Here is a 242,699-nt window from a genome sequence, read left to right on the forward strand (position 1 = left end):
GACTTGATGTTTTCTTGGAGGAAACAAGTGGATAGGACTGGCGAGCTTTGTTGGGCTGAATGGCCTGTTCTCGTCTAGATTGTTCTAATGTTCTAACTTGGAAAAACCTGGCAGAAGAGGAATGGAACCAGAATGATGATGATGATGAAGAACGTCATTTCAATCCAGAATAGAAAAAACTAAAGAGATATTCCAGTGTAACAAATACTATTGCTTGCTAAATTGCATTTCAAATTCAGCAAAACCAGTTTTGTCATTTTTGAACTGACAACACAGGAGCCACTTAGGAACAACTCTGTGAATGTCCTTTGAGTGGTCCAGCCAGAGCTGAGACTTGAACCCAATCAGATATCTCTAGAAATACCTGTCGACTGACAGTCTCCATCCCACCTGACGAAACTTGAGGGGATCATCAGAGAAGCATGGCCAAAAATCCTCAGATCCATATGTGCAAAGATGGTTTCATCATACTCAAGAAGACTCTGGGCCATAATAACTACCAAAGGGGATTCAGCGAAGTACTGACTAAAGGGCTGGAATATTTGAGTCATGGTTTCAGTGAGTGAAAACAATGAATGTAATTGATTTTAGCACAATGCTGCAACATAACAATGTGTAAAAAGTGAAAGGGCCTGAACACTTCTGTACATACTTGATTCTAGGTGCTCTCTAATGTCTCCTTTAACTGATTTTCGATTTAATCCAATTTAGCTTAAGCAGGCCATTCTGGTAATTACAAACACATTATGAAGAGAAGACCTGCAGTGTGTCACACACGAGCACATGGGAGGCAGCTAAAGGGCAATTCCGAATCCGACCAGGATGGGGCAGAGTGCACTGACTCCTTTTCTCTCTTTCCTGCAGACCATTCACGGGAAGTTCCACCTGGCCCTGGTGACGTCACTTCCTGGTCCAGACCTATAGATGTCACGTCTGGGCTCGAGCCTATGGCTGAAGACCTTTCTGATCCCGGCCCCTTTGACGTCACTTCCTACCCTGACCTTTAAAAGCCTCCACCTTTTCCCTATTCCTTCAGTTCTGTTTCGGACTCCAGTTTGTGCACGTCAGTGCTGTTATTTGCAATTTGCAGCCAGGAAACCAAATATACGGGTGGCTGCCCCAAACCTTGCTATGGCTCTTTGTGGAGTTTGTGACAAGTGCAAACACAAAGCAAAGTGGTCAAACATTTGTGCTGCCTTGGACTGTTGGGGTGCCTCAGAGACAACATATCTCATGAGATGTTTGCCACCTAGGAGTTTAGCCATTTGTCAATTAATCTTGATCATTTTCATAGACATTTCATCACAAAAATGGCTATAATAACTGGCACAAATGTTTCAAATGTTAAAAACCACTTGTGGAGCATGCATGACTCTGTACAAATGACTAACAGACAGAACTGCAGTATGCACAGTTAGTCAGCAGCTCTAGTCAGGGTATGCTACACTAAAGTAGTGAGTCTTCAGCCTGGAGTTAAAAGCTGAGACTGAAGGGGCATCTCTTATAGTAGCAGACAGATTATTCTACACCTTTGGGGTCCGGTACCTAAAAGCTCAACCTCCCACAGTTATTTTATTACTCCTTGGAATCATAAGTAGGCTGGATTCTTGAGATCTTAATGTGCATTCTGGTTTGTAACTAATGTTAAGTTCAGATAAGTAAGCAGGGCCTTGGCCATTTAAGGCTTTATAAGTTAAAAGGAACATTTTGAAATCAGCACTAACCTTAACTGGGAACAGGTGTAAGGCCTTGAGAACTAGAGTTATGTGCTCCTACTTCCTGGTTCATGTAATAATTTTTGAATTAAATGAAAGCTGGATATACTGTAAAACAGTATGAACAGCCAGGAAATAACACATTACAGTAGTCAGTCTTTACTGGCCTTGGAAGAGTGGAGACATTTGTTTGGCAGATGTTAAATACCCCATAAAAGTATTTAGAAAACCATAAAAATCTAGCCTACTTTAAAACGTCCAAACAGTTACAGGCTAGATGGGCTCTCTTTTTTAGGAGGTTTAATTTTACTATAACGTATAACATAATTCTTCCCAAACACTTTTTAGGTGTAACTGTAATTAATGGGCACCATGGTGGTGCAGTGGTAGTGCTGCTGCCTCACAGTTAGCAGACCAGGGCTCACGGCCTGGGTCCTCCCTGCATGGAGTTTGCATGTTCTCCCCATGTCTGTATTGGGTTTTCCTCCGGGTGCTCTGGTTTCCTCCCACTGTACAAAGACATGCAGGTTAGGTGAATCTGCAATGCTAAATTGGCCCTAGTGTGGGTTTGCTATGTGGGTGCTCACCCTCCAATGAACTGTTGCCCTGCCCAGGGTTAACTCCTGCCTTGCACCCTATGCTAGCTGGGAAAGGCTTTTGCAACCCTGGTCTGGACTAAGTGGGTTATAATATTGCATGTTGTTTGTCCTTGTAATTTACTTAATAAAATTTGGGCAGTGCAGTCTAACATTCCTGAACTGAACAAAGTATCCATGGGGAAATACTTCTCAAAGATCTTAAGTGGGTTTGACAAACTTGTTACTTTGCCTGTGTGTTAATGCATGGTCAACAGCCATGGCACTGCCCATGTAAATGCGTATGAGTGACATGAGTTTGGCAAGCCCACGGTGAATGATTTTAGAATGACTAAAGAAGGACACAGTGGACATCTCCTGGGTTGTCCTCAGCAAGTTGACTCAACAGGGGATATCATCAAGTGAGCAAAGGAGCACTGTAAAGAGTTTCTAAACCTGGTCAATATGTACTCATTGGAGGAGACAGTGCCACAAGAATTCATTATTGTTAGGGTGTTTTTCAATGGCTGGAATCAATAAGGCAGTTAAAGAGGTCCATTGTGTCCATCATGTTAAGCAGTGAATGCAATCCAACTGGATATGCTGTAAGCCCAGGATGTTGTGCTGGTGTGCTGGTTAATATGCCTCTTCAGAGCTTCATGGAAAGGAGGTACAGTGCCACAGGTCATCAAAATGTTGTGTCACACCCCTCAGCCTCCTTGGAAAGGCCTTTGCCAGACTATTGGAATGGAGTCTCCATCTTAGTCTCAGTAGAATCCTAGAACGTTGAGGAATAATGTTGATTCTGTTTAGCAATAGCGGACCAATTAATAATAATAATAAGTTGCATTTATAGACAGCCTTTCACAAACTCAAGGTTGCTTTACATATAGATAGGGAAAAAAAAGATCACACAGAAGATAAAAGTTTGTCAAAGAAGAAAGTTTTAAAGGTGGAGAAAGGGGAAAAATCTTAGAGAGACTGAGGAAGAGAGTTCCAGAGTTGAGGGGCCATAATATTGAAGGACCTGCCTCCCAGGGTGGAGAGTCTGGTGCATGGGACAGTAAGGAGATTACTACGCGAGGACCTGAGAGAGCAACAAGGAGTGTATGGAGCTAGGAACTGAGTTAGTTAGCGAGGGCCAAGGTTATGTAGGCCTTTGAAGGTGAGCAGCAGAATCTTGAATTGAATCCTTGATAGAACTGGTAACTGGTAAGTTGGGAGAGAACAGGGGAGATGTTGTGTGGGTGAGGACTCTGCCTGCGGAGTTCCTTGTCCTTGCATGAATATTGGACTTGTCAAGGGAGTTTGCCAGGCCTGTGTATAAGTTCTTTCTAGATTTGTAGAAGAATATTGTTCAGAAGTACCTGCGATATTTTATGGCAGAGTATATGAAAGTATCTGGTCCGGGGGTCACTAGATATTTCTGGTATGTTCCAAGCCTTTTCATCTCTGCTATTTGTAAATGATGTTGTCGTCTTGGTCTCCTTTCACTCAGTGACTATGATCTCCAGTGCACACTGTAGCAGATCTCAGCCAAGAATGACTAGGTTGGGATGAAAATCAACCCCTTCATCTGAAATCACAATTCCCTTCCGGAAAAAGAGTGTCTTGCTTCATGCAGGTAAGGAGTGAGCTGCTATCCAAAATGGAAGAGTTCATACCTTGGGGGCCTGCTTATGAGTAACGATAGAGGTGATTGTGAGACTGACCAACAAATCTGTGCAAGGAGTAGATTTATGAATGTTGTGCTGTACTGTGGTAGTTATCACATTAAACTTTCAATTTACTGATCAGTCTACCTTATCCCTTCTTTACATTGGTCACAAACTCTGGGTAGTGATGTAAAGAATGGGACTGCAAGTACTTGTGGCTGAAATGAGATTTCTTCTATGGACTGAAAGGTCAGGAGCTTGTCAAGGTGGAAGGACCTCACAGCACAACTGATTATTGTCTATGTTAAAAGGAGCCAGCTGAGGTGGTTATGCATCTACTAATGATGTCTCTTGGTCATCTCCCATAAGAGATTTTCCAAGCATGGTCCAAACAAGAAGACCTGGAGCAGATTTGGGGCAGGGGATTATCTCTCTCTCATCCGGTCAGGGAATTCTTCAATAGAGGAAATTATATGAGTAAAATGATACATGACCAAATGGGTTTGTTACCATTACAACCCTCAAGCAGAAAAATAGATTGGAAGCTAGCAATTTTATGATAGCCTCCATCTCACAGTTTCAAGTGCTTTTGATTCAGCAGCTCACGAGAGGATATTGAAATTACAAGGAACCAAGATTCTGGACAAATTCCAAAGATGGGTACACAAACACAAATGAGTTAGAGTGAGTAGGTTTTATAAAACTAGGGTCTTCTGAGAGTTAGTACTGGGGCTGCTGTATACAAACATACACTGTGTATGGGATTTAGATCAAAATCTGTCCGTATTCTGATCCTCTATTTATAGTAGAAGATCACAGGTAGCCAGAACTGATTAAAGAAATCCATCAGGAATGAAGAAGTTCTATCTAAACATAAGGTAAGGGGTGGTGGTGTGTATGTGGGGGTCTTTGGGAGGGAGGTTGGCACAGTCATAACAGCATTAGCAACTGATGAGCATAACAGTCATGGCAGGACCATGTGGTATATAGCAGTCGTCTGAGTGACTCAAGTAGATTTTGAAGCCATCGACAGAGACAGAACACCTGTTGGTGACAGGGCAAACTAACACTCTCTAGACTAATGTAGAGTTGTCAGTCTGCCTCAGAGCTTCACTTTGGTCTAAATATTCACATTTTCTTCACATTTTATAATTGATAATCCAACGCATTTGATTAGTCAGTAACCTCTAATTGTTAAAAAAGATGTCCTTCTTAACAATACTGAAATAATGTAAGGATTCTATTCCCAGAAAAATGTTAGGTACCGTATGCATTAAGTGTGTAGCAATTTGTTTGAATATTAAGCAAAAACAACAAACCTCTCCTTTATATTACTAAAAAGTACATCTATTTGCTTGTCAGTCAGTCATGTGTACAGCCTATTAACGGTCATGCCAGCAGCTGAGAATGCTCTTGTGGCACAGAGTTTTACAGTTAGGGTGAGGCAGCCTCTCACAACAGGTAAGATACTATACTTATTGTCACACACATGTGCTTAGGAGGCAACCAACAAGTCCTGAGGTATTAACGCCTCTCTCCTTCTTACACGAGATTTGTTGAAGAAAAGCCATAAAATAATTCACTCACCATCAACAGTTCTGGATTCCCAAAATGGCTCCCATTCCATTTCCAATTCTGGTTGCCCTTCGATCACGTCACTTCCGACCCTACCTGGTGATGCCACTTCCGATGTGGTCACTTCTGGTCGCATCCTGATGAAGTCACTTCTGTATCCCAGTTATGATGTCATTTCCACTAATACTTCCTTCTAGTCACCATTTTCTATAAATACTCACCTTCAGCTTCTATTAGACATTAATTGTTATGATTTTGATCACCTTTTTTCGCTCATTTTTGTGCAAGATTGCCGGACATTATAAGGGGACAGTTCCCCAACTCTTTTTTGAGTCTCTTGTCCAATCAGTTTCCTGCACTATTAAAACTGCCATTGTATGAGTGAAACATTAGAATGAATTAGCAGGCAAAATGTTTCATCCATTCACATGAACACATGCTACCACTTTACCTGTGTCTACCTGGCAAAAGTTAGTTTCCAGGTAAGGCTGTCAGCTGTAGATCTGTGGGCAAAATTTTGTGCCTGTAGCACTGCCAATTTCATCTGTCAGATTTCAGCTAGGTTCTGGCGTGTTACTTGAATGGAATCCCTGGATATTAGAGAAGTCCAGAAGTCAGCTGTGAATGTAAGTGTTTTGATTGTGGCTGGCATAGTCCAAGTCTTAAAAGTCCTGGTGTTTCCTGTCTTGCTTTATGGTTGATAGACATGGCCACTATCTAGTGACCTGAGATAAAGACAGGACTCTTTTGGTACTGTGTCTCTTCAGAGAATCCTTGGGTACTGCTGGTTTGACTTTGTGTCGAATGAGGCACATTACCTCATTACTGTGAGGGAGCGTCAGTTACAGCACTATGGCCATGTGGTGCGATTCCCTGAGGGTGATCCGGCTCACAGGATACTCATCGTTCATGACCTGAGAGGATGGACCACATCAAAGGGACACCCATGTAACACCTAGTTGAGCCAAATAGATGGTCATTTCCTGGGGGTGGGACTGGACTGAAGGTCTGCCTGGAGGGTTACCATCTTGGTAATTCGTCGTGTGGTGGGTGTGGCAACACACTGTACCAGTATTTCCCAACCTGACCTGACCTGGCTTAGTTTTCTGTTCTTGTGTCTTCTCCATAAAAATATGGTTGGTGACAATGCCTCTAGCTGGAATGTGGTACCCTGGGTCATGATGTTCTCCCAAAGTGAAAGAATTGGCAAAAAGCAGAAAAAAGTGGTCTGAGAAATGAAGAGAGAAAAATTGTTGTAGAAAAAATGTTGCAAGGTCAGAACCAAGGTATCAGAAAAACAATATGCCAAGCACAAAACATTAATCAAATCCAAAATTAAAAACATTTGGCAAATTGCCCCTAAACCTAAGAATTGTTCATTACCTACTATCGCAAAGTTTGTTACTGAATCTAGCGCCACTCCAAAGACATCTCCTGTCACACTTCTGGTCACTGCAATCCAGCAACAGATTGTTATAATTGCACCAGCCAGACTAAAATGGCAGCACCCATGAAAAGCAAGACAGTGATGCTTTATAACAAAAATAAAATGATAAAAAGTGAAAAGAAGTCTAAAGATAACAAAATAGTGTATTGAAAGGAAAACTAAAGTCAGCAATGCAAAAAAAAAAAGATTCAGTACAGCACAGCATTCATAACTCTTCTCCTGGCACAGATTTGTTGGTCAGTCTCACAACCACCTCTATCCTTACTCATAAAAGACATGAATCCTCCCAAAAATCATAACAGATAACTGATTAGCCAGTGAAAGTTGTCAAACACATTATTTGGTAACGTGCTGTGTCCCATCATTGTATGGACCTTCAATGTGCTTTCCTCAAACCACTGTTCAGAAAACGTTTTCTTCACTTTTGCTGCCTATATGGGAGGGGGCTGCAGGCCCGCATCACAAGCAACATGCCTGATTTGTATGTGATAACACATTGTAGCTCTCTTGCTTTGTATTCCGGAATAATATTTCACAGTTAGCACTTTTGCTCAAAATGCTCATCTACATTTAGCACGCTTCATTTTCACTGAAGATAGCAGGTCTGTTTCTGGGGGTAAAATGAGCTGACATGTAGCTTGCATATTGTCCTCTAGTGTGTATTTGGCTGAACAACGAGTCTGAAAGTAAGTGTCTGTATCAGGTGGTACAGTGCAGTGAGGTAATTGTATAATATTTATGATTGTTTAGCTTAAAACTATTAATATCAGTTAAGTGAACAGTTGACCTTTAATGTCGACATTTTGCACAGCAGACAGAACACCTGGAGAACCTGGAGGAAAACAATAAAAAACAGAGACACAAAGAGTGAGAGAGAGAGAATACCCCGACTCCACACAGAAGCCCCTATAATTATTAGATTAGCAGGTGGAAAATGATCTTCCATAATAGGAATATTAAAGATGATTACACAATGGAAATTTTCAAACTTTTCAATAAACAGTATGACAAATCTTTATGACTTGGTGCATTCAGTGGTCCAAACACTGCACTCCAGGGCTGCCATACTAACCCAAATGCTTCTGGGATAAGGGAGGAAACCCACAGAAAACACAAAGGGAGAACCGGCACACTCTACACAAATAAGTGCAAAAGGGATGGTTAATAATGGAAACTGATGTCTTCTAACAGTGTACTCACACTGGCAATTTGTTCTGTGCCTGAGCACTTCTGTCTGCATGTAAGAAAGTGTAGTTTGTTTGATTTGTGTGATCGCTCTGTGCTGGACCAACCGTACCGTGCTGTGGCCCGCTTGGAAGAGGTGTGCCTGGACATGGTTCAGTAGGATTTGGGAACAGTGTGATCGCTAAACGTGCGCCAACACAGAAAACAGTCATGATGTCAATGATGCGACAAGTCAGATAGTGTAATTCTCATTTCATTCAATACAATTTGAGTTAGAAACAGGTTTTTATTCTCACCTTACACATGAAAGTGAATTGTAGCTGGCAAGAAAAGCTGCAGATTCCTCCCTTAACATCATTTGTCTCTGTAAAAATCTTCTCATATGTGCAGCACGATTAACAGCAAAACGCTGCGTTGCACACTCAATAAACCTGTAAGAGGGTAGAGCGTTATCCTGTCCTACACGACTCCAAAACAACCACAAAATAAGTCAAATCATTTTGACGTGCATGTTTTCTCTCTGTGTTTGGATCTTGTTTTGGCTTTAAACAAAGTCGCATGGTCTTGACAGAAGCTTGCCCGGGCTCAGAACTTTAAATACAGTGTGAGTGCAGGCCAGCGGGTGAGTTGGGAGGGGGCACAATCACACTTGGGCACGGTACAGGACAAACATGCCTGGTGTGAGTACACTCTAAGAGAGCAGGCCAGTTTTGTAGAGTATAATGCCTTGGTCAGGAGAATCCTTGTCTTATTACATGGTTCATAATTTCACTACTATTTGCTGTTACTAGATGGGTAACAGATACCATGCAAACATCTTCTTCTGGGATGATCTGGCTTTCAAACTTTGGTCAGTCTACAGCAGGGGTCTCCAACATGTTGCTCATGGGCTACCGGTAGCTTGCAACCCCTTTCCAAGTAGCTTGCCAAAGGGTTAATGAATCCCACATAGATTTGAAAACTTGATTAGTCAAATTAGGGGTGGGCAATCTTTCCAAAAAATCATATCACGATCCTTTTAACACAAAATCACAATCCACAATCTGAATTGCAATCTATCTTTAAAATGTGGCAGACACTTAAGAGAATATCCGGACTCAAACTCATTAAGACCTAAGTAACATTTTATTTTAAATATCAAACAAAGTTGAATTCAATTGTTCTCTTGTTTACTAGCTAAGCGGAGTTAAGTAAGCTGGCGAGTGAGTGAGGATGGCCTTTTTCTCGGATTTGCTCAAATAAATCAGTACCGCAAGTGAACGATGATGCATAGCGAAATAAGAGAAGTCGCAAAATCAACCGGAATATTCAAGCAAATTATAGAAATAAAAACCAATCTAAATCCGTTAAGTAGGTCTCTCGTGAAAAGTGGACAGACAGACAGACATTGGATTTTATATATTATATTTTAGTAAACCTTCAAAATTAGCAATTTAAAGTCTCAACAGCATTCTCAGCATTTCTGGAGCTTAGTAGAGCCAGATAACTGTAAGAATCTTCACTAAGCAGCTCTGAAAATGTCTGCTTAGTTTGGTCTCCATACCTCAGTGAGTCTGACATGAATGTCATGAAATCAAAGTTCAGAACAAGACTGAGAGACTAACATTTAAAAGACTCCATAAGAGTGAACCTAAGTGGCTCCACTCCAACACACACCTGCCTCTCTTGTTGACTCCATGCAGTGCCAGTCATCTGACTAACTAAAAAACACATCACACATATGAATAAAGAGAAACCGTGACATGTGACAAAATGACAAATGAAGAAGTCATATCTGTGGATTTGGAATTGCATTGTTTTGTTTTGACAGCATTCATGTTTTAATTCAATGATGTGAGATGCATTCAGACATACAAAATGCACTTGCAGGTGAACTAAATATTTTTTTGTGATGTTTAATTGCAAAATGTGAGTTGTGGACACCAACATTTTGTAAATGTTCAGGCAAAACAAGCTTATTTAGTCAGTTTGGGTTGAAATAAGCTATGAGAATAAACGTTAGAAAACATGAGCAGCTCTTGGCCATTTTCATTTTGTAAAAGTAGCTCTCAGGGGAAAAAAGGTTGGATATTCCTGGTCTACAGCATATTAGGGCACTAGACACGCAACAGCAAAACTGTGCTCAAAGACTAGAAGTTGCTTGAGGGTAATGCCATGCAAAGACCTGTCGGTAGATTTTGTAGACTCCTGGTACAATGGATCCAATTGATTGTTGCCTAAAGGGCATTCTTCATTTATTGAACCCAGTATAATTCTTATCATACAGAAATTGCAAGGTCTTGGTGTGCTTTTGTGTGATAATGAGAACAACAGAACTGTAGTCTGAGTGTGCTAAAGCCAACCTAGGACAGGGCCAGACGTAAAGGGTCTGTCATTCAAATATGTCCTTCTAGTTTCAGTGATACCAACCTGCCAATCTAAGGGCAGCATCTCCTCTCCTGCTCCCTTGGCTTTTCCCATTAGTCACTGATTGGCATTGTTGGACGAATGGACAATTTTCAACATTTATTTATTTATTTATTTATTTATTTTACTTATTAATAAAGCACTTTAAAAACAAAGTCAAGGCTGACCAAAGTGCTGTACAATAAAAACACAGCATATCAGACACACAAAACCAAAGGGTAAATGAAACAGAAACACATAAACACATAAGCACATAAGAACTGAAGAGATTCTTAATAAAAATATACAGTTAGCCAACATCCCATACTCAGTTAAAAGCCAGAGAGTAAAAATGTGTTTAACATGTGCTTGAAAATCGATGCAGGATCACTACATCTGACTTTCGTCACTATATTGTCTACTGGAGAACTTCATTTTACTTCATCGTCACTAAGGTTTTACTGTTTTATATCTGAGCACCTCTTTCTCACACCGGGGATTGTAATGCAGAAGGCATGCTTTCAAGCAAGTTTTCAATGGACACATTGTGGAACGAGCCCCAGACACAGACAGGCAGACATCATTTTAAGCACCACCACACGTTTAATTACAACTATTATTTACAGTTAAAGTGCACCACAAAGCTCAAACTCCCCCAAAGTCCAGGCCAACACCCCATTGCCTCTTTCTCTTCAGGCCGCCTCCACTCCTCTCCACCAAGACTTCGTCCTTCTCCTCACCTGACTCCAGCCATCGAATGGAGGGAGGCGGCCCCTTTTATAAGCACCCGGATGTGCTCCAGGTGTTTCCCAGCAATCTTCCACCAACATGCTCCAGTGTGGCGGAAGTGCCGGCTGCATCCCCGGAAGCACCCCGGGTGTCCCCGCTCTTCTTCCCCCCAGAACATCCAACTGTGGGGGAAGTGCTGAGATCCAGGGCTCCAAAGGCATCCCTTGGCGGTGACCACGGGCCCCTACAGGTTTGAGCTTCCAAGCTCTACACCCGTGGTTCCGAAAGCCCCCAGGGTGGTCACCCCTTGGTGGTCTGGAGGAGGCGCAAGCCCTCCTCCGGTCCTTCTGGGCGTCCCGGCTGGGTATTAGCCCCAGCCACTCACCACAACATCTAAAACAATGTTCATGGCTCATACTGCATTTTCTTGTGTGGAGAGCTATTCTAAAATGGCTAATTTACAAGGCAGGACTGCTGCATACAAATTTAGTCTCCTCATATTAAAAAGAAGGCATTCCAGACTCACCCTGCCCAGGGATTTGCTCCTGCCTTGCACCCTGTGCTGGCAGGGATTGGCCCCAGCAGACCCCCATGACCCTGTGTTAGGATATAGTGGGATGGATGATGACTGACTGAATGACATTCCAGACTCATTCTAATACTGAAGATATATTTGGTGTTAATATACCCTGTGGTGAACAGGCATCCCATTCAGGCTCAGGTCCCTGTAACCTTCCAATGATACAATGAGTGTGATAAAGGACCAATGAGTTTTGGCTGTCCTCCCCATGTCTACATATATACCCTGGGGCCCTCCTGTGGCCCACTTGCCAGGCTCAGTTGTTTAACCCTGGCTATTTATTATACCATGAATTCTGCAATTAGCTAGCCTGACAGATTGTATTGAAAAATATAAGCCAAAGAGGGAAAAGCTAAATAAATATTACTATTAAATAACCATCAGCTTCTTCAACATCAAACAGAATTTCTGGCTTTTCCTTTACAGAAGTACACTTGATGAAGGCTACATAGCAGAAATGTTGTGCCTTTTTACCTTCTTTTCTTCTCAGTGTGAAAATAATCTTTAACCTTGTTTATCTTATCAAATAGCTGCCTTAGATTTCATTTATTTATGTTGCAATGTAATTTAAAAATAAAAATACAACACTATGAGCTATATTAAGTCATATAATAGCTTCAAACTGCAATCTTACTATTGCAGCATCCCAGGTGGAATGCCTTTTGAGTGTGGTGGGAGATTGGGAATGTGAAATGGAGGAGTGTCTGTCAGGGAAAGAATGGACACTGGGAGGATAAAAAGGGGTGGTGCCCTGAATTGGTGAGATAAAAAGAAAGGCGGGGAATTCTGGAAGGTTCCACAATGGCAAAAGGAGGCGCCTGGGAGAAAGTTTTGAAAAGATACACTTCACTCACAGCCATAACAATGAGATGTTTATAGATAGTTCCTGTTTAATTTTCTTCATAGTTGCTTTACATTTGTTTATTTTGAACTGTTAAGAATAAACGGCTTCTTGTAACTACTTCTGCGTCCTGCTGTGCCCTCTTTTGAGAACTACTTGGGGGGTTGCTACACTGGTGTTTAGAAGCGGGATCTCCTGATCAAGTGGTCCGCAGTAGGTTTGAGGATGGATGAAGAATATTGGTCAGACCCACCACCCGATGTATAGGATGTTAAGATGGAAGAACTTTCGAACAGTGGCTTGATGGAGGCTGGGAGATGACATGTGCCAGCAACTGTGACTAGCAGACTGTATTTTAGTACATTGAGTATGCTAAAACAGTAGTACTACCCATGTTAAAACCTGGTCGTTTTGTTCAAAGTAGGCCACGGGAGACTTACTGGGCATGATTCAAAATTATAGTGGCTGCAAATGGTTGGTCTCCAAGGGAAAAGGTCATATAGTTGGCAGCAATCTTAAAAGGTGATAACATACAATTACTAGAAGATGAGCCACAAGAAGATCTGACAGACTTACCTTGGCTTCTCATAGCAACTAAGCGTCTCTTTGGATAAACTGAATTAACCTTGGGATGGTAACAATGGCTGCACTGACAAACCAGGCTGGTGAAAGAATGTCTTTTCGCGAACTGCACAGGCTGAATTGACATGGGATGTGCTTCTAAGAGGGGTTACTCCTGCCTGCTGAGGCATTATTTATGACTTACCCAGTTGAGCATGTTGGTAGAAGCATTAGAGGATGCTTGGAAGAATGAACTCACCAGCTGTGATACTCCTCTGCAAGAATGGGTTGATAACCACCCTTTAGACAGTCAGTCCTTTTCTGCCCACTTGACCCAGGTTTGCACAGTGGAGAAACGAGGGATGCAGCAACATGCTGGAGATTTGTCTGCCTGGGTTGAGTCTAGAGTAGACGGGGGGCACCTCTTGATCCTGCAGCAGTTCCTCAGTGGAGATACACAGAGATTGTTACACTTACGTAAACAGGGCGGCTGGCAATCCCAATTCACAGTGACGCTCTAGAGCCAGACTGTAAGGGTATTTGTAAACATCAAAGCCTTCGTGTCTACAGTACACTTTGATTCCCACCTCCAGACTGTCCTAACCAAGGGGCAACTGCTTGATTTGTCACAACTACAGGCATCTATGCCTTTATTAGAGGGTGTACAATAGCCATCCAACAAGTTGGGGGGCAGGAGTGGTGTCATCTGGTCTTGGTAGCTAACATTTAGAAAGCTTGCATCTTAAGAATTAACTGTTTATTCCAAGCTAAGGTTTGACAAAATTTTGCCTGGAGATTGCTGGGCTGCTCCCTTCTCCATCTACCAGTGAGTAAGATAAGGTGACCCCATGCTTGAATTGAGCCACCAAACTGAACTAATGGTGAAAGCTATGGATTAGAGCTCTCCTTTGGAGAATATGTGGAAGGCAATTTGACAAGAACTAAGCCTAGACCAGCAACAGCTACTGCGGGGTTTACTGTGGGAATGCCAGGACTAGTTCACTACCTCCCTAGCCTGAAGGCAGACATACTGTATGCACCTGGTCCAGCATAACACTGATTACAGTGACACACGGCCCCTCAAGTAACAACCATGGTGCCTTCCAATTGCACTCCAAGGGAAGGCAGTGGCTCTTATCAAAGACATGCCTACAGTGGACATCATTGAGCCATTAGTATCTCTCTGGTTCTCCCCAGTGGTGCTCATTAAGACTGAAGATTGGCACTTCTACACTTATTATCGGAAGCTGAATCAGGTGACCAAGAAGGACTGGTACCCACTTCCGCTGATGGATAAAGCCCTTGATCTGGTGGTAGGGTCTAACTGGATTTCGAGCTTTGACTTGTGGAGTGGCTACTGGCCAGTAGAATTAGCCCAAGTGACACATGACAAAGCAACTTTTTCAATTGGGCTTGCTTGACAATTAACAGCTCCCTTACAACAGTACCGGGTAGGCATGGCCATGGGTAGGAACTGATGTTCTGGTTCTCTTCCCTTGGATGCAACAAGGCAAAAAGTTTGTTCTGGTTGTAGTGGATTACTTTACAAAGTGGCCTGAAGTGTATCACTTCCCGGACCAAAAAGCTGTGACTGTCACAGTGACTTGCGGTCAGGGGAGAATCATGAAAAGTAAAAAAAATAATAATGATAACATAAAATACATCTGTCCACTGGTCTGTACTATAAATTGGTTTTCTGTATGATTCAAATAATTTTGATCATTTTTATAGTCAAAATCGCTGAATTTGTGCATTTTTTGTTGAAATGCAAGGGAGACATGCGAGATTCAACAGCGATGAGCCTCACCTCACAAATAATTGGCGTGTGCCTGTTGCTGTCTCTCTGTATGTCGCCAATATGATGACTGCACACACGTTTGTTATACACCCTGACTTTCCACAGTCCACAGTCTGGTTAATATCTTTAATGAACGTATGTGACATATTTAGTGTTGCTGATTGGACATATAACCGCAGTAAAAAGGCACAAGGTGAGGCAGACAGTACTGTGCTGCCCTGAAGGGGGCGCTAATCATTGTTGCTGTTCTTCTATGGAGAGGCTCTTGGCGCCAATAAGTTAGCGGTATCAGAAAGCCAGTTTATTTTTATTTTTTTTCCAACTGACTGCCAAAATGGAAGATTAAGACTATTAAAACTAAAGAAAAATAAGGAGGACTTTTTTTACAAGAAAATGACAGAGATTTTCGTGGAGAAGGATAGACGCATGGACTTCATTTACAAATAAAGGTAAGACCATAAACGTTTTTTTAATTTTATAAAAAATGAGATCAGACTAAGAAAAAAAAATCCAATATTTAAAAACTAAATTTTGACCTTAAATAAAATATTCTTTTGTTGTTCTTGTTATCCTTTTGTTGAACAGTCTGTATTAAAATTGACTAAAACATCAGAATGAAAAGCTTTTAAAAACAACTAAATATTTCAAAATTAAAATCCATTTTTTTTGTACACCACTCTATTTGCATTGAATGAGAATGAATTGTGGAATTGCAAAGGCAAATTTAGAACACATGGGGGGTGCAAAGCAAACGCACTCCGCTCTGTTCGCTCTCTCTCGCCACTATAAATGTAACGTTCTTTCCTAGACAGATATGTACCTTACCTGTGTGTGTAAAGAATGCTGATGAGATATGAAATATAACCAGTAGCCAATGTACATACTGCCAATTGAATAGCGAATAAGCTACTCTTTTGGGTTCATATATTTGTAAACCTGACTCTGAAGGAGTCAGTGCCTCACCAGCCATGAACCTTGGCACACGTCACTGCTGTCGCAAACGTTTTAACTGCGTGAATGTTCAGTCAGTTCGGCATGCCAGATGAGCTCCACTTTGATCGGGGTGAATATTCGAGAGCACGGTACTTCAGCAGATGTGAGAAACACTTGCATATTCAGAAGACCCATTCTACACCCTTGCATCCTGTACATCCCGATGTTAGGGTGCAAGCTACAGACACCCGCCTCACTTATGTGTAGGATGGCAACAGACTCTGGTGAGACCCCAGTTGTTCCCAAATATACTCATCAATTGCAAGCTCTCCTGGATGCTGCACAAAACTACGCTTGCTGGCATCTGCACAAAGCCAGTCTCACCTACTGTAGAAATGGTATTATCATTCAGAGACACTAAGTCAATCCTCAGTTTGAGAGTTTAGCCTATGATGTAAATAGGGTCGTTCTCCAAAACTCGACAATGCCTGGATCAGAGTGAGCCAAATACTGGGTTGTATACTCCCCACTAAAAATCGCCCAGTGTTTCTTCATCAAGGTGAACTAGCTACTTATTGTAGCAGAAGGGGGAGACCCACAGGAATATCATTGGACTTGGTCGAATCTGCCCAAGTGGAGAATACTTCACTTGGAGACCTTAATTACGGGGTCAGTGAACAGCCAGTGCCTGACAACCCTACAAGCCATCTAAAATTGACAGTCAGGCTACCAAGTCGCTAATGGGTATTTCAAGAACCCTAAAACTCGATGCTTATTTATTCATTTTTGAGCAGAAAGCATGATAACACCCGAGTGAGAATGTAGCCTGGGATAGGGTTGACACTGGGAGGTGCCTTGAACGGCTGAATTAAAAAGAAGGGTGATGGCTTCTGGGAGGTTCAAGGATGTCAAGAGGAGGTGGAAAGTGAAGGGAATAACGGTAGAGTGGGAATCGGGCGTCTGAGAGAAAGTTCCGAAAAGGAGTATTTAGGGCGTCTCTCATGGCAGTAACAATGAGAGATTTATAGTTATTTATAAATAGTTCCTCTTTAATTTTCTTCGCTTATTTTAAACTATTACGAATAAATTGTTTCCTGCAATCCCATTTTTTGTCATACTGCGCCTCCTTTCCAAACGGGGATTCTCTATAATATCATTGACAAGATCACGATAGGTAGAAAAATATCCATCCATCCATCCATTTTCTAACCCGCTGAATCCGAATACAGGGTCACGGGGGAAGAAAAATATAAAATATACAAATGCAGGTATTAATAATAAGTCAAAGTCACAAATGACACAATTTAATCGTTTAGCGACATGTTTCCATCAAGAAATTATCGAGCGAAGTAGTAGGAATCGAGTCTCCAGTCTCTGTGTCAAGTACGATTTTGCTAATAATGGTTTCCTTATAATGTGATTGCCGTTGGGTGTTTTACGCGAAGAGTTCAAATCTCGCACCAAGTAAAAGAAACTCCTCTCTTCCTGGTCCTCCTGTCTGCAGGACGTCACCAGAAACTACCGTATCGGTTCCTATTAAGAGGCGGGTTTTGCTTCTCGAATGGAAACCAAGCCTTTCTAATCGAAACACGAAAACATTATCACCGGCTTGTGAACGACGTCAGGCTAACCAATTGAATGCAGGCACAGGATCTGACCCTTTTGTAAATGACAGACACCAAAACCTATAAACCAATACCACTGTGTTCTTCTGACCAATTGGAATGTGGTGGGCGGGGCGCCAGGCGAACCGTGTTGCGGGGGTACCTGGCGGCCATCTTGGATTTGCTGGCTGTTGTTTGGACGAGAGAGAGAGAGAGAGAGAGAGAGAGGGGGAGAGAGAGAGAGAAAATAAATAAAAAAATAAAGAAGACTAATTAATAAAAGGAGGATACAAGAGGAGAAAACCCCTTAACCACGGGTAGGAGTTTATGTAATATGTCTTTTAAAATTATTGGCCTACTGAATGGTGTTGAGAGTTATGTGAAAATCCGCATTTTTAGCGAAATTGTGCCCCCAAAATAAAAGGCCCTGGTGGTAAAGCTGGATTGCAGTAAAATGAGAGCAGGTTGCTGTTTGGCTGGCTGTTAGTTAAATGCTTAAATATGATTTCAAGATGGAGATAGTGTGTTGTTGCCTGTACACAGTTATATCAGGCTATAAAGCAGGACTGATTGACGGGAGGGGGAGGAGAGAGAGGGTTCTGCTTAAATCATAAGGTGCCACAATCTGCTTCTGGACAGGACAGCGAGGGTGAGAAGTTCGGCGTTTTGTCTGTTTGTCAGCAACACCGTTCGTTTTCGAATGCTTGCGTTTATTAAACACGTTTGACAGTCCCTCTCCCTCTCTCTCTCTCTCTCTCTACTTACTAAACGTACATATAGCCAGCCTTCAGAATCTCTTTAACCATTTATTCACATGGATGAATAACTTCTGCCATCTTCATAGTTTAAAAATTAAGAAACCGATAAAGTAAGTTACTCGGCCGATACATTAAGGAAAAGGCAGTTTTAAAGCTGTAGTAATAAGAGATATTCCCATGACATACTGTATTGCTCACTAGACATCTTGGTTTACCTTTCCAGAGCGCTGCTTCGTGCACAGTAAACTTGATGTCAGTTATGGGTCTCATTCATCTTTTACTTGTAGAGAAGCCCGCGCATATTGGGAGAGTTACTTTAAGAGTGCTGGCATCCAAAGGCATTTTCTTTAGAGTTTTGTTTTGCAGGCAGTGAACAGACCATCAGGCATCAGTTGTAGACCACATGGATGCAGAGGTTAGCTCAGTGTGCTCTGTCGGTTGGCCGTGTACACTCATTTGTACAATGGCAAGCCTTTTCTTTTTTTGTATTTTCAATGTCAAGCCTGTCCAGTTTTTGAAGTTTTTAGGAACTCCTTGTGTTGAATATGTTTTACTATTTATGTAACTACATGCACATCTTTATGGGTACAGTGTGGGCATGTGTGTATGACAGTATAGGTAGAATTAGTTATTTATATACTAATACATGTGTTTTACATACTTAATATATTATAAGGTTGATTGTCAGGAATATCAAAGCCATATGGCAAGCAGTTCCTTCTTTTTGTTTAACCCTTTTAGATCTGATTCACCGTTTTTAGACATTACAGTATACTTTGTGTTGTATATCTCTTAGTAGGGATCCATCCTTCAAGGAGTGAGTTTGTTTTTATATCCTTGGGTATGAGTTATTATATATAGGCGTTTCATTACATGTGTACTCATGCTGGTTAACTTTACTAGTTTAAGAGGTGCCCATGTCACAGTTCTTCTGCAGAGAGCAAACCGAAGAGGCCATCGAATACCTTAAGCCAAATATGTGAATGAGTGGTAAATGTTTTATGTAGATCCACAGTACTGAATCTGTCATCTCCACCAAATTTTGTACAGATTCTCCATTTGTACAGGCAAAGATTATAGGCAGTGTTTTGTTCCAAACTTTGAGTGTACTTGCACTTTTTTTTTTACAGGTATACCAAGTTACACCCCTACAGTGGGTTTAGTTAGTGATACTTTGGCTTAAGGATTGAAATGTTCCCCCTGGAGAATGTGTTTATTTACCACACCTGCACTTTATTCCACCATAAGCTATGCCAAGTACCTCTGCTAGTCTACTACAAGATAATAATGCATATATTTTGATGATGTTGAGGGTTTTGAGCACTTGTAACTTCTTTTTTTTTTAGGCATAGTAAACAGACTGAGAATAAGTTGGCTGATGCATTATTATTGCATTAGTAGAATTGCATTAATGCATTAGTATTGCATTAGTAGAAGATATTTTTGTTGAAATATTGTAATTCCTAAAGATTAATCCAAAATTATCAACATAACCATGTAGAAGGTTTTTCAGTTGTTATTGAGAGATGAAAATATGAGTGGATATTTTTTCAAACTCCCTGTTCCCTTTGTTTAAAAAAAAAAAAAAAAGTGTTTCCTGTTTTCAGCCTTTAACTTCCTTTTAGTTTTCACCAGAGTTCTTGGATACAGGTTTCACTTTTGAGCTTAACAAACCAAAAAAGTTCACCCAGTTTACCAGTAAGATGATACCAGGATAAAATCCCAAGCATTGGTCTTTTTGATAGGCTTAAGAGCTGTAAATATTCAATACGTTTTTTTAAAATATAATGATATGTTTCATAGGTTTTTTGATTGTTTTAAATCGACCCAGTATGAGTGTGTATTGTGGTGGACTGCTGTTCTTTCTTGAGATGGTCCCTTGTGTGATACAAACAGACTAAAATCACACCATATTTTCATTTGTTTGCAACACACATTCATATCTCTCTCTCTATATATATATCTATCTATATGTGTCTGTGTATATGCAATGAAAAGCAAAAATATGAGGACAATAAGATAATATAAGCTGTTTTTGTTATAGATAGATTACACTTATGTTTCTCATTATATATTCATAAAATATGCATTCTAGGTTAAAAGATGAACAAGAAACTAAAGTACAGAATTTCAACTTTTATTTCTGAGCAATACATTGTCATTTAGGTTTAAATCAGGATACTGGCTTGGCCAGTCTACAATTTTCCACTGTTTTTTTTCTGATAAACTACTTGGCTAGGTGACCGTTATGTTTCGGGTCATTGTTTTGCTGTATTTTGAACCACTAGGGATGTCAAAAGAGCCAATACTTTTGGTACCAGTCAGTACCAATTTTCCAAAGACATAATGGTTTTATATTTTTTTTCAGTATTGAAAGTACTGAATGACAGTCAGTACTGGACTCGTGCATAACTGCAAGTAGACCGAAAACTCCAGAAAGTAATGCGTGAAGAATGCATGAATAAGGACTATATAAAAATGGGTCATGTTGATGAAGGTATAGCACCGCATCACCACATGTTGAAAAGGAAATTAGAATGTCTAGAAATCCTTTGTCTTCAAGACAAACACACATGCTTTTGTTGTTATCACTTTTATTCCATTAAGTTAATGTATAAATAGCTTCATGTGTGCCTTGTGAGTGCGCAATGATGTGACTAATTAGATATTGGTTTTAGTCGCTAAACTTGTGTCACAATGCTGTAAGATGAGAGAAAATAGTGGCGTGATGAATAATTTTTTTAATACCATGTTCTATACAGAGTCCACGGATGTGCTTTTAAGCGTCCATCCATTTTCTAACTGGTTTTGAACAGTATGCGGTCACGAGGGAACCGTTGCATGCATTATGTGCTGTGAAGCATATAGGACTCTGAACACTGGTGGTGCAAACAACTGTAGAAAGTAAAAGTCAATGCAAGTTTCTAAATGAATTAGCTATTTGGCTTGTCTATACTGGTGATGAAATGAGCTGCTCCAATTGTTTATATCAAAATAAAGTTGATTAAGTGCTTCAAAGCACTACGATTATGTCAGTTAGCAGGACAGGCAAAACCACATATTTCATTTCTAAATATGTATATACAAATGGTTAATATTTGTCAGAGGCTAATCAATAACAAAGTTAAATTACATACTTTGAAAACAGCACAATAAAAAGGGTGTTTTACGAGAGTTCTGAAATAATAGATTAATATAAAGTTGACAAGATCGATTTCACACAGGAAGTTAAACTTTGCACAAATGTAGTCTCACTGAAGCTAGACGTGTAATATATACGTCTAGAGACAACCAGAGAGAAGTTTGCTTAAAACTGGATAAGAATAATTAGACGGCTCACTGAGTGTCACATTTCTAAACTAACCCAATGCCTCATGAATGTGGTGAAAGATCAGAGCTTCTGTTACTATAAACTGTTTACAGTTATAAAATGTGTGATGTATGTATAGAGATGCAATGGAAAAAACTTTCTGTAGTATCAGATTATTCATTGGCATTTGATGGCATCAATGGACGAATGGTAAAAGTGAATGATACGTTGTTGCAGATGCTATGTATGCTCTGTTTTTCTGCATTATGAGTATAGTGTAGTTGTCGATGTAGGCTTGAAAGAACTGGCAGTTATATTAATAAAAATCAGAAATGCAAATTATACATTTAAAGTTAACATTATGTCACAGTCCATCAAAAGGGCTACCATTGGGAGAGCTGATAATGAAGATTTCAGTACTCAAAACTCCTGAATCAACACCAGCAGATGCAGAGATGATGCTGCACAACATCCACCTTTCAACTACACTACTAAACAAATATCTAAAGGTATTTAATGTTACTGTCTAATTGGAAATGCAAACATACCATGACAAAATAGCTGCAGCCATTTAACAAGTTGTATATCCATGGACCGCAATGCTTATCAATCGGTTTGCTGTTGCTATGTCATATGATGATGCAATGCTTAAAATGAAAGAAGGATATCCTAGCACACAGAGGCATTTCTCAGATGTGTGAAGCCAAGTAGCTGTGGTGGTCTACGTGTTTGTGCGTCTGTCTCCATTGTCTCTGTGCGCGTTACTACCATGTGTAAATTCATTTAAGTTTCAATTACTTTGTGCTACTGAGCTCATGAATGATAACAGTAATTTTAGATTTTTATTTTCTCTCAGCATCAAGTCATTTTTTTCAGTATCTTTTTTTTTCTCTCTATTTGAAACCCTGGTGGCAGTTTAAAGCGCATGGACTGGAGAAATTGGATATTTTAGGGAGAAGCCTTGTGGGTGTAGCCTTTGGAGCACAGGATTTCTGCCGCTGTTTACATTCGTATATGAAGTATAGGGAAAATATTGTAATTGTACATAGATTCGATGTTGAGATTTTGATGAATCTCAACCTTTTAGACCTCCCTGACTTTCTTGTATACAAAATATAGGGAAAGTATTGGAATCCTCCAAAACTTCCATTTCGAGATTTTGATGAATCTGGACATTTTAGACCTCTCTGAGTCAGAAAACCATTTACCATTTTTGTAAATATGTCTGTGTGTGTGTATGAGTACGCTTTCACTTAGGTCAACCAAATTTTGCATGCAACTATTAGGTGCAAAACGTAGATGTCTATCAACTTTTGAGCTATTTCTGTTAACCAGAAGTGGTACTTTACCTTTTATTTAAGCAGCTGCAGATTCCGATTTATTCAACTTTACTTTAATAATAATTGTTCAATATATTATTATTTTATTGGATTTGTTGTTGATGGTTCTTTAATGTACACAATATAAAAATATAATCATTGTCTTGCGGTTTACTCCTCAAATATCCATCCCTATATTTGAGTATACGAGCAAGTCTAGGGGAGATCACTCCTGATTTTTGGAACTCACTATTTAATGGGTTTTCCCCAGAAGTGTATTCTGGTTTGAGAGTCATTTCATGCCCCGAAAGACTAGGACAAATATGGGGGGTTTAAAAAAATGAAAGGAGGCATAGATTTGGAAAATTTAAAGTTTCAGGATTTTTTGACATTTGAAAATTGAATCAATTTTACTTATTTGTTACTCTTTGTTTTTAACCAGCTAATGATGCAAATATTCTTATATTCACAAATGTTATAAAGCTAACAGAGTGATTCGTTGACAAACCAGATTTTAAAGACATTTTGTTACACAAACCAATTTAAGGAATTTGTTTGAATTTAAATATCCTAAATTATCTTGGAATTAGATAATTCAACAGCACAGCAATAATAATGCATGAATTTCTATTTTAAGTAAGCAGTATTTTTCAGTTACTGGAGAGAACATGTCCAACAATAAATTTGTAATGTGCACATGCTAGGATAAATTTGGAAGTCCATATTAATATATCAATCTTTTTAAACCCTATGCTAAAATCTCATTTAAGATTATAATATTTCCCCCATTTGTTGTTACACCTGGGGGTCCCATATCCATTATTACATTGAAATTCACATCCTGCATTGTATTTTGATATTTATGAATGTTGATGCTAGTTTTTGCCGTGGTATAAAGTGTCATGAAATTTCACTTGTATTGGTATTGAATACTAAAATTCTGGTATTGTGACATCCCTGTGAACATCCATCCAGTGAGCTTGGGGGCATTTGTTTGTATTTTAGAAGACAAGATATTTCTGTACAGGTCATTGTGTGAGGTAGAGGCTGCCAAGTGGGTTGGGGTGGAGATCCTTTGATAGGCGATCCCATGTAGTTTGCAGTCAGCAACATGCCTTGGTCTAGTGCGCACTGTGCTTTCACTGTCGAAGCGTTCTTCAAAAACAATGAATCCATCATCACTGCACAATATGCCTTCCAAACGCATTTCAGCACTCCTCCTAATGGTGATGTCCCAAATCAGAAAACAATTCTTCAGTGGGTGGCTTAATTTTGACAGATGGGTACAACATTAAACAGAAAATCTCTAGGCCGTCCTCGGACAGTATGAACACCATGAAAATATCCAAGCTGTAAGGGCATGAATTTTGCAGTTTCCTAGATGTTCAGCGCACAAACATGTTTCTGCCTTAGGCATTTCCAATATGTCATGGAGAATTTTGCATGAGGATCTTAATTTCCATCCATACAAAATGATGGTACTGTAGGAACTCACTGAAAGAGACAGGGAGAGCTGTAGAGAGTTCTGCGTGAACATTTTGCAAACCATTCATCGAGATGCCATCGTCATGTGCAGCAACAAGGCGCATTTCCATGAATGATTGTGTAAATAAGCAAAACTTTTGCTATTGGACTGAAACCAACCCTTGTGAACTTTGGTGTGACATTGCAGTATTTTGCATTGTAGGCCCTTACTTTTTTTGAGGAGGGGCAGCAGCGGTCACTGTAACTTCAGAATGTTACATTGAAATGGTAGAGAACTTTTTACAGCCCCAACTGGAAGAAATGGATGTGGTGGATGCCTGGTTTCAACAGGATGGAGCAACCACTAATACTGAGCTGTGATCCATGCTAGTTTTGGGGGAGATGTTTCCAGGGAAGCTGATATCCCTGTGTGGCAATGTCTGGTGGCCTTCACATTCGCCTAATCTTACTCCATGCAATTTTCTCTTGTTTGGCAATTTCAAGTTGAAGATATCCACACACCAACTTCAAAACCTTGAAGCCCTCAAGGATGCTATTCAGCATGAAATCGTCCCTATTCCTCTTGAAATGGACAAACGAGTTATGCGAGCGTTCAGAAATCGTTTCGAAGAGTGTATTGCTAATGATGGCCACCACTTTGAAGACATAATTTTTAAAACACATGTAATTCTAATTTTATCTTGTTGCCTTTTTATAGAATAAATGTAGTACTTCTTTTTGGCTCACCCTGTATATTTGAAAATTGACTCTTGAGGTTGTTTTAAGTTACTAGTAATTGGTTTATCTGTGTATCTTTGAAAAGTCATCCTATTTAATCTCTGGGTTAAAAGAAGTTAGTTGTGCAGTAATTTGCTTAAGTAGTCTTGAGAGGACTGAATTTGGGAAACAGTAAAATGTATGACTGTCAGTCCATCTGAACTGTAAGACTAAATTTAGACTATGGAACAGTATGCCTCTACTTTTTAATGCATAGTGCAGATTGGATGAGCCATTGCTGATTCTAATGCCTTATGGAAACTGGACAAATTGCCCTTCCTACATTTAGAAGGATTATTGATCAAAATCATTATAAAGAAGACACTGTCAAATTAGCGCTGTAAATGAGCCCATTCCTAAATTCCCTTTCCTTTTCTTAGGTCTGTTAAAACTAGGACTAGCAGATTTTCCAAGCTGCGCTTAATTGTAACCAGGGAGGTGGTGTTAACTTAGCATCTTGACCTTAGAGTCTTCAGTATTCCAAACTAATTGTTTGTTTCTCTATTCAATTATTTATTTAAGTGTTTAAGTTGGTGAGCTATTGTGTAATGGTGATTATCATTGTCCTTGTATGTTTGCATTAATTTATTTGTATGAATTTCATCAAGCCCAGTTATGGACTGCTGCTCTGTCCAAAGTTAGTCTTGCGCTCAATGCTGTAGGAATAAGCTTTGGCCCTCCTTGGTCTTGAACTGGATTTAGTGATTTTCAGAATATTATGATGTGAGCATAATTTCGTTATTTTCATTTTAACCAGATATTTCATTCATTTATAGCAATAAAGTTAAATAAATTGTTTCTGTCTATTGTATGTATGGCTTTACTGTATTAGTAACAGGCTTTGTGTTTTCATTTTTTAAATAAATGTGTATCACACCACGTTTGAGCTACTGTGATACCCAACTAAGAGCTATGATTATCAGTAAACTCTTACGGATTTTAGTATGTTGCATGTCTCTTTTATTTTGATCAATACCAAGCAGGTGTTAAACCATTCTCATAACTTTGAATATAAGTTTATCCTGTACATTGCACCCTCTTACCTGTCACTTATCTTAGTTATGTGCTTTCGTTCCTACAATTACATTCTTATGGCTTGTAGGGGAGAAGAATTTTAATTGTGCATTGTGCTGAGCAAACTGCACAGTATTTTATTTTAAACATAATTTACTCTACACAGTGCTCTTCACGAGTACTGAATCCAAACCTGACATTTCTCAGACTTACTCAGTCTAATTCAAAATGCAAACGCTATGCTCCTTGGGCGAATATCCTTGGTGTAGGTTAAAGTCCATGATTTTGGTGGAATACATGGAATTTTAGTATTCTTTCATGTTTGCATGCAAGTTCCTCCGAACATTAATAGTTTTCCTCCCACATTTTTAAAGATATGCACATTACTTTAATTGAAAATTCAAACTCGACCCCTTTCTAGAGTGTGGGTGTGGGTATTTGAGCCCTTTGATGGCCTGTGCCCTGTCTAGGGTTGTTTCCTGCTTTATGCCCAGTGCTACCAGGTAGACAGTGCTGTATTAAGCTGGATGAAGTAATGATTCTGTATCTGACACTTCTGTCATACTATGAAGTCCTGTTTCAAGGTCAAGAGGATGACCTTCGCAGAGTGACATTGATTCAGTGTGCCAATATGGTTTATGTAGAAGTGAAAGACAATGCAAGGGTGAAAAGAAAAAATATGGATATAAAGCCATCACTATTATTGAAACAGTTTTTTTTAAAAAGCAATATGAACAGCATCACTAGAAGTTTTAACAGGTGTACATTGATAAAATAAATTAGGGTATCCCTACATCCTTTTTTTTTGTTTAAAAAAAGGTTGGTATATTGTCATGATATAGTATTAGAGTATAAGCATTAATAGCCTTTGTACAGTAGATTAGGATCAATGTCATAAATTGCTATTTATGTCAACATAGAGTAGAATCAAAAAGTCTCCGATAAAGCTAATACGACTCTAGTGTAGTGACCTAAGAACTGGAGTTTGATGTTGAGTTGTTTTGCCATGCTTTTATCTCAGCTCGGTTAGACTGTTGCAGTTCCCTTGTTAATTAATAGTCTCTCTGGACAAAAGCATCAACAAGTTACAACAGAGTCTGAAAGCCGATACTGGAGTGTTAACTGAAGGCAAATACTCTGAAGATTTATCCGATTAGTTATCTTGTTTTTACTGGTTTCCATTGTGATATTTGTTCGTTTTTAAAAACTCTTTTGTTTACTTAAAAACTCTTTGATATAAACTTTCAATCACATTTAATGACCTTTATCTATACTATAACCCTTTCCAGCTTTTGCTATACTCTGTCCATCCATTTTCTAAGTATCCTGTTTAGTTCAGAGTCTTGGAGAGCTGGTGTCTATAGTGGTAGTACTGGGGCCAAGGCAGGAGCCAGCCTTATTTTTTGCCATTACTGTATCACAGGGCACACGTGTGTTGGGCCAATTTATAGCTGCTGATTAAACTAACAAACTTATCTTTTTAATGGTAGAGGAGACACATGCTTTCTATAAATTGTGTACTGTGTTTGTGGTAATATGTAATGTTCCACTTCATGGGACTTGCTGATAAAATGTGTCATGTATGCTTTCTGTACCAAGGTTGTTATAGTTTTGCATTTTTATCTCTAAATTATTTGTGATCTTACTTCGAAATTCATTTTAGTTTTCCTTCATTATGTGTTTTTAGTTTTATTTTTTTATTCCACAAAGTTTTTATTTTATATACTGTATATATTTGTTTCAGTTTTAGTAATTATGGTATGGTTTAACAGTTATGTAGTTTAGTTTTGTACTGCAATCAGACAGAACTGTACAATAAATGGGTTTAGATATAATATTAGTTTAATGTTTGTAGAATCATAAATGTGTCCTGTTAAAAACAAGCAAAAACTAAGCCTGATAATGAATATGAAGAATTTTACTCAATTATAAAATTCTGAAATTTTTCTTTTTTTTTTTTTTATTTGTGCTGAACAAATATATGCTCTGAAAATTGTTGCCATTTTTCATCCTTTTTTTTTTCTTTGACTAGAAATATGATGTAGCCCAATTTGTGATGTCTCTGTAGGTGAATTTTAAGGTTTGTAGGATTTTTACTCTTAATGACTACAGCATAGAACATATCCAACTCCAAGATAATGTTCTTCCAATTGACATCTTTAATGTTGTATCTAAAATAAAAACTCCCATGCTGAGTTTTTCTCAATCACATTAAGTTTATTTATAGAATATGTAACCCCCAGGCCTGAAATGTTCCAGGGGTCAGAAAACAGATTCTTTTTGTCAGATAAATTTTTAAAGCACAAGTGATTACTCGTCAACAGAATCCTCCTCACTTATGTAGACTTTGTGACTCTCTTCATCTGTGCAGTTTTATTTTCAAACAGGATTCCTTCTGTGTGAAGTGGCATATGAATTGTTGTCAACAGAACATAGACACCTGCAAAATAAACAACCATTTTTCACTTATAATTATTCTGTCCATAAGGTAAAGGTTTTGTTAACCAGCACATTTCAACTTCAGATGTTTAAATTACACCTTAATATACAGGAAGTACAACGAAAACCAGCAGCTCATCTTAACATATATCAGACCTCATGTACGATCTGAAATTTTGGCTTAGTTTGCATTTTTTGCATTTGTTGCTGTGTACATACTGTATATTAGGCTCACTCATAGTTACAAGTAATATGCCATCACTTGCGAACAGACTGAAATTCTGTAATTGGTTATCTGTATCTGATACTTCTATCTTGAGCACTGAAAATCTAATATATGGCAACTATGAATGTAGTCTAGCACGGTGGAGATACTTGCACATTCAGAAGTTGCATCATAATTTACTAGTTGAGCAAAATAATAATTTTGGCGTGCTTCATTAAGACTAGAATATACTGTTTAATGTCGCTCAATTTTTGGTGAACTGTCACTGTTTAACATAGTCAATCACACATGTTTTGACAGTGTTTTGTTTGTTTTTGTTTACAAAAATGTTTTTTATTAATAGTTTACCTATTCGTTTTAGTTTCTGTTAATGATAAACTTGCTTTGTACTATTTTAGTTCTCCTGCTGTATTTATTTTAATTGTATAATTACTCAACATTTTAGTAGTTTATTGTAATTTTGTAATACAAATTGTCAATGTTGTTAATGGTAATAAGGATTGATTGATAGCATGATAGGTAATGGTGACACTTTTTATTTAGAAATCTGTAACTTTCCAGCTCCTCTAAAAAAAAAAAAAGCAGTAGTTTTTGATGAAAACCTACCAAACCTTTGAGGTAATATTTTAAATCACTATTAGTATCTGGGTGCTGCTGGTAGTTAATTGTGGTTTAAAAAGTATAAACAATGTTGTTTCCACAATGCAGTTGTAAATGCAAGCTGTATTATTGAACTGCATGTGTTCAAAGTGACAGACAGACAGACATGTGCTGCATAATTAACATCACTTTTTGAATACTTGGAGTGATTTGGTCAGCTTGGTAAGATTAAGTGCACAAAGTAAATTTCATAATCTTATCAGTAAATGAAGATGTAGAAATAGGTCATCCAAAATTAAAACTATAGTAGACCTCCTTTATTTACTGTTAATTCCTTCAGTAATCTGATGCTGCAGTTGCATGATCATAATTAATTTGAAAGGCTTTTCTTTCATGGTAGCGAAAGTGAACAAATAACCTTACAGCGAAATTAAATGTTCAGTCAGTGTGTCTCTATGAGAATGAACTAAATTGTATGTTTCCTTAATGTGAATATAAACTTGAGTAGATATACACAAAACAAACTGTGACAATCAGTTTCAAAGTTAATTGCTCGGTTCTATGAGGAAACTGTGATGCTTTGAGAACATACTTTAAGCTGTTTGTGCTGTTGTGTGGTTCTATTGAAATAAGAGTTAGCATTTACATTTTCACTATTTAGGTGAATAGATCCGTGATCACTTGCTCACCTACCAGCAAATAGAGCAGTCTGGTTTTATGCCTAAGAAGTCTACCATCTACCACATCTTTGCACTGAGGATTCCCACAGAGCACAAATGCAAATATCGGCAGAGTTTCTTTGCAGTCTTTGTTAATTTTCGTAAAACATTCAAATCAATCGATCAAGCTGCCCTGTGGGTCATTCTGACCGTTCATGGGATCCCCTCGAGGTTGTTTGATATTATGGCCGGCCTTTACACTGGGACTGTAAGTGCTGTGCAGAGTGGAGCAGAACCTCTGCGTTTTTCCCAATCAATTCCTGGGTTCGTCAGGGGTGTGTTGTTGTTCTTACGCTGTTCAATGCTCACATGGACTGGGTGTCGGGTAAGGTCATAGGGTTCTGCAGTTGTTGGGCATCTGTTGGTAAAGAAAGATTCACTGATCTTGACTTTGCTGATGATGTTGTGATCTTCGCAGAGGCTCTGATTGGGGATCTCGAGAGACTGAGCGAGGTGTCGGAGTGTCTGGGCTTGTGAGTGTCCTGGATAAAAACCAAGTTCCAGGCCTTTAATGACCTCTTGGGCACAGCCATCAGCAGTGTGTCTGTCTGTGGGGAGGGTGTCAACCTTGGGAGAGCATGAGGTCGCTGGAAAGGGCTGTGTGGTGCTTCCGATATCTATGCAAAAAGATGATTGTCCAAGTCTGTAGAGTCCTGGTGCTCCCTTTTTTGCTATGTGGTTGTGAGTAGGGAATCCATTCCCGGGCTCCCAATTACCGAGAGTTAAAAATACAGTATGCTGCCATTTTGTGCGTCTGATCTTGTATAACTGGAAATTTTTTTATTCTGCATGTTGAATGGGGAACTCCCTTTTACTATGTGGATATAATCAATCAAATGTTAGCAACAGCTGGCCTATACAGTTCCATTCCGCACAAGGTCAAGCTTTTGGTATGTTTTGAAGGTCATTCATTGTCCTTCATAACCCTTACCTTTCTACCCTGTTCTGATAAGTCATACACATTTCTCAGTTAAAAGCCTGTGTGCAGCATTGTCACATCTGTTTCTTAAAGTTACATTTAAACTCCTCCTTATCCAAAAAAGAGAAGAATAGATTTTAATGTTGAATGTAATTTGTCAAAATATATTTCTATTTTTTTGACAAAGCTCATGAAATATAAATGTGGGTGTTATGTTTTTGTGTTGGAGTTTTTATTTATTTATTATTCATTTTAAGATTGCATTTATTGAGAATATGAAGTACAGTACAATAAATATTTTTTATTACATTTTCACTTCTAATTATTTTACCTTTATTCACTCTGAACATTGAGGTTTTTAAATGTATTTTTATTTCATTAAGTCTTTTTGTTCAAATCTTCACTTTTTCCAAATATAATTTCTGGACCAGTTAAAGTTTAGCCTAGGTAATTCACAAAAGATTGATGCTATTTTTTTTGGTAACTCTGAAGACTGATAAAGTTGTATAGCATAATTAATTTGTGACATGTAAAATGTTTTACCACATTCAGTTAACATGGTATTTGTAACAGATACTCATAAAGAAAAAATATATTACAGGACAGTTGAATTTGAAATTTAAAATGAACATGACGATGATACTTCTAGTTTGCTTATTTTATTTTTGCCCTTTTAACTACTGTACTCCATGCTGTGCCACTATAATGGTATTCAGCCTTGGACAATACTTATTCTAAAAACTGGACATTGATTTATCACAATTTGAAGTGAAATTTTAAGCTTTATATCACTTTAACTTTAGCTGGCTGAGTTCTTGTGTTCTTTTGAAAACTGTGCAAAGCTTTTCCTCCCTTTGTTGCTAGTAAAGGCCCATTTAACTTCATTTAATTATATCTTTGTCAGAGGTTAAGCAAAACGACACCTTTTATTGGCTAACTAGAAAGATTACAATATACAAGCTTTCAAGGAAACTCGGGCCCATTCTTCAGGGTTTATATCTTGCCTGAAGAAGGGGCCTGAGTTGCCTTGAAAGCTTGCATATTGTAATCTTTCTATTTAGCCAATACAATGTGTCGTTTTTTCTTAATTTCTCACAATGTCTATAATGGCTAACATGGTACAACACCCTAGTACTATCTTTGTCAGACAAATGTTGAATCTTACCCTTTAAAACCATACATTGCCACAGTTTGGAAAACTTGAATCAGGATTTTTTACTTTACATTTGTAATTTTGTAAACATTTAATTACATTATCAGCAATTTAGTTTGAATTAAAGGCATACAAAATAGTATTTGAATAATTGTGTCTTTTAATACAATAATGTAATGGTTTGTCAGGTTCTGGTCTTGCATTATTTAAGGATATCTATAAATTTTCATACTGTATCTTCTAATGTATGCTGCTTTTTGTTTAATGTAAAAATAATTGTATTTAGTGCTTAATTTATACTATCCACCCAATCTAGCCCTGATGGGGGCAACAGCTGATATATATATATATATATATATATATATATAGAAACAGATATATAGAAACAGAAATTGCATATGACCACGCGAAACAGAAATTACGTATGACCACAGAACATATTATAATACAGGAACTAATCACTTCGTTTGTGGACGCCTACTTTTTAACTGTGCCGCGCTGTAAACAATGTGAAGATGAGACCGCCTTCAGCGGCGAGGGGTCGTGACAACCAAGTGGACACTGAGAGGGGCGGAATGTCGGGCTGCTCTGCCGGGTCGACAGCTTCACAGTTTCGGGCAGCATCCTCTCTTCTCACACTATGTGTGTCACTTCAAGTGCATCATCGGCTCCTTGGACAGTGGAAATCTTTGCGAATGAGTGTAATCAGCGCCATCGAAGCGTGAATCTCTTGGTTAATTGCGGTGCACGGCTACTTACTCTCCCTTAAGGTGAGTTTGGTTCACTAAAACCCCGCAACATTCATGATTGCTTTTGTGATGAATTCTTTTAAGAAGATGAAGGGTTTACATCTAAGAAGATGTACCGACCTTTTCATGTAAAGTATTGGACTTGGGAATTGTTTGGACCTTCTGACCGTTAAGCACGGAAGGGCAGCGTCCAAATTTCTTAGAATAATTTTTCTCTTAAATCACAGGCACGTAGTTCAAGGTTGTCAAGCAGGTAGTTTACCCAAAACCACTGCAGTAGTACTCAATGTATCTTCTTAAATGTTAATGTTTTACTGTTTAATAATTTATACACTTCTTATATGATCTTTAAATTCTTTTATCAAAATGTTTTACTACTTAATAACTTATTTTATAAATACTACATTTTACTTTTTCCCTTGCACTAAGTAAGCGAAGCCATTGGGTAATCAGCTAGTCATGAATAAATATTATGATTCTGATCATGTTGTTGTCCTTTATATAAGATTAGATAAACTTTATTAATCCCATTGGGAAATTCAGAATATTCTGCTTTGTTCCCTTCACTTGAAGTGTATTAAATTTGCAGTGAAATGTGATAGCAACATAATTATCCATACAGGATCCAGTAGCCCAGTTCTACTTTTATATACAGTTAAAACTGCCAAAAAGCAAATTTGCCTCAAATATACTATGAACATATTTGAGTTTACAGGATATATGGATTTTTGTATATGCTGTAGTTATACTGTATATAGTGTGTGTATATGTGTGTGTATATGTATATATATATATATATATATATATATATATATATATATATATATATATATATATACACACACACACACACACCCACACACAGGTAAAATTCCGTTACAACGATTATCTTTACAACGAAATTTTCATTACAATGAAGTATTTTTATGGTCCCGACAGCTTCCTCATATGATGCGAGTTTATAGAAATCTCGTTACTACGAAGTACATTTAGCAGATACTTTCATTACAACGAAGTGCCCAACAGACCTTGAAATGCCTGAATGAATCATCCACAGAGCAGTTAGTTATGTGGTCGCCACTCAGTTGTGCACAATGATCCCCAAACAGAAACAGTGTAATTTTTTTTTTTGTTTCTTTGAAATTTCTCCGTACTTTTTTTTTTTTTTGCCTTTTTTGTTTCCTGCGGTTTTCAGTCATACCTTTTGCTTCTTGCTCGTCGACATTTGAAAAACATCCATTAGAATTTAATTCATTGTCATCCTCCTATAGAAACGGCAGACACGAAAAACGATAACAGTCATATTAGAAAAAAAAAAAGTACATTTTTGCAGGTCTCGATTGCGGCAAAAAGAAAAAAAACATTGCCAGTGAATTCGGAATTTTGCCATCGACGCTGTCAACTTTCTTGAAAGACCGAGCAAAAAAAGGAGAAAAATCTCAGGTTGCAAACGTATGTGAAGTGCTGCATTTGAAGACATCGAAAAAGCCATTATGTGGTTCAGTGATGCTCATTCAAGAAACATTCCTATTAATGTAGCACTCATTCAAGAAAATAGGGAGGTTTGTAAACTCTTGGGACCTCCCCCAACTAGACAGCACGCCAAAGAGCATCCCGAAGTCCGATCTCCGCGTCTATGGAAGACTGTTTCTGTTGCAGAGGCTACAGCAAACGGAAAAGATATCGATGGGTGATGCAAGGAACATTGTAAATACAGGTAACAGGATTACTTGATCACTGATCTGGCCACGACCCTGCCTGACTGCTGTGTGTGAGTATAGCAGAGTGGCAGATCCCACTACAATAACTAAGTGTGCCGTTTCTGTTTCAAGCTGAATAAAGCTGGCTTTGCTAAAGTACTGAGACTAAGCCTAGTGTTTTGGGGTGCAAGACAGGGACTTATAGCGCGCCCACAATCTTTTAGGATTTGCTTCTGTGGCACCTCACTGCACCGCTGTGAGCCTGCTATTGCCGTGCCCCAGCAATGGACAAACAATCTTTCACAGACGCTGCAATCACGCATCGGGACGCACTTCAGCGTGTCATTCCAGTTGGGTGGGGAGTGGGGGATCCCAAAAGTGTTCAGAAACATCACAATATGAAGAAGAAGAAAAGAATGATTCGGCTTCTGATTGATAACTGTTTTCCACACAATATGCTTCCACATTTAGATAATGTTCGCGTTGAAATCATCCCACCCAATTGCATAGCAGTGCTTCAGCCATTGGGTTTGGGAAGTGTATTATGGCAAGGAAATGCTGAAAAAAATTCTCGTCAGCATAACTTGTAGGCAGGAGGAGATTAACATTAACACGAAAAAAACTATTGAAATGACTGCAAACGCCTGGACGCAAGTTAAAGAAACCACTATAGTAACAAATACAGAATCTCATTACGAGATTTTCTTTAGGTCCCTGGGAGTTCGTTGTAATGGAGTTGTTCATACATATGTACAGTGGTACGAAAAACTATTTGCCCCTTTCCTGATTTCTTATTCTTTTGCATGTTTGTCACACAAAATGTTTCTGATCATCAAACACATTTAACCATTAAGTAAACACAAAATGAAGTTTTTAAATGATGGTTTTTATTATTTAGGGAGAAAAAAAATCCAAACCTACATGGCCCTGTGTGAAAAAGTAATTGCTCCCTTGTTAAAAAATAACCTAACTGTGGTGTATCACACCTGAGTTCAATTTCCGTAGCCACCCCCAGGCCTGATTACTGCCACACCTGTTTCAATCAAGAAATCACTTAAATAGGAGCTGCCTGACACAGAGAAGTAGACCAAAAGCACCTCAAAAGCTAGACATCATGCCAAGATCCAAAGAAATTCAGGAACAAATGAGAACAGAAGTAACTGAGATCTATCAGTCTGGTAAAGGTTATAAAGCCATTTCTAAAGCTTTGGGACTTCAGCGAACCACAGTGAGTGCCATTATCCACAAATGGCAAAAACATGGAACAGTGGTGAACCTTCCCTGGAGTGGCCGGCCGACCAAAATTACCCCAAGAGCGCAGAGACGACTCATCCGAGAGGTCACAAAAGACCCCAGGACAACGTCTAAAGAACTGCAGGCCTCACTTGCCTCAATTAAGGTCAGTGTTTACGACTCCACCATAAGAAAGAGACTGGGCAAAAACGGCCTGCATGGCAGATTTCCAAGACGCAAACCACTGTTAAGCAAAAAGAACATTAGGGCTCGTCTCAATTTTGCTAAGAAACATCTCAATGATTGCCAAGACTTTTGGGAAAATACCTTGTGGACTGATGAGACAAAAGTTGAACTTTTGGAAGGCAAATGTCCCGTTACATCTGGCGTAAAAGGAACACAGCATTTCAGAAAAAGAACATCATACCAACAGTAAAATATGGTGGTGGTAGTGTGATGGTCTGGGGTTGTTTTGCTGCTTCAGGACCTGGAAGGCTTGCTGTGATAGATGGAACCATGAATTTTACTGTCTACCAAAAAATCCTGAAGGAGAATGTCCAGCCATCTGTTCGTCAACTCAAGCTGAAGCGATCTTGGGTGCTGCAACAGGACAATGACCCAAAACACACCAGCAAATCCACCTCTGAATGGCTGAAGAAAAACAAAATGAAGACTTTGGAGTGGCCTAGTCAAAGTCCTGACCTGAATCCAACTGAGATGCTATGGCATGACCTTAAAAAGGCTGTTCATGCTAGAAAACCCTCAAATAAAGCTGAATTACAACAATTCTGCAAAGATGAGTGGGCCAAAAATTTCTTCAGAGCACTGTAAAAGACTCATTGCAAGTTATCGCAAACGCTTGATTGCAGTTATTGCTGCTAAGGGTGGCCCAACCAGTTATTAGGTTCAGGGGGCAATTACTTTTTCACACAGGGCCATGTAGGTTTGGATTTTTTTTTCTCCCTAAATAATAAAAAACATCATTTAAAAACTGCATTTTGTGTTTACTTGTGTTATATTTGACTAATGGTTAAATGTGTTTGATGATCAGAAACATTTTGTGTGACAAACATGCAAAAGAATAAGAAATCAGGAAGGGGCAAATAGTTTTTCACACCACTGTATATGTATTTGTATTTGTATGTGTGTGTGTGTGTGTATATATATATATATATATATATATATATATATATATATATATATATATACACACACACACACAATGGCTTGCAAAAGTATTCGGCCCCCTTGAACTTTTCCACATTTTGTCACATTACAGCCACAAACATGAATCAATTTTATTGGAATTCCACGTGAAAGACCAATACAAAGTGGTGTACACGTGAGAAGTGGAATGAAAATCATACATGATTCCAAAAAATTTTTACAAATAAATAACTGAAAAGTGGGGTGTGCGTAATTATTCAGCCCCCTGAGTCAATACATGGTAGAACCACCTTTTGCTGCAATTACAGCTGCCAGTCTTTTAGGGTATGTCTCTACCAGCTTTGTACATCTAGAGACTGAAATCCTTGCCCATTCTTCTTTGCAAAACAGCTCCAGCTCAGTCAGATTAGATGGACAGCGTTTGTGAACAGCAGTTTTCAGATCTTGCCACAGATTCTCGATTGGATTTAGATCTGGACTTTGACTGGGCCATTCTAACACATGGATATGTTTTGTTTTAAACCATTCCATTGTTGCCCTTGCTTTATGTTTAGGGTTGTTGTCCTGCTGGAAGGTGAACCTCCGCCCCAGTCTCAAGTCTTTTGCAGACTCCAAGAGGTTTTCTTCCAAGATTGCCCTGTATTTGGCTCCATCCATCTTCCCATCAACTCTGACCAGCTTCCCTGTCCCTGCTGAAGAGAAGCACCCCCAGAGCATGATGCTGCCACCACCATATTTGACAGTGGGGATGGTGTGTTCAGAGTGATGTGCAGTGTTAGTTTTCTGCCACACATAGTGTTTTGCATTTTGGCCAAAAAGTTCCATTTTGGTCTCATCTGACCAGAGCACCTTCTTCCACATGTGTGCTGTGTCCCCCACATGGCTTGTGGCAAACCGCAAACGGGACTACTTATGGTTTTCTGTTAACAATGGCTTTCTTACGAATACTTTTGCAAGCCACTGTATGTATGTGTGTATATGTATATATGTATATGTATATGTATATGTATATATATATATATATATATATATATGTATATGTATATATGTATATATATGTATGTATGTGTGTATATATATATATATATATATATATATATACACACACACACAGTGCATCCAGAAAGTATTCACAGCGCATCACTTTTTCCACATTTTGTTATGTTACAGTCTTATTCCAAAATGGATTAAATTAATTTATTTCCTCAGAATTCTACACACAACCACCCCATAATGACAACGTGAAAAAAGTTTACTTGAGGTTTTTGCAAATTTATTAAAAAAAAAAAAATTGAGCACATGTACATAAGTATTCACAGCCTTTGCCATGAAACTCAAAATTGAGCTCAGGAGCATTCTGTTTCCCCTGATCATCCTTGGGATGTTTCTGCAGCTTAATTGGAGTCCTCCTGTGGTAAATTCAGTTGATTGGACATGATTTAGAAAGGCACACACCTGTCTATATAAGGTCCTACAGTTGACAGTTTGTCAGAGCACAAACCAAGCATGAAGTCAAAGGAATTGTCTGTAGACCTCCAAGACAGGATTGTCTCGAGGCACAAATCTGGTGAAGGTTACAGAAAAATTTCTGCTGCTTTGAAGGTCCCAATGAGCACAGTGGCCTCCATCATCCATAAGTGGAAGAAGTTTGAAACCACCAGGACTCTTCCTAGAGCTGGCTGGTCATCTAAACTGAGCGATCAGGGGAGAAGGGCCTTTGTCAGGGAGGTGACCAAGAACCCGATGGTCACTCTGTCAGAGCTCCAGAGGTCCTCTGTGGAGAGAGGAGAACCTTCCAGAAGGACCGCCATCTCTGCAGCAATCCACCAATCAGGCCTGTATGGTAGAGTGGCCAGACGGAAGCCACTCTTTAGTAAAAGGCACATGGCAGCCCGCCTGGAGTTTGCCAAAAGGCACCTGAAGGACTCAGACCATGAGAAACAAAATTCTCTTGTCTGATGAGACAAAGATTGAACTCTTTGGTATGAATGCCAGGCATCACGTTTGGAGGAAATCAGGCACCGCTCATCACCAGGCTAATACCATCCCTACAGTGAAGCATGGTGGTGGAAGCATCATGCTGTGGGGATGTGTTTCAGCAGCAGAAACTGGGAGACTAAGCAGGATAAAGGGAAATATGACTGCAGCAATTTTCAGAGACCTCCTGGATGAAAACCTACTCCAGAGCGCTATTTACCTCAGACTGGGGTGACGGCTCATCTTTCAGCAGGACAACGACCCTAAGCACACAGCCAAGATATCAAAGGAGTGGCTTCAGGACAACTCTGTGAATGTCCTTGAGTGGCCCAGCCAGAGCTCAGACTTGAATCCGATTGAACATCTCTGGAGAGATCTTAAAATGGCTGTGCACTGACACTTCCCATCCAACCTGATGGAGCTTGAGAGGTGCTGCAAAGAGGAATGGGCAAAACTGGCCAAGGATAGGTGTGCCAAGCTTGTGGCATCCTATTCAAAAAGACTTGAGGCTGTAATTGCTGCCAAAGGTGTGTCGACAAAGTATTGAGCAAAGGCTGTGAATACTTACATACATGTGATTTCTCAGTTTTTTTATTTTAATAAATTTGCAAAAACCTCAAGTAGACTTTTTTCATGTTGTCATTATGGGGTGTTGAGTGTAGAATTCTGAGGCAAAAAATGAATTTAATTCAATATATATACAAGTATAAATATTTGGGGTTTGTTTTTCTCCTGTCATTAAATGTTGTATTTTCAATTAATATTCAGTTTGCTTCCAGATTTTGATGATAGACTTTCTTCAAGCATTATATGTTTATATCCCCCAAAACACTTCCTTGGACCTTTGAAATTTTCTTTGTAATTATACTCTTTTGATAACATTATCTACTGCCTTTGAAGAGGTGACTTTGTCAGACTTGTAATGAAAAAAAATTGCTTTTCTCCATTTTTTCATCTGTAGCTCTGCTCAAAGCATCTGAAGGTATGAAGAAATTCTTCTCCTGAGGGAGTCATGGCCGATAAGAGGAAATTACAAGGTCAGTTGTATGATTAATTTATATTACATGGCAAATGAGGTTTTATTCCCTGTCATTATTTGAACTGTTTTATATTCTAACCTTTTTCTGTTTGTTGTAAAAGATGTTATTGAAATCGCTTCTCTGAATATAGAGAAAAGAGAAAAAAGTAAAAATCTTGACCAAATTATACTCATGCATGTTGTTGACCTGTAATCTTTTTGTTTTTTTTTCTCACAGAATCTTTTCTTTATCTTTATCTTTTGATGTAAGGCAATAAAATAACTAGTTTTTTTGAAAGCAGAGATGTGTGAAAAAATTTTGATTAGTGTTGATTACACGATTTATTACAAATGTGTAATATGGGCTGGAATGCTTCCTTTTAGTTTTACCCCTCATCTTTGCTGGTATCCTTTAAGAACTCAGGTTAATTTAATATTTGTTGCATTATTTAGAGGTGGTGTTAATAATATCAAGTCATCCTTCTTGCATTTCTGACATGTTGTATTCTCAAGACCAGCTCTGTTTCTTAATCCCATGGGCATGTCTTCATAATTACAATTTTGCATTAGTACACCATCACCACCATCTTCTATTACACTGTAAACAAAACCTTAAATAAACTTTGCTATGTACAGAATGCTACTGCTCATTTCATCTCAGTCATGCCAATCCAAAATTGGGCCCCAGTAAGGCATGTAATCCATTATTTAAATGTTGTGTACCACATAAGGTCATGGTTGACGTTGCCACCTTGTGTCCTACCTCCTGATGTACCTTCCTATCCTACAACCTCAGATTTTCTGCCATCTCTCTTTGTAGTTTTTATTGATGTCGAGGCCTATCCTCTGAGGCAGTAATTGAGGCATAAATGTTAAATATAAAAAATATTTATTTATTTGAATATTTTCAAATTCATCTAAGAGTTTGAAACTACATTCACATTCTTGTTTAAAGTTCACATTTAATTGTTAATCTTTCACAGCACTGTGAAAAAGTACAAAAAAAAGTGCTGAACACCTTTTGGTTCTCTATACCAATAAAATGTTTATAAGGACACCTGTCTTAACTAGTCATTCATTGGAGAAAATGGTCCCTGTGATGCACAAGGCTGGAATGGGCTACAAAACCATTAGCAAGAAGCTGGGAGAGAAGGTATATATATATATATATCTATATATATAGAATATATATATATATATATATATATATATATATATATATATATATATAGGTGCTGTGGTCTGATATATATATATATATATATACTGTATATATATATAAATTTAACTCTTCTGATTTTCACTATAAAAGACCAGATAGGTCATCAGGAAATTGACCACTCACAAAAAAATATTTTTTCAGCATCTGATTTTCTAAGCTTTACTGTAGTTTAGATGTAGTGCTCCTTGCACAAGTTATTTTCGTAGTTTTTTGCTGCAAGCTTCCTATAAACAGAGATCAGTAGGGCAAACTTTACCACAGAGAAAGAAGATTGGAATATTAGCTTTCATATTAAAGAAAGTGGTATTATAAACCGAGAAAAAGAAAATGGGGGAGTTGTCCTGTGCACTTACGTTAACAGCAAGTAAAGCTATTTTTTATTTTGTCCTTTAAAATGAACACTGCTTGTCTGAGTTTGGATGGTCAGTAGCTCACATTATTATTTAGAAAAATAAGAGATAAAGAAGAATTTGAAATTGCTGCTTACTAAATAGTAGCCTTGTTAGGTTAACGGAAAAACCTGTCAGTTTTACTTGTAAACTTGTTAAGCGTGTTTGCCTTGTCTTCTTCATAAACATCTAATGAACACTTGCAGCTTGTCCAAAGGTTTGTAGTGTGTTTATGTGTTTGTGTCATACAGTATACGTGTTGGTAAGAAACATGTACTGCATAATTAAAATGGTAATACAGTAATCCCTCCTCGATTGCGGGGGTTGCGTTCCAGAACCCCCCGCAATAGGTGAAAATCCGCGAAGTAGAAACCATATGTTTGTATGGTTATTTTTATATATTTTAAGCTCTTAGAAACTCTCCCACATTGTTTATAAATATTCTCGGCACAGTTATACAGTAAACCCTCGTTTATAGTGGTTGATCTGCTCCAGACAGATAAATGAATTTCCAAGAAGTAGGATTCTTTATTTATAAATCTAATATTTTTGCAGTTAGAGCATTAAAAACCTGTTTACGACCTTCTAAATACGTTTTTTAACATTATTAGAGCCCTCTAGACATGAAATAACACCCTTTAAACTTTTGACTAAACTGTGCTCCATGACAAGACAGAGATGACAGTTCTTTCTCACAATTAAAAGAATGCAAACATATCTTCCTCTTCAAGGTGCGCGTCAGGAGCGGAGAATGTCAGAGAGAGAGAGAGTAAAGTAAACAATCAAATATCAATAGGGCTGTTGCGCTTTTAAGTATGTAAGCACCGCGATAAAGCGCCGCAATGAAGGGATCAATGTGAAGGTAGCCTTTCAGCATTTTTTTTTTTGCAGGCGTGTCCGTATCTTCTAAGCAAACAGCCACTGTGCAAACAGCCCCTCTGCTCACACCCCCTCCGTCAGGAGCAGATAATGGGGCCAATCATACGCCTCCCTGATGGTATTGCATGATGGATAAGTATCTGCCTGTATTTCTCAGAAAGAGTGAGAGAGACAGAGAAAAGCAATAAATTAAAAATCAATACGGGCTGTTAGAGCTTTTAAGTGTGCGAAGCAGCGCGCGGGAAGCATATCGCGTATCATTGAGGAGTTTTATTTAATATGTAATACGTGCTCTGATTGGGTAGCTTCTCAGCCATCTGCCAATAGCGTCCCTTGTATGAAATCAACTGGGCAAACCAACTGAGGAAGCATGTAACATAAATTGAAAGACCCATTGTCCGTGGAAATCCACGAACCAGCGAAAAATCTGTGATATATATTTAGATATGCTTACATTTAAAATCCGCGATGGAGTGAAGCCGCGAAAGTCGAAGCGCGATATAGCGAGGGATCACTGTACATATTTATGATTATACCTGAAGAATTAGGAATGTCTGCTGGGTACACTGAAAAGCAAATAATAAAAAAAAAAACCTGTATGGATACAGTAAATGTATATTTGAAAAGTAAAAAAGCTGTAATGCAATTAATGATTAAAATTATTAAAACCTAGAAGTGCATGGTATATTTACATTTAAGTGGTGTTTTACTGGCAGTATCAATTTATTTAATCAATGTGTAAAAATGTATATACTTTTTTGTTAGACACATGGTGAAAATTACTTTTTTTAACACTAGAATTACTGACGCCTACAAAAAAACTTGTAATCCCGGCCCACCTTAAATCCCTTTGCACCTCTCCATCAGCATCTTTTGCTTTGTAAATGCCTCGATCAGCACAAGCAGCAAGCAGCCTGCTGTCTCATCCCCCACCTTGACGGAGCTCAGCTCGGGCAAAAACTTCTCCCAGCTCAAGTCAAGCATCCTTATCTGCATATGAGATGTGCCTGGAGTTGTATAGGGTAAATAATACAGTATATCGTCGTTCGGAATACATGCATTTCATTTGTGTTCTGTGTCTACAAAGGTCTAGGTAAGTGCAGGATGAAAGGAAATGCTGAACACATACATAAAGCAGAATTTTTTTCCTTGTTACATTAATAATGACATGAAGTGTATAATGTGTGAAGGCTTTAGTCCAAATATCAAACACGTGCGCTTTTTTTAAAAACTCAAGCTCAAATGTCAATTGACAGGGAGTTTACATGTATTCTTGAATGGTGCAGAGGTAAGAACCAGAAGGTCCCGGGTTCAGGACCGAGCACTCCGCATTTTGAGTAGTGCGCTGGTATTATTATTGTTATTATTAATAATAATCACAATATTATTATTAAGAAGCTGTCTGTTGCTAAAGTCCTGCCTTTGTCCAGTCTGATAGCGGTCACGGGACATCGTATCTTTGATTACCGGTACAAAACATAGTTCTGAGCAGGCATCAGCCACAGCGCTGTTTTTGTGAAAAGAATGGAGATAAATGCCATCAACTCAAAGAGGGGGAAGCAAGTTTGTTGTACCACATGAACGTCACTGAGAGAATAAATTTGATTAATAAATAAACAAGTGCTAACTTATACAAGTAGCCAAAATTTACACCGGGTGTTACAGACTCAAATCAAATGTATGTTTTAATGATATTGTAGTAATAATAATAATAGCAGCTCACTATTTAAAATGCGGATCGTTCAGTCTTGAACCCAGGACCTTCAGGTTATAAGGCAGCAGTTGTTACCTCTGCACCATTCAAGGATACGTGTACCTGTTGATTGACATTTGAGCTTGAGTTTTTAATTCATTGAGATCCACATGTAAATTAAATGTTGTTTTTTTTTTGGTTATATTCTTGAATAAAAGCGCACGTTTATTTGGTATTTGGACTAGAGTCTTCACACATTACACACTTCAATGTAATAATTAATGTAACATGAAAAAATTCTGCTTTAGGTATGGGTTCAGCATTTCTAGCATTTCCTTTCATCCCACACTTACCCTGATCTTTGTAGACACGGAACACACATGAAATGCATGTATTCCAAATAACGATATACTGTTTACCCTATACAACTCCAGATTTCACACGCAAATAAGGAGCCTTGGCTTGTGCCGGGAGAAGTTTTTGCCTGAGCTGAGCTCCGTCACATGGGGTGGGGGATGGGGACAGCAGGCTGCTTGTGCTGATGGAAGCATTTACAGAACAAAAGATGCTGGTGGAGAGTTGCAAAGGGATTTAAGGTAGACCTGGACTGAGTTTTTTCGTAGGCTTCAGGAATTCCAGTGTTAAAGGAGCTTTGATTAAGATAAGTAGAATACAGAAGAAATTGGAACAATGTCAGCTTGTAAGTATGAGAATATTTTATTTTCTTTAATGCCACATATTTTAATAAATATTTTTTCTACATATTTTATTATTTAAAGTTTGAATTTAGAGAATTTTATTAACTTTAGCTTTTTTTGGTCAATAAACAGTAAGCCTACAGAATTAATTTTGTTAATAAAAAAGGAGCGTAAAACCCATGGTCTGTAGTTTAATTACAAAAATACCAAAGTTAACATTTTAATATGGAACATTAGGCTCTTCTGTGCCTCCTTATGCTGAAGCTTAAAGGTTTTTTTTTTTTAAAGTGGTAAAAGAAAAAAAATCGTAATTTGTCAATCCAGTAACATGATATTGGTGTTGGCCCTAAAAAACCTGATCGAAATAACTTTACTATGCATTGTGATGATCATTGTCTTCAGTAAATTTTTTCATTATGATAATTATTATTGGCTACAACATTAACACCTAGTATAGGACTTGACAATAACTGTTGCCATTGGCAACCATTTTATGGCAATTTTCAACCACTTTTTGGACGCTACAGTAATTGCCAAGAATGTCAACCACTTTAATGATACACCAGTTTTTTATTAGTGGATCAGATGTGTTGAATTTTTGCTTATTATGAGTAATTGGCAGATCAGCATATTAGTTTATAACTAAAATAACAACATTTATTTATATAGCACATTTTCATACAAAAAATAGCTCAAAGTGCTTTACATAATGAAGAAAAGAAAAATAAAAGACAAAATAAGTTATTAAAATAAGACAACATTAGTTAACATAGAAAAGGAGTACAGAAGAGAGAGTATGGTTTAGTACAGATTTTAGAGCCACCATGAATAGTTATTATAATGAGTTGGATATACATAGTATCAGGATTTTAATTACAGTGATGTTATGAGAAGGCCATGTTAAAGAAATATGTGTTCAGCAGTTTTTTTAAAGTGCTCCACTGTATTAGCCTGGTGAATTCCTATTGGCAGGCTATTCCATGTTTTAGGTACATAACAGCAGAAGGCCGCCTCACCACTTCTTTTAAGTTTTGTTCTAGGAATTCTAAGGAGACACTCATTTGAGGATCTGAGGTTACGATTTGGAATATATGGTGTCAGACATTCCTATATATAAGATGGGGCGAGATTATTTAAGGCTTTATAAACCATAATCAGAATTTTAAAGTCAATCCTGAATGACACAGGTAACCAGTGTAATGACATCAAAACTGGAGAGATGTGCTCAGATTTTCTTTTTCTAGTTAGGATTCTAGCAACTGCATTCTGCACCCGTTGCAAACGATTAGTCCTGAGAGGAGTGCATTACAGTAACCTAGTCGACTGAAAACAAACGCATGAACTAATTTCTCAGCATCTTTCAATGATATAAGAGGTCTAACCTTTGCTATGTTTATTAAGTGAAAAAATGCTGTCCTAGTGATCTGATTAATGTGCAATTTAAAATTTAGATTACAGTCAACAGTTACCCCGAATCTTTTTACCTCCGTCTTGACTTTTAATCCTAATGTATCCAGTTTATTTCTAATAGCCTCATTGTATCCATTATTGCCAATCACTAAGATTTCAGTTTTCTCTTTATTTAACTTGAGAAAGTTACTATTCATCCATTCTGAGTTACAAGTCAGACATTGTGTTAGTGAATCAAGAGAATCGGGGTCATCATAGCTGTGATAACTCACGTTGTGCCCTGACCTAACGAAAGCATGTAGATTGAGAAGAGCAGCAGACCCAGAATAGAGCCTTGTGGAACACCATATCGAATATCATGTGTCTTTGAGTTGTAATTACCACAACTAACAGAATTTTCTCCCTGCCAGGTAGGATTCAAACCAATTTAAGACACTGCCAGAGAGGCCAACCCATTGACTAAGGCGATTTCTAAGAATATTATGATCAATGGTGTCAAGTGCGGCACTCAGATCTAAGAGAATGATAACAGATAAATGGCCTCTGCATTTACCCGCAAATCATTTACTACTTTAATGAGTGCAGTTTCTGTGCTGTGCTTTGTTCTAAAACCCGACTGAAATTTATCAAGAATAGCATGTTTATTTAGGTGGTCATTTAACTGCATAATGACTGCCTTCTCCAGAATTTTACTTAAGAAAGGCAGGTTAGAGATGGGTCTAAAATTTTCAAGAGCCGAGGTGTCAAGATTATGTTATTTAAGTAAAGGTTTAACTACAGCAGTCTTAAGACATTCTGGGAAGACCCCCATATCTAATGACGAATTTACCATGTCAAGAACATTATCAATTAGCACGCCCAATACTTCTTTGAAAAACATGCTCAGACATACTGCTCTTCCTTACTTTATTTTATTATGCAGGTGAAGTAAATTCAAAAAACAAATTTAATGATCAGCTACCATACAAGCATGTGTGTGTCAAGTGTGCATGTAACAGGAATGTTTAAATTCTGCTTTAGCTTAGAGAGACAAATGTTAAGGCTGAAAATTCTCACAGAATCTGCAATGCTTCAATGTCTGTTGTGTGGAAATATGTTAAAATATATGAAAATGAAAGCAGTAGTAATTGGTTGTCCAAGTCCAATGATGATGTTGACTCTGTTTTCAGTGAGTTCTTTGAAGGCTGAAAAGTCCAATTCTGGACTCAAGTCCTATTGCAGATTGAACATATATGTGCAATAGCAGCAATCATGGGTGTGTTCTTTCTGAATTTCCTGTGCTGTCCCCTGACTGCCCTTTTCTCCTCCAGCATACATATCCCCTCTAAGCACATATACCTTCAAGTGTTACTGTCAGTAGCAACAGGTCCTTGGGCCTGATTTTGCACTTTCTTAACATGGTCTTCAACTGAACGTTATAGTACAATATAGCTGGCCATATAATACTCCGAGGCAGCCAATTTAGGGGAATCCTTACCACATGTCCCAGCTATTGTAGCTGGTGTTGGGAGATTATAGCCTTAATACTCCTGCAATTGGTTTTTCTGAGTATTTCACATTGAGGCACATGATCGCAGCAGGTAATTCCCAACATGCAATGCTGGTAGCATATATGGAAGTGCTCCAGAAACTCAATATGGCATCTGTAAATGTCCCAAGCATCACAGCTATAGAGGAGGGTGGTAATGCGGATGGCTTGGTAGATGCAGGCCTTTTTACAGAGAAGTAAATTCTGGTTTTAAAAGACCCATTGCCAAAGTCCCCTAAAGGCAACTGTTGCTTGTTGGATTTGGTTCTGAACTCCATCAATGCTGCTGTCTTCTGAGGAAATACTTCCCAGATATGTGAACGATGAAAACTGCTGGTATGTGTAAGATGATTACTTCCATTTTAGTGTTGGTAACTGTCAGCCCCATCCTGCTTTATGTATGCTGTCAGTGCTACATCAAGGACAGACTGGAGGTCTTGTTGGGTGTAAGAAGCAAGAGCATAGTCATCCTCATACTGCAACTCAAGAACCCTCACTCTATGCAATTAGGTAGTTGCTTGGAACCTCCTAATATGAAGAGGTTACCATCTAGTCTGAAGTCCACTGCTACACCACTGCTGTCCTCAATTTCCTTGTGAAGAAGCTGCATGACATATAAGAGGAAGTTATTAACAAGCACACACCCCTGCATGAACAGTACAGGGAAAGGGAAAAACTCTTGTCTTATAGGCGACAGAGCAGTCATTCCAAAGTGAAACTGGTGGAGGATGTTAACAAATTTGTTGAGGCATCCAACCCAAAGGAGGACACCCCACAAAAGTTCTCTATGGACAGTGTTGAAGGCTTTGGAGTGATTGACAATGTCCATAAATAGGTCCTAATATTGTTCCCAACACTTTTCCTGAAGCTGTGAAAATAATATCATCTGTGCTGCTGTTCCTGAATCCACCTGCACAATAATTCAGGCAGCATTGATACTGGGATGTTATTGATCAGTCTCTGAAGCACCACTTTAGCCAGGACATTTCTAGCAACAGCAAGGAATGATATACCTTTACTGCTGCTACAGATGGCCCTGTCACCCTTGTTCTTATGAATAGTGACAATATTGGCATCCATCCATTGTTGTAAGTTGTTCTTATCAGCCAAGACCTCTGTAATATATTGGTGTAGAATTCTTGTACATGTGTACCCTCCCTCATTTCCCAGCTCTGCGGGTTTTTTGTCAGCACCAGGACACTTATTATTTTTAAGGGAACAGACATCTGACAGAACCTCCAAGAAGGTTTGAGACTGGTTGAGATTGTGAATGAAAGGAAATTAAGGCATTTTTTCCAGAATTGGTGAAATTTGCATCAGAGTCTTGATTAAGTAGGGTATTAAAATGTTTAGCCATCCTCATCAGAATGCTATTCTGGTCCTTCAAGACTATTAGACCATCTGCTCTTTTCAGTGGAGGGATGCAGAGATTTAATGGACCATAATTAGTTTTGACAGTATTATAAAATTTATGCATATTATTTAAATCGGCAAGTGACTGGATTTCCTGTGCCTTTTTTGTCCACCTCTCCTGTATGGAATACCCCTCTGTACTTCTTGTCAAGCTATCTGCTATTGCTGACTGATGGTACTGGATGTGTGATTATTTAGAGGTACCCATTGTGCTTTATATAGGTGCATCTCAATAATTTAGAATATCATCGAAAAATTTATTTATTTCAGCAAGTCAATTCAAAAGTGAAACTCACATATTATATGGATTCATTACACACAGAGTGATATATTTCAAGCATTTATTTCTTTTCATTTTGCTGGTTTTGGCTTACAGGTAATGAAAACTCAAAATTCAGTATCTCAGAAAATTAGAATATTACATAAGACCAATTAAAAAAAAAAAAAAAAAGATTTTTAATACAGAAATGTTCAGCCTACTGAAAAGTATATTCATGTACGCACTCAATACTTGGTTGGGGCTCCTTTTGCATGAATTACTGCATCAATGTGCATGCACTGCTGAGGTGTTATGGAAGCCCAGGATGCTTTGATAGCGGCCTTCAGTTCATCTGCATTGTTGGGTCTGGTGTCTCTCATCTTTCTCTTGACAATACCCCATAGATTCTCTATGGGGTTTAGGTCAGGCGAGTTTGCTGGCCAGTCAAGCACATTTATACCCTGGTCATTAAACCAGGTATTGGCACCTGCCCACACTGCCAAAAGTACCAAGTCCTGCTGGAAAATGAAATCATCATCTCCATAAAGCATGTCAGCAGAGGGAAGCATGAAGTGCTTTAAAAGTTCATGGTAGATGGCTATGCTGACTTTGGACTTGCTAAAACACAGCAGACCAGCAGATGACATAGCTCCCCAAATCATCACTGACTGTGGAAACTGCACACTGAATCTCAAGCAACTTGGATTCTGTGCCTCTCCACTCTTCCTTCATACTCTGGGACCTTGATTTCCAAATGAAATGCAAAATATACTTTTATCTGAAAAGGGACTTTGGACCACTGAACAACAGTCCAGCCCATTTTCTCTTTAGCCCAAGTAAAACGTTTCTGACATATTCTCTGGTTCAGGAGTGGCTTGACATAAGGAATGTGACAGTTGTAGCCCATGTCCCGGATATGTTTGTGTGTGGTGGCTCTTGAAGCACTGACTCCAGCCTCAGTCCACTCCTTCTGAATCACCCCCAAATTCTTGAATAGCTGTGCTTCAAGGCTGCAGTTATTCCTGTTTCTTGGGTACCTTTTTCTGCCACATTTTTTCCTTCCACTCAACTTTCCATTAATATGCTTAGATACAGTACTCTTCTAGACAACTATCTAGTCGGCAGTCTTCCCCATGATTGTGTGGCCTACCAAACCAGATTGAGAGACTATTTAAAGGCTCAGGTCACCTTTGCAGGTGTTTTGGGTTAATTAGCTGAGATGAGCGTGACACCATGAGTCTACAATATTGAACTTTTTCACAATATTCTAATTTTCTGAGATACTGAATTTTGGGTTTTCATTAGCTATAAGCCATAATCAGCAAAATGAAAAGAAATAAACTCTTGAAATAGATTAATTACACACAGAGTGATATAATAGGAGTTTCACTTTTTGAATTGAATTACTGAAATGAATTAATTTTTCAATGATATTGTAATTTATTGAGATGCAAGTGTATATGTTCTTAAGCAGGTTGTGTGTAGTCTCTGAGTTGCCATGGTTTGGGCTGCAGAGCTGATGGAAGTCAACTTCTGGTCCATGGTGTTCTCAGAACTCAAGGAAGACACCTTTTTATCTAGTTTCTCTACCTGGGTGCAATTTAACTTGTTTCCATCAAAAATATTTGCCTAGTAAGTGCAATCTAGGCTCTTCCCCTATCCTGTTATTCAGCCTTACGTGGGCATTAAAATGCTCAGGCAAGAAGGTCACTCTTGGGGGCCCGGTGAAGGGCCTCATCCAGTAAGTGGTAGAAACAGTCCTTAGCCTCACTTTCAGGTGACAATGTTAGTACGTGAGCACTGAAAAGTGTTATGAAATGGTTCTTGACCAGAGGATATGGAGGGTCATTAGTCTTTCACCTATGCCAACAGGCATTTCATTGAGTCTTAGTAGTAGTATAGTTTTAAATGGCCATTCCCACTCTATGCAGAAGTTGTCCACTTGGTGGTGGTGGGTGAGGGTAACCTTTCCAGACAAAGGTATAGCCCATCACTTCCTCTGTTAAAGACCCCTCATCCATGATCCTCATCTCACTTAAGGTAGCAATATCGATATTCTAATGACTCCGCTCAGGGGTTGTTCTCCTATGGGGGTCTATCAGAACCGCCATACAAGTCCAGGAGAGTCCTTATGTTCCATGTTGCCAATTTTAGGTCATACATCTTATTGTGTTTATTTTTATTTCGACCACAAAGATTGAATGACCCGATAGGTTTTGTAATCTATCCAGGAATAAGTTTAGTGGACAGTTTTTTAGGCCACCTTTTCTAAGTCATTTCTTAATTGGGGTAAGCAGTGTGGTCCATAAATGGGGTTGCTTAGTTACACAGGGGTCTGCCAAAAGGAGCTGCCACTCAGTCCTAGCTGTTAGCAACCAAATACTCTCTGCTTCTGTCATGTGGGGTTCTAACTCCGAGCTCCTAGCCCATTTGTATATGACCCCATCACCATCAGACTTCATCTAGAATTAGGTCCAGGTATTATTCACCTTGGTCATAGGTAGATTCCTAAACAAAGCAGTATTTAAAGTGCCTTTATGCCATCCCCAACAATACTTTCTTTAGATAGTAGCAGGCTGACAGGTCCTTGGTCTATTAGAGCCCTCTTATTGTGCACTGGCAAAGCACTGTTTTTCTGTCAGGGTGTTCTCCCTTATTCTTAAAAGACCAACCTTCAAAGCTTAAATAAATTCAGTCACAGCGTTATAGCTGGAAACCTGTGCAAACATTCTGTGCCTGTACTCAATGAAGAGTACTATTTAAAAATAAATTGAACTGAATTTTATCATTATTGACACCATCAGCCTTCAGTACAGTGAGTAAGATCATCTTTTTTCTTTTCCAGCTGGCAAAAGAGATTGTGGAGCCGAGCCATATTGGGCTGCAAAGAGCAAATTGCTGTTGAAAGGAAAAAGTTGTGTCTTTCTCATGCAACATAAGGGTAGCCATTTCATTTATGACACTAGCTATTTAATGAAGACCACAAATTAGATGTGCATAAACAAGGAGGCAATGTGAAAAAATTTGCAGTGTTACCTGGTAACATCTGGATCATTCTAACTCTGGATAAAGACATTCAAACTGTAATACACATTTCAGTGTTTTTAAAATTCAGATAAAGTAGATGTGACCGCTTTAATATGCAAGATCAATGTAGCAAGAAACTTTTGATGACCATGTGTTACAATAATTAAATAAAAATAGGAAATATTATTCAAAATATAAATACAAATATGCAGCGGAACAGCATAAAATGAAGAGGAAATTCTGTATTATTGTCTTAATTTCTTTTTTTTGTCTTAAATTCATTGCCTTGAGTATTAAGCACAGGAAACATACATATTTTAAAACATATTGTTACATCACTTTTCTATTATTTAAGGAAAGCACTATTAACTTGTAATGCTGTTAAAAATATTTGTCCCTGTTCTGATTTGCTGCATTGTTGAATATTTTTTTCACAGTGAAAGTACTCCTGTAGTATATACTTGGGCTGTAGGAGTACGTTAAAGAGAGGTATTTTATTTGTGACTTCCTGTCAGAATCTTTCTTAGAGTATAGTGTAAACGTTGGATTGAACCTCGGAACAAGACCATTGCCTTGGATAAGGTTAATTGTCATGTCTTCAACATCAGATAGACAGTGTTCAAAAATTAAATCCATAGCAGAGACATAAAGTAGAAAGGATATCACAATAAAGCATAAGTGCTCACCACAGGAGTTCAGAAGCTGTGCTTTGTGGGCCAATTATTCAAATATTGAACATTGTGGCTGTAATTTGAAACTAGGCTATAGCTTAATCATATATAAAGGCAGTGATTTGAACAAAACACAGAACTTTATATAAGAATTGTTGAAAGAAAAAAGTATTGCCATTACCTAGTCAAAGTGCAGAACTAAATCTTAGTGACGTGCTGTAGCATGATCTGAAATCGGGAAATCATGATTGAAACCTCACAGATATAACCAAGTTGAAGTACAGCTGCAAGAGCAAAAGTTAGGTGTGAGTTTCTTCATGATTTTGTTAGAGCCTGATCAATAGCTACAGGAAGCATCTGGTTGGTTGGAAGTATTGCAGTGAGAGTGGTGTACCAAGTAAATTGAGTCCAAAGGAGCATTTTAGTGGTACATTGAAAATTATATATCTTTGATTCTTAAACAGTAGGATTCTGGAAATTTACAATGCTCACTAATGAGTCACTTTTATTTCATATTTAATTTTGGTCAGATATTCCAACAAAATGTTTTGGGGGAAAAACACAGCAGTGCAGAGAGACACGTCACTTATTTTTTAACAGCTCTCTAAATACTAAATGCTTACACAGACCTTTTTTAAAATCTCTCTTTTCAGTAGATGGTGCAGTCTTTAGGTTCTTTGTGCTTTAGTTTACCATAGATAAGAGTTGGTAGTCAGTTTAGTACTTTAACATGGTGTGACTTTCATGTAATTGCAGGTACGAGTGTAGTTACCTACTCTCACCCTTGGTTGTTAGGATCGAGTTGTTCTTATAGTCACCTTTCCCTGTAGATGTTATACAGCAGTGTTCTAATTCCAAGTATCCACCACTTATGCTGAAGTTGCAAGCAGTGCTCCTTAGAGTTGCATAATGTTTTGTTTTCATAAGTGACTTACCAATTAATCTGTAGTATTAGAGAGAGAATTTCTGCATTGTATTTGAGATATGTAGCGCATATCCACCTTATCTATACATATAAAAGGCAAAGCCCTCACTGACTCATCACTAATTCTCCCACTTTCCATATATGTGGGAAGCTGAAGTTCCGCGTGCTCATTCCTTGCAATGTACTTATAAAAGTTAAGTATGTTTCATGTCCTATTGCAACACCCAAGGGGGGTAAATGGGTGTACCCCCTAAACTGTATATATAGATAGGGGAAATCCCTCCTTACTATTTCTGCAACTTTCAATATATGTAGGAAGCACAAATTTCCCATGCTCATCCTTTACACTGTACTTACAAATGTTAGGTATGTTTCATTTCACCCCATGCCCTGTAACGAACTTTCGAAAATAACGTCTTCTGTGCAAGAGGAACATGCACCGACTAAGTTAAAGTATGTCTGAAGTCTTCATACCTATGGCCTAGGACAAACGTTCTTACCTTAAGAATAAACATGAGGGTTTACTTTCACTGCGACAGAAAAGACGGAGAGTTCGCTGCTCTCCTCATCAAAATAGGTGATGGCAATTTAATTGAACAGAACTGTAAAATCAATGTTCCTAACAATCTCTGTCTCCTGGTGAATACCTTACAAATCTTTATTGAAAATGTTTACCCCAACCTACGAAATCTGCATGAAAAGGATGTCTGATGGTTGAGGGAGAGAGCTATTCTAACACCAAAAAATGACATAATTTCACATATAAACACCATTTTACTTCACCAACTAACTTCTGAAACAAAAACATATAAGTCTGCCGACACTGTTGTAGAACTAGAGGAGACAGTGCAGTATCCGGTAGAGTTTCTACACACTCTTAATCCTCCGGGCATGCCTCCGCATACTCTACTTTTGAAGGTCGACACACCAATTATGTTACTACAAAACTTACAACCAACAAAACTTTGTAATGGCACAAGGCTTCAGAACAAATCCCTGCACAAGAACCTCATTGAGGCAACTGTCTACACTGGAACTGGCTCAGGGGAGACTGTATTTATTCCTCGCATACCTCTCATATCCTCTGACCTCCCTTTCCAATTTCCAGTAAGTGTTTGTTTAGCTATGAGAATAAATAAGTCACAGGGCCAGACTCTAAAAAAAGGTCGGCATTGACTTGACACAAGATTGCTTCTCACATGGCCAACTGTACATTGCATGCTCAAGAATGAGCTCAGCAGACAGCTTGGTCATTTTACAGCTCGAGGGCAGAACTGCAAATGTCATTTACAAAGAGATCCTTACATCCTAAAAATGTGCATTTCTCATACACAACATTAACAATCATAAATTAAACTCTTTACAATCATCAAATTCGCTCTCAATAAAAATAAACTTACAACAATTACATTGACAATCATGTTATGTTATTTTTAAAATGTTTCCTTTTCTTTTTCATAACTTCTTTAACACAATACTTCTCCACTACGAAGCACAGGTATTTTGCTAGCATTTTATATATGTTTTCCTAGGAGCATTTCTCGCATACATTTTTTTGCTTACAGTTTAACTCCTTTAACATTGTGGAAAACACTTAATTTCTCTCTTTTAGTAAATTTTTCTCTTTAGCTTCTTGATAAATTGCAGCATCAGTGCAATGCTTTATTGCTACTGCCATAAATTAATTTATTGGTATATTAACAATTTAGGATTCAAGTTGTAATATATTCTCTTGAATCATTTTTGTTACACATGGTAGAGGACTTTTATAATTTTATTGATGGTTAGGGCAATATGTTTTGTTAGAATATAATTTAATTTTGCTAAAATTGTTTAAATACAATACTTTTTCAGTGTAATGATTCTTTACAGCGTTGGGGTTTCAGACAATGGCAGTTTCTAAATTGAGTACTTCATGTCACATATACAGAAAAAATAGAAGTTTTTTGAAATGCATATGTGTGGTGCCATCTTTAAATAGTGAAATAAATCTTAGAATTTTACGGGAAATATATGTATGTTTGTTTATTATTTGCTTATTTTATGCTACATGTGGAATTTCCTTCTGTTACTATCGACTATCATTTGAACATCAGAACAAATATCTTTTAACTTAACTCTAGTTTGTGCTGCATCATTTTCATTTTCATGCCAAGATCCCATTGTTGTGTGAGGATTTAATTTATACACTTGAATACACATGTCATGGTAGGTTTTCTGTTTTTATTAACTTCATTTTTATATACATTACTTCAGGAAGACTCCTGAATAATGCCATATCTTTGAAGTATTTTCAAAACATAGTTTAGGCGGAAAGGTAAAAATTGTAAGATTAGTAAAGCAAGCCTTTTGCTATTATTGCTTAATTACAGTTGTACCATTGTTGAGTGCAGGATCAGAGTGCTGTAAGAAGTCCGCAGGCAAATTGATTTACAAACTTTACAAATTACATAATGAGCTTAATTACATAAAGATGAATTTTTGTTTAAACAGACAGGAACAAAAAGCAAATCAAAACTATTTAATGTAAGGAAACCTAACAATACCTGTCCATTAACTAAGCTACTGAGCTATGGTCAGAAAAGTGGAAAACCAAAACTTCAGTCAGTAGTGTTTTGGAGAAAGTTAATCTCTTTTGGGGTCCATGGTCGGTTATAGCACAATGTCAATCACAGTCCTGCAGACCTAGGCCAACTGGTCACCTACTTCCTTGTGAACAGTCTATAGTAGAACTCTTGCTGGGCTATCTAATCTGATCACAGAATCCTTTCATCTATTGATTCTAAAGATTTCTGAGAAAAAAAAAAGTTGTATAATGCATGTTATTAGCTTTTTAATAGAACATTGAGAATGTGCTTATAAATCATTCTCTCAATCCTATACTTATGCTCTATTTGGAATTTAAATATAGACAAGGTCTGTTGCAAGAACTGAAACTTTGTGCCAAGTTGATGCCAAAATTCATTACATATCTGTGCTAGTTTTTGGCAGTATCACTGTGTCTTACTGTAAGTTGCAGAACTGCTTGACATATTCACATCAGCATGAGTGAAAACTTAAAGAAAACTACATAAGAAAATGGTTGATAGTGGTGATGTTGCAGCTATAGCAAAATATAATTTGGGAGTTGCTGCACAAATTTGTATTATAAGATGTGGCACATTCAGCAGATCTGGTTTATTTAAAGTTAGCTATGTTTCTTGGCCTCACCTGGGAAATTTCATAAGAGGAAGGTCCTCAGCTGTAGTGCCATTGGCTAATTGGATGTATCAGAAGTACTATGTGTATATTATCTTTGAATTTGTTTACTTTGTTCACTTAAGTATTTCTTTTTGGTGTTTATCATTAGTAGTATGTGCTCCTCATTTGTGGATGCGATTGTATATGAAAAGATTTTTGAAGAGTGTAGGGGTATGGGCGAGGGCATACATGCATGTAAGTGTAAACCAATTAGAAGGGTGGGGGTGCAGATTGGATTGACAATTGTACATATCAATAAAAAATTCTTGAGTTGAAGAGCTGTTTTCAGGGAAAAGCAAAATGTAATTTTGGCAACCATGGGGGCTAGGTCTGAGGAGTCGGCACACCTTTGACTTCAACTTTGACTCCTCGGTTTATGGTACCACTGACTCTGACTCCTTTATTTGTAATTAGACTCATACAGATTTGTTTGTACCCCTCCACAAAAAATGAAGATCCCACAATTGGGTTCTGATAAAAAAAATGATGAACAAAACACATCAAATGGCTAAAGCAACTGAAATACTGATATCCTGATTTTATATTAAGTGAGTTTTATTTCTGTTAATGTTATATTAAGAACTTATATCATAATGTGTTATTAAAGTGTTCTTATCCAGAAATGCACTTATTGCCATTATTTTTGCTTGATGTGACTGCTATTTATGGTACTATGCAAAAGTCTTTGGCACTTGTGGAACGAATGCTTTCAAAAATTATACCAAGAATAGATTTTATTAATCAATAAAGGACCTAGAAATGATATCAGTTTCTGGTGTGAACATTCCTTTCTTTAAAAACAGCCACTTAGTTGCTGTTAGTTGCTAAGTTAGCCAACTTAGCAAGTTTGTAACTCACTTTGAAGTGCATTAATGAGTAACCTGGGAGTCCCGTAAGATCCCACATATTTATTTATTTAAAAAAAAATTCAAAGAGTTAAGTTAGTCCCTCTCCTTCTTTGTTTCCTTCCCTTAACCCTCGTAAATGTTTAAAGAAAGTATAAGAATTAAATATCAAAAGAGATAAAATACAAGTTATGTATGTTAGCCCTGCAAAGACATTCTTAAGTATAGCAATATAATGAAACCTATGCTAGAAAGTCTGTAGACTCAATTAATACTTTGTGCCCCTCCTCTCTGTGAGAAGTCTTTACCAACAGTAATTCCCTCTAGTTATTTTTACTGTATTAAACCCAAACAATTCCCATAATTTTACTATATTAAGAAAACCCAATTAAATACAAACCAGCACTTCATATCGGTCCAACAGTTATTTGATTAAAGTTGTAAATAGGGAATGGCATACTAACAAAAGCTCACTCCGCATTATACACCTCATCAGTTCTGGATTCTTCTTTGATGAGTCTGTTTCCCCCGGGTAAAGGTTTCCTTATTTTGATTGACTTTTAGAAAGCCTTCAGGATGTGTAGCTTGGAAAACGTATTGGTTATCATACCCCTTCAGATCTCTTTTACCAATATTTTAACAATAAGTATGTAACCCCTGCTGCAGTTTTCTGTAGGTTCTTTCATAGTAGGTTGTTCCTAGTGTCTTGGAGAACTTCCCACTGTTTAATGGCTAAAATTCTCTGCAGGTAATCCCAGATTGGCTTAATGATGTTGAGGTTAGAGGTCAGTGTGGGCTCTACCATCTGTTCCAGAATTCACTGTTTCTTTTGTCTAAAGCAGATAGTTTTGTTATGATTTTGGCTTTGTGTTTTAAGTTATCATGCTGCAGAATGAATTTAGCAGTGATCAGATGCCTCCCTGATGGTATTGGTTGATAAAAATCAGGCCATCAGTTGTGATTAAATTACCAGCTCCATTTGTGGAAACGCAGCCCCAAACTTCTAGGAAACCACCACTGTGCTTTGTTCCTGCTTGCAGACATTCATCCATGTACTATTCTACAGCTCTTTTGTTGGAGAAGCTGCTTTCTGTTAGAGCCAAACATTTTACCATTTGATTCCTCATGTTAGAGGATATCTGCTGCCATTTCCACCTTGGAGGAATAACTTTTTGTAAATAAATCTGTGCCTTAAATCATTAATTTAGAGAAAATGTCTAATGGAGATTAAGTAAATACTCAAATTGACCTAACACATTAATTATTTGGTATTTGGTGTATATGCGAAGTTGAGGAATTTTGAGTTTGAAGGGTTTTAGCCAAGATATATGTAAACTTAAAGCCTCAACTGTATAGTATCCCAAAAAGGAAAAAGAGAAAATCAAGTTTAAAGATACTGATGTTTTCCATTCTGTCACAGTCACATTACTAAACAAGCATTGTGAGTGCACAATATGGTCATGGCGGTTATTGTGATAGTTCATTACATAATCAGTTGGTCAGTATTCTTATTTTGATCCATATGTTTTTTTTTTTTTGTTTGTTTGTTTTTTTTAAGCGTGGCACTTCTAATTGAAAGTTGTGCAAAAGAAAGTTCATTATATTTCAATATTTATGAAAGTAGGTAACTATTTTACTGAAATTATAGTTGGGTAACTACTTGAAGGCTATACCCCCATTTTATACAGTGTTAACACATTGAAAGCACAATATTTTTCACTTGAGTAATGGTAGTATACATTTAAAAAAAATAATAATTAGCTCTTTAGGTAATTGAAGGCTATATGCCTTCTTTGATGTTTTATTTCTTCATACATAGTTTTTTTTTTAATGGTTGAGAATATGTTGAATGGGATTTCTGTTTTTGCCATGGTATCAAGTGTCGTATAATTTCACTGTTACTGGAAGCAATTATATGTTTCTTGTGTGGTGACATCCCTAATACACTACTGACTTCAAACTCAATCTGTGTAATGATAACATAAGAAGCTTAGTAGTTACAGGAGCTTGACAGCAGTAACTGTTCATTTTCTAGGAGCAGCAGAAGTATTACTCTTGCGTTGATACCTATTTTTAAAGGCAATTCCCTGCCTCACAGTTGCAGGTTAATTTTCTTTCACTGCTATTCCAGGGACAACAGATTAAAAGTTATTTTTGCACTTTTTATCTGTGCTAAGAAACATGAATTAATTTATCCATTATTTCAATTGTTTTTTTTTTTTAATGCCATTTTGACACCTGTGGAAAATCTCATAGCATATTTTAGTATACTGTAATGTGGTTGGATCTGGAGCAAATTCGTAATCCACATTGCTGCGGAAGAGTTTGCTGTGGCAAAAAAAATACCACAGTATTTACAGTACAGTATATAGAAAATACTAAGATGAAAATTTCTCACTTGTAAATGCTATGTCCTACATTATTGCTATATGTATGCATTTCACGTCCGGTTGAAATAACAATTACTTTAGTATGGTTTAAGTGGAAGAAAGTCAGAAAGCATCTAATCAAAGCATGACAGATGAGGAACCAGAAAATGGGATGCATAGCTCTGAATATGAAATTCTACTGCTACATGTAATCAGGTGTTGATATACCAGTGAAAGAGGACGGTACAGTTATGCTGCAAATTATAGATATGATGTGGTAGAGCTGGTTGCCTTCTGTATGCGAGTGTGTGTATGTAAACACACATGCATACCTGTATATACAGTGCCCTCCATAATGTTTGGGACAAAGACACATTTATCCTTTCTTTACTCCTCTAATGTATCAGTTCATGCTCCCAAAATCCTCCTCCTCCATAGTTTAAAATTCCAAATCATACAATTCAAATGTGGTTAAAGTGCACATTACAGACTTTAATTGTATTTGCATACAGTTTGGTCACACCATGCAGAAATTAAAACACTTTTTATACATAGTCCTACCTTTTCAGTGCACCATATTGTTTGGGACATAACAATGGTGGGTATTTTAAAGAAATAATATTTAGTACTTTGTTGCATATCCCTTGCATTCAGTGATTGCTTGAAGCCTGTGTGCTGAAAGTGTCTTCTTTGGTGAGGCTCTTCTAAGCCTCTAATGCAGCAATCTTCAGCTCCTGTTTGTTTTTGGGGGGTTGCCCCCTTAAATATTTCCTCTTGGCATATGGAAGGCATGCACTGTTGGAATTAAATGGCTATTCAAAAATTTTCCATTTTTTATAACTTTGAAAAACACTTGTTTTTTTTCCTTAGGAGTATGTTTGTGATCATTATCTTGTTGTAGGATGAAGGACTATCCAATGAGTTTGGAGGCAGTTACAGGAACTTGAACAGATAAGACGTTTCTGTACACCTCATAACTAATTTTGCAGCTGCTGTCAGCAGGTACATCATTAATGAAGTTAAGTGTGCCATTACCTGTGGCAGTCATACAATGCCTAAGCCATAACACCCCCAACCACTATGATGGGAATGGTATGCCTTTTATCTTGGGCAGTTTATTTTCATCTCCACCCTTTGTTCTTGCTCTGATTTAGGTTAACCTTTCTCAAATCGTTCCACTAGACCTTTTTCCAGAATTGTGGAGGCTCTTTTAACTACTTTATTGTACACTGTATTCTGACCATCCTCTTTTTGTGGCTAACTAGTGATTTGCATCTTACAATGTGACCTCTGTATTTCTGTTCATGCAGTCTTCTGCCTCCTGAAGACTGTTTCTGATCTGTCGAAAACGTGTTTAGGGCTTTTTCTTTACAAGAGTGAGGATTCTTCTGTCATCACCAGTGGAGGTCTTCCTTGGTCTGCCAAGACCCATTGCAGCTGCTTAACTCACAAGTGCATTCTGCCTTGTTATTGACATTCCAGACAATTGGTTTAGGTAATCCTAAGGTTTCACTGACGTCTCTAATGGTTTTATTCTTGTTCTTCAGCCTCATAATGGCTTCTCTGACTTTCATTGGAACAGCTCTTGTCTTCATGTTGAACAATGGCAACTACAGATTACAAAGGTGGTCTGTAGGTAGAAGCCTAGGTATCTTATGCCTACAATGCTGTAGCAATAAAAAACGCCGGAATAATCACAAACACCTGTAACACCAGTTGTCACAAACAATATGGTGCCCTGAAATGGTGGAACCAAAAAATGTAATTTCTGCATAGTGTGTGTGAAACTTATCCCAGTATCCTTAAATGAATTCCTGCAATGTGCACTTTAATCATGTCTAAATTGTTTGATTTGTAATTTTCAACTGTTGAGCCCAAGAGTTATTCAAGGAAAAATATCTTTGTTCCAAAACATTATGGAGGGCTGAGTGTATGTGGGGCAATCCCCAGTTGCGGCCAGAATATTAGTAAAATCTGTAAATGTACAAAAGAAAAATGATTATTTATTGGAGTCAAAATCATGAAATTCTATGAATATGTAAAAGAAAAATTAATTTTTACTTAACGGAGAAACCATCATGAAATAAGAATAAAATATTTACTCTCTTACCGATTGGAGTATTCTCATTAAACTGAGGTTCACTATGCTCGATGTGTATTGAAATATATATAAATAAATGATCCATTCGTTTTAACTTGCATTCTTATAGATAACAATAAAAAGTTTTTTTTTTTTGTAAATTGACTCACTTTAGTTTTCACGTGATTTTTCCTGTTATTTAAAGTGTTATGCAATAGGTCATCGTAACTCTATCTTCAGCTAACTAAATCACCTAAATACAAACATTGATGTTATGAATAGATATTTTTTTTTAAATTGTTTGTTCCTGTATCAGAGAGTTTACTCAATCAAAAATAAAAACCACGACTTTCTTGATATTTTACTTTATAATTTAAAAACGGAATAAGAATCTGAAAACCTACCAACATCACATTAAAATTCGATAAATCCTGAAAAGAATGATACCAAACATATAAACGTAGGTTTTAAAAGAAGCCCGATTTTAAAGCATGACAAAAAACCTGACGTAAGAACGTGACATAAAATCGTTGCACTTTTAGGCTTAGGATTTTACATCCTGTATGTATGTATGTCTGTCTGTCTGTCTGTCTGTACTAATAAGAGGCAAAGCACTCACTCATCATTCATCACTAATTCTCCAACTTCCCGTGTAGGTAGAAGGCTGAAATTTGGCAGGCTTATTCCTTACAGCTTACTTACAAAAGATAAGCAGGTTTCATTTCGAAATTCTACACGTAACGGTCATAATGGTCGACAACGTCCGTCATGTTGAACTTTCTTATTTATGGCCCATCTTCACGAAATTTGGTAGTTGGCTTCCCTACGCTAACCAAAACCAATGTACGTACTTATTTCGGTGGTAAGACACTACTGTCAGCCGCCATATTGAACTTTCCAACGTCACTAGTTCTCCAACTTCCCGTGTAGGTAGAAGGCTGAAATTTGGCAGGCTCATTCCTTACAGCTTACTTAAGAAAGTTAAGCAGGTTTCATTTTGAAATTCTACGCGTAACGGTCAACAACGTCCGCCATGTTGAACTTTCTTATTCATGGCCCCATCTTCACGAAATTTGGTAGGCGGCTTCCCTGTGCTAACCGAAACCAATGTACGTACTTATTTCGGTGGTATGACGCTACTGTCAGCCACCATATTGAACTTTCCAATGTTACTAATTCTCCAACTTCCCTTGTAGGTAGAAGGCTGAAATTTGGTACTTATTTCGGTGGTATGATGTCACTGTCGGCCGCCATATTGAGCTTTTCAACGTTTTTTGTTACTTATGGGCCCATCTTCAAGAAATTTGGTACGCGGGTTCCCAACGCTAACTGCATCCTACTTACGTACATATATACGTCCATAGCTTGCAGCTCGGTCACCGTGTGAGGCGGTGTTGGGCCGTCCGTCGCTCCAGTCTGTACATTCCCTTCCTTGCTTCGCCACGGGATTCACGTCTCCCTGCTGATAACTACAGCCTTTTTATTTAATCCACGGCTTCTCCGCTGTTTTATTGTTCATTTATTACGATTATAGTTATTGTTTAGGTATTTTAGACTTACTTTACATTGTTCAGGTACCCATTTTCTTTATCATTCCAACCGTACCCCCATTAACATGTCTATCGAGGTGATCACCATCGATCAAAGAACTGTCACTTACCGAGTGGTTTCCATGCCTAGAGATGGCACCTGCCTTTTCCATTCTCTTTGTTACATATTGCACGGCCATATCAGGCTCACTCTTGATATCCGGAGGAACATTGTGTCTTATGTATTGAATGACTGGGACAGGTTCAAGGTGTGGACTGATGACGGTACAGGAGATAATTATATTACACAGGAGCACTAGAAGAGTGAAATGCTTAAGCCCTTCACCTATGCATCTGCATGTGAGTTGATGGCTGCCGCTGAATTGTTCGGTTGTCGCATTCAAGTGTACCGAAATGGCCAAATATTTTGCACCTCTCGACAGCCGCCAATGCCTCTTAAACATCTTAGATTGACAGGTGACTATTTCAGTAGTGGACACTTGAATGTTTATGAATTTTTAAACTCTCAAAAGCTGGATGTGAAGTTATCAATGAAACCGGTTGTATATTTACAATGCTTGACAGATGCCGAATGTCTCTTCAACACAAGTCCTACAAATACTGTCGTAATTGAAACACACCATGAAACTCAAACCGATTATGACAGCAACAATCCAAGCTGTGGGATTTGAAACAAGATTACTGTTCACATGGCCAACTATACGTTGCATGCTCAAGAGTAAGCTCAGCGCACAGCTTGGTCATATTACAACCGGAGGGCCGAACTCACAATGTGGTATACAAAGAGATCCTTAACAAATAATTATTGGTATATTTTCCCTCAGTTTAAAAAGGTTTAATTTTCTTCTTAATAAAATTTTAAGGCAGTACTTAGCTCTAAGCTCGGTATTTTGCTTATATATATATATATATATATATATATATATATTTTATATATATATATATATATATATATATATATATATATATATATAAAACCTGAAATAAAGGGATTGTGTTAAAAACATGCTTTAGTTGCCTCACATTTTTATGCAATCTTTTTGTTCAACCCACTGAATTAAAGCTGAAAGTCTGCACTTCAACTGCATCTGAGTTGTTTCATTTAAAATTCATTGTGGTAATGTACAGAACAAAAGTTAGAAAAAAGTTTTCTCTGTCCAAATATTTATGGACCTAACTGTGTGTGTGTGTGTGTATGTATATGTGTGTATAGACTACGCAGAGGCACGTGTACAAAACACACAGGCTTTTTATTTTTTCTTCACCCATGGGCGCATGCCTTCCCTGTGACCCACAGGCAATACACAGTCCCAAAGCACTTTAATCCCACACACCAACTCTTCCTGGCACCACCACTCCTCCCAGGCAACCTCGTCCTCTTCCTCCCGATTCTGGCTCCTCAGTGGTGGAGGCTGGCTCGTTTTACACCCCACCCGGACGTGTTCCAGGTGCTTGACCACCTGGTCCTAGTTGCACCTCCGGGTGGGGCTAAAGATTCATCCAGCCAGGCTCTTGAGTCTTGGCAGCGCCCCCTAGCGACCACCCCATCTCCCAGCCAGGCTGTAGAGGATTCCATGTCCCATGGAGCCACGTGGGAGAGTGGGAAATGAACATTGGCCAGGGAGGCTGCCACCTAGTGTCCCGGGATAGGTTATTGAGCTGTCCATGGTGGCTCCCCGGAACATATGCAGCAGGGGCGACCCAGCTGTCTGTCACAATATATATAATATACACACACACACACATACACACACATACATACATACATACATATACATATACATATACATATATATATATACATATATATATATATACATATATATAAAAAATACACACAAAGTTGATTTGCTCATTTATCAAAAAAAAAATTGCCATTTACCTAAAAAGCTGAAATTTTGCAGGATGGTACCTCTATGGCAGTAGGTATCCACTAATAAAGGACACTTAGATTTTATCAATATATGGGTTTAAAAATAGAAAAAACCACAAGATCTCAAAAGTGTCTTGACAGAGTGGATTGAAATTTAGTGACATAGAAAAAAACAAAGTTGACACATTTATTTGTCATTAATAATGCCCTTAGTGAATTGGACATTCTAATGTACTGCATCCTCCATTTTAATAAAGCGTTGACAGCAATCTCAGAGAGAAATAGGGTTTAAGGTTTATACAAATGAAGGTGGTCTGCAGGAGCAAAATTCAGCAAAGCTTAAACAAGACGCTGTTACCAAGCACTTGTCAGGTACAGTTTCTTGTGAGTGCATACTCAATTTCGTGCAACTGATACATTAAGAACGGTATTTAATATACAGTGCATCCAGAAAGTATTCACAGCAGATCACTTTTTCCACATTTCATGTCACAACCTTAGTCCAAAATGGATTCAATTAATTTTTTTCCTCAGAATTCTACACACAACACCCCATAATGACAATGTGAAAAAAGTTTACTTGAGGTTTTTGCAAATTTATTAAAAAAAAAAAAAACTGAGAAATCACATGTACATAAGTATTCACAGCCTTTGCTCAATACTTTGACGATGCACCTTTGGCGGCAATTTCAGCTTCAAGTCTTTTTGAATATGATGCCACAAGCTTGGCACACCTATCCTTGGCCAGTTTCGCACATTCCTCTTTGCAGCACCTCTCAAGCTCCATCAGGTAAGATCTGTCCAGAGATGTTCAGTCGGATTCAAGTCTGGGCTCTGGCTAGGCCACTCAAGGACATTCACAGAGTTGTCCTGAAGCCACTCCTTTGATATCTTGGCTGTGTGTTTAGGGTCGTTGTCCTGCTGAAAGATGAGCCGTCACCCCAGTCTGAGGTTAAGAGCGCTCTGGAGCAGGTTTTCATCCAGGATGTCTCTGTACATTGCTGCAGTCATCTCTTCCTTTATCCTGACTAGTCTCCCAGTTCCTGTCGCTGAAAAACATCCCAACAGCATGATGCTGCAACCACCAAGCTTCACTGTAGGGATGGTATTGGCCTGGTGATGAGCGGTGCCTGGTTTCCTCCAAATGTGACGCCTGGCATTTCACACCAAAGAGTTCAATCTTTGTCTCATCAGACAAGAGAATTTTGTTTCTCATGGTCTGAGAGTCCTTCAGTTGCCTTTTGACAAACTCCAGGTGGGCTGCCATGTGCCTTCTACTAAGGAGTGGCTTCCGTCTGGCCACTCTACCATACAGGCCTGATTGGTGGATTGCTGCAGAGATGATTGTCCTTCTGGAAGGTTCTCCTCTCTCCACAGAGCTCTGACAAAGTGACCATCGGATTCTTGGTCACCTCCCTGAATAAGGCCCTTCTCCCCCGATCGCTCAGTTTAGATGGCCGGCCAGCTCTAGGAAGAGTCCTGGTGGTTTCAAACTTCTTCCACTTACGGATGATGGAGGCCACTGTGCTCATTGGGACCTTCAAAGCAGCAGATATTTTTCTTTAACCTTCCCCAGATTTGTGCCTCGAGATAATCCTGTCTCGGAGGTCTACAGACAATTCCTTTGACTTCATGCTTGGTTTGTGCTCTGACATAAACTGTCAACTGTGGGACCTTATATAGACAGGTGTGTGCCTTTACAAATCATGTCCAATCAACTGAATTTACCACAGGTGGACTCCAATTAAGTTGCAGAAACATCTCAAGGATGATCAGGGGAAACCGGGTGTACCTGAGCTCAATTTTGAGCTTCATGGCAAAGGCTGTGAATACTTATGTACATGTGCTTTCTCAATTTTATTTTTAATAAATTTGCAAAAATCTCAAGTAAACTTTTTTCACGTTGTCATTATGGGGTGTTGTGTATAGAATTCTGAGGAAAAAAATGAATTGAATCCATTTTGGAATAAGGTTGTGACATGAAATGTGGAAAAAGTGATCTGCTGTGAATACTTTCTGGATGCACTGTATATTAAATACCGTTCTTAATGTATCAGTTGCACGAAATTGAGATAACAAAATGTGGAAAAAGTGATGCACTTTGAATACTTTCCAGATACACTGTACATTTCACCTACCTCCTTCATCTTATCTGCAACCTTTTGCAAATGTTGAATTGGTAACTACAGTTTGCTTCAGCCAGTGCGCTGTTCCAGAAGGTTTCATCATAACTCAAAGTTTAAATGAGTGCCAATAAAAGCATAATATGTTTTTCTTCAATCATTTGGGATAACAAATATTGTCTTGTTGGGGATTAGAGTTTATCTTCGAGCAGTGTTTCTCAGCTTTTTTGGTTTTAGGACCAAGTTTTACCTTTTTAAGTTCATTAATGACTCACAGACAATATTTGGATGGAGCAGTGATGGTTTTCTCTCTTCCTGAATTGAGCCCGGTTAGAAAAGTTGAGGGTGGGATGTCCCCTTGGTTATTAGTAAAGAACTGGGGATGCATCACAAGTGACAAAAATATCTGAGATTAAAAACAAAATGTAATCACTGATTTGAGAAAGCCAACACTGTTTTCCACCTGCATCATCATTAAGTTTACAATACCAATCAAACATCAGCGTTCAGTGCTTTTTGAAGTTAAAAAAACAGAGGAAATAAAAAAAAGAAAAACCTGCAAATTTACCTAAATTAAGCCACGATTGCAATCAGCCTAAGTAAAAGAATAAATGCTATATATACATAATCTATAGATATTACTAATACAGTATATACATAATATACATATATATACCTAATACTGCATATAAATCTGATTAACTATTTGCCCTTTGGCTTTGGAAATTTCCTGGGCAAAGCCAGGTAGTATAGCTTGTGCCATATACAAAACAATCTATGGTAACTCAATCAGCAGCGAATTAAACATCCTTCATTAAAGTGTGATAGCTGTTCTTGGTTTGTGGTTTATTCCAATAAATATAATTGTCATAAAAACATGTAATTTAAAAATCTTAATTATTTAACACATATAATGTATACACTACATTTGTAGTGAGTAGATTTTTGTCATGATAGATTCTATTCCCCATGGTTTGTTATAATATGTAGCATCACCTGAATACAACAAATGTGTTTTTTTTTTTTTAAAAACTCTAGGAACAGTGTGGTGCCAAAATGTTTCAGAGCAGAGTAAATTTTATTGAGAGTGCTTCAATAGTTGTCAAAACTCAAAACTGATTTGCTGCTTATGATTCACCTTTATTAGAATTTTATAGCTACAATGTATAACATTTCACTTCTTGACCTGAAAGTTTATATTTATTTTTTTATTCAAACTATGCTATGCTATGTAATTGCGTTTTTGAACATGCAATTTTATATAAGCATAGAGGGGTGCTGTAACTTAAGTTACAACCTTTTAGAATTTCCACCTTTAATATTTTACAGGAGGGCCATTCTAAAAGATAAAAACATTAGTGTCAAATTCAAGTACTGAATTTTTGCACTTTGATAATGAGTCAAAAAATGTATTAAAAAACAATCGCAACTGTATTATTCTTGAATATTCATTACTTCTGCTGAGCTAACAGCTACTGTATACTTAGCCCTCAAACATATACTTGGCAGTCTTTTAACATAATTCATTCTAAAAGTCAAATTTGAGTGATTAGCCATTGGCATGAACATTATATAGTGAATGTCTAATTAATATAATTTGTGACCTTGCCTAATAAATGTAAATAATTTAAGCTCTAGTTCTTTTGTTCGACTGAGACAGGTTTGATAGGTTAATAATTAAATAATATTAAAACTATTGCTTACTGTTGAGTAGTGTTAATAAGATGGCATCAGCACACATGTGTAATGCAAAACACATACTCAATGCTACTGTTTAATTTCTTTAAAGATACCAAAAAAGCTTGTTTTTTTTTTTTTTTTTGCAATTTATTGCTACTTTGATAACTCAATTTTTCAGTGGCTTTATTCTTCAGAGGCTTGATTTGAGAACATTTTAAAATGCAAATGAAATGAATGGCAATACTTCATTTCTTTGTATATTCTTAATGAAGATTCAAGTTGCCAACTCCATATTGGTATTTAATTAAAAATGAGGACAGTTTGAAGTCACGTTCTAGACATGGTATGGTGCCTGTTTTTATGCTACTTGCACAAGTATACACAAAATACACATTGCCTACAAATGGTAATTATCCTTTGGTTATTAAATGAGATAATGTATATTTGCTTAAATATGAATTTAAAATTGTTATATAGGCGGCACGGTGGCGAAGTGGTAGCGCTGCTGCCTCGCAGTTAGGAGACCCAGGTTCGCTTCCCGGGTCCTCCCTGCGTGGAGTTTGCATGTTCTCCCCGTGTCTGCGTGGGTTTCCTCCGGGCGCTCCAGTTTCCTCTCACAATCCAAAGACATGCAGGTTAGGTGGATTGGCGATTCTAAATTGGCCCTAGTGTGTGCTTGGTGTGTGGGTGTGTTTGTGTGTGTCCTGCGGTGGGTTGGCACCCTGCCCAGGATTGGTTCCTGCCTTGTGCCCTGTGTTTGTTGGGATTGGCTCCAGCAAACCCCCTAGACCCTGTGTTTGGATTAAGCGGGTTAGACAATGGATGGATGGATGGAAATTGTTATATGCACTTATGTATGTCCATGTCCAAGGTTTTTTTTTTTTTTTTTTGTTTGTTTTTTGGTAAATAATGTCTGAAACCTTTCTGGAAAATATAATTTCAGGCATTTTTAGTTCATTTTGTTTTTCCATTTTTTTTTTAAGTTTTGTTCTTTAATTGCAGGTGAAATAGATCGGTGTTTGAAGAAGGTTGCAGAAGGGGTAGAACAGTTTGAAGATATTTGGCAAAAGGTAAGAAAATGCAAAATTGTATCTTTTTTTATTATGCTCTGAAAAAGTCATAAGTGAATAAAGCTTTACTGTATTAATCTAAACTAATTATATTTTAAAGAGAGGCAATTTCCTTTGTTTCATTATTGGCACAGGAATGTACACTACCTTTTTATTAGATGTTGATATTTGAAGCTGTTTTTATTACAGATATTTTTTGATGGCTAGCTATGTATTTCAGCATTCATGATAGGCAGGACATTGGTTCCAATGAGCTTAATGCATTAAAGTCTGGTAACCATTAAAATCACTCTGGAGATTAATAATAGTTTTAGTTAAATAGTGACTTTTAATCATAATTCTTACTTTTCAGATACTTGAGGTTTCTATTTTCCTGGGTTTCCTTATGCTGTTCACTAATTTTTTATTCTCATTTTCAGCTTTACAACGCAGCAAATGCAAATCAGAAGGAAAAGTATGAAGCTGACCTCAAAAAGGAAATCAAAAAGCTTCAGGTATGTGATACATAAAAGATGAAGATCTTGGGCATCAGACAGTGCATGAAAGTCACCTGTAAGAAGCATCTCAGACAGTAGCTATATCTTCCAGAATGTTTGAATATAAAGCTTCCTACATGCACTTCAGCGATTAGTTGTTGCAGTCCTGCCACTTACAGTACTTGCTGTAATGCCAAAGAGGTCAGATAAATAAAAATGGTGTTTTTTTATTTAAATAAAGTAAACATACAAGGAAGTGATATGAAAAGGAAGTGTGCCTCAGTATAGGTTCTGAAGCCCTGTGTATCTGATGACAGGGCTTATCTAATTGCCTAATGATTCCTTGCCTCAACTAACCTCAGTATTTAGGGTCATTGGGTTCTGTGTTTTAAGGTGGCTTTAAACACTAATAGCCCAGCCCCAAAACTACTACCAAGGGCAAGCCTTATTTTTACTACATTCATACTAGGCTAGAATTCCCACTAGTGACACTTTATGCACTGACAATCCTATGCCTAAAAATTCCCTGCAAGGGCTGGGTGTGTAGTACTCTACATATTGTTTGCATGAGTTCCTTTTTGGGGCTGTCATGTTTCCAGTAGATTGAATGTCTTCTACCACTACCATAGCATCAGATTTTCTTCTAAGGAGGCAGCATTGCACCTGCCTTTAAGAAAAAGAACTACTTTTTGCTAATCAAGAAACCTAGAGTTTGAAGTGAGCAAGAAAAACTGGGTATTTTTATTTCTCTGAGTTGATGAATCAGTATGCCAGCACACATAAATACATCATGCCATAGATGCTGGTAACACAACCTTCTCGTCTTGGTTGTATTGTGTAATCGAGAATCGGTCATATATGTTCACTACACCAATAATTTAAATGTGAGTAGAACTTCTTTCTTTCTCCTGATTTATGATGTTATGTACATCCATTCCCTTTAAACCCCTTTTATTATCAAACTCCAGAATTATTCCTTCGTCAGAATACTATGCATCAAAGCTGAGGTCCCGGTGAAATCCACCTTAAAGCTCAGAACTTACTCCAAAATATTCAGTTTATTCTGAAGAGAACAGAAAAATACAGAAATACTGAAAACAAAAAAATATGCAAGTTTAGGTATACACATTTAGCCCTTTTTACATCTTGTTTCTGTTAGGAAGATATAACTGTCATGCTTTCTCCCTTGAATTTAAAATGCACAAAACCTCTCTCTAAAGTTTAAAAAAACTGGAAGCTGTTGGTTTTTCAGTCTGCTTACTAGTTATCTCTTTTTGTGCAGCACAATCTCAAAAAATAGTCACACAAATATTGGAAGTGAAAGAATCCTGCTTCAGTCTACTTAAGAATCTTATTCTCTTGCTTTTTACTTTTTCTAGCTCTCAGAATTGTTCTTTGAGGAATGATGACATAAATCACCTTGCACAGAGTATACACAGAGAATGTGCACATTATACACACATCAAACTACTTCAGGAGAATTTTGATTTCAAGGGGAAGCATGTCTCATTTTTAGGCACTAAACTAGGGGGTCCATTCCTTCTTCAATCACCCTGTTGAATATTTTCTATAACCATGACAACAGTGCTTAGTGCAGATTTTATTTATTATTTATTTATTTTTAAACTATTTGTCATAGGAAGAATTATCAGTTGCTTCTTTCTGTGGCACAACCAGCATCCCCCTGAATTGCAATAAGTATGTGCTTGTTTAAAATGACTATTTATACACTCACCTAAAGGATTATTAGGAACACCTGTTCAATTTCTTATTAATGCAATTATCTAATCAACCAATCACATGGCAGTTGCTTCAATGCATTTAGGGGTGTGGTACTGGTCAAGACAATCTCCTGAACTCCAAACTGAATGTCAGAATGGGAAAGAAAGGTGATTTAAGCAATTTTAACCATGGTTGTTGGTGCCAGACGGGCCGGTCTGAGTATTTCACAATCTGCTCAGTTACTGGGATTTTCACGCACAACCATTTCTAGGGTTTACAAAGAATGGTGTGAAAAGGGAAAAACATCCAGTATGCGGCAGTCCTGTGGGAGAAAATGCCTTGTTGATGCTAGAGGTCAGAGGAGAATGGGCCGACTGATTCAAGCTGATAGAAGAGCAACTTTGACTGAAATAACCACTCGTTACAACCGAGGTATGCAGCAAAGCATTTGCGAAGCCACAACACGCACAACCTTGAGGCGGATGGGCTACAACAGCAGAAGACCCCACCGGGTACCACTCATCTCCACTACAAATAGGAAAAAGAGGCTACAATTTGCACAAGCGCAACAAAATTGGACAGTTGAAGACTGGAAAAATCATGCCTGGTCTGATGAGTCTCGATTTCTGTTGAGACATTCAAATGGTAGAGTCAGAATTTGGCGTAAACAGAATTAGAACATGGATCCATCATGCCTTATTACCACTGTGCAGGCTGGTGGGGTGGTGTAATGGTGTGGGGGATGTTTTCTTGGCACACTTTTGGTCCCTTAGTGCCAATTGGGCATCGTTTAAATGCCACAGGCTACCTGAGCATTTTCTGACCATGTCCATCCCTTCATGACCACCATGTACCCATCCTCTGAGGGCTACTTCCAGCAGGATAATGCACCATGTCACAAAGCTCGAATCATTTCAAATTGGTTTCTTGAACATGACAATGAGTTCACTGTACTAAAATGGCCCCCACAGTCACCAGATCTCAACCCAATAGAGCATCTTTGGGATGTGGTGGAACGGGAGCTTCGTGCCCTGGATGTGCATCCCACAAATCTCCATCAACTGCAAGATGCTATCCTATCAATATGGGCCAACATTTCTAAAGAATACTTTCAGCACCTTGTTGAATCAATGCCACGTAGAATTAAGGCAGTTCTGAAGGCGAAAGGGGGTCAAACACCGTATTAGTATGGTGTTCCTAATAATCCTTTAGGTGAGTGTATATAAATTTTAACAAGAATAATAAGAGCTGCCAGAAATGTTGCATTTTTTAAAAAAACTAACCAATGTTGTTAAATTAAGTGTGAGATTTCTAAAGCTTTAAAATGTTTTTGTTCTTTACAGAAAAAAAATAATTTTCCATTTTTTTTATATATTTTAAAAAGGAAAAAATTAAGAATTAAGCATTATATATCACAACATATTGTGATATGCTATCCACAAAACTAAAATATTCAATTTGATTAAATGTTATTTTCCCAAGGGGAAAATTTGATTTGGCAGCAGGTCCGTAACATAACATCAAAGACATCAAACATAAACTAAGTACAAAATAAATATTATGCTCATTGCTATATTTATAGTGAAAAAGTACCTAAAACATATTAGGCAGACAAATCAAACCAACTTTTGACTTGACTTATGATTTATGATTCATTTGAATGCCAACTGTTGATCCTGTGATTTAAGCCTGTGGATGTTTATTAAAATTTATCTTGTTTAGAAGATTAATAGCAGTCAGAATGAAAAGAGTGTTTGAATCACTTACTTTTTATCCTTGGAACATTGATCCTGTGACCTGATTAATACAACGAGAAAGTAGTGAATAAGTTTCTTCTGACAGAATACACTTTGCTTTCTGTAATTTTTGCTTATTAAACAGGTCTCTTAGATTAGACTATTGAGATCTTATTTTTTTGTTCTGTTTTTGTATTTGATTTACTGTTTTTTATTTTGCTGACATTAAGATTTTTGAACAAGGCCAGCAGAGCATAAAGTACAGACAATCTCAGTACAAAATTTATAAAAGAGTGATATAGTGGTAGTGTTCATATTATCAATCAACATTTATTTATATAGCACATATTCATACAAAAAATGTAGCTCAAAGTGCTTTACAAAATGAATAGAAAAATAGAAGACACAATAAAAAATAAACATAAGTCAACATTAATTAACATAGAATAAGTAAGGTCCGATGGCCAGGGTGGACAGAAAAACAAAAAACTCCAAAAGCTGGAGAAAAAATAAAATCTGTAGGGTTCCAGACCACAAGACCGCCCAGTCCCCTCTGGGCAATCTACCTAACATAAGTCAAACAGTCCTCTTTGTATTTAGGGTTTTCATGGAAGGACCTGATGATGATGGTCACGTATTAGGACCATCATTAGGACTAATGTATTAGTCGTTGTGTAAATGCTAAATTTTAGCTCTCCTTTATTGATCTCAGTTGCCATGAGATATTTACTGATAGCACAAAACCTTGGAATCTGTCAAAGAAGTCAGAGATGATATCAGCCACAAAAAGCATGATTGGTGCATCTTTATTAGTAATTTAGTAATTCTAACATATAGATAGTTGACACATAGACAAAACAGTTTTGTTTATTATATCTATCTGTCTATTATATAGTTTTATTTATTATATCTATTTGTCTATCTATTATATAGTGCCTTTCATATCTATCTATCTATCCTACCCATATAATAACGGGTTGAAATCTAGGTAGTCAATGTAGACCTCAGTGTTAACGTTTGCAGTGCATATACGTCTGTTATATGCCATTTGATGTGGGATTCATAAAAGCAGTGTTAATGTCTGAGATGCGCCATCCACTAGAATGACAGAGACACAGCAATCGGACAGACATGCAGACACTTATCCTTTTATTAAGGTGAATAGAATATCTGTCTGTCATTCCTATACCCTTTGACTGATCTGGACAAAATCTTGTATAGATGCTAGTCTGGGACCATACAGACAAGAAACCAAAGTTTTGACTGACCCTTTTGGGTCCCAGTGACATCCCTGACCCAAAACCCCCAAGTGTGTTAAAGTTTGAACACCAGTGCCACCTGTTGGCAAGTAAAGCATCCAAACTGACAAGCCAGACTCACAGACAAAATGACCAGAGCTTAAAATTTCTTACCTGGGCAATGCTGCATGCCGCTTCTAAAAATGAATATTGTGCGCTTCTGCAGAGGGATATTGGGTGAGACTCAGTTTCCTTGGACAGTAGATGCACTGCTGTCAGTTTTTGCCAGTGGCTCTTTTGTTTTCCTTAAAAGGTAGTTTTGAATCTGATTATCTCCAGATATTTATAACTCAACAATTTCCACTGCCTGGTGTTTGATGATTATTTCTTGTGGATGAAGTGTCTGCTTATAGGTTCTTTGATTTTTGTAACTTTTGGGTGTACAAAAGACTGTTCATACCAGTTAACAAAATTGTCTACCACTGGACCATGAATAGTTTCATTTTCATTCAGTAGACTAACATATTTATTAGTATGTTCTGGTGCTCTGACCAAAAAGAATGCAAAATTTCATATTGGTGATGGTACAGTTAGAAATGGGCTTCTGTCTGAAATTATGCCCCCTTGTCACTTCAATATCTTGTGTAACTTCAAATTTAAGTGAATATTCTTTTCTTGTAATCAGTCTTTTCATATGTGTATGATTAGGATCTGTACAAACATTTCACTATCTCCCTATTATAAAAGGAAATCCTGAGACGAGACTTTTTCAAAGACATAATTTCAAATCCCAAGAGATGAGACTTTGGCCATGTGAATTTTTTCAAGTCACGCCCTCCTCTCAACCATATTCAGCCATGCACACGGCCCTCTCACCTCTAATTTGTGTGAATGCTTTAGTCAGACAAAGTTCCTGCTCTCTTAGCTCTTAATTTTATACGTTTTCCACACTTTAAGTTCCCAGTAAAAGACTTATTATGTCCAAATCTTAATGAAGAATTTCATCCCAAAGGGTTATCAACAGATGAAATGAATACACGGGCAATCCTAGCACAGAGAAACGATGAAGTCAAACGAATTAACGCGAAAATTGTCGATCCATTACAGGGCAAATTGGTTAAATGCGTATCAATAGACTATGACAATAGACATCAACTTACAATATCCCGAAGAATATCTACAACCGTTAACACAGTATGGTCTTCCACCGCCTAAATTACTGTTGATCTTGAGATGCCATTCGTTTTAAAACAGTAACAGTTTCTCATTAGAATAGCTTGCACTGTATGGTCTTCCACTGCCCGAATTACTGTTGAAAGAAGGATGTATCCAAGAAAGGTAATGTAGTACATCTCCCGCAGATAACATTAGACACCAAAAGAGATCTTGATATGCCATTCGTATTAAAACCTTAACAGTTTCCCATTAGAGTAGCTTTTGTAAAGACAATTAACAAATCACTGAGACAAACATTCAAAAAAGTCGGTTTATTTGATAGACAGAAAGAAACGAAATTCACTCACGGGCAGTTATACGTTGCGTTGCAATGTAAGTCCAAACACAGAATCAAAATACAATGCGATATTTATGAAAATTTAATGCAACTTGCATCTGCACTTCTTGGTAATCTGTTCCATTTGTCTGTAGTTCTCTGAAAAATGTTTTTAAATATTTTCTAAACTTTATGTGATTACCTTACCTTTAATGAGTATGAATCATTTAATTTTAAGGGAACATCTTTCTTGCTTCTTCCTTTCAAAAGGTTTTTCTCATGTCATCTCTTAATCTTTGTTTGCTTAAAATGACACAGTTCCACTCATTTTGTTCCTATCTGTAGTATGCACAGTGGACCTGGGATAAGTCTAGGAGATGTTTTCTAGTCGGTTTCCAGTGCTGCAGTGCACATGCTATTCAAGATTTGGCTTCAAAACTATGACACATCACAAAGTTTGCTATAAAATGTAACCTCCTATTAGGTAATCTGCTAATAATTATCAGCCTTTCTTAAGAAGTGTGCCTCCTAACCTCACACTCCCATTTTTTAATTATAGTGAATATTTTTGTTTGTAAAAATGTGCAAGACTTTATTTCTATTAAACATTATTTTTTATTTGTTCAGATTTGTCACTATCTGAATTTTATCCAGGATCTTACACTAGATTAAAGCATAGTTAGGAGTTTCATTGTGGTGTCTTGTTTCATAAATTCTAAACCCTAAAAAGCTTTCATTATTATCACACATTTATTTAATTTGAAGCTGACCGGCAGATCTCCCAATGAACAGTGAACCAGATGATTGTCTCTTTAGCCCTTACAGTTTTTTGTTTCAGTTAAGTGTGTGTTAGTCAGCCTGGTAATGAATGGGATAACTAAATTGGGATCATTGCTCTGGTGGTTTTATATGGCTTTCTTCGCATTTTATGACCAAATTGGTATCATTAGATCCCCAAGTATGTTAATTAGTATTTAAGGTGGAAGTGTATAGATTGAGTTATCCCAGTAGAGTCAAGAAGAGATCTGTGTTTTTAACATGCTTGTTGCTATAAGCAGAAATATCAATATTCTTTGTTGTTACTAAAAGTTAAGGAATACATTACTTAAACTTTTTTTTTTTTTTTATAAACAGAGATTACGGGACCAGATTAAAACGTGGGTGGCTTCTAATGAAATAAAAGATAAACGGCAGCTTGTGGAAAACAGAAAATTAATAGAAACGGTAAAAGCATTTTTTGTGTTGCTAGTATGCTCTCAAAGTGAAAGTTTTATTGATTGTATAATAAGATGTAAAGAGTTTAAGAAAATATAAACTGTTTTCTTTCTACATTCCTTTTGTACCACAGCAAATGGAGCGGTTTAAGATTGTAGAACGTGAAACAAAGACTAAGGCCTACTCGAAAGAGGGTCTGGGTCTGGCGCAGAAAGTAGACCCTGCACAGAAGGAAAAGGAGGAAGTGGGACAGTGGCTTGCAGTGAGTAGGAAACTACAAATGAACACATTATACCTTGAGAACTTTTAAACATGCCTGATATCCGTGGTTGAGAAGTAGATGGTTTTTTTTTCTAATTTTTCTATTAGAATACAATAGATACATTGAATATGCAGGTGGACCAGTTTGAGAGTGAAGTAGAATCTCTGTCTGTTCAGACCAGGAAGAAGAAAGGAGACAAAGATGTGAGTCCTGATTTTTTTTTTTTTACAATATCTGTTTTTGTCTGTGAGTAAATTTTTGTACTTTTTTGACTGTTTCAGTTGGTCAAGCTCTTTAGGATGGCTGAACTGATTTTTGCAAAATATCATAGTTCAACCATACAGTACATCTATAGTGTCTTTGAGATTTCCATCACCTAGTGTGTGTATTGTTTCCTTGTTTCTAGTCTGTATTAGGCCTGTTAAATTAGCCAGAAATAATGTTTATATATTTAAATGAAAAATAAGTAAATATTTGAATATATTTGAACTAAGGTTAGTAATTCTGTATTATGCATGTTTGTATGTGCTTTTTTATACTTATGGTAACATTCACAGCAAGATCAATAATCACCAGTAAAAAAAGAAAAACAATCCTAGTGGTACTCCTACAACTGTTTTTTCATCTAGTGCTGACAGCTGGGTAACAAAATCTTAAACTGCTCAACGATTGGCATGGAAGCACCATCTTTCACCCTTGTCACTCCTCTTTTTATGGAGGTGTCCTGTGCCTTCACAAAAATTGCTTTCCACTGGGCTTCACCCTAACCCTGCATCCCATTACTCACACCTGTCCTTGTGCCAGCAAGACATATCACAATACATTTGTAGCAAGACACCAGCTGAGTGCTACCAATGGGACCATGCAGCATTTGCATAAGTGATTCAGGCTTTATAGAAGCACCTCAAGATGCAGCACATGCAGCAGAATAGCGAAGTGCAGTGTCAGTGCATGTGGCCTTTGATTTAAGCATTTTTGTTTCTACTTTTTATTGCTTTTTATTTCTGTCCTGATAGGAAAGTAGGAATACAGGTCAGTTAGTAAGAATGTGACAAAGTGAGAATATCAACCAAAGTAAAAGAGTAGGAAAGAAGCAAGCATGTTGAAGGAAGACTTGGTTTATTATTTTGGAGCTGTCCAATGGGTAGCGGCAGGGTACCATTTATATTGTGGCATTCAGAATAAAAATCCATGTGGCACCTGCGGACTCGCCTAGAAAAGTAGGATTTTTTTTCTCCATTGCAGATATAACAATATTTTAATAAAGGTGGCCTGAATAATTTTAATTATGCCAAAGTAAGGTTTTGTGTTAATTAGTACTAGTTACTAGTACTAGTACTAATTATCAAAATTAGTAGCCACATAAGACGTAGACTAATTGTGGTACAACATAGTGACTGACATTGACAAGGGTCTTTAAAGTGGAATTTTAAAGAATTCTAATAAAAGGAAAATCAGAATTATGACAGTTTTTTCCCCATTTCCTTTAATGGAAAGGTCTTAGTCATGAATCTCAGGTTTAAGAGAGAGTGAGACATAATCAGATGCAAAAGTATACTTTTAGGGCACCTGAGAATCGACAAGTACTGTAGATCAAAGTGAAGAACGGTGGCTCACCTTAGGCTGTAAGTTTTTATAATGAAGATAATAAATTAATCATTCAAATTTCCAAAAAGACTGATAATAAAAGTCAGACAGTCGGTCATTGTCCAACCTGCTATATCCTAACGCAGGGTCACGGGGGTCTGCTGGAGCCAATCCCAGCCAACACAGAGTGCAAGGCAGGAACAAATCCTGGGCAGGGCGCCAGCACACCACATGATAATGAAAGTGAAGTGCAAAAACAGATCTGCTTTAAAAAAAAAACAAAGCTGTAACCTTGAATTGCTTGTCTGGAGTAACTCTGTCAAAATTAGTGTGGATAAAAAAACAAGCATTTGTTCACAATTGAACGTCGGGTTTTATTCTTGAATACGTCATTATTTAAATAAATTTTAATTACATTTCAAATAACGATGTTCAGTCTGACAGCCCTAGTGTGAATTGTCTCACCACTAATTTTAACTATTTCCCTCTACTGTATGATTCACAGTGTTCATCCAGCATAGTTGGTTTATTTATCAGATCCTTAGATTAGCAGGACTGCATAGCCATCAACTTTTTTAGTCTTAAACAGAGAATTCACTTATCCTGTCATCTTGGGACATACTCTTTATGCTTGGGGTGTACTTGTTAGCTCTTTTTTTGCAATGTTTATAGTGTTGCTATTTCTTTAATAGCTCAGGGAAAAGAATTACACAAAATATGCATATTTAATATTGTTCAGTTTTTACAATGTTTTCTCACTTTTTTGTCTTTTTAATGGAAAAAAGCTTCTAAATCCTTTCCATGTTTACCCAGTGTTATAGCTGCTCCTATGTTCATAATTAATACTACTTTGCCTTCAAGTAGTACTGTCTGCATTAAATTATGGTTTGCAAGTGTTGATCTAGTTTTGTGAAGATTATTCTGGCATTTTTTAGACTTTAAGTTTTTTAGATTTGTTTGGTAGAATGCCCAGTGAGAGCTGTGTACCCCTGTTTACTTCACCTGCTTAACTGGAGGTTGTTTCCCTCTAAACCCAAAAAAGGCCATTAAATCTTATCACCAGAGTCCTCTTTGGAGGCTTACATTTTAATATTGTATATAAGTGTATTATTCTTGTGCTAGGAAAAGTAAGATCATATACAGTTGTGCTTGAAAGTTTGTGAACTCTTTAGAATTTTCTGTATTTATGCATAAATATGACCTAAAACATCATCAGATTTTCACTCAAGTCCTAAAAGTTGATAAAGAGAAACCAGTTAAACAAATGAGACAAAAATATTATACTTGGTCATTTATTTATTAAGGAAAATGATTGAATATTACATATTTGTGAGTGCCAAAAGTATGTGAACCTGTGATTTCAGTATCTGGTGTGACCCCCCATCGCAGCAATAACTGCATCTAAATGTTTCCAGTAACTTTTGGTCATTCCTGCACACTGGCTTGGAGGAATTTTAGCCCATTCCTCCGTACAGAACAGCTTCAACTCTGGGATGTTGGTGGGTTTCCTCACATTAACTGCTCGCTTCAGGTCCTTCCACAACATTTTGATTGGATTAAGGTCAGGACTTTGACTTGGCCATTCCAAAACATTAACTTTATTCTTCTTTAACCATTCTTTGTAGAACGACTTGTGTACTTAGGGTCGTTGTCTTGCTGTATGACCCACCTTCTCTTGAGATTCAGTTCATGGACAGATGTTCTGACATTTTCCTTTAGAATTCTCTGATATAATTCAGAATCCATTGTTCCATCAATGAAGGCAAACTGTCCTGGCCCAGATGCAGCAAAACAGGCCTAAACCATGAAACTTACCACCACCGTGTTTCACAGATGGGATAAGGCTCTTATGCTGGAATGCAGTGTTTTCCTTTCTCTAAACATAACGCTTTTCATTTAAACCAAAAAGTTCTATTTTGGTCTCATCCATCCACAAAACATTCTTCCAATAGCCTTCTGGTTTGTCCACATGATCTTTAGCAAACTGCAGACGAGCATCAATGTTTTTTTTGCAGAGCAGTGGCTTTCTCCTTGCAACCCTGCCATGCACGCCACTGTTGTTCAGTGTTCTCCTGATGGTGGACTCATGAATATGAACATTAGCCAATGTGAGAGAGGCCTTCAGTTGCTTAGAAGTTAACCTGGGGTCTTTTGTGACCTTGGAGTGATCTTTGTTGGTCGACCACTCCTGGGGAGGGTGACAATGGTCTTGAATTTCCTCCATTTGTACACAATCTGTCTGACTGTGGATTGGTGGAGTCCACACTCTTTAGAGATGGTTTTATAACCTTTTCTAGCCTGATGAACATCAACAATTCTTTTTCAGAGGTCCTCAGAAATCTCCTTTGTTCATGCCATGATACACGTCCACAAACATGTGTTGTGGAGATCAGACTTTGATAGATCCTGTTCTTTAAATAACACAGGATGCCCACTCACACCTGATTGTCATCCCATTGATTGAAAACACCTGACTCTAATTTCACCTTCAAACTAACTGCTAATCCTAAAGGTTCACATACTTTTGCCACTCACAAATATGTAATATTTGATCATTTTCCACAATAAATAAATGATCAAGTATAATGTTTTTTCTCATTTGTTTAACTGGTTTCTCTTTTAGGACTTGAGTAAAAATGTGATGATGTTTTAGGTCATATTTAGATAGATAGATAGATAGATACTTTATTAATCCCCAAGGGGAAATTCACATAATCCAGCAGCATACTGATACAAAAACAATATTAAATTAAAGAGTAATAAAAATGCAGGTAAAAACAGACAATAACTTATAATGTTAGCGTTTACCCCCCCCGGGTGGAATTGAAGAGTCGCATAGTGTGGGGGAGGAACGATGTCCTCGGTCTGTCAGTGGAGCAGGACAGTGACATCAGTCTGTCACTGAAGCTGCTCCTCTGCCTGGAGATGATACTGTTCAGTGGATTTAGTGGATTCTCAATGATTGACAGGAGCCTGCTCAGCACCTGTCGCTCTGCCACAGATTTTAAACTGTCCAGCTTCATTCCTACAATAAAGCCTGTCTTCCTCACAAGTATGTATGAGGTATGAGGCATCCTTCTTCTTTATGCTGCCTCCCCAGCACACCACCGCATAGAAGAGGGCACTCGCCTCAACCATCTGGTAGAACATCTGCAGCATCTTATTGCAGATATTGAAGGACACCAGCCTTCTAAGGAAGTATAGTCGGCTCTGACCTTTCTTACACAGAGCATCAGTATTGGCAGTCCAGTCCAATTTATCATCCAGCTGCACTCCCAGGTTTTTATAGGTCTGCACACAGTCTCCTCTGATGATCACGGGGTCCATAAGGGGCCTGGGCCTCCTAAAATCCACCACCAGTTCCTTGATCTTGCTGGTGTTCAGGTGTAAGTGGTTTGAGTCACACCATTTAACAAAATCCTTGATTAGCTTCCTATACTCCTCCTCCTGCCCACTCCTGATGCACCCCACGATAGCAGTGTCGTCAGCGAATTTATGCAGAAATGTAGAAATTATGAATTTATGCAGAAATATAGAAAATTTTAAAGGGTTCACAAACTTTCAAGCACAACTGTAGATTTGTTTGTTTTGTTTTGTGATATTTATTCATTAATATTCTTACCTAATCATATTTTTCTTTTCTTGTAATTTTCTCTTTGGCATCTTGTAAATACTGAGTGTACGAAAATCCATAAAAGAAATGCAGTGTAGAAGTTTTGACAATGTTCATTTAGAATGTGAGTTTTCTTGCATCTTTATTGTTGCTTGAAACAAAAACTGTACTTTTCATCTTGAGCATGCAGCAAAAAGTATAAGATTGTGTGTCTTCAAACATCAGTCCTCTACGTGTTTCAGTTGAAAAATCTGAACACGATCCTATCTAAAAAGCTCAATCTTATGGACAACAAAACTTATTTTCTCTTTAAAAAAAGTTCATAAATAATGCACAGTTACCAGCATTTTAGAGAAAAAAAAAATCTCTACAAATAAAGTTACTGGGTCTGGAATCAAAACTAGTGTTATAGAGTGAGAAGATGCTATAATGGCTAAGGTATATTATTTTGCATTGCTATTCCACTGAGTATTTCAACTGCATAACCTTAACAGGATGTAATTGGAGCACAATAGAGAAGCTTGCTTAAGGTTACATAGTGAGTCTGTGGCATGATTTACCTTCTTGGTGTTAAATCTCAGTGTGATTTGCCTCAGAATTCTGTTTAATTTCAATTAAGCTCGGGTCAGATTTGGGGTAATGGATAATGAGGCACTTAACAGTGCTAAGCCCACATAACTCGCAAGATAGTGTTCTGCGATATTTCTATGTGTTTTGCCACTCTAAGGTAACTCATAATTGCTTGTGTGGGACAGAGCCTTCAGCCAAAACACAACAGTGTGTAACTGAGAAGCTGTAAAGCCAGTTTTGGAACAAACTCGATCCAAACGATTGGTTAAATCAAGCAATAGTAATGACAAAGTGAAGTGGTCATCAGATATAGACACAGATAATGAAACTAATGCATGTGAAACTGTACGACTAAACTGCTGTGATGTACCTGGTGAAGTTAGTCAATCGAAGGTTCACCATGGTGCAAGTAGGTGCATTGCAAAAGGCAAAATGTTTGCAATTAAGTGACAAAAAAGACGTTAGCCCCCTTAAGTACTGTGTACAATGTCCGTGTCAGGGAAATGTGGAAGTCACTAAGCCTTGGTGTATGGTAGAATATAACAGCATAAGGGAGGCTGGGTCAATCATCCAAATCCAGGCACTGTCACTCATGCTCAAGTAATAGAAAAACCTTTACAGGAAAAATGTGCAAAGAAACGCATTTGTACTGTTCCAATTTCAACATGAGGCTGTGTGTTCGTGACTGTTTTAAAAATGTCATCAAGAAATATTTGTACTAAATCTGCAGCTACAGTAGTGGACTCTAGACATACCTTTCTTACTGCTTTTATGTTTACGTTTTGATATTTACATGTTTCTGTTACATGTAATAACTAGTTTTTGGCTGAAAAAAATTCAGCCATTTTGACTTGTTGTTTGGGGGAAACATAACGCTTAAACATGTCAAAGTAGCACATTTCACTGTTCCATTCACTAGCTCACAATGCTTCTTTCCTTACCTTCTCAGCAAAACAAAAAAAAAATTGATTATCCTACAGTGTTGCTGTTAACAAAACATGTAATACAATTTTCCTGTATTTCTTTGATTTTGCTTTTTAATACATTGTATCAGCCATATGATAATGGATTTCCTAGGAAACACCCTGTATCAATTGTAGTCACTCTATTCCCAACAGCATCTACATCAGGTATGTAGACATCAAAGCTTCCATTCTAAATCTCACCAGGGAATGTAGACATTATTATGAGACACTGGGGAGTTGACATGCCTCATTAATTTACACAATTATTTTTTTGTTAATGTAATAATGTTTGACATGTTAACATGTTTGCCAACAGGAGGACACATACTTTAAGTATAAAGTTTTGAAGAACAAGTAAAAACACTTCAGTAATGCACAATAGCGATTACTGGGTGGAGTGCTGCTGTTTTTTCCCTTTACTCCATTTCTGTACTGACTTACCTTTGTGTGTTCTGAGTTAATGATGTGGTCTGCTGTGCTGAGATTGGCTCACATCTTGCAGGGGTTTAGATGTATGAATTGAGTGTATGTAAATGCTTGTCTTAGCTGTGCTCAGGCTAAAGAAGCATCTGCCTATAAGGGTGGCCATATTTCTTCAAAACAGAGATATAATCAAAACTTGACACATGACTTCATATAGCATGGGTATTTATTATTTTACTAATTGAACAATTCAATCATTTAAATGTCTTAATTAATATTTAGTTACTTAGTAAATTGTTTCCTTATTTTTTTTTTTGCATACTGACAATATCTAAAGTATAAATGAAGACTACTACAAGCATCCTAATCTAGGAAAACTCCTTGCTGTTTTTTTTGGAATGTTTAGAAATATAATGAAGCAAGCATCACCAAGAAGTCTTTCATTTCTGTTGTTGTCCCACCGTCTGCTCTTCTGATTGCACATTTGGCTTCTCACTAGTTCTGTCCTGTCAAAAACATGGGCATTATTATTACACTTGTTTGCCAATGTATATTTTTGATTTTGGGCACCCATTGTTCTTTTACATTGGTGTTGATTAGGAACATGGTTCTGCTCTGTCACTCAAGCTGTCACTTGAGTCAAACTGCCATGTGTGCTTTTTTTCAAAAAAAACCCTGTGCTGCATGTGAATAACACTAACAACAAAACACGTGTCACACATGGATCAGACAAAATTTGAAGGTTGGCTGTTTGTTTACCTGATCTAAGTCATGATCAGGACAAAATCCTTCACATTTTTTTTTTCATTTTATAAATATCAGCCAGATTGGTGTTTCCCATCTGAAAAAGACATTTTCAGCAAAAAAAGAGAACCTCTGGCACGCTTTATCCATTTCTCTATCTATTTATTTTTTTGAAAGTAATATCAATAGATCAACTCTATCTTGTATATTGGAAAAAAAAAAAACACAAAACAGTCATAAACAAATTTTCATGCATTTGTACAAGTTTCCCCCCTTTAATCCAACCTGTCCAACTAAAAAGACCTTTCAAGGGGAATGCAGTTGGTTGCAGAATGGAGCATGAGTTGAACGCAGGTAATAAAAGAGGGTGGAAGTAAATGGACACGGGATGAAATTCTGTGAGTACTTGCCAGAAGAAAGGCAGAGGAGGCAGGCTGCAGACTCTGTGTGGAACAATCTCTCTAAACCACCACCTCCCCATTGAAGGGCTTTAGAATTCAAACATTAACCTGAAGCTAGGCAGTGAGACCATTGCTTGTGCAGTGCAGCAAATGAAACATGCATTTGTGCGGCACACCAGGTAGGCGTGCAATGTTTATCTGTAATTCATTTCAGTACCAGACTTGACATCTGGTATCAAAACATAAGTCAGAACTTTAGTCCTGGTTGAACGCTATATGCAGTTTACAAACACTTAAACTTAAGTGGAACCAATATTAACTATAAATCTCTGAAAGCATTAATTACATTTAAATTTAACACAGTTGTTTTGTCATTTGATGTTTCTAACAATAAAAATGTATTATTCTTAAGTTTAACACGGGTGAGCTCTTCTCCTGCCATCTGACCCTCGTCGTCTTAAGATTTTGTTTTTGGTCTTACCCATGTTGCATGATCTGCAGGGTAATTATTTTAAAAAGTTCTATAATTATAATTTACAGTCATATGAAAAAGTTTGGGAACCCCTCTTATTTCTTTGGATTTTTGTTTATCATTGGCTGAGCTTTCAAAGTAGCAACTTCCTTTTAATATATGACATGCCTTATGGAAACAGTAGTATTTCAGCAGTGAAATTAAGTTTATCGGATTAACAGAAAATATTCAGTATGCATCATAACAAAATTAGACAGGTGCATAAATGTGGGCACCTCAACAGAGATATTACATCAATACTTAGCTGAGAGTCCTTTTGCAAATATAACAGCCTCTAGACGCTGCCTGGATGGAGTTATTTTTGACCATTCTTCTATACAAAATCTCTCCAGTTCAGTTAAATTTGATGGCTGCTGAGTATGGACAGCCTGCTTCAAATCAAACCCAATAGATTTTCGATGATATACAGGTCAGGGGACTGTGAAGGCCATTCCAGAACATTGTACTTCTCCCTCTGCATGAATGCCTTTGCAGATTTCGAACTGTGTTTTGGGTCATTGTCTTGTTGGAATATTCAACCCCTGCGTAACTTGAACATTATCGTGAAGTATTTGTTGATATTGGGTTGAATTCATCCGACCCTTAACTGTAACAAGGGCCCCAGTCCCTGAACTAGCCACACAGCATGATGGAACCTCCGCCAAATTTGACGGTAGGTAGCTGGTGTTTTTCTTGGAATGCGATGTTCTTCTTCTGCCATACAAAATGCTTTTTGTTATGACCAAATAACTCAATTTTTCTCCCATCAATCCAAAGCACTTTGTTCCAGAATGAATCTGGCTTGTCTAAGTGAGCATTTGCATACAACAAGCAACTCTGTTTGTGGCATGAGTGCAGAAAGGGCTTCTTTCTCATCACCCTGCCATATAGATGTTCTTTGTGCAAATTGTGCCGAATTGTAGAACGATGTACAGATACACCATCTGCAGCAAGATTTTCTTGCAGGTCTTTGGAGGTGATCTGTGGGTTGTCTGTAACCATTTTCACAATCCTGCGTATATGCTGCTCCTGTATTTTTCTTGGCCTGCCAGACCTGGGTTTAACAGCAACTGTGCCTGTGGCCTTCCATTTCCTGATTACATTCCTTTCACTTGAAATTGACAGTTTAAACCTCTGAGAGAGTTTTTTGTAGCCTTCCCCTAAACCATGATACTGAACAATTTTTGTTTTCAGATCTTTTGAGAGTTGCTTTGAGGATCCCATGCAGTCTGTCATTCTTCAGAGGAGAGTCAAAGGGAGGCACAACTTGCAATTGGCCACCTTAAATGCCTTTTCTCATGATTGGACACACCTTTCTATGAAGTTCAAGGCTTAATGAGCCAATCCAACCAATTTGGTGTTGCAAGTAATCAGTATTGAGCAGTTACATGCATTCAAATCAGCAAAATTACAAGGGATCCATATTTTTGCACAGCCAGTTTTTCACAGTTGATGTAATTTCATACAACTGAATACTGCTTCACTAAAAATCTTTTTTCGGAAAACACCGTTGTACTCGGATGTTCCTAGGAAATGAAAGACATACCACTGTTATCATGTTGTTGAAAATAGAGTAAATTATGCAGGCTGAGAGGGGTTCCCAAACTTTTTCATAAGACTGTATAAGTCCCTTTATAGGCATCTATAGGTTGCTGAATGAAGCAACACTTTCAGATTTCATTTGAAAAACTACAGTTTCCTATGATAATGAAGGGCATCTTGTATCACCATGGCCAAATTTATGGGAAGAGTTGGTCTCAGCCAGAAATATACTGTAGATTCCGGAATATAAGCTGAGAATTTCGTCCTAGATTTTTGGTTTGGAGTTTGGGGGTCGGCTTATACAACTAGTATCGTTTCAGATTCAAGATTCCCAGCGCAATGCCGGTTTTGCCAATGAATACGGAAGTAATTAATGATGAAACCACAGCGTCATCTTTCAGATGAAGAAGTAATTTTTCATGCCGGTACTTTAAATTAAAGAATTTATTTAAAAAAGTGTTTTAGTTGTTGATTTTATTAATAAAATTTATAATAAATTATCAGTAAGTTTAAAATAAAAATTTTTGTTTTGATTTATGACCAACATGTTGCGTTACGACCCGAATGCGTTCACGTGTATCCGCTTGCGCGATTGTAAACAAACAGCCGAGAGCGTTAGTAAGCGTCAGTCAGTTGGAGCCCAGATACATGTGTTTGTGGATGTGTTTTCGGTCATTGCAGTGATTTACATATATATATATATATATATATATATATATATATATATATATATATATATATATATATATATATATATATATATATATATATATATATATATATATAATAATTCACTAAGACCATGCAAGCAAGACACATAATTGCTAAGGAAGGAAGAGAAGGTAAAGAAAGCGATCACAATCGAAACGAAGATGGAAATTGTGTGGAAATATGAGAGTGCTGTTCGTGTGACCAATCTTGCTAATATGTACAGCATGTCGAAATCCACCATCTCGACAATTTTACAAAGAAAAGATTTGCATAAGGAAGCTCCTTCTAAACAATAATCACCTTCCGTTTCATTCTCCTCCTCCTCCTCCTCCCTTCCTGCAGCCCAAAGATGTCAAATTAAATGGCGAGTACAGTATGAAATTGTTGTTTCTAGAATAGAATAGAATGCCTTTTATTGTCACTATACACATGTACAATGAGATTAAAAGCAGCTACGTTAGTGCAGATGTGTAGAACACAAGTAAATAAACAAATGGTGCGAAAAGATGCAAAGAAGTTGCAAAAAAAATGTTCTGTATAGGGCTAGTATGGTTGTTTTTTTAGCCTTTGCATAATGACGGATCTGCGGCCCTGCTTCTGCTTTCTTTCCCTCCTCCGTCTGCGTCGTCTCCTAGACCCAACAACAATCCACGGAGAGAGCCCGCTGGTCTTGCTGTGTTGTCTGGGATGTTGTGCGTGTGATGAAAAACACTCGAAACAGATATCTGGCTCTGGACACTGATGTCTATAAGGTTCTGAAAAAAAAGGCACAAAAATAACAAAAAAGTGCACTGAAAAGGAGAGCTTGCCGCCATGCTCCTAGCTTAATCTAGCCTACTTCTGGTAGGCTAGGCACTTTTTATAACTGTTTGCTTAGTGCATTAGAAAAATTATTGGTGTCTTGGTAAATTATGCACATTATACAACCCTTTTTTATTATGAAAAGGTTAAGTAAGTGTTGCAGTGGGAGGTTCGGAACGCATTATGGGTTAGCCTTCGCGAATGAATTAAGTTCTTAAGTCAAGGGTCCACTGTATTGCGTATTTAAGTTAATCAAATTTATAACGAGTCTCTGGAAATCCACCCGCCGATGTACTGTTTTTGTGTATATAGTTTCAACACAAAGGTTTCATTTTACCAAACTTCTCCGCAATCACTTCCTGGTTTCCATCAAAAATGCTGGCAGTCTCAAATTCTCGGCGATTAAACTTGATAAATATACCTGAAGAGACACTTTTAAGGAAATTTAGAAAATTTTGCTTGGAGAAGGGGGTCGGCTTAAATACTGGTCATTGTCAAATACATGTAATTTAGTAGGTAGAGAAAGGGGTCGGCTAATATACCGAGTTAGCTTATATTCCGGGATCTACGGTACTCGAGATTTCAGGTAGCCCAACATCAAAATGTGGTGTTTAGATTTTTATAGCCATTCTCCCAATAAATGCATTAAATTTGCAAACTGAACTAGTAATAAAAATATAAATGATATAAATATAGTAAATTATATGAAGTATGTTGAAAAGATGCTTTTATTTATATATATATATATATATATATATATATATATATATATATCTATATCTATATATATATCTATATCTATATATATATCTATATATATATATATATCTATATATATATCTATATATACACAAAACCCATCTATAATCTGTCATAATGACAGACTTCAAAAACGAAAACCATAGTGCAGTTCTCCAGTTCATTAATTACATAATTTACATTTACATACATGGAAAACATACATATACAAAATGAATTAGTTATATCCTATCAGGAAACAAGCAAGGAAACAGCAAAATTAATCAATTTTTCTTCTCAGTATTTATTGTGATGAATAAAATGCAAGCAGATAAATGTGCAAAAGTTTTTGAAAAATGGCATTTTCCAAAGTAACGCAGAAACGGTCATTCTTATGTAAAGCTGAGCTCTACATATGCTATAGGGGGCTCCCTACTAACTTCTTCTTTCATTGCAGAAAGTTGAGACTGTGGGCTGTTTCTTGGCATTGAAAGATGTCATCTTGTATCTCTTCCTGTCAGCTTTCAAAAGGCAGTAATTAGTCTATTGGAAAACATTGTAAAGAAATTGTGTTAATCTTCCCTTGATCTGTACCAGAGTATTGTTTTTTATTGTTCTTGATCTGGAAATAGTAACTTAAGGAAATCCGACTGTCCCGCCTCAAAAGGCAATGCTGTCCATCACTCCTTACCATTGAATATACAGAAAAAGAAAAATTCTTCATGCAAATACAATTTTGTATAGTAGTAGTAATAGAACATTTTAAAGACAGCAACACATAAGGACTAAGCATCACACTAAACTGACAGAAACCCAAGTACTTGTTGGATGCCAGGAACTGCTTGACTTTGTTTGAAATAACTTAATTGCCTTGCTTTGTCCAGATGATTGTAAACCAGTAAAAAGAGTAGAGAGACTGGATATTTGTGTGCACAAGTGATACTAGAGAGCATATTATCTTTGAAACAAAGCTGGTGTCGTATCATAGGTGCTGGCGCCTTCTGAAATGGTGTGTTAAACAGCTGACTAAAATTACTTCCCAAATGCATTTGATTAGGGTGGTGTTTAATGACTTTCAGTGTCTGTTTATAGTCCATATTGGGTTTTTTATATAATATAGATGAAAGTCATTAGAAACCCAAATGTTGTCAAATATGTTAATTTCTTCAGTAGAATAATGTTCAATTTAACTTGACTAGGAAAGTCCTGATATAGGTCTGGTAGCATGACCAATAATTCAACTTATTCAGCTTGCCTCCCAGATCACTAAGTGTTGTTTTTGGGATAAAAAAACAAGGCATTTGGAGCTTATATTCACAAACAGCCAATCAAACATAATGGACAGGTAATTCCTGTGCCTCACTTTAGATGCAATTCTGAGTACATTAGGGGCAATTGGGGTAGTGCCCCTCCATTCCCAGGAGAGGGTGCTGGTTTGCAAAAATGTAAATAAGTAGTAAAGTCATCTCACTAATTTAATGTATTGTTAAATTATTATTAGCAAACCCAACTTGGTTGTCATAATATTTTCTTTGGAAAATTTATCATATACTCAATGCAATTTATTATCTGGGAAAAATATATTTATTTTAGAGTTTGAGAAATTTTCTTTGTACATGGCACTGCAACCTGTTTCCAAGTTGCCTTGAGTGTAGACCTTTTGATCCCATAGTGTTTCACCGTAAACTTGTGGATGTGTAGCAGCAGAAGCTCAAATTTTCTGTTCTCCCTAGGACTTGAAGAATAGTGTCCTTTCAAGTGACTGTTTTTTTTTAATTTAAAGATTGCAATGAAGTAGGGTCAAAATTGTCATGAATTGTGTCGATTAATGTAATTACAATTTAGCATTTTCCTATTTGAGTGAAAACCTGATTCAAGCCAGGATACTTCCTAACACTCACTGGTGATCAAATATTCAATCCAATGGATTTAAACAGAAGTGTGGATCTTTTAAGGCCAAAACCACCACTGGGTGAGTTGTACATAGCTGTGCTTAAATTTAAAATTACAGAGGTTATAGCTTTTCCTTAATCTAAGAATTTTATGATTCAAGTAGTACCACAATTTAAAGTTGTCTCTGTGTTGAAACTAATGTAATGTCTGAAACATACCATGAATACTTTGATTGAAAATTTCTTTAAATTTACACTGAAATAGTACATTTGAAATTATCTACAATTCCAAACACATTCAGACCTAAAACAACTTTCTGAAACAAATATTATTTCATTTAAAATAACCACAAACAATGGTGGCCCCTAAAGCTGTATTTTTACACTATAAATAGTATGACATGAGCAAATTTTGCAGTTGAGTTTTTCTGTATTATAGTGAAAATCAGCAGTATGAAGAAAGGTGTTGGCTTCTCATTCACCTAAAAGTAAGACAGTATGTACAAGAAATAAAACACTGCAATCTATTTTTTATAGTATTTGGAAACTGACTGTTCAGTTTATAGTCCTACGCTAATGCATTACATGAAAAAAATCCTCACAGCATTGCTAATTTGTATATGGATTTGTAATATATTTTGCATTTCTTGTTTTTGGGTTAAACGTTATTCTCCATTAAACATGACAAGTTATATTTTTATGTTAATTTTGAGTAGTATGTAGGTGGACTCATGCAGAGGGACAGACAGCTCTATGTTCTTGGTCAAGGCGGAGAGGTGCTCTTGCAGTTTTGAAGATCTTTTTGTGTGTTCTAATATTTAGCATTCAAATTGAACAATACCTATCACATAATTGAACTGACGATTCCCTGCTTACTTTAATTATCTTTGTTTCTGTGAAAATATCAAACACTAGCAAGGTAGTTATATGATTATCATTGGTGTTTGATAGCTCCAGAGGTATCTCATTGATGTTCAGACTGGCCGCCATTTGTGAAGAATATACACATTCTCTTCACGTCTACATTTATCTTCTGAGATATGATTTCTTTTTCTTTTTTTTCTCCCAAATCTCAGACGTGCAAATTAGGTTAATTGACATCTCCGAATTGATCATGTGTTAGTGAGTTTAAGTTTATGCATTATTGTGCCCTTCAGTACTTCAGACCCATCCAGGTCAGGTTGCTAGTGCTAACTGATGCTTTACTTTGCACATTTGTCAAGAAGACACCATCCTAACATGGAATATCTTAAAACATTCTGAATATGTCCATTTCACAGCATCAAACATTTTGATTTTAGAAAACATTCCTCTGACATTTGTAAGGTATGTTTATGATAGCAAAAGGAAATCGTGAATATTAAATTTAAATATAGAGTCTTGGCAGTATTTTTTTGTTCACAGCGATTTGGTGGCATTTTCATGTAAAAAAGGAAACCATGCATGTGTCTAAAGCAGTTTAGATCCAAATATTAAATGTGAAAAAAATAATAATTGTTTATAGTTTTGATTGACACTTATATGGTATTCACAGTACCTTTTAACTTTTAAATTTATCGGGTCAGATTTGACCTAGTTTTCTACTTGAAATCAGTAAAAGCACCTTAAGTTTCACCAGTTCAGGATGAAACTAACTTTTCCTATATTTTCCCCGATTACTAAACAACTAAACATTGAATTCCCATAACTTGTACAGCTTCTAACAAGTTTTTACCTTGCCCCATCTTTGGGTCATTTGTGACCCATCCTTAAATATAGTGGAAAATCCACTAAAGTCATTTGTATTGTTCAGTTTCCATGTTGATGTATTTATGAAATAACACGTCAACATAGAAAATTGTAATTCACATATATTAGTACAAATGTGTTAATCCTTGAAGAGTGACAAAATCAGCACTGTTAAAACATTTTGATGACATGTGTATTGAGCTTTATTTACACTCATTGCAAAGCAAACTTTAAGTGAGAACTGAACACACTAATAATGTCTTTGCCATGAGAAAATAAAACATTTTATACAGCAACTTTTCTCACTTTAACAGTTGCCTAGCTAGCAAAATTAGAATAAAATGTAATAACATGAAGAAAATTCTACTACTTGGTAAATCATCTTTTGCTAAACATTTTTGTATTTCCTTATAAAGACTTACTCAAACTGTAATGTTTCATATTCTGTAAATTATTTTATGTTAATTGTAGGAGGAATACCCAGTCTGAAATGATCATGTCCTAAAAGACTGTTTAGAGGCCAAAATGTTAGTTTTCTTCAAACAGTTAAAATTTTGCAATGTTTGAACATCTCTGACTATTGTCAAATATCTCCTTTTTGCTCAGTCTTTATATTTGAATTTCCCTAATTCTTCCTGACTCGTACACATAGTCTCTTATTTTTATAAGATACTGATAAATTGGTTTGATGATGGTAAACTAGAACTTAAACCTCAAATATCATCAGAAAGTTAAGATATTACTACTAAAAGTCAGTCTTTAGTCCAGCTCCTAAGGCTATAATGCATAATATATACACAGATTTAAAAGCATTAGAAAATGCTGATACAGTGATGGAAAGCAAAAATTATGCTTTAGCCCTAAAGTGTCTTTAGCTCAAACTGTTTCATTTCCTAACAGGTTAAGAGACCTTAAGGTGCTTAGTAGACATGAAAGAGTTGGTTTTATATCAAATGTTTTTTTTCTAGCAAAGTGTATGCTATGTCAAAAACATAGTTCCAGTTTGTACCGCCGCCCTGGGACAACAACTAAACCCTGGGTTGCTGCACAATCATAAAACTGCTACCGAAAAGCAGTTTGCTATTGAAAATCTTTCAGGGTAACATGTCCCCAATGCTCGTCCTTATATTTGACCCTTCACCACATGCCCCAGCTCAGCATCAAACAATAAGCATTACAGCAATGAAGAAGAGGAAAAAATATGTACATACGAGGTGTGGCAGAAAAGTAATGAGACTGGCAACACTGCAAGCGATCTGGCAACGCTGCGCTGTTGTCCTTGATAGAGCACGTGTATCAGTACCCTCCCATAGCTCAGTGCGAGTTTCAGCTCCTTCTGTTAACTACGTGATTTTTGTGACTGCTATTAGCGAAGTTGTGTTTTTGGTTGTGCGTCACACAAAATTGAACAGCGGAATTTGGAGCAACGGTGTGCCATTAAACAGCAAGTGTGACGTTTGAAAAGTTAAAACAGGCCTATGGGGAACATTCTTTATCCCGAGCTCAAGTTTTTCGCTGGCACAAATCATTTTTGGAAGGCAGAAAATACGTTGAAGATGAACACCGTTCAGGGAGGACTTCAACTTCAAAAACCAATGAAAACATCGAACGTGTGAACACTCTTGTGAGATCAGACCGTCGTTTAACATTAAGAATGTTGAGTGAACAATTAAATTTGAACAGATTTACCGTTCATCAAATTTTGACTGAACATTTGCACATGCGAAAGGTCTGTGCCAAAATGGTGCCGAAAACCTGCCCTCTCCATAACAGAATTTTTGACCTCAAAAGGCATTCCTGTGGTTCCCCAGCCCCCTTATTCACCTGACCTCAGTCCATGTGACTTTTTCCTTTTTCCTAAACTGAAAAATGTCCTCAAAGGACGTCATTTCGGGACTTTAGAAAACATCCAAAAGAGTGTAAAGGACATGCTGAAGACCATACCGGTTGAAGACTTCCAGCGCTGCTACTAACAGTGGGAACAACGTCTCCATCGGTGTGTAGCTGCCCAAGGGAACTACTTTGAAGGGGATAACATTGATGTTTGAAAAAAATAAAAACTTTGGTAAATAAAAAATCAGTCTCATTACTTTTCTGCCAACCTCGTATATATTTACATATAGACAGAAAAAAAAAACAAGTACCTAACATAGAATCAAAACAACTTTTCACAGATTAGGGCGTGAGATGTTCTCGCCTAAGAGAAACCATTTTCCCAAATTTGTTTATTGTCCTTACAGTTCTTAAGCAAGATGTAAAGTGGAAGCCTCACTGAATACGCTGATCCAAAGAGTTGATTTCCCTGGCGAAACCAAAAAAAGTCTGTCTTCAGAGACGCGTCTCCCTTGTATCGCCGAGTGAGGAAAAAAAAACACTCCTTCCAGCAGGTGTATTCTTGGCGCTACCTCATTGCTTCTCCTTGCTCCACCGCACGATGTCTCTCTTTCTCTCTCTCTCTCTCTCCCTGTCTTTTCTGGTTAAAAGTCTTCTGCACCAATCGTTCTGTTTGTGTTGTGACCTCCCCCTTAAAGGTGTATTATCAGTAACCCATTTTCTTGAAGTTCACCCTAAGGAGCTGCAAACTGACAACAGGACAATAGCACATGTGGCACCTGTTACAAGTTTGTATGAAATTCTGAGTAAAGGACAGGTGACAATTCAGTAAGGAATAATTTCAAAATAATGGGAAAAGGATAAGAGGAGAATGCAAAAACATATCCACAAACATGCTTTCATTAGTGGAATAAGAATATTAATTGTGTATTAAATAAACCAACATCTATATATATAATTCACTAAGGCAAGACAACCATGGAAAGCACGGCGGAAGGGGCGTGGATTCACTGAGCCGCCGACAAGCGAGACACCTATGGCGCTCGCAGGAAGGAGCCATGCCCACCAACTCCTGGCACCTCCGAGCCACGTTGACTGTTCATAGAGGCATGTTTCTCGCGGAGGTGAATCGCCGTATGCAGCGTGTAAAACGGTTTGCGAGGGGTATCCAATGGGATCCTTAAAACAATCCTTTCCAACTGAGGTTAAAACACAATGAAGTAAGCAGTCTTTAAAAATCAAGTTTTTGGTTACGACGCATGACCGCGTGCACCATAGCAAACTGTTTTACACGCTACATACAGCAATTCGCATCCGCGACAAACATGCGTCTTCTTCACTCACGGACAATTATATGTTGCTCTCTCCAGAATTCCATCTTTTCATTCACTTTCTGTTGTATCTTCAGACCCTCCCTTTTTAGACAACTGTGTCTTTCCAGAAGTGTTCAACCATCAATAAATAATTATGCGGCGTTTGTTATGCCGCGACTTCACTATTGTGTTGTATTTTGCTCTCTCCAGATTTCCATCTTTTCATTCACTTACTGTTGTATTCTCACACCAACCCGTTTTAGACAACCGTGTCTTTCCAGAAGTGTTTAGCATTCAATTAATAATTATGCATGAGATTGAGCGTGTGTCTACCCAGCGCAGAGAGGCATGGGTAAGCCGTTGAACCCCATTCGGGCTGCAAACCGTGGAATTCCCACTAAGTGTGACTCATACGCTCCCACTGGTTGCGTCCCTACCCTTTGTGCACACCCCCCTCCCACCTCGCTACTACTGTGGTCGGGTGTCTCTGTGGATTATATATAGAAAAGCAGCCAAAACCGCACAGGGCAATGACTACGTGAATCTCATGTGCATCTGGACTGTGCATAGACGACAACGACTTAAGTGACGAGTTGGAGGTGGGCACATGAGCGGGCAGTGCATACTGAACGACATATCAGCAGACTAGCATGACGGAGGGAGCCGTTCCACACGCGCCTGAGCGCAGTGTACTCGCATCCTTCCGTCTGGCAGGACAAGGCACGATGGCGGTCCTCCAGTTTTCAGTCACGGACGATTGTGTGTTGGTTCGTTCCGTGCATTGTTACAATGTTGCTTTTCTTGCTGACTTATTACATAACCGATTTTTCAAATGTTAATTTTCTCCCTGTGCTTAAAAATCATTAAAAAATCGTCCTGATTATGCGGCGTATGGTACGCCGCGGGATGGCTAGTAATATTAACTGAACCATTTGATCAGTTTTGCATCATACAGAATGCATAATCTTTCTCGTAGCCTGCACTTTAAGAAACCATCAAAATGTTACATTGTTTCTAAAGTGGAGCAAGCATACATTTTAGCATGAAAATGTAATTACTATATATCAACAATAATACCTACATTTTGTGAAAATTTGAAAATTCAGGCAAACTACAGTTAATCCTTTCCGTATATACTGTTAGTACTGTACATAGTTTCAACTGAAATAACTGCAATTTAAAACAGTTTTACTAATGCACTTTTTTCTTCTCTAAAGGAGTTAGTGAAATAGCTTACATTGAATCATTCATCTTCAAATTCTATAGGGCAGTATTGTGATAATGTTGTAGGAATAAACATATCTAGAAACATATAGGAACATTTAAACTAGAGTGTGCTAAAGGCATCAGAAAGTAAACATACATTCACTGGACACTCTAAGTACATCTTACTAGCACCAGGTTGACCCCCTTTTGCCTTCAGCAGTGCCGTAATTCTTTATGACATAGATTTAACAACATGTTGGAAACATTCCTCTGGGATTTTGGTCCTTTTTGACGTGATAGCATCACGTAATTGCTGCAGATTTGTCGGCTGCACATCCATGATGCAAATCTCCCATTCCACTGCACCCCAAAGATGCTCTATTGGATTGAGATCTGATGACTGTGGAGGCCATTTGAGTACAGTGAACTTGTTGTGATGTTCAAGAAACCAGTCTGAGATTATCTGAGCTTTGTGACATGGTACATTATCTTGTTGGTAGTTGCGCATTAGAAGATCGGTACTTTGGTCATAAAGAGATGGACATGGTCAGCAACAATACTCAGGTAGGCTGTGGCAATTAAACAATGCTCAGTTGGTATTAAGGGGCCCAAAGTATACTAAGAAAATATTCCCTACTTCATTACATGACCACCACTACCAGCCTGAACTGTTGATACAAGACAGGATTGATCCATGCTTTCATGTTGTTGACACCAAATTCTTACCCTAACAACCGAATGTCACAACAGAAATCAAAACTCATCAGACCAGGCAATGTTTTTCCAGTCTTCTGTTGTCCAATTTTGGTTAGCCTGTGTGAATTGTAGCCTCCATTTCCTGTTACTCCGACAGGAGTGGTACCCAGTGTGGTCTCCTGCTGCCGTAGCCCATCTGCTTCAGGGTTCAATGTGTTGTACATTCAGAGATGCTCTTCAGCATACCTCAGTTGTTACGAGTGGTTATTTGAGATACTATTGCCTTTCTATCAGCTCGTACCAATCTGACCATTCTCATCTGAACTCTGGCATCAACAAAGCATTTCCGCTCAGACAACTGCAGCTCACTGGATATTTTCCCTTTTTTGGACTGTTCTCTGTACATTTATATTTACTCTTTTGGCTGACACCTTTATCCAAGGAGACTTCCACCATTTATTATACAATAGGTTAATATTTTTTTCAATTTCCAATTGAAAAATATGATGGCATTGGCTGAATAGAAATTTGTATTAACAAGCAGTTGAACAAATGTACCTAATAAAGTAGCCAGTGAGAGTAAGACCAACTATACTAAGTAAAATGTAAATTACATTTAGAAAACTTAAAATGCCTCTGAGAAAATATCTTTTCTTAATACAACAGAAATGATTTGAAAACAAATGCAAAATTTAGGTTGAAAAGTAATACTGTAGGATTATGATATGGCCAGAATTATAAAATTATGACTAAATGAAAGAGATGGAGAAAAAGTACAATATTTTTATTGACTTGTGCATTTTTTGCAGTAAAAAGGATGGACATATTAGTAAACCGAAGTCTGGTTCTGTCTACAGTAACATTAGCAAATGATGTATACAATCCCATTTTGTGCTGTACAGGTTCACAATCTGCTGTTCCCAAATAGAAAATCTTTGAAAACCATGAACTATTAATTTAATATCAGAGAACAAAAGTTTAAGGTAAAGCATGGAAAAAACCTCAGCTGGTGGATGATACAGTGGAATCGAACTTTAATGCAGGAAGCCAGTCGAATGCAGCAGGCAGGAACAGGTGGCCAAGGACTGACATATGAAACTAAACTGCTTGTGCTTATCATAACAAAAAGAACATCTGAAATATAGGTGTTATTTTCAATTTCTTTCAATGTGAAAAGGAAGCCAGTTTTTGCATACTGGCATGAATGTTTAACAGAGCATATAAAAGTAGTAATTTAGGGATATTAGATGCAAAATGGCCTTTCATGATGCTGTTAGATCCAAGAGCAGAGCAACAGGAGTTGGAAAATCTTTCCCAGAATTCCCTATGAAAGGTGTGTGTTTAGGAGGCTTGACATTACAAATTAACCTACAAATACAAATGGGTTGCTCCTAGAAGTGATGTGCAAAAATTGTTCTGTAAAATTCAGCAATACAGCACAATGTGTCTGGAGGAATGTGATGTGGAAATTAAAGTGAGGGGAAAAAAACAAAACACTGTTTGTTTATATTTAACTGTCAATTTTAGAATTCATTTAAGATTTAAAGTGATTAAGAGTGATATTTAAGCTTGCAGTTTTAAAAGACACGCATAGATTTCTAAACTAATGTTTTTGACATTGCAATAAGTGTTACTTTACTCCCTTTGAGTGGGCTTTTCTGTGAGTTTAAATAAAACTTTGCATAATTTTTTTTTTCTTTTTGCTTCAGCTGTAAATGTTCATGTTCTCTTCTTTATTACAATGCTAAATACAAATAGCATTTTTACATTTTTACAGCTTTGCATGCAACAGTATGCAAACTGGACTTAAGCTCATTGCTTAGAGGTTCATATTATAATACAGTAACAGTCAAGGATCATGCAGAAGAGTAAGGTGGCAGCATTTTAAAAGAAGCTGTCTTTCTCTTTTTATTTTAATTATTAATGTTTTTAATTATTAATGTAAATATTTAAGGTTATTAATTAGTAATGTTAAGATTTGGTCTGTGGCTCGTTAAAGTACATTTTTTAATGAATTTATAAGCTAAACTGAAGAAACAGTGCAGTCACAACAAACCCATGCGCTGACCTGCCTCAACTGTGTTTAAGATAAGCGACAAACCTGAGAAATATCACACAGTGAATGTAAAAGATCTGATGACTTTCTATGTCTGTAACATCTGGAAATACAGTTAGGTCCATAAATATTTGGACAGACACAACTTTTTTCTAATTTTGGTTCTGTACATTACCACAATGCATTTTAAATGAAACAACTCAGATGCAGTTGAAGTACAGACTTTCAGCTTTAATTCAGTGGGGTGAACAAAACGATTGCATAAAAATGTGGGGTAACTAAAGCATTTTTTAACACAATCCTTTCATTTCAGGGGCTCAAAAGTAATTTGATAATTGACTCAAAGGCTATTTCATGGGCAGGTGTCGGCAAGTCCATCATTATGTCATTATCAATTAAGCAGATTAAAGGCCTGGAGTTGATTTGAGGTGTGGTGCTTGCATGTGGAAGATTTTGCTGTGAACAGACAACATGCGATCAAAGGAGCTCTCTGCAGGTGAAAGAAGCCATCCTTAAGCTGTGAAAACAGAAAAAACCTATCCAAGAAATTGTTACAATATTACGAGTGGCAAAATCTACAGTTTGGTACATCCTGAGAAAGAAAGCAAGCACTGGTGAACTCAGCAACGCAAAAAGACCTGGACGTCCACGGAAGACAACAGTGGTGGATGATTGCAGAATCATTTCCATGGTGAAGAGAAACCCCTTCACAACAGCCAACCAAGTAAACAACACTCTCCAGGGGGTAGGCGTATCGATATCTAAGTCTACCATAAAGAGAAGACTGCATGAAAGTAAATACAGAGGGTGCACTGCAAGGTGCAAGCCACTCATAAGCCTCAAGAATAGAAAGGCTAGATTGGACTTTGCTAAAGAACATCTAAAACAGCCAGCACAGTTCTGGAAAAACATTCTTTGGACAGAAGAAATCAAGATCAACCTCTACCAGAATGATGGCAAGAAAAAATATGGAGAAGGCGTGGAACAGCTCATTATCCAAAGCATACCACATCTTCTGTAAAACACGGTGGAGGCAGTGTGATGGCTTGGGCGTGCATGGCTGCCAGTGGCACTGGGACACTAGTGTTTATTGATTATGTGACACTGGACAGATGCACCTGAATGAATTCTGAGGTGTTCAGAGACATACTGTCTGCTCAAATCCAGCTAAATGCAGTCAAATTGATTGGGCGGCATTTCATGATACAGATGGACAATGACCCATAACATACAGCCAAAGCAACCCAGGAGTTTATTAAAGCAAAGAAGTGGAACATTCTTGAATGGCTAAATCAGTCACCTGATCTTAACCCAATTGAGCATGCATTTCACTTGCTAAAAACGAAACTTCAGACAGAAACGCCCACAAACAAACAGCAACTGAAAGCTGGTGCAGTAAAGACCTGGCAGAGCATTAAAAAGGAGGAAACCCAGCATCTGATGATGTCCATGAGTTCAAGACTTCAGGCTGTCATTGCCAGCAAAGGGTTTTCAACCAAGTATTAGAAATTAACATTTTATTTCCAGTTATTTAATTTGTCCAATTACTTTTGAGCCCCTGAAATAAAGGGATTGTGTTAAAAACAATACTTTAGTTGCCTCACATTTTTATGGAATCTTTTTGTTCAACCCACTGAATTAAAGCTGAAAGTCTACACTTCAATTGTATCTGAGTTGTTTCATTTAAAATTCATTGTGGTAATGTACAGAACCAAAATTTGAAAAAAGTTGTCTCTGTCCAAATATTTATGGACCTAACTGTATAAAAGACACAAAGGAATGTGAAGTGGGGTTTATTAAACATCGCATTCACCTAGGATTACCCCCACCTAAATAGCCCTGTTACTTTACCCCTTATCGGAGGAGCTGCCTATTCTAAAATAGAAAGGGTGACTATTCTGAGCAAAGGTAAAACTTAGAAGCTTGTCTGGAGACGGAAGAGGCACAAATCTGGAGCAAGGCTAAAAGTAAGGTGGAAATGATTCAGACCTGGCCTGACTTCATATAATGATACATTTTCAGTTGCTTTCATTTAAGTTAAATCTTATAACGAGTTACGGCAAATTCAGATATTGTGATATTTTGGGTGTTGCAAAGAACTGGTTTAGAGCCCTTATTTTAGGTGCTAACTTTAATTGGTGGACGGGCTTAATCAGACTGTGTGGAAGAAACAGAATGGGACTAGAGGTTTTGTGAATGTGGAGTGGTAAAAAAGGGGGCACAGCACAATTAAAACTAAAAAGTTTGATCAAAACATTTTAAGTGCAGACTAAATTCTACCTTGGCACTGTCCAGGAAAATAAGTTGCATAATTCTGGCTGACCCTCTATTGGTGGATTTAGGTATGGGCACCACTACCAAAAATTTGGAATGATGAGCGCAACCTTAGCTGGTCAGTCTGTTAGGGACAGCATTTGTAAAAGTTTAGGGGTACACTCTCTGTAAAGGGCTCACCACCTATGGGAGGGGCCAAGGAGGTCGGGTGCAGTGTGAGTTGGGTGGTGGCCGGAGGCGGTCTGATCCTCGGCTACAGAAACTGGCTCTTGGGACGTGGAATGTCACCTCTCTGAAGGGGAAGGAGCCTGAGCTAGTGCGCGAGGTTAGAGGTTACAGCTAGATATAGTCGGACTCACCTCGACGCACAGCTTGGACTCTGGAACCAATCTCCTTGAGAGGGGCTGGACTCTCTACCACTCTGGAGTTGCCCCCGGTGAGAGGCGCCGAGCAGGTGTGGGCATACTTATTGCCCCCCGAGCCTGTGCATTGCGGTTTACCCCGGTGGACGAGAGGGTGGCCTCCCTCGCCGGGTGGGGAAGGGTCCTGACTGTTGTTTGTGCGTATCGCCGAACAGCAGTTTGGAGTATCCACCCTTTTGGAGTCTCTGAGGGTGCTAGAGGGCATACCTTCTGGGATTCCCTCGTTTTGCTGGGAGACTTCAATGCCCACGTGGGCAATGACAGTGAGACCTGGAAGGGCGTGATTGGGAGGAATGGCCCCGATCTGAACCCGAGCGGTGTTTTGTTATTGGACTTCTGTGCTCGCCACGGATTGTCCATAACGAACACCATGTTCAAGCATAAGGGTGTTCATATGTGCACTTGGCACCAGGACACCCTAGGCCTCAGGTCGATGATCGACTTTGTGGTGTGTCCGGACTTGCGCCATATGTCTTGGACACTTTCGGGTGAAGAGAGGGGCGGAGCTGTCAACTGATCACCACCTGGTGGTGAGTTGGCTTCGATGGTGGGGGAAGATGCCGGTCAGACCTGGTAGGCCCAAGCGTGTTGTGAGGGTCTGCTGGGAACGGCTGGCAGAGTCCCCTGTCAGAAGTAGCTTCAACTCCCACCTCGGCAGAACTTCAACCACGCCCCGAGGGAGGTGGGGACATTGAGTCGAATGGGCCATGTTCCGTGCCTCTATTGTTGAGGCGGCTGAACGGAGCTGTGGCCGCAAGGTGGTCGGTGCCTGTCGTGGCGGCAATCCCCAACCCGTTGGTGGACACCGGCGGTGAGGGATGCCGTCAAGCTGAAGAAGGAGTCCTATAGGACTTTTTGTCCTGTGGGTCTCTGGAGGCAGCTGATAGGTACCGGCAGGCCAAGCGGAAAGCGGCTTCGGTTGTTGCTGAGGCAAAACTCGGGCATGGGAGGAGTTTGAAGAAGCCATGGAGAGCGACTTTCGGACGGCTTCGAGGAGATTCTGGTCCACCGTCCGGCGCCTCAGGAGGGGAAGCAGTGCAGTGTCAACACCGTATATGGTGGGGATGGTGTGCTGCTGACCTCACTCGGACGTTGTGGGTCGGTGGGGAGTACTTCAAGACCTCCTCAATCCCACTAACATGCCTTCCAATGAGGAAGCAGAGCCTGGGGACTCTGAGGTGGGCTCTCCCATCTCTGGGACTGAAGTCACCGAGGTGATCAAAAAACTCCTTGGTGGCAGGGCCCGGGGTGGATGAGATCGCCCGAGTTCCTTAAGGCTCTGGATGTTGTAGGACTGTCTTGGTTGACCGCCTCTGCAACATCGCATGGACATCGGGACAGTGCCTCTGGATTGGCAGACCGGGGTGGTGGTCCCCTCTTTAAAAGGGGACCGGAGGGTGTGTTCCAACTATAGAGGGATCACACTCCTCAGCCTCCCTGGAAAAGTCTATTCGGGGTTCTGGAGAGGAGGGTCCGCCGGATAGTGAACCTCGGATTCAGGAGGAACAGTGTGGTTTTAGTCCTGGTCGCGGAACAGTGGACCAGCTCTTCACCCTTAGCAGGTCCTGGAGGGTGCATGGGAGTTTGCCCACCAGTCTACATGTGTTTTGTGGACTTGGAAAAGGCATTCACCGTGTCCCTCGGGAATCCTGTGGGGGTGCTCGGGAGTATGGGGTACGGACCCCTGATAAGAGCTGTTCGGTCCTGTACAACCGGTGTCAGAGCTTGGTCCGCATTGCGGCAGTAAGTCGAGCCCGCTTCCAGTGAGAGTTGGACTCCGCCAGGGCTGCCCTTTGTCACCGATTCTGTTCATAACTTTTATGGACAGAATTTCTAGGCGCAGCCAGGGTGTTGAAGGGGTCGGTTTGGTGGACTCAGGATTGGGTCACTGCTTTTGCAGATGATGTTGTCCTGTTTGCTTCATCAGGCCGTGATCTTCAGCTCTCTCTGGATCGGTTCGCAGCTGAGTGTGAAGCGGCTGGGATGAGAATCAGCACCTCCAAATCCGAGACATGGTCCTCAGCCGGAAAAGGGTGGAGTGCCCTCTCAGGGTTGGGGAGAGATCCTGCCCCAAGTGGAGGAGTTCAAGTATCTCGGGTCTTGTTCACGAGTGAGGGAAGAATGGGCGTGAGATGACAGGCGGATCGGTGCGGCATCCGCAGTGATGCGGCTCTGCATCGGTCTGTCGTGGTGAAAAAAGAGCTGAGCCGTAAGGCAAAGCTCTCAATTTACCAGTCGATCTACGTTCCTACCCTCACCTATGGTCATGAGCAATGGGTAGTGACTGAAAGAACGAGATCGCGAATACAAGCGGCTGAAATGAGTTTCCTTCGCAGGGTGTCTGGGCTTTCCCTTAAGGATAGGGTGAGGAGCTCAGTCATCCGGGAGGGGCTCAGAGTAGAGCCGCTGCTCCTCCGCATCGAAAGGAGTCAGATGAGGTGGCTCGGGCATCTGATCAGGATGCCTCCTGGACGCCTCCCTGGTGAGGTGTTCCGGGCACGTCCAACCGGGAGGAGACCCTGGGGAAGACCCAGGACACACTGGAGGGACTATGTCTCCCGGCTGGCCTGGGAACGCCTTGGAATTCTCCTGGAAGAAGTGGCCGGGGAGAGGGAAGTCTGGGCTTCTCTACTTAAGCTGCTACCCCCGCGACCCGACCTTGGATAAGCGGAAGAGGATGGATGGATGGATTGATGGACTCTGTAAAGACTGTATTATGTACACAGAGGGGCAAGGATCATGTAACTAAAGGGGCACATGCTCCAGACACCAAGGGGAACTCACACCCCTGTTGACACAGGTTGTCGAAGTCTGATAACTACCTGCTATGGATGCGAAGGGGCGTCATCCTCACACCTCATTACCTAAGGCTTAAAATGGCCATCGACTGTCACTGATTTACTCTGTACCAGTATTTTAATGATGAATTATTCTGAACACTGGTAACTTCAAACATGGAAATAAGTATCCATTAGGCATGTTTCAGTCGTGGACAATACAAGATGGACCTACTGTTTCCAAATATTAATGACTTTAAACATAAACCAGTGGTACAATCTGAGCAGCTCTGACCATTGTCTTACTGTCTTATACAAGCCTGTTATTGACAGCATCATCTCTCTGTTATCCAAGCCAGAAGTTATGTGTGTTCTGTAGGGGTTGTTGTTTGTTTTATTATATTTATTTTTCTGGGAGCTTCTGTAAAAACTGTTATTTCCTCTTGGAAAAATAAAGTATAATCTAATCTTTAAATTAGAAGCCATGTTGACATATGGATGAGGCAGCCAGTTAGTAATCTGTAGTGGATCACATTGAACTGGGAACATCAAAGAACAAAATTTCTAAGTAGAAATATGTATCAATGAGATGGAGGCTTCTGTTTATTTTATTTATAAAACTAGAGGCTTCGCCCTCTGCTCGCTTCATTCGCCAACCCCCTTTTTTGTTTTTCCGGATACACACTTTTAAGGTTGTATTTTTCTTTGAATTGTTGCTATTTCATTAGTTCCACTTTTATTTCAGAACTTCTGTAAAAACAATATTTGGAATCTTTCGAGTCCCAACGTGCTGAATCTTTTTAATGAGGTCAGTGAGACAAGTGTTTAATGACCTTGTACCATAATTCAGGATAGGTTTCTCTGTTTGGAATTTCAGCACAGACAAACCGATCTACATCATCAGCAGTTAATAATTTTTTTTGGAAAGTAACCAATAAATACATGTGAGGTCAATTCCATTTTCTGAAATTCTCTTGACATAAACTTCAAAGCCTTACAATATTTACATAATTCTGACATATCACCTAGGTCCATATATTCGATCTCTGTTAGCCTTTTTGTTATTTCTCAGAGTAATTTCTCTTTTTTTGCGCTAATGCAGTGTTTACTTTCTTTGTTTTGACACTGTCATTTTTTTTGCTTTCATATTCTGTATCTTGCTCTACATGTGTTTCGCGCCTACGTTTTTTTTTAGCCTTTTGAATTCCAGTTTTCATTATCTCTAACCTGCTCTGCATATGTTTGACCCCCTTGTTTTTTAACCTCTTTATGACATTTTACTTTGTTTTCTACTGTGTCTTTTATTTCTGACCTCGCTTTATCCTGCTTTTGTGTCAATGACACCTGTTCCGTGGTGATTGTTTTCTCTTTTTCGAGTAATAATTTCCGTTTGTTTGTGCTACTGCGATCTTTACTTTCTTTTTTTTTTTTTTATACTTTGTAATTTTCCCACTTTCATTTTCTTTAACTTTCTCCACATGTGTATCGTGCCTTTTTTTTTTTTTGTAGCCTTTCAAATTCCACTGGTTTCATAATCTCTAACCTGCTCTGCATGTATATAACAACAACATCCCGATTGTAAGTGCTTTTTTTTTTTCCAATTCCACTTGTTCCGGTCTGATAATTACTTATCATTACTTTCATAATCTTTAATGTGCTCTGCATGTGTATAGGGCCAACATCCAGATTGGAATGCTTTTTTTTTTTTCAATTCTACTTGTTCTTGTTGATAATTACTTTCAGTATTTTCTGAATTTGCACCTAGATTGTTCTTTTTCTTTTTCTTTTTTTGTCTCTTTTCGCCGCGCTGCTTTCTTCTTCGTTTAGTTGTCTACATTTCATTTATAACGTATTCTCCTTCTATGCTTTATATGCGCTGAGAGCCCTGGATCTGTGTGTGCGCAAAGCCAAAACACGACTGAGTGTGTTGCTGCCAGTGCTTTTATTTGGTTGTAAGTAGGACGTGACAAGACGGACCTGGGTCAGTCTCTTGGCACAAAGTCTCATGTTTAAGGTCCCTGCGAGACGCTCCGTGGCCAATCTCTTTAGTCTTGCGGGTCTTTTAAGTGTCTTCCATGATCTTAACGTGAAGATCACGTCTCATCGCCCTACTGTTTCTCTTTAGGATTTTTTTTTATAATAGAGAGATGACATTTGTGAGGCAACGCTCTTATTAAATATTGAATAACTTTAATGGTGTGCAAAAAAGTGCTCATGGTTGTTGCAAAAATTGACACTTACAGGCTATTGATGGTTGTGGGTTCATTTGTTTGTTTTCTGGTTATTTTCTGTAGTTTTTCTTTTTTATTATACTAGCCATGTGCGTCCAACTACGTTGCGTGTGTTAAAGTTGTCTGTGAAGGGCTCCCTGTTTAAACGCGGCTACCAGTCGTGAACTGGGCCCTTCGTCGCACAGCATTATGATTTTTTATAAGGGAAACAAAATTTCAAAAGAAAACCCTTGGACATTAATTTGATAGGAACGGCCTAGTCGGAAACACTGTCCGAATAGTAATTATGTGGTGGTGTAGGAGCATTTCTGCTTCTGTCCGTTCACAGTCCCTCTCGTTTTCACGACGCTATCGTTTCCTCTTACGATGTCTTCTTTACCTTTCTCCAATCTCACAGGTCCCTTTGTGGCAATCCAAAGAGTAAGGAAATATACACAGAGCAATGGTTATAAAATGGGGACACATAGGTATCCAGGCTCTTTAAAGCATAAATAGGGATCACTTCACTGACGTGAGCAAGCCACAGTTCAACTGTGAGATGCGCAGCACTCGCTGGCTACAACATAACAATAATAATTTCCGGAACGTGCTGCTACGTTGTCTTTCTTTCATTCATATGTTACGTAGGCACGTACCTTTTATCTTCTGCAATCTCATTCTCTAACCAGGCGTCAGGAGCTAACCAGCTGAACACTGTCCACCACTCCTTTCGTTATTCCGGCACATTGTTGACATCCGTGAATAACAACAACGTACTAAACTGGAAGGTGGTCTACGCATGCGTGGAATTTGCGGACAAACAAAGATCAAGATCTAAATGAAGATCTCTTTAGTTAATTTAAAGCACAACAATTTGTTTAGTTTGAATGTCTGTGTTTTGAGGTGTGACTGGAGTAATACAGTCTTCAGTAGTATAAGCCTGGAGGAGATTCTTAATGCAATGCCTATGTTTTAGCTGTCTCTCTGCTGCCATCTAGTGCTTCTTCTTCTAATTCATTCACGGACAAACAAAGATCAAGATCTAAATGAAGATTATATATAGAGATGAAATGGAGCAATTGTGTAAATTATTTTTTGAAAAAATTTCATGTGTAGTCCATGGATATACATAATTTAACTAAGATGGGCAAGAACAGAAAGGAGATTGGATGGAAGTGTAAGTCGCTAGTAACATTCAGGGTGAAATGATCAACACAGAAGAAACAGATTCAACATTTAAAAAGATTCAGTATAATGCTAATGTGGTAACTGGTGTCTCTGCACAAATACAGAGAATGACTGGCATGAATCATTCAATATCCATAAAAAGCTTGTACGTTGTAGCTGTATTTCTGCAATATTCATGAACAATTGTTTTCGTACCACATTGTAATCATTTGTGTGAGATATATAGGATATATAGATAGTAATGTGTTCATATGAACATATGTTGGCAGCAATATAATAAATACAAAGGAGAATGTAACCCATAAGGCAGTTCTTTCCAGAACCTAAAGCCTTTGAAAAAATACTATTCTGGATGTAAACAGACAAGATTTTATTATTTGTACTACCAAAACATAAGAAGGGAAATATATGATCATAAATACCAACTAAATGAAATGAAGAAACTTTTTATCTTTTTCTAGCTTTTTCATCACATAATTACAATATGGGGAGAGTTTTTAGGTATTAAATAAGTTTGTAGACTTTTTGTCTCTAAAATAACTATTATGACATGAGATTGGCAGGCTTGATTCACAATTAAAGAAATTTCAACTTTGTCAGCTGGCATATGAATAAGGAGGTGTGAGTTATAGGAAATTATTTCAGATAAGGCCACAATTAGCACTGGAGCTAGGTGCCATCATTAAGCTGGCATCAAAATGGTTATTCAACATACACAAGGGCATTAAAAATATATTTAAAGGTATGAGCTTTGTATCTTCATACAAAATGAATTGTCAGTCCGTAAAACATTAGGTTTTATATATAATTTGCTAGGTTGTTATACTTCAGTTATTTTTTTAATTTCTTACTTAAATAGTTTGTTATCTTCAGCTTTGCATGGTAATTTTCAGTGAATTGTACTTAGTGCTAGGGTTACGTATCATTTCTAGTATGATGCACCGAACAAATTAATTTATATTATTAATGCTGAGTTGTGCTTGTGCTTTGCAAATCTTTTTTGTCAATTTGTTCTCATTTATTTGCTCAAAAAGTACATCCCTCCATTCATCCATTCTCTAATCTGCTTCACCAGTTTAAGGTCATGGAGTGCCAGTGTCATTTTTAAGGTCATTTTGGTCCAAGAAGGCAAGGAACCAATATTAAATACAGCAAAAAAATAAGACTGATTAATAAAATATATGACTACTGCACAATCTTTCCTTTCTAAGATTTTTTTTCTTGAACACTTAACATCCCTTAATGCAAAATTGTACAAAATACTGCTTCTAAAAAAATGTTATTTGCTGTGTATTCATTATACTGTTAAGCTGATTCAGAGTTATATTGATCAAATCCTCTTTGTGTTCTTTCTTTGTCCCCTTTTTCTTAGAAACAGGACCGGATTGAGGAGCTGAAGAGGTTTATTGAGAAGCACAGGTATCACATTCGCATGCTGGAAACGATATTACGTATGCTGGACAATGACTCTATCCAGGTGGACTCCATCCGCAAAATCAAGGATGATGTTGAATATTATGCAGATTCTTCGCAGGATCCTGACTTTGAAGAAAATGAGTTCCTGTATGATGACCTTGACCTGGAAGACATTCGTACGTCTTCCTGCATTTATATCTTTGTAATTATCAGACTCATACTAACATGGCGTTGCTGTGCTATAGTAGACTTTTATGCTATACTAGCTGACTAGATTTGTTTAGACATGACTTTCTGTAAGGAAACTTACACCAGACCATGTTCTGCTGCTGTGGTATAATTTAAAAGTCTATTAAAAGCCAGATGTGTTGTAGTTGTTCTCTGCTGCCTTTTGCTCTTTTAGTGGTGTGTGTATATCTAGCTAAATCTGGAAAGCTTCATTTTAATTCAGAGGTAAAGTACTTTTAAGAAATTCATCCTTAGAGTTGTTTTTAGTTCAGAAGACATGCTCAAGTATAATTTTAAGTAACTCTTTAACCATCAAAGGTTTGTAAACCTTTGCGTGTAATAATTTCTCAGTTCATTTTTAATGGCATAATTTCTCATCACAACACATACAGCATCTAAAATAAGCTAGTTGTTTGCTTTGTAAAGTTGGCTTAACATTTTTATCACTATATTATATATTTTTCTGTATTATTATGTTGTTGTTCAGAAAAGAAACTGTGGAATGTATTAAAAATCACAAGTACAAGTTTATCAGCAGGTCATTCCGAGGATCTCTGTAAATATGTCTGATAGTTTACTATTAAGTAAGCATCTGTGATCGTTAAAATGACATTTCACTGCTGTCTAGTTCAAAACGAAACACTGCAAGCATTTCTCAAATCACAATTAAAATATCAGCTTTCTTGTTAGTAATCTAGTTCAGGTATATTAATATACATATTAATGTACCTTGTCCACATGTACAAAACTTGTGCAGATGTTATTGGCAAACTCCAATAACTCTCTTTTAGGTTCCTGTGCAAGGACAACAGTATGTTGCACTGCACTGAACTGAATCCATGGTGCTTTCTGTAAATTCATAATTCAGATATTAATCAAAATTGTATTTTCAATACCGTAGCAAATATTTCCCCTGGAGACAGAGGAGTGTGATCTCTTGGCATCTAAAACATATTAAGAGGCACCTTTCGCATTAGCACATCTTTCTGGATCACCATAAATTTCCCACCAACTTTTCAATGGAATTTTCTTTCACTTAAAGTAGTGACTTTAACCACAGAAATAGACTTTTTTAGCCATCTGTCCATTTCCTGAATCTGATTAATATTGTTTGCCATCATGGGCATGACATGCCTTTTCAGCAGTACATGGCACAAGACGACAGTTATCCCTGAGCATGGCACCAGTCTGTCACAAGGCCTATTCATGCAAACACTCATACCCTCTTGCACTAGGCCAGTTAAGAATTGCTAGTCAACCTTACTTGCTTGTCTTTAGTCTTGTGAGTGTCCCATTAGAAAAGCTAACACAGACAGAGTGAGAATATGCAGTCTCCGAACATGACTGGTTTTATGAGCTTCTAATAAGATATTTCTGCTACTGCCTCCTTTACAAAGGGTGTCACCAATATGATCTGTAGTTGTTTAAATTGTTCTTTCCATTGTCCTAACAATATCTGCATAGTCAGTTTCCCCACCATCGGTCAGATATCCTGCCCACATTTCCTAAGTTTGTCAGAACCTTTCAGATAATGTCTTCCTCTATGTAGACTTCCAACATCATTCCCATATCAGGTTATTTGTTTTGATTACTGACCTTCTTTGTCTGCCTTTTGGCCAGTTTCAGAGATCATTTTGCTATCATTGCATGGAAAAAATACTTCATTAAATCTGTAACTTCCCTGTCCTTTACCATCTCTAAACCACTTCAAAGGCTGCTTCAGTGACCAGCACCAATTGAGTTTAAGCCTGTGCTTTCTTGTGCTATTGAGGCCTTCAGTATGGTCCATCCAGACTTCATGTCCATGAATTCTTCAGACATATGGATGAGAAGTAGAATTTGACTATACAAAAGTTTAGAGCACCCTCCTTTCCTGATTTTGACTTGGTCTTGCTTTTTTTTCAGCATGAATCAAAAACTCTAGCTTCTTCTGCACTAGTATATGAAATGTCATTGTCCCAAGATCTAGTTTCCCTTGGCAAGGTTTAACCTGTCGGAATTTATCAAACACAAGACTTTCAGTCTCACAGGGCTGTGGCATTCATACACATAACCTCCAACTCCAAATCCGAATCCTAAATTTATGGTACCACCAACTTCAACTCGGACTCCTCAATTTATGGGTCCGCATGTTTTTATTAGAAATTGATAGTTTTTTAAAAAAAATATCAAGATAACATTAAATTGATATAAAAATTTATCCATGGCATTACTAGAGTGTATGTTGGCTATTACTGTTTGAAATGACTGATTTTTAACTTATTATTCTGCAAAGCCGCATTTTCAATTCCTTCCATGTCCTATTGGTAAACTCCCATAGCTTATCCTTAATTAGTTATGTTAATACTAATTGGTTAACAGAGAAACCTTAGTAATTGCATTAGCACAGCTGAAACCTGTTGTCCTGTTCACTTGTGTTACGAGGTATCGGCATTCCTAAATTTCAGTTCTGGGTTCAAAATTGGCCAAAATGAAACGGCTTTTTGAAGAAACATCTCGCTCTACTGGTTTTTACAGAATGCATGTTAAACCATGTGACAGATTGCCTAGAAAGAGGATAAGAAAATCACAGTGTGTAGGGAAGCAAATGCCTAACAGGTCTTCGGTTGTCTTCTTCAATAAATACGCACCAAAATACCAGTGTCATCCACAACAGAGAACAGAAAACTCTGGGATGCAAACAATAGGTTTTAGGTGCAAAGACTGTTGAGTGACCAGAGCTTTGGAGTCAAAAGCAATTATTGATTTACTGGAGTCAGAGTCGTGGACTTTTCAACATGGCTTCTTTGGGTTGAGATGGACAGGCTACACTGTTCATTCAGTCAAAAGACATTCTTCAGTGAATATCACCACCAGAATTGGCGGATGCTATATTACAGTGAAGTTTCTTACAAATCCATTTAGGATCATTCTTTGCCTGACCTGTCCTCTTCCATCATATTATCTAGTTTAAATCTATGGCAGGCCCGTGCTTTGTTGGTACTTAGCTCAAAGGGCATGTAAACAACATTACCATGCTAAGGTCACAGTCCCAGACAGGATTTTCCTGTCAGTTTTATCTTAATGTAATAAGCATCCTGTGTTGCTATTTGCATGTAATGTTCCCTGTGGTTTTTAAACAGCTATGATGATGTACAGACAGGCCTATAAAAGAAAAGTTCTCCTGAGTTTAAGTTATAATTACAGAAAATTTCTTTTGCAATCTTTCTGTAGCATCCTTAGCATTATATTTACCACAGGAAAAACAAGCCAAAAAAACAGAAATTGGTTAATACCAAAAAGTCAACATTTTATAGTATTAGCCACTATCATTAAGGCTAGTAACTTGCTTTATGCAAGTTAAGGCAAATTAAAATACAATTTTATAAACCTCCAGAAGATGTGCTGAATTTCCAGTACAGTGGGAATAAAACTTTGTATGTGACTAGAATTAGTGCAGTGTTAGTATACTGTATTATCTGATGTGAAGCTTATAGGACCTGCTTTCTAACTCTTCTAACATTGCAATTAACCCAGTAAAGTTAAGCTTCTCTTCTTATTTAAATTATTCTTCTATTGGTTTCTTACTTCAAATTTAATATTAAAATGTGTCTACATTTTTAATGAGAAATATGTATTACAGTCATTGTAGCTTATTTTATGTTTTCTTAAAATTGTTTCAGACAGTTTGGTGTTTGTAGCTTCTGAATTTCAGTCTTTATATATTATTAAAAGAATATGGGGTAAATTATTTGGCAGTTAGAAATGTAGAAAGAATTAATGCCCAAAATGAAGAAAGAAAGTGAAGAAATGAGTTCTGCTTTTTAAAGTAAATGAGGACAAGTCCACAAATTCGTATGTGGAAACAAACAGAAAGGCATTATTTGTAAGATTGAAAATAAACCTTTTTTTCATCATTCACTTTTGTACAGCTCAGCCCTTGGTGGCTACATCGCCTCCTGGCCACTCCCACATGGAGGATGAGATATTCAACCAGTCTAGCAGTACGCCGACATCAACGACATCTAGTTCACCCATTCCTCCTAGTCCAGCTACCTGTACAACGGTAAGAGGATCTGATTTGCCTGTCTGTAATGTAAATTGAACATCCCTAATTATATTGTATAGTCCTGGAGTTTCATGTCTGATATAAAGAAAAGGTTTAAAAGTATTTGGACAGAGATACAATTTTTATAATTTTGGATCTGTACGCCACCTCAGTGTATTTGAAATGAAGCAATCAAGATGTGATTGAAGTGTAGACATGCAGTTTAGTTTAAGGAGTTATAATATGGTATGAGCCATTTAGAAAAGTTTATACATGGTCCCCCCATTTTCAGGGGCTCAAAAGTATTTGGACATACTAACATTATATTGAATATAATGGTAATTTTCAATACTTGGTTGAAAATCCTTTACAGTCAATGACTGCCTGGAGTCTGCAGCCCATGGCCTTCTCCACATGTTGGGTTTCTACCCCACTGATGCTTTACCAGGCCTTTGGTACAGCTGTCTTCAGGTTCCGTTTGTTCATTGGAATTTATCTACCTTCTGTTTTATCTTCAAAAAGTGAAATGCATGTCCATTTGGGTTTAGGTCAGTTGACTAATTTGGTCATTGAAGAATGTTTAACTTATTTGCTTGGGAAGTACTTGGTTTGCTGTCACAGTTTGTTTTGGTTTATTGTCCATCTGTACTTTGAAGTGCCATCCTATCAGTTTTGCAGCATTTGTCTGAATCTGAGCAGACAGTGTAGCCCTGTACAATTCAGAAATCATCTTGCAACTTAAAACAACCGTGACCCACTTTCATTGTCGGTCACTCATGCCCATGTTATAACACTGCCTCCACCATGTTTCACAGATGATGTGGTATGCTGTAGATCCTGAGCTGTTCATTGTCTTCTCCATGCTCTTCTCTGTCCATCATTCTGGTACATATTGACCTTAATTTAATTTGTCCAAAGAAAACTGTGTCCAAATATGTTGTTTAAACATATTTTCTGGCAAAATCTGATCTCTCCTTCCTATGCTTGACTATTATCGATGGTTTGCACCTTGTGGTAAAAACTCTGTATTTACTTTCATGAAGTCTTCTCTTGATGTTAGACTTTAGCAGTGATAGGCCTACCTTCCAGAGTGTTCTTGGTTTGGTTAAATGTCGAGAATTGGTTTTTGTTCACCATGGAAAGAATTCTGCGTTCATCCAGCACAGTTGTCTTCCATGGTTGTCCAGATATTCTCATGTTGCTGAGTTCACCAGTGCGTTCCTTCTCTTTAAGAATGTACCAGATGGTTGATTTGAACATACTTGGTGTTTCCGCCATCCCTCGGATGGGTTTGTTTTGTTTTCTTTGCCTAATAATGGCCCGTTTTTACTTGCATGTACAGCTCTTTGGACCTCATATTGACAGATAACAGCAACAGCTTCCGAATGTAAATTCCACACTTGGATCAACTTCAGACCTTCTACCTCTTTAACAGTTAATGAAACAATGAGGGACCTGCTCACATCTGGCTATGGAACAGCTTGCGAGTCAATTGTCCAAATACGTTTGAGCACCTGCAATGGGGATGGGGGGTTGGGCGGCATGTATAATAATAGCTGTCATTCCTAATTGGCTCATGCAGTATTTCTGTTAAACCCTTTTAATTAATGCAGAAAGTCTACACTTCAATTATGTAATTATTCCTTCACTTCAAATCCATTGTAGTGGTATATAGAAAATTATGAAGATTGTGTCACAGTCAAAATGACTTATGGACCTAATTTGTATGTGTGTTTGTTTTTTGCAGGAAAATTCAGAAGATGATAAAAAGAGAGGCCGGTCAACAGATAGTGAGATAAGCCAGGTACTTGAATTAATATTTAGTTTTCTTTTGCAAGCTCTTTTAAACAGCTCTATTTTTAATGTACAGAGAAGGGTGAAAAGCAAAGGTCATAGGAAACCAAGGAACTGCTGTGTTTCTCTATGAACAATATATTTCATTAGTGGCATTCTGAGTTCATCCTCATAAAGCTAAATATTTTTTTTCCCCACTTGAAGTTGGAGTTCATTTTGAGTTATTTTCAACTAGGTAGACAGAGGGCATAAAAACTGAAGCTCTTCTTCTCAACAAGACCACTGAAGTGATAAGGCAGAAGTTCAGTATAATGATTAGAAATATAAGTGATAGTGATTAGCTACTGTGTTACAGTAAGATCAAGAAATCTGAAATCACATTCTTGCCCTTGTTATGCTGCTACCCTGTTCTGACTACAGTAGTTATAATGGTGAAATAAGTCCGCATTGATGCATTAGGAAAGCTGTCTAAGAGATCATAGTTTACAGTTAAATGTCTCAGATATCGCAAAGGAGCCATGTTCATTAGCAGCTGAACCAAACATCAGTTCAGCCCAATTAAACCCAAACAATGATGAAATAACCAGATGCTTTGGATAAGTCTACTTCATTCTTACTAAATTCTAAATGTAAATGGGCAGGTACATTTTTCATTAATTTGTGTCAAATAGAGGTTTCACAATAGCATCTAAATGTAACTGAATCAGTTTAGTATCTGGAGTGTTACAGTTCTACTTCCTATGTCTTGATACAATCCCTGCTACAATATTTTTGAATTAAATGCAGGGTAGTAACGGAACTATTGAACAACATGATGATAGAGCATTACAATAGTCAGTTTTAGTTTGTTCAGTTTAATGTTCTAGTTTTTCTGTTTCCTGAAATGGAGGTGTTTTGAGATCTTAAAGTTAATTTTTTATTAAACCTAACACCTTCATGTGATGTATGGTTTGCCTGCAGCCTGTCCTTGAACTTGGGTCATCGATACATCATACACTGAGATGGAGTAGGGCGAATGAGGACACAAATCAACGAGAGATTATAAAGTGGATTGTGTCCAACAAAGTGCAGTGCAGATTCTTTTTTCAATAAATAAACATTTCAATAAAACGACGAGTGCTCTGTGGAAGTTAAAATCAGGCATCAATAAATAGATTCCACACCAGTTAAAATCATGTGTTCCACTTTCACTTCGAGTCTTAGTGCCTCTCTTCATTTCTTAGTCACTCATCTGGTATACTAAGCCAGGAACTGGGACATTTCAACATTGTTCATATCATTACTCCTTGAATATTTGGTTACATGAATTGTAATATATGAGATATGACTGCATTACACTTGATGTATGCTCACTTGTGGTGAAGATATAACAAGATGAGGTACATGAACATGGCATCCATAGCTAAAGGCTATCTACCACATCTCTCCCTTGCTTTTAAAGTTTTAACAGTTACCCCACTAGACTTTACTCAAACTTGTAAATATGCAGGGATGTTGAGAATATGTTACCCCCTTTGTATGTGAAATAGCAAGTGTTGTCCCCTATGTATTCCAAAAAGAATTTGTTTAAAATGTGTAAAGGGATCAAAACAAAAAGTTTAAAAATAATGCTGTCATCTGTTCTTAATTTCTGTATTACCTATATTAGACATTCCAACTTATCTTTCGAACAATAAAAAAAGATGTTATTTTGTCCTTTTTAGCTTGGATTTTATTTGTTTTTTTTTTTTTTTCTTGTTTTTTATACTTTTGGGATCAACGTTAATTTTTTAAAAGATGGCATTTTTAATGTCTGCAGCATTAATGTATTTAATTTTTGCTGTAAGTTAATTTAGCCTAGTGTAAGCCAGTGTAATACAAAATACATATGTATATATATATATAGTGTAACATACATACTACACTACATACAGTGTAGTAAGTCTTAAACTCAGCTTTTGTGCTGCAGTAATATACAAATGAGAATGAATAATGCATGCTTAAGATGTATGAGTTAAAGGAGCTAATATGCCTTTTATGGCAATACTTAAGTATTATAAAGTAAATAAATACATTATTAGAACAATTATCATCTTTTATTTACTATGTTTTTCTTTCCATTTGTGAACAGTAGGCTTTTATATGTTACATTTTTCATTTGTTTCACTACTAAAACTGGTTTCAAGAAAGTTTTCAATTTGCTTTTAGTTGTAATCAGCTTATTTTTTCTTTTTCATTTAATAAAGTTCATATGTTATGTATAGTTTTATGAGATTGTTTTTTACCTTGCTTCAGTTTTGTTTTAATCACTGCAGTGTTTTTGTTTTCATTAACAGTCTCCTGTAAAAAATGGCAGCACCAACAGCATCTCCAGTCTTCCACTTTGTGGATCAGGAGGTTCAGGGTCTTCTGTTGGGACAGGAGCTGTTGTAACATCAGGGAGTGGTAGTTTGGGTGGTATCATTGCATCTACGGGCTCCTTATCTCACAGCTTTTCCACTCCACCACATCAGAGTTTGAAAACACCTGGCTCAGGCAGCTCTTTAGGCAGCACACCTTCCTCTTTGCTTCTACTGTCCTCCAGCCCATCATTAGGGGGCTCTGTTCCAAACAGCACAAATTCAGGGTCTGTAAGTCTAATATCTAGCACTATTGCCAGCAGTATTGTGGCAGCTACTTGTGTGGCTTCAGGGGGAAGCAACAGCAATACCACTACTCCCCCCACTATTAGTCAGCCAGGTATCATTGGTAGTAACTCTAGCAACAGCAGCTCCTCTAGTCTAGGGCTAGGTTTAGGACTAGGCTTAGGAAAATCTGGGTCTGGTTTGGCACAGCTTTCCAGTTTAGGAACCATTCCAGGCATAGGAAGTCTAAGTGGGTTAAATTCAATGAGTACACCCTATGCACAAGCAGCAGCACTTGGAGGCTCCAGTCTTTTAAGCGGAGCTGGGAATAATTCAAGCTCAAGTGTTAGCACAGGGCTGATTGGTTCAGGAAACCATGGGGCTGTTGGTAGTGGGTCAAGCGGGTCAGTAAGTTCAGGCAACAATGGAAGTGTAAGCAATGGAGGAAGCATTGGAAGTGGGCAGAACAGTGCAAGTGGAAGTGTTGGAGAGCGTGAGAGGGAGAGGGAAAGGAGTGCCAGCAGTAATAGTACTGGAAGCACAAGTGGAATTCCTGGCAGACCTCCAAGTGGACAAAAACAAAATGGCAGCACAAGTAAGTAATGAGATATAATATGAGTGTTTTGAGTGTAATATGAAATGTTATTCATTTGTATGTTAAACTCATTTTGTTTATAGTTAAAGGAATTTGTTCAATTTGAATATTTAAAAATGTATTTTAGTTATATATGCTATTTATAAATCTAGTGGTAGCTCACCACTGTGTTAATGCTAGATGTGGCATGCAAGTCGAATAAGATCTAGTATAGACCTACATTTCTACAACACCGAAGTGAAAAGCCCCATACAGTAAAGGAAGTGTCTGTCTGAAGTAAGCTTTTAAGGCATTTCTTGATGCCTGATTTCTTTCACTTTTCTAACAGAGCAAACACCCATTACATTTTGAATATATTTATCTTGGTTTGAGTTAGCTAGATCAAGAGTAAAACCTAGTATTTACAGGTGTAATAAAACATCCCCAGAAGCCTTTTCTATTTTGGGAGAAAATAGAATGCGGCCCATTTGAATCACCTAATAGGATCACACGATTAGCTATTTCACTCTTTTCTCTCTGGGGTAATTATTTTCTATAAAGGTCTCAGAAAAATGAATTGTGCTGTCTTCATACAACCTCAAATCTCACTTCAATATCCAGGTGCTCAGGTAGGGCTTTCCACTATTTGCCCTGTTTAGAGGGACTGGTCATCTTTTTGTGATTTCTAAGGAAAATGAGAGTAAAAAGGATCCTGTTGCTTTACCCACTGTACACTTTCTTTATATAGATTGCTTGATTCCCATAGTTAAGCTATTTTCATCTAGCTGTGCTTACAAGTGGAGAGTTTTTATTCCTGGAGATCATTCAGTGTGAACCCATTTTTCTGATTATCTGGCATGAGCACCCCTCTTTGTAATTTTCATTTTGTAATTTCATGCACCAGGTACACCTCAAGAATAATAGTTATTATTGTTTTAAAATGTTTGAGCATATTTCAGGTGTCTGAAGAATGCAATGTCATAGCTTTAATAAATAAACATCGCTAATCAACTTATGACAGCCTCAAAGCTTTTGAAGTATAACTGCTTCTTGTTTGTACCTTGATTAATGTTTGTAACAATGTTCCTCTCTGCTGTTCTTGTCAGGTTACAGTGCAGTTGTAGCAGACAGCACGCAAGACTCTTCTCTCAGCAGTTCCAGCCAAACGCAGAATAGCCAACCTATCTCTCATAGTACGCCAGCAAATGCTGTGTTAGTATGATTATTTATCCATCTGTTTGTATTTAAATATGTTGGTCTATGGATATGCTATATATAGTCCTAGCGAGTTTGTTACTTTGATTCCTAAATGTTTTTTAAAAGATGATATATTACATTTTTCGGTTTGCTACCAAATGCAATAATGTCTTGATTGACACTGTTTTGCTACAATATGGCAGCCAGCCCAATGGTTTCATTTAGCACATTCATCACACTTTCCACTTAGCTGACTATTTTTAAGTATATGGTATTTGCAACAGATGATCAGTGGGTCCCTTGATATTTCTTTGACCCTGAAGAAAAGGTATTGGATATTAAATGTATCTTTTAAAAAACATCAATAATCAAATTGTGTCTTTATAATCAAATTTTAACTATAACAACACACAAAAGTGTGTAGATGTTGATAACCAATATCATTGACATTAAGGATGGAATTTACAGTGCAGTGAATGAGATGTAAAGTAACCGCCATAAACAACATAAGTGGCTTCTAGCCTGTGCGTCACTGTGTCAATACCCTGAAATGGTGGGCATGCAGCATTTTAAAACATATCACAAACTGGTGATTTTATGTTGGGTGTAGATGTGCATTATTTAAGAAATTATCCACTTATTATATATGTAAGTGACAAAGCATCAAATCAGAAGTGTAGTCAAGCACGGGTAAATATGAAATATTATATAGGTGTTTTACTTTGTAGTCCTGCTAGAGGTACATATTAAAGTGTTTACAGTTAGAAAACATTTTAATAATATTTATTCATTTACTTTTTTGTGTGCAATTACTTTAAATATTTTTCTAATAAGCTGACAAAACACGAGACCCTTCTTCCAAATTAGTTATTAGTTATACATAATTAGAACTTCCCTAAAAAATACAGTTTACTAATATATTTGCACACTGTAGATGCCTGTGTCTTATAATACCTTGTGTCCTCTTTGAACTTTCAGTAAAAGTAAATCTATTTTTAAGGAAAGAAATAGAATTATTAAATTACTATACTTGCCGAGTATAGATGGATCAGTAGTTAAAAAGATAAAAAAATCTCTGTTTATCTACTTAACTGCTCACATATAATTACATATACAGTTTGGATTTCACATATTTCCTAACCCATATTAAAAAGTTCCACCAGAGAGGGTTTAATATTTTCGCAAATGATAATATTTACTTATCACTAGTAATGTTTAATATATCGATCGTATCCTTTTATAGCACAACGATCACACTCCTATTTGTAAAATGTTTTTGTGCGCCTAGTTTACAGCCCTAAAAAATTAAATCCCTTTCATTTCATATTTGTCATCCTTTAGAATAATGCTCTTATTTTTGTATGTCAACATTTCATCCAGGTAAGCATATGTGCAAGAGCAACTGGCTGGCAGGGGTTACTTGTTGGTTAGCTTTTACACATGCATGCTTCTGTAGGGTTTTATGGACAAATTATTTTTCTAGGGAACTGTATCTAGTGATTTCCACAGGACAATATGTATGTATGAGCAAAAGCAGAAAATTAAAACATTGACAGTATATGCAATGGCCCAATGCCTGCATAAAAGGGAGTTAACCAATCATATGTTACTCAGGTGATGACATAATAAATTCATTAGCTAAGAGGCTTCATAAATACTTCTTTTAGACAATCTTTCTGTTTAGAAAATGTCAGGAAATGGGAAGGATTCTGAAGTAAGAGAGAAGAGAGTTGGTCCCATCCAAACTAAGTAGAAAGTCTGTTTAATACCAGAAGCTGCTATAAACTGTCCAATTGCATTTTATTTTTCTGTTGAGAGGAACATTTTCTCAACTTAGTGCTTAGTGTGACCTAATCAGTGGAGACATGAGTACAAGTTTTCCTTTTTAAAAGGTGTCATAATTTGGTACTGAATTAATGTTTCTTCTGTTTGTTTTTTCCTTTTTGTTTTCTTTTCTCTAGGAAGGAGAGTAGCAGTGGCTCACAGTTAACCAATTCTGCAAGTTCAAACACCAGTTTACTTGTCCCAATGCCTATCAATCCTCCAAGCTCTCCTAGTCCTAGTTTCAGTGAATCAAAAACAGCTCAGAGCCTTCTCAATGGGCCATTGAATTATACTCAGCCAGAGATTAAGGTAGTAGTTCTTTTATTCAATATGTACCACAATGTGTAAAGAAATGTGAAGTGCGCTGAAAGGTTAAATCTAATAGCAAGAAAATGTACTTGAAATTAGTTAAGTCATGTGATCATAGAGAATGATAGTGAGGTAATTGCTCCCCTTTAGCATTCAGTATAATTTGCACCTCATGTTCATTGCTAATCATTAGCATGTGGACATAATTAAGCAAGCTAACTTTGTAGAAAGGGGTAAATTAAAGCAGCAAAGGAAACATAAACATTTAAAGATATAGCACAGAATACTTTTTTGAATTTCTTAAAAATAATTGTAGGCCAGATAGTTAAGCAGTGAGTTCAATTCAAAGTAAGAATGATGCACTTATTGTGAAATTGGTTGTAATAAGACCTGTGGCCTTGGGGCTACCCAGGGTTGAACTTGAAAATCACTAGTCTGAACAATTACCTGCTTCTTTGAAGACTGTAGGATAAATACCCAGTTCTGGTGATTTGTTTTTAATCTTTTTAATTTGTGTATTATATAGTTCTATACTCTTTATGACTATTCCTTTTATTGATACATTTAATGCTGAATGGAAGTAGCCCTGAATAGGAAACTAGTCCATTATAGAGGTTTTGTTTTTTTTTTAATAATGGAATCCTATTATTTATCTGCAACTAGCACCCTAATATTGCTTCTCTCTGTATGTAAAGTGGTGTAAACGCTCATATTATTTTGGCTACTATAAGCCCTGAATTTTCAAACTGCACGCAGACTGTCAACTAACTTTGATGTCTCTTGGCTTTTCTCTTTATTATATAGATAAAACTCTAATACAGTTTTCTCTACCAGCTTTTTTTTTGTTTCACTGATCTCTGTGACAGTTAGAAATTAAACTTTAACAAGCTACTGACCCCTGGCTGAATGTGATAGAGAAACATTGGGAAAGCCTAGCAACACAAAATACAGTTTGCTTCAGTGCAGATTAAAATAAACAAGCTATGGGGAAATACATTTGTAGAAGGTCAAGTTAGGAGGATACTCTTTAGATAAAACAATAACTTGATGGGAGACAAAACCTTCCCAGCAAATGTGTGAGTCAGACACAACACAACATGTTGGCTTCCAGCTTTCCTTTGTGCATTAGCCTTACAGTAATTCTATAATCTAGATCTGAAACCATTTGGTGCAATGTACTGTAAATGCCATCTATTTTGTAAACATAAGGAGGATCATCCTCAATATTAATAGTTATTAATATTAAGATCCTCTGCTTAATTTTTAATACAGTTTAAAGTTGTTTTGTGTAATATCAGGGATGAATACGTTCAGACCTGTAACTTATCATGACAGCATCATACACAAGGCAGTAAGTAGCCCTAGACAGTCTTTCACAGGCCCACTCACACAAGACCAATTTGAATACGCCAGTTAACCTGACACACATCTTTATATGTCTTTGGATATGTGGAAAAAGCAAAATACCCAGAGAAAAACATGCAGACTCTGCTCAGATCAAGACCATCTATTAAATTCACACTTGGCACACTAGACTCATTATGTAGTACCACTGACCACTGTACCTCTCTTTGCTGTCACAGCTTCTACAGGTTTGTTCATTGTTGCTGGAAGTATGTTGAGGTGTTGACCATGCATTTAGAAAAACTGTACAATCAATTGACATATTTTGAGATCACTCCTTGTGCTTTATATCTAATAATCTTTTTTTAGCTTCATGTTATTGACTTTGAGAAATTGTCTTTAAATGTATTCCCTATGTGTAGCACATTTGAAGTTTTCCTATATTAAATGTGAGAAATGCTGCTATATAAAGTAGAGGTTGTTTCACAACAAATATGCATGGTGTATAGGTTATTGTTTTAAAATAACCGTACAATTCAATATTAGCCATCTCTTTGTAGAGTTGGGTAAAACCATACAGTATTTTACTGTCTAATTATAAATAAAGTACTGTTTGTGGCTTAATGATAACTATTGTGAATTTATTTCATGTTTAGGCTCCTGAGCCTCTCAGTACCTTAAAGTCTATGGCCGAAAGGGCAGCTCTTGGATCAGGGCTTGAAGACCAGATAACATCACTGCACATCACAGACAGAGGTAAGAGTTGATAAATGTTTCAAAACTAAACTGTGCTGTGTGTTTGTATACAGGTACATCTCTCTATTATAAAAAAAATCCTGGTGGAGGGAATGACTAGGAGATGATACGTGATCTTCATGTTAAGCTCATGGAAGACAAATAAAAGACCCACGAGACGAAAGATCGCGGGCATATAGAACATGAGATTCTTGCAAGACACGCCCTACTTACAAGCAATATCAGAGCACAGCCCGCAAAAAAAAAATCAGTAGTGTAAAGGGAAGCAGCACACACAGATACAGGTGTCTCAGTGCATATAAAGTGTATAAAGAACAATGCGTTATAAATGAAACGTCGACAATTAAAAGATCGTATTAGCGCAAACAAAAGGAAATTAATCATCAGGGCTAGATGTAATTGGAAAAAATAGCAGGACAAAGCGAGGTCAGAAATAAAAGGCAAAGAGCAGAAAACAAAGTCTTTTCGCATTCACATCATGTGCATTCAGTGCACAAAACGTAGATTTACACAATAATGGAACATACGCTATGAGAATCTGTGGTCCCACAATAGTTAATGCAGTGACAAGTTTAATTTCAAAGAAAACACAATTCGGTGAGGTGTATATTTATGATCACGGACAAGCGAGCACAACACGAGCAGCAGAGACACGAAGTGGCAAAAAGGAAAGTGGCTGTACAGGCTTTAAAATGATCGAAGAGCAGCATGATAGCAGCTCTCCCCCACAACGCAAGCAGCGTTATGCGTCCTGCAAGATAGAGAGTTGACCACACCCAGGGCAGGAAATAAAGGATAACTATTGTTTTCACAATGTCACGCGAGACAAGGCAGTGAGCCATCATTTAAAAGAAGTCCACAGGCATCTAACCTAGCAGTTGCTGGATTGAAATTGGCAGACAAGCAACATGTGCTCCCAGCTCTTAAAACAACAACATGCGACAAGCCGAACTGGCAGCTCGCAAGCAGCAAAAAGACAGTAGATAATCCGACAGCATATCCTTTGCGTGCTTTCAGCTGAAACCCCCACCACAACGAGAGCGGCATTACACTTCTGGCGAGAAAGAGATGTAACCACACACGGAGCCAGAAATAAAGGACAGGTATTTTAAAAAAAAAAATTTTTTAAAGTTAAAGTGAAAATAATGCATACTGTATGTAACAATTTCCATGAAAATAACAATCTCTTTAAATTGTATATCCGGTAAACCAAACACGGGAGTGGGCCTATATATATATATATATATATATATATATATATATATATATATATATATATATATAATTGTGACAGATGGGGGCACTATCACTCCCTTGAACCCCTGTCCAAGACTCCAGACACTAGGAAAAAGTCCAATAGTTGACTTTATTTTTATGCCACCGTGCACAAAGCACCCTCTCCTCCACTATACTCATAAATCACAAATACAATAATAAACAATCCTCCATTCCCAGACGCGTTGCCACCCTTCCACCCAGCTCAGCTCGTCGTCTGGAGTTCCCAGAGTTCTTTTATATAATAATTAAATGGGCAGGCTATTTCGTATCAGTGCAATACGCTGCTTGTTAAAACGGTTGACTCCTAATCTTACGTGCACTTAGTGCTGTGTGGGTATTATGAACTATCGTATTTGTTCAAGTTCTATTTAAATTTTAAATATAAGTGATTTTTATTTGGTCGACAGAAATATGTTTAGTAGGAATGAAAGTAAAATTTAATCATCATTGCATAAATTTTTCTTCACCATAGAAATTTAAAGACTAAATCCAACTGCCTGATGGGCTCATCAGGCAGTACACACTCACTGCACCCACTCGCATGAATCAACCTCAGACGTCAGCGCTAAAGGCGAAGCCTCTCATGTTGCACTAGGGTGTGTGGTTCGTTTATATGACAGTATGTAGATTGGGGTGTGTATATATATATATATATATATATATATGTATATATATATATATATATATATATATATATATGTATATATATATATATATATATATATATATATATATATATATATATATATATATATATATATATATATGTATATATATATATATATATATGTATATATATATATATATATGTGTATATATATATATATATATATATATATATATATATATATATATATATATATATATATATATATATATATATATATATTATATATATATATATATATATATATATATATATATATATATATATATATATATATATATATATATATATATATATATATATATATATATATATATATATATATATATATATATATATATATATATATATATATATATATATATATATATATATATATATATATATATATATATATATATATATATATATATATATATATATATATATATATATATATATATATATATATATATATATATATATATATATATATATATATATATATATATATATATATATATATATATATATATATATATATATATATATATATGTATGTATATATATATATATATATATATATATATATATATATATATATATATATATATTACTTTTGAGAATGCAACGTATAGTTTTGTCCAGGAGGAAAGCAATGTTGCCTCAAATCAATGGCAAGCTTTTGTAGGGTGTGTCCCTGAGACTTAGTAATTGTCATCGCGAAGCAGAGCCTTACTGGAAATTTGAGGCATTTCAATTGAAATGGGAGATCAGAGGGTATAACGGTGATGCCAGGAATACATTCAGAGTGTGGCTCTCTGCTGTTTTTTTGTGTAGCTGCCTTCACACAGCCTCTCCGCTGCTTTATAAACGAACGCCATATAAAGCCATCACCTTGTCAATTGTGTAATGCGTTTTTTGAACAGGTTTGATGCATGGAAGTGATCACTCGTACTGCGTTCAGTAAGTTCACGTGATCTGCTCTCTTGTGTGATGTTGCGATATCCACGGCTTAATTTAATGTTAAGTAAGACCCGGCACTTAAAAGTTTCTGGCTGCACTCCGGTTGTAATATGACGAAGCTGCGCGAGGTCACTTTTGAGAATGCAAGTGTAGTTGTCCAGGAGAAAAGCAATCTTGCCTGAAATCAATGGCATCATTTTGTAGGGTCTGTCCCTGAGAGTTATTACTTGTCATCGCGCAGCAGAGCCTTACTGGAAATTGGAGGCATCTGAATTGAAATGGGAGATCAGAGGGTATAAAGGGGACGTGAGGAATACATTGAGTGTGGAGAAACTCTAGAGACAGGGTGTGTATTAACTTGTGGATTTTTCTGTGAGTATTTGGCGGCAGTGTGACGAAGTTGCTTTGGAAGACGGCGTTAGCCGTGAAGCTCTACTCAGAGCAAAATGAGGTGAATGGGAGGGGAGATGATGACGTGACTCCCTCACCCGCCTTAACTGTCAATCCCCCACAAACACAGTCCCTCGGAATTTGCATAAGCACAGCCTTTCACCTGCAATTTTAACTTAGTTACAAAGTGATCAAAACTCTTGTTTATATCCTGCGTCCTCTCATTAAACTTGTATCCCGCATTACCCGTGGGCATGACAAACACCAGCGCAGCCTGTCTATGAACTTAATTTAAACTTTAGGTTTACACCGTGCTTTGTTTCCGAAGTAGCAGCACTCATGAATATGGTTGTAAATGTCAGTTGCTCGCTTCTTATTGTTTCGCTGCCTTCTCAATTATATAATGCATGTTTTCTTCAGCGCTTTTTGGAGCTCTTCCTGGTTTTCTACGCATGCGCTGATAGTCAGTTCACATGATTACGTGGGAGGCGTGATGATGTCACACGAAACTCCGCCCCCCACCGCCATCCAGCTCAACTCCATTACAGTATATGGAGAAACATAGCTTCCAGTTATGACCATTATGCGTAGAATTTCGAAATGAAACCTGCCCAACTTTTGTAAGGAAGCTGTAAGGAATGAGCCTGCCAAATTTCAGCCTTCTACCTACACAGGAAGTTGGAGAATTAGTGATGAGTCAGTGAGTCAGTCAGTGAGGGCTTTGCCTTTTATTAGTATAGATATGTATATATGTGGGGAAGTCAAAAAGTAAAGGGACATTTGAGAAAAGGGGCATTTATTCTAATGATAGAAATGTGAAACATACCTTATTTTTCTACATAACCTCCCTGGACTTCAATGCACTTTTCCCAACGCTTTCACAAGTTTTTTGATTCCGTCGGAAAAAAAGTTTTTGGTTGCATCTGCAACCAATTTTGCACCGCATCAATGACTTCTTCATCACATGCAAATCTTCTTCCCCTTAGCGCTTCCTTTAGTTTCCAAACCATGCTCGCAGCCTTACTTTCCGGTTCGTGATGATGAACCCAAGTTTCATCTACAGTAACGATTTGCTGTAAAAATCCATCTCCCTCGCCACGATAACGGGCAAAATGTTTATGAGGCAAACAAAAAGTGAATCACTGCCCTCATTTCCTCCTTGGTTAGGATCGACAATGGAGCTGTCATGTTTAACGGTCTGCTACACTCCAACGAATAACGCGGGAATAAGAGTTACCCGTTGTATAGAAGTGTTGGCGACTACACTCATTCAGGGCTGGATATGAGCAGTGTTACCAAACTCTGAAAAGAGAAATTTAAAAAATCCCTTTACTTTTTGACATCCCCTCATATATGTATATATATATATATATATATATGTATGTATGTATGTATGTATGTATGTGTATTATATATATATATATATGTGTGTGTGTGTATATATGTATGTGTGTGTGTATATATATATATATGTGTGTGTGTGTGTGTATGTATGTATGTATTTGTTCGCCATTTTTCAAGCGTATTAATTAGGTTTTACAAATATTTTTCGAGCATTCACCTGGCTTTTTTGGGGCGTTTTTCAAGCACTTCCATACATTTTTCCAGCATTTTCAAAAGAAATGTTTTGCATGGACATTGATCGACATCATTTCGATTTTGTAGAATGTGTGTTGGTGCCGTGTTGTGAAGTTTTCCAGAATGTATCTCATGGTGATAGTGCTTTTAATCCTACTGATAACCGTACTAAAGAGTAGTTGTCATCAGTGTTATGAGCACACTACTGGTGCATCATGTTCTGTAGCAAAGGGAGTCAAGAGGATAATTCTGGACTCTCTGTGAAGCAGACAGCATCCTGAAAATTTCTAGGATTACACACAGGTCTCAATAAGCATGAAGCAGTGATATCTTTTTTTTTTTTTTTTTTAAAAAGCCTTATTTTGTGAATAAATTGCCTGCTGCTGTTGGTGCAAAATCATTGAAGATGAACTGGTCATCTAGTAGCAGCAATTCAGAAAGGGGTTATCATACACAGTAGTAATCAGCTCAAAAGATTTGAACATATGTTGTATCCATGTAAATGTAACCCTGCATGGGCTGAGGGGTAAATTTAATTTGACAAGTTTAGGATCATTGGGGGTCTGTGGTTATTGCTGCAGCATAGTGTGCTGATTGTTTTCAGGGCTCAGTCACATAGCCAAGCAGAAAAGAGTATGTTGTGTGCAATCCAGTAACAGAAACACAATAATAGAGTTATCTATTTAGTTTTAATCCAGTCCTTTGCTAAAAATACAGTGCTGAAACAGTGTGATCTGGTGGTGCAGCAGTAGCCAGTGTTCACCTGGGAGCATGGATTTAAGACAGATGTTATTTTCTTCATGAGGGACTAAACATATTTTCTTAATTTAGGAGTATCACTGACATGTTTTAAGTATTCAGTGTTAAAATGGGTAGGAATACTCAGTTCAGCGATTTCAATAATACCCATATGGTGGTATGAGGAAGAGCTCTGCTCTACTACAATGCCCGTTTGTTAAGATATCTGTACTAAACTTTAACCTGATTAAATGAATGATCTATAACTTTTGCTAAATTCTGCTCACGTGATTCTTAACTTACTTGATGATACTGGACTTTTTGTTTCAATGAGCTGCCTCATCCATCCAGGAAGAGGTATTGATTGTTTTGTTTTGCCAGCGGTTTATGAGCACTACCAGTGATTTCAATTAAACAAGTGTTTGGCCGAAAATGCTCAAACTACTGCATGGGGAAGTTTTCTAAACTTCTCACTGCTAAAATGCTAAGGTATGAATGGTGTCAGCAGTTCAGGAGAGTTCTGGCACTAAAGCACTAGAAAAACGCTTACTTGTAAATGGGCAAGAAGTGAAAAGAACAGAGTTTTGTTTTTTATTTATCTTATTATACAAATGTGACATTTATCTAAATAACAAAAATTTTTGTTTCTTTCTAGGGTAGAGTTGCAAGTAATATTGTTTTTTGGACTAACATAACTTCTTCCTTTAATCTGTCCTCAGATCTCTTTCCCAGTTCTACATCTGCACCCGGGGTCCCTACAGTGCCTACTCAGACACAGCTCTCTGAGGTTAATATACCCCCTTCTTTGGGTGTCTGTCCTCTGGGGCCCGTCCCTCTGTCTAAAGAGCAGCTATATCAACAGGCAATGCAGGAAGCTGCCTGGACACACATGCCACATCCCTCCGATTCTGAAAGAATACGGTAAGAAGATAGAAAAAAAAAATGTAGTAAGATGCAAGTGAATTTTTTGAAAACCGAAAAGTGATTCACTGAGAGATTATATATGTGTCTGTTTTAAAATGAATTAGAAATGTTGAACATATTTGCATTTGTTTGAAATAATAATGAATATAGTATGAATTTTAAATATCTTGGTGGTGCACCCTTAAAAGAAGAAGGCAATATAAAAATAGTCTTCATATTATTTAGTTTCAATTTTGCAAAAGAAAATATGCCTGATCAGCCCTTATTATATTATGAAAGGCAAGCTATGGGTATTGTTTGTTATAATTTATTACACTTTGGTTAGTGGTTGATGTTTCTTTTTTTAGGCAGTACTTGATGCGGAATCCTTGTCCGACTCCTCCTTACCACCATCAGGTGCCCCCACCTCATTCAGACTCTGTTGAGTTTTACCAGAGACTCTCAACAGAAACACTCTTTTTCATCTTCTACTATTTGGAAGTATGTTACATCCCAATGTATTTGCTGACAACAATTCATTTTTGTATTTTGTACTAATTTTGTTCTGAAATTTTTATATTACCATTTATTTTTCTTTGTGGTAAAATTCGTTAGAAATGTTAACAAACAAAATATTGAAGAAGATATGTGTTTTGCATTTTATGGCCATTATTTTGTAGACTTTATGTGTCCTCCCCCACATCATACTCAACGCTGTGTAATGTGTAGTTTTTTAGAAAAATGACATTATAACCCATGCTAGTGTGAGAATGAATATTTCTGAAAATAATACTTAAGCCTACATCACTGTTAACATTTTCACTTCCTTGGCAGGGTACGAAAGCTCAGTATCTTGCTGCAAAGGCTTTGAAGAAACAGTCATGGCGTTTCCACACAAAGTATATGATGTGGTTCCAAAGACACGAGGAGCCCAAAACCATCACAGATGAGTTTGAGCAGGTATGTAAAACTGGAAAATGGGATTTTGTTCAGGTCTGCATTGTCTAATGTAGGGACAGATATTTGTGACAAATGGGAAAACAAATATCGAAGGAAAAGTATCACATGTTTTGAGTAAATAATTATGCATGACTTGTGGCTAACACACTTTATTTGGTTTTGTTGTTTGGAACATTCCAGCAAAATATACTTTTTTTTTTTTTTAATTTCACGTAGCGAGTCACAGTGTCTCCACCTGATAGGTAAAACATTTTGAATACTTAAAGCTACAGTTACCAATTTTTCTGTTTTATAGTTTTAAGTGTTTTTGTCATTCTTTTTCCAAACTGGCTACAAAATAAGGCTAAAAAACAAATGCCTTTACTATGTTTTCATCATCGTTGGCCAAATGTTATTCTCTGAGTGCTTTTTTCAAAACTGCAAATAGATAAAAGTCTTTATGTGATATGTCAGGTGTACTGGAAGATTGGAGACCTGAGAAATTTTAAATCTTTGTTTTGCTACCTTTGTCTGCAATTTAATTATCATTACAATTGGCTTGATATATAAATTTGGTTTTGTTTGCTTGCTGTTACGTACTGTAGCTGGCTCAAGATGTAATAATTAAACACAAGTGTTTTGACAAGACATTGTGAGGAACTCATGTTTTTTTATAGAACAGCACTATATAAATGTAAAGAATTATTATTCCATGTGTCTATGGCACTCTGTGTAAAGAAAACTTTATAATCTGCCCTTAACAAATTTCTAACTGTGACCCCGTGTTCCTGTTGAACTCATTTCAAAGTAACAGCCAGGATCCACCATACTAATAATTCCTTTAATATTTTTTAACACTTCAAGCATGTCACTTCTTAATCTGTTTGCTTAACACTAGAGTCCCGGAAGCCTACGAAAATATTTGTAATGCCGGGCCACCTTAAATTCCCTCGCACCTCGTCATCAGCGCCTTTGTTTTGCAAATGTGTCAATCAGCACAAGCGGCAAGCAGCCTGCTCACTCGTCCCCCACTGAGGCAGCTGAAGTCAAATCAGATGCCGAAGTCTCTCTTTCTGGGAGTTAGGTGTCTGGAATTGTATAGGATAACTAATATATTGTTACTTGGAATACATACATTTCATGTGAGTTCCGATCTGTGTAAATGTAGGATGACAGGAAATGCGAAGCAAGAAATGTTGAATACACGACTAAAAGAGAAAATGTTTTCATATGTTATAGTAATAATTGACAAAATGTGTACATGAAGTCCAAGTATCAAGTAGACACTTTCATAAAAGGTACAACAAAACAAATGCACTTTTATTCAAGATTATAACCAAAGAAAAATAAATTGTTCAATTTACGTGTTACTGGCAATGTGTAAAAACTGAAGCCCAACTATCAATTGATATAAAGCAGACACGTCTGCTTGGCTGGTGCAGAGGTAAGGACTGTTGCCTAATAAACAAGAGGTTGCAGGTTCCATCCCAGGTCCTCGCCACATTTACCGTTTTGAGTAGGGAGATGCTATTATTGTTACAGTTATATAATAAAAACATACATTTGATTTGAGTCTGTAACAGCCGATATAAATGTATGGTACTTGAAAAAGTTAGCGCTAAAGGGATAAAAGCAGACACTGTGATATCTGTGGTGGATGTTACTTTTCCTCGCACACGGACATTCACATCAACGTGTTATTTGAATGATTTTTTTTATTCAAAAATCCAAGAACAAAACATAAAAATCATTCAAATGACACGTTGATGTGAATGTCCGTGTGCGAGGAAAAGTAACATCTTTTACAAATACCGTAAATTTACACAGGTCAGGAGCACATGCTGATACAGCACATTGCCGCACCCACCACATGATACTCCCAGGTTAGGACCCGAGTACAGCCATGCAACGGGTGACACCTCAGCACCACACTAGCTCAGATGGAATGGAACAGTGCGAGACTTTCTACAGCAGCTGAAATGCCAATCCTGCCACCAACCCCGAGGTTTTTCCCTGCAGGTTGGAGTGCCTTCATGCAGGGCTGGATGCAGATTATCGTCATACCCAGGACAGAGCAATTGCAGGTTAAGGGCCTTGCTCAGAGGCCCAACGGAGTAGAGTCACTTTTGGCATTTACAGGATTTGAACCGCCAACCTTACGATTACCAGTGCAGATCCCTAGCCTCAAAGCCTCCACTCCAGGCACTGTGACAACTGGTTGAAAATGAAACACACAAGCACACACGTTTGCGAACGTTTTTTACTTTGTACCGACTGATAGTTGGGCTTTAGCAACATGTCAATTAAACAACTTCTTTTTTTAGTTTAACTCTTTAATAAAAACATACTTGCTTTGTTACACCTTTTGTGAAAGTGTTTCATGGACATTTGGACTTCACACATCCTACGCTTTTTTCTAAAACATTTTCTGTTTTAGCCTTGTGTTCATCATTTCTTGCCTCGCGCTTCCTCGGTCATTTTATATTTACACAGATCGTTGTAGACACGGAACACACATGAAGTGTTTGAATTTCAAATCACTGTATTTACTAATCCTACCTTTACTCGGAGCACCCCAGTTTTGTCTTTTACTTTGTGTTTTTACCTCTTAATCATTCTGTTAACCTCAATAAATGTCACATCTACAGTCAGTATTCATTTTCTGAGCTGAAGCCGCACCAGTTTTGTCAGTCCATCCCTCTGTGTGTACATTTTTTTTTGTAAAAGTTGTTTGTCCTTTTAATATAATTTCTCTCTCTCTCTTTAAGGGAACGTATATCTACTTTGACTATGAGAAGTGGGGCCAGCGGAAAAAGGAAGGATTCACATTTGAGTATCGTTACCTGGAGGACCGGGACTTGCAGTGACTGAGCCTAGAGGGGTCTAGGATACCCAGACAAAAAGTGCACAGCTGACCTGCCCAGAACTGATCCGAAATACAACTACACACCAGCCTCCGTCTGTGTTGCCCGTCCTCTACTACCTATCTTGTGGATAGGGGGGAAGATGTCAAGGCTGGCAGACAATTGAGTTGTGAGATGCAAGCACGCATCTAGTGGGATTAAAAGTGGACTAGAACTTTGGCTTTTTTTTATTTTATTTTTTTTATTATATTTTGGAAAAAAATATAGCCCTCATTCTGGTGGGAGGGCTAATTTAAGTAAATAAATGAAAACAACAAACTGGCTGTATCATAATTAAAGAGAAGTTAATTTTCACAAACTGCTGTTGAGTGTTTCTGATTATATCGACTCTTTGGCTTTTCTAGTGTTAATTCATTTCATGGCGGATTTCATCTGCTGCCTCCTAGGATTACCTTTGTGTAGATGTGGCTGGCAGCTCATAAGCTTGAATTAGACACAAGTGGCTTTTCTTCTTCTAAAATTGAATGTGCAATGTCTCAATTGAAAGCCAAAGTGGGGTTGCATTGTTATTTAAACGTGAAAATAACAGCACAGTCAGTTAAACTGATTCTTACTTCTCTGTATCCATCATTTTATTTAAATAAGAAATCTATTCTTATACAAAGCTCATTTTAAGCGATATTTGTTTGACAGTTATTTCAGCATTTCCCTGACAAAACCTGACCAATCTGAATAATGATACTTGAGATAATTGGGTATTCTGATACTCGCTTAACAGGCAAAATAAGCCAAAAATGTTAGTAGAAGAGTTTGATTGCATGCAAGCATGATGTCCTAGATAGGCCTTATCGAGGTCCGGGGCGTTGTCTGGCCAGATTAGGATGGTACTGGCTACTGTAAGGCCTGCTTCGGTCATCGAGTTCCTTCTCCTCCTTCTGCATCGTTTCGGTTCTCTTGGTAAGTAAACTCTGGGCCCGAGCTCTTTCTGATGCCTCCCTCTGCAGCCGCTCCTGTCTCATACGTTCCAAGGAATTCCTGAAATTAAAGAGATTTTGTTAAGTCACTTTGATTTTATTACTTACAGCTGAATCATTAAATCCGGTCTAAATTTAAAGTGCAAATCTGTAGCTTTGATTGAATAATTAAGATAACATACAAGATCTGTGCGTAATATTTATGTATACATGATACATTTTTACATACATGGAGACTTTTTAAACTACTTGTGATTCCTAAGAGTTAATGCTACAGATTTAGGCGTTACTCTCGTTACAAACCGTAAAGAAACAACTTGACTAAAAATTCACTGTAAAATACAGCAGGAGTACCAAGTACTGAAGAGAGTGGCAGTGAGGCATTTTAAGTTGGGCGTACGCTACAGCTTTCTGTCGTTTTAAACGCTCTTCATAGAAGTTCTGTTTCATCACAGCAATAAATGAGTACAAGTTAGCAGTGGTTGGAGTGACTGAGTTGTCATTTACACACGAGTGCAAAAATCTCTTCCTCGCATTGACCGACCCTTAAACATCCTCAAGTCAAGTGATCCTGGTTTGTGTTTGAAATCTGCAGCCAAAATTTCATTTGTTTAGAATTAAAGTTTGTATCTACAGTTCCTCCAATGTAATGAAAAAGTAAACATCCCATTATTTGTACACCTTAAAAAAAAAAATCGTGCCTTGTCATGTCTTTCAGGCCAGTTCTGGCCCACTGCTGACTTTAAGGGATTTTAGACACGTTAGTTTGTTCACAATCCATAGAAACATCCTAAATGATATCCATTCTTAAACTCTGGATCATAATTTGTATTTCTTAACCTATCCTAATGAAGTTTGGATGTCAGAATGGTGTCAAAAACAGACCTGTAAGGCACAGAATTGAATCTGCAGTTGAGGACACTGTAAGGGTGACCCAGAGGGAGGAAAGGAGAAGTGAATTTTAGCGGACGCCGTTTATCAGTAGCTGTCTTTATAAACGACTAACCAACCAAACCGGGCCTCACTTCAAATTACTGGTTCAATGAAATCTACTAGCATTTGTACCACCCGGGAATCCTATTTCAAACAATACCACGTAGAAGCAAGAATGGTGACGGAGTCTGCCACTTCCTAGTTAGTCCTGCTGCTCGTGGGTTGCTGTTCAGTGCCCCAGCCTAGAAGGCCATTCGCTCTCAGCAGGTGATGCAAACCCTTTTCTTTCTGCTCTTTGTTTTCCTTCTTTGCATTTGAGCGAATTGCTGTAAACTGTGACTAACTGCTGTTCAGTTTTCTTAAAACATTTTTGAAAGAATACTGAAAAGATTAGTATCCAGTAATTCTCAAATGAAAAATATCCATCCATCCATTCATTATCCAACCTGCTATATCCTAACACAGGGTCACAGGGGTCTACTGGAGCCAATCCCAGCCAGTGCAAGGCAGGAAACAAACCCCGGGCAGGGTGCCAGCCCACCACAGGGCACACACACACACCAGGGGCAATTTAGGATCGCCAATCCACCTAACCTGCATGTCTTTGGACTGTGAGAGGAAACCCATGCAGACACGGGGAAGAACATGCAAACTCCACGCAAGGAGGACTCGGGAAGTAAACCCAGGTCTACCACTGTGCCACCCTGAAAAATATCTATTAATGCAAAATGAGCAATAGTAAGAAATCAGTATAACATTACTGTATACAAGGAGAGAACTGAAATACGTTCCCCATCTAGTTATTAATTAATACTCACCAACTTGTTAAAATTATATAAATGAGAATTTGGAAAGGAACGGATTTATTGTATAAAGGGAATATGAAAGGTGAAAATGATCTTGAAGAGTTTTAATAATTCAAGTCAGCTGTTCAGGTACAGGTAAACTGTAACGCACACTCAGTGTGTTGTATGCTGTGCCGTTTGTAACCTTGTTCTGTCTTTGCTCTGTGCGGCCAGTGTGTTCTTTACGGCATTGCCTGCTCAGCGACTCTGAGCTCCATTACTAAACCCATCCTGTGTTACTCAGTAGTCTACATGGGCTCAGAGGAGGGAGGTTGTGTTTTCCTAACATGCTGGAATTCTGTGAGGAAGCAATAAAAGGATACAATCAAAGTGGAGCTTATGATATTATTTATCTGGACATTCAGAAAGCATTTGATGAGGTGCCACATGAGAGGTTGGGCATCAAATTAAAAGAAGTGGGAGTTCAGGGTGATGTTTTTAGATGGGTACAGAATTGGCTCAGACACAGGAAGCAGAGGGTGATGGTGCGAGGAACTCATCAGAACTGGCCGATGTTAAAAGAATGGTGTTAAGAGGGGTCAGTGCTAGAGGCACTGCTATTATTAATATATATAAATGATTTAGATATTAATATAAGTGACAAGTTGGTTAAGTCTGCAGATGATACCAAGTAGGTTTGTGTATTGGCAAGAATCTCACAATACGATCCATATCATAATTCAGTGGTTATGACTCAATATATTGCGATACTGTAAGCAAGGCAAAATATTGCAATTTTTTAATCCAATTTTAGGAAAACTGTCATAGTATAAAATGCACCCCATCATATGCATAAAACCTGAATAAAAATGTTTACTTTTTGATGCAGTCAGAGCAGTGGGATCTGTAACTTTAAACATCATACTACTACTACTACTACTATTTGTGTAATCTAAACAAAGGAATTAATGTGTGCCTGTATCAGTAAAAAAATAAAAGTGCACGCTGCTTTAAAGGTTCACTGTATGCCACTGAATTTCTCAAGTAGTTAATAAAAGAAAATGCATAATCCCTGTAACATCCAACATCCAGCACAGCACTGCAGTCTGAACAAAGGAATTAACATTTGTCTATATCAGGAAAAGAATAAATAAATAAAAGTGCCTGCAGGGTTCTTTAGGTAAACAAATTAAGACAAAAAAAATAATAAACAGTGTTACCGATATATACTGTATATACACACCCACACACGCATATATATTAAATTCTGCTTTAAAGGTTCACATTCTGTTTTAGTATGTATGCCAGTTTTTAAATTCTCTGTCTCAAGTAGTTAATAAAAGAAAATGGACAGGTTCTGTAACATCGGCCTCATAACACTATTATTTCTACAGTCTGAACAAAGGAATTACATCTGCTTATATCAATGAAAATGAAAAGCGCTTACAGGATTCCTAAACAAAACAGATGGTGAGCATTCTCAGATACTTAACTTGGATTGCACATGTTACAAAAGGTTATATGTATATCAGTCATTAGTTTTTAATATCAAGTGTTTTGTGGAGAAAGGGGAGCTGCAAACATGCTGAGCTTTCAGGACACCCCTGTGGGTGGTAACGATGTCTCCTGCTATGGAGAAAACTCTCTGCAGAGACGCTTGTGCTAGGAATGCTCGGCAAACATCGTCATTCTCTACAGCACTGAGTGGGCGCATACCTTTACAGATGACTGAGTTGAGGTCGATGCCGACTTCGGTGTGTGAATTTGTTCCAAAATGAGTTGAGAAGGGCCCACTTGCTTAATGTTTGCCGTTTGTTGCTCCTTTAAAGTTTTGCAGATGGCATGGGTCTTGTTGAACTCCTTAGTGCCTTCTAGATTGTGGTAGCCAAAGTGAGCCCACATTTCTGCCCTGTATGCCATGGGAGCTGGTCTAACGCCTTGGTGTAACTGCCCGATCTGCGCACACACGTGTATTGAAAGCGTGCATACATCAGTGGTGCAGCCTTGTGCTACTTCCTGTCTCAGTTTACATTACGTTAGCTGAAGATTACAACAGTGCTACCTGGTAGTTGCCTTGCTGCTCATGGGAGTACAGGAAATCTCGGTCAAAACCAGTAAAGCTAACTTTCTTTCTAGCAACAAGACTAAAACATAACGCATGGTTTTGTCACAGTTTACAGATGATTACCATCGTCAACTCCTCCTTTTGACAAAACTTGACATCAGCCCTGAAAGAGTTAATAAGTTCATACATTTATCTGCAAGTTCATATCGTTGATTCTTTACAATAATAATCGGCAAATTATATTAGTTCGAGCAATTCAGACTTGTATATGCTTACATAATTGCTTTTGTCTTCCACTTATTGCCAAAGAAGTGACTGCTTTTTTGTTGTTGTTTCGATACTTCTATGGCAGCACTTCCTGATTCATTTTACCCTCGCACCCCCTGTGACGGACAAGGCTGATTTCGCACCCCCTTGGTTTGAGAAGAAGTATGAAAAAATATGAGGTTAACGCAGAAAAACAGATCACCAATTGAAGCTTTATGAATAATGGATACTTTATTCTCCATCAATAACTGTTTTGGTAAAGCCATACACAGTGTAATCCTTCTTCCATTTTCGAATTTTTTCGCGACTAGCCAGCATTAAATGAACAGTAAAAAAGTAAGAGCAAAGCGACGGTGACTTATTGAGGCACGCGGGCGAGAGCACAATAGCACACGGGCTCGATGTAGTGCACCTCAAGTCGATCTAAAATGCGCGGTCAGATTCGAAAAAATATATCTTTTCAAGTTCTATTTGGATATAAGTAGGTTCTATTTAGTCGACAGAAATATCTTTGGTAGGAATGTAAGTTGAATTTAGTCTTTAAATTTCTATGGTGAAGAAAAATTTATGCAATGATGACTAAATTTAACTTACATTCCTACCAAACATATTTCTGTCGACTAAATAAAAATTACTTATATTTAAAATTTTAATAGAACTTGAACAGATACGATAGTTCATAATACCCACGCAGCACTAAGTGCACGTAAGAGCGGAAGTCATCCGTTTTAACAAGTAGCGTATTGCACCGATACGAAATAGCCTGCCCATTTAATTATTTAGGAATGGATAGATAAATTAAGATTTTGTACAAATAATGTTTTTCATTTTTCTTCCTCGATGAATTCTGGCACGCCCAGCAACAGTTGCTCGAGGACCCCCAATCGGGAAGCGCTGTTCTATGGTTAACTTAAAGCAACAAGCGATGAGTGCCGCTGTGTGAGATGCCCATGTACCTTTTTTGCTCCCCCCAGTATCTGACTCGCTTGCATTGGGCATCTCAGTGGTTTCCAAGTGAATAAAGAAAAAATATACAAATCCATGTAACTGTCTTCAAGGTTGGATTGAAGCAATAAAGTCATTCGTAGTTGAGGTTGCTCAGAATGTTTCTCGGTTTTAAGGTAGATGAGTTTGCATATTTGCCAATGCTTTTCAATAGTTGATTTTGAAATTTCAAAAATTTGCATAGGGCGAAAGTGTTCAATATATCCATCCATCCATTATCCAACCCGCTATATCCTAACTACAGGGTCACAGGGGTCTGCTGGAGCCAATCCCAGCCAACACAGGGCACAAGGCAGGAAACAAACCCCAGGTAGGGTGCCAGCCCACCGCAGGTGTTCAAGATATTTAAACGAAAACTGAACTTGCTGAATAAGCGAACTACATTTCAAAAAAATTGGTCTACGGGGCCAACTTGTCTCATGCAGATGGACAGACAGACAAACAGACATGGCTATAGCAATAGGTGCTTTGTGAATTACATACGAACGCACCTAAAAACCAAAACTTCTTAATCTGTTGGAATTAAAATCAAAAGTAACATTTACAACAGAAAAGCCTTTATAAAGCCCTGGTGTGGGCAGCGTGTTCTTAATGTCGTAATAATGGAGGCGACTCTACCTGAACAGACGTGTAGTGAAACGTTGTGCCTGTGGGGTTACAAAAGCTGCGGTTTGTATTGCCACCATTGTACTTGTGGGTGATCCCTTCACAGCCACAAAAATTCTTCTGTCTGCCAGCTTTGTTTTAAATCGCAACAAACTACAGCAAAATCGGATCTTTGTTTTACGCTTGTTTAAAAACTTTGGAATCTACTAGACTTTATGGCTTCCCTCTTTGTTTAGCAGTGGCGTGTAGGCTAAAGTCATCTCAAGGCTGAAGATGCTTATGTACATAGCAGGATTACATTTAAATGGCCATTTAACAAGCATGAATATATTCTGTCACTCACCTTGCTGCTCCGCTAACTTTGTCTTCTCGTCTCTTTTCTCCCTTTTTCTCTCGTTTATTCTCCTCTTTCACCGGCCTTTTCTTCTTCAGCATGCTTTCCATTTCATGCAGAGGGTCCAAATAAGCCTTTAACTTAGCATCCTTCTTTTCTTTTCTGCTTTGCTGATCTAGGTAGTTTCCAAATGACACAAGTTAGCATGGTTTTAACGTAAGAAACCCTTCATTTAAGGTTTCTGAAATTGTCTCTGCCCTACATTTAAATCATAATTACATCTGAACAGAACAACTGTCATGCCTGAAATTTAGCAAGAAAAGTGTTGGACTGTTAACTGCATATCTTCTTTTTCTAATGCTTACACTGTGTGTCTCTAACATCGCGCGCATGTGTTCACTAAGATTCCATCGAAGGCAATTTCTATTCTATATAAACATTCGTACTGCACAATTCAAGCCACCTAACTTCAAATGAAAGGTGAGAAGACAACCTGTCTAGTTATTTCATGTGAAAACTCCACTCCCACATTCTTAAGCTTGCAGCTGCTCGAGCGGCCCTTACGTTTGTGAATTTACCGTTGACTTTGTGTGTTCTCCCACGTCAGTTTGTGTGGGTTTGTCTTTGTGTTCTCGTTTGTTTCGTTTTTTTTCTTCCAAATTCCCAAAGACATCTGTGTTAGGTTAGGTGGCGACTCCAAATGAATCCTTTGTCTGCTTGCCTTGCAACCTGTCCGGTTTGGGTCCAGCCTGAATGAACTGGTTGGAAGGTGCCATATAGCGGCTCAAAACCAGCGTCTGTTTTATACAAAGGGAAGCAATAGAAGGGTGTATCAAAACTTCTTCTGACTGCTCCCATTAGGGGTCGCCACAGTGGATCATCTTGTTTCATATCTTCCTGTCCTCGTCATCTTGCTCTTGTCACACTCATTACTTGCATGTCCTTTCTCACCACATCCATAAACCTTCTCTTAGGCCTTCCTCTTTTCCTTTTACCAGAAGGGTAAATCAAAAATGGAAAGGCAATTTCAAATTAAGCTGTAACCACAAGAGACAGAAGCTGACACAATAAAACACATTTGCAGTGCCTTCTTTGGGCAGAGGGAATGAAACTTGAAGAAATAAGCTGAAGGATCTTGGCTTGGGACGGCACGGTGGCGCAGTGGTAGCGCTGCTGCCTCGCAGTTAGGAGACCCGGGTTCGCTTCCCGGGTCCTCCCTGCGTGGAGTTTGCATGTTCTCCCCATGTCTGCATGGGTTTCCTCTCACAATCCAAAGACATGCAGGTTAGGTGGATTGGCGATTCTAAATTGGCCCTAGTGTGTGCTTGGTGTGTTTGTGTGTGTCCTGTGGTGGGTTGGCACCCTGCCCAGGATTGGTTCCTGCCTTGTACCCTGTGTTGGCTGAGATTGGCTCCAGTGGACCCCCGTGACCCTGTATTCGGATTTAGCGGGTTAGAAAATGGATGGATGGATCTTGGCTTGTGCAGATCAGTATGCTAAAATCGTCACCCACTATTTACATTTACTTTGTACTTTGTACTATTGGCTGACACCTTTATCCAAAATGACATAACACCATTTATGATGCAACTTTTGGTTTTCCAATTGGGGCACAGGCAGGTCAGAGGACTTGCTCAGGGTCACACAGTGTCAGTAGCAGGATTTGAACCCACAGCCTCAGGGTTTGAAGTCCAAAGCCTTAACCACTACACCAGCGATTCCCAAACTGTGGTACGCATACCACTGGCGGTACGCGGAGCCTTTTCAGGTGGTACGCATCGCGGTCACTGAAATGTAATTTATCTGTGCAAAACCCTTTATGACAAGCCTGTTGTGAGCAAAAGCCAATGAAACTGTTTAAATACAATTAATATGTGGATTCCCAAATTTAGTGTGGTGTGAAATTTTGTCATCTGAATAAATAAAACCTATTATTCGAATCAGTATTTAGTTAATTTAACGGTATCATAATTACGTTTCGCGGAAGTCACCTTCTACTGCTTCACTGTTTGAGCTTTTGGTCACTGGATGAAAGCACAACGCCGACACTATTTAGTCTTCGGTAACTCTGCCTCGCAGAAACCGCGTTGTTGTTATATGTGCGCTGTATTTGTTGTTATATGTGCACTGCCGCTGTATTGCATCGTAGTCATTAGATCGAAGCACAAAGCCGATACCATTTAGTCTTCGGTAACTGCGTCACATACAGGCCGAAAGCAGGATTTAGTTTCGGGGCGGAATTTATCGATTTATGTACATGCACAAATTTTTTCATTAATTTTATGCATAATTTCTTCCAATTGTTTAACTTTTATTCAGATTTCGGGGCGGTTTAGCCCCAAACTCCCCCCATTACATCAATAAGGTGTGGGTGGTACGCAACGCAACTCACTTAACCTCAGGTGGTACTTGACGTCCAAAAGTTTGGGAGCCCCTGCACTACACCACACTGCCTGTCCACTGTTGCTACACATTTGGATAACGTAATTCATCGGCCTTCTCTGATGAAGGAATTCACCTTAATGCAGGCTGGTGCGTGCGTGATGTTGATGGGCAACCAGAATGATCTTCGTCAGCTATACTTGTTCTTCTCACTTCAACCCTTTCTACCTGTTCACAAACTTTTCGTTGAATCATACTGTTTTCACTTCTGCACTGAGCCAACATCCTTTGATAAATGTCTGCAGGTTACTACGGCGTGTTGTTCAATAGTGTTGCAATCCCACAGTGGAGAGAAGCGTCCATGTTCATTAGACCTTGGCTTCAACTAGACTAGCGTTACAGTGCTGCGGCCTTCTTTCACTACACCACCCTGGCACTCATCCATGCTGTATTACTAGAAAGCTCAGTTCTTAAAGCATTATCTCTTACAAATAAATATCTGATATCTAAAAAGAATGTATCTGTCTGGCTTCTGTTTCATTGCGTTTCCCTAAATGTCAGTTGAAAGTTTCAGTTTATATGATAATTGAAAAGCAAAATGTAGTCTTAACTTTGAATTTTAGACGTAAAACATTATCTTGTAAAGTGTTTTGGATAGAAATATTTAACTCTCGGCTAGACCATAAGATGAGCCCAACAGACATGCCAAGCCATTACTTGACACAACAATTGAAATTAGACCCAAGGCCTTCTGACGGGCTGCTTCGGGACGCCAGCTAGATGGAAGGACCAGGGAGAGAGCAACTCTGAGGCACTACCTCCCCTGGGATGCTAGTGGGCAGCCCTCCTGGGCGGCTGTGGTGCCATGGATTCCCGCAGGGCATGCTGGGAGCTGGAGTTTGGCACAGCCCTGTTGGGTTCAATGGGAGCTGCCAGGGGGAGCAGCAGAGCCATACAATGGACTTCCACCACACCTGGGAGTGATTCCAGATAATACTGATGAGCCACATGGAGCACTCCCAGGAGATGAATAAAAGGAGCTGCATCACACCATTTGAGGAGCCAGAGTTGGGAGGAAGTGGACAAAGCTTGCTGGGAAAAGGAGTGGAGGTGGAGAGAAGGAAATGAGGACTGTGCTGTGTTTTGGGGAACAGAGAAATGCGCTTCCCAGCTGGACTGGAACTCGTGTCCTGCCTGTCTGTGTCGGGTCGAGGTGGCTGGACGCACCCCGGTGGTTCACAGCCTCTACACTGCATGTATATTTGGCAATGTTTTTAACTGCAGCATTTATTTGTTCTAGGGCCATCCATCATCGAATGGTAGATACTGTATACAAGTGCCTAATCACCCTTAATGGAAAGAAAAAAAAAAAGTCTTACGTTACTCAGCCTCATAATCCATGTGTTAAACCATCCAGTTTTATGCTCACAATGTGCAAAATGCATGCATATTTTGCTAAAATATTGTTAAATACCACTGGAAATTGAAAAGCAGTTCACAGACAGGAAGCACTTTTCAGCTGAAGACGTCTGACCCACAAACAAGGGGAAGAAGTGGGTCTTCAAGTCACAAGCGCTATCTCGTGTAAACGGGCTTCCTGTTCGTGCACTGGCTTCATTCTCCAGAGGGACTGCATGTGGTTTGTATGTTGGAAGTATACGACTGGATCAACTGACAAGCAGACCATCTGACACAAGTATCATTTGTAGGATTTTGTTGTGGACGTTTTTTCATATTGTTCCAGCATTGTTCAGCAGAGGCTCACATTATATCAGAAACATTGTCACAGGTATCTCCGTTCTTCATGAAAACATGAGATAAAAAAAAAAAAAAATGTATCAGCCATCATTACAAACTATATGGCATAAATAAGGTATTTAAAAAATGTCATTTTGGGGTGGGATTGTTCCTTTAAGACAAAGTCAAACCTGTTGGATTTTGTTGGGGAAGGTCACAGAACGGCCTGAATGATTTGCTGCGAATGTCACAAGAGTGAGCGGCTCCTGACCCCAGCGATGTCGGAGATTATGCAAATGAAGCCCACAACCTAGTTGTGTAGTGTGACAGGGGCTTAAAGCATATGTGCCACGAAATGGAATTTTGGCCTCCTAACTTCTTAAAAAATTCAAAATCCAAACGTCGGGCTCCCAGTTACTAGACAAGAATTCATGCTGCAGTTTTCTAATGAAATCGTAAGTACAAATTCAGAGTGACATACTTGTGAATTCACAGTGGTAAATGGAAACGTGAAATGAAATGAGATTTTTGTGATTACTAATGTGATGGCCGACAATGTATATATATATTTTTTTTTACTAATACCCTACACTTTGTTTCTAATGAGCATGGAGAAAAGGGAAATTTCAACAGAAATAACAATAAACAAGATTCCCTGTCTACATTATTCATGCACCTTCAGTAACCTTCTGTTTCTTCCTGTCATTTTTCCCAGACTCTGTCTCCGGGCACCCTTGTTCAGTGGGACTCTGCAGGTACCATGGATTCGTATCTGTCCCAGGAGAAGGGCCAAGGGAAACCAGCAGGCCAATGGCACGCTCTCGTCGTTCCTGTTGGCAATGCAAAGTGCCATTAAAATGGAGCACAGTTTAGATGCAATAGACGTCCATCTTCAATACTGCTGTAGGTACTTTACCTTTTCCTGTTGCTTTTCTTTTTCATACTCCTCATTTCCTCTCTTCTCTCCTCTCTGACTGTCATTCACTCCGAACAAGTCTAAATGCTTTGATTTCTCCTGTAGTAGAAGACTGCCACCTTCTTCCTTCTTACTCTCTGGGGAAGAATGCAAAGTGCGTGCCTTTCTGCGAAGGAATTCAGTTCGGGCCTAAAGCACAAAATACAATGTTGCTAAACTAATCGATTATAATAAAAAAAATCTTGGGTTGAGACGTGATCTTCCCAGAAGACACTTTGAAGTCCCGTGAGACTACTTGAACGTCACACCCTACTTATAATTTCTCAGAAACACTTTAACATCCGGCGAGACAAGGAAGTGAGACAAAAAGTTATCTGCTGCACAGGCTTTTACATGATCGACGGGCAAAGCGACATGCAGATCACGCAGCACGGGACAAGCAGCAGCTGGCTTAAAGGACAGCCCGGGGGGGAATAACTCATTCACTACAGCTTTATTACTGGCAAATATCAAGAAATAAAAAACGAACGAAAATGAATGAATTGAAATTGACAATCTCTTTAAATTGTGCATCCGATTACCCAAACCCGGGGATTGGTGAGCAAAACGAACAGGGGGTGGAGAACGAAACTAAAGAACTAAAAAAAGAACCCCCAGAACTAAAAAAAAAAAACTTCAAGCAGGTTATTCTTGCAGTCATATGAAGAAGTTTGAGAACCCCTCTTAATTCTTTGGATTTTTGTTAATCATTGGCTGAGCTTTCAAAGTAGCAACTTCCTTTTAATATATGACATGCCTTATGGAGACAGTAGTATTTCAGCAGTGACATTAAGTTTATTGGATTAACAGAAAATATGCAATATACATCATAACAAAATTAGACAGGTTCATAAATTTGGGCAACCCAACAGAGATGTTACATCAATACTTAGTTGAGCCTCCTTTTATAAATATAACGGCCTCTAGACGCCTCCTATAGCCTTTGAGTGTCTGGATTCTGAATGGAGGTATTTTTGACCCCATTCTTCCATACAAAATCTCTCCAGTTCAGTTCAATTTGATGACTGCCAAGCGTGGACAGCCTGCTTCAAATGATCCCATAGATTTTCGATGATATTCAAGTCAGGGGACTGTGACGGCCATTCCTGAACATTGTACTTCTCCCTCTGCATGAATGCCTTTGTAGATTTCGAACTGTGTTTTGGGTCATTGTCTTGTTGGAATATCCAACCCCTGTCTAACCTCAACTTTGTGACTGATGCTTGAACATTACCCTGAAGAATTTGTTGATATTGTGTTGAATTCATCCGACCCTCGACTTTAACAAGGTTCCCAGTCCCTGAACTAGCCACACAGCCCCACAACATGATGGAACCTCCACCAAATTTGACAGTAGGTAGCAGGTGTTTTTCTTGGAATGCAGTGTTCTTCTTCCGCCATGCAAAGTGCTTTTTGTTATGACCAAATAACTCAATTTTTGTGTCATCAGTCCAAAGCACTTTGTTCCAAAATGAATCTGGCTTGTCTAAATGAGCATTTGTATACAACAAGCGATTCTGTTTGTGGCATGAATGCAGAAAGGGCTTCTTTCTCATCACCCTGCCATACAGATGTTCTTTGTGCAAATTGCACTGAATTGTAGAACGATGTACAGATACACCATCTGCAGTAAGATGTTCTTGCAGGTCTTTGGAGGTGATCTGTGGGTTGTCTGTAGCCATTCTCACAATCCTGTCATATGCCACTCCTGTATTTTTCTTGGCCTGCCAGACCTGCTGGGTTTAACAGCAACTGTGCCTGTGGCCTTCCATTTCCTGATTCCATTCCTTACAGTTGAAACTGACAGTTTAAACCTCTGAGATAACTTTTTATAGCCTTCCCCTAAACCATGAGACTGAACAAGCTTTGTTTTCAGATCTTTTGAGAGTTGCTTTGAGGACCCCATACTTTCACTCTTCAGAGGAGACTCAAAGGGAATCACAACTTGCAATTAACCACCTTAAATACCTTTTCTCATGATTGGACACTCCTCTCTATGAAGTTCAAGGCTTAACAAACTAATCCAACCAATTTGGTGTTGTAAGTAATCAGAATCGAGCAGTTACAGGCATTCAAATCAGCAAAATTACAAGAGGACACACATTTTTGCAACGCCAGTTTTTCACATTTGATTGAATTTCCATCCATTATCCAACCCACAATATCCTAACTACAGGGTCACGGGGGTCTGCTGGAGCCAATCCCAGCCAACACAGGGCGCAAGGCTGGGCGCCAGCCCACCGCAGTGATTTAATTTCATACAACTAAATACTGCTTCACTACAAATCTTTGTTTGGAAAACACCCCAGTACTCCGATGTTCCTAGGAAATGAAAGACATACCACTGTTATCTTTTTGGTTGAAAGGAGAGTAATTATGCAGGCTGAGAGGGGTTCCCAAACTTTTTCATAGGACTGTAACTATAAAACCAAGGTTGCCCCCTTGTACGAGTCAGATAACATGTACGTGTTCTTCTGTGTCTCTAAATAACCCACTCACATTTTAGCAAAGCATATTTACTTGGGTGGAGGAAGTACTCTTAATAGTAAGGTATAATCCGCATAAAGAACTGTTATGTACAGTTTTAACTAAAATGGTCACTGCTTATTATAAAATTTGGACTCCCATCCACTATGACGCTCTGTGGCAGTTTCACGCTGGGCAGCCTTCTTACCTGCTCTGTGCATAGTTGAATCAACTATCGGCAGCGGCCAGCAGGGCGGTCGTGTGGCGCATGCGTATGGGTGCCGTTCTCATTCCCCACCACATTTGCCGTCACTTCCCCTACCTCTTCATATCTTAAATCATTCTTGAGACAGACTGAACACTTAAGTGCCAGCATATGTGAAAAATTAAGAAAAACATACTAAGTTACCCCAAACACTGACTTAATCCGTTTAAACGCGAAAAGATGCCAAAGATGGGCTGCTAGGGTGGAGAAAAGAAGAGCTGCTCAGGAAGCAGCAAACGCATCAACCTCTGAGCAAACAAATGCTAAACATACAGAGAAAGAAAGAGGATGAAAACTAGGAATGATCAAGTGAAGTGTACTAACTGCACGTTATCGTGCAGTGCGCCTTTACTAGCATCTATATATATAAATTCTCTAAGGCAAGACACCCATGGATAGCACGCCGGAAGGGGAGTGGATTCACTAAGCCGTCGACAAGTGAGACACCTATGGCGCACGCAGGAAGGAGCCACGCCCACCAACTCCAAGACCATTGGATACGACGACAACTTGCAGAGCCACGCCCACAAACTCGGACACGACGACGCAGAAAAAACGGCGTCATTTATATTCGTCTTTTGTGGAGGCCACATGCACCTCCGAGCCACGTTGACTGTTCATAGAGGTGTGTTTCTCCCGGAGGTGAATCGCCACATGCAGCGTGTAAAACGGTTTGCAAGGGGTATCCCATGGGATCCTTAAAAAATCCTTTACAACTGAGGTTAAAACACAATGAAGTAAGCAGTCTTTAAAAACTGAGTTTTCGGTTATGACTCACGACCGGGTGCACCATAGCAAACTGTTTTACACGCTACACACAGCAATTCGCATCCGCGACAAACATGCGTCTTCTTAGATGCTCCTGCAGGAACACGGAAAGTCTATGTGAGTCACACGTGCATCTGGACTGTGCAAAGGCGACAACGACTCCAGTGACGAGTTGGAGGTGGGCACATGAGCGATGGCGGTCCGCCAGTTTTCAGTCACGGACGATTGTGTGTTGGTTCGTTCTGTGTATTGTTACAATGTTGCTTTTCTTGCTGATTTATTACATTACCGATTTTTCAAATGTTAATTTTCTCCCTGTGCTTAAAAATCATTAAAAAACCGTCCTGATTATGCGGCGTATGGTGTGCCGCGGGTTGGATAGTTTTATATATTTGGTTAGTTTGTTATTAGACTAAGTTTAATTGCTTTATTCATTGCAATCTGTGATTGTAAATGTATGAATTATTATATTTTTTTCACTTTTGGCAATCAACTTTTGTTACCTTTCCTACTACACTTGCTGAACAAACATCCATCCATCCATCCATCTATCTATCCTCTTCCGCTTATCCGAGGTCGGGTCATGGGGGCAGCAGCTTGAGCAGAGATACCCAGACTTCCCTCTCCCCGGCCACTTCTTCTAGCTCTTCCGGGAGAATCCCAAGGCGTTCCCAGGACAGCCGGGAGCCATAGTCTCTCCAGCGTGTCCTGAGTCTTCCCCGGGGCCTCCTACCAGTTAGACGTGCCCAGAACACCTCACCAGGGAGGCGTCCAGGAGGCATCCTGATCAGATGCCCGAGCCACCTCATTTGACTCCTCTCGATGCGGAGGAGCAGCGGCTCTACTCTGAGCCCCTCCCGGATGACTGAGCTTCTCACCCTATCTTTAAGATAGGAAAGGTAACAAAAGTTGATTGCTGAACAAACAGGTCCTAGCTTTATGTTACTCAATTATGTTTACCTCCTTTGTGAGTCACTTTGGATAAAAGCTTCTGCTAAGCAAATATATGTAAATATAAGTGAGATTAATCATAAGGTTGTCAGTGTGGTGCTGAAATGTTCTCCCTTTGACTCCTTTCAATATAGTTTTCTCTCACATCTCACAGAAGTCAGAGTGTTGACACAAATTACCCCCGTTAAATGACATGGAGGCATCCTGTTCAAAATTATGCTCCTACCTTGTGCACTGTGCAGCGTGGATAGGCTCTTCCCCAACACAGTTCTACAATCTGGGTGAATGGATGGACAGATAACAAAGATCTCAAGTACATATATCACTCCAGCCCGCTGCTATGGAGGAATATTTCGGACAAAATGAAATAAATAAATAAATGCTTAAATAAATAAAAGTACTGTGAAATGTGAGCATAAATAAATAAATGTGTCATGAAATGAGAGCCTTAATAAATAAATATGTCATGAAATGAGAGCATAAATAAATAAATGTGTCACGAAATATGTTTTCGTTGCTTATTTATTTATTTAATTTTGTCCGTAACATTCCTGCAAACCGTCATGAAATACGGCTTGAAATAAAACTGTCACTTTCACTCGTCAAACTTGAGAGGGTGGGCTCTAACACGCCCTCTAGTTACTGATTGGTGAATCGATAGCACAAGAATTAATTAGAAAAATGCTTACTACTGCCGATGAAATGGATTCTGCCGAAGATATTACGTATTTCAGAGAGAGAATTAAGGATTTATCGGAAGAAATTACAATGTTGGCGGCCCTTTTAGAACTGAGTATTTGACCCTTGTTTTACGAGTAGAAAGTCAGTTGCATATTCGCAGCTACTTTTTCAAACAACTGTACAGCTCTGATCAGTGGTAAAGTTGTTCAGTTCAAAATATTAGTTGGAGCTGCTTTGGGCATTCCATGTCAAAGTACCTAAACTAATACAGCCTTGCAGCTTACCGTATATCAAACTGGCTCATTCGCCTTGTGATCGTCTTCTCCGATACACCATATAGATCTGCAATCTGTTGTACTTTTAAACCGCATAACAGAAGGTGTTCTATTGACTCAGCTGGAATGTCAAAGGATGGACGTCCAGAGCAGGGTACTGAGTCACCTGAACTGGAGTGTAGTAGCGTCCGTTCCACCTGTTCTTCGATAATTTCAAAAACAGTTTCATCTATATCGGAGTCTAAAAGGGCCGCCAACATTGTAATTTCTTCCGATAAATCCTTAATTCTCTCTGAAATACGTAATATCTTCGGCAGAATCCATTTCATCGGCAGTAGTAAGCATTTTTCTAATTAATTCTTGTGCTATCGATTCACCAATCAGTAACTAGAGGGCGTGTTAGAGTCCACCCTCTCAACTTTGACGAGTGAAAGTGACAGTTTTATTTCAAGCCGTATTTCATGACGGTTTGCAGGAATGTTACGGACAAAATGAAATAAATACATAAGCAACGAAAAACATATTTCGTGACACATTTATTTATTTATGCTCTCATTTCATGACATATTTATTTATTAAGGCTCTCATTTCATGACACATTTATTTATTTATGCTCACATTTCACAGTACTTTTATTTATTTACGCTTTTATTTATTTATTTCATTTTGTCCGAAATATTCCTCCATAGCTGTCTCCACATAAGAGGCACTGCCTTCACTGGATACAAAAAGAGTATTTGTAGACCTCCAGAGCCCTGCTCGTTTACACAACGGTAAAGATTGGTGTTGTGAACGGGTTATCCGAGTCCAATAATGACAACCGAACATCAAGTCGATTCCAGGTACTTTAAAGTCAGAGATGCCAGACTCGCTTATCCTCGGATCCTACCTGGGAATAAGCGTCACAAGTATTAATGCAGTACGATTCTTCTTTATGGCCATTACATGTCACTGAACCCCTCAAGTCACTTAACTGTTTCCAACTAGTTTATAGGGCTACTGTATATACAGGAAATCAATATTGTTATGTGTGTACTGTGTTCAGATTTAGGAACACACATACAGAGTCGTCACAAATAACTTTCACGGAAGGTTTAATGAATCGAGTAAGGAGCTGCATCATAAACCTTACACGAACTGCTTTCATTCCCAAACTGGACGTTAAGGCACTTTCAAATTGCATTGTATTTCATTTATTCTTAGTTAGGCAATCTACTGAATATTCAATAATCGTGCGAGTTTTGCGCACTAATCTTGCTTGCCTTTGGTTTACGATGTGACGCAGATGTCCATTCACGAGAGCATAACGCGTACGTCCAATGTAAACGAGTATTGACCCAAACTGCGCTCCGTAGCTGTCCCGCCTGCGCTACGCTTACCTCCTGCTCTGCGCGCTCCACCCTCCTCTGGCGGTCGCGCTCTTCTTCGGCGGCCTTCGCCTCGTCTCTTCGGACTCGCGCAACATTATCTTTGTTGCGTACGTGCCAGCTTTTCTTAGGTAGGATGTTCATGTTTTCTGAGTTGCTTCCAAAAACCACAATACCTCAGAAAATGCTCTCCCCCGTCTGATCTCCCTCACCAGCCACGCTTTAATAAAGTGAAGAATCTTTAAGTCATTGCATCGGTTTAATGAAAAGCCTTTTAACAGCCAAGAAATGTAAACAATTGAGCTGCCCTCTTGTTGAAGAGGTTTTGTCAGTTATTCCTTAAAGATTTTAGGGCCATCTGTTGGTGGGAGGGTGAAGTGATCGTCGTATAAGCATTACATTCTACTACATAGCTGGAGAAGTAAGTACCTTCCACCTGCCTGGGTAATTTTTTTTTCCAACCACAGGAGTGCAATTAAGGAAATACTTTAATAATATTTGCTGGTTCTGTAGTGAAGCGTGTATTGAAGCAACAGGTTCTGTCTTTTTACTTTTATTACGTGACTAGTCACTAGCCCAGTGGTCTCAAACTCTGGTCCTGGAGGACGGTTTTCATTCTAACCCCTTTCTTAATTAGTGACCAGTTTTTGCTGCTAATTAACTTCTGCTGAATTAATTTTAATTGACTTATTCTTGAAGACTCTGACCCCTTAATTGTTTCTTTTTCCTTAATTAGCAGCCAAATAATAACGAGATACAAAATGAGCCAAAACATGACCAGCAAACTGTGTCCATCATACCATATCTCAAAATAAAGAAAGATGAAGGTTATAACTGCTCTTAGAAAAGAGAAAATCAACGTCTGCTATTTAGCAATGAGAGCAGCAACACGCCACTGAATTAAAGAACGGGTTTAATTAACAACTCGGTGCCTAATTAAGAAACTGGTTAGAGTTTGAGGCCCTGACTTAGTTGGACTTCTGTTGGCTCACTCATGTCACATGTCATTTCTGTTTGGGTGCCATTTAAGGAAAGAAATGAAGCAATTCAGAGCAACAAATCCTAAAAAAACACATCAATTAAAATGAAAGGAAAAAGAGTTAATTAGCAGTAAAAAAAACTGGTTGCCAATTAAGAAAAGGGTTAGAATGAAAGCCTGCAGCCACTGCAGCCCTCCAGGACCGGAGTTTGAGACCACTGCTGTAGCCCCTGGTTTCAAAGTGTGTCCCCATCAAAGTCTACTGAAGATAATGTGTTCTCATCAGTTCCCACAAATGTAAATGATATCGTGTGGCTACGTCATTTGAATGTTACGATTTGTCTCTCCCTCCAGTCATTTTATGCTTTTTACCCACCTTGTCTTTTATAATGCTGTTAATTTAAGAATTCTCACCCTGAACACATTTTTAAATAACATTTAGTACTTAATAGCAATTCACTTCAGCTTTGCATGTGCTGGCACAAGAAAATAAACCCTACAGGTAATTACTAATTATTATTATCTATATACAGGCCCCTTCACTTTTTCACATTTTATTATGTTGTGGCCTTATGCCAAAATTATTTAACTTCATTATTTTCCCTTCATTAAGTAACACTCAGTATACTCCAGACTGAAGCAACAAAACATGATTTTTAGATGTGTTTGCAAATTTATTAAAAATACAATACTGAAACATGACATCAACACTAGTATTCAGTTCCTTTACCCAGTACTCAGTTGAAGCCCCTTTGGGAGTGATTACAGCGTGAAGTCTTCCTGGTTATAAGACAACAAGCTTCTCACACCTGGGTTTGTGGATTTCTGCAGCCCCTCTCAAACTCTTTCTGGTTTGGGATGGTGACCATTGGTGGACGGATGGTTTCAGGTGTCTCCAGAAATGAGGATTCGTTTTTAGTTCAGGCTCTGGCTGGGCAACTCAAGGACATTTGCCGAGTTTTCCCTAAGCCACTCCTTTGCTTTTGCTTCGGGTCATTGTCTTGTTGAAATGTGAGCCTTCAGGCCAGTCAGAGGCCCAGAGTGCTTTGGTGTGAGTTTTCATTAAGGAAACTGTTCAGCTTTCCCTTAAACCTGTTTAGTATCCCAGTCCTTGCCAATAAAAACAACCCCACAGCATGATGCTGCCACCGCCATTATGCTTCACCACTGGGTATTGCGCAGGTGATGAGCTGTGCCTGGCTTCCTCCAGACATGACACTTCAATCTTGGTTTCATCAGACCAGAGAATCTTGTTTCTCAAAAAGTCTTAAAGTCCCTTAAGTGCCTTTTTAGAAACTCCAAGCAGTGTTTTCTTTTTGTTTTGTACCTGGGAGAGGCTTCCATCTGCTATAAACCTCAGAAGTGTGAAGAGTTAAAGTGATGGCAGTATCCTCATAAGCACCCTAGAGCTCAGCCAGAGTAACCATCAGCTTCTTTTTCATCTCTTACCAAGGCCATTCACTCTGACTGCTCACTTTGGCTGGATGGCCTGTGGAAGAGTCATACTTTTCCCACATTTCCTCCATTTTAGAATTATGGAGGCCGCTGTGCTCTTGAGAACCTTCAGTGCTACAGGAATATTTTCTAGACTTCCCCAGATCAGTGCCTCAACCCAGTCCTTTCTCTAAGCTTTGCAGTCAATTCCTTTAACCTAATGGCTTGGTTTTTGCTCTGATGCACATTGTCAACTGTGAGACCTCATATAGTCAGGTGTGTGCTTTTCCTAATTATTTTTTTTTATTATTATTTTTATTAATTTTATCACAATCCATACAAATCAATCAAGTTTTTACAAAAAGAAGAATTATGTTAAGAACAGATCGATCCCCACCCTGAGAGAGAGAGCAAGCAAACGCGTGAAATTTAAGGCTTGTAAACATACCTAAATTAATAAATTCTCTGTGCTTTATGAACTTATTTTAAAATATTACTGATTAGATCCTGCCATGTTTTGAAAAAGTCTGTACAGATCCTCTAACTGAGTATTTGATTTTTCCAATTTCAAATAATATAACACATCAGTTTCCCACTGACTTAAAGAGGAGAGTTTGGGTTCTTCCAGTTTATCAGAATAAGTCTGCGTGCCAACAGTGTAGTGAATGCAATCACAATTTGTTTGTCTTTCTCCACTTTAAGACCCTCTGGAAGAACCCCAAACACAGCTGTTAATGGGTTAGGAGGGATTGTGAGTCCAAGACTGTCTGAGAGGTAATTAAAAATGTTTGTCCAGAATAATGTTAATTTGGTGCAGGCCCAGAACATGTGACCAGTGAGGCTGGGGCTTGGTTGCAACTTGCAGGTTGGATCATGCCCTGGAAACATTTTGGAGAGTTTTAGTCGAGACAGATGTGCTCGATATATAATTTTGAGTTGTATAATTGTATGCTTTGTGCATATGGAGCTCGAGTGAATTCTCTGCATTGCTACTTTCCACTCCTTTTCTGATATATTAATTGAGAGATCTTTTCCCAGTGTCCTCTTGGATCTTTGAAAGGGAGGGATTGTAAAATGATTTTATATATTGTAGAGATGGAGTCTAACTCCTTGAAATTGAGCAATATTTTTTCCAGCATGGATGAGGGTGCAAGATGAGGAAAATCTGGAAGGTTCTGTTTAACAAAGTTCCTGATTGGAAGATAGTGAAAGAAATGTGTAGCTGGAATGTTAAATTTGGAATGTAATTGTTCATAGGATGCAAAGACGTTGTCTATATAAAGATCTCTAAGCAAGTTAATTCCAAATTTTTCCAGATATTAAAACTGCATATGTTTGTGAAGGTTGAAAGAGGTGGTTCTCTTGCAGGGTGCCACAGATAGAAGCTTCTCCGTCTTAAAATGCTTTCTACATTGGTTCCAGATTCTAAGTGAGTGGAGCACAATTGGGTTATTAGTGTATTGCCGATAACGTGTGTTTATTGGAGCACAGAGCAAGGAATACAAAGAAGTACTGCAGGATTTTACTTCTATTGCGGTCCATGCCTGTGTATGTTCTTCTATTTGTGTCCAGGTTCTTATCGCCTGTATATTTGCTGCCCAGTAATAAAACTGGAAGTTAGGTAGAGCCATGCCGCCTTCTGCCTTTTGTCTTTGTAGGGTCGCTCTTTTGATGCGTGGATGTTTTGAATTCCAAATAAATGAGGTTATTGTTGAATCTAATTGCTTAAAGAACGATTTATTAATGTATATTGGGATGTTTTGAAATAAAAAAAGGAGTTTAGGAAGAATATTCATCTTAACAGTGTTAATTCTTCCAGCTAGTGTGAGATGAAGGGTTGACCATCTATGTAAGTCTTGTTTAATTTTTTCCATGCAGACGACGAAATTTTGTTGATAAAGAGCTTTATGTTTACTTGTGATGTTTACCCCGAGGTATTTAAACTGTTCTGCAATGATAAAAGGAAGGGTGTCTAATCTAATATTATATGCTTGAGAATTCACGGAAAGAGTACACTTTTATTCAGATTAATTCTGAGACCAGAGAGCTTTTGAAATTCTGTGAGTGCTGCTAAGACTGCAGGCACAGAATTTTCTGGGTCCGATATATACAGTACCATGTCATCTGCATATAATGAGATTTTCTGTTCCAGTCCTTCTCTGCTAATCCCCTTTATCTGATCAGTATTTCGACAATGTATTGCTTTTCCTAATTATATCCAGCGAATTCAACTGACCATGAATGGAATCCAAAGAAGCTGCAGAAACATTTTAATGATGATTAGATAGATAGATAGATAGATAGGAAAGGCACTATATGATAGATACAGTGGTGTGAAAAACTATTTGCCCCCTTCCTGATTTCTTATTCTTTTGCATGTTTGTCACACAAAATGTTTCTGATCATCAAACACATTTAACTATTAGTCAAATATAACACAAGTAAACACAAAATGCAGTTTTTAAATGATGGTTTTATTATTTAGGGAGAAAAAATCCAAACCTACATGGCCCTGTGTGAAAAAGTAATTGCCCCCTTGTTAAAAAATAACCTAACTGTGGTGTATCACACCTGAGTTCAATTTCCTGATTACTGCCACACCTGTTTCAATCAAGAAATCACTTAAATAGGAGCTGCCTGACACAGAGAAGTAGACCAAAAGCACCTCAAAAGCTAGACATCATGCCAAGATCCAAAGAAATTCAGGAACAAATGAGAACAGAAGTAATTGAGATCTATCAGTCTGGTAAAGGTTATAAAGCCATTTCTAAAGCTTTGGGACTCCAGCAAACCACAGTGAGAGCCATTATCCACAAATGGTAAAAACATGGAACAGTGGTGAACCTTCCCAGGAGTGGCCGGCCAACCAAAATTACCCCAAGAGCGCAGAGACGACTCATCTGAGAGGTCACAAAAGACCCCAGGACAACGTCTAAAGAACTGCAGGCCTCACTTGCCTCAATTAAGGTCAGTGTTCACGACTCCACCATAAGAAAGAGACTGGGCAAAAACGGCCTGCATGGCAGATTTCCAAGACGCAAACCACTGTTAAGCAAAAGAACATTAGGGCTCGTCTCAATTTTGCTAAGAAACATCTCAATGATTGCCAAGACTTTTGGGAAAATACCTTGTGGACTGATGGAACAAAAGTTGAACTTTTTGGAAGGCAAATGTCCCGTTACATCTGGCGTAAAATGAACACAGCATTTCAGAACATCATACCAACAGTAAAATATGGTGGTGGTAGTGTGATGGTCTGGGGTTGTTTTGCTGCTTCAGGACCTGGAAGGGTTGCTGTGATAGATGGAACCATGAATTCTACTGTCTACCAAAAAATCCTGAAGGAGAATGTCCGGCCATCTGTTCGTCAACTCAAGCTGAAGCGATCTTGGTGCTGCAACAGGACAATGACCCAAAACACACCAGCAAATCCACCTCTGAATGGCTGAAGAAAAACAAAATGAAGACTTTGGAGTGGCCTAGTCAAAGTCCTGACCTGAATCCAATTGAGATGCTATGGCATGACCTTAAAAAGGCGGTTCATGCTAAAAAACCCTCAAATAAAGCTGAATTACAACAATTCTGCAAAGATGAGTGGGCCAAAATTCCTCCAGAGCGCTGTAAAAGACTCATTGCAAGTTATCGCAAACGCTTGATTGCAGTTATTGCTGCTAAGGGTGGTCCAACCAGTTATTAGGTTCAGGGGGCAATTACTTTTTCACACAGGACCATGTAGGTTTGGATTTTGTTTTCTCCCTAAATAATAAAACCATCATTTAAAAACTGCATTTTGTGTTTACTTGTGTTATATTTGACTAATGGTTAAATGTGTTTGATGATCAGAAACATTTTGTGTGACAAACATGCAAAAGAATAAGAAATCAGGAAGGGGGCAAATAGTTTTTCACACCACACTGTAGATAGATACTTTATTAATCCCAAGGGGAAATTCACATACTCGAGTAGCAGGATACTGATAAAAAACAATATTTAATATATTAAATTAAAAGAGTGATAAAAATGTAGGTAAAACAGACAATAACTTTGTAAATTGTCAATGTTTAACCTCCACCCTTCCCCACCCCTCGGGTGGAATTGAAGAGTCGCATAGTGTGGGGTCTCCTCAGTCTGTCAGTGGAGCAGGACGGTGACAGCAGTCTGTCACTGAAGCTGCTCCTCTGTCTGGAGATGATCCTGTTCAGTGGATGCAGTGGATTCTCCATGATTGACAGCAGCCTGCTCAGTGCCCGTCGCTCTGCCACGGATGTCAAACTGTCCAGCTCCGTGCCTACAATAGAGCCTGCCTTCCTCACCAGTTTGTCCAGGCATGAGGCGTCCCTCTTCTTTATGCTGCTTCCCCAGCACACCACCGTGTAGAAGAGGGCACTCGCCACAACTGTCTGATAGAACATCTGCAGCATCTTATTGAGATGAAATATAGAAGAGCTTCAGGAAAAGCGCATGTATAGTGAATTTCTGTAAATACAAGGAGTTGCTGCAGCTTGGAATGTTTAGCTGTATCTGCTGAAAGCAGGAGGGAATGGTAAGCTGGTCGGTTGACTTTATACTCTTAAGCAGAATGAAACTTTAAACGGATGTCAAACCTCCAAGTACATGAATGCGCATTACATACGTTATAGTATATACCACTGACTGCTCTTCTTGCTGAGGAAAAGCCAGTTATGAGTGCCTGTACAGTGAAACATCTTAGTAAACAATAAAAGCCTGAGTCAGTGCACAGATTTGACAAAATGCCACAAACAACAGTCAAGGGGACATTGACAAACTCAGACAGATGACCACAATTCAAAAAGTTGATAATGGAACCTAGTTGTATGATGCAGTTACTAATCCAGTCAATACTTTAATTTGAGTACAGTAATCCCTCGCTATATCGCACTTCGACTTTCGCGGCTTCACTCTATCGCGGATTTTAAATGTAAGCATATCTAAATATATATAATAGATTTTTCGCTGGCACTCAGTTTTCTGCAGACAATGCGTCTTTTAATTTATGGTACATGCTTCCTCAGTTTGTTTGCCCAGTTGATTTCATACAAGGGACGCTATTGGCGGATGGCTTAGAAGCTACCCAATCAGAGCACGTATTATGTATTAAATAAAACTCCTCAATGATATACAATATGCTTCCCGCGCAATCGAGGAGGGATTACTGTACACTTGAAACTTTTTTACCTTCTCATGATTTACTGTACCACGTGTGTATGTTTGGGATTCAGAAAGTATTCATCCTCCTTCACTCTCTGCACATTTTTATTGTGTTGTAGATTTAATTCAATGGACAGTTTAATGTTTATTGTTGTAGGGTGCCCAGTCGGGTATTTTAATGCTGTCCAGAACTGGAGTAGAGTCACACATAGCCCTGAAATGACATACGCTGGCAGTGGCAATATCACTAAGTGGCTTGTGAGAGTGGAGACAACTGGAAGGAGACACTGGAGGAGAGACAGGAAGTAAAAGGGAGCGTCGAGGTGCTTGGATACCACATAGAGGAGTAAGGACCCGCCATACTGATTGTTAGGGACATCAGGCCCGGTGTTTCTTGTGCTCTTTGTATTATTCTTAACTTTATAATTGCCTCTCTGCAATATTATTTCTGAAATAAACCCTCTTTTTATTATATTTTTTTTCCTTGTCATTATTTTGGGCTCAGGAAATCGTTCACTAAATACTGTAGAGCACAGGACATTGTTACTTTCTATTGTATCAGTGTCTTTTTGCATTTACTCTAATACTGTACAGTGAGAAAATAAACACTTACTGCCCAAATGAATTCCTTTAACAATCATTTTCATGGGTGGCCTAAGATTTTGCACAGTACTGTAAATTCTTTTCTGTTCTGTAATTGAAGCTGAAATTGAATTAAATAAACGTATTTTCTGTGTTATGCCGGAGGCTGTGTTCCTGTTCCAAAGAAGTGCATTGTTAGTCCAATGCAGAAGAAATAAAACAGAATGGGCGGCACGGCGGTGTGGTGCTTAGCGCTGCTGCCTCGCAGTAAAGACACCTGGGTTCGCTTCCCAGGTCCTCCCTGTGTGGAGTTTGCATGTTCTCCCCGTGTCTGCGTGGGTTTCCTCCCACAGTCCAAAGACATGCAGGTTAGGTGGATTGGTGGTCCTAAATTGTGTGTTTGTGCCCTGCGGTGGGCTGGCGCCCTGCCCGGGGTTTGTTTCCTGCCTTGCACCCTGTGTTGGCTGGGATTGGCTCCAGCAGACCCTGTAGTTAGGATATAGTGGGATGGATAATGGATGGATGGGAGCTGCATTGTACTGCAGTGGCTCTAGATTATTTACAATGAAAAAGTGAGGTTCAAGAAGCAGCATGGAAACAGGTTTCAGTATTTTTAGGTGATCTGGTGCTTCAAGACATTTCTATATCATCTTAATGATTAATCTGTTAATTTAAAAACTCGGGCAACTGAATTGTTAGTGGTTTATTATGGTCATTACACTATTCATGTTCATGTTGCTATATAAAGCACCTAGTGATGATAAATGCAGTGAAGGATACAATTTAATACAAAGATTAACAATGTGCAAGCAGCATCATTCATTCATTATACAAAATGCAGATTATGTTTAATAAGTATTCTTAATATACAGAGGTTTTCTTTATTGATACGGTAGTAAAATATAAGCTATAGGCTTTTGATAATTTAATGTGCATACATCACAAAAGTATAGTTTGCTTCCCATTAACACAGATGTGATGGTTACAGCAATATTTAACTATCATTATTAAATTGCAATCCTTATTTTTATTTCTGTTAATTTGTGAAATAGAGTAGACACCAATTAAAGGCTGTGTTTAATATAAAAATAAATAACTTCTTTTTTTTGCTATTCAGTTATGAAAAAGCGTTTCTTGCTGTAGCACTGTTTTGCTTGATTCGACTTGAAATGCTGCTTTCTAGTGGCCTTTGGACGCGTCCGTAATCTCCATCAGCAGGAACTTTTTTTCACGCCCCTCCTGAAAACACAACCCAGAAAGATTATATATGACACCTGAGTGACAAGTTATGTCTGGCAACACGATTCAGATCACCACAAACATTTCATATTAGTCCCTTCCAGTTGTGAACAATTGTAAGCAGCAGCCTTATACTTTAGAACTGGTAAAAACAATATTTTCATAACAGGTAGTAGACATTCCATCTTACATCCCGCCATCCATCCCTCTATATCCTAACTATAGGGTCACGGAGGTCTGCTGGAGCCAATCCCAGCCACCACAGGGCGCAAGGCAGGAGACAAACCCACCAACCCACCACTGTCAGAGGTGGCTGGGGTGGTGACCCGGCCGGGACGCCTAGGAGGACCGGAGGAGGACTTGCGCCTTCGCCAGACCATCTGGGGGTGACTGCCCTGGTTCCTTTGCGGGCCATGGGTACAGAGCTTTGAAGCTCCACCCTGTAGGGGCCCGTGGTCACCGCCAGGGGGCGCCCCCATGCCTTTGGAGCCCTGGACCTCAGCACTTCCATCACACCAGGAAGTGCTGGGGGGGAAGAGGAGCAGGGACACCCGGAGTGCTTCTGGGGATTCAGCCGGTGGGAGATTGCCGGGGAGCACCTGGAGCACATCCGGGTGTGGATAAAAGGGGCCGCCTCCCTTCATTGGGGGGGAGAGTCGGGGGCGGAGTGGACTGAGCTTGCTGGAGGAGGCAACGAGGCGGCCTGAAGAAGAGAAGTAAGGCATTGTGTGGCCAGGACTTTGTGGTGCACTTTGTGACTTATATATTGTGAATAAACGTGTTTGTGGGTGACATGAACATGTCTGCCTGTTTGTGTCTGGGCCAGCCTCCACACCACACACCAAGCACACACCAGGGACAATTTAGGATCGCCAATGCACCTAACCTTCATGGCTTTGGACTGTGGGAGGAAACCCACGCAGACACGGGGAGAACATGCAAACTCCACACAGGAAGGACCTGGGAAGCAAACCCGGGTCTCCTAACTGCGAGGCATACATCCCGCCATCTTTACTCAATTGACCAAACTACAGAGAATGTTATAGATGAATGTTAAAGTGAGATGCAAGGAAACGCTTACCCCTTTAAGCTTAGCCCGAAGCTGAGTGATGCTGTCTTTATAAACTGCTGACAGTGCCAATATGTAAGAGAGTACAATGCTGAAAAGAAAGAACAAAAATGAAAGTTAAAGTGGAGCCTGTTTGGTCAGTCAGATTGGCAACTGGTTAGGTTCCTCTCATTTCAGTAGTGCTTGAAGGTTTGTAAAGCTAACCACACAAGTGTCCGGTGATTTATTTCTTTAAGCAATCACAGTACAAATTGCCTTGGTTTCCTCTGTGCAGTACAGGAAGAAAGAGGCAGCGTAAAGTGTGCCCAGTTCCACTTTCTATTTGATCGCATCACTTTGCTCACATGCAGAATCACACCTTTCGAGGTTTTACATTCAATTGACAGCACGTGCATCTTTAAAACAAAGAAAGATTTATTCATAAGAAGTTCAGGCTTTATGGCAAATGTTAAAAGAGTAATATTCACGATAATACAATATATATTCCAGAAAAGTTGTGACAATACGGAAAATGCTATTCAAAATAGAAAGGAGTGATTTGTAAATTCTAAAACACAGCAACACATTGTTTGATGTTTTACCTTCGGGAATTGTATTTTCAAATGATACCCTCGTCAAATCTGATGACTATAGCAAGCTCCAAAGAAGTTAGGACAGTTGAGTCTTTACCATTTTCTAGCATCACCCTTTCTTTTAATAACACTTACTAAGCATTTGGACTCTGAAGACACAAGATGGTCAAGATTATCAAGCCAAATTTCTCCTCACTCATCCATTACGCATGTCTTCTGCTGAGCCTTCTTTGCTGTATTTTGTGCTTCATAATGCGCCACTCATTTCCAATCGGAGACAGGACAGGACTGCAGCCAGGCCAGTTAAGTACTTGTAGTCCAGGCAAAATGTGGTTTGCCATTGTCTTGCTGGAAAGGGCAGCATCTGAATGGCAGCACATGTTGCTCAAAAATCTGTTCTTTTTACTTTAATGTTGCAGTCAAGGATGTGCAAGATACCCATGCCGTGGGCACTGTCACACACCTATACCATGACAGGTACTGGCTCATCACAGCCATCTATCCATCCCGCTATATCCTAACTACAGGGTCTGCTGGAGCCAATCCCAGCCAACACAGGGCGCAAGGTAGGAAACAAACCCTGGGCAGGGTGCCAGCCCACTGCAGGGCACACACACGGGACAATTTAGGATCGGCAATGCACCTAACCTGCATGTCTTTGGACTGTGGGAGGAAACCCACGCAGACACGGGGACAACATGCAAACTCCACGAAGGGAGGACCCGGGAAGCGAACCCGGGTCTCCTAACTGTGAGGCAGCAGTGCTACCCACTGCACCACCGTGCCACCAATAACAGCCATCTTTTCCATAATCTGTTTGAAATGTTAACTTGTCAGATTGCAAAACACAATTCCACTGTACTACTTTTCATCTCAGATGAGACCGAGCGTAAAGAAGTTGTTGGGTCTTCTGAATAGTGTTCATGTATGGCTTATGCTTTGGATAGTAAAGGCTTAACATGTATCTGTGGATGCAGCGACACACGGCGTTGAATGACACAGGTTTACTAAAGTATTTGTGAGCCCATGTCATGATATCCGTTATACTGTAGGTGCATGTCAGTTTTTAAAACAGTGACACCCGAAGGATCGGAGATTATGCAATGACAGAAGTATTTTTCCGTTCTTGCCTTTTATGCACCAGCATTTGTCTGGATTCCTCAAATCTTTTAATCATATTGTGTACTGTAGAGGTTGAAATGCCCAAAATCCTACCGATTTGTCTTTTGAGGGAATATTGTTTTCAAAGTGCTGGATTATTAACTGACACATATGTTGGCACCTTGGTGAGCCTCAATCCATCCCTCCTCTTGAAGGTTTAGGCCTTTGGAGGCTCCTTTCATACTAGAACATGATTTCCTCACCTGTTTAACATCACCTTGTTGTTTTGTCATATTGGTATTAGTCCTGAACCACCCTGACCCAACTTTTTTGCATGGAGTTGCAGATATCAATTTTAGAATAAATGTGTATCTTCAAAAAAAACAATGTAGTTGATTAGATAAAGCATGAAATCACTTATCTTCAACCTGTTTTTGTTTTAATACAAGTCAGAGTATATTTTCAAATCACTCCTTTGTGTTTTTATTAGCATTTTCCATACAGTTTCAATTTTTTTTTTTTGCCCTTGGGGTAACATTCAAGACGTAGCCTGACTGCTATCCAGAGTGTATGCCTCCCTAAAATGCCAGCATGTCATTGAGTTCTTTCCTCCCTGGTCTTGTGCTGAATCAAACACAATGTATGAACATAGGTTGGTGCATAGGTTTGCATGTACTGCTTCTAAACTGGTAGACCACCAGCACCTGTCTCCATACACACTACTCTGTGCCTCGCACCTGCCACCCCCCCAGACTGGTAGTGCTTTCTTAGATTCATTATTAGAACTCGACATATTAGAAAACAATTTCTCATTACCAGCAAAGCAGGAACAATGGTACAGCAAAAGCTTGAGATCCAAGGAAGTACAGAAATTGTTGTGTTGTGATTGGCAGTTCTGCAACTGAATTTGGAACAACATCCCAAATCCTCGATAGTGAGCGGAATGGTCCACAGCCTTTAGAGGGTTGAATCCTGCCAAGAAAAGAGCAGTATACACAGTTAAATGTACAGTGGGATGCAAAAGTTTGGGCAACCTTGTTCATAGTCATTATTTTCCTGTATAAATCGTTGGTTGTTACGATAAAAAATGTCAGTTAAATATATCATATAGGAGACACACACAGTGATATTTGAGAAGTGAAATGAAGTTTATTGGATTTACAGAAAGTGTGCAATAATTGTTCAAACAAAATCAGGCAGGTGCATAAATGTGGGCACCACAAAAAAGAAATGAAATCAATATTTAGTAGATCCGCCTTTTGCAGAAATTACAGCCTCTAAACGCTTCCTGTAGGTCCCAATGAGAGTCTGGATTGTGGTTGAAGGTATTTTGGACCATTCCTCTTTACAAAACATCTCTAGTTCATTCAGGTTTGATGGCTTCCCAGCATGGACAGCTCTCTTTAACTCACACCACAGATTTTCAATTATATTCAGGTCTGGGGACTGAGATGGCCATTCCAGAACGTTGTACTTGTTCCTCTGCATGAATGCCTTAGTGGATTTTGAGCAGTGTTTCGGGTCGTTGTCTTGTTGAAAGATCCAGCCCGGCGCAGCTGCAGCTTTGTCACTGATTCCTGGACATTGGTCTCCAGAATCTGCTGATACTGAGTGGAATCCATGCGTCCCTCAACTTTGACAAGATTCCCAGTCCCTGCACTGGCCACACAGCCCCACAGCATGATGGAACCACCACCATATTTTACTGTAGGTAGCAGGTGTTTTTCTTGGAATGCTGTGTTCTTTTTCCTCCATGCATAACGCCCCTTGTTATGCCCAAATAACTCAATTTTAGTTTCATCAGTCCACAGCACCTTATTCCAAAATGAAGCTGGCTTGTCCAAATGTGCTTGAGCAGACCTCAAGCGGCTCTGTTTGTGCTTCCTCTGCATCACTCTCGCATACAGCATCTCCTTGTGTAAAGTGCGCCGAATGGTTGAACGATGCACAGTGACTCCATCTGCTGCAAGATGATGTTGTAGGTCTTTGGTGCTGGTCTGTGGGTTGACTCTGACTGTTCTCACCATTCGTCGCTTCTGTCTATCCGAAATCTTTCTTGGTCTGCCACTTCGAGCCTTAACTTGAACTGAGCCTGTGATCTTCCATTTCCTCAATATGTTCCTAACTGTGGAAACAGACAGCTTCAATCTCTGGGACAGCTTTCTGTATCCTTCCCCTAAACCATGATGGTGAACAATCTTTGTCTTCAGGTCATTTGAGAGTTGTTTTGTGACCCCCATGTTGCTACTCTTCAGAGAAAATTAAAGGAGGAGGGAAACTTACAATTGACCCCCTTAAATACTCTTTCTATAGGATTCACCTGTGTATGTAGGTCAGGGGTCACTGAGCTTAACAAGCCAATTTGAGTTCCAATAATTAGTTCTAAAAGTTTTGGAATCAATAAAATGACAACGGTGCCCAAATTTATGCACCTGCCTGATTTTGTTTGAACAATTATTGCACACTTTCTGTAAATCCAATAAACTTCATTTCACTTCTCAAATATCACTGTGTGTGTCTCCTATATGATATATTTAACTGACATTTTTTATCGTAACAACCAACGATTTACACAGGAAAATAATGACTATTAACAAGGTTGCCCAAACTTTTGCATCCCACTGTATAGGAAGTACAGTACTGTATGTCATTTTGAAAATCAGATCTCACTGTAATGATAAATCCATCCATCCAGTATCCAACCCACTATATCCTAACTACAGGGTCACAGGGGTCTTCTGGAGCCAATCCCAGCCAACACAGGGCGCAAGGCAGGAAACAAACCCCTGACAGGACGCCAGCCCACCACAGGGCCAGAACACACACACACACATATACACCAAGCACACCCTAGGGATAATTTAGGATCGCCAATTCACCTAACCTGCATGTCTTTGGACTGTGGGAGGAAACCGGAGTGCAGGGAAGAAACCCACTGTGGGATATGGCCGGCCGTTCATCCCAGCCAATACCCCCATGCCACTAGATGGAGCCCATCTGGCAGCATGGAGGTGCCCCAAATTCCAGCAGGGCATCACGGACATTGGAGTTTTCCCTCACAGTCCTGCTGGATACCATGAGGGCCGCCAAGGGACGCTGCAGGGAGGCTCAGGGACGTATATTTTCCGTATTACCCAGAAGCACTTCCCAGTCATGAGGGCAAAGGGAATGATGTACTGATGTACTAAAAAAAGAAGAAGTTTTACCTGGGACAGAAACACTTCCGGGTTAAAGACTTTAAAAGGACTCTGGGAGATCCCAGCAGGGAGCCGAGTTGGGAGGAAGGGTGACTGAGCTGCTGGGAGGTGTGGAGGATTATTGTTATTGAGAATTGTATTTGATTATTGAGTATTGTGGAGTGGACAGTGCTTTGTGCACCTTATAATTATAATAAATCCATTATTTGGACTTTTATCTGGCGTCTGATCCGAGGCTTCAAGGGGACGACAGCACCCCCTATTTGTCACACCATGCAAACATGGGGAGAACATGCAAACTCAACGCAGGGAGGACCCGGGGTCTCCTGAGAGGCAGCAGCGCTACCCACTGCGCCACCGGGCCGCCCTAATGTTAAATAATGTTAGTAATATGTACAGATTATTTTCTTTGTGAAAACAGGAAATTATCTATTTCAATACACTTGTATTCAAAACTTTGTCACCTATATTTAAACTGCTTTTTAAATGAATCTCTTACTGAAAATAAGTTTTCAGAACATCTGCAGGGTAAAGACATGAACAAGAGATATGCCAGCCACTTCGATGAAGGGAGATGTGTCAGTGAAAAAACTTGTCCGGTTGATTATGAGTTTTAGGAGTATAAAGAAGCAATACAACAAACTTGACATGTATGGAGTGAATTCCTAATATGAAGGCAAATCTCAAACATAAGGAGTCAAGTTCTAAATGTAAAAATCATATATAGTTGATACTGAGTCATTTGTGACTATTCAAAGCAAAATGTTAATATACAGTATATATGTTAGGCTGATCAGATTTGTGGCGAATAAAAATGGGGCAAACACTTCTACCAAACACTGCCATCAATAAAAACATTATAACCAGCTAGGGAGTGCATCACAAACGAGGTCAAGGAGGTCTATTTAAAAAAAAAAAAATCCAAAACACCATTACTGACAATTAGTTGGACGGGTTCTGGGGCTTCCTACGAGGCGTATTTATAACTTGCGGCAGTCTTTCGCAGTGTGCTTTTGTCCTTCAGCAATTTCTCATAAAAAGAAGAGCAGTCCATTCCAAAAATGACACAAAGAAATAGCATTGCTTTCGTGGTGGACACAATGAGAAGGGATTTTTCTGTTCTCCATGTAACGTTGATCAATGAAAACACTCACTGAACAGAGGCAGGTGTTCCAGGCACACACAAAACAAATTCCACAGCCATGGCTATTTCTGTAGAGCTCATAGTGCCGTTGGCCAACTCCCGGAAAACTTCCACCTGCAATGGCAGTGTTCTTTGAGTTCCAGTCAGGGATGCAGCAACCAATGATTTCTTTTACATTGGTCCATTTGTCCGAGTCTGTTTTCAGCACTTCGTTTTAAAGTGGGAACTCTGGAATGAGAGGCACTCAAGCTGCTCTGGATGTCACCCCACTGGGGGATATTTTTCAGCTAGGTCGATGCCAGTGCCCTCAAATGATGCACTCCGCTGCTAGAGGTAATCGAGAGCTGTTGAATAAAAGCTGGCTACTGGGGCATAGCATAGCATAGCATGGAACATCTCAGGCTTTCTTTCACAAGCTTCACCCAAGGAATTCAGTTGCATTTTGACACTCAAGGTAACAAATGTTTCAGTGAGCCTGGCCTGAAAAAGATCTTGAATGAGTAGTGAAATTTCTTGTACAGGTATATTGTCCTGCTGTATTTACTGTACCTCAGCTGAACACTTAAACACTTTGTTGTAAACTTAAGCCATCATTTGTTGTGGCAGTCACTGAAATTTGTTTTCAAATATATTGGGCACTTGTCCTGAGAAATGAAGTATGCACATAGTCCAAACAGGAGCAATAATTGTGAATTTCACCTTGGGATTAATAAAGTATCTATCTATCTATCTATCTCCTTGCTGAAGCAATTTTGAGTATTCCACCTGCATGAAATCACAGAATCCTTTTAGCTCTTGAACTCTAACTATGTAGATATGGAAGTGTTTGTACACTGTCACAGCGAGATATCTGGTCAGCCTAATATATATGCACTTTTTGAAATATACAGTATAAAGTCAAACTCCAAATTGTGGTCAGGGTCATCCTGTTTGCTGCAGTTCTCCTGGAGATATGCCCAGAACTTTATTGGAGTCCACCTATAACAAACTGAATTAATCTGACATAGTTTAGAAAGGCACACGCCTGCGTATGTAAGGTCCCACAATTCAAGCTGCACATCAGAACAAAAACCAAGCTATGAAATCCAAAAAACTCTCAGTAGATCTCCACAATCAGATCAGAGCAAGGGGATAAAGCCATTTCTAAAGCTCTCAATGTTCCCAGGAGCACAGTGGCCTTAGAAGTTGTAAAATGGAAGGAGTATGGAACCACCAAGACTCTTCCTACAATTGGCCGTCTGGCTAAACTGAGTAACCAGACAAGTGAGACCTTGTACAGGGTGATGAGCAAGACTCCAGAAGTCACTCTAGCAAAGCTTCAGAAATCCCCTGCTGACATAGGAGAACCCAGCAGCACTCCATTTATGAGATATTTTATGGTAGACAGAGGCCATTCTTGAATAAAATGTATATGATGGCCCATTTGGACTTGGCTAAAGAACATTTAAATGACTCTAAGAACACAAGGAAAAAGATTCTCTGGTCAAATATGACTAAAATTAAACTCTTTGGGCAGAGCTCTAAGCACTATGTGTGGCACAGATCAGGCAGTACTTATCACCAGTCTATTACCATCCCTACGGTGAAGCATGATGGTGGAAGCATTATCCTATGGGGGCGCTTCTCTGTGGAAGGGACAGGGAGACTGGACAGAATTGAGGGAAGAATAAATGCGGCAAAATACAGAGAGGTCCTTATAGAACTCCTGCTCCAGAGTGCATGTTACGTCAGACTGTGACGAAGGTTAGCCTTGACTCAAAGCATACAGCCAAGACAATGCTGGAGTGGCTTCAGGGCAAGTCTCTGACCATCCTTGAGTGGCCCTGCCAAAGCTCAGACTTAATCCCCAAAGTAATGTGTGGAGGGCCATGAAGATATCATTTTACAGATGCTTCTCATCCAATCTAAAAGAGCTTGAGAAGAATTGCCAGGCAGAATAGGATAAAACTGTACAAACTTATCCAAGAAAATTTGAAGCCGTAATTGCTGCCAAAGGTACTTCTACAATGTAGCGAATTAAGGATCTCAATAGATACATGATTGAGAGATTTCAGTTTCTGATTTTTAATAAGTTTGCAAACCTTTCTGTTCTCACTTTGTTATTATGGGTTATTGAGCATACAGTAGATGGGCAAAAATGGTAAATGTAGACATTTAAAATTAAATCTACAACACAATAAAGTGTGCAAAAAGTGAAGGAATCTGAATGTTATTTGAATCCACTGTATAGTAAAATTAGAATGTATACAGTCAAATGCAATGTATAAAGACAAATCTGATGTATAGTGAGCAAATTCTGAATATTCAGTCAAACATTTAATAACAGTGTTGGAAATACTGTATATGGTGTAGAATGTGGCACTTAAAGTAAAGTACTGCAAACACCACAGGGATCTAACCCATTAAACCGATTACATTTATAGGACATGTGATCAGAATTGAAAACAACGTGTTCCATATCAATGGTGTATATACTGTATAGCCATCCATCTGTTTTCTTGTGTTGCCAGTTTGTTTTCATGAAGGAATTTAAATTTCTGCAGATGTTTAATTACACTTTTCATCCAAACCATTTTTTGGTATAAGATACATTTTGAAAGTCTTGATGCACAAGTGTATTTTTGTAAATAAGTATAGTGATGTTGGTGGCCACACACTCAGAGCCATCTCTTGCTGGTCTTATGCCTTTGTTCACCTTGCTACAATGCACTTGTGCAGTGGTTGCATTTATCACTAAATATTTATGGAATCTTGAAAAATGGACCCGAAAAAGTGAAAGCAATTGAAAAGGCAGTACAATTTTGTAACATTTTTAAACTGCCTTTACCCTACACGGTTTAATGGGACGCAGTTGTAAATTTGCTGAGGGTAAATTTCACACAAACATTAGAAAATTTTTATTTACACAAAGAATCATAGACATGCGTATTATCACGGACCTCTGGCTTATGGGTGCTGTTTAATAGCGCTATACATCCATCCATCCATCCATCTTCTTCCGCTTATCCGAGGTCGGGTCGCGGGGGAAGCAGCTTAAGCAGAGAGGCCCAGACTTCCCTCTCCCCGGCCACTTCTTCCAGCTCTTCCGGGAGAATCCCAAGGCCTTCCCAGGCCAGCCGGGAGACATAGTCCCTCTAGCGTGTCCTGCGTCTTCCCCGGGACCTCCTCCCCGTGCCGGACCTCACCAGGGAGGCGTCCAGGAGGCATCCTGATCAGATGCCCGAGCCACCTCATCTGACTCCTCTCGATGCGGAGGAGCAACGGCTCTACTCTGAGCCCCTCCTGGATGGCTGAGCTTCTCACCCTATCTTTAAGGGAAAGCCCAGACACCCTGCGGAGGAAACTCATTTCAGCCGCTTGTATAGCGCTATACATGTACAGACTATTTTGCACATGGACAGATGCTTTACACAAAGAGACTTGCTAGCTTAGCATAACCAGACCTAACAATTAAGCTACACCTGTGCCAGTCACCAAAGCAGGTACCCACTCACCATGCTGCTAATATTGGAAAATGTCTTTTCCACAGCTGCTAACCCCTGTAGGAATATGGTAATCCTTATCTCTATACTTTGACCCAATCAAACAGTATAAAATGAATACTATTATAAAGCAACATTAATAAAAACACAATAAAACCAATGGCAGCAAAAAGCAGGAAATGTATTTGAAAAGAGACTTTAAAGGTAAAGAAGTTTGTTTGGTCTTATTGAAAATACTTCTAAAGAAAATTAAGGTGATGGAAGCTAAGTCTGTTAAAGTTTAGGGACAGAGTTGCTTCAGATTGGTGTTCAGACTGCCGAGATCCTTGTCAGTTTCTTTCAACTGTTCTCCTTCTCAGCTCTCCTAGCTTTTATCTCTCCTGTTCTGCTCTGACTGCTGTCCTTCCTTCCTCCCTCCTGATCTGCCCAGCATGCACCCAGACTTGAAGGACCTAACTTCACCTCGAATTAACAATGATTACAAGAATAATCAATCCGTGTTAGCCTTTCTCAGGCTGCTAGTCCACTCTGATCCTATTTACCCCAGGTCTAATAAATTAACAGTTTGTTTAAGATTATAAAAAATGATCTAGTTTCAAGTCAGTAAAGATACAGAATTTAGAATCAATCTATATGAGATATAAGAGTCCAGAATTAAAATAGTCCAAGGCGATTCAGTTCAAATAAAGTCAAAAGGTGTAGGTTTTCTAATTACTGGCTGTTTACTCAGGAGTCATTATGGCTGGCAGGTTAATCAGTGTTAGCTAACAAAGTTCACATTTTGATTATGTTTTTTCAGTCCATTTTCTTATTTTATGTAAAGATTTAAGGAGTTTTGAGTTTTGAACATTAAAATGTCTTATTTTTATACCAATTCACACATATTGTGGTAGACAGTAGTACTATTAAAACTAGACTAGAATTAAATGGATAAGGCTGGCGCACTTTGCTGGGGTGAATGGCCTGTTGTCCGCTAGATTGTTCTAATAAATGTTCTTCTAATGAATTCGACTGACGGACTGAGCTCTGATTTCATGGACATGTTAGATTGGCCATTGACATTATGTAATAACATTCTCTAATAATAATAAAACAACAAAATAGCTTTCAAAGTCTAATATAATATTATTCTTTATAATAGAAATCTTAATGGCTTGGACACTAATAGCAGCTTGTGGATAAAATATGATTTAAAAGATGAAATTTAATTTAGTTACAGTCATCGCAGCTTTTCAGTTTCACTGTGCTCAAATGATGTTTGTCTGTCTGTCTGTAGATAATCTGTTTAAAAGAAATATATCAAGAAAAAGTACTATACTTACTTAGCCACACTGTATCCTAGTGGAACACAGGACACAAAAAGTCCAATAAGCAAAATAATCCGAAAAAAGAAGTTTGAGCGGGCAGACCGAAATGTTTTCTCTGCTGGACGACAGTTACGAAACAGTGTCATCTGAAAGACACGAAAATGAACATACGAGGTAGAGAAAACAAGTCCAAGACCGATACAATCAGGAGAGATGGAAATAGTAACACAGAAGACATCTGGCAGGTTTACAGCTTTTCAACTGATCTCACCTTCTTGCAGTAGAAGACCAGAATGAATTTGATTGTGTTCAGGAGAGGCAGGAGGGGACAGAAGAACACACCTATCCAGACCACAGTTTGACCATAAATCAACTGAAGAATATTCTGAGGGACCAGAAATTGTTGATAGCCCCAAAGTTGGACGAGCTTCCAAGAACAAAAGTCAACGAGCATCCTTGAGCACACAAAAACAGTGTAAGTGATAAAAGCACATTTAAAGAACCACACAATATACAAAGAGATTAGGAAGGCCAGTGAGATATCAGTCTTTACATACATTTTCACATTGTGTCAAATATAATAAGACAGAGGAGATTATTCTTAAGCTACAGAATACACTCGTGAGGCCTTGTATGGTGTACTGTATATAGTGTTGGCATCCATAATACAAAAGACAAAGCACCTCTATGGAAAGAGCGACTAGGCTGACTGAGGCTGTGAGGTAAGAAGAATGATGGAAAGATTTCAGTTTTTTGATTTAAACAAACCAATGTAAAGACGAGACATATGGTGGCAGAAATAAAAACTGGTCAAAGTTAAATTTGATATATTTAGCTGACACCTTTATTGAGATACAATTGGTTACATTTCTTTTGTTTTTCCAGTTGCAGCTCAGGCGGTTGAAGTGACTGAAGGTCACACAGTGTCAGTAGTGGGGTTTAAACGCATACCCTCAGGGTTTGAAGTCCAAAGTCTTATCCACAGTGCCTGATACAATTTTTCCATATGTTTGATGTTTTTCTTCCTACAGAGAACCATAGATATGTGGTATAAATTACCAAGAAGTGTGGTGTACAGTAGAACTTGGGGACTTTCAAAATTCAAATGGGTGATGTTTTACCAAATTTAGTGGTTGAATGCTACTGGGCAGAATGGCTTGTTCTTATCAAAAATGATCATTTTTTACCTCTGGTATTGTTGGGAAGGTTCTGATATATTTTCATGCCTTTCCATGGTGTCTTATATGGGCACCACCTTTGCTGTGCCTTGATTGTTCAGGATTGTTACTGAGTTGTCAAGTGCCGACAACTGCAGAAATGTGACGCTTAATGTAAGTATTGCAATGGTATAAATGTCAGTGTCGTCCGCCACCTGGTTGTCCAAGATTTCTAATATGAACAATACAGGGTGAGTCAAAATCATGTTAACATCTGAATGGCGGAAACAATTTATTCACAAAACATACTTTATATGTGCAAGATGATTTACAGGAATGTCTCAACCTGTTCGTCATCATGTTCAACACATGTACCATATGTGGCACATAAATTGTCCACAAAAATTGTATAAGTATATACAGTACATAGCAGTACCATTAGTGTTAACCTAATTTGGACTCACCCTGTACTTTCTTTTGTATGCTTTAAGGATTCGTTTTTTTAGTACCGTGATTTAGTTTAGTGTTTTGGTTTTAATATTTGATTAATTGATTTTCCAGTAAAGACTTTTTTGCCCTGTCTTTTAAACGTTTTATTCCCTGGTCCCTTTATTTTAAAAATTTGCTGTCGCATCACTGCAATCTCAGCCTTGCTGAGGCACATTCACATACACACATTTACAAGGTGATTGTGATTTATAAAGGGTAAATTGTGTATAAATTAAGTTTTTTAAATGAGACCCTTAGTCAGAGTGTAATCAGAACTAAAGATAATAGCGTCAAATCCACACAAATTAAACATAGGCAACATCGATAAACAAAGTGTATTGGAAAGACAGATAAAAAACACAAATTTCACGATATCTTGTTTTTAGCCAATTTAGTGTAGTTTTTATGCATTTTTGTTTTACTTTGTTTTTATGTTTTTTACTTTGCTTTTATGATGTTTCTGCAATGCTATTTTGTGGTTTTTGAGGACCAGGCATTTGTTGATGATAACTACGTCGTGATGCCGCCATGTGTTTGCCAGAAGTGGTGATGTGTGATGTCCGCACACTGGTTTCCTTTATAAGATGTTGGAGCACTCATAGTGTCATCCACTTTTCTGGATAATAAAAACATCTTTGTGACGTGTGTCGTTAGATTATGGGAGATATTTAGGGATCAAGAACTTTGCCTGCTTTTTCTCGACTTAGATTTCTTATAAATCATTTTGTATTATGTCCTATTTCTAGTTAATCATTTGGTTTTGTTACTTTGTATTTAATGTCATTTCCTGGCACATCTAAAAGACTTTTATTGATTTTTGGTTTGAACTCCTGGACCTCAGTAGCGTCTTTTACTCCTGTCTTGTTCTTTTCTGGACTTAAGTTGAAAGCAAGATAATTGGAAGACAAACTGCATGTTGGAAATATGGCCAGAGGGATCTTTATAAGTAAGGTCTGACCAGTGACAAGATAATGATCGTGAGAAAGTGTCATAGTTCCTGCTATGTTCAAGCATACCAGGTCCTATTTTGGATGGAATTTAGGGGTCCTGAAATGATAAATGGTCAGTTTTTGAGACTGGACTCTAAGAAATTTACGAATGGGCCTCCTTACCCATCTGAGATACCAAGACTAGCATTTGTACCGGGAATAATGGTAAAGCCCAAGCTTATCAATATGTACATTCATGATCTAGCTGGCTTAAGACTGACATCTCAGTTTTACTCAGCACAATACTTCTTCTTCTTCTTTTGGCTGCTCCCTTGCCCCAGTGGATCATCTTCTTCCATATCTTTCTGTCCTTGTCATCTTGCTCTGTGACACCCATCACCTGCATGTCTTCTCTCACCACATCCATAAACCTTCTCTTAGGCCTTCCTCTTTTCCTCTTCCCTGGCAGTTCTATCCTTAGCATCCTTCTCCCAATATACTCAGCACCTCTTCTCTGCACATGTCCAAACCAACGTAATCTCGCCCCTCTGACCTTGTCTCCCAACTGTCCAACTTGAGCTGACCCTCTAATGTACTCATTTCTAATCCTGTCCATCCCCGTCCTCAGCACAATACTAAAGAACACATAACATTAACTTATGGCTGCATTATTGCATGGACAAAAGGATTTGTGCTCAATTTGCTGATGTAATCTCCTTTTTTGAAAATTAGACACTTAAATGGCTCTTAGCAAGTACATGGAAGATCTAGCACACAGTTCCTTCAAAAGAGACATTTAACTTGTATGAATTACTCAAATTCCTGCACACAAAGAAATACACACTTTTAGGTAAGTCTAAATCCATTGTGATACTCAAGCCCTTGAAGAGCCTGTTAAGTTATAAGTATTTTTTGTTTCTTTGCTTGTTTTTTATTACTTTTATGTAAATGGAGGTTTGGTGATGGAGCCAAAAATTCACTATCGAGTTAAGTTTAAATTCTAATTCTACGATGTCCAAAGCATCAACAAAATTTGATTTTACAAAGCTGTCTGCATGTGCGTATATGTGTGTATGTCTATGAAAAATCTAATTTGATTTTGACATTTTAATATTACAGTCTTTTTTTGGAAAATGATGTTACCTTTTGCATTGCGTAGAGCTCCTGGATGACTACATCGTAGGAATGATACAAAAATTTAGAATGAGCGGTAAACGAGATATCTACTCTGAATGCTGAGACCTATGTACAACAATAGCTTTAAAAAAATGAGTCCATCTATTTCTAACAAGTTGTTGTATTGAGTGTTTCTTGTTGCAAGCTCCAGGGCTACTATTTTTGGTCCAGTACTTATTCCTGTATCCTTCAAAAATGGTTTGACCTTTGCCCAATGATAACTGCCATAGAAATTATTTAATTTACTCAGGGTTTTTGTAGTCTGCTTCTTTAGTCATGAGACCAGGTCTGTTGATTTGCAAAATATTTGCTCAAGTAGATTTTTGAGATACATAATCGATTTATATATACAGTCAACCCTCGTTTATCGCGGTTAATCCGTTCCAGACTCTGCCGCGATAAATGAATTTCCGCGAAGTAGAAGCCATATGTTTGTATGGTTATTTTTATATATTTTAAGCCCTTATAAACTCTCCCACACTGTTAACATTATTAGAGCCCTCTAGACATGAAATAACACCCTTTAGTCAAACGTTTAAACTGTGCTTCATTACAAGACAGAGATGGCAGTTTTCTCACAATTAAAAGAATGCAAACATATCTTATCTTCAAAGGAGCAGCGCTCGCTAAGAAAAGCAAACAATCAAAAAATCATTACGTACTTTTAAGTATACAGAAGCACCGCGATAAAGCAGCATTTTGTAGAGGAGCGTCCTATCTTCTAGGCAAACAGCCACTGTGTAAACAGCCCCCTCTGCTCACACCCCCTCCGTCAGGCAGAGAGAGACGGAGAGAAGCAAACAAAACAAGCGCCACGCGGGAAGCATATCTTTTAGCATTGAGGAGTTTTAGTTAATATGTAATACATGCTCTGATTGGGTAGCTTCTAAGCCATCCGCCAATAGCGTCCCTTGTATGAAATCAACTGGGCAATCAAACTGAGGAAGCATGTAACCTAAATTAAAAGACCCATTGTCCGCAGAAAGCGGCGAACCAGCGAAAAATCCGTGATATATATTTAGATGTGCTTACATTTAAAATCCGCGATAGAGTGAAGCCCGAAAGTCGAAGCGCGATATAGTGAGGGATTACTGTACAGTACATGTGTGCATACATGGAGGCATTGAAGCACACACTCACTTACTCAAAGAAATGTATAAGTAAAGTGAGCCCTACCAGAGCACATGCTGAGTGACGAAGAGAAAGAAATGAACACACACCACAATAGATCTATAAAGGTCAACTTGGACAGAGGCATTAAGGTACTCCTGTACCAATCTATCTATCTGTGCAACGTGTTTACTTCACTTGACCCAATGTGTTGAGTTTAAAATTAAATACTTACGTTGTTTACTTCATTCAACTTCCTGTTCATTTTATTCTACATTTATTTGTATACATAATACATATTATATAAGCTAATACACTTGATTTTATATTATTGTGCAGTACCGTTGGTTGTATTGCATTTCTTTCTGTGGTATCACTAAAGTGTATTTTACAAGGAAGAACTGTGTGAACCCTTCCAAACTGACATTTTTGTCTTCCTGGTGACATTACTGATGCCATTTTGAGCATCTATTGCTGTGATACTGCAGTGTTGCTATGAAACATGTACAATGTGTGACATCGTGGCGTCTATGTCATATAATACTGGTTTGTGGTGCATTTGACAGGTGCTTTCGATTCAATACTCATTCCAAATTGCTTTAAGTTGTTTTCCTTTTGAACACATCACATTCTGATTGTTTACTCTTTTCTGAATCCTTGCTGATTCACAACTAGCTTTTGTCTTTGGTTTTGGTTTGTTGCTCTATTACTGCATCTGAATTTGCCTTGACTTCTCCTTTGGAAATCCTCTTAAAAATATAATTACAGTATAAGTATCTCCACAACTCACTCCTCCTTCTGTTCTTTTTCTTATCTGATCATTCTATAATCTCTGTGATGATATAAAATATTCTGCATGTTAACATTTTCTAGCACATGTTGTTCCTCTTAAATTAAGGGAACTGGACAGGCCATCATAGCACTCGGAGGTATTTTTTTAATAAGCCCTATCATTGTTGATATTCTCTTACCTACTTACCTACGAGGAAATTCGACAAGTAGAGTGACAAGTGTAATGGTCAGTAAGTCAAAAATCATCAGCTTGTACATCTCTTGCCCGATTCGGGTCTCCCAGCACTACAAAAAAGGGACAACATGAAGAGAAACAATTAAGGATAACATCGTATAATTACTTTAAGAAAAAATTAGAAGTAACTGTGCTATGGTTGCACCCTTTAGTGACAACTGAGAGTGACCATCTATACTATTTTTGGAAATTAAGAACCAACACTAAATAATCACTGATTATCTGTAGGTAACCACCTCCTTGCAAAATGCTATAACTCATAAAAAACTGGTGTGGTGGATTGCCGGCATTTCACTCCGGCCCTCAACCCCAGGCCGCCAGGAGGAGCTCTCCCGACAGCATGATCATGCCCCGAGTTCCAGCAGGGCATCATGGACTATGTAGTGTTTGTACACAGCCCTGCTGGATACCTTGGGGGCCACCAGGCGTCGCTGTAGGGGGGCTCGTAGGCTCTTATGTGCCCTATAACCCGGGAGTGCGTCACGGTCACGTGACAGGAAGAAGCGGCGTGCTCCGGGTTGAAGAAAAGACTATTTACCCTGACCCGGAAGGAATAAGGACTTGTGGACTGTTGGGCAGGAACACCTCCGGGTCAGGGAATATAAAAGGACTGTGGGAGCTCCCAGACGATGAGCTGAGTTGGGAGGCAGGGTGGCTAAGCGTCTGGGAGTGGAGGATTGGTTTATTAATTATTGCATTGTTTATTAAGAATTGTGGAGAGGAGCGTGCTTTGTGCATTTTATTATTATAATAAATATCATTGGCCTTTTACCTGGTGTCTGACATATAGTCTGAGGGTACAAGGGTGCGAGAAGCATACTCTTAATAAAGCAAAGAAAAAAACACACACACACACAATTCAACTTTAACATGTTGCACTGTGGTATAGCGGGTCCACAGCTCACGTCAAGAGGCCAATTTTAAATAAATAATCACCGCACTCGTGGCTTAGCGAGGGGGCGTGGTGGTGTGTGGCCGAAGCGGTTCTTGAGGAGTTCATGATGTGGGCGTTTCTCACCTAAGAGCACAGGTGAGAAACGTTTCGCATCCGTAATTGTTCCCAGGAGCTGCTGATTGCTACAGCTGCCATGTCCTCTTCATAAATAGAAACACGAGGCGGCTAGAGGAGGGAGAAAAAGAAACGGAGGTTGCGGGAAGCAGAAAGCAGTAAGCAGAAAGCTAGAGAGAGAACCGGTGTGAGCGAGCGAGAGAGAGAGAGCGAACACGAGCGTGTGCTTGCAGGCAGGCAAGCAGCTGGACAGTGAGCCCTAGTAGTGGTGTTTGGCCGACACTCGGTGGGGCAGAAGGAAGCGGTCGCTCCAGCTGAGCGATCAAGGAGCTGGAGTGACCAGTAGGACGGCTGGCCGCGTAAGGCCGAGAAGGCAGCGGGAGTCGGGAGGCTTGGGCGGTAAATTCCCTGACGTGGGCGTCTTGGTCGCAAGGGGAGCCAAGTCTCGGTCTGGAGAGTGCGCGACCGAAGCCAGGAATCGGGATGCCTCCAGATCAGTGGAACCGGACTGTAGTAAGGTCAGCTGCAGGAAGGATGACTCCCCTGTTGAGAAGCCTGTATGGGAGAAGCAGGGGAGCCACCAGATAAAAGATGACACTGGCTTGTTTTTAAAGAGTCTGCTTCCAGCATTGTTTTAACCTCTTTTAAAGGATTGTTGTTTTTTTCTATTTATTGGAGTTTTTAACCTCCACTTTGCGCCTATTTTATGGATTATTTATTTAATGACTTTTTGGAGGCACTGCACTTTTTTCATTTGAACACAGTTTCTTTTTGTTGTTGGTTTTTAATAAAAGCACTTTGCACTTTTACACCATCCCCTTGCTCCATTGTAGTGCCTCATTGCTGAGCTCATCGTTAACATTACTGACAGTGATGGGTTCAGGGGCTCCCAGACGGACGATGGGAGCATGCAGCGATCCAGCATCGTCACATGCACTCCCCCCCTCTGTATTTTTACACTACATACCCAAACAGGCAAAAAATCAAGGCATAAATATTAAAGACGGTCCCAGAGATACAGGGTTCACTGATTTGCAATGTGTTCCATTGGAAATAAAGAAGAACCTTTAAAATGGCCACCACACTAATCATAATTTATTATACTGTACAAACATTGATTTCATTCATAAGGAAAGGCGCTACTCTGTTGCTGCAATCTCCCTATCCCTTGTTTGAAGTAATTTTTTTAAATGTGCTGTAAATTATGTTTAAAAATAAGTGAGAGTCTGTGGCCAGAAGGTTGGAAACCATTTTAAGAAAGCAGGCAATAAACAGAGTGATTGCAATAGCCAGGGCTGGGACACAAGTAAGTAAATGGCGTCAGGTTCCAAAACAAACAGTATTTCTTGGTGAAATGTACTAAGCAAGGGGACTTTTTTTCCACTGCTAGCAAAACAGCCGCTAATGAAGGTTTCCTTTGTGGAAAGGCAAATGCAAAGTGAGCCCTTGTGGTATTTATTCCAAAAAGGGCTATTAATGAGTATTGGTTTACAGTAATCCCAAGGTTTTCAGATACATTATTAATTAGCTGGTAAACAATCTCCCTTCGTTCTGTCAGACAGAGGCTATCCTATGGGTGCAAGGCAAGAACAAATCCTGATTTTTAAAATTATCTTTATAAAAGGAAACTTTAGTGCCATTATGCCATCAGTTCATCACATCAATTTCTAATCACATTTCTATAATTCTTCATTTGTACAGATTGACTGAAATACAGATCAAGCATTCTTTACAGATTGCTGAGAATAAAAACATAAGCTTACTCTGCAGTAAACTGGGCATGGCTGTTAATCTAATCTTTCATCAGGGCACATGCTCTTTTTGAAAATATTTTAATAAACAGTCCTTACTGTGTGATGTCTCTTTGCAGTTTAAAAAGGATTACACAGAGACATTTCGCATGCGGCTTCTAATCTTTACCCCAGTAATAATGTAATGCCAGTATCCATAAATACAAAGAGGACTGTTTGACTTATGTTAGGTAGATTGCCCAGAGGGGACTGGGCGGTCTCGTGGTCTGGAACCCCTACAGATTTTATTTTTTTCTCCAGCCTTTGGAGTTTTTTTTTTTTCTGTCCACCCTGGCCATCGGACCTTACTCTTATTCTATGTTAATTAATGTTGACTTATGTTTATTTTTTATTGTGTTTTCTATTTTTCTATTCATTTTGTAAAGCACTTTGAGCTACATTTTTTTGTATGAATATGTGCTATATAAATAAATGTTGATTGATTGATTGATTGATTGAGTATCTTGATCAATTAACTACTGCCTTTTTAATCTACAAAATTTTACTTTAGTTTATATCCTCTTAACTCTTGAGTAGTCAACCTTTGGTCTATTTTATATTCTTAGCACACATACAGTGGAGTGAAAAACTATTTGCCCCCTTCCTGATTTCTTATTCTTTTGCATGTTTGTCACACAAAATGTTTCTGATCATCAAACACATTTAACCATTAGTCAAATATAACGCAAGTAAACACAAAATGCAGTTTTTAAATGATGGTTTTTATTATTTAGGGAAAAAAAAAATCCAAACCTACATGGCCCTGTGTGAAAAGTAATTGCCCCCTTGTTAAAAAATAACCTAACTGAGGTGTATCACACCTGAGTTCAATTTCCTGATTACTGCCACACCTGTTTCAATCAAGAAATCACTTCAATAGGAGCTGCCTGACACAGAGAAGTAGACCAAAAACCCCTCAAAAGCTAGACATCATGCCAAGATCCAAAGAAATTCAGGAACAAATGAGAACAGAAGTAATTGAGATCTATCAGTCTGGTAAAGGTTATAAAGCCATTTCTAAAGCTTTGGGACTCCAGCGAACCACAGTGAGAGCCATTATCCACAAATGGCAAAAACATGGAACAGTGGTGAACCTTCCCAGGAGTGGCCGGCCGACCAAAATTACCCCAAGAGCGCAGAGACGACTCATCCGAGAGGTCACAAAAGACCCCAGGACAACGTCTAAAGAACTGCAGGCCTCACTTGCCTCAATTAAGGTCAGTGTTCACGACTCCACCATAAGAAAGAGACTGGGCAAAAACGGCCTGCATGGCAGATTTCCAAGATGCATACCACTGTTAAGCAAAAAGAACATTAGGGCTCGTCTCAATTTTGCGAAGAAACATCTCAATGATTGCCAAGACTTTTGGGAAAATACCTTGTGGACTGATGAGACAAAAGTTGAACTTTTTGGAAGGCAAATGTCCCGTTACATCTGGCGTAAAAAGAAAACACAGCATTTCAGAAAAAGAACATCATATCAACAGTAAAATATGGTGGTGGTGGTAGTGTGATGGTCTGGGGTTGTTTTGCTGCTTCAGGACCTGGAAGGCTTGTTGTGATAGATGCAACCATGAATTCTACTGTCTACCAAAAAATCCTGAAGGAGAATGTCCGGCCATCTGTTCGTCAACTCAAGCTGAAGTGATCTTGGGTGCTGCAACAGGACAATGACCCAAAACACACCAGCAAATCCACCTCTGAATGGCTGAAGAAAAACAAAATGAAGACTTTGGAGTGGCCTAGTCAATGTCCTGACCTGAATCCAACTGAGATGCTATGGCATGACCTTAAAAAGGCTGTTCATGCTAGTAAACCCTCAAATAAAGCTGAATTACAACAATTCTGCAAAGATGAGTGGGCCAAAATTCCTCCAGAGCGCTGTAAAAGACTCATTGCAAGTTATCGCAAACGCTTGATTGCAGTTATTGCTGCTAAGGGTGGCCCAACCAGTTATTAGGTTCAGGGGCAATTACTTTTTCACACAGGGCCATGTAGGTTTGGATTTTTTCTCCTAAATAATAAAACCATCATTTAAAAACTGTATTTTGTGTTTACTTGTGTTATATTTGACTAATGGTTAAATGTGTTTGATGATCAGAAACATTTTGTGTGACAAACATGCAAAAGAATAAGAATTCAGGAAGGGGGCAAATAGTTTTTCACACCACTGTATACCTTGCTCTAGATATGAAAGAAATAATCTGATTTGGAGAAATGGTAGATAGTATTGTAAACTGTGTTCTGAGATTTTTCAGATAAGAAAGATAGATATTTAGATGTGTCATTGTTATACACAATAATTATGGTGCTGGAGAGTGACGACATGCTGTATGTTGATTAGCACACATACAGTAAGTGAGCATTTTACTGGACTGGAGTACATGTGCCAATAATGTACTCTCTATATATAAAATCCTAAGCCTAAAAGTGCAACGATTTTATGTGACTTTTTTATGTCACATTTTTTGTCACGCTTTAAATCTGGCTTATTTTTTTAAAACCTACATATATATGTTTGGTATTATTTTTTGTTCAGAATTTATCAAACTTTAATGTGATGTTGTTAGAGTTTCAGATTCTTATTCCGTTTTTAAATTATAAACTAAAATATCAAGAACTCACGTCCTGCGAGACGAGACTTTGTTCCAACAGATTTAACCACACCCGGGGCCAGAAATAAAAGACAAAGAGTAGATGACAAGGGCAGCTGCTGTACAGGCTTTTAAATGTTCAAAGCGCCATGCGAGATGCAGATCATGCAGCAGGGCAGCAGCAGCAAGCCAGCAGCTGATCGAGCAAAAAGGATGTAAAAAAAAAAAAACTATTTAAGAGGGGGTTTTGGAGGAGCGACCGCGTCTGCTTATGTTTTAATATTAAGGAGATGATGCTCCTGTTGGTGACCATCAGCTACTTTTCTCAGTGGATTGGGTTTTCTGTTGGTGACCATCAGCTACTTTTCTCAGTGGATTGGGTTTTATCGTGAATTCAGTTTTCATCCACCTGACACTGCTGTCCAATTAAACGATCTGAAGAAAACGCAAAGTACTTGGACACAGTGAACATTCAGTTCTTTAATCTCCTCCTGTATTAGCACAACAGAATTTACTGCTAATTCTTCATATTCAAGCAGCAATGTAGTGTTCGGTACTGAGATCAATTATTCAAAACCAGTAAAGCCATGTCTGGCAGTGGAGAAGTGGTAGGCCTACATATCTGTTTTAGATATTCAGTTGTATGTTTTTTATTTCAGAATTTTGACATCCAGCAAGTTTGGTGTAGCAGGTCATCCAAACTAGGGGCACAATCAATAATGTACATTTTACAGCCATGTATAGTGCATCCAGAAAGTATTCACAGCGCATCACTTATTCCACATTTTGTTATGTTACAGCCTTATTCCAAAATGGAATAAATTCATTTTTTTCCTCAGAATTCTACACACAACACCCCATAATGACAACGTGAAAAAGTTTACTTGAGGTTTTGCAAATTTATTAAAAATAAAAAAACTGAGAAATCACATGTACATAAGTATTCACAGCCTTTGCTCAATACTTTGTCGATGCACCTTTGGCAGCAATTACAGCCTTGAGTCTTTTTGAATATGACGCCACAAGCTTGGCACACCTATCCTTGGCCAGTTTCGCTCATTCCTCTTTGCAGCACCTCTCAAGCTCCATCAGGTTGGATGGGAAGCGTCAGTGCACAGCCATTTTAAGATCTCTCCAGAGATGTTCAATCGGATTCAAGCCTGGGCTCTGGCTGGGCCACTCAAGGACATTCACAGAGTTGTCTTGAAGCCACTCCTTTGATATCTTGACTGTGTGCTTAGGGTCGTTGTCCTGCTGAAAGATGAACCGTCACCCCAGTCTGAGGTCAGGAGCGCTCTGGAGCAGGTTTTCATCCAGGATGTCTCTGTACATTGCTGCAGTCATCTTTCCGTTTATCCTGACTAGTCTCCCAGTTCCTGCCGCTAAAAAACATCCCCAAAGCATAATGTTGCCACCACCATGCTTCACTGTAGGGGTGGTATTGGCCTGGTGATGAGCGGTGCCTGATTTCCTCAAAACGTGACGCCTGGCATTCACACCAAAGAGTTCAATCTTTGTTTCATCAGACCAGAGAATTTTGTTTCTCATGGTCTGAGAGTCCTTCAGGCAGGTTGCCTTGTGCCTTTTACTAAGGAGTGGCTTCTGTCTGGCCACTCTACCATACAGGCCTGATTGGTGGATTGCTGCAGAGATGGATGTAATTCTGTAAGGTTCTCCTCTCTCCATAGAGGACCTCTGGAGCTCTGACAGAGTGACCATCGGGTTCTTGGTCACCTCCCTGACTAAGGCCCTTCTCCCCCGATCGCTTAGTTTAGATGGCCGGCCAGCTCTAGGAAGAGTCCTGGTGGTTTCGAACTTCTTCCACTTACAGACGATGGAGGCCACTGTGCTCACTGGGACCTTCAAAGCAGCAGATATTTTTCTGTAACCTTCCCCAGATTTGTGCCTCAAGACAATTCTGATTCGGAGGTCTAAAGACAATTCCTTTGACTTCATGCTTGGTTTGTGCTCTGACATGAACTGTCAACTGTGGGACCTTCTATAGACAGGTGTGTGCCTTTTCAAATCATGTCCAATCAACTGAATTTACCACAGGTGGACTCCAATGAAGCTGCAGAAACATCTCAAGGATGATCGGGGGAAACAGGATGCACCTGAGCTCAATTTGGAGCTTCATGACAAAGGCTGCGAATACTTATGTACATGTGCTTTCTTAATTTTTTTATTTTTAATAAATTTGCAAAAACCTCAAGTAAACTTTTTTCACGTTGTCATTATGGAGTGTTGTGTGTAGAATTCTGAGGAAAAAAATGAATTTAATCCATTTTGGAATAAGGCTGTAACATAACAAAATGTGGAAAAAGTGATGCGCTGTGAATACTTTCCAGATGCACTGTATCATGTGAAAAAATCTAAATTGTAGCAAATTGCTGAACACACACACAACATTACATACGATATATGTGGTTTGTGCCATTGGTGATTGTTGTTATTTGTTACATATTATTTAGTAACACCTAGACTGTTGAGCATTCTTACCGGATACTGGCCATAGTTATATTCACAAGCCTTACAGTCTGTGGCAGTGATGTCACCACCACAAGTGATCTGAGTCCAAAGTGAAAAGAGTAGAACTCCAAGGCCAGCAAACCTCAAGAACACTGCCCTAAAAAAAAAAAAAGATTGAATTGTAGAACAGGAAAGTGACAGTAAGGGTAGCATAAATAAAAAGAGATAGAGACAGGTTCAGAAACTACACGACTCCATGGGGCACAGTAGTGTTCTCGTCACACTTGCAACATTTGTTTTGCTTCTAAAGAGCACATCTCTGCACATGAAAGATGGATAGATCTGTAGACAATTCAGACATACTGTACTTTAGTTTGGTCTTTCTATTTGTTTTATTCTAACACGTCTTCCCATGTGGCACAATGGTTTTCACATGACATTTGATTCCCAGCACTGTATATTTCCTAATACTTCTATCCTAATATAATAATTGTCAGGATTATGTAAATAATATTTTAGTTATGTTTTATTTATATTATTTATTTATTTAACTATTTTACTATTATTTCATTAATGTCATTTCATTACCATTTTGTAGTGCCTCCATTTTGTCTGTTTGTATGGGCCATTGCCTTTTATTGTTTGTTCTTTTCATGGATGCCACTGTTTTGTGTGTCTGGCTGTTATCATGTAATGAGGTTTGTGTGCCAGGTGACATTATGGAGAGCATGTTATAAAAGATGGCCACTGTCATTAAACGGCATCCAAACTTTGTAGAAATATAAAAGCTTTTATTGGCTAACTAAAAAGATTACAATATGCAAGCTTTCATGGCAATTCAGGCCTTGACCTCTTGCGTGAAAAAGGGGCCTGAGTTGCCTTGAAAGCTTGCATATTGTAATCTTTTTAGTTAGCCAATCAAAGGTGTCACTTTATTTGGTTTTTCTCTACATTCATAATGGCTAACACGGTACAACACCCTAGTACTATAGAAATATAAAGTAATCGTTTGGTGAAGAATCTTATTCTTAACCACTTTGTTTGGTAAAGAAGTGTGTGGTAACGATTCTGGTCTTGCTTCTGATATGAGTTTAGCTTACTCTCTTTAACGTAATGATTGATCTCTCTCTTACCTCACTTCCTTTAGTTTAGACATTAAAATCTCTTAAGTAAAGTATTCTGTGAGGAGTGATGTTGAAAATATCGAAAGCCATGCCAATAATACCTGCAGTAATAATGGTTTTGTAAGTAATTAACAAAGCTGCTGACAATAAAGTATGTCGTGTCCGGCTCTAAGATGTCTTACAAGTAAGATGAGATCATTCACACTTCTTTGGTTAGTATTAGCCACGTTGTTCCAGTATTTGCTCTAATTAAAGCTGTCGACATTCCCATTTCACTTTGTGTGAAGAAGTGTTTCTTACCTCTTGTCTTAAATTTCCTTCCCCATATCTTGCACTGATATCCTCGAGTACGCGATTCACTATATATGTATAAGAATTCTATATAATTAAATGTATCAATGTCTTTTTTGAATGTCATTTTGAATATCTGGATTAAGTCCCCACACAGGTTTCCCAATTCAAACTTATATTAATGGAGTAGTAATAGTCTCTTTAGTCTAGTTATGTATTTGCTTTTTCTTCTCTCTTCAGGCTGAATGTCTTCTATGTCTTTTCTGGCGACTACAGCACATCAGATGCAATCTAATTAGCGTGTTATTGCTCTTATGTCTCAATTAGTATTCAACAATTTTATTTGTCATAATCGCCGGGTTTTCACCTTTTAATGTCTTCTCTTCATTACCCAGAGTATGAGAATGACGTTTTTATTAAAATATTCCTGGGTTTTCTTTTAACTCAGAAATCACTTATGCATCTTTTCTGTGGTTTTATTACTCAGAGATTCCATTTCTAATGTTTTTTGTTTGAAGGTGTCATTTAAAAGTTATTTTCTCACATTCTTCTTGATGCCATTTTTAAGGGTTTTATGTTATTTGTTATATCATGTAATGATGCCGGAAATGTGCAACAGTGACATAATCGCCATGACCGTATAAAGGTCATCTCATGCAGTCCCAATTTATCCAAGACTGCAGAAACTAGTGGGATTGCATACTATTTGTGTAGCTTCTACTGGTTTTGAGTTTTTGCTTGAATATAAAACCATTGATTTTAGAGATAGCGGGCTTTGACAATTGATTTTCTTGACTCCTAGTTTTGATCTGTGCTCTGTTTTTTAATTATGCCGTATCTCCAACCATTATCAAAAATCTTCCCTGACTTTCCCTATACAGTCAGTGCACCTGTATGTTTCTCTGATCTTCCATTTACCTGTGTGTAGCACGTTGCACTAGTCTTTATAAAACTATATTTTCATACATTGGCCCAAATTAGAAGATTGTTTAGGTCCTTCTGAATTGTTTTTGCTCAACCATTTCAAAAAATGTTTTGGAAGTCTAAGAAAAATGTCTTAGTCTTTTTATCTGAAGTATTGTTTTAAAAAGTGTACAATCTTTTAGTTAATTTCTGGCTGTAAAAGCCAGATTTGTACAAATGACAAAGGCTAAATTTGTTCATCTCTAATCAAAAGGATCCAAATCCTTCTTCTTGAGTACTGGAGTCACATCTATAACTCTCAGTCATCAAAGACATTCCCCCATCTGAAACAAATGATAGAATATTTATTAAAAAGAAAAAAAAAAGTTTATAACTTGCCTCTTTTATATTGTTCAGGACTCCCGTCTTGTCCAGACAGCTTGTTAGTCTTTAGATCACTTTGGCTACAGTTGTACTGCAGACTAATTCCAATTTTTTTGCTCATATGTGACACAGATCTGATTTTTTTAAAGTGTGTGTGAACCGCAAGAAACATATGGAATTAGAATTTTTCAAACTGGATTTAAACCACTGTACTCTGTTTTAATTTATTATTTATGAGACCTTCTTCATATGTTTGTGCTGAAAATCAAGATGAATAACAGTTAAGACTCAGCGTGACAGTAGAAAGAGTGTAATTTAAATTTGGGGTCACTGTCATTATGTTATGCCATACATAATTTGGTGGAAATGGTACAACTCAAGCTCTCTGTGAGAGTCTTGTAGGCAGCTGTTAATACGAGGTGTAGCAGAAAAGTAATGAGACTGATTTTTTATTTACCAAAGTTTTTATTTTTTTCAAACATCAATGTTATCCCCTTCAAAGTAGTTCCCTTGGGCAGCTACACACCGATGGAGACGTTGTTCCCACTGTTGGTAGCAGCGCTGGAAGTCTTCAACCGGTATGGTCTTCAGCATGTCCGTTACACTCTTTTGGATGTTTTCTAAAGTCCCGAAATGACGTCCTTTGAGGACATTTTTCAGTTTAGGAAAAGGAAAAAGTCACACGGACTGAGGTCAGGTGAATAAGGGGGCTGGGGAACCACAGGAATGCCTTTTGAGGTCAACAATTCTGTTATGGAGAGGGCAGGTTTTCGGCACCATTTTGGCACAGACCTTTCGCATGTGCAAATGTTCAGTCAAAATTTGATGAACGGTAAATCTGTTCAAATTTAATTGTTCACTCAACATTCTTAATGTTAAACGACGGTCTGATCTCACAAGAGTGTTCAGATGTTCGATGTTTTCATTGGTTTTCGAAGTTGAAGTCCTCCCTGAACGGTGTTCATCTTCAACGTGTTTTCTGCCTTCCAAAAATGATTTGTGCCAGTGAAAAACTTGAGCTCGGGATAAAAAATGTTCCCAATAGGCCTGTTTTAACTTTTCAAACGTCACACTTGCCGTCTAATGGCACAACGTTGCTCCAAATTCCGCTGTTCCATTTTGCGTGGACGACAACCAAAACACAACTTCGCTAATAGCAGTCACAGAAATCACGTAGTTAACGGAAGGAGTTGAAACTCGCACTGAGCTATGGGAGGGTACTGATACACGTGCTCTATCAAGGACAACAGCGCAGCGTTGCCAGATCGCTTGCAGTGTTGCCAGTCTCATTACTTTTCTGCCACACCTCGTATATTAGAATTCAAGTGAACCCTTGAGCACATGACATTGGTTTGCATCTGTGCCTTTCATATGTCACCCCACCAGTCGTATCGTCATGTGTCTACAGCAGTGATGACTGCACTCATAGCAACAGCTACAAATTTCTGTTTCTCTTTGTTGTCAGTTGCAAACATCCGGAACTGAAAACAACGTGAAGCAGTGAAGCAATCAGCATGCTGGTTAGTTCATGGTTACCTATCACTGTAAGCTGTGTCAGTCTAACAAATTTATTTTTATTCATTTTGCACATGCAGGGCACATTCATGATAGATATCTGTACAGAGTCACAAAGAATTTGGATCCCCTGCTTTTTCTTTCTGCAGTAGTTTTGGCTTTTTTATGTTTCATATATAAGATATAGAGTGATTTTCTCTGTATGATTCCTTAAATATTTTTCTAGCTCACTCAGGCTGACTTCAGGCTCACTTTAATAAGGGGGACCAAAACTGAAAGTGGTTGGATCGATGGAAAACTGAAATGTGACTGATTATTATATACAGGTGCCGGTCATAAAATTAGAATATCATGACAAAGTTGATTTATTTCAGTAATTGTGTGCAGAGGGTGCAGACCTATAAATATCTGGGAGTGCAGCTGGATGACAAATTGGACTGGACTGCCAATACTGATGCTCTATGTAAGAAAGCTCAGAGCAGACTATACTTTCTGAGAAGGCTGGCATCCTTCAACATCTGCAGTAAGATGCTGCAGATGTTCTACCAGACGGTTGTGGCGAGTGCACTCTTCCACGCGGTGGTGTGCTGGGGAGGCAGCATAAAGATGAAAGACACCTCACGCCTGGACAAACTTGTTAAGAAGGCAGGCTCCATTGTAGGATTAAAGTTGGACAGTTTAACATCTGTGGCAGAGCGACGGGCACTAAGCAAACTCCTGTCAATCATGAAGAATCCACTGCATCCACTTAACAGTGTCATCTCCAGACAGAGGAGTAGCTTCAGTGACAGGCTTTTGTCACCGTCCTGCTCCACTGACAGACTGAGGAGATCGTTCCTCCCCCACACTATGCGACTCTTCAATTCCAACCGGGGGAGTAAATGCGAACATTAATTTTATTTTAATTCTTTTCATTTTTATTACTATTTAATTTAATATTGTTTCTTTGTATCAGTATACTGCTGCTGGATTATGTGAATTTCCCATTGGGATTAATAAAGTATCTATCTATCTATCTATCTATCTATCTATCTATCTATCTATCTATCTATCTATCTATCTATCTATCTATCTATCTATCTATCTATCTATCTATCTATCTAATTCCATTCAACAAGTGAAACTTGTATATTCAATTCATTCATTACACACAGACTGATGTATTTCAAATGTTTATTTCTTTTAATTTTGATGATTATAACTGACAACTAATGAAAGTCCCAAATTCAGTATCTCGGAAAATTAGAATATTGTGAAAAGGTTCAATATTGAAGACACCTGGTGCCACACTCTAATCAGCTAATTAACTCAAAACACCTGCAAAAGCCTTTAAATGGTCTCTCAGTCTAGTTCTGTAGGCTACACAATCATGGGGAAGACTGCTGACTTGACAGTTGTCCAAAAGACGACCATTGACACCTTGCACAAGGAGGGCAAGACACAAAAGGTCATTGCTAAAGAGGCTGGCTGTTCACAGAGCTCTGTGTCCAAGCACATTAATAGAGAGGCAACGGGAAGGACAAGATCTGGTAGAAAAAAGTGTACAAGCAATAGGGATAACCGCACCCTGGAGAGGATTGTGAAACAAAACCCATTGAAAACTGTGGGGGAGATTCACAAAGAGTGGACTGCAGCTGGAGTCAGTGCTTCAAGAACCACCACACACAGACGTATGCAAGACATGGGTTTCAGCTGTCACATTCCTTGTGTCAAGCCACTCTTGAACAAGAGACAGCGTCAGAAGCGTCTCGCCTGGGCTAAAGACAAAAGGACTGGACTGCTGCTGAGTGGTCCAAAGTTATGTTCTCTGATGAAAGTAAATTTTGCATTTCCTTTGGAAATCAAGGTCCCAGAGTCTGGAGGAAGAGAGGAGAGGCACAGAATCCACGTTGCTTGAGGTCCAGTGTAAAGTTTCCACAGTCAGTGATGGTTTGGGGTGCCATGTCATCTGCTGGTGTTGGTCCATTGTGTTTTCTGAGGTCCAAGGTCAATGCAGCCGTCTACCAGGAAGTTTTAGAGCACTTCATGCTTCCTGCTGCTGACGAACTTTATGGAGATGCAGATTTCATTTTCCAACAGGACCTGGCACCTGCACAAAGTGCCAAAACTACCAGTACCTGGTTTAAGGACCATGGTATCCCTGTTCTTGATTGGCCAGCAAACTCGCCTGACCTTAACCCCATAGAAAATCTATGGGGTATTGTGAAGAGGAAGATGCAATACGCCAGACCCAACAATTCAGAAGAGCTGAAGGCCACTATCAGAGCAACATGGGCTCTCATAACACCTGAGCAGTGCCACAGACTGATCGACTCCATGCCACGCCGCATTGCTGCAGTAATCCAGGCCAAAGGAGCCCCAACTAAATATTGAGTGCTGTACATGCTCATACTTTTCATGTTCATACCTTTCAGTTGGCCAACATTTCTAAAAATCCTTTTTGCATTGGTCTTAATTGATATTCTAATTTTCCGAGATACTGAATTTGGGACTTTCATTAGTTGTCAGTTATAATCATCAAAATTAAAAGAAATAAACATTTGAAATACATCAGTCTGTGTGTAATGAATGAATCTAATATACAAGTTTCACTTTTTAAATGGAATTACTGAAATAAATCAACTTTGTCATGATATTCTAATTTTATGACCAGCACCTGTAGTAATCATGAAAAAAATGTAACTATGGAAAATATTTGTGCTGCATCCCAAATGTTCTTCAAATTATTTTGTACAAGTCAGAATCATGACATATAGAGAGTTCAAAATCTCAGGAGAGATTTACCTGAAGAGAATAACTTTAATCTGCATTGATAGGGTGTAGGCCTCAAAGCGCATGACGAAGTCACAGATCATCGGGACAACAAAGTTGGCTGCAGTGATGACAACAGAGGGAAGGTATTCAATTAGCAGTCCCAGGAGGAAGCTCGTCTTGGTCACAAAGTCTTGCTGAGGAATTGGAAACAATGCAGGTAGGTAAAATTTTGGTTTCATAAAGTTATCTCAGGAATTTCTTAATAGCAGATTTATTAAGAGGAGAATACACGCTTATTGACATACAGGATCCTAAACCATTTATCTGCTGCTCAGTTTTTTCATCCAAAATGCTAATATTGGAAAAGACTTAAAACAAACTAAAACCTCCTTGATTTAGAAAGGCATTGTCCAACCCGCTATATCCTAACACAGGGTCACGGGGGTCTGCTGGAGCCAATCCCAGCCAGCACAGGGTGCAAGGCAGGACGCCAGCCCACCGCAGGGCACACACACACACACACACACCAAGCACACGCTAGGGACAATTTAGAATCACCAATGCACCTAACCTGCATGTCTTTGGATTGTGGGAGGAAACCCACGCAGGCACGAGGAGAACATGCAAAATACCACACAGGGAGCGAACCTGGGTCTCCTTACTGCGAGGCAGCAGCGCTACCACTGCGCCACCTTGCCAACCCCCTCCCTGATTTACTCCTTTATTATTCAGTATTAATATTGCATTACATTCCCAAAAAATGTTTTGTACATTTCAATATTTCAAAATAAGCAAAGGCTATCTTCTAGTAAGCTTATATCTGTAATATGTCCTCGAGTTGTCTTCTTACATACTCACACGAGATCGGACAAAACTGTCTTTTATTGTTGAGCAGCAGATTGCTAAAGTGCAAGTGACATATTGATTATTTCAGATAACAGCACCACTCTGGATGTGACTCTTGTTATTATGTTGCATCTTTTATTTAAAAATGTAAATAGCAAAAAAAAAAAAAAATGAAATGGCTGAAATTACTTTTTGAGACAAAATTATGTCAAAAGCCTATTTAGAAAAATGTTAGAACCCAAAAACGGAGTGGGGGGTAAATAACCTTAATAATCTTAGTAAAGCATTTATTTTTGTACAAACAATATATTAAAATAGTTTGGGACATTGACTTGGGCTTTGGTTATGTGTTACTACATGCCAATATGTCTGAGAGAGAGAACTTCCCGTTTAAGGCTGGTTTTAAAACATGAAGGCTATTTATGGTTCCTCATCATCCATTGTACATGGCATTATGTTTATTAAGTGACTTTATCTTTTCTTCACACCTTTCATAAGGATACTGGACCAGAATGAAAAATGAACACATCACTATTTCTAGACAGAAGTAAGCAAAGTAAATCACCAGTTTAGTCTCCTTATACATACTTTCTACACTACTGATGGACAAAACAGGCATATTAAGAAAACAGAAAGAATTTTGCCTTACTCAGACTTTGCTCGTGTTCAGACTGACCTCGTTCTGCAACCTCTGCGACTCCTGAGTAGCCAAGTAAATACAATAGAAGGCGCCAATGATACAGGCTATTACCACAAGGTTCAGGGCCACCCGGTAGCTGTACAGACGAGCATTTTCAGACATGGTGCGGTGTACCGCAGCTCTGTGAGCTTCAGCTTCTTCTAGCTCCATCTGCAGGAAAGACAGAAAGAATAGAGAAAATAACTCCAAAGTGAAATTTGCAGTAACTGAGTATAACTGCTGCGGTGGGCTGGCGCCCTACCCGGGGTTTGTTTCCTGCCTTGCACCCTGTGTTGGCTGGGATTGGCTCCAGCAGACCCCCATGACCCTGTAGTTAGGATATAGTGGGTTGGATGAGTATAACTGAAGGAAGAAATGTAACTGCAAGGTAAGCGCTTTTTAGGCTTAACAGAAGAAGCTTACCCTCTCATCTTGGCTTTCTTTTGTTCACTGAACATTTTACCCACATTGTGATAATCACCTTTGTCACCACATTGTCACCTGGTTTTTGCTTTTCTACAATAATGCCTGGAAGCTTAATCAGCACTGCTTATTGTACTTGGGCCATGGTTTGACTGCCATCAAGGTGGCTTTTATTGGGTTTTCTCTCCTTTTGCCCACACTGTTCTCCATCTGCTGTCCAAAGCAATCCTGTCTGGTAGACTGGCACCTTTATATTGCCTTGGGCTGCCTATTTGTTTAAACCTTCTTTTCTAGATGCTATAGAGTTAGGTTTCAGCTCTTTAAAAATCAGTGAATTGATGTATGAAAGTAATGTGGTTGGTGTCCAGAATGTTCATAAAAGGTATCTCATACTGCCACCTCAATCAGTGATTCTAGCATTGAATTTTCAAAATATAGCAACCCTTTTGTTTATTTGCAATCAAGTATTTTCAATAATAAAACTGAATGGATGGATTTTAAGAAATGTCTTTTCCATATTTGTTAGCAGAATCTTGGCAACTTTTTTTTTTTTTTTTTCTCTTCTGTTTCTTTTTCCGGTTTCTTTGTGGTGGCGGCCTGCGCCACCACCACCTACTCAAAGCATCATGATGCACCAACATTGATGGACTGAAAGCCAGACGTCTACATGACCATCATCATCAGGTCCTTCCATGAAAACCCTAAATACAAAGAGGACTGTTTGACTTATGTTAGGTAGATTGCCCAGAGGGGACTGGGCGGTCTCGTGGTCTGGAACCCCTACAGATTTTATTTTTTTCTCCAGCCTTTCTTTTGTTTTTTCTGTCCACCCTGGCCATCGGACCTTACTCTTATTCTATGTTAATTAATGTTGACTTATGTTAATCTTTTATTGTGTCTTCTATTTCTCTATTCATTTTGTAAAGCACTTTGAGCTACATTTTTTTGTATGAATATGTGCTATATAAATAAATGTTGATTGATTGATTGATTGATTTTTAGCTAAGAGTACGAATAAATGATAACAAAGGTAAGAGCGAGAATTGAAACACCCATTTGTCTATCCATTTCCAGCAGCAGTCAATAGGCAGGAACCAACTTTGGACAGTACTCTGGCCCATCATGGGGCAGTGCTACATGCAGTAATGCCAATGGAGTGTAAACCCACCACTCTCATAGTTTGCCTTTGTATTGTACACATAAGAGAGTGTTCACACATATGCACAAAGAATGAGCCAACTCCTCACACAAAGACACCTAACTACAGTCAGTCTGGGCTCCTAATGCTATGAGCTAGCCTCACTGCCTGCTGTGCCACCTGTACCGCCCACAGACTAAACAAAAACTAAAACAGAAAAAATTAAAAATAAACAGATTGCAGAAAATAAAAAGGAGAGTGAGTAGAGAAAGTGTTAAATCATTACAATTAGGCTGACAAGATGTACCTAAACAATGAACCTATAACAGTACAACATTTCTAGAGGAATAACAATGTTAACAGACTCAAAGCAAACCAAAAGGAATGAATACAATAATACTGTTGTGAGTTTAAGAAATAGAATAATGTAAAATCGTAGAAAGAATGTACTCTTCAATTAGTGAGCTAAACGTCTTGGTAGTGCTGGTCACATGGTGGGCACAAAGGATGTCAATCTGCAGGGCACACTCCATCACTAGTCTAGCTAACTACATGTCTTTGCAGTGTGATGTGAAAACCCCCAAAGACGGGGTTCAGATCCGAATCCTGTCTCCTGGAGCTCTGAGGTGGCAACACTAATCACCCAATACAGACATCAAACCACTGAATTTAAAATAAATAAATAAATAAATAATAGCTTGGGTCCAATGCTGCCAGGTCTGGCTCCCAGCAAACCTGTGAAACTGACAATTTCAGAAAGTAGAACATAGAAATAAAAAGATGAAATAAACATGTTAATGGAAGCTAAAATTATTATACGTACATCAAAACATTTAAATTGTCTTGTATGCGTATTATAAAGATCCATCATAATAGATTATCACCCCATCCATGGTTGGCACCTAAACAGCACTATATGCAAAAAAGACAGGCCTCAACTTTCATATGCTTTGTAATGCATAAAGCTGGTTAGGAAAATGGATGAATAAGAAAAAGCAATATTATTGGAAGCATAACATGTCCTGCTTTGAAATGACAGTATGTAGCAGTGTAGCTCTTCACTCAAACATGGAATTACACTCACTTGGAACTCGAAACGAATAGTTTTTTGCTTCAGCTTTATAAATTTTTCACTTTTTAGGCGGAAATCCCAAGCTGAGAACACCAAACTGCCATAATGTGTCAGAGATTCACCTCCAATTAGCACTAGAGCTTTGAAACCAGAACCAGACCTGCAAAAGTAATAAAGAAATACATGATTGCTAAAAAATTCTTTTTGTGCGGCACATGACTACATTTGAAGCAGTCATGATATCTGCTTCTATGATTTCTGTTCCTAAGTTATCTTAGCACTGCTACTCCTTAGGATAACTTGAACAGAATGTGACAGCCAAATCAAGGAAGTTCTGTCACCTCAGTACAATCCAGATGATGCAGAACATCATGTAACACAAGCATGTGACAAGGTAGGAGACTGGGATGTTGTAGGAGATCTTCTTTACCAAATCTACTTCTCCACTTTCATAGAACCCATAGAAAAGGTAGGAAAATTCCAGCATACCCTGTGTGGGATAAGCAAAGGATTTCAGTTAGTAATGTGACGTAAACAAAGATACAAAGGAGTTAGACAGATAGCTAGGTGGCTACTAACCGTTCCCGACAATATATCAAGCACATAGTTGAAGAAGTTGACAAGGCCAGTTGGAGTGGGGTTGTAATATGTGCACTCAGTATCTGCAAAAAGAACAGTAGAGCATTATGTAATTGGAGTGACTATTGCTTTATTTTTATGAATTACCCGTCTAAAGTCCTGTGGCAGAAGTCAACTATAAAGATAAATGTCCCTTAGTGGTGTCCTGTCTTTGGAAAATGACTGAAAGTTCTGTAATGCAGTCCAAGTGAGCTAAAGATGGTGAGAAGCAAGGGTCTCATGTATAAACAATGCGTACGCACAAAAATGTTGCGTACACCCATTTCCACTCTCACATCGCGATGTATAAAATCTAAACTTGGCGTAAAGCCACACACATTTTCACGCTAGCTCAATCCCTTGCGTACACAAATTCTCCGCTTGGTTTTGCAAACTGGTGGCACCCAGCATCAAAGCAGTCTTACTGTTCCTGTGTGGTTTCCCTTTATTTTTTAGATTCACATCCCTGACGCAGCTTTATCAAATACCCTGAAGTTAACCTCAAATCGTTTTTAAATTCAAGGCATCTGATTGTAATCAACCTGCAACCATATAATGGTGCACCGAATGGCCAAACTATTCCAAATACAGGGGGTCCTCGGGTTACAACGTTTCGACATACAACGTTTCGAGTTTACAACGCTCACTCCCATAAAAACTTTAAAAAACTGAGGCATGAGAAGGAATAAAGGTAAGGATTTTTTTACACTCATTTTTTCTGTTACTACAGTACAGTGTACAGTACAGTATATTTATGTCCTTTTCTTTTTTTCTCAGACTTAGATTTTGTGTTTTTATGTCCTAGATTATGATTTTGCAAATGTGTTAAGATAGGTAAGTGACTTAGACTAGAGTGTGTTTCGACCTACACCAAAATTCAGGTTACATCACTGTTGTAGGAACGGAACAGTGTTGTAACCCGAGGACCCCCTGTACCATAGCCACTTTAGCGTTGTTACTATCAGTGCACCACTCACAGTATTTAACCCACTGTATCCGAGTATGGAATCACCGCTTTACAGCAGCTGATCGGAAAGAGGATTATCAGGATATAACTTCTAGCACACGCTGCCTCAGCCATGTGCACAGTCTATTTCAACCTCTCCCATTCGGCAAATGCTTCAGAGCCTTTACTGCACAAAGCTTGTGGTTCAGAAACAGTTTTATCCCAAGAGCTATAAATGAACTGTTTGTACAATTGCCTCACTATAAACTTGCATTACAGTTGTAATATTGCACAACCTGAGCCACTTATGCTTTCATATTGTATTGTATGTTTTTCACTGTTTTGTATCCTATTATTATTATTATTGTTGTTTTTGTTGTTGGAGGATTTGCATATTGAATCTCATTGCACCATACAATAACAATAAAGGATTGAATTCAATTCATTAGAAGAGAGCGCATATTTACAGATGATGATGACTGGCTTCTAAGTCGATTTAGATTTCCAGGTGCTATCTTCGTGGAGTTCTTGATATCATTTTTTAAGACGAAATGCAGTAAAGTATTTATATTACATTATACAGATTCATTTTAACTTAATTTAAATAATGTGTATTGTTAATGATTAAATATGCAAGGACTTGGTGGTGCAGTGTCAGCAATGAACTGGCGCCCTGTTCAGGGATTGTGCCTGCCTCGCGTTGTATGCTTGCTGGGACTGGTGCGACACTGGATGGATAGATGGATAGAATAATTAAACATGTACTACAAAGATATTTCAATGTTCCTTAAAAGTTTTGAAGAATCTGCGTCCTAAGCTTACTGATGGCTTGACATCTATTACAGAGCTGATCGTGTGGCGATTGGTTAATTGGAGAAAGAAAAGGAAGGACAGGAATTGGGGGTTTGTCCGTTTGAAAAAGACAGTACTGCTGCAGTAAATTATTTCATCGAAGGTCGTGCATGGCGCAGCAAGCAGCATCTTCCAGGAAGCAGGAACAATCTCTGGATGGGGCGCCAGCTCGTTGCTACCACTGCACTAATGTGCCTCAATGTTTTATACATGCTTTAATTTCTATCATTATGAAAATATCAAGTATACATCTTAATATTTAAATTGTTCAGAGAGCTGTAATATCATGAATTTAATGTATTCTGTGTCCTGTCAGCAGAAGCGCATACCGATTCACACATGAGAGTACATAGAATACAAAGCATTGAACGTGCTACTTTAGTTATGACGGGATTTGAGAAACTATTAAATTAAATGATTTTAAGACGAAGTTTATGATGCTCTACTTTTATGACAAAAATAAACTATGTGATTAAAGTGGAAATTTCTACCTTTTTTTTCTCATTGTGTCCCAGTTTTTTTTTCTTTTCTCTGTACCCTAATATACTTCCATATGACATTCAGACAGTGGGCTACGACTCACCTTTTCACAACAACTTTGATATCTGACCACTTCTTATTTATTTCGGGCACTGTGCGGCTTTCTGAATTTGAACTTTCAAGTTTCTCTGCCACTCTGTCACTCGATCAACTTCCTTTTGTTGTTTATATCATTGCTTAAATCAACAAATAGTACGTTTTTCCTTGCCTCTACTTGGTATTTGCTGAAATTCTTCTTTCTCCCCGTGCTTTTGCCATTGTCTTTTCACAAAATGCAAAACATAAAGGGGCTATTTAAATTGATTTGCATATTCAAAGAGGTGTAATTCTGGGAGGAGTTGGGGTGGAGCGACAGGGACATGCGTTACTTTTCATACTGACCGAGATTTATGGAGCGGAAGAACGTGAAAGTTGTCATAACATACACACAGATTTATGTGTCTGGATTTTTTTGGTGTATACGCACATTTCCGCTTTTGTCCATATGCCATGTTATGCTATGCATGAGGCCCCAGGACTGTGTACAGGTCCTGAGGTAATACAGGAGCAATTCTGAGATATTTAAGACAAGTAATGAAAAGAGAAGACACTGAATAATAATGCAGAAAAAAGGAGGCACACAACCTAGTGAATTTGTTAAGAGCAGATGATATGAGATGCTCATCCTGAAGGACAGATTATTGATAGCAAGGACCAGAAAATAAACATGGAAAAAAGGTGAAAGAATAGTCATATGACAGGCAGAAGTTAAAAATTCAAAATGTTAAGCCAAATTTAGACATTAAAAAAACAAAGCGAAAGTCCTGACTGTCTAAAGATCCTTTCCGTATATAATTAATTCACACGTAAGTCTTTAGTTTGAGATATCCAAAAGCTTGTATGCCAGCACTACTGTGGCACCATCAATTGTGACATTAGGATGAACGTTTTTGAAACCAACAAAAACAGCAGAGAATTGGCAGCAAACCTAAACTGGCACCATGTCAATATCAATGACAAAATGATTAAAAATAAGAATGGAAATTATGCATTCAAAATTTAAAAATTAACGCAGCAAATTCATACATACGGGAATAAAACTGAACTTCTTAACTGCCTTAATCAACAAATAGAGTATTACACAGTGGATGAATTTGTTCATTCTTAAACAGCATTCTCCAAATGAGCCAGGCACAGAGCACTGACAAGAAATAATGTAAACAGAAAAAATACAAGACCATGCAATATTTACATACACACTGTAGGAGAACGCATTTACTTACTTCAATTCTTGGCCCTATTTTTCTCATGGACTCTTTGGTTTCTTTTCCTTTCTGCTTTCAAATTTTTCCCAATTTTTCTTTGGATTGTTTGCCCCCTTGTTATTTTGTTGAACAAATCAGCATATGGAATTCTTTCTACCTCACCATTTTTAAATTTATTCATTTGTAGTTGCTTAATCCTTGATGTTTAACTGAAGGGAAAGTGTGGGAAGATAGTCTGATGTTATCGACTTACAGTAGTATGACAGGCACTCTGGGGATCATTGTGAAAACACACCTTTACAAGTAATTTACATTTTGCAGATAGCACTAAATTAAGTGGATTATCAAATATACTGAAGTCAGCAGATTAGTGCCGCAAGTGGGTGGTGATGGTCAGGAATGCTACTTTCTAAACTTTTAATTTAAGCATCCAAAGCACCCAACCCCGGCCCTTAACATTTTAACCCTAATAATATGCTGAGTGCACAATGCAGCCCAGTAATTTACAATCAATAATCCATAATGACAAAAAAGAAAAGGTTTGCCAATGTATGAAAAAACTAAAACTTAATGCTTTCTAATCCAATATACCTGCAAAATATGTTTTATCACAATCTTCTTATATAATACACTACCGTGGCTGTTCGATCATCTGTCTGTTTGACCTGAAATCTGGTACACATATACTACGTGATGTCTATTGTCTGCTTTCGGGGTGATGATTGACCTCCAAGATGATTCCTCTTTTTATTTTTATTTTATTGTAGAATTACTTCTCAGCAGCAGCCAGCAGGGCGGCTGTGTGGTGCATGTGTACAGGCGCCGTTCTTAACCCTACCACCTTCGCCGTCACTTCCCCTACCTCTTCATATTTTACATCATTCTTGAGGCGGATTGAAGACTTAAATGCCAGCTTAAGTGAAAAATTACAGAAAACATAAAGTAATTGCAACACAAACACTGAATCAGTTTTAGCGCGAAAAGATGGCGACGAAAGAAGAGAAGCAGCGGGTCGCTAGAGTGGAGAAAAGAAGAGCTGCTCAGGAAGCAGCAAGCACATCAACCTCTGAGCAAACGAAAGCTAAACTATGAATGATCAAGTCAAATGTATTCACTGCACATTATTGTGCAGTGCGCCGTTACTGGTAATGCATAATTTCTAATGTCCTGACATATCGGATAATGTTTTTCTACCAAAATCAACTGTGTACAGGCTATTTCCTGCCTTGTTTTCATATACTGTGACACTGTCACCCTGACCCAGAAAAAAAGGAATACAAATTGGATGGACTGATATTGTTCTAATTAATGTTTTTCTTTAGACATTTTGCTATAATTCACAATGATTTTGTACAATTATTATATGGCTATAGAGAGGTACAAGTACTTGAGTAGGTAGAGGCAAAGAGACAAAGAATGGGAAACTCAGCCATTTCTACTCCTACTAGGACTTCTCAGATTTCACTGAGATTCACATCTATCAAATACCAACATGGACTAGTCAGACAGTCAGTCAGTCATTTTCCAACCTGCTATATCCGAACACAGGGTCATGAGGGACTGCTGGAGCCAATCCCAGCCAGCACAGGGTGCAAGGCAGGAAAAAAATCCCAAGCAGGGTGCCAGCCCACCGCAGGGCACAATATGGACTATCCTGATATAAAATAACAGGACCCTTGCAGATGTTTGTGGCTGCATTAAAGGTGCTATATAAATAAAATGTATTGTTCTTCTTCTTCTTCTTCTTCTTATTATTATTATTAGTAGTAGTAGTAGTAATAGTAGTAGTGGTATTAATAATAATAATAATAATAAAAATGTGATGAGGACATTAGGAAAACCACTTAATTTGCCTTTACTCCAGATGCATATTGCAAAATAAAGACCGTTTCACCCAAACCATTCCTTAAGTTTTTGGAGCTCTAATGACACTTATGTGAGTGTAAGTTGATGGGTTCCTGGGTCCATGAAAGAGACCTCTACATTTCTCCAGGTATTCAGAACAGAATCAATGGAAGACAATCAAGACCTACTTTTGTGAAGTCCATTTTAAAACAAGAAGCTGAAAAATGTGTGTGGGAAAATTGAGTAAAGGGCCAGATTTACCCGGTTAGTCACGTACACTCGCCTAAAGGATTATTAGGCACACCATACTAATACGGTGTTTGACCCCCTTTCGCCTTCAGAACTGCCTTAATTCTACGTGGCATTGATTCAACAAGGTGCTGAAAGCATTCTTTAGAAATGCTGGCCCATATTGATAGGATAGCATCTTGCAGTTGATGGAGATTTGTGGGATGAACACCCAGGGCACGAAGCTCCCGTTCCACCACATCCCAAAGATGCTCTATTGGGTTGAGATCTGGTGACTGTGGGGGCCATTTTAGTACAGTGAACTCATTGTCATGTTCAAGAAACCAATTTGAAATGATTCCAGCTTTGTGACATGGTGCATTATCCTGCTGGAAGTAGGCATCAGAGGATGGGTACATGGTGGTCATGAAGGGATGGACATGGTCAGAAACAATGCTCAGGTAGCCCGTGGCATTTAAACGATGCCCAATTGGCACTAAGGGGCCTAAAGTGTGCCAAGAAAACATCCCCACACCATTACACCACCACCACCAGCCTGCACAGTGGTAACAAGGCATGATGGATCCATGTTCTCATTCTGTTTACGTCAAATTCTGACTCTGACCATTTGAATGTCGAGACTCATCAGACCAGGCAACATTTTTCCAGTCTTCAACTGTCCAATTTTGGTGAGCTCGTGCAAATTGTAGCCTCTTTTTCCAATTCATAGTGGAGATGAGTGGTACCCGATGGGGTCTTCTGCTGTTGTAGCCCATCTGCCTCAAGGTTGTGCGTGTTGTGGCTTCACAAATGCTTTGCTGCATACCTCGGTTGTAACGAGTGGTTATTTCAGTCAAAGTTGCTCTTCTATCAGCTTGAATCAGTCGGCCCATTCATTCTCCTCTGACCTCTAGCATCAACAAGGCATTTTCGCCCACAGGACTGCCGCATACTGGATGTTTTTCCCTTTTCACACCATTCTTTGTAAACCCTAGAAATGTTTGTGCGTGAAAATCCCAGTAACTGAGCCGATTGTGAAATACTCAGACCGACCTTCTGGCACCAACTACCATGCCACGCTCAAAATTGCTTAAATCACCTTTCTTTCCCATTCTGACATTCAGTTTGGAGTTCAGGAGATTGTCTTGACCAGGACCACACCCCTAAATGCTTTGAAGCAACTGCCATGTGATTGGTTGATTAGATAATTGCATTAATGAGAAATTGAACAGGTGTTCCTAATAATCCTTTAGGTGAGTGTATTTGGCCTAATGCAGTGAAACCTGGGGCACCATATGGCACACCCTTTCCACAAGCTCATAGGCTGTGAAAGGTCAAATGTTTAGCATGATTGTGGGTTTACTAGATCACATTAGTAGAACAAGTTACTGAATGACATTAGTAAGAGTGAAAAAGTAGGCAATTGTAATGCATTGGTTTTGTACAGTAAGAGAAACTGATTACATGATAGATAAAGGTCCCAAAGGATTTTTTTTTGATTGGTAGGCAATTCAGTTTTGTTCAGACCTGGTAAAGTAAGCATGTGGATACAATATAGAACTAAACATCAAAATCCGTCTGGTGACTTACCAGTTTTAATGGAGCTGTTGCTTGTGGTTGTGAGTTTTAGGCTCCTAATTGTGATGTTGGGAATCAGCACAAAACACCCAATCAGGAAGAAGGACATCAAGTTAAGAAATACCAGGAAACGCAGAAATCTGAAGTATGACTCAATACCATTTCCAAAATTTGCTGCAGGGCAAACAAAAAACAATTAATTGTACACAGAGTGAAGTAAAAATTTACTTGATTGTATATGTCATGGGCAAAGCCAGCCCAAGGTATAGGCGACCATAACCACATGCAAGATATTTATTTATTTATTATGGACGGAACAATCAAAGTGGTTATATTCAGGTTGAGGTGTTTGATTGGTTGATTGGTCTTGTATTCTGTGCTTGCTCTGCTGACAAGCTGGTTTACTGCTCATGAAAAGATACCTGAGATATTGGGAGCCTAGGAATAAATGGAGGTACCCAGCACAGATTCCACTATGGAATACACAGGAGGGGGTGGGCAGCCAGTTTCATGATGTCTCCAGGACTCTGGCCATGTCTGACTGTGTCTATCGTCCCCCTCAGAGGTTTATTTTCTCCAGTGACACAGCTGACTGGAGTTTTTATTTTCCTTTCCTCTGTTGCCAACTGGTTATAGTACAAAAATTATGTTAATGGATAAATATTGTTAAGATACGTTTATGTTGTTCAGCTTATTAGTAATTTGTAAGGTTTGTAATTGCATTTACATGTGAACTAGTTACAGTGCTCTGAGGCAGCACTCTCGGTGAAGTGCGCTATGCAACAATAAATTGAATTGAACTGAATTTATGTAATGATTAGAAATACAAGGACATTGTTTTTTTTATTTGGCACAGAAACTGATGATGTGGCTCTAATTGGCTTCTGAATAATAAGAATTGCGAGTATTCAAGTACACTGACAATTATATCTTCAGTCTAAACTCTGAGCTAAAAGACATGGCAATATTATTACTGGGACAGGTCTAAAAGGTAGAGAGTCTTGTTGGCCTGCCCCCCATTGAATATGCTTGGAGGCTAGTGGTGTACTATCCTGACCCCTTGTAAAATTGCAGTCCATTAAATCTGTGGGTTGATGGGAGGAGAAGGCAGCCAGTGTTAGAAAACCAGAACGATATGAAGGCAAAGTGTTTAGTGCAGGTCTGTGGACAATGAGGGCAGTGAGGTGTATTTATTGCTTCAATATTTTGTGTAACCTGATACTACCTACTTCCCTCTTTCTTGACTGTATAAGCAGTGGCTAATGCATACATTCTGAAACAATAAAGGAAAAAAGTGTCATGGTGTGTTCGGGGATTACTTTCATTGATACTTTCAACAAGTACCTTAAAGTGTGGGCAAACTTTGAGTTTTAGACAAATAGGGGGCTTCGCTCGCCAGTAACTTCACATCTCTGCCACTCGCGTATGTGGATTTCACTTTCACCAAACAATAAATCTTTTAATTCTCACGGATAGGCCTCTTCAATGGGAAGAAACACTACTTTTCCCTGATGACAACATGAATTATACGATCTACAAGTCTGTGACTTAAAGTTTAAAGCCAAACGATATCTACATACTTCTGTCATTTCACCTGTCCATATATTCGATCGCTTTTCGTTTTTACCTTTTCATCAATATCACATTGAATTTTGATTCCGTGTTTGGAATTACATCATGACAATGCAACGTATAACTGCCCGTGAGTGAATATCATTTCTTTCTCTCTACAAGAACTGTGTCTGACAACAGCATTCACACAAATGAGAAATGATTGAACCGTGTGCGTGCTTATGTGGGCAGCACTTTTTCAAATCACTTTGCATAAGCTCTTATCTCGTGGGAATTTAATATTTTCTCTCATCGGATTTCACTTTCATCAGACAAATCTTTTAATTCTCACAGATACGCCTCTTCATTGGGAAGAAACACTACTTTTTTTTCCCTAATGGTAACATGAATTTGATGATCTACAAGTCTCTGACTTAAAGTTTAAATCTGAATAATATATTTGATCTCTTTTCGCTGTTCTGTTATTTCACCGAGTAATAATTTCTACTTGTTTGTGCTAATACAATCTTTACTTTCCTTTTTTTTTGGAGACTTTCGAATTTTCGTACTTCCATTATCTCTAACCTGCTCTGCATGTGTACTGCGCCAACATTTTTGAACTCTTTACGACATTCTACTTTGTCATCTACTCTTTGTCTTTTATTTCCGACCCCGGTCGTTGGTTAAATCTCTTGGCACAAAGACACGTCTCGCGGGACTTGAAAGTGTCTGTCTGAGAAAATCCTGTCTTGTTTCCTTCCAAGATTTTTTTTATAATAGAGAGATATTCCAAAAACATGACTGGAGCCACCATTAAGTCCACCTAGAGCACCTATTCAAACTCAGGGTTCAGGTCTTACCCCCAATTCTGTGGAAAGCTTGCGTCCATAGGTCTAGGTAGGAGGTCACGTCTTCCAGGTTTTCTTGCAATTGTTTTAAGCTTCTCATCTTCTTGAGCTTCCATGACTGCCATTTTGTAACGATAGGAATGTAAAATTTTCGGACCTGTCTGTAAATCAGAAGCACAGAGGTAGGGTGAAATATTTGTGTTGCACTGTTAACCCCCTTACTGGGTTTCCTCCTGATCACGCATACCTGATTTCCCGTTTCTGCGCCATGCTGAGGGGCATCTCTCTTATAGTGAAGTTTTCTGGGTTTTGTCCACTTTCTTGCATTTTTTTAAAAAAGGATAATATGTCTGCAGATAACCGAGGAGTCACCACTAGTATCTCATTCCCAGAAAGTTTGGATTTTCTTCCAGATGAGGTACTTTCTTTGTCAGGGAGATAAGGCTGACTGCCTGCATATTGTCCACCCAACCAGAAAAAAAAGAAAAGAAAAGGCATGTTTAGTATTTGTTTATTAATCCATGACATCACATGACTCCATGACTCCACCTTTCATAGCTTTGGCCTTAGCAATACTAAGAACAAAACCTTTCATATGTGCATACTCTGTGTTATCTGTCCACATCAAAGGCATTGGTACCAGTGATAGGAACTAGCATGTTTGTAACAAAGATCTTCTAAGAGTCAGGAATCTTGCATGGGCAAAATTTGCCAAAGAAGTTGCCTAGGCCAGGGAATTAAACCAGATATGCTGGGAATTTAGCACTTTGGATACATTCAATAGATTGGACATTTAAAAGCAGGTCCACCAGCAAGTGAATGAGCAGCATTGTTACTGTCCAGAGGCAAGGTTCACTCAGGCATCACTTTAGTCAGTAGGATGGTCCAGATCTAATTATGCAATTTTCATTACGCTATAACTTATTAAGTTTATTACATGGAAAATCACCCGAAAAATCCCGGACCATCGAGAAGTGTGCGAACTAACGACATGAAGAATCGTCCCCGCATAAATCAAAGTCATCCAGACGATCTGGATCTGCATAATTAGATCTGGACCACCCTGTATTTAAATTAAGGTAAATACAATTCTCTCCATCATAATCTTGCATAGTTCAAATCATCTGATATTAATTCGATAGACAAATACTTTGCAAGCAGAGCTTTGGCCATTCAGGAACAAAATGAATGCAGGATAACCATGTCTTAGACATGGACACCCTCTTAAGAGTTTTTATGTATAATGGGCTTGAATTCAGTGTTTTAAAGAAAACACAAAATTCCTGGGAAATTCTGCTACAGATTATTGAGGATGGCTAACTACAGGACATAAACATTTACTTGTCTTGCAAAAGAGTCACGTGCTTTGAATAATCAGACTGATTTGATTAATATCTCATTAACACATACTGTAATGTGGTGATACAGAACTGCTTGCTTCCTTTAAAAATGAATGAGTTCTGGGGATATTGGTTTCTAATCAGGTACTTCTTGATAACCAACAACAATACTATTGTTGAACCAAAGTAAATGTGTTTACACTGTTGTTCTGCAGAGGAAATTGGCATGTACCATTGTTTAACTGATCGTCATGTTCATCTATGCAGAGACTGAAGCATTTATATATTTCTGGGTAAATGAGAGTAAAGTACACGTATGGTCTGAGACTTGTGACTGCTGTCTGCTTTTTTTATGCTTTTCGACATATCGCTGTGGCTACACCCTGTAGCAACAGTGGCTTGTACTTGTCCCAGGTTCCCCTAGGCTTGAGCCTGGTAACATATGCTTAACAGCAGCTAGACTGTTTTTGGAAAGGATGAGTTAATCAATGATGTTCACCAAACAGCAGTCCTAAGAAGGGAAACGGACAGATTATTATGACACAGATGAGCTTAAAAAGAATTAGGCAATAGACAGGCCACAACTTCAAAAATGACAACAAAGGTGACATGTAAAGGGTAAAACGTAGTGTCACTGCCGGAGAATTCACTCAGTGTGATGTCTCTGTCCTGGCCGGTTACCCTCTCAGAAAAACCTGTTTGTAGTATAGCAGCAACTGAGTCCTTGTACAATGTGCTACAGTTTGGTCAATGTCTTAGGGGTCATTTACAGTTATATGTTTTGGGTAGTGACAAAAGAATGGTGCTCTGGATACTACTGGTAAAAGTGATATTTCTATGCAGGGCATGACAGGGTAAGAAAGTTGAAAATATGGGAGCACCTTGGACTGCATGAAGAAAAGCTAGTGGAGGTAGTATGGCCACTTAGTGTGGATGCCCCTAGAGAGACGTGTCAGGCCAGCTCACTGGCAGAAGAATTGAAGCGAGCTCACAAAACTCTACAGGGATTATATCTCTCATTTGGTCTAGACATGTTAATGTATTACCCAGAAGAAACTGAAAGAAACTGAAACTGCTGGTGTTAGGATATCTGGATTATAGGAGTCTCATTGTTGTCACAATTGCCCTCGTCAGAAAAAGTCAATCAAAAACAAGTGGGAAACAGTAAGAAAAGAATACAAAGGCATCAGTAATGCTACATACCACATGGAATTCAATAAGAAAACTTCAGACTCATGCTGGTTTAAAAGTAAAATTGTTTCAGATCTTGCACAGTCAGGCTCCCAGCTTCACTCTGGGCGATGTTACAGTATGAAAACAAAAAGATAAGTAGCCAGAAAAATAGACTAAATAAATAAATAGATAAATAAACCTTAGCCTGGTGTAAAGGCCCTAACAGATTGCATCTGATTCTAATTTTTTTACACATACAGTACTAGGAACCTTGTTCTACCCAGTGAGCTCTCTATTGTTCTGACTCAAGTACACATTAACAGATTTTTAGTAAGGACTAGGGGTCTTATTTATAAAACTATGCATGGATTCAATCATTATAATATGTTTACACCAAAAAAAACAGATTTATTAAACCTGGTGTAAACACATATCTATGCAGTTTACCTATATAAATCATAATCATCTTGTAAAAGTGCATACAGTATGTGAACACACCTCAAGCTCTACCCGATTGACTCCCTGAAGTTACCATAAATGGACTATGCAAATGAACTTCCTACTTAATCAATCACGAGGCAGCAGACCTTCATTGGCTGGTAGAACAGCCTCCTCCCGCCTAATGCATTCTTGCTGTGCTTTGTAGCTGAGTGCACCAAGATCATACTGGCATGACAGTGTGTCTCTCTTCTGTGTTCTGGGGGTTGGAAAGGCATAAGGCAGCAGCAGATATCCACGATCGCCTGGCACATTTAATGACGTGATTGATGTTAAGTGAATAGTGCAGGCTACATGAAACAATGAGAGTTCAGAAAGATACCTTACCAACAAGCCAGCATTCACGTACAGCACCATCATGTCTACCAAACCATGACGTTTTGTCAGTCTCATCTTGGCATCACAGATGACTTGTGTGTTACTGGAATGTAACTGCTTATGGTTAGCAAAAGCTGCTTCATTATCGCTAGGTGCCCCTATTGTAATATGAGTGCAATAAAGTGTTTCAGTTACTTAAGGAAAACTGGTCACGGGAGGAAATGTACTTTTTATTTTGGCAAAAACATATTTTCTTTTATGTAAGTACACCCACACCAATCAAAATTGAATGTAGCACCTCACTAATCAGTTAATGGCTTCCAGCAGCACTGCAAGCTTTATGAAGTGAAGCTAGGCTAAGACACTTTTGACCTGTCGGCCAGTTCCCTGAGAAGTAGCAACAGGTAGTCTATATCAGCTGGCGAAAACCAAAAAAAGTTCTTCAGTGTAACTAGCAGCATTGGCCCTTTTAAAACGGAGCTACAATAGCGTGTATATCATATTTGTCACTTTTGAACTTTAATATGTTTGTTACACCAATGCACATTCTAATAATGGCTCTGTGATATTTATTATTATGAGCGTGAGTTGTTATTTAGCTGGTTTGGCTGCATCTCCTTACTTTATCAAGGGTGTTATCACTTCAAAGTTTCTTCAAAATGTTGCATACAGATAAATCAGAGTTGTTATGAATGTGCGCAAATTCTCTCATCAAAGTTTCTTTCATCAATCCTGACATTTGCACGGAATGCTACATACACAAGTTTCCATACTAAAATTCTGCTAAAGGTGACCCAAAGACATTTGTTCAGTATTTTAGTAATAAAAGTACAGTCAAGGAGGAAGTTAAGCGTATCAGGAACAGTAAAGGGGGATTAAACACGGACAGTGTATGGCGTTATTTCAGTGCCACTATTCTGAGCACACGTAAAAAAAGATTGCAAGTGCAAGTGTTGCATTTTGAAGAGAAATTTATTTTGAGCGTACAAAAGCTGAATTTGAGTGAACAAAATTCATTGCTGCGTGCAAAAAATGTATTTCAGTGTTTGCGCTTATCCATATACACACACACAATAGCACCCCCTCTCGCTCAGTTTTTCATTTGCGCTTGCTCGCAATGTGTTGCTAGCGCTCACAACATTCTCTGCTGCGAGCGCTCAACTCTCTGTACACCGTTATAAGTGTGCCACAAAACCAACCAATCACAGACTTGGTTTCAAAAATTCTGATTGGCTCTTACGGTCTCCAATCAGCTCGCTAGCTGCTGCATTCCGGACACCGGAAACACTGTCCACTCAGCCTCGCTTCTTGCAGATAGAGGGAGTTTTGATTTACTCTGCAGCCAAAGAAGAGATGGCAGAATCAAATAATGGCTCCAATAATACTACACCACAGTATGCAACTACATTATACTACACCGATAGTCTTAACAAATAATATATTTTAAAATAAAATAATTAAAGATATTATCCGCAAATTGGGGTTTAATTGAGTTTAGCTGGATTTAGCTACATTTCGGACTGTTTCCGGAATGCAGCAGCTAGCGAGCTGATTGGAGACCGTAAGAGCCAATCAGAATTTTTGAAACCAAGTCTGTGATTGGTTGGTTTTGTGGCACACTTATAACGGTGTACAGAGAGTTGAGCGCTTGCAGCAGAGAATGTTGTGAGCGCAAGCAACACATTGCGAGCAAGCGCAAATGAAAAAACTGAGCGAGAGGGGGTGCTATTGTGTGTGTGTATATGGATAAGCGCAAACACTGAAATACATTTTTGCACGCAGCAATGAATTTTGTTCACTCAAATTCAGCTTTTGTACGCTCAAAATAAATTTCTCCTCAAAATGCAACACTTGCACTTGCAATATTTTTTTACGTGCGCTCAGAATAGTGGCACTGAAATAACGCCATAACAGTGAAACAGCAAATGCTCTAAACTCACATTTTTCTGAGGTCTTCACATTTGAAGGAGTAGATAACCTCCCAGCAGTAAATGGGACTACTAAAGAGGAACTGAGTGCTTTGGAAATTGTAGAGGGAGAAGTACTGATCCAGCAACATACTTCCGGCTTAACGGTGAATTACATACTCAAGGACATCAGTGGAATGAAGGGGAAGTGCATTTAAAACTGAAGCCAGGAAGCACTTTACGCAAAGAGTTGTGGGACTGTGACAACCTTTAAGAAAAATCTGGATGAGATATTGGGAAAGCTTAGCTATTAGCTAAACAAACGGGCTTGATGGACTAAATGGTCTCCTCTTATTTGTCAAAATTCTTGTGTTCTTACTGCTTAGATAAAATAGGCTGAAATCAAACAAATCACCAGCACCAGATAATATTTACCCTCAAGTTCTTAAGGAGGTTAGTGAGTACAGATAGAAACCCTTAACACATATTTTTAGAAGTCACTTCACACTGGGGAAATTCCAAAGAACTGGAAAATGGCAAATATTATCCTTTTATATATAAAGGGTAACCGGGCAGATCCAAGCAACTATAGGCCAGTAAGTTTAACATGCATCACAGGAAAATTAATGGAAGGAATTATTAAGGATAAGATTGAGCAACACATGGCAAGAACAGGAGTTTTACTGAACAATCAGCGTGGGCTCAGAAGAGGGAGGTCGTGTTTTACTAACATGCTGGAATTCTGTGAGGAGGCAACAAAAGGATACGATCAAAGTGGAGCTTATGATATTATTTATCTGGACTTTCAGAAAGCATTTGATAAGGTGCCACATGAGAGGTTGGGCATCAAATTAAAAGAAGTGGGAGTTCAAGGTTGTTGTTTGTAAATGCGTGCAGAATTGGCTCAAATGCAGGAAGCAGAGGTTTGTGGTGCGAAGAACCTCATCAGAACTGGCTGAGGTTAAGAGTGCTGTTCCACAGGGACTGCTGCTGCTATTTTAAATATATATAAATGATTTGATTAGGAATATAAGTAACCATTCCTGAACCGATCTGTTCTTAACTCAATTTTTCTTTTTGTAAAAACGTGATTGCTTTGTATGGATTGTAATAAAATTAATAAAAATAAAAAATAAAAAAAAAAAGGAATATACTGTAAGTAACCAGCCAGTTAAGTTTACAGATGATGCCAAATTAGGTGGATTTGCAGATAACCTGGAATCCATAGAATCATTACAGAGGGATTTAGATAGCATACAGGCTTGGCCAGATTTATGGCAGATAAAAATTAATGATAGTAAATGTAAAATGTTGCACGTAGGAAGTAAAAATGTTAGGCTTGAATACACAATGGGTAGTCTGAAAATTGAAAGTACACCTCATGAGAGGGATTTAGGAGTCACAGTGGACTCTACGCTATCAACTGCCAGACAGTGTTCAGAAACCATTAAGGAAGACTAAAATAATGTCAGGTTATATAGCGCCCTGATGTGTGCGGTTCTGCTCAATCTTTATAACGCACTGGTGAGGCCTCATCTGGAGTTCTGTGTGCAGTTTTGGTCTCCAGGCTACAAAAAGGACATAGCAGCACTGGAGAAGGTCCAGAGAAGAGCGACTAGGCTGATTTCAGGGCTACAGGGGTTGAGTTATAAAGAAAGATTAAAAGAGCTGAGCCTATATAGTTTAAGTAAAAGAAGATTAAGAGGTGACATGATTGAAGTGTTTAAAATTATGAAGGGAATTAGTACAGTGGATCGAGACTGTTATTTTAAAATTAGTTCATCAAGAACACGAGGACACAGTTGGAATGTTGTTAAGGGTAAATTTCACACAAACATTAGGAAATTTTTCTTTACACAAAGAACGATAGACACTTGGAATAAGTGACAAAGTAGTGTGGTAGACAGTAAGACTTTAGGGACCTTCAAAACTAGACTTGATATTTTTTTAAAAGAATTAAGTGGATAGGACTGGCAAGATTTCTTGGGCTGAATGGCCTCTTCTCTTCTAGATTGTTCTGATGTTCTATTGTTCTAAGTGGTGGTAAACTGAGAGCAGACTGTGATCTGGGGTCCTGCCAGTGAGATGACCTTCCATTGTTAAGGTATCCAGAGGTAAGTATTGCACGGTGTAGATGTAAAACAAGGTTAATAAGCTAAGGAACAGTATAGGGGCATTTCATTTTGTTCACCAATAAAAAAGAACCTAGGAGGCTAAAGTACCCTTCATCGATGCTTTCACGATAAAACACTCTCACTGCTTCTCCCTGTCTTAACGTTTGTTCAAGGGAATCTTTTATTGTTAGTATTTTTGCCACCTTGCCATCATTTTGGTTTTAGTGATGGCCTGAGGGTGCCCTCTGCCCTTTACTAAGTTGAAGTGTAAAGTTAAAATGTGACTTGTAATGACTAGAGGAGACTGAATGACAAGTGGACATTCTGCTCTTCTCTGTTACCAGCTGCCCCTTCCTCAACATACTGTACTTAGACACCGAATTTACTTATGTTAGTACAATTAGGAAGAAGCCTTAAGTAACTAATCACGAAAAATACATTAATGAATGCCTATTTGTACCATGTTTACATATATATTATTGGGTATTTTGTATTTTAGGTAGATAGATAGATAGATAGATAGATAGATAGATAGATAGATAGATAGATAGATAGATAGATAGATAGATAGATAGATAGATAGATAGATGCGGTCTAGACACCATAAAACCAGACTACCCAGTAAGGTTGTAGTTACTTCAAGATCAGGAGTTAAGAGTCAGTAAGCTCCTGTGCAAAAATCACACAGAGAAACCATCCAAAAATGGTGTTCAAGCTGATTTGGGGTCAGCAGTCTTTTCAGTTGTGCACAAGATTTCAGAGGGAGACTGAAAGACTAAGGCATTGTCAAAAAAATTAAGCAAGGGACAGAACCAAGAGAACAAATATCAGAACCAAGCTAAGAATCATGAGACAAAATCAAAGTCAGAAGGAGGGCAGAGAGTTCAAAAACCAGAAAAGCAAAACAAAGAACTTTTTCAAAAGGGTTTGAAGGGTTTTGGAATCCTTGTAATCAGATGAGGTGGAATACCCCTTACATGACCTTTTATCCTGTTCTGCCATGACTGATAGGCAATGACACTCCAGGACAGTTTTAGAAGCATCAAACAATAGCACCGTCAAAATGGCAATGTTAGAATGACCTAAATCAAAAATCAAAACCATAACTATATTTCAAAAATAAATTAAACTAATGTATTCTTTAGGGTGTAAAACTTCCAACAGATACAAAAGATATTCAAAATAGGTGCCCCTGACAAGTTTTGCCACAGTGCATCCTTTTTTCTTTTGTTACACATACTAACATATTAAATGGGATTATTGATACCCCATCAATTTCTACACCCTTGCTCTGGTATGACATACCAGGTATGTCCACCAGTCACAAACAAATAGATACAGTATGTAGGCAGATATGAAAGGCTAAATTACATAATGATAGATAGATAGATAGATAGATAGATAGATAGATAGATAGATAGATAGATAGATAGATAGATAGATAGATACTTTATTAATCCCAAGGGGAAATTATATGATATTCTTAAATAGTATATTTGGATCAAGCTGAGCTTCTTCATAGGATGGACCACATTCATTATTGGGTAAAGTTACTTTTGAAACCTTTCAAGAATATACAACATGGAGAGTTAAATGTAAAGAGTGTAATGTGTGGACACCATACAGAGACTTGAAGCTTGTTCAGACATAGGTCAGAGAGTTAGTCATAGGCCCGTCCTTCACGGTCACCTTACTTCCTCATTCTTCATTTTATGTGAATACAGTACAGTAAAAATGACTTACCCCCTTGGAAGTTTTCACATTTTATTGTTATACAACATTGAATCACAGAGGGTTTACCTTGTTTTTTTAACACTTATCAATAGAAAACTATACTTTAATTTCAAAGTGCTGATCAACAGGAAAAAGACTTTAATTTCAAACTGGAAAAAAATCTCTGTAAAGTGGCCAAAATGTAATGCCCTGTGATTCAATGTTGCATAACAAAAAAAATGTGGAAACTCGCAGTGTGATGAATTTACAGACATTGCATATTAGCATATAATGTCCTTGCTGCAGCTAATTTGTACTTTGTAGGGAGCTCTTGCATGGAATTCTTGATAAAAAGGCTTTCTGTTTGCTGTGTAAATTAAATTCCTGGATCCTTGTGCAGTTATAGGCAGAAGCTCTCTGCCATGCCAGTCCAGGGTCACTCTACCCCAGTGTATCGGCTGGGGCAGGGGTCCTCAATCGCGGTCCTGGAGGGCCGCAGTGGCTGCAGGTTTTTGCTCTGACCCAATTGCTTAATGAGAAGCACTTATTGCTCAAGTAACACTTCTGCTTCACTTTAGTTGTCTCGCTCTTTATGATTTTGAACCCTTATTGCTTATTTTAGTCTTAAATAGCTGTAGTCTTGGTTTTTAAATTGCTCTTAATTAGCAATAATATGCAAATGACAAAAGAGAGCAGCATTTCTCCGTTTAGCTTATTACCATTTATACCTCTGTGTGTATTTATCATGCACTATTGGTTTAATGAAATTGACTGAAGAAATAGAATGAAGAGAAAAAAGGGAAGGACTGAGAATTACTCCTCCATTTTAGCATTCAAATCATTTGGATGATATCATTAGAAAGGGGAAGAAAATCTAGAATGAGAATGAGTGGACATAGCAGAGTTAAAGCACCAACAAGCCATGAAATTAAATTATTGGCAAGAATTGCTTTCTAATTAAGCAACTCATTAGAACAAAAACCTGCAGCCACTGCGGCCCTCCAGGACTGTGATTGAGGGGCTGGAGGGTTTGAAAGAAGTTGCATACTTATGGTGTGTGCTGCATTGCCATGTGTTGGTGTGCTACAGGCTTTTAATAAATGGAGATGCTGCAGTGAAAACATATAGTTGTAGTGTGTAACATGGGAAACATCCTGTAACAACATTGTTACATCAGAAAGACATGGCTGCTATTTTAAGATCAAGAGTTATGGACTGATAAATGTGAAAGTATTTAATCATCTATTGGCCAGCTGAAACACGAGATAAAAATGGTTTAAAAAAGCTGATGTGGTAATTGCAAAACAGCAGATCAAGCTATGAAGAAGATGCAGTACTGATGCAGGCATAGGCCACCTTAAAGCACTGCTCACCCCTCCTAACTACAGATTATAAAAGAAACCGGAGTGCAAATTTCAGTGTGGAGTACTGATGGCATTTTAACTGGTGAATCAAATTGAACACTTAAACCACTGTGCTAAGAAATGCAACAGCAAGAAAAACACTTCAATAGCGGTCATGACAAACATGTGCAGATAAGCAACACAGGAGTGAAACAAATGTCCATCCACCCAACTATATCCTAACATAGGGTTCTGCTAGAGCCAATCCCAGCCAACACAGGGCAGGAAACAAACCCTGGGCAGGGCGCCAGCCCACCGCAGGACAATTTAGGATCTCCAATGCACCCAACCTGCATGTCTTTGGACTGTGGGAGGAAATCCACGGGGAGAACATGCAAACTCCACACAGGGAGGACCCGGGAAGCAAACCCAGGACTCCTTACTGCAAGGCAGCACCATTACCACTGCGCCACCCTGAAACAAATGTGTAATCTGTAAACAAATGCCTCTATTCATTATCAGTGTCAGTAATTTCAATGCACTATCATGGCTTGGGCACTGGAAAAAAAACCCTCATAGACAAGAGACCACGCTGGGAAATGAACACGTATGAAAGTGTAGTCATCTAACTGGCCATTGTAGGTCTACGATTTTGATAAAATCACATGGAAACACCAGCTCTACACTTGGCCCACGCTCCTCAGTCCAGTGTGGCAGGTTGTTTGCTTCTGTCCAACTCTTTTATGTAAACTTAGCAGCACATAAAAAAAGTAATCTTATAATGGTCCACCTTTCTTCAGCTGCTGCAGTCACATTTTCTTGAGCTCCATTGATATTTTTGCCCCCTTGCATCTTGTGGACTTTCAGTTTCAATTAACTGCTCTGCTTTGACTCTTCTTTGTTTGCGGGCATTTGTTTATCGATGACCCACATTCCAACAATAGCTTGGATTCGGTCATTAACGCCATGAGCAAATTCCGACTTAGACAAACACTGTCTGGCACTGTTTCTGAAAGGTCAATTTTGTAAACATACTTTCTCTGATTTAGGGTTGTGCATAACTAGGGCTTATTTCAGTACTGCTGGGCATGACACAAGAAAAATCCAGTCCATGGCAGGGCTACTATTATGACAACCCAAAATAATGTAGCGTTTTCAAACCTGGAAAATTCAATTCAGAAGTGTACAGGTCTGGAGCCTATCCCACTAACACGAGGGACGCACTCATGCTTGATGACTTTAGAAGCACCACTCAACCTAATACGGACGTGTTAAACTATAGGTTGCCTGCTTTTTGGGTCACACAGAGTCATGAATCACCATTATACTTAATGGGAAAGGATCCTTATTCTTTGCAAAGTGTTGCATGATGGGTCGCTGTGGACAGTTTAAGCAAACAAAATAGCTCTGCTCTGACCTGTGGTGGCGGTTCTCCAAGGGGGCTTCGTTGGTTAATATCCAAAGGGGACAAGGGAATGGCAATCAGCAGTGATTCTTTGTCTTGAAGACAATAAGAAGGGCAAGATAGGTGAGCAAGAAACCAGAATACCCAGAAGAAACCCCAGACAGATAAGGAAAGAACCCTGAACAGTCTAAACAGCCTGAATTCAAAACCAGGACACTAGAGCCGAAAGGCAGTGGGGCAAACAATAGCATCACCGGTACCATTATGAAGTCCATTTAATATACACTGCTCACAAAAATTAAAGGAACACTTTAAAGAAACACATTAGATACATCAGATCTCAATATGAAGTTGGATATCTATACAAATAACGACAGGGCAATGTCTTAGGAACAAAAGGATGCCAAGTCTTTTAATGGAAATAAAAGTTTTCTGCCTACAGAGGGCTCAACTGTGTAGACACCCTAAAATCAGAGTGAAATGAAGATGTGGCAGGCTAGTCCATTTTTTCAAAAACTTAATTTCTGCTACTCAAAATGCTTTTCAGTATCTTGTGTGGCCCCCACGAGCTTGTATGCATGCTTGACAACGTCAGGGCATGCTCCTAATGAGACGACGGATGGTGTCTTGTGGCATTTCCTCCCAGATCTGTATGAGGGCATCCCTGAGCTGTTGTACAGTCTGAGGAGCAACCTGGCGGCGCCTAATGGACCGAAACATAATGTCCCACAGATGTTCTATTGGGTTTAAGTCAGGGGATCGTGAAGGCCATTCAATTGTTTCAATTCCTTCATCCTCCAGGTACTGCCTGCATACTCTTGCCACATGAGGCCGGGCATTGTCGTGCATTAGGAGGAAACCAGGACCTACTGCACCAGTAATGGCAGTCACCTAATGGCAGTCAAGATGCCGTTGTCTAGCCTGTAGAGGTCTGTGAGTCGCTCCATGGATATGCCTCCAAGATCATCACTGACCCACCACCAAACCAGTCATGCTAAACGATGTTACAGGCAGCATAATATTCTCCACGGCTTCTCCTGACCCTTTCACGTCTTTCACATATACTCAGGGTGAACCTGCTCTCATCTGTGAAAAGCACAGGACGCCAGTGGTGGACCTGCCAATTCTGGTATTCTATGGCAAATGCCAATTGAGCTCCCGGTGCTGTGCAGTGAGCACAGGGTGCAGTAGACATTTGGGACCTCAGGCAACCCTCATGAAGTCTGTTTCTGATTGTTTGGTCAGAGACATTCACACCAGTGGCCTGCTGGAGGTCATTTTGTAGGGCTCTGGCAGTGCTCATCCTGTTCCTCCTTGCCCAAAGGAGCAGATACTGGTCCTGCTGATGGGTTATGGACCTTCTATGGCCCTCTCCAGCTCTCCTAGAGTAACTGCTTGTCTCCTAGAATCTCCTCCATGCCCTTGAGACTGTGCAGGGAGACACAGCAAACCTTCTGGCAATGACACGTATTGATGTGCCATCCTGGAGAAGTTGGACTACCTGTGCAACCTCTGTAGGGTCCAGGTATCACCTCGTGCTACCAGTAGTGACACTGACTGTAGCCAAATGCAAAACTAGTGAAGAAACAGTCAGAAAAGATGAGGAGGGAAAAATGTCAGTGGCCTCCACCTGTTAAACCATTCCTGTTTTGGGGGTCATCTCATTGTTGCCCCTCTAGTGCATCTGTTGTTAATTTCATTAACACCACAGCAGCTGAAACTGATTACCAACCCCCTCTGCTACTTAACTGACCAGATTAATATCCCATAAGTTTCATTGACTTTATGCTATACTCTGATTAAAAAGTGTTCCTTTAATTCTTTTGAGCAGTATATTTATTTAATTATTTCCAGAACCTGTTCTGCCCAGTTTTGGGACACAGTAGGCCTAAGCCTATGTCTTGGCCCCATTGTTGATCAATGAAGCCCCTACGTTCATCAGGAATCAGAAAAAGCCATTCAGCCAAAGAAGCTCATCAATAGTTTCAACAACAACAACCGTGTTACGAATGCAAACAAGTCCCAAATTCACCCTAGGGAACTTCCACAAAGTACCTCTGTAGTTTTACAGCCACAGCATTGTCAGCCATTGCTTCTCCTTGGGGACAAATAATGATCTATCTATCTATCTATCTATCTATCTATCTATCTATCTATCTATCTATCTATCTATCTATCTATCTATCTATCTATCTATCTATCTATCTATCTATCTATCTATCTATCAAGATAGATGGATGGATGGATGAAATCTTGCAATAGCACTGAACACCTGATGTTTTAAAAATAGAATATTTACTAAGTTACAAAATACTCACAATTAATCCAAGTTCTTTGAGAAGCCATAGAACATTAACTTGAAAACAATAAAGTTTGGAAGACAAAGAAATTAGCCGGAAATAAAAAAAAACAAAAAACAAAAAAATAAAACAGGAGGAAACAAGAAAATGTGTGAAAATAGGAAATTGGAGGAAGAATCCAGTGGAAAATTATAGATGTGGAAAAGTGATGGGGCTAAGGGTGGGTAGTGCAAGTTGTAGTTGTGGCTCTTATAAACCATGCCAAGCCACAACTTAATAAACAATTTAACTTGCACATCAACAAGATGCCTCAAGCACCATTTTCATGCTTCTGTTTAGTGAACCTGCTTGATTCCTACCTCATAATTGCTAATTTTAGTCATTACAGCTGCACTTACTGGTTTTGATTGCGTCTTGGGTTTTTCTTGACCAACTGCCAATTAAAAATGAGATGGAATTGTTGCAGGAACCAGCAGATCAGCCTCTATCTTGGTTTCATGTTCATCTGTGCGTTGGCCATGACATATCTCTCTAATATATTTAGAAAGAAATGGAAGTGAAAAAATGGAAGAACTGAGAAATACTAATCAATTCTGAGCCACAAAGTATTTTGATGATATCTTCAGAAAGGAAAATCAGCAATTTAAGAGTGACCTGACATGATAGAATGAAAGGCAAAAATGAAATAACAAGTTCTGTTATCAATTTGTGCTTAAACAATTGGTCAAGAACAAAAAACTGCAGCCACTCTGGCCCTCCAGGACTGAACTTGAGGGCTTGTGGTGGATCAAAAACCCTCCCTGACTCTTCATTCCAGTGATCTGCAGTCACCTGGACCTTGGGCGATTCTGGTGGATTCCTTTGTAGATATCTTTGATAGGATTTTCTACAACATCTCTTACCCCATAATGCCTTTTGATAAGATAGGAATCACATTACAGATAAACTACTTTTTGTTCCTTTTGTATGCTACTAAAGACAGTCCAGTTCCAACAAATATCAGAAGCCATTAAGCTACACACCTTTACTTCTCAGGGCAGGACTGGTTTGAGCACAGATCTGATACACAGATTTCTACCACTGTAGGACTGCTCCAATTCTAAAGGGGCTCCTTCAATTTGTTTCACATACGTAACACAATATGGTCCATTTTGTGATGCCGTTGAGTCCATCAATGTTAAAGATTGCTTAGCTATATTGGCTAAAGTGGGGTTTAGAGAAAAACTGAAGACAATTTTGTTTATGTGTACCTTTGCTGCAGTGCAGAAGCTTTATTTGACCTTTGTTGCTCTAAATGGTACACTCCAGTCCAGAAGTCTACATCAAGAAGTGCGCCCAACAACTAGACTTAGTTACATTGCATCTGAGCATTTATGGTTTGATCCAAGATTCCAGTGAATTATTTAATATATCTTTCCTGTTTATTTGGTCTATAGTTAGCATTTTCATCTTACAACTCAGAAACTGATTTATCAGCAATAACTTAATGGACGGCACCCTGTAGCATTGTTAGTCTACATCCCCCTCGCTATACCTACAAGATCTAACACTTGAAAGGTATTCTTATAAGTCATCACTAAACTGTTATTTCCTAAAGGTGTTATTTGAGTGGTTTTTCAAGCTTGTATGTTCATAATTTGTTCTTGCCTTCTTGATCTCATGACATCTTCTTGTGTATTTCATCAAAACTGATTTGATATTCCCATGCTCAGTTCTTCGAGTCCAGAGAGACAAGTTAATTCCTTCCATAGCTTTCTTTTCAATTAATGTCTATGTTTCACAGTAGACAGTGAGACATTATGTCCAAAGGGTTCTTCAGACAGCCCACCTCTGCATGGAATCTAGTGGTCAGAATCTAATACGGCCAACCATAGTATAACACTGATTCGCTTTACTTTCTCCAGTACAATATATTAAAGTGATGATAGTGCACAAACAACACAAAAAAGCTATAATTAAAAGATAAAAAGTATGTTTTGTTAAAAAAAATGCTCTGTGATGGAGAAAAATGGTTTTCATTTTGTAATTCAGCACCAACAAAATATGTAAAAATCAAATGAAATGATCAAAAATATTATTTCAGTGTATATTTATGATCATAGCAGAAAGAATGTTCAAGGTCCTGATACTGCATGTTCATACTTTGAGACACAAAAGCTCAAAAGCAGAACTGAATTATTTGATGGCATCGACTTTGTGGATCACATTTATTGTCTGAAAATTTTTCATTTTCTGGGGATACATTAATGGAAGAACTCAGTAGCAAATAAGCTTTACTCACAAACCCCACAGCAGGTCCCACTGAACCAACCCGCTCGATCCTCTTAACAGATGCTTGGTCAAACAAACTGCTCAAAGCTTCCACTAGATCAGACTGTCAAAGTTTTGGCTTTCTGTTGAAAAATCTAAGCATTAATTAAAAGCAAGAAAACGTCACATAACTACAACCCCAAAAATGACAATCCCAGGCTTTTGAAGTGCATTGTTTTAAGTGAAAAATAACCATGGAAGCTCAGAGAATCAACACAGTAGGACCATCGAGTATGTGACTGGCTGCCATTGCTGACTGATTAAAATTGTCTGCTTGTGGACAGAGACACTTCCATCTGGGCTGACTTTCTCATAAGATTACATTTCAGCTCTCAGACCATGCACACATTCTGGATTTATATCCAATATTTTTATTTACTGTTTGTGACGATGTGGGTTCGGCTCCACGCTCCCATCTGATATTTGGAAGCCTTTGAACCCAACACTGTCGATAATGTCACCGAGTGAGCTAGTCAGTGGAGGCAATAACAACTGAGCAAGGGGATGGTTCAAAAAAAGTGCATAGTGCTTTTATTAAAAACAGTCCATCAAAAACAAAGTGTTCATAAAGTGCAGTTTATTCAATGTCCAAATAAATAATCCAATAAAAAAAAAATGTGGAGGTTTAAAAAACAAATAGAACAATCCTTTAAAAATCGAGGTTAAAACATCCAACAGGAAGCAGTGTTTCAAAAACACAACAATGACAAGCCTGGTGCTTCTATTCTGTTAGCGTCTCACCTGCTTCTCCCAGTTGGGCTTTGTAACAGGCGAGATGCTCTCTGCAGCTGCCCTCTTCAACTCACGCACGAGACTGGAGACCTCCCGATCCCTGGCTTCGGTCTGGCACTCATCCCAGCCTCGAGACTTGGTTTCCACCAACGGCCAGGTCGCTCACGTTGGGAACTCCACCACCAAGCCTCCCGACTACCGCTGCCTTTCCGGTCTTCTGCGGCCAGTCGCCTTACCCTGGTCACTCCCGCTACCTGCTCGCTCAGCGGGAGCAACATCAACTACAACCCCTGGGTGTAGGCCTAACACCCAGGCCCTCGCAGCTGCCCACGACTGCTCGCCGCGCTCTCCACACTCCGTGTGTCTCTCTCTCGCTCCCATGTAACCTCTGTCCTCTCTTTTTCTCTTTTCTTTTTCTCATTCTTTTCAGATCCCTTTCCCAACCGACTCGCGCTTCTTTTAAACAGTGAGAGGCCATAGCAGCTGGAGCACATTAGCCACGGGAACAATCACGGATGTGGGCAGTTCCTCACCTATACGCTCGGTGGAAACGCCCACACCGCAGATCGCCCCGCGGCTTGCTACAACCACTACGCCCCCTCATGAAACCGCCGCGAGTGCGGTGATTATCTATTTAAAAACTGGCCCTTACTGACAGCGCTGTGGACACGCTATACCACACTGTTTTTAAATATTTGTTAAGAGTCAATTCTGCACCCACTTCCTTTATTTTAGCATTTACAATTCTGGTTATTTAAGTAATCAAAATGTTTACAGATAACATAAAATACAGTCAAAGATGCACTCATGTAATGCTGGATTGGTACTAAAATCTGTCATTTGATACACATGTCCACCACCTCTGTAAAATTGCATTCTTTCATCTCCGAAATATAGCCAAACTCTGTCCCGGCCTCTCCCTTTGTCATACTGAAAAGCTGGTTCATGCCTTTGTCTCCTCCAGGCTGGATTATTGTAATGCACTCCTCATCGCGATATCCAACAAGAGCCTTCAAAAGCTCCAACAAATTCAAAATAATGCTGCAAGGATCCTGATGAGGGTGCGGAAATATGAGCATATTTCACCAATCCTTCGGTCACTTCATTGGCTCCCTATTCACCTCCGTATTCAATACAATCTCTGTTTGCTCACTCACCAGTGTATTTATGGAAATAGTCCACAATATCTTAAGGAACTCCTTATATTACAATCTACTACAAGAAACCTCCATTTTGCAAATACCTACTGCCTTCACCCCCCTATGACCAAACTTCGTTCAATGGGTGGCCAAGCCTTTGCAGTTGCTGCTCCACCGCTCTGGAATGCCCTACCAGAGAACTTGAGAACACAGCAGATTGTGGGCTGTTTTAAAAAACAGTTGAAGACTTTTTTATTTAGGAAAGCATATTAACAAGAATGCTACTAATTATTGTTGTTTTATCTCTGTTTTTATCTTGTTTTGTCTTTGTTAAATATTTTTATGTAGCACTTTGAGATTTACTACTAATGTAAAGTGCCTTATAAATAAAATGAATTATTATTATTATTATTAAATGTTGACTTCAGTATCAATACCAGCTTTTCTACCTCAGTACCGCTATCAAAATACTTCTCAAGCAAATAATAGATAATCATCATCATATCTTATCACACTACTGCCGTATCCAGGTAAGAGCTGCATCTTTAGCATCCTTAAGATCTTCATCGGTGCATGTAGGGCCTAGGGGACATTCATGGAGAATGTGGTCCATTGTTTGGGTCGGCTCACCACAGGAACATTCAGCGCTTGTTGTGTGGCCCCATCTAAATAGGTTGTCCCTTGTTTGGCCCACCTTTGGCCTAGCTCGGTTAAGCACGACCCAGTCTTTCCTAGAGAGGAATGTTCCATTGGGTCGATGCTCTTGAGGTAATGGATAACAGTGGTACAACCTTTGTGTTAAAAAAAAATTGCACAAAACATGCAAAAAAAATTAAACTAAAAGAAACACACAAGACTTCTTCCCCCTCTCTGCTATATGGCAAAAAAGCCCCTCATATTCATTAATACAACAGCAAAGGTCAAGCAAAAGCCTGGCAAGCACCTGTATTTTATAATTAATGAATTCTTGCCAAATTCTAAATAATCCTTGAACCATTCCTTAAAGAGGGAATTCTATATTTTTTCCAATTTAACATAATTAAGACATCACTCTCCCATTGGGCCTTATGAGAGGTGGATCAGGATTCTTCCAACTAAACAAAATTAAATCCTCTGTCATGAAATTAACTTTTAAATGTGTATGCTCAAAACCTACATGGATGCCACTCCATAACAACAAGATATGGACTATGCTAATGAAGCTCATACATATGCAATGATGATGCTGCTGCTGTTCATTGACTGGCAGTGCAGCCTCCCACTAGACACACCGAGTCCCGTGCTGCGCTAACCGCTGACCGCACCAACAGCAGGTGCTTTTTTGGTTTGCTTTTTTTTTCTTGTAATTTTCTCTTTGACATCCTGTAAAGCACTCTGAGCTACAATGTTTGTAGGAAAAAGTGTTATATAAATAAATGTTGTTGTTATTAGAGCTTCTGCAGGTCTGATCTGCAGTTACAGGAAGCGCCTGGTTGAGGTCATTGCTGCCAAAGGAGGGTCAACCAGTTATTAAATCGCAAGGTTCACTTACTGTTTCCACTACCACTGTGAACATTGAATGCATTTGTAAAATAAAGACATGAAAGAGTAGAATATTTGTGTGTGTCATTGGCTTAAGCTCATTGTGCATATGCAGTACCTGTGACTTAGATGAAGATCAGGTCACTTTTCATGACCAATTCATGCAGTAAACCAGATAATTTCAAAGAGTTCACATACTTTTTACTTTGACTGTACACGTTATACTGTCAAGATTTATTTTTATGATGCGTGGAAAATTGCATACATATATTTCAAGCCTCTTTTTGTGGGTTTTATAAATCTGACCCTTCACTACATTTAGCCGTGCTCCAAGCTTCCTGGATTGTCAGCCCTAAAAATGACCCCTATGAATACATGACTATCCCAGTTCTGGTCAATGTGCAGTTCCACTGTTGTGATTTTGGAATCATTTTTACTCATGTGTCATGTAGTCTGTAAGCCAGCTTCATTGCTTTATGATGGAATAATTCTTTGTCTAAGACTACATGCATATCTGTAGATAGATAGATAGATAGATAGATAGATACGAGCAAACGAACGAACCAACGAACCAACCAACCTACCTACCTACCTACCTACCTACCTTCCCTTCTTCCTTCCTTCCTTCCTTCCTTCCTTCCTTCATCCCCAGTGGACCATATAGTGTTTTATTACATTTTATTTTGTATCAGGACTGGTCAGTCACTTAAAAAGAGCAGCACTACAGTAGTTAACCAGAGGGGTCGCTCCAGTGCATTAACAGTTTATCATCCTTGTTTAAGATTTAGAAAGCCTTTTCATTCACACAAATGTCAGTGTATGAAGTACTGCTCTCACCCAACATCTGCAGTACTGACACTTTCTTTTGGCAGCTGTCTACATAGGATATCATAATAATAGCCATCATTGTCATCACCACTTTAATGGCCATGTTTCAGGTTTACCCAGGCTGGCCAATTTCCCCCTAAATCTTTACCCTCCACTCTCTGCCCTTCCACTGCTGACGCCAATGGAGTCATTCTTTTTTCATATCATCTAACTATACCACATCTTCTTTGGACTCTCTCTTTGCCTCATCCCATCCACCTCTTTATTTAGTCATCCTCACTGCCTTCTGCTCCAGTTGCCTAAACCACCATAGCCTGTTTCTTCTCAGCACAACACGTATTGTTTTCACACTAAGTCTTCCTCTTAACCTCCTCTCACTCCAAGACACTCCACATGTCCACATCATCATTCTCATCTCTTTTCTTTCCAGATGTGTTCCACCTTTGCCTGCTATGTCTCACTCCCATACAAGTCCTCACACAGCTTTCCTAAACTTTACCCTTCAATATGAGAAAGACTCGTTTAGGAGTCTGAATGTTGGGCAGCTCTCAGAGTTTCTTCCAAGCACCCCTGTCACCACTCAGTATGTCATCCAGAGAGCAGAACCTTCCTACTTTCCCCAAAACAACTTTGTCTCCAATATATAATTTATGCTTACAACATCGGCATTCTGCTCTCCAAACAAAGGTTGCACTTACTGCCTCTGGACTTCCCTTCACACCACTACATCTTTTATGAATTCACTTCTAATAACCTGTGTGATTTGAATTGAGTTTCTCCCAACATCTCCACCACACACACACCACATGGCCATACACCCACTTCTTCCAGGCTTTCTGCCCCTTTGCCTTCCACCATTGCCTTAGTCTTCCCTTCATTTAGCTTGAGGTTTTGACTTCCAAACTAGCACCCCATTTCAGAATCTTCTCCTTCAGTTGTTTCACTTTTTGCACAAGAGCTCTCATGGTAATATTTCATTTCTCTGGTCACCACATCAATCAGTATCATGAAAAGCAACGGACTCGGAACACATTTCTGGTGCAGCCCTACATTCACCTCAGAACTTTCAGTATCTCCATCTGCTGGGCTGACCACCATTTGTGCTTCTTCATAAATGAACATCACTGCAGACAGTAGCCATTCATGCGTATCTAACTTTCGCATTGCCCACCTTGCCACCTCTCATTGCACGCTGTTGGATGCCTTCTTCAGATCCACAAATGCAGCTTCTTCTCTTCACCTGATACTTTTCTTACCTTTCCCCGACAACAAAGATCACGTATGCTTATCTCAAAAGTTTTTTTTTATAAATGATTTTATATTTCCTGAACATTCTCTGTTGCTCCTGGTTAAGTTTTACATGGTGTGGTGGAATGATCTTTTCTATATAAGTAGATAAATATTTTGTATGTCTTTATTTGTAAGATAGACAAATGTAATATTAATGTTTCAGGATTTAATTGAGGAGAACAGCAATGCTTTGATTTGTAACAAACCAGACCCCGCATGAAGGTCATAAAGCTACAGTAGCTGGTAAGCGTCAGCTAAACAAATGGTATCCACAGTCCCAGTTGACCCTGGGAGCCTCTTGAACCTATAATGTACCTGAGGGGTGAGCCAGCAGATGAGGACACTCACACAGAGCAAGGGGTAAGTGTATAAAAGTGCTTTTATTAAAAACAGTCAAAAACAAACCGCGTTCAATACGTATAGTATGTTAAATAAATAGATAATCCATAAAAACAAACATGCTGGTGGAGATTAAAACCAGTCAAATAAATAGATCCATTAAAAGCGAGGTTAAAATCCCTAGCTTCTCTTTAAAAACGAGACCCTGATGCTTCGCCTTAAAATGGCTGTCTGCATAGCTTACCCCAAGTGAGACCTAGCACCCAAAGAGATGTCTAATCGACAGCTCAGCCAACCCTTTATGCTTGCTCCAAGGCTCAGACCCCTGCAATTTCTGAGGTTAATGCAAGGTAACCCGCCAAGCCTTTGACTCCTGCTGTCAGGCTCACACCCCTGTGGTCCATGGCACCACCAGCTGGATGCCTCACTGAGCCTTCAATACCCTACAGCTCCAGCTGCCTTTCTCCCAGCCTTATGCGGAGTCACTCACTCCAATCAAGCAGTGCCTCAGTCACTCCAGCTCCTATGTTGCTCAGCCGAAGTGACTTCCTCCCAGCCGCCTGCCTTCTCCCTCTCTTGTTTGCTCACTTGCACTGGCTTTCTCCTCCTTCCACATTATCTCCATTGTTTTCTTAACCTTCTCTTTTTTCTTTTGTTCTTCTTTCCAATCTTCTCCTCTCCTTGTGCCCTCTCCCCCTTATATGCCTCTGTGTGCGCAGCGCCTCAATCACACACCACAGAAGGCTGATGAAGCAATCAAAACAGACTGCACCCTCACGCGCAGGTGCATCTCGCCTCAATTATCTCACCAACCTCCTGCGAGCATGCTGTGGTAAAGAGGGTCCGCGGCTCAAAATAAAAGCCCAGTTTAATTAAGTAATTGCCGCACTTGCCGCTTATAGAGGGGGCATGGTAGTGTGGCCAGAGTGGTTCCCAGATGCGACGTGCTGTGGCCTTTTCCTCACTTAAGTGCACAGGTGAGGATTCATCTACATCCATAATTGATGCCAGGAGCTGCTAATCATCACACCTGTGCCACGTCCCCTTTATATATAAACAAACCGGATTCCAAAAAAGTTGGGACACTAAACAAATTGTGAATAAAAACTGAATGCAATAATGTGGAGATGGCAAATGTCAATATTTTATTTGTAATAGAACGTAGATGACAGATCAAACGTTTAATCCGAGTAAATGTATCATTTTAAAGGAAAAATATGTTGATTCAAAATTTCACGGTGTCAACAAATCCCAAAAAAGTTGGGACAAGTAGCAATAAGAGGCTGGAAAAAGTAAATTTGAGCATAACGAAGAGCTGGAAGACCAATAAACACTAATTAGGTCAATTGGCAACATGATTGGGTATAAAAAGAGCTTCTCAGAGTGGCAGTGTCTCTCAGAAGCCAAGATGGGTAGAGGATCACCAATTCCCACAATGTTGCGCAGAAAGATAGTGGAGCAATATCAGAAAGGTGTTACCCAGCGAAAAATTGCAAAGACTTTGCATCTATCATCATCAACTGTGCATAACATCATCCGAAGATTCAGAGAATCTGGAACAATCTCTGTGCGTAAGGGTCAAGGCCGTAAAACCATACTGGATGCCCGTGATCTCCGGGCCCTTAAACGACACTGCACCACAAACAGGAATGCTACTGTAAAAGAAATCACAGAATGGGCTCAGGAATACTTCCAGAAACCATTGTCAGTGAACACAATCCACCGTGCCATCCGCCGTTGCCAGCTGAAACTCTACAGTGCAAAGAAGAAGCCATTTCTAAGCAAGATCCACAAGCTCAGGCGTTGTCACTGGGCCAGGGATCATTTAAAATGGAGTGTGGCAAAATGGAAGACTGTTCTGTGGTCAGACGAGTCACATTCAAGTTCTTTTGGAAATCTGGGACGCCATGTCATCCGGACCAAAGAGGACAAGGACAACCCAAGTTGTTATCAACGCTCAGTTCAGAAGCCTGCATCTCTGATGGTATGGGGTTGCATGAGTGCGTGTGGCATGGGCAGCTTGCATGTCTGGAAAGGCACCATCAATGCAGAAAAATATATTCAGGTTCTAGAACAACATATGCTCCCATCCAGACGTCATCTCTTTCAGGGAAGACCCTGCATTTTTCAACAAGATAATGCCAGACCACATTCTGCATCAATCACAACATCATGGCTGCGTAGGAGAAGGATCCGGGTACTGAAATGGCCAGTCTGCAGTCCAGATCTTTCACCTATAGAGAACATTTGGAGCATCATAAAGAGGAAGGTGCGACAAAGAAGGCCCAAGACGATTGAACAGTTAGAGGCCTGTGTTAGACAAGAATGGGAGAGCATTCCTATTTCTAAACTTGAGAAACTGGTCTCCTCGGTCCCCAGACGTCTGTTGAGTGTTGTAAGAAGAAGGGGAGATGCCACACAGTGGTGAAAATGGCCTTGTCCCAACTTTTTTGGGATTTGTTGAAATTCTGAATCAACATATTTTTCCCTTAAAATGATACATTTTCTCAGTTTAAACTTTTGTTCCGTGATTTATGTTCTATTCTGAATAAAATATTAGAAGTTGGCACCTCCACATCATTGCATTCAGTTTTTATTCACGATTTGTATAGTGTCCCAACTTTTTTGAGAATCCGGTTTGTAGTAGGAGCGCAAGTGTGGAGGGGAGAGATAAAAAGCGAGAAAGAGAATGGAGGTGAAGGAAAGAAGAAAGGAAAGCTGGAAGCTGAGAGTCAGTGTGGCAGCAAGCAAGGAGCGTAGGATCGCAGTATTATCGACAGGCAGCTGGGAGAAGAGCCCGTTAGTGGAGTGTTTGGCCGGCACTCGGAGGCAGGAAGTAGTGGTCACTCCTGCTGAGCACTTGTGAGGAGCAAGAGTGATCGGAAGGCGGTTGGCTCGCTGCGTAAGGCCAAGGAAGGCAGCGGGACTTGAAGGCTTGGGTGGTCGAAGCCCCAGCTTGAGCTCCCTGGTCGCTGGGGAACCCAAGTCTCAGTCTGGATCAGCCAAACAAAGTCAGAGATCAGGAAGCTACCAGACAACCAGCAGAAGTAAGAGAAGGTCAGCTGCAGATAGGGCGACTCCCCTGGTACATAGCCTGGATGGGAGAAGCAGGGGAGCAGAAGAAGTCTCCGGTCTCGTTTTTAAAAGATTGCTTCCAGCTATTGTTTTAACCTCGCTTTAAATGGAAATATTTATTGGATTTTAACCTCCACTGTTTCACCCTGTTTTTAATGGATTATTTATTTATTGACTTTTAGAAGAACTGCATTGTTTTGGACACTGATTTGGTTTTGATGTTTTTAAATAAAAGCACTTCTGGACTTTGCACGTTCCCCTTGCATCGTTGTGATGTCTTCATTGTCCGGCTCATCTGGTGACATTACCGATGGTGTTGGGTTCAAGGGCTCCCAAAAGTGAAGTGGGAACGTGAAGCAGAATCCTCATCATCACACATGCACACCCACAGAGATCAAGACGGCCTTTCAATTATTGATTTATTTAAGAATTAGCTGCCTTTTTCTGAGCCGTAGGCCCACTATACCATATGTGCACCCATTGGTCCGAAGTATGGCTGTTTGGTTTTGAATCAAAGGCCATTCTGCACCACAATGACCTACTGGCATAGGGATTTGGACAGAGAATACATAAAGTTGGTTGCCTTACCCCTCCCTCTCTCTCTCACACACACACCGTGGCCATGAAGAGACTACAATGAGGAGCATAACTCAGTAGCCATATTGAGGCAGGTATGCGGCCTGTCCTAAAGAAAGCTGACTAGAAATGATGAACTAACCAGAGACATTTGAGTAACTATAAGTATGTGTGCTTCCTGAAAATGCACATCTAGAATTATCCGATTATATGGTTGCCAATGTACTTTGCTTCAGTATTATCATGTTATGAATTTTTTCAATAATACATCATTAAAATGTGTAACTTAACTCCTTTTTGTCCTTTAACTCTATGTAATTGCCTGAGGTTATAAATGTACAAGGGAAGGTGGGGAAAAGTTATAAACAGTGTTAAGTCTAGGGAATTTGAGGCATCCTGATAAAGTCTACACAGTAAAGAGTAAAAAATGGGAAAAGTAGATTTAAATAGGACTCTACGAAGACAAAACACATGGAAACCTCCCACAAATATGAATTAAGAACTTTACTATTTCTTCTTCTGTATATTCTGTTCCCCTGTTGCTATCGTTGATGCACTTGACGTTCATTTTACTAGCAACATACACGCATAAGTTTCTCTGGATTTCTCCATGTCTGATTTCCTTTGAACCATCGCTCTCACACACTCAAAAGGCCCACAGATATCTTCGACATGTGACAAAACTGCTTTAGAACTGACAAACAACCACAAACTTGGTGAATTCAGAGTCTATGTGAAGTCCACGCAAAGACTTCCCAGTCAGCAGTCAAACCAGCACCCTAACACCAATACTAACTACAAGTCTAAAACCCAACAAACAACTGAATTAAAAAATGAAGAATAAAAGTCAAAAATGAGAAATGTAAAACACTGGCAAGTGTACATGTTGCTGTAAATCTGCACAAAAACAGAGACAAAATGTTTAATGAGCCAAAAGTGGAGGTTGTTGGAGAACATGAATGATGCCAGGGCCCATCTAAATAGCCTCAAACCTAACTTATCCCGTGAGTGCTGCCATTCAGTGACACCAGGTGTTCTTTCATTTGGCCAGAATTGGTTGAAAAAAGATGTCCGTGTGACCTCTGCCTCAGTTACATGCCCACTCAGTATTAACAGCTTAAACACCCTACAAGTCAAGTCAAGTTGGGAAGCATGCACTGGTACAGCGTGTTGCCACACCCACTACATGACAAAACAACACGGGATCCTGGTTGGCAACCCCCCAGGCAGGCATGCGGTCCAGTCCCACCCTCCGGAAATGACCCTCTATCTGCCACAGCCATGTGTGACTGTATGTGGGCAACCCATCGGCCTGGTCCAACCACTCGAGTCCCCAACAATGAGGATCCTGTGAGCCAGATAACCATCAGAGAATCACAACACATGGCCATAGTGTCATAACTGATGCTCCCTCACGATGCAGACAATGTGCCTCATTTGGGACTCCATAAGCAACTGCTCATTCTACACAAAGTCAAACTAACGGTACCCAAGGATTTTCCAGAGAGACGCATTACCAAAGGAGTCTAGTCTTCGTCTCAGGTCACAGGATAGCATTCATGTTTCGCAACCATATAGCAAGACAGGAAGCACCAGGAAGACTTGGACCTTCGTCCTTTTGCATAAATATTGGGAGAACCATACACCCATTTCCAGCGACCTTATGACCCCCCATGCTCTCCCAATCCATCTACTGACTTCATAGGAAGAGTCACCAGAGACATGAATGTCGCTGCCGAGGTAAGTAAACCTCTCAAAAAGGTCAACACTCTCTCCATGGACAGAGATACTGATGATTGCTGTGCCCAAGGGGTCATTAGAGGCCTGGCTCTTGGTTTTTATCAGGACACTCACAAGCCCAGACACTCAGACTACTCACACAGTCTCTCAGCGCCCGATCAGAACCTTCCTTGACAATGGAGGCTCCCTACTGCGCATATGCCATATAAACAGATTTATGTTTCAACATTATGTGAAGTGGCAACATAAAGATATACCAACACCCATACAGTATACTGTACATGCAGTGTAACATGAAGATAAGCAGGCAGCCTGAGAAGGAGACTGAGTCCCCGTCCTACCTGCTCTAGGCTGGCCGCCTGTCAGAGTTTCCACTCGGTCCATTGGCTGTCTCTTCTTCTCACGTCTATATCAGCTGTATGTTAGGTCACATATCACCAACTTGTCTCTTTCTGACTAGGTGATTCTGGATGGACGTGCTGGCTTTGCTTCGCACCCTCCTGTCGCCACTGCCACCCTGACTTCTGTCACACCACAAGAGCTGCTATACAGTGTTTGTTAGATGAAGCAGGATGCTTGTAGAGCCTCAGGATCTCCACTGCTCTATCATGTCACTGGACTCTGGTTGTTTTGTACTAACTCAAGAGGAAATGTTTGAGTTTTTTATTTGGCTGCTTGGGAACTCCACCAGCTCAGAGTCTAAAGTCCAAAAGCCTGCCTGACCGGTGAGCAATCGGACAGCGGCAGTGGCTCAACAGGTTAGGCATGTTTGAGCACAATAAAGTTTTCTCATTTCTTTCACCTTACGGTTGTCATTGTTTTCAGACCTTCATGATCTGAGGTGTGGTGACCTGTTTCATTGTCATGACATTCATGTCCGCCTCCTCTCCAACTTCACTCAGTTGCAGCGTGTCTGGGCTTGCCGCAGTTTGTTTTCTGCTCTCAGTCGGCTTTGCTTGTTCAAGGAGTAAACTTCATCATCCTTAATGATTGATGCTTTCAGGCAAAGGAAATGGTGCCTAACATAATCACTGGCAAATACTGAGTGGACGGCCATCTTTTAACAGACAGAGCTGAACTGGTTTAATTCTAAGAGGAACCCAGTATTGGAGCAGTGCCTTCTGGGTAACAGACTTTGGAATTACAAAGTACTTTTAAGTTGCTATATGTTTTAATATTTCACTTTGTTACATTTTGATTATTGTTCTATTAACAAGTAACCAGTCAGTAGTATTCACCAATCTAGGTACCTTGACTTCTCACAAGAGCCAGGGCCAAAACTACAGAGCAGAACACAAAGCAAGTGCAGGAAATTGAGAGGGCATCAGTGGGCAAAATACAGGCACTAATTTCAAATGCTAGTAGGATGACAAAGGGAAGATTGTATTGGTAATCGACATCTAAAACAAGCATGTGAAAGGATTCCGGGTTAATTGTGTTTGATTATCATATGACAAATATAAAACTCAATTCTATTTGCACTGTGGGTAACTCTAATCCAGTCAGGTTTCATACACCATTTTAATTATACAAACCGGATTCCAAAAAAGTTGGGACACTATACAAATCGTGAATAAAAACTGAATGCAATGATGTGGAGGTGCCAACTTCTAATATTTTATTCAGAATAGAACATAAATCACGGAACAAAAGTTTAAACTGAGAAAATGTATCATTTTAAGGGAAAAATATGTTGATTCAGAATTTCAACAAATCCCAAAAAAGTTGGGACAAGGCCATTTTCACCACTGTGTGGCATCTCCCCTTCTTCTTACAACACTCAACAGACGTCTGGGGACCGAGGAGACCAGTTTCTCAAGTTTAGAAATAGGAATGCTCTCCCATTCTTGTCTAATACAGGCCTCTAACTGTTCAATCGTCTTGGGCCTTCTTTGTCGCACCTTCCTCTTTATGATGCTCCAAATGTTCTCTATAGGTGTTTGATCTGGACTGCAGACTGGCCATTTCAGTACCCGGATCCTTCTCCTACGCAGCCATGATGTTGTGATTGATGCAGAATGTGGTCTGGCATT

The 242,699-nt window shown here is 38.9% G+C and overlaps 3 protein-coding genes across 8 annotated transcripts; 1 reads left to right on the forward strand and 2 right to left on the reverse strand.

Annotated features, from left to right (window-relative positions):
- Positions 1-17,766: 17,766 nt before the first annotated feature.
- On the forward strand, positions 17,767-138,139 carry cnot3a (CCR4-NOT transcription complex, subunit 3a). Of its 3 annotated transcripts, none has more exons than XM_039741670.1 (18): positions 17,767-18,451; positions 40,069-40,144; positions 71,002-71,069; positions 71,489-71,563; positions 78,868-78,957; positions 79,082-79,210; positions 79,318-79,413; positions 112,784-113,003; positions 116,967-117,100; positions 118,830-118,886; positions 121,192-122,074; positions 123,160-123,265; positions 125,212-125,383; positions 127,384-127,483; positions 133,799-134,000; positions 134,351-134,483; positions 134,817-134,942; positions 137,690-137,800. In XM_039741670.1, exons 2-18 carry the CDS (start codon positions 40,120-40,122, stop codon positions 137,786-137,788), a joined length of 2,715 nt encoding a protein of 904 aa, XP_039597604.1. In that variant the 5' UTR covers positions 17,767-18,451; positions 40,069-40,119; the 3' UTR covers positions 137,789-137,800. The 3 variants fall into 3 exon arrangements, with proteins under 3 accessions (XP_039597604.1, XP_039597605.1, XP_039597606.1); XM_039741671.1 differs by having other exon boundaries at positions 17,768-17,900; positions 137,690-138,139; XM_039741672.1 differs by having other exon boundaries at positions 17,768-17,900; positions 112,790-113,003.
- A 256-nt stretch (positions 138,140-138,395) lies between these two features.
- leng1 (leukocyte receptor cluster (LRC) member 1) lies at positions 138,396-156,943 on the reverse strand. Its single transcript, XM_039741673.1, has 5 exons — positions 156,614-156,943; positions 149,790-149,978; positions 149,550-149,703; positions 144,764-144,929; positions 138,396-138,820 (listed from the first exon to the last, which is right to left on the reverse strand). The coding sequence occupies exons 1-5, from the start codon at positions 156,743-156,745 to the stop codon at positions 138,631-138,633; spliced, it is 831 nt and encodes a 276-aa protein (XP_039597607.1). The 5' UTR covers positions 156,746-156,943; the 3' UTR covers positions 138,396-138,630.
- Positions 156,944-165,453: 8,510 nt separating this feature from the next.
- tmc4 (transmembrane channel-like 4) lies at positions 165,454-241,342 on the reverse strand. 4 transcript variants are annotated; one of them, XM_039741620.1, is made up of 17 exons: positions 229,398-229,767; positions 227,515-227,647; positions 213,253-213,457; positions 213,018-213,166; positions 210,619-210,780; positions 203,335-203,417; positions 203,097-203,245; positions 202,768-202,915; positions 200,120-200,293; positions 198,628-198,791; positions 191,657-191,783; positions 183,717-183,814; positions 178,148-178,331; positions 177,892-178,022; positions 169,563-169,718; positions 167,086-167,164; positions 165,454-166,004 (listed from the first exon to the last, which is right to left on the reverse strand). In XM_039741620.1, exons 3-17 carry the CDS (start codon positions 213,330-213,332, stop codon positions 165,945-165,947), a joined length of 1,944 nt encoding a protein of 647 aa, XP_039597554.1. In that variant the 5' UTR covers positions 213,333-213,457; positions 227,515-227,647; positions 229,398-229,767; the 3' UTR covers positions 165,454-165,944. The 4 variants fall into 4 exon arrangements, with proteins under 4 accessions (XP_039597554.1, XP_039597552.1, XP_039597553.1 ...); XM_039741618.1 differs by lacking the exons at positions 227,515-227,647; positions 229,398-229,767 and adding an exon at positions 241,008-241,342; XM_039741619.1 differs by lacking the exon at positions 229,398-229,767 and having other exon boundaries at positions 227,515-227,885.
- Positions 241,343-242,699: the final 1,357 nt, after the last annotated feature.

Source organism: Polypterus senegalus, chromosome 18 (assembly GCF_016835505.1).
Source record: "Polypterus senegalus isolate Bchr_013 chromosome 18, ASM1683550v1, whole genome shotgun sequence".
NCBI lineage: Eukaryota > Metazoa > Chordata > Cladistia > Polypteriformes > Polypteridae > Polypterus > Polypterus senegalus.

Coding starts and splice junctions, on each gene's coding strand:
- cnot3a (XM_039741670.1), top strand. CDS start 40,120: ATGGCCGATAAGAGGAAATTACAAG. Junction 117,101..118,829: donor GTCCAGCTACCTGTACAACG/GTAAGAGGATCT, acceptor TGTTTTTTGCAG/GAAAATTCAGAAGATGATAA. Junction 134,943..137,689: donor TCACAGATGAGTTTGAGCAG/GTATGTAAAACT, acceptor TCTCTCTTTAAG/GGAACGTATATCTACTTTGA.
- leng1 (XM_039741673.1), bottom strand. CDS start 156,745: ATGAACATCCTACCTAAGAAAAGCTGGCACGTACGCAACAAAGATAAT. Junction 149,704..149,789: donor AAGAAAAGCAACAGGAAAAG/GTAAAGTACCTA, acceptor CATTGCCAACAG/GAACGACGAGAGCGTGCCAT. Junction 144,930..149,549: donor GAAACAGAAGGTTACTGAAG/GTGCATGAATAA, acceptor GAAACTACCTAG/ATCAGCAAAGCAGAAAAGAA.
- tmc4 (XM_039741617.1), bottom strand. CDS start 213,533: ATGTCATGGATTAATAAACAAATACTAAACATGCCTTTTCTTTTCTTT. Junction 213,167..213,252: donor GCGCAGAAACGGGAAATCAG/GTATGCGTGATC, acceptor TCTGATTTACAG/ACAGGTCCGAAAATTTTACA. Junction 210,781..213,017: donor AGCTTTCCACAGAATTGGGG/GTAAGACCTGAA, acceptor TTTGCCCTGCAG/CAAATTTTGGAAATGGTATT.